The sequence below is a fragment of the Typha latifolia genome, chromosome 2 (genome assembly GCF_019914945.1).
Source record: "Typha latifolia isolate L0001 chromosome 2, TyphaL0001v2, whole genome shotgun sequence".
In the NCBI taxonomy this organism is placed as follows: Eukaryota; Viridiplantae; Streptophyta; class Magnoliopsida; order Poales; family Typhaceae; genus Typha; species Typha latifolia.
Genome location: NC_133087.1, coordinates 12,999,778 through 13,271,836, shown reverse-complemented (window position 1 = coordinate 13,271,836; position 272,059 = coordinate 12,999,778). Strand labels below are relative to the sequence as shown.

General features: G+C 35.7%; 18 protein-coding genes and 1 long non-coding RNA gene across 54 annotated transcripts; 11 read left to right on the top strand and 8 right to left on the bottom strand.

The window, feature by feature from the left end:
- The first annotated feature begins 8,238 nt into the window (after positions 1-8,238).
- Positions 8,239-23,701, top strand: LOC140781819 (probable histone acetyltransferase HAC-like 3). Of its 5 annotated transcripts, XR_012107747.1 has the most exons (19): positions 8,239-8,519; positions 9,456-9,624; positions 10,619-10,727; positions 11,137-11,260; positions 11,339-11,380; positions 11,459-11,827; positions 11,941-13,340; positions 14,961-15,266; positions 15,343-15,618; positions 16,375-16,503; positions 16,637-16,837; positions 17,007-17,149; positions 17,237-17,510; positions 20,296-20,435; positions 21,613-21,691; positions 21,769-21,820; positions 22,057-22,161; positions 22,960-23,171; positions 23,259-23,701. XR_012107747.1 is itself a non-coding variant. In XM_073128060.1 (18 exons), exons 2-18 carry the CDS (start codon positions 9,527-9,529, stop codon positions 23,308-23,310), a joined length of 4,347 nt encoding a protein of 1,448 aa, XP_072984161.1. In that variant the 5' UTR covers positions 8,241-8,519; positions 9,480-9,526; the 3' UTR covers positions 23,311-23,701. The 5 variants fall into 5 exon arrangements, 4 of the variants coding, with proteins under 4 accessions (XP_072984161.1, XP_072984160.1, XP_072984159.1 ...); XM_073128060.1 differs by having other exon boundaries at positions 8,241-8,519; positions 9,480-9,624; positions 21,769-22,161; XM_073128059.1 differs by having other exon boundaries at positions 8,241-8,519; positions 9,461-9,624; positions 21,769-22,161.
- Positions 23,702-24,187: 486 nt separating this feature from the next.
- On the bottom strand, positions 24,188-33,606 carry LOC140781820 (nuclear matrix constituent protein 1a). 2 transcript variants are annotated; one of them, XM_073128062.1, is made up of 8 exons: positions 32,816-33,606; positions 30,196-30,405; positions 29,503-29,756; positions 29,105-29,375; positions 28,935-29,018; positions 26,146-28,322; positions 25,369-25,633; positions 24,188-24,695 (listed from the first exon to the last, which is right to left on the bottom strand). In XM_073128062.1, exons 1-8 carry the CDS (start codon positions 33,101-33,103, stop codon positions 24,447-24,449), a joined length of 3,798 nt encoding a protein of 1,265 aa, XP_072984163.1. In that variant the 5' UTR covers positions 33,104-33,606; the 3' UTR covers positions 24,188-24,446. The 2 variants fall into 2 exon arrangements, with proteins under 2 accessions (XP_072984163.1, XP_072984164.1); XM_073128063.1 differs by having other exon boundaries at positions 24,188-24,692.
- Positions 33,607-37,831: 4,225 nt separating this feature from the next.
- On the top strand, positions 37,832-45,974 carry LOC140782219 (uncharacterized). The gene is made up of 2 exons (XR_012107837.1): positions 37,832-38,253; positions 45,801-45,974. It is a non-coding gene; the product is annotated as an uncharacterized lncRNA (long non-coding RNA).
- A 15,958-nt stretch (positions 45,975-61,932) lies between these two features.
- Positions 61,933-63,365, bottom strand: LOC140781951 (transcription factor RHD6-like). The gene is made up of 5 exons (XM_073128263.1): positions 62,742-63,365; positions 62,510-62,614; positions 62,343-62,408; positions 62,146-62,211; positions 61,933-62,043 (listed from the first exon to the last, which is right to left on the bottom strand). The coding sequence occupies exons 1-5, from the start codon at positions 63,363-63,365 to the stop codon at positions 61,933-61,935; spliced, it is 972 nt and encodes a 323-aa protein (XP_072984364.1).
- A 3,135-nt stretch (positions 63,366-66,500) lies between these two features.
- On the bottom strand, positions 66,501-74,920 carry LOC140782633 (uncharacterized). Its single transcript, XM_073129309.1, has 2 exons — positions 73,555-74,920; positions 66,501-66,841 (listed from the first exon to the last, which is right to left on the bottom strand). The coding sequence occupies exon 1, from the start codon at positions 74,702-74,704 to the stop codon at positions 73,607-73,609; it is 1,098 nt and encodes a 365-aa protein (XP_072985410.1). The 5' UTR covers positions 74,705-74,920; the 3' UTR covers positions 66,501-66,841; positions 73,555-73,606.
- An 8,143-nt stretch (positions 74,921-83,063) lies between these two features.
- LOC140781684 (mitogen-activated protein kinase 12-like) lies at positions 83,064-91,476 on the top strand. Of its 3 annotated transcripts, none has more exons than XM_073127777.1 (11): positions 83,064-83,532; positions 83,999-84,407; positions 84,507-84,634; positions 84,803-84,862; positions 85,735-85,884; positions 87,294-87,449; positions 87,559-87,696; positions 87,789-87,862; positions 90,300-90,401; positions 90,512-90,764; positions 91,088-91,476. In XM_073127777.1, exons 1-11 carry the CDS (start codon positions 83,284-83,286, stop codon positions 91,097-91,099), a joined length of 1,731 nt encoding a protein of 576 aa, XP_072983878.1. In that variant the 5' UTR covers positions 83,064-83,283; the 3' UTR covers positions 91,100-91,476. The 3 variants fall into 3 exon arrangements, with proteins under 3 accessions (XP_072983878.1, XP_072983880.1, XP_072983879.1); XM_073127779.1 differs by having other exon boundaries at positions 83,120-83,532; positions 90,512-90,758; positions 91,080-91,476; XM_073127778.1 differs by lacking the exon at positions 83,064-83,532 and adding an exon at positions 83,671-83,740.
- A 5,261-nt stretch (positions 91,477-96,737) lies between these two features.
- LOC140782321 (5-oxoprolinase 1) lies at positions 96,738-101,265 on the bottom strand. 2 transcript variants are annotated; one of them, XM_073128824.1, is made up of 2 exons: positions 101,151-101,265; positions 96,738-100,771 (listed from the first exon to the last, which is right to left on the bottom strand). In XM_073128824.1, the coding sequence occupies exon 2, from the start codon at positions 100,736-100,738 to the stop codon at positions 96,956-96,958; it is 3,783 nt and encodes a 1,260-aa protein (XP_072984925.1). In that variant the 5' UTR covers positions 100,739-100,771; positions 101,151-101,265; the 3' UTR covers positions 96,738-96,955. The 2 variants fall into 2 exon arrangements, with proteins under 2 accessions (XP_072984925.1, XP_072984926.1); XM_073128825.1 differs by having other exon boundaries at positions 101,052-101,197.
- A 1,644-nt stretch (positions 101,266-102,909) lies between these two features.
- On the top strand, positions 102,910-105,329 carry LOC140782223 (cysteine-rich receptor-like protein kinase 44). Its single transcript, XM_073128690.1, has 8 exons — positions 102,910-103,170; positions 103,268-103,379; positions 103,527-103,643; positions 103,737-103,882; positions 103,978-104,188; positions 104,294-104,531; positions 104,674-104,824; positions 104,907-105,329. Exons 2-8 carry the CDS (start codon positions 103,298-103,300, stop codon positions 105,222-105,224), a joined length of 1,263 nt encoding a protein of 420 aa, XP_072984791.1. The 5' UTR covers positions 102,910-103,170; positions 103,268-103,297; the 3' UTR covers positions 105,225-105,329.
- A 3,854-nt stretch (positions 105,330-109,183) lies between these two features.
- On the top strand, positions 109,184-111,481 carry LOC140782376 (uncharacterized GPI-anchored protein At4g28100-like). Its single transcript, XM_073128901.1, has 2 exons — positions 109,184-110,082; positions 110,890-111,481. Exons 1-2 carry the CDS (start codon positions 109,477-109,479, stop codon positions 111,238-111,240), a joined length of 957 nt encoding a protein of 318 aa, XP_072985002.1. The 5' UTR covers positions 109,184-109,476; the 3' UTR covers positions 111,241-111,481.
- A 4,884-nt stretch (positions 111,482-116,365) lies between these two features.
- LOC140782529 (ATP-dependent DNA helicase homolog RECG1, chloroplastic/mitochondrial) lies at positions 116,366-146,087 on the top strand. 3 transcript variants are annotated; one of them, XR_012107892.1, is made up of 18 exons: positions 116,366-116,641; positions 116,770-116,855; positions 116,955-117,090; positions 117,682-118,164; positions 118,243-118,355; positions 120,613-120,847; positions 126,116-126,279; positions 128,382-128,463; positions 129,936-130,025; positions 131,040-131,273; positions 138,203-138,274; positions 138,442-138,594; positions 138,677-138,820; positions 139,343-139,501; positions 141,466-141,549; positions 144,136-144,708; positions 144,933-145,145; positions 145,932-146,087. XR_012107892.1 is itself a non-coding variant. In XM_073129143.1 (17 exons), exons 1-17 carry the CDS (start codon positions 116,603-116,605, stop codon positions 145,023-145,025), a joined length of 2,940 nt encoding a protein of 979 aa, XP_072985244.1. In that variant the 5' UTR covers positions 116,366-116,602; the 3' UTR covers positions 145,026-145,382. The 3 variants fall into 3 exon arrangements, 2 of the variants coding, with proteins under 2 accessions (XP_072985244.1, XP_072985245.1); XM_073129143.1 differs by lacking the exon at positions 145,932-146,087 and having other exon boundaries at positions 144,933-145,382; XM_073129144.1 differs by lacking the exon at positions 145,932-146,087 and having other exon boundaries at positions 116,504-116,641; positions 116,739-116,855; positions 144,933-145,382.
- Positions 146,088-156,074: 9,987 nt separating this feature from the next.
- LOC140781075 (protein MOTHER of FT and TFL1 homolog 1-like) lies at positions 156,075-157,823 on the top strand. Its single transcript, XM_073126861.1, has 4 exons — positions 156,075-156,424; positions 156,521-156,582; positions 156,688-156,728; positions 157,331-157,823. Exons 1-4 carry the CDS (start codon positions 156,227-156,229, stop codon positions 157,555-157,557), a joined length of 528 nt encoding a protein of 175 aa, XP_072982962.1. The 5' UTR covers positions 156,075-156,226; the 3' UTR covers positions 157,558-157,823.
- A 5,099-nt stretch (positions 157,824-162,922) lies between these two features.
- Positions 162,923-167,655, bottom strand: LOC140782050 (wee1-like protein kinase). Its single transcript, XM_073128402.1, has 10 exons — positions 167,348-167,655; positions 167,203-167,263; positions 167,058-167,124; positions 166,067-166,333; positions 165,590-165,654; positions 165,368-165,477; positions 165,251-165,291; positions 165,020-165,165; positions 163,469-163,822; positions 162,923-163,197 (listed from the first exon to the last, which is right to left on the bottom strand). Exons 1-10 carry the CDS (start codon positions 167,608-167,610, stop codon positions 163,087-163,089), a joined length of 1,485 nt encoding a protein of 494 aa, XP_072984503.1. The 5' UTR covers positions 167,611-167,655; the 3' UTR covers positions 162,923-163,086.
- A 1,098-nt stretch (positions 167,656-168,753) lies between these two features.
- LOC140782458 (uncharacterized) lies at positions 168,754-179,085 on the top strand. Of its 5 annotated transcripts, none has more exons than XM_073129031.1 (12): positions 168,754-168,860; positions 168,941-168,971; positions 169,044-169,123; positions 173,101-173,232; positions 175,041-175,233; positions 176,077-176,369; positions 176,448-176,588; positions 176,671-176,801; positions 176,915-177,012; positions 177,190-177,278; positions 177,887-178,023; positions 178,867-179,085. In XM_073129031.1, exons 1-12 carry the CDS (start codon positions 168,837-168,839, stop codon positions 178,934-178,936), a joined length of 1,419 nt encoding a protein of 472 aa, XP_072985132.1. In that variant the 5' UTR covers positions 168,754-168,836; the 3' UTR covers positions 178,937-179,085. The 5 variants fall into 5 exon arrangements, with proteins under 5 accessions (XP_072985132.1, XP_072985134.1, XP_072985133.1 ...); XM_073129033.1 differs by lacking the exon at positions 178,867-179,085 and adding an exon at positions 178,405-178,540 and having other exon boundaries at positions 168,768-168,860; XM_073129034.1 differs by having other exon boundaries at positions 168,788-168,870.
- Positions 179,086-181,048: 1,963 nt separating this feature from the next.
- Positions 181,049-194,931, top strand: LOC140782184 (uncharacterized). 2 transcript variants are annotated; one of them, XM_073128632.1, is made up of 11 exons: positions 181,049-181,522; positions 181,620-181,703; positions 184,408-184,593; positions 186,448-186,533; positions 189,394-189,482; positions 189,579-189,682; positions 189,769-189,862; positions 189,947-190,022; positions 190,132-190,243; positions 192,200-192,731; positions 194,537-194,931. In XM_073128632.1, exons 1-11 carry the CDS (start codon positions 181,279-181,281, stop codon positions 194,625-194,627), a joined length of 1,698 nt encoding a protein of 565 aa, XP_072984733.1. In that variant the 5' UTR covers positions 181,049-181,278; the 3' UTR covers positions 194,628-194,931. The 2 variants fall into 2 exon arrangements, with proteins under 2 accessions (XP_072984733.1, XP_072984735.1); XM_073128634.1 differs by having other exon boundaries at positions 181,319-181,532.
- Positions 194,932-196,210: 1,279 nt separating this feature from the next.
- LOC140782188 (ATPase GET3D, chloroplastic) lies at positions 196,211-200,113 on the top strand. Its single transcript, XM_073128637.1, has 7 exons — positions 196,211-196,491; positions 196,921-197,070; positions 197,167-197,241; positions 197,354-197,541; positions 197,612-197,777; positions 197,875-198,273; positions 199,797-200,113. The coding sequence occupies exons 1-7, from the start codon at positions 196,291-196,293 to the stop codon at positions 199,926-199,928; spliced, it is 1,311 nt and encodes a 436-aa protein (XP_072984738.1). The 5' UTR covers positions 196,211-196,290; the 3' UTR covers positions 199,929-200,113.
- A 6,572-nt stretch (positions 200,114-206,685) lies between these two features.
- LOC140782227 (uncharacterized) lies at positions 206,686-208,067 on the bottom strand. The gene is made up of 2 exons (XM_073128696.1): positions 207,950-208,067; positions 206,686-207,490 (listed from the first exon to the last, which is right to left on the bottom strand). The coding sequence occupies exons 1-2, from the start codon at positions 208,002-208,004 to the stop codon at positions 206,973-206,975; spliced, it is 573 nt and encodes a 190-aa protein (XP_072984797.1). The 5' UTR covers positions 208,005-208,067; the 3' UTR covers positions 206,686-206,972.
- Positions 208,068-209,988: 1,921 nt separating this feature from the next.
- Positions 209,989-218,433, bottom strand: LOC140782108 (protein WVD2-like 7). 8 transcript variants are annotated; one of them, XR_012107794.1, is made up of 13 exons: positions 218,234-218,433; positions 217,747-217,819; positions 216,523-217,185; positions 215,250-215,474; positions 214,823-214,866; positions 214,615-214,698; positions 214,446-214,542; positions 214,291-214,362; positions 213,676-213,786; positions 212,277-212,800; positions 211,816-211,878; positions 210,994-211,064; positions 209,989-210,402 (listed from the first exon to the last, which is right to left on the bottom strand). XR_012107794.1 is itself a non-coding variant. In XM_073128495.1 (11 exons), exons 3-11 carry the CDS (start codon positions 216,903-216,905, stop codon positions 212,399-212,401), a joined length of 1,356 nt encoding a protein of 451 aa, XP_072984596.1. In that variant the 5' UTR covers positions 216,906-217,185; positions 217,747-217,819; positions 218,234-218,427; the 3' UTR covers positions 212,053-212,398. The 8 variants fall into 8 exon arrangements, 4 of the variants coding, with proteins under 4 accessions (XP_072984596.1, XP_072984597.1, XP_072984594.1 ...); XR_012107796.1 differs by lacking the exon at positions 211,816-211,878 and having other exon boundaries at positions 216,523-216,837; positions 216,900-217,185; positions 218,234-218,427; XR_012107795.1 differs by lacking the exon at positions 211,816-211,878.
- An 11,732-nt stretch (positions 218,434-230,165) lies between these two features.
- Positions 230,166-233,841, bottom strand: LOC140782273 (U-box domain-containing protein 45-like). The gene is made up of 2 exons (XM_073128755.1): positions 233,424-233,841; positions 230,166-231,292 (listed from the first exon to the last, which is right to left on the bottom strand). Exons 1-2 carry the CDS (start codon positions 233,666-233,668, stop codon positions 230,440-230,442), a joined length of 1,098 nt encoding a protein of 365 aa, XP_072984856.1. The 5' UTR covers positions 233,669-233,841; the 3' UTR covers positions 230,166-230,439.
- Positions 233,842-254,542: 20,701 nt separating this feature from the next.
- Positions 254,543-263,451, top strand: LOC140781924 (LEAF RUST 10 DISEASE-RESISTANCE LOCUS RECEPTOR-LIKE PROTEIN KINASE-like 2.4). 14 transcript variants are annotated; one of them, XM_073128230.1, is made up of 5 exons: positions 254,543-254,799; positions 257,469-257,534; positions 261,104-261,811; positions 262,000-262,154; positions 262,242-263,451. In XM_073128230.1, the coding sequence occupies exons 3-5, from the start codon at positions 261,120-261,122 to the stop codon at positions 263,369-263,371; spliced, it is 1,977 nt and encodes a 658-aa protein (XP_072984331.1). In that variant the 5' UTR covers positions 254,543-254,799; positions 257,469-257,534; positions 261,104-261,119; the 3' UTR covers positions 263,372-263,451. The 14 variants fall into 14 exon arrangements, 6 of the variants coding, with proteins under 6 accessions (XP_072984331.1, XP_072984333.1, XP_072984329.1 ...); XM_073128232.1 differs by having other exon boundaries at positions 254,543-254,812; XM_073128228.1 differs by having other exon boundaries at positions 254,543-254,824.
- The last annotated feature ends 8,608 nt before the right edge of the window (positions 263,452-272,059 follow it).

Here is a 272,059-nt window from a genome sequence, read left to right as displayed (position 1 = left end):
AGATTTTCTCAATCGGGTATTACATTCTCTTATACTTTTTTTTCTCTAATGATTCTCCTATGGTATGTCCAAGACGAGGAAAAAAAAGGTGAAGAGTCGCCTTTATTTACTAATATAAAACTTAGCAGTTGACTTAGGCTTTTCCTTTTCTTCTGCAAGTACTAAGTTTTAGATTAGTGACAAAGCAAAAGGGAAGGAGATCCTTATGCAGTCCGTGCAAGCTTCATTGATGAACAAATTAGTGTTGACTATTTTGCACTGGGTTATAGAAGTGGTATTCCTTGAATATGAATTGATTTTCATGAGGTTTGAATAGGGTACTATGTTTCTTCCTTAGCAGATTATTCTCTATTGTTTTGTGGCATTCCCTATTGAGATGGTTTTTTACATAAATTTTTATGTCGTGCTTTATTACTATTATTTTATATCTCTTTTATGTTTGATGAAATTGGATCATACATAAAGTGCGAGAACATTTCCGATGGTTGATGTTAGGCTATACATAATAATTGGTATCAGAGCATTAGGTTTGAGACCGGAGTCATGTGTGGACCATAAAGTTTAATATAAGAAGGATGATGAGTCTAATTGGAGACTATTGGCTGATCTCAAAGGAGTAAGTGGAGGACCTTCTTTACTGGAAAAATTTGTTTGCCCCTATTTTATAAAATGGCCAAACCAAAGGAGATGAAAGATGAGTGGAAGATAAAAGTTAGTAAAGTTGTCAGACAAATTTGACAATAGTTGGATGATAATATGTTCCATCTTGTGTCACGAGCAATTGTTTCCCAGGTAATCAATCAAAGAGTTCTCATGTTATTCAATGTGGGAGAACCTAATGACAAGACTAGGTTGAAGGCATAGTGCATGCGCTATAGGTGTGTGTTGACCATGCACTCTCGCATTGTGTAATGTTGTATGTATGATAGAGGTGGTGTGGTGATTGATCTCCATGCTAATGATTATCCCCTTTGTTCAATGAATGAATGAAGCATCGATCATGCCTCGACAAAGATGGTGGTCTTCCTTTTCTGTGGAGATCTCAACATTTATACTTTTATGAAATAAGCTAAAAAGGTTGTATGAAAGGAAGATAGTCGATAAAAAAGATTCTCAATATGACAGCTTGTAAATCTAAAATTTTAAAAGAGCAGTTAAAATTGTTGGCCACCCGAATGGGATGCAAAGTATTGTGAATAAAGGATGGTGCTATATAATTTGTAGGCATTGCTGCTATGAGATTGCTACCCAATAATTGGGAGATGCTGGTAGTGTCTCTAAGTAACTCTACTTTTGATGGCGTGGTGACCATGAGTTAGGTCACAAGTAGTTTGCTAAATGAGGAGACTAGATAAAAATTCTTGAGTTTGTCTAAGATACAAATAAGCATTGTTTATACAGAATATGAAGAGATACAATATTAGAAAGTAACACCGGAGAAAAATGTCAAGGGAAAGGTCAAAGAATAAAACTCAAATAGTTTGTTGACGTTGTCGTAAGCTAGGACACATTAGAAGATGGTGTTGGAAGTTACAAGATAAGAAGGAGAAAACCAAAGCTACAAATTCGGGTTCAAATAATAAAGCCACCATAGCAATAGATGATGACTTGCATGGCCTTTTAGCTTGTGGAGAGAGTTGCCTGAAGACAAATAGTCTAAAAAAAGATTGGGCGATTGATACAAGTGTTTCACATCATGATACACCGAGCAAAGATATGTTTATGTCATTCAAGCTAGAGAATTTTAGTTATCTAAGAATGAGCAATGAAGACGCATCAAAACTAGTGGGTATAGGCGACATGATTGTCAAAATAAACGAACAACTTGGGCTCTGTTGGAACATGAGCAGAGCTGAGCTTGAGCTTTTTTGGGCTATATTTGAATTTTGAGCCGAGCTTGAGCTAGAGTCAGCTGGCTTAGGCTCGATGCGAATATAATATTTATTAACATTATATATATATATATTGAAAAACCCCTAGACACAAGTATGTATCTAAATACTAGGCAATGATATCACTCGTTCGCTTAAGTAAAAGTCCGTAGAAATATTAAGAACGAAAGCAGAGATGAACGCCAAGATTTTAACGTAGAAAAACCCAAACGGGAAAAAACCACGGATCCAAACTCGGATCAAAACCAATCACTAGAATAGTAGCAGTTACAATACTGACTCTCAAAACAACTCGTCGATCCAAACGACTTTGTTCCTCTCAGTCTTGCTCGCTAGAACCCACGATTCACCGCTTCTCGTGATTGAAGTCCAATCTCAGTAACCCTCGAGATTGATCTTTCATCTAGATAGCCCTTAAGACGAAAGATTAAGATCTGTAGATGAGAAGAGCCTTGTTAGTTGAAGAACCGATGTAGCCTCCAGAAGCCTCCTTCAATAATGCTTCTTCAACTATCTAGAAATAGGGTTTCACAATCCTTATATATGATCTCCAAGATAGAGCCAAATCCAAATCTTATCTGTACTCACGAAAGTACAAAATAGAGCCAAATCCTAATCTTATCCGTACTCACGAAAGTACAAGATAGAGCCAAATTCAAATCTTATCCGTACTCACGATCTTCAAGATAGAACCAAATTCAAATCTTATCCGTACTCACGATCTTCAAGATAGAGCCAAATCTAAATCTTATCCGCACTCATGAAAGTACAAGATAGAGCCAAATCCTAATCTTATCCATACTCATGAAAGTACAATATTCTTAAACTTTGTTGGTGCGTTCGAACGGGCTCGAGTGCGTTCGAACGCGATAGCATGAATTCTTCAGGTTGCGTTCGAACGCGTTTATGAACGCAGCTCTCGGTCTGTGTGAACGCAGTACCTGCGTTCGAATGCGTTTGTGAACGCGGCTCTCTGTCTGTGTGAACGCAGTATCCGCGTTCGAACGCGTTTGTGAACGCGGTGTGAACTCGACGGCTTTTCTCTAATAATCTTGCAATTCTTCAAATCAGAGATATTCTAGACTTGTGTAAAGCTCATATACATGAAAAAATATACTTAGAATATTTTGTACACAATTGCCAACAAATAAAAACCTAACATATATAATAGTTCCTGGCTCATTTTAAGTCTTAGTAACTTGGGCTTACTATCTTGTTCGGCTTGAATAATCGGCTCGGTTCAACCTGGCTTGAAAATAGTCTAGGTTTAACCTTCCTCTCGGCTCGGGCTCAGTCCGACTCGGCTCGATTTCAGTTGGAAAATATGCTCGATTCAGGTTCGGGCTCTATCTGGCTTGGCTCGACTTGACTTAAGCCGAGCTTGAATCTAAGCTATGCTCAAAATTAATTTTGAGTCGAGCTTGAGCTGGAGCTGACTCGCTTAGGCTCGGCTCATTTACACTCTTAGTAGGCGATGTGTGTGATTAGATAATGCTGGGATGGAAGATGGTTCTAAAAAATGTGAGAAATGTACTAGACTTTCGACATAACCTAATATCATTTGGTAAGTTGGATAAAGAGGGATATGAAAATCCTTTTAGTAGAGGATGCTGAAAAATTATTAAAGGTGTTCTTGTGGTTGCAAGAGGAAAACAGTACTACACAAATATACATGACTGAGTTAAAGTTGTACAATAGGACAAAGACTTCACTAGACTTGCAACAAGACAAAAGAAGCTTGATCTGTAGGAGACGTAGGGTGAAGTTTGTATCTTTGTCAAACAATAGTTATGCACCAGGTGAGATAATAAAACTCCTACCAAAGGAACAAAGTTTAGTAGATGGCAGTGCTAAGTGAGTACGAAGTAACTGGGTGAGAGATTTCTAAGCAATGATGAGTCCTCCTCATGAGTTAGATGGTGATATTGATGGATTATGCCTCCTCATGATGAGTCCTAGACTAACTAGAATTGCTAGTTCATCTCATCTTTGGCTTTCCAGATGAAGTGGTAGACGATGCGAGCTCTTTTAGTTAAATTATGAGATTAAAAAAAATCTCTTAATATGATTGATTGCGAGTATATCCTAATTTAATTAAGAGAAGAACATGAGTTTTAGCACCTATAAAAAGAGGTCAATATAGGTTAAATGGAAGATGGTAAAAATTGAGAAGTGGATAGAGAGAAAAAGAAAGAAGAAAGAGAGAGAAGAGAAGAAGTAAACGATGGCTTTTACTTGGGTTTCTAGTTGATGTTTAGACATTTGCATCGGCTTTCATAGTCAGGACTCCATAACAAAGTGGATGCTTTCAATTTGATATCACCTTCTCTGAGTGGATGCTTTACTTGGGTTTCTAGTTGATGTTCAGACATCTGCAATCGACTTTCATAGTCGAGACTCCATAAAAAAGTGGATGGTTTTCAATCTGATATCACCTTCTTCGATATTTTTTTTCTAGAGATTCTCTACGATTTGTCATAGTAAAATTTTTTAGACTAGATTGTATGAGTGGTGTTCCTTGAATATGAAAACGTTTTCAACGGATTGTGTTAGTATCAGACATAACTTATTAGTCAAAAACTCCCTAGATAAAATGTGAATATGTGATCCATTAGATATTAGTAGTCAAATGTCAACAACGAGTAGTACTCCTTTTCTACGCGTGCGATAAGTTATAACTAAAAGTGACAAAGTACAAATTCTTGAAATAATTGTTGAAAAGGATAAGATATATATCTATATCTATCCATAAAGTCCTCCGGATGTACAATAAATCGACTAGTCGAGTCAAAAGTCCAACTTACTTTTAAGATCTATTTGAGATTATTATATATATATACAGAGAGAGAGAGAGCTTAAGAAGATATTTTTGGGCCAAATTTTTTCCCTCTATTTTTCAACCCTCTCACTATTATCATAGCTAAAAAGTCAAATTAGAAAATTTGATAACAAATCAAATTAGAAAATTTTAATGTTAGAATATTAAATTTAAAATTATATTTGTCTGTACTCAAAGTTTCTAAAGTAATTGGTAAGTTAACTTAGTATCAGAGTGAGATTCTGAGTTCATGAGTTTGAATTTTGCTAAACAAATACAATATTTAAAAAAATTCTAATTATTTAAATCAAAATTACATGCACATAACAAACTAACCTAAAACCTTAAGTTTCAAATAGATCAATATATATATATATATATCATACATTTGAGAATGAATTCGCGTTGCAGAAATAATCTCCACATAAATAAGTGTAAAGTTGCACACATTTTTTTTTCGAGGCATAATTTGGGAGAATGTTGCAGAAAAAAATAATATTAAGTATAAACTCTAAACCCTTTTATGAAAGAAAATATATCATAAGTAGCCATTAGAAGAGATAATTCCAAGTCCACCTTTGCTATAGATGAAAGAAAGAGAGAGAGATAAAAGTCAACAACAATCTTGTTAATTCTTCTACTGCCATGAATTAAGGGAGAAAAAGAAAAAAAAAAGAGAAATGATCTAGTCAAATGTCGGCAAAAAGATATGGATAAATTAATGAGATAGCCGACATTAGAATAGATTGGACTTCATGGATACTCACTAGATAGTGTGAAAATGGAGTTGAGGAGGATATTTCCTTTCTCACAGGAAGCTTTGAAGGAAAATGAGGACTTGGAGTTGGCATCAACTCCTATGCACAAAGGATGTTGCTTAACTCCACCTTTAAACTTAATCAAAAAGTTAACCCTTTTATCTTAGTCATAATGCTTGCTTGATTCAACTTAATTGCATTTGATGTACAATAAAGTTTTATTTGTATTTATTTAATTAGCAAATTGTGCCTTAAAAATAAAATTTTATTTATGCACAAGTTATGAGATGTTTAATTGGGAATATTGAAGTGGAAGATTGAATTTAAACTCACAAATTTTGGTCTTGTTGGGTGGAGATAGTAGAATCCTAATCTAAATGAAATAGAGTTTAATAAAAAACTTTAGAATCTAACTCAACCTAAAAGCTCAAGCTATTAGGTCAATAAAATATTTGGTTAAATATATTTTACCATCCTATATTTATGTTCAAAATCACTTAACCCCTTGTAAATAAAATATTTGGTTAAAAATTTGCATATGACACCCCGCCTTTTAACGAAATTATAATTTATATTTTATATTTTTATTATTTGTAAATCGAGCTCTACAATTTAGCGAATATGTAAAGAAAATACTATGTTATTAGATCTGTTAGTTAAATTTAACCAAATATCTGGGTTAAGTTAACTATACTAAAAAGATTACAAAAATACTCTCAACCAAGTTATACTTATCCAACCTACACTAACTCAACCCAATCTAATTAGACCCATCTAAACTAAACATAACCTATATATTAGGAGCATTTTAGTTATTTTAGAAATATTCTCTTAGTATTAGTTGAAATCTAACTCATGGTGTTTTCTGTACCTATGCTCTAAATTATTGGACTTGATTTGTAATTATTGAAAATATAGGGTGTAAATCATAATTTCACTAAAAGGTAAGTTGATATATGCAAATTTACTTAAAATATATATAACTCTAAAATATTTTATCAAGATTGGAGAATTACATGTCAACATGCTAATTTTTTTAAACAAAAGTAATCATCTTGGCATCTTGGATCTCCATGCACTAGGAGCTTCTAAGATTCCTCTCTTTTATCTACCTCACCAAATGGAATAAGTCACTATGGGATGTGAGCTCTATTTATAGATGAGGAAGGGGTTAGATCTTTTATCATTATAATTTTTTTTTTATCCTTATCGTATCCTATTCATTACGGATAATAGTTAATTTCTTAACTAACTATAAAAATCTCCAATAGATTAGGAAATTGCATTAGACTCAAATTGATTATATTATAGTGGGATGAGAATCATTCAACTAACCAAATATTATATGTGTGAATTTTTCAAACAAATCCCATTTGAACATCAACGCAAGTATCTATGTAAACTTTTTTTTTTACTTCTTATTTTTTCCAAGGTGAGATTGAACTCTTGTTATCGAAGGAACACACCACTTCGACCCCTAATCAAACCAGAACCATGCTTTAGACTCAAATTTTTTCTCAAATATGCATACTTCGTAGAGAACATTCTATTTTATTTGGAAGAGATATTTAAGGAGATTTTAACCTAATCTTTGGTAGTTATCTATCATCTCTTTTAATCATCTTTTGGAGTTAATTGGAGATCACATTCTGACTTTGGATGGGACGTGTAGAATTGCTCTCAACTCTATGTATCTAGATCATATATAAAAGAACTACGTTTTAATGGTCAGGTCAAAGAAACGAAACGATCAATTTCAAGAGTCACTGAAATCAAAGAACCAATCATAAGAAACAAGGTTGCTACAAATTGAATCGTAAAGATCTAAATGTGATCCATTTCCTAACACACTCATTGTAAGATTTTTCATATATCATAAGATAAAGTTAATTAAATGGATTTTATATTAGTAAGCTCCTAATATTTGTTTGTCATTACTATTAAAGACATGATATACATTGTCATTCTATTAAGCTTTTGGATTAACTAATTATCTAACATGATATCTGAACTATTTTTTTTTATAAGTCATGAGTTTAAATCTCAATAACACATTTTTATCTAATATATCACACATCTTGTTATCTATTCATGGTCCATTAAAGCCATAATATAAATTATCAATTTATTATCTAATAAATTAAAATTTTAGATTAATTAAATATCTAACAATAATATAAATTTATTTAAGACATTTCACTATCTCTATTATGCACTAATGGTGATTCTAGTTTGAAGTGTTGGATTGGACCACTTATAAGGAGATGACCTACTTCAATTTGAATTTGAAATTTTTTTTGTTTCAGTAGTCTACTTCAAGTAGATAATATATATTTTTTATATTGGGTATAGTGTTTTTTTTTAATCCAATTTACATGGAGATAAAATATATTAAATTTTGTGTACACAAAAATAAAAATATAATTTTTATATATTTTAGTTAGCATATAACTAGAAATTTTATTTGCTGATTTATTATTTAGTAAAGTATTTTATTAAGGCCATCTCAATTCAATAATAATTTATATAAATTCAAATAATTTTATCTAACCCTATCAACTCGACTAATCCTTTTAACTAATATAGCCCATTTAGTCCCCTTAATAAACGGGTCGTATTTTAATTATCTTAATTAGATCCGACCCGATCCACAAACCAAACACCTTGATCTGCTCCGCTTCAACCGGATCTAATACGCATCCGAACCATTTTCACCCGTAAGTGCGAGTAGACGACCCGAAACCCTAATCCTAATCATCCTCCGCTCCGCCAATCAATCGATTTCCTACTCTTCCTCTTCCCCAACTCCAGCAACACCAATCCGATCCGTTTTTCAAATTAGTAGCCGAAACCCTAACTCTAGTTAATACCCTCCGTTCCGGCGATCTCATTCCTATTTCATAACTCCAGAGAAAACCAATCCGATCCGTTCTCACCCCTACTTCTGAGTCCAGACCGCCCCCTCCCCCCAAAACCCTAACCCTAATTATCCTCCGCCACGCCCAAATCCTAATTCTTGTGGCGCTTCGTTCCCAATCTCCGCCATTGCCTGTAAGCGTTTATTGGCTCAGTAAACCCTGTTTCTTGATGTCTTTATATGGGTACAAATTCTTGCGTGCCCGTAATGTGCTTATGGAGGAGTTGTAGGAAATTTTAGTTCTTTTGTTTTGTATTGTCGTAGAAATTTACGTGAATTATGTGTCTTTTTTTGTTATTTCTGGTTAATGCTAGTAGCCCACACTATGTAGTGTGCCAAATTTATGAATACCAACAATAACTGTTTACTTCAATTAGACACATGAATTCCTTTGATAATTTGGGTCTGGAGAGATAGAGCATGGAATTAGGCCTAAGGACAGACTGGGTTAGTTTAAATAGTTATTTGAAAGCAAGGCTTTCATTAGAAAGTATTTTTTTTTTTCTTTTCTCAAACTGTAGAACTTTTTCAATATTTGAGGTCCATAAGAGTATAAAAAAAAAACAGGATGTAAATGTAGATTCTTGTTGCATTTCGTAGTTGATATTTTTATTCTGTTTGTTTACTAACTACGGTTATAGAAAGGAAACTTCAAATAGTCAAAAAGACAAAACCATAAACAATACTTAACTAAATTTTGCTAGCATTTCTCTACTGATGTTGAACTTCAAAGACAAAGGTTGATTGATAGGATCAGTCTAGCATATTAGTCACAAAGGATAAGTAATAACTTATTTGATTTACATTCATTTAATATTAAAAATGTATTCTGATTGATTTAATGTTTGATCAATCACTGATTTCTATTTGTATAATTGTATCCATTTGAAATCCAGCTATTACCAAACAAATATCTGTATCCCTTTGTTTACACAAGTAATATCTAGATATGTATGCTTTATACAATGCACAATTATATGCATTGGCCGCTTAATTATTTTGCTTTATGGCAGTTCCTATTGACCAAAGAATTTGACCCACATATTAATATATTGAATTGTGCATCTTAGGTAAGAATGAAATTGTGATGGCAGAGATTTTGCGTGGGCAGCCTGTCAAGCATTTGCAGAATCAAAGCAGTATGCTTCCGCCTCCAGTGCAAGATGGAGAAGATATTCTTCGGTTGTGGGATATGAATCCTGATTCTTCTGAAGTTCGTGCAATTATAAGGAACAATATGTAAGTAAATTTTCTTATTTCCTAAATCAATTTTCCCTAAGGATATCATATGTTGTCGTTCTACCTTTGCTTCTAATTATATGCAACAAATATTGGGTATTTTCTGGTACGATATTCCTTATCTTCCCTTTATTGTTATGTACTTGACCAGTTCTTGAATTTAGTACGTGATGGCTTGCCATCTGTCATTAAGTTACCTGTTCTTCACGAGATCACTAAATTCATGGTTGATAGTCTCCTATGAAGTTCGGACACCTCTCCTAGGGGGAGGTGTCTGTGTCGGGCACGCTTCGGACACGTGTCTGAAGTATCATTAATTAAAAAAACATAAAAAAATATTGGACACAGGGGCACACTGCAGGACACGGGAGGGACACGACGGGGACACGGGGGGGACACGGCAAGATTGATATCAGTGTTAATGGTTCAGGATTGGGTCCTTTTTATTAATCCAAATCCAAACCCAAAATTAATTTCTAAGCCCTACCCCTTGGAGGAAATCTCTTACTCTCTCAGCCCTAAATCCTCACCTCGACGAACGAGCGGTTGCGATAAACTTTTTCTTTAGATGTATCAATAATTATATATATTTTATTTATTTATTTATTTCGCCGTGTCCTATGCCCTGTTGGTGTCCTATTTTTTCAAAATTTGCTGTGTCGCCGTGTCCCATGTCTGTGTCCGTGCTTCATTGATAGTCTCCATATTCTTTAGTTTAAAGGGCAAAGGTCCATTTGCTCACAAACTGCATGGCATTGTTATCTACTGGAATTCACGCAATCCTTTTTTGCAGCTGCATTGTGGTAGTTGTCTAATAAGTAATAACAGGAGAAATATATTGATTCCACTTGCTAGAAAAAGAACATAGCTGTTTGTTTACCTTTCTATCTTGTTTATTACTTCCAAGCTTTGGAATAAGTTTATTTATAATAGTTCACATCTCTTTTGAATTAATTTTATGCTTCAATTTCCTGTAAGCCTTTTCCTTCTGCAGTTCAAGGTATTTAAGCAGGGAAGAAAAGTTCCGTCAGTTGGATCTGGATTTTAAAGAGTTTCTTGTTAGAGCTTTGGATGAAAAACTCTATGCTGTATCTCCGTCAAAGGTATATTATGTCTTTTTTCTGTTTTGTACTACCATCTGTTGTACATTGTTGAATCTGAACCAACATTTTATAAACCTATGCCTGCACTTTTGGATTTACTTTTATTGTATTCTTGTCCCGTTTGATTTCCGGAGTTTGTAGCTATATTTTACTTCTTGAGAGTTAGAAAGTGTAAGGATGCAAAGAAAAATTGGAGAAACTTGCATTCTGAAGATAAAGGGGGTTAATGTGATTGTAATAAGATAATAAATAGTTTAATTGGTTAGCGTTATACTTATCTTTTGACATTTTACCGCTTTCATATGGTGCTCCCGATACAGTTGTCTTAAGGAGTGCCAGATTTACTAATTTGTTTCTTTGCATAGTTTCATGTGTCATATTATCTTCACATATATTTTCCTAATGTCAGGTACATTACATGGATTTGAGTACCCTTGAAGCTAGGATAGGTACTTTGATCCATGATTTTGGATCTGTTTCTGAGAGTAAAGATGCATCCTGCCATGTTTCTCAGTCAATTTCTTCACCAACATGTAAGTCTTAGATACTAGCCCCTTTGCTTGTTAACACATCTTCAAGAATGAACTATACTAATGTGGTATCTGAATCAGCTAACAGCTCCTTTTTTGATGCTGAGTTGTCTGCTTCTCAAAGTAAGTTCTACTGATTCAAACTCTTGTTAGACTATGTTCTAGAATTTTTTTTAATTATCTATGTTGGCCTTTTTGCAGGATATGGGCCTAATCAACACCACCGGGTGGTTGCTAGCTTTCCTCTTGCTTCAGCTGGTAGAGTTATGCATGGACCGGAGAGCATACCAGGGACAAATATTACTCATCAGGTCCCTAGATCAGTTGAATTTATCACAGGACATAGGACTTCCAATGATATCAAGGTAATGTTGCCAGCTCAGTATATCGGATTCAGCAGGAGTCATGTTTCACATGGTATTGGTGGTAGCGGGAGCCCTGGCATGTATCAGTTGGCTTCTAGTGGAAATGCTGATGAACATAATGCCATTATTGATATTACCAGAAGAAATCCGGAAGCAAATTGTGTTGAAGTAGCACATAGCTGCTATGTAGAGTCCCTTCCAGATGGTAAGATCTCTTAGCTATCCATTGCTAGTTTCAGCCAATTTAGAACTTAAGCAACATCTCAACTGATTAGGTGGACTTGATTTCATGATCTGATTTTGGACTCTATTTGGCAGATGATACACATCTGATGTTTGGTCGCCAAGAATCTGCATCTGAGATGTTCAAAATAGCTTCATCAGCACTTGGTTCAAGTGGGAATTCTAAATATATGGGCACATTTAACTTGAACTCAAACATGAGACCCAGATCTCCTACAGTGGTTTCTTTTTCTGGTCTAGAAAAGTCTGTAGAACTGCTATCAGAATCTGTCGGCCTTGATAAAATTTCCAGAATAGGTGCCAACTCACATGGTTTGGAACACACACACTATCTGCAAGCTACGCGACCAACTGAAAATTTCCAACTATGCAATCAATCTAATGATAGTAAGACTATGCAAAAGAATCGATTTCTTCAGCAGCAAAATGTGATTGTTGAAAATAGGAGTTTATACCAGCTGCAGTCAGGAGACAATCTCATAGGATCTGCTGAGATGGATTACATTGTACCAAATGAGGAACAACTTGACCATCTGAAATTGCAAAATGTTACTGTCCGGCCACATCAGCTTTCTGCAGATGAATCCTCTTCCGTTCAGCTTTCTGTTGATGACAATGTGTTAGATGCTGTTCAATTTGGAACGAAAACAGATGCTACACAATATGCTGAGGAACACAAGATTCTATTTCTGCATGAGCATGCTATCAACTGCTCCCTTCTAGAATGCACAGTCACATGTTGCACTAGTATGAAAAAGATTCTTAGGCACATCATGACTTGTGACGACTCTGGCTGCAAGATAAAATGTTTGAAAACCAAGAAGCTATCTGATCACTACAGACATTGCCATGAGATTGCATGTGTTATTTGTAGTCCTGTTAGGGTAGAACTGCAGAAGTTTTCTTATGAGACATCTAACACCGCTGTGAGGGAGACTGTTTTGCCTACATCTGATAAACCAGAGTATAAAGAACATCAAGCAAAACGTAGGAAGGTGGAGCATCCCATTCTCGCTCATTTTAATCAAAACAAGTCTTCTCAGGTGTCAGCCCATGTCCTTAACAACACAAGTCCTTCCAGAGTGGTTCATCATGCATATGATAAGAAGGATTCTTTTGCTAATTCGAGCTCGCAGATTATAGAACCAGTTGTATTATCAACTTCCCTAGTCGAGAGTTGTGCGAATCGTTCTGTACTTGAAGTTGAGTCAGAAGTGGCTACTAATGTGCTGCCTGTTGTGAACTGTATTGGATTAACAGAGGTTGCTGCACAAAGTGAGCATAACATACAAAATAAGGCCGGTTGTGTCGTGATGGAAGAGGAATCCAAGGTTCATCCATCATCAGCTGTCATTTCATTGGTTAGAGGAACAGAGATGGGAAAGCCGAATTCAAAAAGTGCTTCCTTACTTGATACATTTACTCCTGAGATCCTTAGGGAACACATCAGAAGTCTCAAGCAGTGCACTGGTCAGGTTAGCCAGTAGTTTTTAAAGATGGATCAAAATTTCTTGTTCTTATTTAAATTTATATTTATGATAAGTTTTGCCCTTAAAAAGAGGTAGTCTAAACAAGTTTTTCTTTTTATCATTGTTTTAAAAAACTTTTATCTTAACGCCTAGTCTCCTGCCTTAGATAGAATATAACTAGGCTCCGATTGGTCCTGCCTAGGTGACTAGCATCTTATTTTAGTATGTAAATTGACTCTAAAAATCAAAATTATAGTACTTGTTGATGAATTAATGAATTCTAATAGCTTAGTATAGTTCTTACAAGAATGGATTAAGATAATGTTTAGATTATAGGTATTAATTCTAACTTTTTCTCTAACTATTCTTTAATTTATTTGTTTATCTTTTAACTGTCTTGAATTTTGGGCTCCTATCTAGCGCTTGGGCATTACATGATCCGTTATCGTCCGTCTCCCGCCTACACTCTTTCAAAACCTTGCTTTTGATAGAGAAAAATTTCCTAGTTGAGTTTCTTTGGAAAGAAATGTCTAGTTGCAGTGAGCTCTATTAGATTTCTAGGCTGGTTGAGAGAATGAAAAAGGACATTTAGATTTACATGGCAGTCCAGTAAATGAATAATAAGTTTCTCATAAAGCAGGAGGGGGTGAGGAGGTAGCCATGTCTACCTTTGTTATGTGTTACTCGTATTTATATTTATTTTAACCAAAAAGTGTCCAGATATGTTTACATAAAATTTGATATCTTTATAGTAGCTAAAGATTTAGGTGATAAGATTGGAAATATCTGATAGAGTATTTAAGTGTTATAATGCATTTTGCACGCATGAGAATCATTGTGTTTCATCATTTTCTGAAGAGAAGTAATCATTATTCATCATCCCATAACCTCTTTCATCTGAATTTTGATTTTCGACTTTCACTTGATAATGACGGTGGGAGAATGTAAGTGAATCAGGTTGAGTCAGGCCTGGATTGTATCCTCACTAAGCATGAACCCAATCCGATTCACTTAACTTGAATCTCATGTATCGTAAAACATTTCGGTTCTCTCGTCCACCAGTTCTCTCTCCATCCGGTCAGTGAAGATGATCCACCCTCTCTTGATGTTACTCTGTATCCCTTTCTCTTCTCAAGAGTGCCATGACATGGGAGGCTAAGGCTGGGCAGCTCAAGTCATCTCAACCTATGGATAGTAAATTTTTTTCTTCTTGATTGTTTACATTATTTTAAATAATCCAGCACTGCTAGTCACTTTTCAAATAAATCAATATGCACTGATGAATGCTTTACCAGGAACGAGGACATCAAGCTGAACTGTAATTTCTTCTCCTTTTCTCTTCCAATGATCCTGTGCATGTGAATACTTTTTTAATTGGATGTCTCCGAAGAGACGTGCATGTGAACGCTTTGTTTAGTCCAAAATTATTATTACCAATATTTTTCCTGTACCTGAGAAGAATTGTTGGATTAGGATTCATTGGCATGTTAAACCTGCTATTTTTTCTGATTTCAAAACCTTCAGAGATGTCAATGCTTTTGTTGGATTAGCTATATATATGATTGTCATTGATTGTTATAAATGAGATTTATGTTTTTTTTCTTCTTTTGTTATGTATTCTTTCAGAAAAAGGCAAAGGTTGAACAATCCGAAGGGTTGGACCACTTGAGAGATCAGAATACATGCAGTTTATGTGGAATGGAGAAGCTCCTTTTTGAAACTCCTCCAAGATTTTGTGCATCATGTTCTAAACAAATTAATCCTAAGGGTGTCTATTATGTCAAAGGCGCAGATGGAAGTGATTCAGTATCTTTCTGTGGCAACTGTTACAACAGTTCTGGAGAGACTATGAAGTTTGCTTTGGGTGGTGTCCGAAAGGTTAACTTGGAGAAGAGGTGGAACTACGGGGAAACTGATGCTGAATCGGAATGGGTCAGTTTTCTATATCATATGATGCTTATGATAATGTTTATCATTAAATATATTTATCTGTCACTGCATTTTCCAGTGGGTCCAATGTGATAAGTGCAAAGCTTGGCAACACCAAATTTGTGCTCTTTTCAACGGGATGAGAAAGGAGGCACAAGCAGATTATACTTGTCCAAATTGCTTCTTAAAAGAGATAGAGAGCAGAGAGCGTGTTCCCTTAGAATCCAGTAAGATTCTTGGGGCAAATGAGTTACCAAGAACTATGCTGAGCGACCATATTGAGCAGTGGCTTTTCAGCCATCTTATGCAGGACAGAGAAAAAAGAGCAAGTACCTTGGGGAAGAATATTGATGAGGTAAATCTTTGACTTTTCAAATGCTTCTCTACGACTTCTGCAGGCATATAAAATACATGGAATAAGCAATTCCCTTTGTCAATCAATTATAGAAACATGGTTCTTTTAGCAATTTTGCTAATAAAAAGAAGTTCAACTCCACAGGTAAGTGGGCATGATGCAAACTGATGGGTAGAATTACAGTTGTTTAGCTACTGGATACATTGTTTCCATTACTTAATATAGCTTGTGGTAACTGTTGTCAAGGAGTCAATTTATTGGTTGACCTGATTCTTGTTGAGAGATGAAAATTAAAGACGGGAATTATAAGGTGTCTCCTTCTTAAATAGTTGTACTATCTTTTGATTCCTTAAAAATTGTCTGCTGAAGATTATTTTGTAGCTTCTGCAGCAAAGCTAATTCATTTACATACGGATATCAGTTAATCTGTATGTGCACATACATATGCATACATTTATATGATGCAATTGGTGTTTTTATATGTTTATCTATGAATACAAGGAATATAAATATGTGTATAGAACTTTGGATCAGATGATCACTACTACAAATGAGAGACATTTCTTTTATTCGAATGTAACCATATATGTTGATTGGACTTATATGTAATAGTAAGCTAAGATTCTATTTATCTGATTATAGTTATTAATTTGTTTGAACTTATATACCAATCTGTAATTATTAGTAGTGGATACGACATGAAGATCTTACTGAACCCATTTACTTTATTGAATTTATTTTCTCCTCAAATTTCAGGTGGTAGCAGCTGAAGGTCTTACTGTCAGAGTTGTTTCATCAATTGAGAGAATATTCAAAGTGAAACCACTTCTTCATAATGTTCTAAAGGAGGAAAAATATCCTACAGAATTTCCTTACAAGTCAAAGGTAAAGGCTTTTTTTAGATATTATCTTGGATTTTGTTAGATCTCGCCCCTTATACTGACATTATGTGCTCAAAGAAAGTCATTGATTCTTGCTAGCTCATTCTTATTTCTGGGTTCACTCTTTTCTGTTACAGGCCATTCTGCTCTTTCAGAAGATTGAAGGTGCAGATGTTTGTCTTTTTGCAATGTATGTTCAAGAATATGGTTCAAAATCTGCATTACCCAATCAAAGGCATGTTTATCTCTCATACATAGATTCCGTAAGGTACTTCAGGCCTGAAATAAAAGCTGCTAGTGGAGAGGCTCTACGAACCTTTGTGTATCATGAAATTTTGGTATGACTCAGTATTACCTTATGGTAAATTATTTATCATCCAGATTGTAACTATATAAATACAAATATTTTATTTTGATTTAATTGTTAATTTCCTGCATCTATTTCATTATTTGCAAAGCTCTATTTTAAGAAGAATTAATTTTTCTTCCTTATCTTTGTTTGTCTAGATAGGGTACCTGGATTACTGCAAAAAACGAGGTTTCACTAGCTGCTCCTTATGGGTTTGCCCGTCTATTAAGCGTGATGATTATATTCTCTATTGCCATCCTACAACACAAAAGATGCCGAAGTCAGACAAACTTCGTGACTGGTAGGTCTTGCTAATAGACTTGCTGATCTATCAGTAACTTTTATTGCACCATCTTATTTGCATTATTCATGTTTAAACCAACTGTAGGTATCAAACAATGGTCAATAAGGCTATCAAGCAAAATGTTATTGCAGAGCGCACAAATCTATATGACTGGTTTTTCCTACCTACAAGCGAATGTAAGCTCAAGGTTACTGCAGCACGCTTGCCATATTGTGAAAATGATTACTGGCCTGGGGAAGCAGAGAAACTCCTTGAGGAAGAAGATGAAGGGCGGAAGCCAGTAAATGACAGAGTCCTAAGGGCTGCAAAACGTGATTCTGTTATAGGAAATATTAGGGATGTTTTACTTATGCATAAGGTAATTTTCTCTTACACGCTGTTTAGTCATTTTCCTTTTCTTTAGAATCTGTCTGGTGTAAGTATGTGGCCTTAGACGGGATATACTCAAATGTGACTTTGAAATTCAAAATCATTGTAGATGTTGATAAATTGGATCCTTATGGCCTAGTATGGTTCTTAATAAGAATAATTTTTAGATTGTATGTACTAATTGCAACTTTTAATTCAACTATTATTTTTTTATTTGCTTATTTTAAAATGTCTTAAATCATGGGAGTTTGCTAAAGCTCCCACCTAGTGCCTAGGCATTACATGACCCTTTGTCTACCCGTTTACTACTTACAGTGTTTTAGAACCTTGGCATTTATTGATGTTGGTCTTTCGTATTTGATATATTAATATAAACATGATTGAAAACTTTCTGGCTCAGTATTTTTCATGGTTCCAAGTTTTGATTGATCCCAATCTAGAGCTAAAACCAGTCCAATGACTGGTTTCGGCTTGGTATTAGCTAGATTGGCCGATACCCGATCCGTTTTGGTTTGGAATTGGCCGCATCGATCAAAACCGACTGAAATCAGGAGAGAGAAAGGGAGAAAGAGAGGGAGGAGAGTAAGAAAAATAAGAGCAAGAGAGGAGAGTGAGAGAGATAAAGAGCTCGTCAGAGGGAGTGAGAAAAGGAGAAAATACCTCGTCGGAGAAGCATCGGAAAGGGAGAGATCGAGGGAGAAGGGAGTTGGTGAGGGAGAGGGAGAATCAGTGGGAAAGAGAGAGGAGAGAAAATCGGAGAGAGAGATTGAGAGAAGGGAGTCGATGAGAGAGAAGGGAGTCGGTGAGAGAGAAAGAGAGAGTTAATGAGAGGGGAGTCGGTAAGGGAGAGGGAGTGGTAGTAGGAGAGAGAGGTAGTGGGAGAGAGGTGATAAGAGAGAGCTAGCAAGGGAGAGTAAATTTTTTTAAATTTATATGAGGGAGAGAGAGTGTGAGTGGTAGAAAGAGAGAAAAATTAAGAAAATAATATTTATTTTTTGATTTATAGATTTACATATGAATAATTTATATTTATATATTATTATTATTATTATTTAAACATTTTAGAATTTTTTGTATTTTAAATATTTTAAAATACAAACCGGTCGATACCACCGATATGTATTGTTTTTTTAGACGGTCGTTCCTGATCCCGATTCTTATACTTGAACCTTAGTATTTTTTATGTTCTTATTTATTTTGGATGTATTTTAATTGAAAATGATTTATTTCTAGAATTCTTATTTAGTCAAAACTCTTAAAATTTAGAAGAAGATTTGATTGTTAGTTTGTTTTAGGATTACTTTTGTTATGATATGGTTGATCTTGAATTTAATAGAATCCTAGCTTTATTATAGATTAAAATAGGGAAAGATTATGATTCATTTAGATTGTGGTTTGATGTAATCTCCTCATCTCTTTATATTGGGCTGAGAGGAATCTCAAAATGAAGAGAATTATCATGGAAAATTGAAAAAAAAAATTATTCTGGTAGAAAATTCCATTTGTATCTCCTCCTTTTCTCTCTTTTTCTTTATGGTGGATTCCATGTTATATCTCTTTTCTCCTCCCCTTTCATTCCACACTTTCTCTTGTACCTCACAATCTAGGTGGATTGGGTTCTTTTAACCCACAACCCACGTGGGCAGTATCTTTTTTTCTCACAGTTTGATAAGTCATTCCCCCCTGTTTTATTGATCTAGGCATGCTAGAAAAGGTACCTACAAGAAGAGATTCATTGAGGCCTTTCTTTTCTTGGGCATGGATCTACATACCTCTTTATCTTTGTTTATACCGACATGTTTCTTATCCTAGACCACATCATTAAGTTTGTAGTTATTCTATTGTTTATGTTTTCTCTGTATCTCCTTGTTTCTCTTCCCCATAGTTACCATTTAGAATCCCCTCAAACCATAATCTCCATTAACTTTATCTCTTATGTCAGTAATATCATTTTGGATAGCTTTTCTTAAATATAATATTTTGTTTATTCATTTTATTGTTGGCTTTCTTGTTATTTGTTAGACTAACTTTTCACCAATGTTTTAAAAAGCGGCCGCGGGTGGCAGGCGGTCACCCCACCGCCTAGGCAGAAGGCGAGCGACAAGGCGGTCTAGCATTTTTAATATAAATAAATAAATAAGTATAATAGATATATAAATTTTAATAGTGCACTAAACCAAAACACTAAATAACATAATCACATTGGCTAATTGCTTATTAGTGATAACTGAATAACTGAGATATCTATTTACTAACTCTAGTTTATTCACATAAATCACATTTCAAAATCCTCTAATTAGAAATTATATACTTAAATAGCAGGCAATTAGAAATTCCTCCAATTAATAATGCATGACAGTGAAAAAAAATCTCTTCTCTGTAATCTTAATTCAATAATTCATAAAGTAATTAGCAATTAACTCCTCTAAATTGGTTAGTTTTATTAAACCCGATCCGCTATAAAACCCGACCCGCTCACTAATAACCGCATCTCGATTTGGTGGACCGAAGCGCTAGCTCGCCAAGTCGGGCTAAGCGGCCCACCTAGTACTATTTAGCGCCTAGGCAGCTCGCCAAGGCGCTTGGCCGCCTTTCAACATGGCGGGGCGGCCGGTGCACCACCCCGTCATGATGGCCGCCTTTTCCGCTTTTCAAAACAGTGCTTTTCACTTTGAGAGTATTAGTTTTTAATTCAGCATGATGTACTTGATTTCATTTAAACTTATTACCATAAAGACTGCTAATTTTTCCCCCTTTTACGTGAAAATTTTCAGCTTGGAGACAAAATTCGGCCAATGAAGGAAGATTTGATTATGGTATATCTGCAGCATACCTGCAAACATTGCTGCCACCCTATTGAATCTGGGAAAAGATGGATCTGCACTAGCTGCAAAAATTTTCAGCTCTGTGACCAGTAAGTAACTGTTGTCTGTCAGTGTTCTGATCTTATATATTTAATTTTCATGATCATGATTCTTTTCTACATCTGTGATGTTTGGTTAACTCTATTAGTCTTTTCTGTGGCGGCAAGATGTTGACAGAAGATATGCTGCCTAGAACGCCTAGTGCTTGGTGGTGCATAGATTGTAGGGTAAAGGTTTGACGTAAAGAAGATTTCTCTATAAAGAGATCAAACATAGATAGGAGCATCTCTTAAATAATAAATTTAGCAAAAACAGTCTGAAAGTGAACCGGAAATTTCTTTCTGTTTGATTGAAAAGAACACCTAAGATCAGCCAGACTTACAAAAAGGATTAAATTGCGTTGGGAAGAAACCTAGGGCTCAGCTCATGAACTGGAATTCTATAATTCTAAGAGATCTGGATTGCAAGCAACCAGATCCAAGACTGATTTGATATTTTCTATGATTGTTATCTGAATCTTAAGATCATACAGGTTTGTAAGGTCCCACAATTCTAGGATCAGATCTCGGTTGTGATAAGCTATCACATTTACATAGGTATCATGCTTATCATTATGGTTGGAAATTTTTTGTTGTTGGTATGAGTAATTATAGGATCATGGATATCATTTTCTTTGTGGATAGGATTTTGATGATCATTTTCATATAGAAATCATACTACTCTGAATATTTATTCCTTAGATTAAACACACCCGCATATGCATCTGCGTACTGCATATGCATTAACCAGATGGAATTTTCCAGCGGCTTAACCACCAATTGCAAATGATTTTCAGATTTATGCATTTCATTGGCATAAGTTTTTAGTATGTAATGTATCTAAGATGATTTGGATTGGAAGATCAGTTAGCACGGGCAGAACATGTGGTTTAAATCTTTATATATTTATGATTTATTGCTATTCAAGAAAAGCTCTCAACACTGTGTAAGTATGATATAAATTTGTTTGCATTTTTCTCCTTTTTCTGTTGATTTTTTGGATTGTGTGGTGATGGATTTTGAAGAAACATAGCCTGAACATGTTAGTTATTAACTTCTAGGAGCATTTATTTCTTAAACTGATGTTTCAACCTCTGCATATCGTGGTCTTCACAAATTGCTGTGAGATTCTATAATTTTGGTCATCTCTTTTTCTGTGTCCATATTATTGGTTTTCTATTCAATTAAGGTGCCACATTAAGGAGGAGAACCTCAAGCAGAATGAGAAACACCCAGTTAATTTAAAGGAAAAACATCATTTCCAACAAGTAAGTATAAGTACCAAACCTCTGTTTTCCATGCTGTCATTTGGTTTCGATATTTTTCCTAATTTTGAATTTATCAGGTTGAGAAGGAAGATCTGCCGGAGACGGATGATGGAGATAAAACAATAGAGAGTGAGTTTTTTGACAGTAGAACTGATTTCCTTGGCCTCTGCCAAAGCAAGCAATACCAATTTGATACCCTTCGCCGGGCAAAACACTCAACAATGATGATTCTTTATCATTTGCATGCTCCATGTGGACCTGATTCAAAACCCTGCTGTTATTTCTGCCACATTGACATTAATCCATCTCAAGCATGGCAATGCACAACCTGCCCTGAATTTGCTTTATGTGATTCTTGCTATCAGCGGAAAGGAGAAGCCTGCCATAGTCATAAGTTGATGAGTACTGCTAGCATTGCTGATCGTTGTGTATATCCAAACAATGGGAACCAACAAAATTTAACTCTACAGGTTCTGCCTTATTCTCCATTTAAGATATTGCATATCTTTCTGGGGTTTTCTATTTCTTATATTGACAAACCTGTGATGAAGTTGGGAAATCTATGCAACAGGTTGCTGCATGGTTTCCCTAACATTTCTTTATTTGAGATGATATGGCAAGAAAATTGGTTTTCAATAAATGATGAAAATCCTGTCTAACCAAGTTATCATGATATTCATATATCCCTTTCTGTATCTTCAGTTGAGTGTGTGTATTTGTTTACCCTTCCTATATGCGCTTTGTGTATTCTTTCATGGGCACGATGCAAGCTTTAAACCTACCTTTCATATACATAGGACACTACTGTAGTTTAAGTCTTGATTTCTCCGTTTCATCTCTATGTTAAGGTGATCTTTTATTGGTGTGACTAGCAAAATGTAGTGATTATGTATATGTTGTGGCCTGTGGGCGAGGGTTAAGTATTGGGAGGAGTAAACTGGAAGATGGAACTCTTTGATATACACGAAGGAAGTAAAGATATCATGTGTTGGCAATTTTGCCTGATTATCTGGAAAATTTATTTTCCTGACTTGTTCTGCTACATATTTTTAGTTTTTTTTAACTCTAATTCTTATGTCTATATATTGAATCATTGTCTGAAATTTTCTTCACATTATATATAAGATATTCCTCTTCTGTAGCACAGAATATTTTAAAGTTTCCTAAAATTTCACCATTTAATTTGTTCTAGTTGTTATTCATATCTATGCTTGCTATAAGATGTAGCCTTCTCTACCTATCTAACAATGTACCTATTCTGGAAACAGGATGGCCTTGATGTCATGGTACATGCTTCAAAATGTAATAATTGTTCTTGCACCTATTCATTTTGTTACAAGTTCAAAGTACTCTTCAGACATGGTATACTATGCAAGACCCGCAAAACTGGAGGTTGCATAAGATGTCATAGGATGTGGTATATGCTGCAAGTCCACGCCAGTGGTTGCAAGGACTTTGAATGCCGTGTGCCACGGTGCAAGTAAGTATGCATTTTTGGATTCTGATTTTGCTCTCTTATTATAATTACCTTCTCGAAGAGGTGGTTGATGGTTTCCTATGCTTTTAGGGACTTGAAGGAATTTATGATAAAAAGCCGAAAGCATTTAGGCCCCCGGTAAAGCTGGAGATCAGGAGGATGAGGAACCAGAGTAGTGTTTTATCTCAGGCACTAGTGTTTAACTCATTGTGCAGTTATTCTTGAATAGTACTGAAACAAAAAGATTGGTTGGTGATTCATTATAATCATTTAATAACATCAGCAAAGGAGCATCGTATAGAATGAGATTGCAAGAAGATATTTTCGAGGGTAGAATAATCAGTTTGTCTCAATGTGTACATTAGAGTTCCAACAACATATATATATATATGTGTTGATAGTATTTTTTTGTAGATAGAGAGGGAGGGAGAGAGAGAGGTATCATGTATCATTTTTTTTTTGTTCGGTCAATAAATCTTGAGCTGCTGTAAGGATGGTTGCATCAATAAAATGCTTGACAATTTTCTCCAAAATCATACTGTAAACAATCATCATCAGATATGAGAAAAGTGCCCGAAGTGTGGCTTTTGACCGAGCATATATGTATATATATTAAGATCAGACCATATATCACGCTTTTCCTTACACATCCGTTTAAACCTCTTCTGTTCTGCTTTTTCTTTTTCTTTTTTCTCATGAGGATCATGAAATGTCTGCTTTCTAAGAAGCATCAATAGTTGATCTCGGATTGAGAAACCCATTCTCTTTACAAGTATCTTGTAATGTCGCTTCTCATAATGCAGCAGGATGTCATTTCACTATTTACATACATGTTATGCAGCATATACGCTGAAGTCCGCGACTCACCCTAATTGTTATGGCAAAAGATGAACAAAAAGTGGCAATGAACTCCTAAATTGAGAGCCTTGAGAGCCGCCGCGCTATGGCAACAAAAGTTATAATAACCATGACGTCTCTGAAAAGAGAACCAAAAAGAAAAAAGGAAAGAAAAAGAAAAAGGAAAGCAAGACCCTTAGAACATCAATTAGACAAATTATCATTGTACAAAGTGTCAGTTATTTCGCAGTATTAGCTAATTTAACTGCGGAAACAGACAAAACACTAGTGATACATGAAATTGAAATCGGAAAACAGACCCTAGCCTCAAACGGTGGAAGATAGTTTAAATGACAGCTTACAGAACAAATAAAATCTAACAGCAAACTGGTGGAAGTACAAGTTACAAGGTTAAGAGGAAAAACAATGGCCTCCGGAACATCATGTTGTGAAGAAAGTCCAAAGCTTCTTCCCTATGGAGACATTGTGCTTGTCCGAATCTTCTTCATCCTCGTCATCTTGTTCCATCCCACCTCCACTGTCAGAGGGGGTTGAAGGTTCAATTTCTGCTGAAGTAGCTCCCCTGCCCACAACTCCATCCTCCCTGAGCTGCTCTCTCGACTCATCTGACCTCTCAACCATGTCGGCATTGCTCTCTGCAGGAGCATCTGCTGCTACTGTTTCAAACTGCTGCAAAATTATCACCCGGTCAGGTGCGGACAAAACATGGTAAAAGCAATAATATAACAGCTTTCAATTGTTTAGGAGTAGATGTGACTATCTTGTACATTCTGCTAAGAAATTATAAGACAATCTATAAATTTTAGACGACAAAGTTACAATGGTAGAAATTAGCTCACTGGGCAGAAATTCACCTCAGCAGACCTAAACTAGGTCCCTACTAAATCGTCAAACAGGTAGACCTCTGAAAAATAACAAATATCTGTAATTGGTTTGCAATGATAATTTAGTAGCTACGTTCTCATAAACCCAAGAGCAAAGAAAAAAAAAATCAAGTTCTGAACTCTAAGCATGGAATAAAAATGCCTAAATCTATATGAAAATTACATAAAGAGAAGTTCAACAAAACATGGCTAGAAGAATAACCAAAGTCATAATTTTGTTCACGCTAATCGACTTCAATTGTTTAGACCTTCATATGCATGGCAAATTATGTATGTTTATCATCACCAGGTCTTTTGCATGGCTACTTCGGGATCAATCTGCTAAATAGTTATCTCCAATGGTTTGTATACAATGCAGCTGAACTGGAAGTACAAGTAGCAAGAGCAATCGCTTGAAAGACTACTGAAGTGATCAGCTACCTAGTTAATCAAACTAGCATACAAAGTGCTAATCCTACCTGGACAAACTTTTGGGAGAACTCATGGACTTCCACAACACTTTCAAACATGGATTTCTGCAGCATGTTTGATGTTTTACTACTCTCGGCAACAAAACAAGTTGAAGGTTCAAGAGGTGAATCTTCTGGCTTTGATGTTCCTTCACCATCACCACTACTCTTCATTGGCACGTTATCCAGTAATTGCTGATGGCTTCCAGCCTTATGTCCTCTGGCCTGATCAGACATCTGTTGAGTAGCTGCAACTATGCCCTCACTGTTCCGACTACACAAAAACATCCATACATAAGGCTCTACTTTACTTTTCAAAATCAACATTGTCACATGACATGAAAAGAAAATAAGAACACCAAAGAGCATCAATATAAAACAAAGAACACATTTCTTTCATGAAACAAAACAGGAACAGGCTAAGTTAGCAAATAAACAACTAGATTGCGCGTATTCAACTCATGACATGCAATTATAGACCAAAACCGCTGCTACAATCAGCTTACCAAAGATAGCAGCGCCTAAAGGTCATGTTAGGGTCAAAAGTAAAAGAGAATCGGAACCAAATAGCTAAGACCTAAAACAAGCAAAAGCTCTGCTCTGTTCAGGCCAACTTAATCAATGACCCTGTTTAAAACTAACCAGAAAGAATCGTGCAATAATGTTGTCTGCTCAAGTCCTACAACTACTATGCCAATTTTGAGAGGATTCATTCAGTAAATGAATATTGCTAGATAGCTACATGCACCTTGATAAAGTACAATGCAACTTTAAATCCCATCTTACATTGTAGAGCGTCTAAAATTGTAACGCTTTCTTCCTGGAGCTTCTGTTACAAGATCAGAGGTTTGCCGCCTTTTGGGACGCCCTCCCAATGAAATGCTATCAGAACGAGCTTCACTTTCCTCTGCATCTAACTCACTGTTTGTTGTCCCAGACAAGTGAGTACGACGCCTTTTCTGCCCTACACTTGTTGCTGCCATATCAGTGTGAACTGAATCTCCCTGGCTTTCCTCTTGGATATTCAGAGAATCCCTGGAGCCTTCATTCAGAAGCCCATCATTATTCCCTTCAGAAGCTTCCCCAAGGATAGCTTTAGCATCTTCTACAACTGCCCTAACAGAGCGTGTTCTCCTAACAGATTTTGGTCTACCTCTCCTGTTAGATTGGCGTTGTCCTTGTTTCAAAGGTTCGGGCTGAGAACCATTATCAAGGGGCATGGAAGATACCTCCCTCTCAGATTGATGAAGAGAGGAGATATTCTGTTCCCCTACCATCTCCCTAGTCCCATCATCTGACTGAATTCTCAGGTCATTGATAGAATTATCTGCTACTCCAAAAGATGGTTCTGGCTCATTACTAGCTTTCACCAATCTTTCTGATACTTCATTTTCCTTGGTTTCACAGGGAGATGCAGCCCTACGTGCATCAGAAGGATCATTGGCAACTCTATAGGATGGGGTAGGCTCATAATCTGCCTCACCCTCAGAAGCTTCTCTCTCAAGGCGCGCGACAAAAGAGAGAGACTTGTCTACCTGGCGTTCAGATGGCAGATCAGCTCTCTTGCCAGGGGACAAATTAAATAATCTTGAACACTTCTGCAACCATGATATACGACCACCTGAGTTAATTTGCGAGCTTGTACCCTGTGGAGATGTTTCAACAGTGTGCGATTTAAAATGCTCCTCAAAAGCTAGAGTTGGCATTTCAACATTTCCTGCATCTTGGAGACCCAGAAGATCTAATTCATCAATTATTGTAACACCACAGTTCTTGCAAACCTTGCATTGGTTAGCCAGAGAAAGGAAACGGTTTTTCTCCTCCATAAACTCTTCCCGCCGTTCCTTCAGGTTCCTGCTAAGCAAACTAAGACTATCAATATCTTTCTTAATCTCGGTTTGATCAGCTTCAAGTTTCTGCCTTTCTGCTAAGAGAATTTCTTTTTCCCTGTCAAACATCTCCTTTTCCGACTGTATCTTCCGAATTTTCGACTCATTTAAATCAATTGCATATTTAATCTTGTTTTCTTCAAAGTCTATTTTCCTTTTCAACTCATTCTCCATTTCCTGCATCTCCTTCTCTCTATTTGCCAGCTTGTTCTCCATCTCCATTTCCAGCTCATGCTTACGAAGCTGAAGATTCCGTTCATTATCAGCACGGCCCCTCTTGAGTAACTCCTCAGTCTCTAACCTATCATGCTGCATCACATTCTCGAAAGCTTCCTTCTGCAGCCTAAGGTCCTCCAACTCCCTCCTGCATTTAGCTTCTACTTCCAACTCCATATTCTTCAGCCTTTCCTCTTCACCCTGACGCCACTTTTCAAACTTCTTCTGTTCATCATTAATACTCTTCTTCTCTGATTCTAAAGCAGATCTTTTCTCATCCAACACTTCCCACTCTTTCTCAAATTTCTGCCTTTGCTCTCTCAGATCTTCAGTTTCCTTCAGAAGTGAGTTATTGTGCATCCTGTATTCCTCAGCCTCTTGCTTCAGTCGTGATGTCAGCAGGAAATGTTGCTCTCTCTCTTCCTCAGTAAGCTCAAGACTTTCCTTCTCTTTCATAACTTGCTGCTTTTCAGCCTCTATTGTAGCCTTCAAATCCCCAAGTTCAGACTTGGACTTCTCAAGGCTCTGTGTATCTTTGTCTAGCTGCTGCTTCTTCTCATCCAGGTTTTTCTCAGCAAATGTTAGTGATGCTTCCCACTCCTTCAAGGCTTCTGATTTTGCTTCAAGATCATTCTCCTTATCCTTCAGTTTTTGCATTCTGTTCTCTAGAGCTTCTTCTCTTTTAGAAAACTGAAGCTCCCGCTGATTGTTTTCATTTTCTTTCATCTCAACAGCTTCCAATTTGCCTTTCATTTCCTCTTCAAATGAACTTCTCTTTCTCTGAAGCTCCAAATCAAACTCTTGCTGCTTTAATTGTAAACTTGCATTATGGTCATCAAGAAGCTTCTGGAGCTCTACCTGCAAAAGTGGGGAGGAATAAAGGATCATTTATCCTTTTTTTCTCTTCACAGCATAAAGGACTGTTGCGAAGCTCAGAAATAGTCACAAGTATAAGAGTTTTAGAAAGAGAATTACAAACAGAAGTGAATCAAAGTTAAATATTATCACGACAACAAATACCATTTATGATATTAAACCTAAGAATAATCAAGATCAAGTGAACAGTTACGACCTACCAAACAAAAATAGGACATTTCTATTGTGATAGAACCCAAAAGGCTAATCTATGATTATTTTTGTCTTGAGGATCTTTGATAATTGCGAAAGTACATCATACTAAGAAAAGAGCAAATAGCATCCCCTCCTTGTTTCTTTCAGTCATTTGTGCATTAACTGCAACCCATCTAATCAAATTTTCAGTTAGAATTTAAGAATCTATAACCTTCTTCACAAGTCACTTGCAATTTATTCACATCTTTTACATAAATAACTCTTCTCCCTCCATGTCATTTAAAACCAGGCATTCACATGAACATTCTGCAAATTAAAATGGAGACCAGCAGGTTGCATATCCCATGAAAGTCTACCTGACACAATATGATAGTACTGCAATAAGCCAAAAACACATACCGTTTCTCTAGCATTAAGCTTTTCGTCTCTTGCATCTAATTCTTTCTCTTTTGTCTCTAAATTCATGACCCTAATTTCTACATCCTGCAATAAAAATAGTAAACAAAGACGAATAAGAAACGTGTTACAAGAGAAAATGAAGCCGCAATAACCTAAAAAAGAAAATAAACCTTCTCTTTAGCAGTTAATGCTTGTAGTCTTGCACTAATATCTTCTTCTTTCCTTTTTAATGAACTTTTTATGTCCTCGATCGAGTTCCTAGCCTCGTCAAGCTCTTCTTGCTTCTTCTTGAGAAGCTTATCTTTCTCATTTGCCCTATCCTCTCGATCATTAAGGGATCGCTGCCCCTCTGCAAGCCTATTCTGGCTTTCCTGAAGATTTATTTCCCAATCTCTCAAATGTTCAACTTGTACTGCAAGATGCTTATCACGTGACTTGCGCCTAAAAATTGAAAAGATCAATGCACCAAAAAAAAAAGTTATGATTCAATAAGAGTCACTTTCATGCATAATGTCAAAAAAATGACCACATAATGGTGATATGCAACGAACTGAGCAAAGGAGCATACTCAGTATCAAAAGAAAGCTTCTCTTTTTCAAATTTGCGTTCACGAGCTTCCACCTCCTCTAATTTTCTATCTGCCTGTGAGCTTTTACGGCTTGCTTCTGCTAGCTTGGCATCTGCAGAATGCAATTTTCCTTCAATCTCCAAATATTTCTCTTCCAAACTGGCCTCCAAAGACTGAGCATCAGCTAACTTTTTCTCAGATGTAAATTTGACTTCAGCAATCTCAGAACGCATTTCCCGCAAAGCCTTTTCAAGCTGCATGTACCAACATTTCAAAGGAAACAAAAGGAAAAAATTACACTGAAGCACAACTGAGAAATTAAAATAAGAACAAGATATCAAAAGAAATAGGCACTTATTGTGTTACAACAGAGTAATAGTCAACAGTGTTATAAATGATCAACAGCTTTGAAATCACCCAATTTTTTAATGAGGGTTATTCCTAAGGGTACAAATGTTTTGAGATATGAAATGCATAATCTGCATAATAACTATCCAATCTTTCTTTAACTACGTAAAGGTAATTTCACTAAGAATTTTGCCATTGCTGACAGTTCCCATCCTGTAAAATGCACATAGGGAACCCACTCATTTACCAATTTATAACATAATTATAAGAGGTCACTCTATATGTTCTACGCTGCAAACCAAAGATTAAGATGATAGAAAGTAAAAAAAGGGCTGCCAGTCATACGTCTGCAACACACTGTTTCTCGACGCCTAAGGCTTTCCGCATACTTTCCTCCCGCTTTTCAAATTCAGAGATAGCAATCAAGTGTGCTGCTTGTTCACGCTTCAAAATCTCCTCTGCCTCAGCGAGCCCTTGCCTAATTTCATCATATTTGCTAGCCCACTCTTTCTTCTCAATCAACAGAAGCCCCATATTATATTGATACTCATGTAACTGCACACAAGCATCAAGACAATATGATCATTCCATATCAAATGCAATTGTAATGGGCAACAGAACTTCCAAACAAGTAACTAACAACATAATAAGTAAACAGAATATTATGTCTATTACATGAACTAAAATACTGAAAAACAATGTACGGGGCTATAAAGTAGAAAACTAAGTTTGTAAGGAGCCTAATTTACAATAAATGAAGAACTTTTCTAAGAGAACAATGGCACCATCCAAAAACCACATACAGTAGAATGTGAACAGGAGGATTGTAGTCATAGAATAAACATCAAATATAAAATCCTCAATAGCAATCTGAAGCCTATATAACGATAGAAGTATAGAACAACCAAGTTTAAGTCATACTGACAAACTTGATTTCAGCCCTTACATCAAACACAAATAAAGTGCAGGTGATGGATAGGGATGACTTTCACCAATCCAATAGAGGAATGACTTCATGCAAGCTTAAGCAATTATGACGGTATATACCTTTGCAGTCCTTGCCTGGCCCATATATAACTTACTTGACATTGTTAGGGAATGTTAAAAAGCAATAATGCAAACAATTTGAACCCAAATAATACAAAACAAAAAGATGATCAAAATCCTACGAGCTCTCATCTTAATATCAGAAGATCAATGACCATATTATTTGGTAATGTTGGACAGTATTGATGTCAATCCCATACAACTACAGTTTTGTTAAAATCTCTTCCACATGCTGCATATGTCTGACCACATAAAAGCTAATCAATAATCTGAAGTAGACGCCTAGATGTCTACGTAGGTGTAGGCTTGTTCTTCTTTTCATTTATTTGAATTGAACATAATTTGTCTCTTCTATCAACACCTTTCACCTATCGGGTTTCTAGAGTATGTGATGGAACAAAGAAGCCATGTTTTGATTCCAGTCTCTTGAAAAAAAGTAGAAAACATGTTAACTTCAGTCCACATTTCCAATCAAATTTTCATCTTTTTTCCTGTCATGATCATTTTTTAATAAATAAATATTTAAAAAATCTATAAATTTTTTAAAATAGCAGAAAAGGTCAGAAAAGTATCATAAAGTTCTCCAAATTACAGAAATTAAGAGCACAAGGAATAGTAATACAGATAATTTAGTAGTCATCAGGTATTATGGCTAATGTACTAGGAAAAACCATCATAGTTATACTACACTTAATACCTAATACATGTTCCAAGATAGAGATGCACCCTTAAGCAATCATCAATGCAAGTCCTCAAGAAATGTCTGGCAAGCTAAAAAACAAGTCAAAAGTCCTCTTTTAGTATTCCTCAGTACTCCTTCAATTGAGCCAACAGATAAGCAAACGAAGACATGTTGATCGGAATAAATATGCCTTTCTTTTCTTTTTACCCCACAGAGAGAAGAAGAAGAAATAGAGAGCAATGCACCAGCAGGGTGGGGGTTGGCCCACTTGTGAATAGTTTGTCATTCGCAGGAGTCCGCACACATGATAGGAGTACCTCTAGACATGATATTACTAATTTAGGTGAATCTGGCAGCTTTACTAGTTCCATCTGCTTTTTTGGATCATCTCCCACTGAGACCAGTAAATCTCACCTGATACGTATCGGTTTTGGGCAGGTTTTTTAAACCATGGATGGAATGTTCTCTTATGCTAATTTTATTAGAGTAACTAGGAGGTCCACCTAAACATCTAAGAACTCCTCTCTGCCAATAAAGGAGCATGTGCGTTAACAATGTGGGTATAATGCATATAAAGCACTATATGCAATGCTCAACAAAAGTCAACACAAGACATTCACACAATCAATCAGAGTTCCTACTTTAGCTGTTTAGCAGGATAGGCATTTAGTATGTATTTCTGTTGTTCTAAATGTGATTCAAGCCGCTGCAAATGTGACTGCTATATACTTGCAGTCCCTATTAGCAGTGGGCTTCTAGATCTTTCTATTTCTTTTGACTTGAGATGCATGTATTCATCAGTTTAAACATTCCTAAACTGTGCTTGAATACCACATATTGGCTATCTAGTCCCTTGACTGCCATCAATTGTGAAGGCAGTTCCATAACTGGACCTTAAAGTGTGATCCTAATTGAGGTTGGTTATGTGAACATGGTTGCATGCAAACTCCAAGCTATTCAATTCAGGCTAGCCAACTACATTTCATAGTAACAAATCACCTTAAATCAGAGAAAGGTTCCATCACCAGCTCTTTCAAATATAAGAGAAAAATATGTCAGAAAGGGAAGATTCTAGTTAAATTATCATTCTAAGACACCAAATATAGCTGTCAGAATAAGTTCAATAAAAATTATTTTCTCCTACTATTAACACCTATATATAATCGAACAGTTACCAACTACTGCTCCGCATAACAACAAAATTAAGAAGGAGAAAGAAAACTAGTAGTTGCTAACCTCCTTCTCGAGTTCTGCAATCCTTCGGACTAGGGCCTCCCTGTCCTTCCTCTGCAACGCAGACTCATCCAGAAGGCCCGCGTCCCGGAACCTCCTCCAGACCTCGGCGTCCTCGTTCCCTCCACCCTCATGACCACCATTCTCCCCCAACGAAGCCTGGGGCGGCGGCGGAGGTGTAGCATCCACCACGCTCTTTCCTTTCCCAAACGCCGTCAACACGCCGCTTCTAGGGTTCACCGGCGAGGGCGTCCACCCAGAAAACCCCTTCTTTTGCGGCGTAAACATCATGCCCAAAAGCTCCTCCTACTCCCACCTCATCCAAAGAACTCTCCCCGAAACCCTAACCCTAGAAAGCAGCTCTAGATCCCAAATTCGAGAGCTAGAAACCCTAACCAGCTCGAAACGCTTCCAAGGTCACCAAAATCCGAAAACAAGAAGGCAGGGAACACAAACCGAACCGCGATTCCCCCGCCGGCGCACGGCAAGATCCGGGATTGCTAAAAAATGGGGCTTCGAAACCCTAAATTGGGGGCGAAACCCTAAATTGGGGGGCTTAGCCAAGAGATCGGAGATGTAGATCGGAAAAAATAAAGAGAGAGAGAGGAGAAACCCTAGAATTTGGGGGAAAGGGACGAGAGAAAGAAGAGATGAGATAAGAGAGAGAGGGGGAAGTAAACTAACTCGGCTGTGGCTTTTTTCGCGAGAACGCAGCCTTTTTTACGCCCACCGCTCTTTGGGCTTTTTCGCGATCGACTCGTATTTTAATGGCCTGACCACTCCTGTTTATTCCTGTGGACAGAACTGCCCCCGAGGCACCGTTTGAATTACCATTCCTTAGGTTCCGGTGTACTGCAAGAACAAAATGAGGTAAAACTGATCTTTCAGCTTCCCTTTTAAAAACGAGATGGGAACTTCACCTGTATGAGAAGGATTTTAATAACAAAATAATTATTCTTTTTCTATTTTCTCATAATCATTTCAGTCTAAATGAAAATGAATAACCAGCGTTATTGTTTTGTGGGACTAATAAGATAATAGAAAATATAATAGATGGAAACCCTCCATGATTTTATATGAATTATTCACATAAGAATGAAAAAAAAAGGAAATGACGATGAGATCGGTTATACTAAACGTGGTCGAGGTTACACCTGCACGCTTCACGGAAAGGGTGTTCTCGTCATTTTACGTAGAGTGACGAAGCTGCACCGCGGGCGCAAGTTCAACGTGCTGTGCTGCAAACGTGCTCAGGAAAGTGACCCAAATAGCCTCGTAAATCGCCCGTTATTACTACCTCGTTCGAGGGGAACGGAGAATCGGCCCATGTGACCGTTGCGTTGGGAGATTGGGTACAGCTCAACGGGGGGTGTTATGGTAATTTCAGAAAGTAGTATAGTGGATGACGATGGATTGGAATGTGGTCGGAAATAAATGCCAGAGTGGATGCTATGGAAAGTATGAGCTGGGGGGAATGATGGGAATATTGTGGGAGAAGGATAAGGAAGCTCCAAGGTAAGGCATCTCTTTCCCATGAGAAATATTAACCAAATAACTCCCTTATTAAATTAAAGGTATATTTTATCTCCTAGTGATTAGTGATTAGTGATCAGTGATCAGTGATCAGTTATCAGTTATCAGTGATTCTGATAAATTCACTTCACTCTTATAATTTTATTTATACAATTTTATCTCTTATGGTTATATTTAACTAAACATAAGTCAAATTTGAAGATATAAATTAAAAATAATATTATAAGGTATTAGATAAGCTTTCCACGTATTTTAAATAATACTGATTGAATTTTATATGACAAAGATATATCACATCTATTAAATAAATATATTCATATTTATTTTTGTGGGGTTCTATTATGAGTAGCGCTATAAAAAAAACTCATAGGCTCATGAGGCTTATGTGCTCTCCTTGAGCTCTAAAGGAGCCGAGTCGAACCAAGATTTTAGGCTCGAAAAAATTATCAAGCTAAGCCAGCATTGGCTCGCTTAAGCTCCACTTGATTAGGCTCGTATTAATATATATATATATATATAAGGTTTAGATTGGATCTTAGACCCAACGGTTGATATAATCTATATAAATAAAGAACAAACCCTAGCTTCTCCCTAAAGTCCCAAACCCATTACGGTGTTGCCTATCACCAATCCCCATCAGCGCTACTCTAGACCTTCCATAACACGACCCTCTCTAGTCTTCACTTAAACCCCATCTTCATCTCTCACCGCCTGTCACCAACTCACCGCTCACTAACATCTCCATCTTCACTATTGAGGCAATCTCTATCTTCATCGCCTCTCTACTCTCTAGTCTCCTCCCATCTTCACTAGCCACTAACTCACCGGCAACGACTATCTCCATCTTCACCACTGAAGCACCGATGACAACCCTTTGTAGACTCCACCAAAACCCCATCTTCACCACCGAGGTGATGCCGGTGGCAGCCATCTCCTTCTTCACCACCAAATCCATCTCATTCTCCACCTTGAGGAAGGTCCATGAGATTACAACCCAGCCCATTCAGTTTACAAGTTGGCGAGCCGAGCTAAAATTTTCAACTCAAAACGAGCTTGAGCCGAGCCCGAGCCAAGATAAAATACATATCAAGCCAAGTTGAGCTAGACCCAGCTTGCTCAAGTTTGTCTCATTTACACTCCTAATCATGAGTCATAAACTATGTGGTTTTTACAACTTTTAAAATAAATGATATTAGTGTCATAACTTATGGTAACAGAGATCAAGATTTCAAATTTCACTCTAATCATGAGTGGTTTATAGTGAAACCTTTCAACTTTAGCTTTATAAGTAATAAGGGTTAATATTTTAGCTGCAACCTAATTAATTAGTTAATCTAAAGACCTATTTGATGTTTTTTGTCGACATTATTGCTAAGCATTAACCCACATCTTACATACAAATTCAATTAAGCATTTGAATATGCTTAGTTTATCTTGTTCGTCCTCTTTTTCTCTTTTTTATTGTACCTTTTTTTAATCATTCAAAAGCCTGAACTAAGATTAGACAAAAAAATATCAAATCCCTTGACACAAAGATACTAAGGCCCCACTAAGTTTTTTAGCCAACATACAAAATTATCTAGTCTAAGTTTTAGTTGTTGTACCGCTGAGTTATTATTTCATTACTCCAAGCCATCACGCTGCTAAACTGCTCCGCCAAATCAACACACCGCTTGTCATTGAATTGAACAGAGCCGCCAAACCAAGCTAAGCACCAATAATTAAAAAATTTGCCCACAACAAATTTACTTGGAGTTGGACATAAACTTGTGACCTCTTAGATTACAAGTAGGTACCCTCATAACTCTATAAAGTTATGTCAATTTTGTTGTATTTTCACATAGGTGAAGTCTGAGTTTTAATTTGACCAAATTAGGACTCCTTGGAAACTTATTTTACATAAATAATTTGCTCCTCAAAGTCATACCAAGAAGATCTATTTTGGATATATTATATACCATCTTATAGTCTCCACAAAAGTGAAGAGAAAATTGATGCCTCAAATCTAAGCACCTTATTTCCTCAAAGTGTAGGAATTCAAGGTTTCCTGTACGATCAAAATTGCACAACCATAAATTAAAACAAGAATATAAAAGATAACTTCACAACAAAGCAACCAAGCAAACACTTAATGTATATAGATCATAACTTTCACCTCAAGGAACAACAATTAAGATGTGAACCAAAATGCTAAGTCTTGAAATAGAAAAACTAAACTTATGACAAGCTCATAAAAGAAGTAAGAGGTAGAATAGAAGGTCTCTCATCTTCTCAAAGATTAGATTATCTTCTCTTCTCTTGTTATCTAATATAACATTAATGAAGAAGATGACTTAGAGGCTCTCACACACTCGAGTTTCTTGCATACAATAGCTTGCTTATTTAGACGACTAAACAAGATCACTAATTAGCAAATATAAGCTATTCCTAGAGTGCTCCTAGTAAATATGAGAACTATCAAAATAATCTTAATAGTATTACACCAATTATATAAGAGAAATAGCATGATAAATTATAAAATATAAGCAAATAGAACAATAATTTTTAATACTCCCCCTTGGTACAAATTTGCGAATAACTAAATTGACATTTCTTTGAAGTTCTTGGGACTTAGCATTTGGAAAACTATAGTAAAAATATCCACCCAAGTTCTCTTGAGAGCATCCATAAGCTCAATTTCTTCACTAAGCACTTTCTCTCGAATAAAGTAGTGCTCCATTTCAATGTGTTTTATTTTTGCATAAAAAATAAAATAAAATTTTCACCAATTTGATTGCACTTTGATTACAATTTACTTATATCAGATAGCTAATCCCCTTTTGAGCAACACTAACCAAAATCTGGAACGATACATATTCTTTTTAGATATGGGCCGGATAAAAAGCTAACCTTTTTAGATATAAATGCACTTATGCCTCAGCAAGCTTTTTAGTCAATATAGTAAGCTGTTTAGTCTAGGTTTTAAGTCATGTGCATCGTCAAATAATTGCTCCGAAGCAAACGCCGCTGAGACCTGCTCCAAACTATCACATTGTCAATCTGTTCCTTCAAACTAACCGCATTGTCGAGTTATCAACCGAGCCGAGCCATTAAGCCAAGTCATCAAACCACTAAATAATTTCTCTATAATATTATTTGGAGTTGGAGTTAAACTCATGACCTTCTTAGTCATAGAGAAGATACCTACCAACTCTACGAGAGTTACTTAATAAAAGATACATGTTCTTATGCCACAAAATCTGACATTTTGTACTCACTGTGTGTTAGAGTGTGTTGCATATATAAAGATCATTATATATTATTATGTAGTCATTGTATATATAAAAATTGATATATATAACTATTGCATATGTAGACAATATCAATATATAACCATTGTATATTTAGAGTTAGTCAATGCATCCCATCATTCCACTTTGTCATATCAAAATGTATTCCATAAACTTAGATAAGATAAAAGCTAATTTTTCCTTGTTTTATGTTCACTTTATATCACATTAAAATAATTATTATACCATTTTTTTAGATTGATGCTAACCACATCTAAATTAGAGAGACAATTTTATGTTTTATAACTGCTTCAGATTTTCCTTTCAACCTCTGTGTGAACCAAGTTTAAGGTTTTGAGAGTTGCTCTACCTTGGGCTGTTGGGCAGACGAGTTTGTGAGGAGGCCTAGTTTGGTCAAATACTCGGAGAAGTACTACGGCGACGTCTCCTACGTGTCCGGAGAGAGAGGAAGAGGAAGCGAGGAGCAATGGTGGCGGAGGTTGCGAGGTCTGCAGCCCGCCGAGTTCTAGAACGGGAGTGCGATAAGCTTGTCACCCATGCGAGAGATCAGATGCCAAGGGATCCTCTTAAACATCAATAACATCGATACCGAGGAATCTGTTATCGGATTGCGAAATGGTACATCCTATCTCTAATTTGGGTGATCTTGTTCCTGTCTATTTGGAGGCTCTGTTGAGAAAGATGGATTTTTTAAGCGATTTTTGGAGGATTTGGTTGTTGAGTATTTTGTTTTGAATGGATTTGGGATGTGGGTTTGCTTGCTAGGCTGGATGGTAATAGTTAGTTTTACTTTTATCCCTTTCTGATAGACATGTCATGGCTTGGTAGTAATGTTGTAAACTAAGGTAGCACTGACTTAATTTCTTTCTAGTATATTGGTATCCTAATAAATTTTGAGTGGTCGGATAACTTGAACACACAACTTTTCTGTCTATTTCTGTATCAGAATTAGCATTGGTCGACACTTAAAACCATAGAGTTAAAAGTTGAGGAAGCTGGTGCTTTTGCTATTTGACAACAAGAGGGTTTTTTTTTAATCATTTGAGAGTTCACATGTTAGATATAGGTCGGACAAATGATGAAATACTCTGGATACATATTTAAGCTCCACCAAGTTTTAGCCAACATGCTAAGCTGTATAGATTAGACTCCAAGTCATTGCACTGTTGAGCTATTGTTATAAACTAAACACTATCGAGCCATTGCTTTAAAGTCAACCCATCGCCAAGCCATTGAATCGAGTCAACCCTAGCCAAGCTAAGCTATCGAGCCAAGCCACTAAGCCACTTGAAACCTAACAATTGAATAATGCATCGAACCCGGCTTCCAACTAGCATATTTTTTATTAGCAAAATTAATTGCTTAGAGTTGACTCCGTGACCTCTTTGGTCGCCAAGGAGTCACCCTCACATCTTTTGAAAGTTGGGTGGTATTTGACAATCATATTTATCTCCTTTTTTTTCCTTTTTAATTTTTTAAGCCCTATTATGTCTTTGCCTTGGAATAGCTTTGAAATGGTGTATTGGACCTGCTTTTCAATATCATAAGATTTTATTTGATTCATGTCTTCTTTATTATGGCTTTGCCTTTAGGGCAAATTTAACTTATTGCAAAACCTTGAGTGCGTGAGATGAATATGGAGTTATCTGAAATTTGTCATTTTAATCCATTCAGCCATACGAACTAGTAATAGTTAGACAATAATCAAACATATGACTAAGATTACCTTAAATTCTATACCACAATAATCGCAGTAGAAACTAAGGAATACCTAAGGATCAATGTATCAATGACAGTTTCTGGATAGCTGCCATCAACGTTACAATTTGAAGGAACATACTGCATATGCATGATACTCCTAAAATCCACAAGGAACTTTTTATTAATATTGTTTGCATTAAGGATTCCAATATCATGATCGATAACGGTCATTCAAAAAAAACAATACGTATCCATTGCTTATATTGGATCGAATTATTTTTTAATTACGTAAAATTTTAAATATTACTAAAAAATGTAGAAAAATTTCTAAAAATTTAGAAAATGATAAGAAAATAAAAATTACTCACATATGAAGTCTAAAAATTTTAAAAATGTTTTAACATACTCAAAAGTTAAAAGTTTGATGAATCCCGAACTGCTCATAAATTTTTGTGGTCTTTATCATCATAATTACCATAAGTTTATAAATAATAGTGCATATGCTCAAAAAAGTGATTCCATATACTATTCATATTGTACGGATCTTGTTATGTGACTTGTGTTTGAGGAAATTAATAATCACCATATGAATTTTATGTCTAAGGATACTCGGGATAGTAACTAGTATAAGAATCTTATGATGACTCCAAATAATAAATGTTAAATGGATCATAATCATAGGGAGCAACATTTTCACGACAACGTCGCTGATATGTATATACATTATCTGTTTATCTGTTTTCAATCCCTATGCCTTATTGATTTTTCTCAGCGAATGTAAATGAGATGATCTCACCACCATGTGTATCATTCATAGTTCCCAATTTCTGTCGATCTCGGCCAAAACCAGTCGATTAGCTCGTTTTGACTGGGGTATCGACCGTTTATGGCCGATCTCACCCAAAACTGCCGAGAACGGGTGGGATCTGACCGGGACCCCACTCGTCCCGCTGCCTCTCTTTCTATTTTTCTCTCTTTTCTTTCTTTCTCTCTTTTTCTCTTCTTTCTCACTTCTTCCACCGGCAACTAAGTAGATCTCCGACGACCTCGACCTTCAGCGACATTTTTCGATGAAGATTCAACGACCTCGACCTTCGACTTCTCTTTCTCATCCTGCATCGAGTAGATCCAACGACCTTTACTGTTGCTGTTGCTGTGGGAAGTAGTAACACCAGTTGCTGAGAGCCTGAGAGAGAGAGGGGGGAAGAAGTAAAGAAAAAATGGGAGCCTTATTTCTGTGAGTAATTTTTGAGTAAGTTTTAAATTTTGAGAAGGGAGGGGGAGAGAGAGAGCTTGATATTCATCAAAATTTTAAATTTTAAGTAAGTTAATACATTTTAAAAGTTTTTAGGCTTCATATGTGATTAATTTTTATTTTCTTATTTTCCTCTCATTTTTTCTAAATTTTTAGAATTTTTTTTGCATTTTTAAATAATATTTAGAATTTTATATAATTAAAAAATAGTTTAATCCGACAAGAGCAGCCGATACTGCCGATTCGTATCATTATTTTGAATTGCCGATACCGATCCTGATACTAGGAACTTTGGTATCATCAAGATTATTATTGGTACTAGTAAGTATATATATCTCTTGCTGTCGAACGACTTATACTAGCCTTTTCTTTGGTTGTGGTCTCCCCCAATATCACATCTAACTATGAGTTATCTCTATTATCTAATAATCTGTCATTTACTTCTCTGATCTATAGAGTCAAGGGTCTTCTTCATTAAAAATATGATTTAAATTAATCAAATGCTCATTTTTCGTTTTCTTAAATTTCTCTCAATCTTATATTATAATTTAAAAAAAATAACTTCTCCAATCTTTCTATTATCAGCCTGTGTTTTGGTGTGGATTAAGGAGAAAGTAATCTAATTTCTTTCATACTATGATGAAGACAGTTTGATTTAAAATTTTTTTATACTAATTATGTCAAATTTGGTGCCTACACCTATACATAAATAGACCATCATTCAGCTAGAGTATTATGAGATATAACTGTAGCAATTTTAGCAATACAGAATTACCCAACTCTGAATCTATATCTCTTCATCTGAAATAAGAAATATATTATCGCATACATTTAATAAGAAACTAATTATATTAAAGTTTAAAACTTAAAACAAATAATAATGAATTATTTAATTAAATCATAACTCACGTCTTTATTGCAAATGATTTGTTTATGATTGTCGGACTCAAACCTGCTGATTACCTTCCTAACTCTTAACAAGATTTTAGATCATTATTAACATTTGTAAATAATTAAAATCTTGTATTAAGAAAATACTCTATAGAAATTTAAATTTTATAAGCATTCAAAATTTTTAAATATTTATAAATAAAAATAAATTAGTAAATTAAAGCATGCCTATCAGCAGCGTGCATATCTTTATGTAGTTGTCTATGCTATTTGGAATTAATCATCTTCCACCACTTCATATAACTTTTACTTATATTTTTTATTGATTTTTTACTATGTTCATTGTCTCATATAAGAAACCTATCTTAAGCTTGTCATCACTGTATATAAGTCATAATACCTTGACAAGAGACCCAAATACTGCAGTGACAATTGTAATACCATCATAAAATGTATTCTCAAAAGTTATGTTCTTTAAAGTTTTACTTAAAGTTTTATCTTTAGGTTTCATATTTTTAATTTTTATAAACCACTCATGTGATGTAAATATCCGTATAATATCATTCTTGTAGTGCATGATGCTCTCTAATGCTAAACAATGAGTGATAAATCTAGTGAGGCGGGGTCTGATGTCTATCATCAGTCATCTGTCTAAGAAAATTAAGAATCTAATCATGATTGTATATAAAAATTGTCAATCTCCTTCATGTATGACCATGTCAATTTCAGACTCTTTTACAATATCTTTTAATATGAGATCAATACAATGTGCAATACATAGGGTCTAATATAAATGGGGTCTCTGTAACTAAACTTTCAGCAGTTTTATAATTGGCTCTATTATTAATAATTACTTTGACTATTCTTTTCACCTATTTTTTGTACATCTATCAACTGACAAATATAATATGCACCTTTGAAATGAGCAATAGCATCCATAAAGTTTAAAAATATTGTTCTTATGCTTGAATACACCAAGAAATTGATTATTTCTTCTACTTTGTAAACCTAACCCATTTCACATCAGTGTATAACCAAATTCATCACAGTACCTTTAAAATGTCTTAATATAAGTATAAAGTTTATCTACCTCTGAATCAAAATATTTAATGGCAATATTATTTGAACTGGGAGGCGAAACACCAAGCCTACTAATTCTATAGCATCAATCATATTGTAATAATAAAAACTATCAACTACATTGAAAAAAAATTAGTTGCAAAAAAAATTTAGAGATAGCCCTACTAATTTATTTTTTTATATTTTTAATTCTCTTGAAAACTGTTTTGATAGAAGTCTGTATACGACCCCTTTTCTCTAAAGATAAGTATCTATTAGTTTAATATCTTTAGATTCTGTTATAACATTAGGAGTTCTAAGAGTAGAACTGCTGCCCCTATATTCTCTTTCTTCTTGTATATGAACTGATCTAGATATTTAAAACTTGAAAGTTACCACCACTACTTTTTCTCATCTCTTTCTTCTCTATATATATTTTTACTCTCCTTCATTGCTCTCCTCATCATCCTTTCTACTCTACTCACTATTATCATTATCAATGTGTACATGGTTATACATCGATTTTTGATGAACCATTGACTGTTTTCGTTGTGTAGATTATTTATCCTTTTTTTATCTTTTAAATGAGCCAACATTTGTCTTCTAACTTTCATAATCACTTGAATACAAGTTGCCACATTTCCTTGCCATCCAGCCAAATATTCTTTCATATAACTGACATCACCATTCATTTTCTTTCCACACAAATTGCATTTAACACGTCGTTTATCTTATCCAATAGTGCTGCAATGTTGCTATCCGATGTCGATATCATGTGACTTCTCTTTTAAAGCCATTTCAATTTTTAGTTTTTCACTATAAGTAAACATAAATAAAAATTAAAATAAAATATAAATTAATTTTAAATTTAAGAAAATAAAACCTCTCTCATTTTTATTTTTATTTTTTTTAATTCTCTGTTCCTTCTCTTTCCTCGCTTTCCTCCCCCCTCTCAAACTCTTTGCTGCTGCTGCTGTAGCTGCTATGCAGAAACTACTACAGCTAATCGTGGGAGGAAAAAAAAGAGGGAATGAGAGAGAAGAATTAAAAACTGAAAAAGAAATAAAAAAAACTCACTTGAGGTTGTCAGATTTTAATCAGAGAACGTCGCAGAAGGTTGAGGTTGTCAGTGGTGAAACTTTGGAAGAGGTGAAAAGAAGAGAAAAGAGAGAAACAAAGAGAAAAGAGAGAGAGAGAGCAAGAGAGATGGCTGGGAGAGTAGGGACATCAAACCATCCCAACCCGTTTCGGCCGATACCCCAACCGAAACTGAAAAGTCTGGTTTGCATGCCCATGAATCCATGAATAGAAAAGAAATTTGACCTCTGATGCAGTAGCGAAAGGTGGAACTTTCTTCAATTCTAGCATTCTTTGCATAGTATGACCTATCTAGTACTTTTGAGATTTGTTTATTATTTGACTTTATCTAAATTGAGATGAATGGAGATTGGAGGAAAAGGATCCAATTTTCCGACCCCCAAAAAATTTGGGATTGAAGGCTTTACTTCATCATCATTTGTGTCGTGGTTGTTATTGTTGTTCTGATATTTTGCTGCACTGTGATTCCACAAATTTATACTTCTGCCGGAGTTGCAATATAAGTCCTCATCGCCAGTTCAAGCTACTTCCATATACAATAGGCCAGCTATTATTTAGGTAAAACTATACAATGCTGTGCATCTGGTGTAATATCCCCTGGTTGTGGCTCATTTTTGTGCCTTTTATGCAGTTTCACATCCTGTACCAACAAATTCAAGCTTGCCTTAGGTTAGATGTAGAACTGTAACGGATATTATTTCCATAGAAGTCAGTTGAAACTTTAGAATCATGGGGCTCCTTACCTGCACCTCCATCTTAAAATGGCTATGGACTTGCAGCCTCACCAATGTACTGGCAGGTATATGATGCACCATCAAGCAGATTACCTCATTTGCACCAACCACCTGTGTTTCGCCACCACCCTGGATTGTCCATTCCTGATTCTATGCAACAGCCTTTGCAATATCCTGTGCATCTCTACCTTCTGATTTTAGAATGTGTGAGAGATTCCTCCTCCTCCTTTACTGCAATCTTCTGTTACTAGATGATCACATCTAGTACATTGCACCAAAGTTCGTGCCTACTTCAGCAAGTATATTAGCTCCTAAGACATCAGAATATATTTTACAAAATAACTCTCCTATTAGTTCAGTTTCTGCACCATCTCCGTGAGTCCTCTCACGACCACATGAACTTCCGCAGACTGTTCCCTTGAAGAATCCTTCATCTCAGCCCTTGCGTACAACCCATACAGATACAGGAACAGAACCACAGTATAATCACAGTAAACTGCTATCACTTGAACCATCAATGCATGCTCCAGCTGTAACCAAGGAGTCTATATTGCTATTGCCTAAGCAGACCTCTCAGAATGTAGGCTGGACTATCCTTGTTATGTTGATTTATTTATCAATCATGATTGTGGAAGGCCAGAATCCTCTGATTCAATTGTGTCTAAAAGCCAAAACCTTCTGTATTATATGATCATTTGTATGGTTACATTTATATATAGATAAAATGCTTGTTACCAGAGGAATAAGCAAATGTTTGCAGAATGATATTGAGTGGGTAAAAGCTGATCTTTAATGAGAAATTGAGTAGGTAGAGTTTTCTGGATTTTCTTCCCCACAGCTTTTTTCTTGCTCTAGTAGACCTCTTTGTTCTGACAGCTCAAATACTTCCTTTTTCTTGTTGTTTATTTATTTATTTTTTTGGCTATATTTTTTGAAATCCAACAGTTTCTGGTGGAACTGCAAGATATTTTGGGACTTACATGTCTCTTACTTTGCTGTGTGTCCTCATACATGTTGCCTTCACTAAGCTGTTTTTGTTTAGATGCTAGTGTTGTTTGTGCAGTGTTTTGTATATCGGAAATGTCACCACACATGTCATGTATGTTGGATTTTGATCTTCTTGCACAGCTCATTTGTTCTAGATGCTTAGCCAGCACTATTCGTCTTTAAATTTAGTGGCAGACAACAGAAATTCCAATTGAATGTGGCATCTGCATTACCTTATTGCAAGTATGTTGTGCTTATATGTATTTATAAGACTATTGTTCTCTTCTTTCTTTAGTTTATATGAGCATTGATGAGTGGCTCCATTTTTCAGATGTTATTTCCTTTCTTATTAGTATACCTTCTGTGTGCTTCTCAAGTAAAGGTTCTCTTTGGTTTGATTTTATTTCTCTTTGCATCTGTTAACTGGATTTTCTATTTAGAAGTTGCAGGATGGGTCTCTTGGACTACTAACTAGAGGGCACAGTCTTTTTTTTTTACTGGGCAGTTGAAAATAGCAGAGGTACCTTCTTCAATGTATCGTTATTTATCGACACTTCTGTACAATTGTGCAACACTTTGGACATTAATTATATTGATCTTCGTCGATTTTCAAAGTCATAGATCTATTCAAGAGTTTTTATGGTAGTTTCATGTTTGAGGGTCATATTACATTAGTGTATACCTATGTTGGCAAGAAGGGTCATGGCCATTATTGCGAACCAGGCTTCCTAGGCGAACTGCTGCTTGTTTGCTAGCCTGAGATGAATTAGAGAGGAATACAGGAGCTTCTGGATCCATGCATGCTTCTAAATCTTGAAACAGAATGAATCATCTCACAAAGCATGGAGGAACTCATATTCAGCTTGTTGGATTTAACCTCTGTTTATTTCTAGGAGTTCTTCCTTCATTGTAGACATGAGCAAATGCTTTTAGGTGTACAATACCTCGACTTCTGAGATGTATCCAGATGCACCAAACACTGATTCTGAATTGATTGTTATTTACGATTACATCTAATTCTGATTAATAGTAATCTTATGGTCATAGATGTATTGTTTAATACTTCCAGGATTGAGTATAAATGGATACCTTATGAGGCTCACTTGTGTACTGGTATATGAACATATGTGTATGTGATTGAATATTTGTTACAGTTTTACCCATAAATACCATAAAACTACCTTGATGATTCTCTAAACTCAGTATTGGTTTTAGAATCTAATTTATATCTAGAAGAGACATGCAATAAGAAGCTCAAATTTATATCTAAGTTGTGGTCTTCATCATCTTCCATTTGAGCTGCCCAGATTAGAAGTTCATTAAAATGATGATTAGATATTAATTTGAACTCAAATCTGGTCAAAAATGTATATATTTAATTAAGAGCTCTTCCTCCAAAAGAGAACAGTAAAGACCTGATAGAGATGACCGGAAAATCCATTGATACGATCCTCTCATGCAGGTCAAGTCAATCGAGTCAAGTTTAGCTAGTTTAATTTGCATATTATCTTTAATTTTAAATAGGAGTAGTAATGGGTCGGATTCATTAGAACTTTACTATTATAAATAGGAGTAGTAATGGGTGGATTATTATTATCGTCTAATGAATATTGAGTTTAGCTAGCTTTTTCTTTGACTAAATATTTAGCTAACTTATTATTTTTGCCTTTATGTTTTATCATAGTCATTAGATTGTCTTTGTCTTTATTTTTGCAGGAGTAAATGGTAGCCCTAGATCTCTTTAAAGCACCCAAACTATAGCACACTATCTTTCTCCACAAGCCACCCTACTTTACGGCAGTCTACTACCACTTGTGGTCGTTTGCCACCCTTTAATAACCGCCGCAATGTTAGATTTTTACAAATTTATCTAGTTCTAACATTTTTCTAGTGTTTTATTTTTAACTTTTCACCTCGACTTCTTATTCACGTGAAACCAAAGCTATTAGAGCTTTAACTCAAAGTACCTCCAAAAATATCATAATTTACTTACGTCCAAATCGATCTAGTTCATAATAGTGGTATCAGAGCCACCATTCATTGGCCGATGATTAACACAAGATTGAAGAAGGAACAACCATGGAAGATAAGAACTCATTTATGTTCCTATGGGAATTTCTCTAGCGCCAACTCCACCACCAACAACTGCCAGCGACAAACCACTCGCGTGGGCAGAAGCCTTGATAGAATATGTGGACTTTATTAAGAAAATTAATGAAAGAGATGCAAACCTCCCTTAAGGGCTTAATCTAGGCTTTGGTAGAGGCCCTACTAGTCACCCACTACCACCCTGCGTTGTCAGCGCTATCAGCCACGGTTGAAACATCCCCCCATGGCGAGAATAATCCAAACTGTGAGGGAAGGGACGAGCTGGCCCAAACCGCGACCTCAACCTCTCCTCCGGTTGAGTAGAGGCCCTCCTACCAATGCAGACCCCGACCATCGCCACAGCAATGCCAGAGCAGCCATCAGCACAAGGGTCGATGTTGTCTTCCCTAATGCAGTGGAAACTAAGGCCTAAAACTTTAGTTTTCCACTGATGGTGATCCAGTCATGCCCACCAAATTGCCACGCCCACTATCTTCCTCAGACTAGAACCATGGCTACCGTTTGGTCTAGCACCGACTGAACGACCATCGTCGAAGACATTTATCGCTTCAACAAACTTGCAGCTGGTACCTGCGGTTCTGACGCTTCCACAATCACCAGCGATCACGGCTGGCTTCCTTGGGTCGATGACAAACCAATGGTGGCCACTGCAACAGTCGGCTATCACCTGGTGGTTGAGTCCAATGGTTACCACTAATGGGAGCTACCCGTTTGTCGGGGTGACTTCATTGAGGTTTTCTACCATTGTCGATCCATTATAGTTGGGGCCTTAAGCCCCATCCGTAGCTGTCGGGGGTCGGTGGACCCGTTGGTGACGCACCTTAGCTACTGCCGGCATCGATCGACCACCTCATGTGAACCGGTTTGGGGCTCATGAGCATGACCTCGAGCCTAAGTATGAGCCTGAGGATGATTGGTGGAATGACCTGGTGGACCTACGCCATTAGACTGACCCGAACTAGTATGTAGACCAGGCACGATGTGAGCCTGTCACATGGGCCTATGACCCATGTGACCAGCATCAATCATGAGTTCACTTGGCCCATGATGGCAGGCCACATTATGGATCCAAGTTTGGATTGTCAAGCTTGATTTTTCAAAATTTTTAGGAGGAGACTTGTTAAACTGGACCTACATAGTGGAGCAGTTTTTGATGTACCATGGCATACCCAACCACCAGAAGGTTTAGCTCGCATCATTTCACCTAGAGGGCGTGGCAATCAGGTGGTACCACTTAGCAGAGTAGATTCGACCATTCGAGTCTTGGTAGGACTTCGTTGATACAATTTGTGCTTGGTTTGATCCGACCCAGTACGAGACTTCCAAGCTATGTTGACTAAGTTGACTCAGTCAATAATAGTTCAAGCTTATCAGGAGGAATTTAAATAAATCTGCAATCGAGTCACTAACTGGTCGGAGTTGGCTCTAAAGAGTACTTACATTAGTGGGCTAAGGCTTGACATTCATGCTGCAGTCAAGGCTCTAAGTCCCACTACTTATGATGAGATTTTCTCCCTAGCTGTACTGATGGAGTCGAAGTTGGACCAGCCGTACCGACTTCGTAAATAGAAAGGAGGAAAGTGACTCACCTAGGACCCACTTGAGCCGACTCCTACTATTTCAGCTCAATACACATAAATGGCTCAACCCAATCGCCAACATATCTCAAGCCACTTTTTACCCAATGACTTGGAGGAGCATAGAAAGAAAAACTTGTGTTTTTACTTTGATAGTCATTTTACTCTCGGTCATAAAATATAAGCGCCAGCTAGTCCATGTCATGTTCTTAGGCGGACTCGAAGAGGATGAACCCGAGTCCATTGATTGGCACGATTGGCTGCACGAGTGCAATGATGTGAATGATTAGTCACCTTGAGGACAAGATTTTAGAAGCGTAGTGGATTGATAAGATCTGATCATATGGGTCGAGTCAACCAAGTCTAGTCTAGCTGGTTTAATTTACTTATTGTCTTTAATTTTGAATTAGAGTGGATAATCTGCTTATGGATCCCATCTGCTAGGACTTTACTCCCATAAATAGGAGTGGTCATCTTATGAACCTAATCTGGATTGATCTGAACATAACATTGGTATCAGAGTTGATGTTCCTCGATTGATGGTTAACATGAGATCGAAGAAGACAAACGAAGAATAATCACCCATGGATAGGGGTGAAAATGAATCGGATATAGATTGTATAATGTGTAACCCATATTGGGATCCATATTTTTGGTCTAGATACAGAATTCGATATAGATATTAGACGGATAGCACTACTTAAAACCATATCCTAACTAAATGGATACAGATAATTTTCGGATAGATGATCGAATTTTAAACGGATGTTGATTGAATTTTAAATAAATTATAATATTTTATTTAGAGATAATTAACACAAAATATTAAAATATAAATTTCTTGCATGTTAAATACATATAAAAATTAGCAAAGTTAATCTCTACAAATAATATACAACACATTATTAGTAACAATATCAATATTCACTATTTAAATAAGCAAACTAAAAATTATAAATCATTTCAAAAAATATGCAGATAAACAGATATTCGATATCCATATCCGAATTCGAAAATTATATTCGACCCGTATTTGAATCTGTATCTAGTTTTTTTTAAAAAAAACTTTCTATCTATATCCGAATCCGTATCTGTATCTAATAGAAATTTTTTTTATCCAAATTCGATCCGAATAGGGCACGATAGCGGGTTACGTCGAATCGTTTTCACCCTTACCCATGGAGGATCAAGATCTTGTTTCTATCCTCGTGGAGGTTTTCTCAGCGCCACCACCACCAACAGCAACTACAAGCGATAAGCCACCCGTGTGGGCGATGGCAATACGTGAATCTATAAAGGAGATACGCGGATACAAGAAGTAAGACATGGAAAGCATTGAGAGGATCGAAATGGTTCTCCAAGAAGCAACAACAGCTATCCTAGATAGACTACACCACTAGCCCTTGCTACTTGTCACAGCCGAAACGACCCCCTATTGCGAGAATAATACAAGACGTGAAGAAGGGGACGACCTGGCCCAACTCGCAGCCTCAACCCCTCCTTCAACCATGGTGGATACCCCTTTGCCCTTATAGACCCTCCCAGCTGCCTCAGTCATGCTAGAGTCACCCGTAGTAGTGGCTTTCAAGTCGTCTTCTCCACCATGGTGAAAGTTAGGGCTGAAGACCCTAGTTTTCAACTAGTGGCGATCCAAGCAATCTCGGCCCAAATCACCACGTCCAGTCCCTTCCACGAGACCCCCACAACTGAGCTAAGCTGGCGGCAACCATAGGAGATGGCCAACAAACCGCTTACGGTGACTCTCTCCACTACAACAGACTTGAGCTTTGTGGGCTTGGGTCCGACTTTCTAGCAACCAACGACGGCCACGATCGTTTTCCGTGGGTTGATGGCCATCCAATGGTGGCCACCATAATCTCTAGAGATTGTTGCATGGCCGAATCCGACGGCCACACTCGTGGTGATATCACTCAAGCCAAGCCATATCGGGTGGCTTCGTTGGGGGTCTCTACCGCCTCTACTCCACTATAGTAAAGCCATGGCCACAAACTATAGCAACCGAGGTTGGTGGACCCGCTAGCAATGTGCTATGGCTACCACTGTAGCAACCCGAGCTCGAGCTTGGTTTTCAACTTTCACTATTGCTCACCGTTGCGAGGACCCATTGGACGTCGATTACCACCAGCCAGCAACCTTGCGCAGTTGTCACTGACGCCCATGCAGCCCATAACGGCCCTCATAGGCTAAAAAATATTTTTAGCCCTAGGGTTAGGTTTTAGCTATTGAGTAGAGAGATCAAGGCATGCTTAATTATCATGATTTGGCTCAATTACCTTCCATGAACCAATTGGGAACTTAGGACCACGGCTTGGGGCCCTAGTACAAGCCCAATGATGATTGATGGAATGACTCGGTGGACCCTCATTAGTTGACTGAGCTAGACCTACATGTAGATTCATGGATCCATGAGCATGACGTGAGCCAAAAGATCTATCTCGCTTACTAGTCACTTTAAGGACAAGATGTTAAAAGCGTGGTGAATTATTATGATTTGACTACGTGGGTCGAGTCGAGTCAATTAGTCTAATTTATTTATTATTTTTAAATTTAAATAAAATGGATAATCTACTGTGGATCCAATCCGTTGAGACTTTATCTATATAAATAGGAGTGGTCATGAGATAACTATGTGGAATGAATCTTGAGTTTAACCAATTTATTCTTATTGCCTTTATATTTTATTATACCAGTTAAATCGTCTTTATCTTCGTAGGAGTAGATCGTAACCCTATATCCACCTTCAAGACTCAAATCCTAGCCACCATCCTCTATCGAGTATTTACTAATTTTTCTTGTGTTGACCTACTTCTACTGTTTTATTTTTAATTTTCTATCTTGACCTTTGATTGAATCAAAAGCCATTAGAACTCTAATTCACGAGGCTACCACCACAAAAAATTTCGTAATTTTTTTACTTCCATATTGGTTGAGATTTGGTTCATAACAGGTCATTGGTTGATTATTATTATTGAATGAATCTTGAGTTTAACTAATTTATTATTATTATTTATCTTTATTTGCAGTCATTAGATCATTCTTATCTTTATAGGAGTAAATGGTAACTTTAGATCCCTTCAAAGCACCCAAACTATGGCCACCATCTTCTTCCAAGAGTCACCCTATTTTAATGCCACCACCACCCTTAGCCGTCTGCTACCTCTAACAACCGTCGCAACGTCGGATATTTACAACTCTATCCAGTTTTGACGTTTTCCCACTATTTTAATTTTAACTTTTTACCTCGATTTTGAATTCATGTGAAACTAAAACCATTAGAATCCTAGGCTATTTCTTATTAAAGTACTATAATTTTCTTATGTTTATATTAATCTAGATCTAATTCGTAACACAGAATCATTATATATGAAATTAAAAGAAGAAATGTTTTTTACTTTCACTCTCTAAAGGTTTTTCTTTAGCCTTCTCAAGCTATGTTCAACTAAGCCAAGCTTAATCGAGCCGAGCTATGTTCAAGTTTGGCTTGAGATTGAACTTCAAGCCTAATTCATATAATCAAGCTCAAGCTCATCTCCTTTTGGTTCAATTTGAGCCTACTTTCGATCTTGATAATTAAATCAACCTTGAATTGAATCAATCTTGATTTAGAGTATATATACTGAGTCTTTCAGACCTTGATCTGATCTAATGATTCTACAATCTAAACAAATGAATCAAATTCGACTCACCTAAATATAGGAAATCAAGGGAGCATGCCAACCACAAGCTCTTCACTTGTGCATGCACTAAATCCTCTCTTTTTTTATTATATAAAATTCTAATTTATTTTAAGTCTGTAGACAAAAATATTGCATGCTTCCGAGGAAAGTAGAGCTCCGCACGTCTGCTTAGATTAATATTATCTCCACGTAGATTTAAATTTAATTTAATGCATGGTGTTTGGGTTTGAGGGAGTAAGTATACAAATTAACTCCTATTTTTCACATGCAATATCACATGGTTAGGTACCCATATGATATATGTAAGATATATATATATATATATATATATATATATAATTTCACTTCGGTCCTTTAACTATCACTATTTTTTACATTTTTTTTTAATTTTAAACTTTATTTATTACCCACATGCATTCTCTTCTCTGAACTAATATAAATATTCATGTATATGATAACAAAAATTCAGTATATGGTTCACGAATATGATAATAAAAAAGTACAGAGCATATGTAAAAGACCTTAATAATTTATCTCTTTCTAAAAGTACTATAAGTGTCATTTAACAGAATATTTATAAAATATTCTTAATTGATGATCATTATAATTAATAAAAACATACGAATTACTAAAGTACTTTTAATTCTTCAAGTTTAGAGTGCAAAATATAATTACTATTTTTTTTCCTATACTATATTTTGATTAACTAATATAGCTTTAAAACAATTTCAAGTCATATATTTAAGGACAAAATTTAACTAATATAATTGTATATTTAAAAGGGCTCAACAATTTCGATAGCAATTATAATTTTTGAAAGAATATAATGATAATTACGATATTTCAAAAAAAAAAAAGGTGACAATTATATAAAGCTCCTAAAGATTCTATTACATGTACCATGCATCTCATTATATATATAATTGCATTTTAAGTTCATTTTTAACTATGATTAGTTAAATTTAAGTGATGTAATTGCCATTTTGAAAGGGCTCACTGGCTTTGATGGAGATTATAATATTTTAGGAACGTAATGATACTTATGCAAAAAATTTAAAAATTATATATATATAGAGAGAGAGAAGTACAATAGAGAAGTACAATTAATGATGAAGGTGGTGTATGTACAAATGTACAACATTGGCTTTGTTACACAACTTCCAACTCTTGTGGAGGTTGCTAAAGTGGTGGATTATATTACTATCCTCATCCATACATACACTTCAAGAATTTCTGAAGAAATTTATAGGTATATAGAGAACTGACGATGAAACTACTTCTTTCTTGTTCTTTAAATTCACTTATTAGGATCCAATATTGATGATATGATAAAAGTAATCTCCAAGAAGAGATCAAGGAAGGAGTAAATCAAGTAATTGTACTTGCGGATGTATCTCATCCTCACGTATACGTACTACTAGAAACATTTGACTTTAGAGAAGTAGATATCATTCTTTATGTATGATATAAAGTCGACTAGTAGCAAGTATAAGAGAATGAGTTTATCGTTTTAAAGATAAAAATATTTGTAATTAATTAGAAAGTACGTACAAATTTAAGGATAAGCTTATCGACTTTCCTCATTTTTTTTAACAACTAACTAGAGATGAAAGGACTACATAATATTATAATAATAGCCAATCAGTACAATAATGGAGTCGATCTCAAATATTTCTTTCATTTAATATTGAAATTAATTTCAGTAAAGACCTAGTTCATTAATTTCAGTTAGCGATCTACTCAATCCTTATAAATATGTTGTACTTATTAGCATTAACATATAGCCAGTAATAGCTAGCAAAATATTCATGCAATAATATTACTTTCTTCTCTTACCGCACTTCACTGTTTAATTACTAACCCCTCATGCCATAAATGGTGCAAATTAAAGTGGGATTCTTCCTTGTTTCTTCACTATATATGGGGTTTAAAGGAAGAAATACTATAATTTAGGCTTCAAATTAAGTAGTTTGTACCAAAGATGCATGATAAATGTAGCTTTGAGGGCAAATAAACTACAAGTGATTAAAGTAAAAGAAGAGAACATGAAAGAACCTGAAAGAAGAAGAATAAAAACAAAATCAATATATAATACAAGTATCTAAAAAATTCATGATAATATTGCGTAAATAGACATAAAATATAACATAAATAGACATAAAATATTAGTTCCTTAGCACAACTCATTCTTTCTAAATAACTTTAAAATTCTGAAATTTTTATAGTTGAGTCGTTTCATCATGTGATATAGAATCGGAGGCCCTCAATTCAAAACCAAATAACAATTATATGTTTAATTTCAAGGACCTCCATTCATTTAATTTTAGATGCACATCTCATATATACCTTAATATATGATATTTATAAGGATCAGTATCAATATTCTGAAACATTATTACAGGCAATGTATTTATTTCTAAAGAATCTCAAAGTGTATATGGAAAAGATAAATGAGAAAAAAAAATCATTTGAGTTCACCAAAGTATATATGAAAAATAGTGATAGTTCATGAAGGTTTAAGTAAACTTATCTATTTTTAAAATATTATAATTATCATTTAACAAAATATTCCTAATTGATGATTGTTAAAGTTAACAAATACATACAAATTACTAAAATACTTCTATTTCTTGTAGTTTAGAATGAAAATTATATATTACTATTTTTTTGTGTAAAAACTTTTTTCCCAGTACTATAATTTGATTAACATTAGATAGCTTTAGAGCAATTTTAAGTTATATATCTAAGGACCAAATGGTAGTTAATTTTTTTAATCTAAGTTCACTTTCAACTGTGATTGTTAGATTTAAGTGACATAATTGCATTTCTAAAAGGGCTTAATAATTTATAGCGATTATAATATTTTAAAGAATATAGTGATAATTATGATATTTGAAAAAAATAGTGACAATTATATTAAAACCCCAAAGATTCTATACATGTACCATTTAACTATATATATATGTGAGAGAGAGAGCTAGAGGTGATTGCATTTTTAAGTCATATATGTAAGGACAAAATGGTCGTTTTTAAATCCAAGTTCATGCGGTGTAATTGCATTTTTGAAAGGGCCATTGGTTTCGACAGGGATTATAATATTTTAATAACGTTTTTTAAATTATATATATATATATATATGAGAGAGAGAGAGAGAGAGAGAGAGAGAGAGAGAGGGGTAAAGAGAGAAGTACAAGTAGAGAAGTACAATAATGAAAGGTGGTGAATGTGCAAATGTACAGTATGGCTTTGTTATTTTGTAGGCTTATGTGTCTCTAAAAACACAACATCCAACTTTTGTGGAGGTGCTAAAGTGGTGGATTATATTACTATCTTCATTCATATATACACAAGAATTCCTGAAGAAATATATAGGAATATGAAGGGAAAGAAGGATATAATAGAGAACTGACGATGTAACTACTTCTTTCTTGTTTTTTAAATTCACTTATTAATTAGGATCCGATATATATTGATCATGTGATAGAAGTAATCTCCGAGAACAAATCAAGGAAGAAGTAAATCAACTAATTGTACTTGCGGATGCATCTCATCTTCACGTATACGTACTACTAGAAACATTTGACTTCAGAGAACTGGATAGCATTCTTTATGTATGATATAAAGTCGACTAGTAGCAAGTAGCTAGCAACTTCAATGAGCAAGTACAAGAGGATAAGCTTATTGCTTTAAAGATAAAGGCCAAATAATATTTGTTATTAATCAGAAAGTAAGGATAAACTTATCGACTTTCCTCATTTCTTTAACAATTAATTAAAGATGAAAGGACCACATAATAATTGCCAATCAGTACAATAATGGAGTCGATCTCAGATATTCGTCTCATTTAGCATTGAAGTTAATTTCACTTAGCGATCTACTTGATCCTTAATTATAATATCTTGATCTTGTACTTATTAGCATTAACATATAGCCGGTAATAGTTAGCAAAATATTCATGCAATATTACTTTCTTCTCTTACCGCACTTCACTGTTAAATTACCAACCTCTCATGCCCAAAAAGGTTGCAAATTAAACTGGGATTCTTCCTTGTTGCTTTTAATCTTCTTGCATCACTAAGGGGTTTAAAAGAAGAAATGCCATAATTTAGGCTCTCAAATTAAGTAGTTTTACCGAAGATGCATGCTAAATGTAGCTTTAATAAGTACAAATCAACTACAAATGATAAAAAGTACAAGCAAGAGAACATGAAAGAACTGAAAGAAGAAGAATAAAAGCAAAATCAATAATACAAGTATCTAGAAAATTCATGCTAATATCTCATAATTAGACATAAAATATTAGTTCCTTAGCACAACTCATTCTTTCTAAACAACTTTAAAATTAATTCTGAAATTTTTATGGTTGATTCATATCATCAAATGTGATATAGAATCAGTGACCCTCAATTTAAATCCAATAACAGTTATATGTTTAGTTCCAAGTATCTCCATTCATTTAATTTCAGATGCACATCTCATATATACCTTAACATACAATATTTTTAAGGATCAATATCCAATATTCTGAAAACATAATTACAAGCAATGTATTTATTTCTAAAGGATCTCAAATATGATGAATTGAGCATAGTGAATCTTCTAGCCTCACAAAATTCTATTCATCATCTACTTCAGCAAACAAGCTTTAGTCATATGGAACAAATTAAGAACAGTTACAGCATACCGTTGCAAATATATATTAGGCTTATGTAACTTTGACCTGTATCATCTAACATGTATTACTAGGTCCCACAATTATTAGATATCAATTAATGATTCACCAAGAAAAGCACTAAAAATGTACCAAAAAGTACCTTAATGTACCATAATGGCATTAAAGTTTCAAGAAAAAGCTTCACGAGTTCAGTATTTAAATGGATGACTGGATTTTTACTGGCCAACTTACTCACAGTACAGAATATATTGAGTTAGACAAATTATGCGAAAAGATAAATTATTACAGGTTATATAATGGATTTGACTTTAATATTTTGCGAGCGCAAATTAATTTATCTCTCACCTAATTAACTTCTAATTCCACTTCTTGGCCAGTTTGTCATATATATCTACTTTTCCAGATGGAATAATGAAAAGTATAGCTGCACTAAACCATGAATGGAACCTAAATTATGTACGGGACAGATAAATTAGCGGAGGTGAGGATTTTACTAAACGAAGCATCTATTTGTCTAAATGAATGATAGGTTTAATATTTCTTTAAGTTAGGAATCCAATCCGAATGATGAGAGAAGAATTGCTAGCTAGCTTATAATGACAGTGAGGTGTTTTTCTGATTTGGCTATTATCATAAACAAAAACTGTTGTCCCACTTACTCTTTAAAAAAAATTGGAATTGTCGATGCTATTTTCAAGTTCTTAACTCAAGTGTAATCTATAAAACTTAAAGTTCTGCATGGAAACTGAAATATCATCTGCTTATCATAGCTTGTATTTCTATAAGCAAGGACTTCATTCAGGCTTCCTTTAATTTATTGAGTGGATGCGGATCGTAATTACGGCACCAAAGTATAGCATTGCCATCTGTAGTACTTCTTCAGCAGTATTCAAAGTATTATACAATCTGGAAATTAATGTAAGTACCGAACTGCTCGGGTAAGTAACAAAATCAACTTCGACGGGGACTATTAATTCACTACTAAATCCCCACTGTATAGGCATGTACTGAATTCTTGCGTACTTAATTATCGGATCTTCTTAAAAGTGAATCAATCAATGGACGTGGATATTAGTGAAGCTACTTCATCCTTTCAATACTTCGAAGAGTGTCTTTGAATCTTAGTTGTTTAGTTAGAACCTCTTAAATTGTGTACCTTGATTCTGCTATTCATTCTGTCTCTTCTAGAGGATTCATCACATTGGTCTCTAAATTTGTAACCATGTATTCAAATGTCTAAAATAAGAGTTGAAATTTGACTTCTAGATCCTGGATGCTATTAATCCCGCACTGCACATTGGTAAGCACACGTTGTCATCATGTTCTCATTGATAAGGAATCATTGATGCCCAGAAATATTAGACTAAGATTGCCTGCCTTGCTAGAGCATGCATCAAGTGCAATTAATGTAATGTGTTCATTTACTCCACCCCCAGATTCATAATTAATGCCCATGCTGTGTTGGGCTAAGATAATTGCAATTGGATTTGTCAACCCATGAAAGAGTCAAGAAAGACCCTGGTGAAGATTCTCCTCCTTAAGACTAATTGGTCCAACTCTAAAACAAACACCTTAATGTGGGAGGATTAGCATTTGATGACGAGAGTCAGGTTCTCAATCCATGTGGGGAGAATTAATGACAACAGATTGTATTAACTACCAAACTGACTTGCTCTTACATCATCTCTTTAGTTTAAGGGCTTGCAATTAATGTACTAGCATTAAACTAATCTCACCACAGTGCTCTCATTATATGGGTGCAAATAACTCCATAAACAAATGTAGAGTCTCAGACTTCCAATGTCTTTGCCTATTTTAAGACACAGAAGCATAACATGTCTTTCCTAGAGAGTAGAAAATTGGCACCATAGGATTCCACACTGCTGCCCATGGGGCAAATATCATAGATTATGATGAAAGACATAAAGACTATTAATGCTTTCTTAATGAACATAACCAAGAGCTAGCTCCCGTACATTGCGATCGAGATCAGACAGCCGCACGAACAAGATTCATCATTAAGTAGCACTCTACAAGAAATTTGCATGCTTCAATCGACTAATCGGATGGTCTGTAACAAGCGGTGACATTAGGTTTTGTGGCTATTTCCCTAGGAAGAACAGGTATTCTACTTAGCGAGGCATCCTTGATCATTAATGCCATGAGATCTTTATGATATATAGCGAAAATTATCATTTGTTTGTTGCTTGGCTTGGAGTTTCTATGGACTCGGATGTTAGATCCACGGGGAAGTGATCTCGGGAAATGAGGGAAGGTGCCATCTGAAGTCAAAAATTAAAACACACACATGACACGCATGGTAGCTGTGAGTGATCCAAAGTTTCTTTTGCATAGTGAAGCTTCCACCACCTCTCTTCCTCTATTTATAATTGGTGATCTTGATCATATATAGTTATAAAGTGATTCCTATTCCATGTTAATACTTTGCGTAAAAATATCAACTATGACCGTATATGGTGCACATATGTATACACACGTATAAATCAACATGTAATTAAGTTTCTTCTTAATGAAATTCAAATTGAAGAGCATATAGAAGAAGGGAATTGCAATGTTAATTACAACGGCCATCATTAGAGTTCTCTGGTACCTTAATATGTAATAAATGCACTTTTTGCTCCTTTGGCCATCAAACAATAAATTGCTATTTGTTAGAATATAAAATATAAAAATTATTGTTCTCTAATAGTTTAAGTTTTTAGACTAATTTGTGAGTTAATACTGTTAAATATGGGCCATTATCATCTAGTTGCATGATAGTGTCAATGTAGGTTTTGACTGATCTATTAGTTAGGTGCTTATGCATGCGATTGCCTCTGTAAAATGAAAGGCAAGTCATTCATGATATTTAAAAATACCATATTCAAATGAATTATTAAGTAAACGGAATTATTAGTAAATCCAAAAATTATCTTCAAAGAAAAAAAAATAGTAACCAGTTCCTTGAATCACCATTTACAGTTGCACCTGATCGGTGATGAATCTCTATCCAATTTGATTAGCAAAATCTATTGCATATTTCCTGTTCAAATTTGCATCTCTTGGAGGAGGTATGCCTAAGCCAATTGAAGTAGATAGTACTATGGTTCTTCCTTTATTGTATTGACAATTAAAAGAGAAAAGAATTAGCACTATACTACACAATAAGGTCATAAACAAAGTAATATTCGAAGCAGCAAAATCTGCAGATAGTTTCATCTTAATATTAGAACAAGTTTCCATTGATCTTAGTAAGTTCAATTGGATCAAATGACATCAAATATGCTTGTAAAAAGTAATTATAACACCGCCATATGACTAACATTCTAGATTTGTGTTTCAATTAGTCAAGGTGGTTTATGAAAAATATTCAAGAAAGGAGATACCTATCTTGAAAGCTCATGGAGAGATCTCTGTATAGTCCAAAAACTCTATTATATATCATAACTGGTCAATAGATAGTAATCGATCTTGCTGATAGGTTATCCATTTTCATATGCTAATTAAACTTTTCATGTATGTATTGGACCTCTATCCTATCAAACTTCTTATGAGTTTCCATAGTTCTAATTTGTCAAGTGGATTTATATCATGAAAGTGCCTCTTGAAACAACACAATATTTTTATACCTTTAACCTCATTCTTTCTTCCTCCACTTATCCAGTGTCTACGTGCCTTCCATAGTGCAAACATTTTATTAATTAATTCAATAGTTTTAGTAGACAAATTCTGTAGTTCCATGTGCATGAAATTCCACTTGAGTTAGAAGATGATGGTGTTTGAAACTATCCATTTAATCGGATTTATAATGTAACAAGTAATAACATTCTCTCTATAAATTCTCTGTAGGTAATGCTGAAATTAAGCTTATAATAAGCGCGTTGACATTACTGATGCATTGCATCTAACTGTAAATAATAAGTGTCATGCAGTAAACCTCCATCTAATAGTAAATTAATTATAAGAATTTTCAATATTACTTATCTCATGCTAATTATCCTACAAAGTCTCTTGCCAACTTAAATGGATATATATATATATATATATATATCCTATTGCATGTCAAGCCTATACACAAAGTACATGCTTTTATTTTCTTTTGAAGAAAATACATCTTCATTATATTTTACCTTGTAATTAAGTTATGATTGGAGTAGAAAAAAGAATGTTAAGAGTGATTTCTGAAGAGAATAGCCTCTCAAAATTTCTTGAGAATGTGAATATACCCGACCAACAAAGAGTAGAACAAAGGGACAGGCATTTTGTATTTCCAGACTATAGGGTTGTTAAAATTCAGCCGAGTTACCATTACATCTCATGAGTGTTACAAAGTACCAAATGGAGAGCAAAAGAAGAAATAGAAAGGCATTTCATTTTCCCTCAAAATAAGCTTCAAATTATATATGCCTTCTATTTTCTCTTTGCATGAGGAAGCTAATCTCCTTCATTTTTCTTTTAAAGTTCTTTCTGATTCACCCTTTTAAGTTGTTTGGGTCTTCTTCCATGGAAGAGCTCATTTCCTGTCTCTTTGGGAGGATAAGATGGCATCAATGGCCTCCTTCACTTGCGAAATCTCGGGTGCTTTCCCACCTTGTGCAGGCCAGAACTCATCAGTTGCCAAAACCTATATAGGGATCAGATACTATGATTAGTATCATTCATCAAAATAAGTAGCTAATTATCAAGAATCTACAAGATTTTTTTTTTTATTTGCATGGCTCAGCACCTTTACTTGCAACTGGAGAAACTTCACATAGCTAATGGCCTTCTCGAGCATCGTAACCAAATCAACCTATGAAAGTTCGCATGGAAATTAAAATTTCACTCAAAAGATCAATGGTATGAAATAAGAATGAGCAAGTAAAATGCAAAGGCAATTGAAAAGCCAATGAGCTGAATCTTGGATAAGGAGTTGAGATTCACCTTTGTCCCATTAGGCACAAGATCTTGCAGAACTTTGAGCTTCTCACTGATCCTCTCGCGTCGATTCTATACCATGCAATAACCACGATCAATTGAAGTCCAAATCCAATAGAAAACTTCATAGAATTGAAGATTGTTAGACACAGTAGAGATAATTTTGCACACACCTTGGCTGCAATACTTTGAGGATCTTTGGATGGACTAGTAGATTTCGCCTTTGTCTTCCTATTGATACCACCACACTGCTTCTTAGGAGTTCGCATCTCACCACCCTGCAACAAAAATATATAGTGTTCATATCTGATATATTTAGGTCGCTGATCAATATAAAGTGTTTTCTCAAAATAGGAAAAAATCTAAGAGATCTATATGTATATATATATATATATATAGACTTACCATATAAGGGCGCTTCTGTGAGGATTTGTCTTGCATCATATTCTCTTGATCAATTCCATCCATGGAGCTTGCGCTCGGGTATAACAACCCAAACTGCTCCTCCCCATATCGATCATCTTTTGTGTCACTTGTCGTCATCAAGCTATATCCACCGCCCACATCAAAGCAATTTTGATGATCTTGAACAAACTGCGAGTCGATGACGGCGGCGCAGGAGTGGTTCATCCGGTAATTTTGATCCACGTTATCGATCCACAAAGCGCAACCCTCCTCCTGATCACGTTGCTCGAAGCTAAGAACCGAGGAGCTCGAATAGGCCCAATTATCCGATGCAACTACCGCGTAGTTCATACCGGATTGAGCTTCTTGCAACGGAGAATTCACTGCTCGGAGCACGAAGCTACTAGTAGATGAAATATTGCTTGGATCGGAAAGGATGGGAGAGAATCCACTTGAGTAGTCTCTTTCCTGGAACTGTGAGGTATGGTTGCTCTTGAAGCCGAAGAGTTCGAGGGGAGGAGGGCCAAGAAGTGGAACAATAGTTTGCCCGTCCAAGTGAACGGGGTCGTAGATCGATCGGGCTTGCGAATCATTCATTAGTGTTCGATCTTTCGCAAGAGCCATGGAAGAGAATAGAGTAACAAAGAAGAAGAAGAAGAAGAGGAACAAGTCCTTAATGTGGTGTAGTAGTGTTTGTTCTCAATGCATGGGGATGGAACTCACCACTTTATACTTATATATAGAGAGAGAGCTGAGATCCACATGGGAGAGTTAGAGAACACTTGCATTTATGTTTGTGATGAGTTGTTAGCTTGGGTAATTAATGTAGCTAGGGATGAGAGAGAGAGAGCAAAAGGGCCGCCGGAACTATCGCACTCCCACGTCTAAGATTCCAAAGCTAAAACTATATACAAGATTGCTTCTCTCATCTCCTCCTCCTCAGTAACAACATCACGTGGCCTTGAGAGACATGTGGTATTATTGTAGTAAACTTCTCCTTATCACTTATGAGAGAGAGAGAGAGAGAGTTATAATTCTAGACAAGAGACGAGTTAAGCATTTAATGCATCTTTTCTTTATTTGCTCTCCATGTCGACATACAAGAAGACATCAGAATTGCGGCTACATTTGATCATCTCGGTTGTAGGGGGTGTAAGTCTCTCTCTTGGAAACCCTAAAGCGCTAGGGTTCTTTGGCATTTCTGACATGTATAATTGTATATAGCTCCTCTTAGCTTCTACGTGTATTTGGTCACGTTAAGTAGTTGTTCATATATAATGGACGTTCATGATATAACTAGCTAGAAGCACTTATTATTGATCACTTGGATATATGCATAGCTGAAACTTTTTCTGCAAACATCCTGCAAGAAATAACAGGTTGTTTTTTTTTTTCTTTTCCTTCTCTTAAAGGACAAAATGTTAATTTTTTTCTTAGAATTATACATGGAACAACATGCACATACATTAACTGATTTGGATGATTAGGAATAGGGATTATAATACACGTTTCTCTAATGGTCACTTGACGCTTAGGTAAAATTTTTTTTTTAATCATGAGGTTTAGATGATAGACATTTGTTGTACGATCTTGTTTAATTAATGGCATGATGTTCGATAAGAATGCCGAATATTTCAAGAATTCATTTTGGCGTGCAATTTTTAAGGTCTTAATAATTTTGAAACAATTATTATATCGACAGATTGTATATATAGAAAGAGTTTTTGTCCCAATATATATGTGTTTTTTTTAGTTTTATGTTATTAAACTACTACTACTACTACTACTACTACTACTAGTATTATTATTTGTTGTTGCTGTTGTTATTCCTATTAATGAGAATAGTTATAAATAATGAAGAAAAAACAATTACAGACAGTTCAAATCAAAGATCAACACTAGTCGATAGAAATGCTGACAAATTGCAAATAATTTACCTTAAGGTAAATTGCTTCTTATTGCCGATTTATTTGAGAACACACCTATTAGTAAATAGGCTAAATTTTAGGTATGACTTATACCTTAGAAGTATGACATATGTTTCAACATTGAGCTATAATTGATAAAGTGATTTCCTTTACAGTTCTTCTATTACATGCATGCCATTCATTTTCTTTCAGCCAAGTGTGGTTATGGATTCCACACATCAAGCAATTTGAATTTCATGCTGAATTCAAGATAGGAGTAAAAACTGCATGTTCCATTCTATTTGTATCATAATTAATATATAGGCTTACATTAGTTTCAAATTGGATCACTTGGAGACTCCATCAAGAGGACGGTCTTCTCCTTAACATAGATATTGCTCACTTGCTAATTGTCAAGGGTTTCTCTTGCTTCTAATAATATTATGAAGATTGAAGTTTTAACGTAGTGTGGTGTTATACACAAAGTTTCTGATTCCATCTCAAAATTTTGGTTCTAGATTGAGATGAGATCCAGAAGAATAATTTTAATGCAGAATCAGATCTCAGTCTCATTAATGAAGTGCTTAAACTGCGAGTCTTATGGAAAAAAATCAATTTCGATCAGACTGATCGCATAAAATTTCAGCTTCAAATTCGATCTAAGCAGGCATATTCCCTTGATATTCCTACCTAAATATACGAGCCAATCAGGCTCATATCCATTCTTTACTGATCTTAGTTTGCATTAATCAGACTAATTTCTTAAACTGGCAACCATATTTAATGATGGGAACACTAAGATTTCTTTAGCTGTTAGTTTAATTTAGGTTAACATGTATTAAATGATCATCACTTGATAAGTGGGCAGCATGTCAGGTGATATTTAAATCCTTGACTTTGGGTTTAGGCATCAAGAAATGGAAGTGATTGTCTATGACGCCATAAGAGCAAATGAATGCATGCAGCTGTGAGAGTAGATCAGAAGAAGAAGGCTTAATTAATGGATTGGTTTTAAGAATGTCAGCTTGTTAGGCTGGTAGCATCCAATAGCTAAGTGAAGGCCACGCGGGAATCCCTAGAACTCAACCTCTAATTAAATGGAATTATGAGTTCTTTTCCTTCAAGAAATTTGAGATGGTGGTGGACATGAGAAAAGATATTAATGAGGGCGTCCAAGTACAGGCCCTCGCCGCCATTTTGTTCTGGAAGATGGAACAAAATAAAGTTGCCATTTGGGTTCAGTTTGATTGGCGAATAATTATTAAATTAATGCGTAGTAGATGAATGAGATTCTTATCCTTGTACATGGCTGGATAAAGGAGGAGGAGGATTAACTTTTGCATCAAAAGAAATCGTCTTAGTAAATACCAATCTGCTAGTTATTGGTGTGTTTCGAATCAGATAAGAAGGCACAGATAAAACTACATTTTGACAAAGGGATCAGTGTTTCAGATAATTTTATGCACTGCTTGGTTGATGTATTCACGAATAAAAAATAAAAAAAGGTTTTGTCCATGAATCAAATTCCACTTTCCATGCCCCCCCAAAAAGGGGGCCTTTTATATTTAGCCTACTTCACAAGTAGAATAAGACCAACATTAGTATAATTATTATAATTTCTTATACTATCATAAATGGACGAAAAAGAGAGAGGAGGAAAAAAGGGAGACTGATTAAAATAATAGTTAATATCCTTTCAGTAGTAAAATAGTAACTAATAAATATTAAAATATTATATGAAAGAGTAATATATGCCTACGTGGTTATTTACTTATACTTACTATACTAGAACTTCTTCACCAGAATAACTATCTAATCCAAAAAGATTACTGTAGCTCCTAAAGAAAAAGCATTTGACAAGAATCCTGTAAACTAGCATGTACGTAATTCCTGTTCATAAAATCCACAATCAGGAAAGGTGCGTAGATGGACTAATGCTGCATATCCATCAAATTAAGGAGGTCCATAATGGGGGCAGTAATAGAAAGACTTGCAATAAGTTTATGATATGATTGACAAAATTTACAAGCAATAAGTTAACCGAAAACCAAGATGACAACTTAAATCAACAGTGTAGAGCTGCTTGTAGAACTTTTAAAAGTGGCCGTATCCATCTTCATCTCATTTGTGCAGAGAATCTCTTTGCCTCCTTGCACATTCTGAGTGATGATCCAAGCGAAATAAGCACATATACTGCAAGGCAAGAACATCATCACTACAACACCAGCATAGGGACTACTGATAGTATGTATAAATAAGACACCTAAGTATGCTAACTACATCAGAGCAAATAAATTTAAGGGGAGAACACATTATGACCCCTTGGGGTTAAGCCTGACTTTAGTTTAAAAGGCGACCCTTTAGTTATCTGAATTCACAACATCCAGTTGAACAGCAAGGATGGAAAGGTAGTGTCCCACTGTGTATGTATGTGTGGTGATACTGTCATGACATATGGTTAAACAACCTACCTTTCATGCCTTAGAAGAATCAATATATGGATACCATAATTTCATGGAGTTCTAGGGTAATTATTCCCCAACCACAAGCAGAGATAATGTCCCTAAAAAAGACAGACAGAGATAAATGAAAATAACTGATAAACAGGAAACATAAACATTTATTAGCATATAGAAACCATGCCATGCACGAATCGCATAATTTTGGCAATGAACCTATAGAATAATAGATCATCACATAAGAGCAAATCCTCCTATGGCAGATAGACATGATCAAATGGCCCAGCCCGCCCATGCCCGGCCCTGTTTGGACCGGGCTAAGCCCGGCCCGGACCCGGTTTAGGCCCGGCCCGGCCCGAGCCCGAACTACCCATGGGCGGCACGGGCCAGCCCTTTGCCCGCCCGACCCGGCCCGAAAGCCCGCCCGTCTGCTACAGTGCTTTTGCCCATTTGCTACAGTAATTTACCATTGCTACAGTAAAAAAATATTTTAGTATTATACCATTTTGCATTATTTTAAGCAGACTTTTAAAAAATTTTAATTTTTTTTAATTTTTTTAAATAGAGGAATATAAATATTTTAAAAAAAAACTAATAGTTAAAAAAATTCTAAAAATAGCTGAAATATGGGTTGGGCTGGCCCGGCCCGATCTCTCACGGGCCAACGGGCGGTAACGGGCTAGACTATTCTAGCCCGGCCCGGCCCGAGAGATTAATGGGTCGGGCCGTGAACAAAGACTTAAGCCCGCTTGGCCCGAAAAGCCTGGCCCGAACCCGGCCCGGCCCGCCCGGTTATCATGTCTAATGGCAGAGGAGAATGTAGATACAACAACTAACTCGACTATGGCAGTAAGCCCAACTTCTTGGGGTCAGTTAAAAGAGCATGCTCATAGAAGCACTTCAGGAGCATTTTTGTTTATTCATGAGAAAAGGCCTACTAGAGCTTCTCTTTCTTGGTGCTCTTTCGTGAAACAGTCGCTCAATATCTCATTTATATGGTCACTCTAATCTCAGGTGATGGCATCCAAAAGTATGGCCTGGTGTTTTTACATGTTTGGCAGGTGGATAAGCAGGAGCAGATGTCAGCCATGTTAAAACAGGAATTGGTCCAGGTGTAGGGGTGAAAACGGGTCGGATTAACTCCGACCCGACCCGCTATCCGACCCGACTCGGATCGGATTCGGATAAAAAATTTCTATCCGATTCGGATTCGGATACGGATACGGATAGAATTTTTGAAAAAAATTCGGATACGGATTCGGATACGGGTCGGATATAATTTTCGAATTCGGATACGGATATCGGATATCCGTTTATCCGCATATTTTTTTAAATGATTTACAGTTTTTTAATTTGCTTATTTAAATAGTAAGTATTAATATTATTATTAATAATATCGTTATATATTATTTATAGAGATTAATTTCTCTAATTTTATATATTTGACATACAAAAAAATAATTTCTTATAAAAACTCTTAATAATTTTGTGTTAATTATATTTAAATAAAATATTATAATTATTTTAAATTTAATCAATATTCGTTTAAGATTCGATCCTTTATCCGAAAATTATCCGTATCCGTTTAGTTAGGATATGGTTTTTAATTTTGTTATCCGTCTAATATCCGTATCCGAATCCGTATCCGAACTAAAAATACGGATCCGGATATGGGTTGAGCACTATCCGATCCGTATCCGATCCGTTTTCACCCCTATCCAGGTGTGATAAATATATATGTAAAAAAGAAAATTACAGGAAAATTGAGATAAACAGGGAGAACAACCAAAAGCCAAGTATATATAATTATATACTAGCACTTAATCAATCAACAACACTCATGTATCTTTGGAATTAGTAATGGAAGACAAGGAAAAAAAAGGAAGGAAAAGAAGATGAAACAACAAGAAAACACAGTAAGAAGCTGGTGAGACTGAACCACACCATACCGTCTAAGGCCAATAAGCTATAGCTCATATTGTTCCAACATTATCTTCTCTCAACAGTTTACTCAGAGTTCTAAATCTCTCCCTATTATCTCTATCCTTTTCTTATGTCTGTTCCCAACCTTCCCTTCCAATCTCTCCATTTACCCACTGCCATTCCTCTCATACAGTAGATACCTGTCACTGCCAACACACCCTCCTTGTTTTCTCTTCTGTTAGGAATTAGTAATGGAAAAGCAGAGATATACTATGCTGGAGTGTTGCATGGCAGATGGTTGAACTGAGAATGTCAGCGCAATCATTTCCATGTAAAATAAAGTTTCTTCCTCCTTTCTCTTTTTTATATTGGATACCAAGCAATTCTTCTATGATACCTATTACTATACATATATAATCAGAATTCACAACAATTAACTTCGCAAGATAGTTATTTACTATCTTAATACAAATTTTAGCTAGAATATGAAGCACAAATATGGATATGGGTTATGCATGCAATATCGGTACGTGAATATGGCAATTCTTGAAAAATAAGGATACGGTACGTTTGGGAGATGTACCTCATATATGTAATAATAATATGTATACATTGATGTTTGCACATACATATTAGTGTACTTGTACTTGTTTTTTTCTATTGAGAAATTATATATTATTGTACTGAGACCTCCAATCTGTCCATTAAAAAGAACTACCATTCATAACATGATTTTCTAATTAGGCCTTTTGCAAATGTATGAACCATGCCTCTGTTCACAAATAAAATGTCCTAGATATGATAAGAAATGAAAGTAATAGTCTCCTTCATTTGGACTCATATTAAGTTGAACTGCAAAAATATCAAAGAAAATATTTGATATATATCAGGAAGTTCCGATAAGTATCATATTCAATGAGTACTGTATCCGACGAGTATCGCATCCAATACAGTGTCCAATATGGATACATCGAAAGGATGTAAGTATTCGTGTTTCCTAGTAGCCAATTCTGGACTTACATTTTTTTTTCTTTACATAAGATAAACCATAGTGACTAAATATCAACAATCTATGTTCTGGAATTCTAAACACTGCTAGTGTATCACCACTTCTAAACCTGAAGCTAGTCAGCCCTTAGAGCATTCCATCCATTGAAATTTCCCAGCATGTGGGTAGTATATATTGTGATAATTAGAATTGATACCTAAAACCCAAGTTAATTCATACACCCAGGTATTTCCCAAGACAATGTAGAATACTACGAAAATTTTATGATTGATTGGTTTGTTATTAAATTGAGAATAGATAGATGGCAATTTGCCACCACAGTGGCAGCAGATCATGCCTTCTTTGGGCAGTCGATGCCCACTACTGATTGCTCCACTCCCCTTTTCTAGTTTTGCAACTGCCGTTAAGGTTATTGTTTTGATGTAAGCTAGTCTAAGAACAATCCAAAAGAGTGAAGAAGTCCCCACACATGCATGTCACACATTACCTGCACCTTCCTCACATACTCTAGTAGAAAAGTCCTAGTTGGACTTTACTTAGCCTGCAAGCACATCGACTCCCAAACACCAATTTTAATTGTTATCCCAGAATAAAGCAACCAAAAGAGTTGTTTCATGTCTTGATCGTGTTGTCTCATTAGGTCAATTACATGCTTGGTTCCCAAAATCAGCCAATCCCGAGTCAGATCGATTGATCTGGATTAAAATGATCCTGATCCTAATTAATGACTGATTTCGCTCTAGGACCAGCTAGTTTCGACCATATTGGCTAGATTGGTTGAAACTAAATTTGTTAAGATTTAGGGCAAATCTAAAATGTATTTATCATATGATGTATTAGTAATTGATGTCTTTAGCTGTCTTTTTTTAAGTTTTTAGTTTTACCCTCTATATCTCACACGCACTCTCTTTCCACCCCCTGACACTTTATCGAGCTCATCTGATAGTCAAACTAGTGAGCCCCTTCGACTACTCCGCTGGTCAACTTAGGTGAGTGCTTTTTTTTTATTCTAATTTCTCTTCTAGTCTTCTCTTATTGTCACCTGCTCTTTAACTCCCATTTTCTTACTGTTGTAGAATAACAGTGAAAAGAGAGATATCTTTCTTCACTATTTGTATGCAGTAGTAATTTACAAGCTTAAAAAAATTTTAAATTTAAATTAAAATTTATCATAGTTTTGAGTTAGTTTTTTCTTTAAATTTTAGACTTTATATATGATTAATTTTAAGTTTCTTATTTTTTTCTTATTTTTCTAAATTTTTAGAAAGTTTTTTATATTTTTAAATAATATTTAGAATTTTACGTAATTAAAAATAGTCTGATTAAATACAAACAACCGATCCCAATCCCGAAATTGAGATTCAGAACCTTAATTACATGAATTTACAATAATTGCAGGTCCTCTTGTTATACACAATGTTGCAAATTATTTGAACTTAGTTACAACTCCACATGCCACTAACTCATCCTAGTGGAACTAATGTGCAATCTAGGTGAAACCAAAAGGTGGACTTCATGATGAAATAGAACTTGGTTAAGTCAAGCCCAAGATTGACTTGTATATTGGCTAAGTAATTAGATAATTTGAACTAATAGAAATCCAAGTAAGATTGAGCCACTCTTGCAGGACTAGAATTTCATGCATGATTTAGTTATGTAATTTGCACTAGATATAGCCTCAAACCCTGAGTGACCTTGAAGCAAGTGTTTTGGATGACTCTGAATGACCAATTTTACTCCTACATTAATGCCTTTTATATCTTCAGGTCAGGTTGCATGTTATATTAAGCCTCCTACAACAGAGAGCTTGAAGTTCATACTCACCAATCCCACTTGCTCCTCGTTCACTCTTTCTTCTCTCTCAAGTTCAAGCTTGCTTCTGACTCTTTGAATCAATGTCCAATCTAGTTTGGTTCCACTGGATATATATTGGCTTCTTGAAAAATATACCCATGAGATATCCTCACAGACTAATTTATACCTGACATATTCCTCAAAAACCAATAATAAACTATCTATACATCCAAAGATTAATCATCCATAAAGTTCACATGACACTGTTAATCTGTTGTGCAATTTCTTTCCTGAAGAGGTTCTATTAAGTAGATATCAAAAGAAAAATAATAATTTGATATAAGACATGACACAATGTTAGAGGCCAAAGAAGCAATAACAGGAGTAGAGATATAATGGTCAATGAATAAGACAAAGAACAGCACAGCTAGGTTTCATCAGAGTCGATGCAAGAAAAGTAGTCAGAACAGACAATAGATTGGATGGAGTTAAATAGTTCTAAGGGTGTCCTACCAACGTTTCAATAGCTAATAATCAATGACACTTTATTCTCCAACTGCAAAAGGATAGTCTAATTGATAATAATTGGAAGGCCTGCTAACAGATAATACCTTTTGCATCAAAAGGAGGCTTTGATTGTTGAAGAAACCAATGCCATTGAATCACAAGAACAGAGAGAGAGAGAGAGAGAATATTGATGAACCAAAACAGGAAAACAACCGGGCACTTATGCAATTTCAAGATCTGTTAATCAAAGTAACATTCAAGATCTTTTTAATGATCTTATAGTGACAGTTTCTCTGTGTAACTGTGAGACAGGCTGAAGATACGGAACTCAAGAAGATGCAACTTTATGAAATTTGGTGTATGAAGGTAATTGGCACTACTAGAGTTACAAGAGAAAAAAAGTAACTTCTTTTAGGTTAAGAATTTAGAAACATGTTCTAGACTGTTTCATAATAAATAATAAGCATCTCTAGAAATGAGAAACTTAAGAAGATTTATGATGAACCAGGCAATAATTTATTGTTGTGGCATCTATGCAGCCTTTTTTTTCTCTTCATTTTTCTTCTCCTTTAATATGCTATTCCACAGATGAACAAAAGTGTTTCTTCTAAAAAATTGTGTCATTATTTCCCTCATTATTCTCATAATTGATCCTTCTTGGTAAGACCTAACTCTCCTCTTCATTAAAGTCAGATACCTATATTGGACAAACCTGGAAATTCATATCTCACTCCTCCAATGTTTACTAATCCTCATCCACACCCAATGACAAGCAAATAGGATGAACATGTGGAACAAAGCAATATTCATTTCAAATTCATTCTTATACCAGTATTGCTAGGCATCAGCCCATAAAGCATCACATTACTCAGGTATATGCTATGAAAACCATAAGTTACGAGAACCCAAAAATTAGGGAAACATTGGATGCTTCAAGAACAAGAGGATCACATGCTTTTTGAGCGCCAAAACAATAATTTAACCTTCAAACATGTTGAAGACCATTAGCTAAAATAGATTAGCGTTCCCTTTCTGTACATTTCCAAATCTAAAACATATCTACCAAACGAGAAGTAATCCAGAAAAAAAAAAAAAAAAGCCGCTATCACACATAAAGAGACCCCAGTCAAAGTACACGACTAGTGCCAACTGCATATCTCTACAACAAGTATGAATCAAAAGCAGTGAAAGTATACTAATTGAAAAGAACTCACCTCTTAGTAGAGCTCGAGAAGCGATCAAAATCCCCCCTTCCTATTCTATAGATCAAGAACAATCAGCATCCGGGTGCTGTGCCTGCCGCCGGAGCTCCTCGTCCGCCCTCCGCAAGAACTGATCCCACCCGCTCCCCTCCCCTGTATCCAAGTAATCGTAGGGCACCGCCGTCTTCAACCCCGGCCGCACCCCGCACTGGCTCTCCACCACCCTAAACTCCACTTCTCCATCCTCTTCTCTGTCCTCCTCGAGCTCCTCCCACGAGAAGAGCAGAGGAAGCGTGAACGCGCCCCAAGGGTTGAAGTCGACAAGTTTTACCTTTCCACGACCCCTGCGCTTAGACACGCAGTAGTAGACGTCGAAGGTGTAGTCCTCGGACCCGAATCGGGGACCCACCACGTCGGAGAAGAAGGATCGGATGGCGTCGCGGATCTCGAGGCGGCGATCGAGGAGGGCGGGGTAGAAGGCAGTGACATCGCGCTGGGAGACGGCAACAAGACGGTGGCGGCGGACGAAGCAGCGGAACTCCATCTCGGGCCGGAGCGAAGGGTCCCACTCCCGGAGAGCTAGGTAGTAAATTGGGGGAACATTGGGTTTACTTTCGTCACTTTGGCCGTCGTCGCCGTCGCCGTCGCTGTGGGAGAGGTCATGGGTGACAGAGTCCGAGGAGCGGAGGAGGAGCGCCACGTCGGCGAAGGAGGAGCAGCGGAGGGAGCCGTCGGGGGAGATCCAGGTGGCATCCTTGGGGGCACTCCAGTTCAGCTTGGGGAAGGCGGCGCCGCCGAGGTCGGAGATGGAGCGCTCGACCGCGGCCTCGAGGTCCGGAAAGCAAGGGGCGTTCTGGTCATCTTCGTCGTCGTCGTCGGAGAGGTTGGAGAGATCCGGGTCGAGGAGGGAGACGGGGTCAAGGTGGGAGGTGGTGCGAGGGAGGGGATCGCGGCCGGTGGTGGAGCGAGGGAGGAGGAAGAGGGGAGGGGGAGGGACATCATCGTCATTCTGGTGGTCTTGTTGGGTGGTAACCATGGGTTGGCCTCGGAGGTAGCGGAGGAATGGGTCGGGAAGTGGATGGAACAAGGTGGTGAAGGTGTGGGCTTTGAAGAGAGGATACCACTCCTGGATTTGGCATCGAAGCAACTCCTCCACCCGCATCTCTCTCTCTCTCTCTCTCTCTCTCTCTCGCTCTCTCTCTCTCTTCCCTCCAGTAGTTGAAGGATAGACAGTATCAATCTGGCATATTTAGAGATCCCTAGCGGTGATCAGGGTCGGGCTTTTCCGGCCGACGGAGTTTCAGCCCGACGCATCAATCACTCGGTGCTGCCAAAATTCGGGCCAGTATAGTTATTACAGCGCAATAACCCGTGAGATATTGGGCTTGGTCATAAATAATGGACCGGGTTATCAAAAAAATGTTATATTATAACAGGCTAAGCAAACATAAAAGTATTTTAGTTAGCGTCCAAGTAAATTAATAGTAATATAATGGTCTCCAATGAACAAACATGACGTGAGACTAAAAAATAATAGGGATTGGCGGGCATAACGAGTTGATATGATCCGGGTGAGCTGGGTCGGTCTAGAAGATGGGGGTCTTAGACTAAGTTGGTCCACTCAAAAGTTATTGGGTTGGGCTCAATACAGTTATCCACTCTATTTGCTTATTTACTTATTATATTTGCTTTCGTTTAATCTCACATTAGGTAATGGGCTAAGTCCACTTATATCACTCTCCTATAAATAGGAGGGCTGGTCTTCACTTGATGATCATGGATGAATTATTATGAAACTTATGGCTTGAGCCCACTTCTGCCCCTTCTATCAGTCGAAGACTTGACTCTTATGTCCCTCTCCCTCATATTCAACTAGTCGTTCCCTTTCGACCCTGAGAGTCGACTTCCTCCTCCCTCATCTTCTCTACCTTGTGCAGCACCCCGATCTAGCCCACACCATCTCATTCACCTCCTCCACGTCCTAAGGTCTTCCCTACGCTCATAGGTCTTCCACCATCCATCAACGACCGCCATCCCATCTACTCATTTGATCAACCTAATTTCAATTTCATTAGATCCCTGACTTCCAGGGAAATAATTTGTTAGTATATCAGATCTTTTGGATGGTTAGATCGATAAGAATCTATCTCAAAATACCTATCTCCATATTTATTTTGATCTAGCACAGTATTTGGTAAAACCTTGATATCTAGAAATCCACATATCGTCCTAGATCTCATAACCCCATTTCAGAAAGCTAACTCGGAGATCTATCTTCCATCCAAATCTGATAAATATCCAACAGTCAGATCATTAAAAAATTAGCCCGAAAGGTATGGCTATATTTAGATCCAAAGTAGATCTCAATCATCATCTATTTCGAATTCTTTCCTAGATTTTCTTAACTATCATTCCATATCTTTTCTATCCCCTTCCATTAGATTTTATCTACCATCCATAGCCATTCTATCTCCACCATTCATCCCTAATTCTCCATAATCATCCTCTATCTAACTACTCTTCCATTATATCTAAGATACGACGGTTGGATCTGATACGTTTTACAACACCCTGAATCGTGATCATAACATGAGTTAGGTTGTGAGCGTCTGGCTCATATTGCCCATTAACATTTCGAGCTAGAGCCAGGTTGGGCCTAAACTATCATTATGGATTCTCATTCTCTAAATTATGTTTGCAAACTTTACAAAGCAATTTATGATCACAAACATACCCTATGGGCTTGGTTCCAAAAGTTTGGTTCTTTTCTCTTATGACTTTCAATGTAGCTAGACTAAGCCTAACTCATCGCTCTTTATTTTTCATGCTAATAAAGATGTTATTTGATAATGACTCTATGTTGATGAATGTTACGATCCGATCACATGGGTTAAGTCGAGAGTCGAGTCGAGTCTAATTTAGTCATATGAGTCATTAAGGCAAGTCAAAATAAGTCATGAAAGCCCTTAAGGCAAGTCTAATTAAGACAAGTCCAAATAAGTTATAACAACCCTTAAGACAAGTCTAATTAAGTCAAGTAAGTCTTTAAGGTAAGTTCTAATTCGAGTCGTGTCAGTCTTTAGGACTAAGTTCAAGTATGACTCATTGTACCCCACCTCTATATATAGAGGGGTAGGGCTTCTTTGTTATTCATGCAAGAATTTAAGTATCTAAGCATTAAGAATTAATTGAGTTTAGTTATTTTCTTATTACTGTATTTACCATTTTATTATAGCTGTTATATCGTCTTTATCTTTCTAGGGGTAGATCATAGCCGTAGATCATTCAAAGCTTCCAAACCCTAGCCACCTCCTACCTCTAGCAGCCACCCACCCTACTATACGACCATCCATCCTATTATACGGCAATCCACCACCGCCCTTGACCGTCCGCCACCCTCTAACGACCGTCGTAATATTGGATAATTACCATTCCACCCTCTCTAACCTATCTCCACTGTTTTATTTCTAACTTTCATCTCGACCTCTGATTTAGGTGAAACTAGAGCCATTAGAACCCTAACTCACGAGGCTACCTCCACCTAAATTTTTCTAATTTTTTTATATATAGATTAGTCCAGATCTGGTTCGTAACAATGATATAGTATTCATAGAGAACAACTCTTCTTTTGTTCAAGCATTTGTAACGCATCTTGGTAATGAATTTTCGATGAAAAATCTCGGCAAATTTCATTACTTTCTCCGCATTGAATATCACACTTTTAGCTGTCTTTTTCTCAACCAAAGAAAGTACGCTCTTGATCTTTTGGCACATACAAATATGACGAAATACAAACCTATCTCTATTCCTATCAAGGCCAGCATTTGGTCAATAAGAGTTTTCTATATTTTGATCTAATTTATTAGAAATCTCTTTTTGGGGCTTTGTAGTATCTCACATTTCCTAGACCATATCAGTTTGATAGTGCCAATTCTGTTTGTCAATTTATGCATCCTCCTGCCATTGAGCATTTTGGAACAGTAAAGTATATTTTGTGATAGATTAAAGGACTCACTATTTTGGCTTTTATCTTTGATTTATCTCATAATTTGGTCACTTACACCGATGCTGACTGGGTTAGTTGTCCTGACACTATATAATCTACTTTTAGTTAAGATATCTTTTGTAGCCACTATCTCATATCTTAGAGTGCAAAGAAATAATTGAATGCTTCATGTTTTAGAGATGAGTCTAAGTTGATGCGATCTAGTGATTGATTGGGGTAGATCAAATATGGGCTAGGGCGAAACTGAATGGAGTTTGTGGCTCAAATTTGGGCTAGACACGCACAAACTAGTTGAGCCGCCTAGGGCTTGTGCATGTCTAGGACTAAGGAGAGATGATAGCAAATAACGCAATTCAAGCTAAGTCTAGATTATGGGGAAAGGGGGGTGGCTCGGTCTAGATTGGTCATGTGCACAAGCTAGGTGTGCTCAAGCTTGAGTTGAGTAGGTTTGGTGCATCTCGAGAGGAGTGCTCATCTAGAGGAAGCAAGTGGCTGACTAGGACGGAGATGACCTTGGGAAGGGTCAGACGAAGGATCAACTCAAATAAGATAGGAGATTGAGATCGGACAAAGCGAGTGACAAAAGAATCAGCTAGAGTAAGAGCGCATCCAAGGTTTAAGGGAATGCATCCGAGGTAAAGTGGGAGATGACTAGAGATGGGAGAACCCTAGCTAGGGTTAGGATAGGTGTTAGCTCAAGGATTAGGGCAAATAGGGTTTAGATAAAGCATGTTCTCTCGACTAGTGCTGGAGGCTCGGTTGGTGAAGTCGGCAAGGGTGATGGTGTAGTTTTAAGGGCTCGTGGTGGGTCTCAGCTAGGCTAGGGCAAAGCTAGGTTATGGGATAGTGGTGAGGATAGAAAAAAGTGAGGGGTGACCAAAGGCAGTGGGGGCTTTAGGTGGAGCTAGGGTGGGATGCGGTTAAGTAATGGTAGGCACTAGGAGGGGCTAACTTAGATGGTCTTGAACTGCTGGCTAGGAGAGGATAGTGGGACTATGATGAAAGGATGGATATAAGTGAGGATGATAAGGATAGTAACAATTAGAGCTAAGGAAGGCTCATAATGGATGGAGTAGTGCTTGGCTAGATGGAAGCTAAATAGCTCCGCTCAATTGGTTTTGGAAGTCAATCTTGGCCTAAACAAATATAGCTTTGGTTGAATGTGAAAAAGGAGAGGAAGACGAAAGAGATGTATAAACAAAGAGACTAAAATGTTTTCTAGAGGGGAGAAAGTACTTGTTTGCCACGAAGGAAGGCCGACGGCTAGGTTAAAGCTAGGTCGAGAGGGAGGATGGAGAGAGAATGGGGGAGAGACTAGACTAATTTTAAATTCACATCATACTAGACTAGGTTACACTCCATAATTTATATAGAGAGATTAAGCTGACTTTACTCAGAGCCGACTAGCCAATTCAACTATGACCTAATCAATGCAAATATAAAATATATTCAAACTAAATCTTATATGGGTTGGGTTGATGTTAGCTTTTCGAGGGCTTAATGTCATTATAGATGATGTCGACATGTACTCCATACCGAAGAGAAACGCCTCGTGAGGATAACTTGGTGGTTGCTTGTAATAGAATGAAAGTTCAGTAAGATAAGCATCGCTGTGAGTTTAAATTTCATGTGAGAGATTAGGTTTATCTTAAATTACAGTCGTATCGATAGATATCAATGGCCGAATAAGAAATTAGCCAATCATTTTTATAGGTCGTTTGCTATTGTTGAAAAGATTGGACGATTCGCATACGACCCGTGCCTTCTGAAAGGATACCACATTTATCATATGTTTCATGCGTCTCAGTTGAAAAAGCAGAGGAGAGAGGGAAGGAGGATGGGGTAACAGAACGTATTCAACCAATTCTATTACAAGATCTGGTTAAATAGGGTCAAATTAAGCTCTAGCACTTAGGTGATCAACACAATTATAATTGTTAAATATGATTGATGCACTAGTGTGTGTTTAATACTAATATGGTTAGAAGGGAGGAAATTGACACATTGAATTTGCCATCAATCCTTATAGTTATAAGCTATCAAGTAAACTAAAATTGTCTTTTCATATTACATTTTTGACAAATTGTTGTAGAAATTCAATCGAGGAAGCCACAAGCCTCCCTCTTGATATTCACATGTCGATGATCCTCACTATAGTTTCCATTTGGTTTACCATAGGGCTATGTGTGTTTGTGTGTGCGACGAAACTATTAGACTTTGGGCCTTTCATGCATAATTGTCATCTAAATTATTATGATATCTTTTCTATGCTCTATGAGCTTAATACAATATTTTTTTTAATGATTTTTAAATTTTAGAGATTATTTGAAAGAGTTACAGGTCTACCTCTCTTTATATATATAATTATAATTATTTAAATGGTATTAATGAAATTAATCATCAGCTATGTATCAAGCTTATAATTCTGTAAATGATATTTAGGAAGTTCACATTTTATAAACTTTCAATTGAAAAATTGGAAAGCCACATCTCCTATTATTGTTATTTTGTTCTATATTTTTGACTAAGTAGAAGATCATAAACTATAAACTAACCATTGCGCTTATGTGTTACCATTCCACCAAAATCTAAAACTCATATAGTTTATCATGTGCCCTATGTCATCGCCATTAAATTATGCATTTTTTCTATAGTTCATAAGTAACATTTTCAATAAATTCGTCACATTGAATTATTGAATAAAATTTTACATCCATCCGATTATTTGAGAAAATCTTAAAAATTTTACGAGTATAAGAAGGTTTTGAATAATTATGGTATCTATATAAAAAAAAACATCTATTATATATATAATTATATTATTTTTGTAAACATTTTAAAATTATTTTTAGAAATTTATATAATATTGAAATATTTTAAAAAAATTAGTGATTCGACTAATAAATTGCTAGTTGAACCAATACTCAGTGCACCTTAGCAAATTAAATTCTACTCCTCAAAATTTATATTAAAAGGGGTCAACTTTTGACATGTTAACTACCACCTCGTAATCTCAAATGAAAAATATTGAATTCATGAGCTTTTGCATGATTTAGAAACAACTGAAAAACTTTATTCTAAATCTATAACATTAAAGCATTTTATTCGTATTAATAATATACAGGAAGAAAGAAAAGATTATGTTTTGATTTGTATTATCTATCAATGATAAACTAAAAAAATATTAAATTTAGATTTGGATAAAATAAATATGAACCAAATCTTCTCTTTTCACTTTTTTTTTGACATATTCTCAAATTTACATGTACTTCTTATATTATATATAAAATACTATATATATGTGTCTAACATAAAAGACTTTTTAAATAATAAGTTTGAGAGTTAGGCTATTTACGTAAATAAATTTGAAGAGACCATCAACCAACTATTGTAAAGTTAGTAGATACCTCAATCGATAATTATTATAGAAAAAATTATCTAATGGTTTAGTAGTTTAGTGGCTTAACTTAGCACTTCGGGCTCAATAGCAATATTTCCAGCCTAAAGTAAGCTGTTTAATATATTAACCAAATAATATATTAATCAAAGTTTTATAGAATTTGAGTGTTTTTATATCTATAAATGGTTGTCTTCTGTTAACCGATGTATAGACTTGCGGCTCTTAAATTATATAAAAATAAAATTAATAAGGAGGGGAAAGGGAAAGGTTCTTCCGAACGCCACTTAACCATTTTGCGAGGGAAATTAAATACGACCTTCACCAGATCCAGACTACTCCGAACCCATGCTCAATGAGGGGGGGGGGCGTTACCGACACGTGTCCTTCTTTTTTGGTTCTCTTTTTGGTACCGGTTGTCACGCGGCGCCTCGGGTTCTTCGACTTTGATCATCGTGCCGCTCATTTCATGGACACCGATCCACAGCCCACGTGGTGCTATCGATCGTCCGACGCGTGGCAGTAAAGGACGATATTATTGGTCTAGCCGCACACACGTCTTTGCTTTTGGGACCACGTCATCCAATCCCCAAAAAGCTTTGTTTTTATTTATTTATTTATTTACTTTTTCTCTCATATATAAGAATTAGCACTTAGGGACGAAAGTTTTTTATTTAAAATTTAAAATTTAAAATTTAATGGTTGCAATTTGGTGAGATCAACAAAGGAAAGTTTAAGTTGTTAAGCTTGAAATACGAGATGATAAATTAAAATCGAATTAAACCATTTTGGTGTAATTTGGTGAGATCAACATTTTTTCTTGTTTTTATTAATAATATATATATATATATATATATCCACTGGTATTTTTAATATCAGCTCCTATTTTTCACATTATAAAATTTGCCCTTTGGATTTCTTCAGTAATGAACTATTCAAATAAAATTTTGGAAAAAAGAAGAAGATATTTTATAACCTTTTTTTTAACGTTAATCATCATTGTATATTAATTAGGACTAATTCTAATATTCTTTTAAGGTTAAACATAATATTCATATATTTTGTAAGGTTTAATCATAATATTCACATAAGGATATTTACTCATTAATTAGGACTCATTAAATATATTTTATAATTAAATATTTGTTTATGCATATTTTAATTAAATATTATGTAAAAGAAGTCACGTGACAAGTTATATACACAAAATATTATCGCCCGAGAGGAATGCAACAAAGTTATACATATTTTTTAAGCATAATTTCTATACTAGTTAACATATTTATTTACATTCAGTAAGTAAATATAAATTATTACATAAATTTATTAAAAATAATCGCTACATTTTATAATTAAATAATAAAATATAAGTAAAATTATTAATATATATAATTTATATTTAAGAAATATGCCCATAGGTATCCTTAAAAAATCTCACGAAACCAAACAATGCCTTAAGATTTAAGACAAAGCATTAATACTATTTGAGGGTATATTTAGTATATTTAACTTTTCTTTTAAGAAAAAAAAACAGGAATATCCCAATTACTTTTATTACAAGCACATAGTTTTAGAGCAATAAAGAGAAAATATAATTTTATAGAAATTATGTGTAAAATATAATTTTTCTTAGCATTTTATAGGAAATAAAAAGATCTACTCAAACTAATTTCACAAATAAAATAACATTAAAATGACAAGTTATATCGTTACCATTAGATAATACCCCAACAAAATTCCATGATAAGAACAGTTGACCATTATATACTATTTAATAAAACTAATTAAACTTTATATATATGTTGTTATCTCGGATATTAATGCATTCACATAGTTAAAAAAAGATAAAATATGAGAACGTGAAGAATTTCTCATTCAGAATTAAAGAAAAAGAGCTTTGGAGTCGTTTACCAATATCCACTGCCTTGTATTTTTTACTCTCGCGGTTATTAATGAAGTAGTTTGACTAAAATTTTATTTGTGACATTTAAACTTTGAATTTTAATTATTAAAGTATATAATTAGAAATTAAAAAAATTTAATTATCTTTTAGTAAAGGGGGAGAAATGATAGAAAAAGATAGTTTGATTTTTAAGCGTAACTCGTGTAAATAATTTTAAAATTAAAGCTTCGATAAATATATCTATTCAACTTCTTCTATATTTTTCGGTCGCACTTCCTATTCAGGAGTCTCCTCCTTGTTCCACTCAAACAGGCGAGGAGAGAGAGGGAGAGGGAGAGAGGAGAGAGAGGAGAGGGGGAGGAGAAGGCGGGCAATGCCGCGATTGCCCGGCCGGAGGACACGCCGCGCCGCCGCCGCATCTGCCACCGCCGTTATATGGGGGGAGGGACTCTCGTCGACGGCGTCCGCCGTTGGTTCCAGCGCCGCACCACAGATTCCCGCACCAGCGCCGCCTCTTCCACCACTTTGATCGGCGATCGCGACCCGGAGGAATTGGAGCCCGACGAGGAGGAGGAGGAGAGCAGGGAGGACCAACTCCTAATCGTCGAGGACTTGGATCTAGTCGGCCTCAGGTTGATCCGTGTCCCCAAGCGGAAGATGGCTCCAATCGACGCTCACAAAAAGGTCGAATGTCACCGATTTAACCGTTTTTATGCCATTGGTTTTGTTTCCCAAGATGATCTATGTTTTGATTTATCTTTTTCGGTGAAAAGTTTGACTTTTATTGGTCTCTTTTGATTCGGTGGGTTCAGGATTATTTTCTTATCTCCTGGTCTAGCCAAAGGATAGAAATCATTCATAACTGAGTGTATCTGTATTTCCTCCGGATCAGGTATAAAGTTTTGGGTTTTACTCTTTGGATTACCAACGGTGGTCTTTCCTCCTCCTCACCTTTCTAATTTACATGTTACAAGTAACTAAATTTTCTCCTTTCCTTTAACTCTTCTGTTAGATTAGGTTTCTTTTTTTTGCGGAGTAATTTGCTCATCAGCCAGTGACCTCTGTTTCGTTGGAATACTTTAGATTTTATTTATGTACACACTGCATAGCTTTTACCAGTTTTTTCACACTTCAAACTGTAATTTTTCAGAGCATGCTTGATAACGAGTTCTTCACCGAGTATGGAGAAGCGAGCCAGTACCAAATTCAAGAGGTGATTGGCAAAGGAAGCTATGGGGTTGTCGGAGCTGCCATCGACACCCACACCGGCGAGAGAGTGGCAATCAAGAAGATCAACGATGTATTCGAGCATGTCTCTGATGCAACTCGCATTTTAAGGGAGATCAAGCTACTTAGGTTGCTTCGGCATCCCGACATTGTGGAGATAAAGCATATTATGCTTCCTCCATCTCGACGGGAATTTAGGGATATATATGTTGTTTTTGAGCTGATGGAATCGGACCTTCATCAAGTGATCAAGGCAAATGACGACCTTACGCCTGAACATTTTCAGTTTTTCTTGTATCAGCTTCTTAGGGCTCTGAAGTATATCCATACAGGTTGATTTAAGATTTATGTGGAACAATTCCACCTACATACTGTTAGCTTTTTGATTCTATTATATTGATTTGTCGTGTTCTGTTTCTCTCCTTTTGCAGCTAATGTATTTCATCGTGATTTGAAGCCGAAAAATATACTAGCCAATGCAGACTGCAGATTGAAGATTTGTGACTTTGGGCTTGCTCGTGCATCATTTAATGATGCTCCATCAGCTATTTTTTGGACTGTATGTTGTTCTTCATGATGTAGTATTGTTCTTGTCCTTCAGTTGTTGCCAGTCCATCCTTTGGTCGTTCATTATTTGTTCTGTCTCACCTCATGCAGCCCGTCTGTTATTCATTTGCGCTTCTATTTGCTTCTGTCATTGATTTTACATTTTTTTTCTTCTTTCAAGGATTATGTAGCAACAAGGTGGTACCGCGCCCCTGAATTATGTGGCTCTTTTTTCTCCAAGGTATGATGATTTAGAACATCTGACTTTTGAGCTATATCACCTGCTGGTAGTTCATTAAAAATTGTTTATCATGATGGTACTGTTGTCATTTGATAAGATCTTTTCTTAATGTATCTCCACAATGGGTGGTTAATTCTGCAGAACTATTATATACAAATTGGATTATGACAAAAAGAGCAGCAACATTTTTTTTTCCTTCTTGTGGAGTGAGGGCCATTTATTCTTCCACTTTGTTCATAATACCTTTTTATTGTGCATATTATAATGCTGTATCAATTTGAAGCCTCTGTCATGGAATCGTTTGATGATGCAAGCATCCTGTCTTAGGAGAGAGTCTTTCTATTATGATATGAATTGCTTCCATCCTCTTCTTATAATCAATAATGACTTCCTTTTTGTCATTATACATCATTCAAGAATTTATTATCTTGGCAATTATTATAGTCAAAAATGGTAGCAAAGTTTTTTTTGTTATTATGTAGAGTGAGGGATTCATGCATTCATCCACCTTTGTCATATTACTTTTAATTGTGCATAATATAATGCTGTACCAATATAATTGTTTGACGGTATTAGCGTCCTATCCCACGGGAGATTCTCCTGTTATCAAATTAACTGCTCCTACCCTCTACTTGTAATCATTCACGATCTTTCTTTTGTTGTTGTATATCACTCAAGAATTCATAAATATCACTATCAGTATAGGCATTTCTACCTATGCGTTCTTGCAGCCATGATTGTCAGTTGAAGGACACAATATTGAGAATGCTTTACATTAAAGATAGTCTTCTTCTGCAGGAACTTTAGTGTACTTATTGAAGTTTCGAGCTATTTTTTCAGGGTTTTCTAATCATCCCATTTTTATTTTACAGTATACACCTGCGATCGATATGTGGAGCATTGGTTGCATATTTGCAGAAATGCTTACTGGGAGACCCTTATTTCCTGGCAAGAATGTGGTGCATCAGTTGGATCTGATGACTGATTTACTTGGAACTCCATCCGCCGAAACATTATCAAGGGTTTGTTCGCTGTCAATATATCCATATTTTTTATTGACAAAACAGCCATACATGTTTCATTGAAACATTTTCTTATGACTAATCAGCTTAATAGGTATCAGTCTACAACAGGGTATATAAAGTTTAATAACCATTATGACTTTCAGAGAAGCATCTCACTGGTCTAGTCAATTTTACAGAATATTTTCCTGATTCTTATCTCTTCTCTGTGGTATGCTTGCAATGTGGTGTGTCTATGTTTTCTTTTCCCGAACTTTAAGCCTCCCATATTTACCTCCCATATTTATTTATGTAATTGTGCGATTACACAGTTCCTACATCCTTATTTTACAGTTAAGTGCTTTGCGTACCATCTATTTATCCTGTTTTCTTTTTTGTTTTCCGCCTTCTTTTTTTCCTACTTGTATAAGAATTTTCTTTTCAAGAGGAAAGGGAAATGAAGGCAAGGGAGAAAGGGTTCAGTCATTTTGGATGAAGTGATGAACTGGAAGATTATGAAAGGGTTCAACTATTTTTGATGGATTAGAAGATGTTATGGAAATTCCATGCTCTAGATGTTATGATGAGATGCATGAGATAATTTGACTATGAATTATTTCCTCCCCACATGGTCTGGATATTCAGCACGAAGAAATTTTATCCGTGATTTTGATTATATTAACTCACTGCTGGCTGCCTGGCTGCTATGAACAAAGTCACAAACTCTTAGGTTCATACATTTGTCGATCAAAAAGGGCAATATATCTTTCCTCGCTGCTTCCGTCTAATATTTTAATTGGCCATCTCTAATCCATTGTGGCACCTTCTATTTGAATCTAGTTACTCTTGAGCACTAATATGGACCAAGGTTAGAAAAATCGGCCCTTTTTAATGTAGAGAAGGTTCATCTAGTCTGATGCCAGAGGCTGAACTTAATGCAAGCGTTTGATGCAGTCAGCATAATCAGATATTTGCTTGTTTCTTTTCTAATCATCTTGAGACTAATCATATGCCTGTCATATAGTCACACAGACAACCAGCATACTTGATTAGAACTAAGTCACAGGATAAGAGCACGATCAATGATCTTAATCCAGAAGTTTTTGAGCATGATAAGCTATAACCTACATGAAATATACAGACATTAAATGGATTGTAACAGTTTACGGTAAGGTGGACATGCACCATTTTTGGAACATAATCATAGCTAATAGCCAGCCTTGAAGTTAAGACAGTACTAGCTTGTAGTAGGCCATAAAAACTCATAAAAAGTTATTACTAAACCAGAAGTTGATATTGTGCTTGATTCTCTTTACTTCTCTGGAATGTTCAACTTATACGTGATTCACTATACTATTTTTTGTACCATTATTTGTATTACCTTTTGTATTTTGTCGTTCTCTCATTATTTTTCCTTTTAAAATCCGTAGATTCGAAATGAAAAGGCGAGAAGATATTTAAGTAGCATGCGGAAGAAAACACCTGTTCCTTTCTCACAGAAATTCCCCAATGCTGATCCACTTGCTCTCCGCTTACTTGAGCGGTTACTTGCTTTTGATCCTAAAGATCGACCTAGTGCTGAAGAGGTAACATTAATGGCTGAGACAACTGTAACTGAACTGAATAATCAGGATTGAAGCACAAATATGTTTTTGTACTTTTCCAGTGAAGTTGGGTTTCCTTGCTATTTTGTAGGCTTTAGCTGATCCATACTTCCGAAGTCTTGCTAATGTGGATCGTGAGCCATCATCACAACCCATTTCAAAACTCGAGTTTGATTTTGAGAGAAGGAAATTGACAAAAGATGATGTTAGGGAATTGATTTACCGAGAGGTATAGTGCTCTTAGCATTTTCATAAATGTCAACCTCCTTATATCTATTGCATGTCTTGCTTATCATGAGGTTTTTACGGAAAAACGAACAGATTTTAGAGTATCATCCGCAGATGCTGCAGGAGTATCTTCGTGGTGGCGAACAGACTAGCTTCATGTATCCTAGGTGCAATTTTAATTCCCTTCTTTGAACAAATATTATGTATCAAAGTGAATTTTTAATTTTAATCAGATGACCTGTAAGTTTCTTAACAGAGGCTATCTGACAGTTTTCTGTTCACACCAATTTCTAATTTCTTGTTATATTTGTTCTCTGGTACTATTAGATAAATTTCTTCCTCTCTGCATGCCAGGATAGTATTTTTTTTCTTTTTTTCTTTTATGTCTTGAAATATGCCTACTGGGAAAATTCAATCTTTGTAAGATCGTAGTGTTATAAATTGTAATTGGCTTGTTGAAAGTTATCAACTTTTGTTGGCCAAAATCAAGGTTCATGCAGTTAATTTGGTGCTTTCTCTTATTCATGCGGAGATCATTTGGGGGCAAAAGAATACCAGATTAAAAGGATGAAGAAGGAAAAAAAGGTTATATATCAGACTAAACAAGTAGATGAAATATTATTAGAAAAGGGGAGTTTCTATTGCAGAATTTAAATTATAATGCAACCAAGTCCTTACTCCTTACTGATAGAAAAATGGAGGTACTATAGTGGATGAAACAAATAATAGAACAAGAATGGATTGACTGGAAGAAGGGAAAGGAGGAAAAGAATTTATAATTCTAATACTGCAACATTTTTGGGTGAAAATAACACTCTTTTGGATTGTTCTTCTCATTGTTTATGTGGACATATGCCATGACTTCTATATTATCAACTCTTGAAGATGCAACTAGAACACAGTAAGCCCTGGTTATCGAGTTGGTGTTGGCACACTTTTCAGAACCTCACCAGTAAAATCTCCCTCAGCATTCTAGGTTATGCTATACACTTTCAGAGGTTCTCAAGTCACAAACAAAATATCACTGGTAGACTTTTTGGTGATTTCCTTTTTCTGTTTCCTGCCAAGCATATGAAGAACAACTGGAGCTGATCAACAAACAATTCGATGGTAGGAGGTTGCTTTTTGGGGCACAAATACCAGACTCTTTGTAGTTACCAAAACATTGGAAGTGGGAGCCAGCATGGGCACGGAGTTGCCATGGACACTCCTTCAATTAATATATTTAGGCAACTTTTGCAGCCCTAGGTTATATTATAGAGGAATAGGTTATATTACGGATGAAGAAGATGATTCCTATGGATCGATAAGTTTATCTCATATGATTCGCTTTCTTCTTAACGGATCTTGACTTACTCTCAGAGCAGATCTTGAGAAATAAGTTGCAATCTACTTTGAAGAATGCGGATTGTAGCTTATTTCTTATATCTGCATTAAGTATCGTAAGATGTCCCTTCCCTTCTCCATTTTAGAGTTTAGTTCAAAAGGAGGTAGGTGGAGGTTGAAGCTGAGGATTGTAACTTATTTCTTGGATATGCATTGTCGTAAGATGTCCCTTCCCTTCTCCATTTTAGAGTTCAGTTGAAATGGAGATTGGTGGAGGTTGAGGCTGAGGAAGGTTCTAGGTGACACCAATGTAAACGAGAAGGTTGGTTTTGGTTTGACAGAAAGGAGATAGAGGAGGTCATAGTCATGAAGTGAGGTGGAGACGACACTATGCTTGTGACACGGTCAGCACAACTTGCTTTGTGCTTATGGCACGGCAATGTTGGAATGATTAGTCAACTTCTTAAACCCCCGTTCACTTCAACAATAACTTTTTCTTATTCTGGAACACAACTTATTATTCCAGAATAACAGCTAAACATCATAATAACTCCATTCTAAAATATAGACACTATTCATCAAAATTATATTTTATACAACACTTCAACCAATTACTAATTTACCCTTAATATCTATTCCATAATCCTATTTTATATCAAATCAAAGGGGTATTCATAGTAATTTATAAAAAAACAAACACATTTTTTTGCATCTTACTTTTCATTTTATATCACATCAAAATTAATTATTGTACTATTATTCTAGAATATAAGTGAACATAGGAATAATTTCTGAAATAAAGACCTTATTTTGAAAATAACAAAGAATCAATTCTAGAATCGATCTTATTTCTAAAGTAAACAAGGCCTAAGAATCTTAGTAGATTTCCTTTGTATGAAAGAATAACGAAACAATTCTACATTTATTACTATCAAGAATACAAGTATTTCAGTACATAAAATTGCCCACTCATGACTTCTTTGTTCTGAACTAGTTTATTCGCACTGAAATATTCAAATTTGATCTGCTATGCAATTTTTAATTACACATAAATGGGTGATCCCGGCATGTGCAGTGTTTGTTGCTAACATAGGGAGGTGCAGATTTGCTTTTAAAAAACTCTCGGGAGTTTATCCAGACACTAAAACTTAGGTTGAACCTTTTAGGTCCTTGTTAAAAGGGAAAGTTAAATTAAAATCTTATTCTCTTCTAGTCTACCTCTATCATATGAAAGACACTTGACTTGACATTTTACCTTATGCTATTCTCTGATGATAGTGGAGTTGATCGGTTTAAGCGACAGTTTGCACATCTTGAGGAGCACTATGGCAAGGGAGAAAGAAGCAGTCCTCTCCAGCGTCATCATGCCTCTTTACCAAGGTATTAATAAATGAAATTAGCAGGTTTTAGTCCTGGTTGATCTATTTCTGGCCTGTTTCTCATCTTGAAATAATTTTATGGACATGTCTCTTATCATATTTTTGCCACAGGGAAAGGGTTTGTGCATCAAAATATGAAGTTTCTGATCAAAATAATGATTATGAGAAGAGGAGTGCAGCTTCCGTCGCTCGCACTACCCTTCAAAGCCCTCCAAGGTCACATGAAGGTGAGCAGGAATCCATATCAACTACTGAAAATGGTGTAAGCATGCCAAATTGTAGTTCCCGCAGCTATCTGAAGAGTGCCAGCATCAGTGCTTCCAAGTGTGTAACTATCAAGGGGGAAAATTATCCAGAACAAGAGGTACTTGTGCATAAACCAATTGCTGGTATTTCACGATTCTATTCTATGAAACAAATAAAATCTACACATCCTCAAATTGATGTTCTGGCATTGACAAATTAGTGGATCATCTTGAATTTGTACTTAGAATGTTGACTTTACTAGTTGGAATATCTGCCCACTTCCAAATGCATATTACGGTCTTCCAAACAGCATCTTGTAAATTGGTAGTCCTCATCTCTAATGTAAAACCCGAAAACAGAAACCTTTTCCATTCTTATTTGTCTCAAAGTTTAATATGAGATTTACCAGTATTGATTAGTTTTAATGGTGTATTACAACAGGACCATCCCTGATTGCGGGGACGAGGCTGTTGATGGGTTGTCAGATAAGGTTGCTGAGCTGATTGTGTAGGGCAGTGAACGAGGTAAAGCAACCTTGTGACTGCAAGTCTGTGACATCGTGAACAAATCTGGGCTTCATGCTCATTCTGCTCCTAATTTTATAGAGGTTTATGCTATCTGAGGTCTCGTGGTTATTTAGTGAAGATGAGAAATGTGTTAAATTTTATATATTCCCTGTTGTAATTTATTGTAACAGTAACAGTCATTATTGTATGTCTATTGCTTTTATGTCATTCACTCTGCCCACAGATTCTTCCTAAAGAATCCTTGAGCTCAAAAATCATTCCTGCTATGAAAATGGACATTAGTCCTTTTGGTGGATTTCTGAATACCAATTTGCCTTATAGTTTTATTTTCGTTTCTCCTTTCTATATGCAATTTTTTTTGGTTACATGGGCAATTTGCCGTGCATTACTGATGGGAATATCCTGCCGAAGTATTATTTGTGGAAAGTTTAAATGAAATAAGATAATTCCAGCTTGTGTTCTTGAAAATTGATAGTGATATAATTGCAATTCTGGATGACATTGTTCAGGATGATTTTATGAAAGATAGTTGAACGATAATTTGAGGATTATTCAAAATTGTCACCAATCTTTTATACTAAATCATGAAACGGTCTGACACCATATTAGTAATATTAGTGGACGAGCATGAGAAGAAGATGGTATTAAGAATTTGCTGTGATTTTAATTATTTTTCTAGGATATTTAATTTTGACGTTTTCCTTTAATGGATCAAAGACTAAGCATATCATGGATAAATGGAGGCTTAGAATAATTTCTTTCGCCTTTTATTGAAATTATTTATCCAAGAACAAAGGAATAAAAGCACATTCTTATCATTTCAAATTATCAACTTCAAAAGTACTATTCCCATCTCGAAGTACAATCATTTCGAACTTATTCAGATATTTCCTGTCAATTTGGTCAACTATTTTGAATGCCACTGCTTTTTAAGGCTTAATTTTATATACTAAATTAAATAATCAAATGCAATTAAGTTGCCAAAACCCGGTTTGTTAGACTAGACAAACTTCTAAGCTAACGGGAGTGCAAACAAGCGAAAGGTGGAGAAGTTTTCGGTGCATATAAATCAAAGATATAATGGTTGCAAACTATGATATGTTAATAATATAAATTAAATCGAGACTTCTCAAACCAATTGTAAGCTAGCTGGCTTACGCTTAAGTTCTCTAGCCTTTCTCTTTTAATGCCAGGATGACCACATCTTTCGGGGCATATAAATTAGTGGATAAAGGCAATCAATTAAAAGAAAGATGGAAGAGAATTGGGTTTCGGCCAACGTGCCAAAACCTTAGTAGATTAATATATTTATAATAAGCTTGTTATGAGATAGATACAGGAGAAACAGATTTTAATAGTAACAAATAAACAAACTAAAACAGAAAACATGCTTAAGCTAATCTAAAGAGCAGGAATGATCTGGATCAGTTTGATGTAACAAACTGATAGATTGCTTATCATCTGGAGTTGCAACAGAAATCTGATTAGGAGATAAGATTTGCATCATCTGGAGTTGCAACAGAAACCTGGTTAGGAGATAAAGTTTGGTTAACAGCCCTTGATAAACGAATGGTGGGTTCAGTCACCATGAGTTTAGCCTTCAAGTATTGAAACCGACCAGAGGAAAGTCCCTTAGTAAAAATATCTGCAACTTGATTATAGGAAGAAATGAACTGTAGACATACATCTCGATTAGTAACCTTCTCCCTAATAAAATAATAATCAACCTCTATGTGTTTAGTCCTGGCATGAAACACAGGATTAGATGCAAGTGACATTGCTCCTTGATTGCCACACCAAATGATTAGTGGTGATAATAGTGGTAAGCGAAGATCACATAAAAGCATTCGAATCCAATATAACTCGACCACCATCATAGCTAATGCGCGGTACTCTGCTTCGGTGCTAGAACGGGAAACAACTGCTTGTTTCTTGACACACCAAGAAATTAGGCAAGGGCCAAGAAACACACCATATCCAGTTGTAAAACGCCTATCATTAGGATCACCGGCCCAATCCGAGTCGCAATAGGCTTGTAAATTAAGAGAACCACGAGAGAAGTAAAGACCATAATCAATAGTGCCTTTTAAGTAGTGTAAAATACGCTTAGCCGATTGCAAGTGACGTGACGTTGGAGAATGAAGATGCTGACAAAGTTGATTCACTGAGTATGCAATCTCTGGGCGAGTAAGAGTGCAATATTGAAGAGCTCCAACAAGTTGTCTATACTTAGTTACATCATGTAATGGTGTACCAGATTGTGAGGAAAGCTTGCCCCCCACAACATATGGAGCTGGATAAGGCTTAGCACCAATCATGCGTGCACGATGAAGAATATCAATAATATACTTACTTTGTCTCAAATGAAGGTCATGTTCATCTCGAGTAGCTTCAATGCCAAGAAAGTAATTGAGCATGCCAAGATCCTTTAGTGCAAATTCCTGGCCTAGACGAGCAATGAGGGATGAAATGGCAATAGGGTCTGATCCAGTAATGAGTAAGTCATCCACATAAATAAGAATAAAAATGTGAAGACCATCTCTGTAAAAAGTAAAGAGTGAAGTGTCTCTTTGGACCCTTCAAAACCAAGATCAAGTAAGCTGGTTGAAAGACGAAGGAACCAAGCCCTAAGTGCTTGTTTTAAGCCATTTAAAGCTTTCTTAAGGCGACAAGCATAATCCGGATATAATGGATCAACGAAGCCTTGCGGTTGCTCGATATAAACCTCCTCGTGTAGCGTCCCATGGAGGAAAGCATTAGAGACATCAAGTTGTTTAATAGTCCAGCCAAAGAAAATTGCTATAGCAAGCACCACCTGAATAGTAGCCGGTTTGATCATTGGACTAAATGTCTCCAAAAAATCTAATCCACTCACTTGCTCATACCCTTTTGCTACAAGTCTTACTTTAAAGCGATCAATACTGTCATCTGATTTTTGTTTGATCTTAAATACCCAACGAGTCTTGATAACATTATGATCAATAGGTCGAGGAACCAAAATCTATGTCTTGTTGGCAATGAGGGCATTATATTCGGCATCCATAGCATCTTGCTAATCTCTTGAGACACAAGCCTGTGAGTAAGATTTTGGTTCTTTAATGTTTAAAACAGCAGTAAGGGCCTAGAGAGGATGCTTTGTAGTGTAAAACATTTGAAAATCTAGGAAAGCTTTGGGATGAAGTGTTCCGGTTTGAGACCTAGTTGTCCTACAAGGGAGAGGTTGAGATGGAGATGATTCTGATGTGGAAGGAATAGCTAGATCTGGAATTTCAACAATGGTAGTGGAAATGGAAGTTTCATTAGTATGATGCAAGGGTTGATCAGTTGTTTGTGGTATTTGAGCAAGAGTGTGACTCTAGGAGGGTGAGGTTTGTTCAGATTGTATTGTATGATCAATATGAGGCTCTAAAATCTCATGGGGTAGTGAAAATGTAGGAGGAGTTGTATCAAGAGACATACCTGATGAGGACACATCCTTACTGAGGGAGGGAGTTTGAGAGAGCCACATCCGAGCTGGGAACAAGTTTTCATCAAAAATGACATGTCGTGATAAGTAAGTTTTGCAGGAGACTGGATCAAAACATTTATATCCATGATGATTAGGAGAATAACCAAGAAAATGCACTGCTTGCTCCTAACGGCAAGTTTGTCATTTGCATAAGGCCTCAATAGTGGATAGCACGCACATTCAAATGTTCTTAAAAATTGGTAATCTAGATGTTTGTGAAACAACTTGTTGAAAGGAGACTCATCATCTAGGAGACGGGTTGTGGTTCGGTTAATCAAATATATGGCAGTCATAAAAGCATCTACCCAATAGGATTTAGGAAGAGAAGATTGTGCCAATAGTGATAAACCAACTTCCATAACATGATGATGTTTTCTCTCAACTAATCCATTTTGTTGAGACGTGTATGGGCATGTGAGCCTATGGTGAATACCATTGGAACGCAAGAAATTTTGAAATTGACTTGATGTAAATTCACCTCCATTATCATACTAAAATTTCTTGATTTTGCAAGACAACATATTCTCAACAACAAAGCAAATATAAACATTAGATTTATTGGCAATGAAGCCTTGCCAATAAATTACCGTTGACCTGCATGGGCCACCAAGAATATATGAAATAAGTTCCTCATCCGTGATTGGTTTCCCAATGGCAAATAGTTGATCAGCTAAATACTTAGCACTTTGAATAAATTTGATGCAACTCTTACTGCCTTGTTGTAAGTCTTGAAGTTGTCTCCGGAGTTGATTGATACGCAAAGGTGTCGGAGAAGCAAATCGATTGGCAAGAGCTTGCCAAACTTGCTGAGACGTATGAAGTCCATAAACAATTGACAAAAAAATTTCATGAAGGGTAGAATTAAGCCAACTCAGGACAAATTGGTCCTTTTTTTGCCAGAGGTGAAAAGCAGGATTCACCTCAGTGGTTGACTTTCCTTCTGAAGTGGACAAAAATTCATCTGGGCATGGTTCTGTGCCATCCACGAAACCAAGAAGATCATTGCTCCTCAAGATTGGCATAAACTGAGAAATCCAATTAAAATAGTTCGAGCCATCTAGTTTTACCGAAACTAATTGGACAATATTTGGTAAAATAAAGGAAGAGGCGGAAGCTAAAGAGGAAGATATTATAAGTTAAGATTAGGCTTGATCCAAAAAAGGCTATGATACCATGATTGAAGAGAATTGGGTTTTGGCCAACGTGCCAAAACCTTAGTACATTAATATATTTATAATAAGCTTGTTATGAGATAGATACAGGGGAAACAGATTTCAATAGTAACAAATAAACAAACTAAAACAGAAGACATGCTTAAGCTAATCTAAAGAGCCGGAATGATCTAGATCATTTTGATGTAACAAACTGATAGATTGCTTATTATCTGGATTTGCAACAGAAATCTGATTAGGAGATAAGGTTTGCTTATCATCTGGAGTTGCAACAAAAACCTGGTTATGAGATAATGTTTGGTTAAGATCATTGAGAGTAATTATAGATTACTTCCAGAGTCGTCATCGTTGAATTATCATTGAATCATTTTCTATACGACTTCAAGAGCAACATGTTGCTTAATTTAATATTTTTCTTTTGTTTCTATTTTTTTTAGCTATATCTGACACTAGCATCTAGACTACTTTGAGAGCAATATGCCATTTTTCGTTGCCATAATGTCCGTAAATTAGTCGTCCAAAAATAATCACGTACAATCAAAGAATCTATTTCCCGACTACCCCAAGACTTTTTATTGTTAAAAATTACGAGAGAAAATATTCATAGAAACTAAGCTCGAGATATCGAGGTAGCTCAGCTGGAACTCGCCAGATTCCAAAATTTATCTTTCAATACTACGTTCTCCGTTGTATTTGAGATTCAGATGCATAGTTTCGTCGTCTTAAAGCTAATTTACTTCTTGATAAACGCTTCTCTGATCAGTTTGGTTCTTTTCAACTAATAATATCATGAGTTAAAAGAACATTATAGTTTGATCCTATTGGAACATCAAGACAGTAAGCATTCTGCTCTTGAAATACTATCTTCATCATCTTCAGATTACTTCTTTGAAAAATGCTTATGCATTTACTATCATAACTCACTCAACCTGAAGCATAAAATGCTCTTACAAGCATAAACAGCTGATTTAGAGGATAGACCTCTGGAAAAGTTATCATGTTTCAGTTTTACTTTGCACTTATTGATGGACGAGTGCTGTTGTTCCAGAGAAAGGGAAAATAGGAAAAAAAAAAATCTAAGCTCACAAGATAGAATGGAACATCAATGAGGAGAACCAAATCCACCACCGCCGGGAGTAAAAATCTGAAGTACTTCACCTGCATCAACTTCGATAGTATTCTTTCCTCCAAGATAAACCCTTCGCTTGTCTTTCCGTATCAGATAATTAGCACCACGAGCCCCATCTTTACCGCCATTCAATCCTCTCGGGGCATGCACACGCCTCTCTGAAAGAATGCTTACCACAACTGGCCGTCGAAACTCTATTTCCCTCACAATCCCGTCACCCCCTCTATGATAACCAGCACCTCCACTATTTTCCCGAATACCGAACTTGTGAAGGAGGACAGGATACCGTTGCTCAAAAATCTCTGGATCAGTCATCCTAGTGTTGGTCATGTGGCATTGAACTCCACTGGTCCCATCCCAGCTCGGCCCTGCTCCACAGCCGCCGCCAATAGTTTCGTAGTAACCGAAGGTATCATCTCCAAAGGTCAAATTGTTCATGCAACCCTGAGAGCAGGCACATGCTTGAAATGCAGTTAGGATAACATCCGTTACCCTCTGCGATGTAAGCACATTGCCACCCACGACAGCAGCCTTGTCACTGGGAGAAAGGAAAGAACCTTCAGGAATATGGATACTGACTGGAGCAAGACAGCCTTGATTCAATGGGATATCAACATCCACCAGGCACCGGAGGCAGTATATAACCGCTGCTGCTGTTACTGCTTCAGGGGCATTCCAGTTACCATAAACCTCTGGACTGGTCCCCTCAAAGTTGAAAGTAGCTTCGCCACTATTAGAATCAATACTGAGTTTCAGATGGATTACAGAACCATCATCCATATAGTCTTCTTCCTCGATGACAGAAGACCCCTTCTCTCTTTCAACTCTAAAAGCGATGGCTTTGAGCATCTCCCTTACAGCTCCTTCAGCATTCTTCTGAACATAGTTCATGTAAGATTGAACGGTAGTTAAACCATACTGATTAATGAGTTCCTTGATGAGTGTTATTCCTCTCTGGTTTGCTGCCACCTGGGCACGAAGATCAGATAAATTATCTTGTATCCTGCGGGTTCCTGGGACCTTATGAGCTGAGTGATCATTGGAACATGGTGACTGAAGCAACTGGATAATAGCTTTTTCTTGAAAAATACCCCTTTCTACAAGTTTGAATGCCTTAATTGCGGCGCCTTCTTCCCAAATTGATTTTGAGAACGGGGGCATGCTTCCTGGAGTAATGCCACCTATCTCCGCATGGTGTCCTCTGCTAGCCACAAAAAATACCAGTTTTCCATCATCAAAGACCGGCGTGATAACTGTTATATCTGGTAGATGGCTTCCTCCAGCACAAGGATGATTGGAAACCAAAACATCACCTTCATTAAGGTTATCACCCCAGTAATTGAGTTGCCAACACACAGTACTTGACATGGCTCCCAGATGCACAGGGACATGAGGGGCATTTGCAACAAGTCCTCCATCTGGACCAAAAAGAGCACAAGAAAAATCTAGTCTTTCCTTTATGTTTGTTGAAATGGAGGTTCTCTGGAGGGTCCGACCCATTTGCTCAGCAATGCCCATAAACCGATGATTGAATATTGAAAGTTGTACCACATCTGCTACCTTCTCCAATACCTTTGCAGTGCTTGGGGTTGAGTTTATCACAATTTTTATATTTCCATACTTGGTGATAATAGCTTTACACTCAGGCTCTATAATCACTGTACTGTTACCATTCATGATAATAGCAGGTCCTTGCAAGCTGTGACCGTAACCCAGATTTTCAAGCTTAAATAGAGGAGTTGCTTGCCAACCATTGACAAAATAAATATTGTAAGAGCCTTCTGGTACAGGATTTAACAATGTTGGCTCCAGTTCTCGTGGCTTCAAGATGCTTGTGATGCCGATACCTCGTACCCTCACATCGCATACGAGTATCTTCCTGTTTTGCAATTTAAATCCATACTCTTGTTGAAACAACCTAACAAACTCATCAATATAATCATTCCAATTTCCTCCATTTGGCTTTTTGACCATGATGGCTGTGTCTGTTCCCTCATACCTCAAGTTTAAATAAGATTCTGTCATGATGTTTTCATCTGTAAAACCCTGTTCCTTTAGCTTTTGCTTTACCTGTTTTAATAGAAAAGCCTCCCTCCGAAAGGCCTCAATAGCAGAATCTGGATCATAAACAGAGGAATAAGGCTCCTGCACCTCTTCAACAACATCAGCCAAGCCCATTCCAAAGGCACTCAATATTCCACAATACCGATGAATGAGGACTTCAGACATACCTAAGGACCTGGCTATAGCACATGCATGCTGAGGACCTGCACCACCAAAGCAAGCAAGTGCATGGTTCCTGGTTTCATGCCCCTTCATTTCTGTTAGCTGGCGTATAGGTCGACACATAGTTTCATTTGCCACATTTACAAACCCAAGAGCGATCTCCTCTACTGTCATATCCTCCACCGAGGGGTCCTGGGCCTCCTGGCTCTTACGGTAAGAGTTGATCTCAACTGCTAGCTTCTTAAATTCTTTCCTGGTAGCTTCAATATCCAAAGGTTGATCTTCATTAGGACCAAATATGGACGGGAAATAGTCTGGAATGATGGTTCCTAAGATCAGATTAGCATCTGTGACTGATAATTCTCCGCCTTTCCTGTAACAAACTGGGCCAGGATGCGCCCCAACTGATTCAGGTCCTACTCTAAAAGATCCAAATTGAAACTTAAGCCTGGATCCACCACCAGCAGCCACAGTATTTATGTCAAGCTGAGGTGCTTGAATTATTGCCCCGGCAATTTGGGTCTCAAGAACCTGCTCATAGCTTCCATCGTAACGGCTCACATCAGTTGATGTGCCACCCATATCAAACCCAATAAGAGGTTTTGATGTCTCAAGACCAAATAGGGTTTGAGAGTAACCAACGACTCCTCCGGCCGGACCTGATAAGACAGCTTTATGCCCAGAAAATCTATGCTCTGGTGCCAGACCACCATCAGATTGCATAAACAATACGTTCACCTTTTCTTCACCCCCTTCAAATCTAGACATGAACCTTGATAAGTACTCCTTAATCACTGGAGTAAGATAAGCATCCACACTGGCTGTCAGTCCTCGAGGCACAACACGAACCATTGGAGTCAAAGACGAAGACAAAGAGATATGCTTGAAACCCATGCCCAGTGCCAACTTCTCCACCAAGATTTCATGGTTAGGATAAGTGTAGGAATGCATCAACACTACTGCCAAACAAGTTATCCCTTTATCAAGTAAATTTTGCAATAACGGCTTCAATTCTTCTTCATCAAGAGGCTTGGCCACCCTAATTAGCTCGCCAGATATCCCTTCAACTGAAGAGGAATCTTTTTCTTTATCAAGAACAAGCTCGACCCTCTCATCAACCTCTATAACCTCCTCATAGAGATTTGAGGGCTTCGAGACCGTGAGGTCGAAGATGTTCGGCCGGGCTTGGTTTCCAATCTGAAGCAAATCTCTAAAGCCTCTGGTCACGCAAAGGGCAATCCTCTCACCTTTCCTCTCCAGCAGAGCATTCGTGGCAACAGTGGTGCCCATCCGGATCCAATCAATCCTAACAGTGGGAATCTTAGAAGACCGGGGGATCTCTTCACCGGTGAACTCCTCGAGGATCCTCCTAATACCTTCAATGGGAGCATCATCATAGTTCGACGGATCCACTGACAAAAGCTTCATCACATAGCCTTCAGATTGGCCAGGGACTTCGGCATAGATATCCGTGAACGTGCCTCCTCTGTCAATGCAAAATCTAAACTCTTTCTCCTTCATGCTGCCCATTTATGTGTCTTCCTCTGAAATCAAACGAACACCCTGCATACAAAACCCGATTTTATGAAATTAAACAAGTACAATCTCCAAGAACCAAACTCCCAAACACAAATATCGGTCTCACTGTCACGATAAAAACAAGGAGCCCTATTCGCAATCAAACAAAGGTTTCACAATCTTTTCAGTTATGGTTCGTAAATCTCTTTCTTTCTTCAAGAACACACATCAAATTAAACAACTGTAAGCTGTGACTCCAACCTATTCCGGGCGAATCTTAAATCGTAGGTAGCATCTACAGAAGCAAGACAGCATCTCTTATTACCTTCTTAAAATTGTACCAAAAGAAAAAAGGTCGCGTCTTTGTTCCTATGATCCTACTCATGTTAGCACTAATTAATAGATGATGATAATTTGGGAGCACCTGCGTTTGCTGAAGATGAGATTGAGATTGTAGGAGATGATAGTTCGAGAGATCGAGAGAGAGAGAGAGAGAGTCGTCTAGAACTAGGACTACTAGCCCAGTAGAGTAGTAAGGCCAGGCCGTAAGGGGCGAAAACGGATCGAATACGGATAGTACTGTGGTTAACCCGGATCCATTATTTTGCTTCCGATAATACGGATATTGGAAAGACGGATGGAAAATTTAAATGATTTTTTTACGTGTACATCCTTCAAAAGTTTCTTATTTACGTATATTTGTATGCTATTTATATAGACACCCAGTTACTTTTTAAGTTAAATCTCAATATTTTAATAAAAAAAGACAAAATTACTCTTAACTAAAAAAATTTATAAAAGTTTATCTAATTTATTCAAATATTTATATCCACATAAAAAAAAATAAAGATTTTAAATATTATACATGCAAAAATCATGTCTCAAATATTAAATTTAGAGAGGCATATAACAAAATTTATATTTATAAAACATACAGGTTGTGCCAGATTTTAAACAGATATAGATATAGATATAGATCAATTTGCAAATCAAATCTTAAATAAATTTAGTCGTAATCTATTTATTAATCGAAATAAGAAAGACATGATATATATTATATTATATATATATATATATATATATATATATATATGACACAGAAATAAGTTTTATTTTTCTTTCTTCTTTTCTTCTTTATTTCCACGTGTAGCCAAACCAACAGAGGTAGGGCCCGTCTAGTACGATGGGTTTTTATTGAACACGTCTCCATAACCTTTTGGTCAGGCTAAAACTAGTAGAACCATTAAAAGGTATTTAAGGCCAACGAGTTGAAAACAAACTTTCACTTTCAACCATCAATATTTTTATTGTGACAAGAGGAGCAGGAATCCAGCCTATCTCCATGGTTTGGTCAAAAGATGAATCAACTCAAATGTGAGATCAAGTAGACAACTATTAATTTCAACACTAACCAAAAAGTCCTTCGAATACCATGTTAAATAATTAATTAATCCAAAAGCTAATTAAACAGTTGGATAACTAACCAATAACACTAGACTTCGTTTGGTTAGTGCATAAGTCTCCCTTACATAAACCGAAACTTTAAGTTATGCATGACCTATTTATACATCAATCAATCAAATGAGACGTTAGATTTATTAGGAGTTCAACTCAAGCCATATGCAACTTAATCTATAATTTCCAAACATAGATGAGGAATTTCCTGCTCCAGATTACATTATCTTTAAACAGTGCAAAAAGAATGCACCCTAGTTGATCTATCATGCCATCAAACTAATCCTTATGATGTTTAAGCCTGTGAAGTTTCTAACACTTGGAAAAGTCCTGTTGAATTTTTCTGTACCTTCCTCTCACTCTCTCTCCACATTTTACTCCTCTTTCTTGGTAAGAAATGGGTGCCGTTTCCAATTTCCATTGCCCAGTGTGAGTTGTGGTCCCTAACTAGCCATCTTATGATGCTTATATATTCCCTAGTTTATTATATATATATATATATATTTGTCACATTTACATCCTGGGGCAATAATAATACAATCAGCAAACAGCACTGCCAGACTATATATGCCAATGATCCGTATCAGAAGATGCCATATCAATCAGAAATTGCTAACTAGTACGGCAAAATTACAGTCGATAAAGCCAAGTTTAGATTAATTAAATTGAAAGCACAAGTGGGCCTTCCAATTTTTTTACTTGTTGCAAGGTGGCTGTCTGCATCTCTTAGCCCACCATGCATGATTCTTCTTCTATGTCAAAGAAGTCGTCCTACTCCTACCTTTACTTTCTTTCAGCCTTCTCTTGCCCTTTTGCTCATTTAGTTCACATGGTATACTCAACAAGACAAGTCATCCAAATCCATCAACTCCTTCCTTATAGTATCAAATTTCCCTTCCATTTCATAGTTGTGTTTATCAAGAGAAGAGAGTTAGAGAGATGAGCTACTAGCTCATAGCTTCACCAAACATCTATTTCAAGAATTTCAGGTTGATCTTAATACCTCCTCCTGTTATAGGATTTAACCCAGTTCATGGTAAGTGGAAACAAATCATCTTATGTGTTTGATGTCAATGTCTTTACTAGTAAGAAGCCAATTCAAAAGGAGTAGTGAAGATGGTGGTGATGCACAAAGATGTGATTTTTTATCGGCGGCGCTTGGGGGATGCTCCTCAATCAACACCTAGCAGTGACGAAGGTACTTGATCTATATATTAGATTTGTAAAGAAAAAAGAAGTTATAGATTACGTAGAGAGCTAATTAATGACAAAGTGGAATTGCTTCTCTCTTTCTTGGCTGAATATTTTCTGATTGAGAATTGGAACAATCTGAATGAACAATCAGGGGGGAAACACAAATCGAGTTCCTCTGCGATGCCTATCATGGTTTCGATCCTAGTTGTCGTTATTGTTTGCACTTGCCTCTACTGCCTATATTGCTGGAGATGGCGGAAACGCAACGGTAGATCTTGGCCACCAATTCAGATATTTTTAAGTATGAGACTAAGAATTGTTGTACTAAGACTGTCTCATAGTATTTTTTTTTTCTTTTCAGCTGTTCGAAAAGCTCAGCAAAACAGTCTCAGGCCTCTATCCAGTTCAGATTTGCCTCTGATGGATCTTACATCGATACAAGCAGCTACCAACAACTTTTCGAAGGCCAACAAGCTAGGGGAGGGTGGATTTGGCCCTGTTTATAGAGTACTGGCTTCTCTACTTCCTTGATCAATATATTGTTATCAATGTTGTCTATGTTCAATGCCATTCTGATAGCAAGTTGGGCAATACTTATTCAGGGTGCTTTGAGTGGAGGAGCTGAGATCGCCGTCAAGAGGCTTTCGACGAAATCTAGACAAGGCAACATGGAATTCCGCAATGAGGTGGAGCTGATTGCCAAACTGCAGCATAGGAATCTTGTGAGACTGTTAGGTTGTTGTGTTGAGAAAGATGAGAAGTTGCTCATCTATGAATACCTGCCTAATAGAAGCCTTGATTCCTTCCTATTTGGTCAGTTCATTAATGCTTCTGAAATAGTTCAGTATGAATACAGTTGAAGAAAATTGATTCAGTATTGTGGATTGTTTTACTGATACTGTCAAATTATTCTGAAAGCTTCAAGCAATCAGACTCAATTGGATTGGAAAAGACGACATCATATTATCCTAGGAATCGCACGAGGACTACTCTATCTCCATGAGGACTCTTTACTGAAGGTCATCCACAGGGACCTCAAAGCTAGTAATGTGTTGCTGGACAATAAGATGAATCCAAAGATATCAGACTTCGGCATGGCAAAGATCTTTGAGGGAGAAGATGACGAAGTCAATACCGGAAGAGTGGTCGGAACGTTGTAAGTCACAAACTCTTCTCCATCTCCTTTTTCCTTATTTCTCTACAAAATTGGCAAAAGCCCATGAGTAGATATTATGTTAAGATTGAATTCGCGAAACAATGTATCGAAAATGTTTTGCTAATTTTATGCTATGAAACAGTGGATATATGGCTCCTGAGTATGCGAGAGAAGGAATTTTCTCCGTGAAGTCAGATGTTTTCAGCTTTGGAGTTCTTCTGCTAGAGATTCTAAGTGGGCAAAGAAATGGAGGATGTTATCTTCAGAAACATGGCCAATCTCTTCTCCAACATGTAAGCTGATCAATTCAATTAACCTTCCATTGACTAAAAACAAAAAAATTATCTCCTCATACAAAGTTATGCAATGTTGTAGGCCTGGCAATTATGGATTGAAGACAGAGCAGTAGAGCTGATGGATCCATTGCTCGAAAACTCTTACGCAACAAATGAAGCTTGGCGATGCCTCCACATTGCATTGCTCTGTGTGCAGGAAAATCCAGATGACAGGCCTAGCATGTCAATTGTTGTTCTTATGCTGATAAGTGAGCAAATGCCACTCCCCCCGCCTACTGAGCCACCAAATTTTGCACGGTTTACAATCTCTTCTGATATGTCTTCGACTACAAAGACCAATTCGATAAAAACTCACACTGTAAATGAGATCACAATGACTCTTATCGAACCGCGGTAGTGATTTAATTCTCATTTCGATAGAGAAGTATATGTATAGTTGATGTTTTGCAAGGTAAGTATGTGTACTTGCTGATATATGGATACATATCGAGAGATTCATAGAGACTAGAGCAGCTGAATTAAAATGAGCACATAACATCTGCAAATCTTTTGCTGATCTATGAAAGTTCATAACAGCACGAGCAGAATTCAACCGAGCAAAGAGAACATAAATCTGCAATAATTCTTGAATTTAGATGGTTTATTGATCTATAAAGTTGACAGTTATTACATAAGATAAGGTTTCCCTGGAATGTATCATAAATTTACATGTGGGCTGTTAATCTTAGACAAGGGTTAAATCAGAATAAGCTTACTGAAATATAAACTATTGATCACAGATTTACAAAAGAAGTAGTGCTTATACAAAAGAGAATCTTATTTGTGTGTATCAATTTCTTTTTCTTATTCTACATTAGAAAAGAAACATCAAATTATCAACAATCTACATTAGAAATACTATTCAAATTATTACATACTTAAACGCAATTAAAATTTTCCCCTTAAATTTACTAAAATTCTTTTTCGTATCACCTGCCTATCTCATTCCACGAACCAAAAATTCAGCCCAAATTTTTTTAAATACATAATCAAATCAAAAGAGTTTGAGCGAATTTTTACTTCCCATTTATATTTATCTCAATATTGGACTACTATTCTAATTACAACTAAATGTTACAATATTGTAGATTAGAGGTTAATTATGAGTCATACCATATCATATCATCGATGTATATAGAGGTGAATTTAACGGTGAGTGACAAGTGACAAGGGCTCCATTGCTACGAAATTAATTGTTTCGGTTCCTAACTTCGTCTTAGTGAATTAAATGATTAATTTAATATTAGTGGGCCAACAAATATGATGATGTTTCCCTCTCACCACTTCAACTACCACATCCACTTACCGGAGAAACTCATGCAATGAGTCGCCTTAATTGATGGGATTCTTTGGGTCCCAACTACACCATCATTTGTCCTTCCTTTTCTTACAAGTCTTCTAATAAATTAGCCGCCCATAGATTTTTAGAGAATTTTTTTTATATTTATCTTCAGAGCAAAACAAGTTAGTGATGTCCAGAATTGTTTTTTAAAAATAATAAAAATATACTCCAATGATTTTATTGAATAAAATTAGCTTTGTTTGTGACTTAGATTTGAAATTTGAGTCGTGCCGCAGTAAAAACTAGTTTGATAAGGCTTTGCTCAAATTTATAGATTTGATTCAACTTATTTAGGTTTGAGTTTAATTTGTTGAATGAGCTAAGCCTAAGTTCTACTTCAAATTATTTTTGAGCTTAGCTTAAGATTGAGCCGGAGCCGACTCGCTGAGAATTAACTCATTTACCCTACACTCTAGGGTAGTTGTCACATTGCAGCTCTGTAAAGTAAAAGGGTGCTGACAGTTATATTTTAGAAAATATAAGGGTTAAATTGTAGAGTTTATTGTTTAGATCATAGTGCGGGGGTGAATTATAATTAACCCTATCATTTTGAGACAGGATCCGATTAATTCTTCCGATTAGCTGCCAAGCGTACCGTCGCATTACTTTCCTACAACATGCACTGCAAACGACCGGATCCCCCAAATTTCTTTCTCGTGTCTCGTCTCCGTGAGAGCTCCGACAGCCGGCAAAGCAACCAAAATTGGTCACGCGCAACGAGTGAGGGGGCAAAACGTAAAAGTCTCTGAGATTTTTTGACCAAACTACCCCTCTTTCAAAAAACAATTTACCTAAGACATACCACTCTAAACTTAATATCAGAAGTTCTCCTCTTGTATTTACTAACTAAAACATTAAATTTATCAGCATTTTATCTAAAAAGAAAAAAATATTAATATGTTTCATGTCGTCTTTATGTGTAACAGAGAAAAAAAAAACTAAGACAAACTTAGTTAAATTATAAGATTATTATTTTATTTTGTTAATTTATAGATTCCTATTCAAAAGTAAAATTTTATTCTTATCCTCATTTTACTGACAGCTACAGTGAAATGGACTTTTTTAATATTAAATTCAGAGATGGTCCATTATAGTAAAAAAAAATTGAGACAGTTTGGTAGAAAAAAAAACCCTCTAATTCCTTGTCTTCAGGCTTTAATTATGCCCCCAATTGCCCCACAGGCCACAGCTCTACCACTTTCTTGGTATCTGGGCCACTGTCTTAGAATAGAAAATCTAATACTTGGACTTGGATCATTTTAGCATAATTGGTCTTAATACAAATGGTAGAGGCTAAAGAATAAGTTAAGCCCACAAGCTTGTCATTGGGGTTCTTGGATTGCTTCTATGTGATGGTTGTGAGTTCTAAGATACCATGTCACAATGAGTAGCAGTTCAATTACCATGTCATTATTTGATGAACATACATACAACAACTGGTACGAAAAGTATTAATAAGAGGCGCTAAGCATTGCGACCATAAGTATATTCAATATATTTATCTAATTTTTATAGGAAATTTTACATATCACACCCTATATTTTATCTATTTTATAATTCGCATTCTTCTTTAAGTTTTTTATAACTCGGTCCCTATTTTTTCCTTATAGTTCTCATTTAATACCCTCTGTTAATTTAAACGATACTAGTAAAATAATATTTCATTATAATATATAAAATAATTTATAAATACTTAAATTATTCATGTCTTCTTTAAAGAAGGAGGAAAGATGAGGAAAAATAATGGTGATGGTATTTTAATAATTTGATGGATATTATTTAGTCAAAATAATATCAGAGTGTTAAACGAGAATTATAGAGAAACATGAGGGGTCGAGTTACGATGTGTGAATAAAAATATATAAATTTTTTATAAAAATGTCTCTAATAATTTAAATAAAATATAATAAAAAATTGTATTTTAGTCACAAGCATATGAATACTAAGATTGCATATGAATTGGAGAATGGAAACCACCCACATGCATATTATCAATCAGTTTTTTTAGACCACCCAAAACTCTCAATAGTCGACATGCAAATTAGGACAAGATTTCTCTCTGTGATCACGCACGTGATCACCACCACGTGTTCAAGTTACAACGGTCAGGATACTTCTAGAGTGTAATATAAAGACTCTTACCGTCTTACGACTAGCACCAGTATGGATTATTTGTTGTGTTATTTATACATACTATTCGATGAGCATAACATCTTATATGGTGTTGTTAGTAAAAGTGTGCATCTTATACGGTCTGCATAAAATTATATTGCATAAGAAACCCTAGTTATTTTTTAGGATCAAATTTAGTTTAAAAAAAAATAAAACTAAAAAATAAGACTGACTAATTGAGTTCAGAATTTAGTCTCAAACTAAACAAAGTCTGGGGTAAGTATAAATAAAGTAATAAGTGTTGTAGAAAAAAAAATTAATTAAGTTATTTTACTAATTTTAAATATTTATTAGTCATAAATAAGAAATATTTAAGCGATAGAAAATAAAGTAGGGAAGGATAAAATTATTTTATGCCAAAGTACATAGGATAAATTATATTTAACTCTATTTACTAATTTATATAATTAGTTATTAAGCATCTATAGTATTTACAACACTTAGATATCCGAAGCACTTTCTTTTTTTCGGTATTCAGGAGAGGTTTTGTGTTTAGTACCCTCCACTTTAAAGCATTAAGCATGGATAAAATAGGTGTTACACGCTTGGATAAGAAATGTAAAAATTGTTCTATTAAAAAAACTAATTTGATAGCATCTATATTATATAAATTATAGTAAATTAAATTAAATAATTTTTAAATAAAAATTCTAAAAATAACTATAAGAAGATAATATAATACTTAAATTTTTTTTTCAAAAAAAAAAAAAAATTCACCAAACCAAACGGATGTAGCGATGACAATTGACATGTGAGTTCTCTCTTTCCTCTATAATTACCGATTAAGACAAAGCCCTACAGCCAGCCCGTATCCCTATGATTCCATCTCTCTCCCTCACTTCCTTTTGCCTTTCTCTCTTTCCCTCTCCCCAATGATCTTGACCAACTATTATGAAAGATTAAAAAAAAGGAGTCCCAGAAAGTGAAAGCTACTTCTAAGGTACTACCCCACACCCATCATTCCCCCCTTCCTATTCCTCCCAACCCAAAGCAACCTTCTCATTATACCACTCAGCCACTCCCCAAAAAGCAAAGAAGACCAGTGACTGGAAGAAGAAGAAGAAGAAGAAGAAGAGGAGGAGAAGAAGAGAAAATTATGGGAATGAGACCAATGCCTCAATTCCTTCTCCCTTTCCTCCTGATCTTCTTCTCGTTTCAACTACTTCGTCTTCCCGCGCTGCCCGTCCTGCCTGACCTCACCACCATCCAGGCATTCCCGGAGCAATCTGACGCGGCGGCCGGCGCTTGCCCCCTCGACCCTTCAGATGCCCTCCTCCCTGCCGTCTCCGCCGCTTGCACCCCACCCCGCGGCCTCCCGGCCCGGTCCCGGTGCTGCCCGGCGCTCGCCGCGTGGCTCTACGCCGCCTACGCCCGCACCGCGCTCGCCGCTGCACGGCCACTGTCCACCGCCGCGGCGCTCGACCTGCCCGTGCTGCCCGACGACTCCGAGGACTGCGCCGGCGGGGTCGACCGCGCGCTCCGCTCGCGGGGGGTCGAGCTCCCGCGCGCCAACGGCACGTGCGACGCCGCCTTCTGCTACTGCGGCATCCGCCTCCGCCGCCTGACGTGCCTGGGTTCCTCCGCCTCCTTCGACAACAACGGCAGGTGGGCCCCGTCGCCTGTCGCGGCGCGCCGCTTGGAGAGGGAATGCGCGAAACCCGGGCTCGCCGGGTGCACCCGGTGTCTCCGAGCCGTTAGCCAGGTGAGCCGACTGACCCCCCTCTCTCTCTCTAAACTGTCTTTGAGAATCGTGCGGCTTGTGCGATGCAGCATGCAGCTGTCCTTTTTCTTTTTAGTAATTTATAAATAACACCCTACATTTTATATTTTATTGTGATTCATGTTTAAGACCCAAATACGGAATATTATCTATAAATCTCCCAACGGTGGGCCCGCATTGGATGCTCACCTCGTGATTCGTAAGGCCTTGGTGGTCCCGCATAAATGAAATAAAATACTGTCATCTAATACAAACTGTGGTTGATCATGACAAACCGATGGATGGCATCGAATCACGGAAGCGATGACTGTGGTCTATTTTGGCTTGCATGGAGATCCACAAGTCGCCATTGGATCCTAATCTCTTTGGTAGATTTAGGGATGAGGTATCAACATCACCCTATCATCTTGATATTGGCTTCTTCTTTTTTCACTTCACACCCAAATCTTACCTTTAATTTTAGCAGTAATATCTTTTTTCACTTCACGCCCAAATCTGACCTTTAATTTTAGCAGTAATATCTTTTTTCACTTCACACCCAAATCTTACCTTTAATTTTAGCAGTAATATCTTTTTACATTCTGACGTACATCTTTCGCATTCTCAGATTTAGTTTATTATATATAGATTGTTAATCTCGAACTCGATTATAATTTTCAAAAGATTTCTTGTTAGCAAATTATATTGTTAACATCTCTCCGTTAAGAGATTATAACTTATATTTAGGAGAAACATAGGGTGTAAATTGTAAAATTGAGCAGCTCGTCTTTTATTTGATCTTCTGATCAGCTGAAGAATGGAACAAGCGCCGGCGGGAACCTCACCGCGATAGAGAGGAAGCACGGCGACCACCACCAAGAGCGCGAGTGTCAGCTCATGGGGCTGACGTGGCTTCTGGCGAAGAACGGAACCCATTACCTCCCAGCCGCCACGGGCGTCCTCCGCACCCTCATGGCGGCGGGGGCGGAAGACCAGACCTCCTGCTCGGTCCCCGTCGACGACATGCCCCTTGCCGTCGACTCCGCCCAGATCGACGGCTCCGATGGATCCTCGGCCGTGCGTTCGTCGCCATCACCAGCCGTCAGTTTCTTCCTCCTCGCTCTTACCCTCTTCTCTTCTTCGCTGTCCTTCCGATTTTAACTTTTGATTTTTCGTTTAAACCCCTGTACTTTACTGTAATTACCTCTAGTGTTGATGTATTTTGCGGTTAGGTCTTTCTTTTAACCAAAATTCACTTTTGGTTGATGTAATGTTGCCAAAGTTTGGTGATGGAGACATAGTATGTTTAACAGTTTGCGCTGTCGCCTCCTCCGGTGGTTTTGCAATTTGGACCTAAATATTTTGTAGTAAGGAATAGTGCAGTCATATTTTCCCCTTTTAATTTCTTTTTTCTTTCTTTCCCTTAGCTTGAGAATAATTTCTGAGTTTATTTTTCGAGTTTGGCTCGTTTACTTTCAGTTTGCAAGGCGAATTTATGTTTAAATATTGTCATTAAATTTTTTTAAAATCTTTTTTTAATCACTGTGATTAATATATATATATATATATTAGGCCCTTACATAAATTATTAAAAATATATATCTTATTTTGTATAAGATAAAATTGATGATAAATATTTTATAGTCAAAATATAAAGAGAGGGTAATTTAGTCATTTACTTATGTTATACCCTCTTCTCGCTCCCTCAATTTGTTTATTAGAAAATTATAGATGCCTATGTTACACCTTTTATTAACACTATGGTTGATAGAGTATGACCGGTGAGAGCACTTTGGTTCCATTTATTTGTGGAAGAAAAAGGTCAATTATAGAAGAGCTATTCTAATTTTTCATATTAAAAAAAGAGAGCTAGTATAAGTAATAATAATTATATTTGATGTATAAATATTAAAGTAATAAAAAATAATAAAAAATTATTAGGAATCAATGATATTTTATATCGAATAACCAAAATACTCTTGATTAAATATACTAATATTTAATAAATCTATATTTACAGTTATTTTTTATTAATAAAAGTGCAGATTATATACATAATATATTCACACTATATACAAGATTTATTATTTTTGTCGCAACACCGCAACATCTCCAAAAGAACTCACATCATGGATAATATTTGGCCTAGTAATTAAATACTAACAAATTTCCTAGTGTGCCATCATTTTTTTCCCCTTCATCAATAACCTTTAATGGTCTAGTAAAATGATTACAATTTTCTATGAAACCTGTCTAAAATTTCTAACACATTTTTTGAGAAACAAATATTTTATCAACATGTTGCATAATTCTAAGATCACATAAGATGACAAATCTTTAAGCCATCAGTAATTTGAAAATCATCCGGTGAGTCTTTATCTATAGCAGTACTAAGAAGACTAGACAATACTTGAGCACATAAGATAAACTGATAATGGGAACACTTGTTGGTGGAGTGTGCTAGAGCTAAAGGCATATGGTAGGCTTTGGAACAACATTTGGGTCTGAGTTTCAAGTTAATCAATGACCGGATGAAAGACAGCTAGATGAAGGAAGGTAAAAGTATGACAAGATGTTGCAACATTTGTGAAATGTATGATTGCTTGTGGCATGTGGATTATTTGGAAGGCTCACAATGAAAAACTATTCCAGCAAAAAAGAGTATAGGTAGCCAGTTTATGTTCGGAACATTGGTCCTTGTCTTGGAGACTATGCAACAAAACAAAGTCACTCTCAAACCCGCTAATGCTATTAGCGAACCAAGGAGATCGATCCCACCACTGAGAGGAAGGCTTAAACTCAATTCGGATGAATCCTACCTCAAGCAAAATTGATATTCGGGATTGGATTACGTTTTCAGAGACTCAGATGAGTTAGCTATTCTATCTGGGGCCCTGGGTGGGAAAAGTGAAGACCCATTGGAGGCAGAAGCAGAAGTGTTAAAGGCTGCTCTTATTCAAACAAGGAAATATAATCTATTTGAGTTTCTCATAAAATCGGACTCTCAAAGGCTAATTAACATTCTTAAAATCCAAGAAGAACTATCAGTGGCAATGACGACACATCTTTTTGAATATTTTTCAACTTTTGTTTGATTTAAAACTCGAGATCTTCTCCCACTATTATCGAGAAGCCAACCTAGTAGCTGATAGGTTGGCTAACCAAGGGAGAATTCAATATTTTTCTACGATTTAATTTAATACCTAACTAAATGATATCACTAGTTTATTATATCATGATGATTTGTGTATTTATCTAGATATCTCAAAGCACTTTTCGCCCTTTTTGTGATAATAAATACCTTTTTTGTTTAAAAAAACTAATTTTTTTTTCAAACATGGTCTACTAGTTCTGCATATAAACTAAATCATCTACATACAAGTATACAATAAACATTTTCTCCATCTTCATGTTTTGTCTAAAGACTAAAGAGTATACTTATATAGACATTTTTGAAAGCCTTCCTGGAGAAAAAAAAGATAAACATTTATAGGACTATACCAATCTCTAAGTGCTTGTTTTAGTTTTTCTATGATTTTTTTAGTTTATAAACTTTATATTCTCTACCAATTTTCAATAGCGGGGAGATTAATTAATAAATATATCTAGTTGATTGATGTGCCATAAGCTTCAAGCAGCCAATGCAATTATCAATTTAATTGTATCATATCTTGCAACAATGTTGAAAACCTTTTCAAATCCACACTAAACTCTTGTTGCACTAAGAGAGTCTTTTAGTTATCAATCTTACTATTTTCCTTCAATTTTGTCTCTCCCTTTGGAAGATTAGCTAACTCCTAATTTTTTTTTAAAGAAAGTTCGTAGGCTGATCATATCATTCATTTTAATATACCGATTAGCTAGCTAACTCTCAAATTTGTTTGCTTTTTTAATTGATGCAATTTCATTGTTCGTCGGGTTCTACCTATTTTCTTCTTATAGCTCTTCAAAAGCTACATGATCACAATATGAAAATAGAACAAAATGAGTGAGTGGATCGAGTTGAGGATGAATGCTGGCTAGTGTATCTGATTGTTCTCCTAATGTATCATTTTATGCAACTATTGTTGAGCTTTGAGAATCGTTTAGAACATTTTGAGTGGCTGCTGATTGCTTTACATTTTCTATATGATATTGTCTTTTCTCATCACTATCAAAATCCAATAGAATATATTGTCCAACACCATTCTCATTCTTTGGCCAAGTTTGATATTCATAAAAAATAACATTGCAGGTAATAACAAATTTCTTGGCGCTAGGATTGCAAAATAATTGATTACTAACACAAAGAAAAATAAATTTTTCTCCTCTATCATGTGTTAGTAATATTAATATTTCTATGGTATTATTTTAAAATAAATAATTTTGTGAGTATTTAGATTAGACACATTTTTATGATTATAAGTATTTGTTAGTTATTTAACTACTATTTTGTTAACTGCATCTTTTGATCTATTAACTACTTTAACTATTTTTTAATTATATACCTAATTTTTATTATCTAACTACTAGTGTCTTTTAGTTGGTGTTCTTTTATTTTCTTTAAATAGAAGATGGTGCTATTGTTTTAGATTATTTCAAAGACTTTAGTGCTGCTGTTACAATTAACCTTTGTTCATATCAATGTTCAATTTTGTGAGTTGCATTTTGATCCGTGGCGATCTTGTACCCCGAGAATATATTATCTTTGAAATTTCTAATCGCAATACTTTAATGCTGCTTCTCTCCCTTCATCTCTTTATCTCCGGAATGGTTTTTTATCTTTACTGCTACCATAGTTGTAGGCCAATCATAACCTTTAACCATCTATCGCATCTGCATTCGCAAGCTACCACCACCACCACCATCATCTATTGCTAAGCCACCTTCATCAACTACTTGGCCTCCACTCTATTATCACCTCCATCTTATACTTAGGAATCCGTGCCTCCATCCACGGACCTCAAATCCCGTGCAGACCTGAATAATCTCAATCGCTATAAAACAGATCAAACCGATTCGTAACAGTTTGCTCATGCTTCCTCTGGTGTCGTACATTGAAAAAAATAATAAAAGTGAGACTTTTATCCAATATATGAATGCTCTAATCAACTACATTAGGTTAAAGGTTGTCTTTATATATTACGAATCTCATAGATTTATTTGAGTTGTATACTCTACCGTGGTCAATGTTAAAAAAAATTTAGTTGATTTTCAGCTTCTTTCTTAATAGTACTGACCTTAAAAACTTTTAAAAGTAGAAAAAACTTCAGATTTTTCTTACAAAAGAAAAAAAATTCACGTGTTCCAACTAAAATCATTAATGAAGGTAATTATATATTTTTAACCTTTACTATAAGATGGATTAATTGGTCCTCAAAGATTGGAGTGCACCAACTCTAATGTTTTATTTGCTCTCCATGATTTTCCTTTTGAAAAAGGATCATGATGTTGTTTAAACACAAGGAATGGTGAAGAATATTACATTAGACTTGAGGAAGTGCAATTGATGTTGCTCTCAAATTTGAAAGTAGAGATTATTTGAGTATTATCACATATTAAAAAAAGGAAAAAAATAAAAAAAACTTATATAAAAATTTGGGTCTTTTATCTAATAACTTAAGCTCGTGGGCTGAGTTAAATTATAAAGTTTGTGCCAAATAATATCTCACTTGGATTAAGACTTCTCTATTTTTTCAACAATATTATTGTTGCTCTTATAGTTGATGAGCTGCTGATCTCGAGCTAACTCGTTTCATAAATAAGGCGAGCTTGATCAAGCCATATATCTCAACTCGTTTATCTTAGAAATAATTACATCTAGACCCCCTCTCATACTTATTTATTTGTATGATACATTAACTCATACTCCAAAATGCCAATACCGCTAAGAAATAACATATGAGTATTATACTATCAAACTACGAATAATTTTACCCCTATTTTAGAAAAAAGAAAAAGAGAAAAATCAATGGTAAATTAATTGTTGATATTTTTGTTATCACGGCACAGTGTATTTGCACACAAAAGCCCTCACGGGGCATTCACTTTAAAATTTAATTATATATTTTTTAAGAGCATAATCTTACTATTTCTAAAACATAAATTTTTTTGTTAAACAAATTCCCCCTAGTATAGCCTAACTCAATTTTTCATTGGTAAAAGATTTTTAAATTTTTTTTTATTCTTATAGAAAAATATAGAGTGTGGGTTGGGTCTGAAGAATGGTGCCTTAGCAATTTTCTTTTTATTTTTGACGAACGTCCTTGGTGTCTTTTAGCAATCAACAAAGCCATTTGTGTATCAAATACCACGAACTCGCATTTTCCCAACCCTCTGTATTCCTCTTGACTCGTTTTGCTTCATCCAATCTCCCTCTCTCCCTCTCTCCCTCTTTACCTCTCTTCTCCCGCTTTCCTATATGCTACAGTCGAACTTCTCTCGAACGACCGTCTTGGTCGACCTATCGAGCTCGAGCCGAGCCGCTCCTGCGTCAGCTCGCTCGAGTTCGGTTCTTTTACAACCCTTCTACTAATCTGGTATCATGGGTTTGAGTCATGGAAACATTGTACCGGCACTGAGGGTAAGGCTTCTCAAATCTTTGTTGTTTTTATTTTTTAGCTGTTTTTTGGTGGTATTTTCCGTGAGTGATAAGTTCCTGTAATTAAATTACCATGTAGATTTTCATCCGGCAAAGCTGATATTTTTCAGGGATTCAATGAGAGTAATCTAGCCGGTGCTATTTCTTTTCAAGTCGTGAGTGGATACCGCAACAAATTTTGTAGTAGAACAATGAGGTGGGGTGCAGATAATGCGGCTTTTGCCATCAAAGTTCATGATTTGGCGTAAAGTTTTAATCTTTTTTTTTTTTGTCACATACCAATTCCACTCCCCAGGTTTAGCAAGTTTCTTCATTCTAAGCTTGCGAGATGGTATTCTCGATCCGGTCACACCTCTGCGCAAAAGCTGCTGGAAGAAGTCAGTGGTTATACCACAGCAAGCATGTCAGAGAGGTCAAGAATTCTAAATAAGGTAATTAACAGTCGAAATGTTTTTGGCAGAACTGATTTATTAGATGTGTTATTGTTATCATTTCTCAAGATGGACTGTCAATAGATAAAGTATCTGTAAATCAAATCAATGAGGAGTAAAGCTGGTCAAGCCATATTACTCTCTGGAAAACTAGCAATTCCATCAAATCATGACCTGGAACACAGATCTGGACATAAACAGTCGTTTGAAAAATGCTTTGTTGTTATTTTTTTTGTTAACAACTAAATTGTGCCCTGATTGTTTGAGAACTCATTCTCATACCTCTTATTTTAGTCAAGTATGTGGAATCTCATATCAAGTCGCTAAGCATGTATACTGTCAATATATTTAGTAATTGAGAAAATGACTTTTAAGGAATGAGAAAAATTGTGTTGTATTAAATTCAATCCAGTATTGAATAGATGCATGAGGTATATAATTTTGACCACCTTACCTATTGGAGATATTCCTCTTTATTATAGTTGAAGTAGAAGTTTCTCTTTCTAGATACTCTTGTGCCACAATTGTTTAATTTGTTTTGTTATTTTGGTAGCATCCACATCCTAAAATTTGTTTCATTGAATCCTACAGGTGTCAATCTTAATGGGTTATAGTAACATACGAGATTTAATTGAGCAAGAAAGAACTCAAAGAGGATCTGAAATTGATTCTATAGGCATGCTTGATGATGTAGATTTTTCAGTGACTCGTGCAAGATTTCCATGTATCAAACTGGGTGATTCATCAGTTGTTGAATTGTATGATGAGATTTCATGCACAAAGAGCAATGAAAATAATTTATCACCTGAAAGCTGCACAAATTACAACTCTGACAGACTTGTTGCAGCTTGGCAGTTTCTGGGCCATTCATTCACAAATCTAAAACCTCTTGTTTCCACGGAAGAAAGTTCCTCTACAACGGATTATTACTATGAAGAAGTAGCAAGCAGTAAAGAGACTAACTATAAGTCACCGGTTATGCCTGATGAACCTGTTTTGGACAAACCTGTCAGATGTATACCTGGCACAACCAGTAGGCAGTGCCGCCAGCTTGAAGATAGTGGTTTCCACACGGTGTTATCTACATATTTGAATTTGTTAATCACTTAATCTAGAAGTCTTCCACTGTGCTCATACTTAGATTTTCTACAGGTGCGAAAATTGCTGCATCATTTTCCTCGAACTTATGCTGATCTGCAAAATGCTCAGGGTTCTATAGATGATGGGCACTACTTGATGTTTGTTGGAACTATTTTATCCTCAAGGTAGGTGAATCCAAAATTTAAATAATCATGGCAACTTGATGTCTCGAACTATAGTATTGTTCTTGGATATCTCAAAGAAATATATTAACCCACTATTATGTTTGAGCCAGAGATTTTTCTTAGATTGATGGCTGATTGGTTGAATTTTTGACTTTTCTTAGGTTGCTACTGGTACTTGCATTCTTGCTAAGGATAAGTATAGGATGATTAACTTCAAAAGAAAAAAAGATCAAATGGTTTCTCATTTTTTAAATAATTAAAGGCTTAAGTTCCTTTTACTTGAGAGGAAGAAAATCCTTCCTCTGCTGATTACCTAGGTAGTACCTATGGACATATAAGTGGAAATAAGATCACAAGATCACAAGATCCTGGGTTTTAAGGTGAGACAGATACTTAAGAATGAATTTCTATAGGAATGTAAAGTTGGGATTCTTTTTTAGTTATGGTATATGGCCAAGTAGGAACCTACATTTTGGAGTAAACATCCTGCATGCATTTGCAGGCGTTGTGTGCTAGGACAATCTTGGATGCCACTTGAGATGATAGTTAAGGCTTGCCTTATCCATCCTGATGATGCTGATTTGGTTAATAGAATATGAAGGAGTTGCAATTTTTTAAAAAAATTCTTTTTCTTAATTTTAAAGTGATGGTCTCCGATTGCTTTGGCGGTGCTCTGATGCTCCGATTTGATGATGCAACTCTGACAGGAAGAATGAAAAAAAGAAAATGGGAGGAGGGAAGAGGGGAAAATGGCTGTAATCATGGTTTGCCGTATTGGCTGATCTGGATCGGGATCAGTCGAATCTGATCTCGATGTAAGCTCGATCCGAACTCTTTCTCTCTTTCACTCTTTCTTTTCACTCTCTTTTACTCTTTTTCTTTCTTTTTACTCTTTCTTTCTTTTATTCTCTCCTTACATATAATCATTGTTTCTCTTACGGAGAGATCTAGCTCCGACGAACTCCGATGAACTCCGACAAACTTCGGTATATAATTTTTTAATTAAAATTTTTAATTCTCTCTCAGTTTTTTCATTTCTTCCACTCTCTTTTTTTCTTCTCTTTTCTTCTTCTTCTTCTTCTTCACTATATCATGGTTTTTTTTTGTTTGATTTTCTTCCACTCACGCTCTTTCTAATCTCTTCTTCTTTTCAATTTTTATTCCACTATAGTTTTTATTTTTTTATTTTTGGTAAACTTGTTTTTAAATTTTTAGAAGTTTTTCTACATTTTTAAATAATATTTAGAATTTTATGTAATTAGAAAGTCTGATCCGATCCAGGCAACCGATATGGCTGATATGGCCAATCTGATCGATACGTATCATTTTTTTGGAAGGCCAATCCCAATCCCAATCCCAATTTTTTGAACCTTGGCTGTAATTAGAGGAAAAAGTGAAATTAGAGTTTATGATTTATAAAGTAGGTTTTTTTAATTTGGAGTTGGGAATCAAATGTTTTGGTTAGAACTCTCGCACCCACCTCTTCCTCGTTGTGTAATGGGAGAGGAGAGAAGGGCTGCACGTGAGCGCTAATTTTTTTTTTTTTTTCCAATTGTTGTACCAGTGCTCAATCAAAGGAGGTGTTTGAATGGAGCTCGCACTTCTCTTATATTTATATCAAGATTGTGTCCTTTGGAGTTAGGACCATATTCCTTTTGTTTCAAGCAGTTGAGATTTTATTGGTGAAAGGATAGCACAAAATAAACTTTTGGATCTTGTTGCTGAATAAGGGATGATATTCATGAATTAACCCTCCCTTGTTCATGAATTATAGCCAAACACATCTTATATGCATTTCTCTCTCTAAAATAGAGATGTGGCTTGATCAATGCACTTTATCAATGTTATCCTATTTGTGGTGGAAGGTAGCAAATGCCCATTCCTTACTGTAGCCCCTGTCGTTCCATACCATGCATAACTCCCTTAACCATGTTTTAACCTTATGTGACAACCAAATGACACATTTAAGTTACATATTTCGGGTAGGTTTATCTATATTTAAAGCTTTTGGTTACCAACTTGTTTCTGCATTGAATGTTCCGTCATTTGTCTTCTGAGAATGATGCTACTCATTTTATTTTCAGAAGTAGGGAAGAATTATCCTCATATAATCAGTCTAGTTCTTTTTTACATTCCGACTTGCACATTCTTTGATATTTTCCAAAATTTTGCTGCATAACAGTCAAAGTCACATCTTAATAGGTGAATATGATCAGCTTTTTTATTCAAATATGTCTAATGCCTCTACTTTCCTCAGGGGAATCAGGGCTAGCTCTTCTTTTTCATTCCTTGAGGTGGTTGTTAGCTGTGAGCTTCTACGTATTGAAGTACCTTCTGAATTGAAGAATGAGAACTTCAGCATTGAGGAAAAGAAGATCATTTATTTGCATTTGAAGAAGTTCTTTCGTGGCAGACGTTTTACATGCCAACCTTTTCTTAGAAGTATCCAGTCGAAGTACAATGAGGGAGATCATGTATATGTTAGTGGTAAGGTAGGTGATATTCATATTCTGCATTTTTTTTCTAATTAATATTTTTATTGCTTTATGATGATGAATCCATCTCATGGGAATGCATTCTTCCTTTTTAAATAATTAAACAACTATAAAGATTAAAGAATATCTAATTATTTCAACTTTGTTAATCTCAAAATTATGTATGGAAACAAGTAATGATATTTAAAAAGATGTCTTCTATTGTATATTTTTATATGAAGATAGGGTGATATTCAGTCTTCTATGGCTGTGCCTTCCCAAGTGAGGGCCCTAAGGAGCCAAAGAGAAGAGACAGTTCTCATCCCTTTTCTTTGCCTCTCACTTCGACAATGGGGTTTGCAGTGCGGCATGACAAGGAGGAAGGAGCAGATGACTAAAGAGAGAGGGAATAGAGGAAGAGGAAGAGGGTAGGTGATGTGGCAATTTGGAATGAGTTGGCACTAAGGAAACCTAGATTAATTAATAGGTTTGAAAAGTCTTTATTTTAGTAATATTTTACAGAAATAAGATTATCAATCCATTTCTATTGTATGTAATATGTACTTCAGCGGCAATATAATTCATAATATGATGATAACATTGTTATTCAAAGTGTTCCATAAGAAGGTTGTGTTGGCTGCCATGGTGGATTCGCCATCTAACCATTATGCTAAAGCTGTTGTGGCCCAGAAAGGCATTTTGGACTGCGGTGGCTGCTTCAGCTGATACCAGCCTGCTATAGTGGGCTAAATAGTGGTACCGCTTCAAGACCAACTAATTATAAGTTAACAACTAACTTGTTTTCTCCATCTTCTCAGTTTCTACTTTCTAAAACCTACGTAAAGAAATTTAGTTGTGTTTACTAGAAAAAAATGCTAAAGTTTACTACAATCAGCAGTTTTTTTAATTCTTCTTGACTGAGATACAAAAGAAGAAAACTAGTATAGTTTCACTTTAATTTATTTGCAAATGTTTCTAAAGTTTTACATAATATGCTGATCATATTTATCATGTGTTGAATGTTGATAATTTGTCAAATTTGTCTTTTTTATTTGATTATATATTAGATAGATAGCCTAGGTAATATATTTTTGTAATATTTTTATTTGAAACCCCCCTCGGGCCTATATCACCTGCCATGCTGCCCCGTACCATGTGATCTCTTGGCCACTATGTACTCGCCACATGCTTTTTAGAACATTGATTGTCTGTAAAGGGCATTAGTTCATGTGATAGTAGAGGTTGTCTTTTGCATCTAAGAATTCATAGGTACAAGTCACAAAACAACCTTTATAGAAATGAGGATAATGCTGTATATAGTCCCTCCAAAACCTTGCATTGATGGGAGTGCTGTGCACTAGGACTCCCTTTCACTTGTTATATGCTGCTATTATAATGCCCTTCAAGTATTGCACTGTAATATGATTTAGATATTAATGCAATGTTATTTGGAATTTCGGATATTATATAACAGTCAGGCTGTAGATTAATTTCAGTTAGAATATTTATACAGCATGTCACGACCCAAGATAGGAATCATGACCGGCCATGCACTTCAATATGCTTGAGATATACGAAGCCTTACTAATACTTCCTAAGTGTACAATGGCAAGAATAAATAAACGAAGAAAATCTGCTTTATTAAATTTAAACTAATTGTAATAATTATAAAACAATGTCATTGCTTTAGAGTCTCTAAACGAAATAAATTTAACATTTAATCTAAAGCATAAAATTTAAAAGAGCGGAAAGGTAAATAGGTGGGTCCTAAGTGGAGGCGGGGTCCGGGTACGTCTCGCTCAATCATCACGCTGACTATTACCTGAGATAATATAAAAAAAGAGAGAAAAGAAATCCATGAGCCTACTACTATAGCTCAGTCAGTGGAATCCACTTGAAAACCAAATAAATTCTAAAATTTATTAGTGTTGAATAAAACCTAAAATCAACGATATACATAACAATTTACAATAGACATGTTCTTTAAATAATGACAATAATAACAATAGAGAGACATAACTTGTAACCTTGCACAGTTTTAACATATTAACGTCTTTCCAATATTTATACTGTCATTTGTCTCAATGGGTCTATACCCTGTGGATCCACATCAACTAGAAGTCACCTCGAGATGACGCTCAGGACTTTTCTTCATAGCTGATCCGGTTAGGGTCATCAAATTGTATCATTATGTGATCAACACACTCTGTTTTTTCCACTAACCGTTGAGAGAGGTTAGAGTCACCTAGGAAAATTTTCATTCTTCCTAGGACTGTTTCCTAACCTCGCCAGAGTCACCTAAGAAAGTTATTGCAGTGATCTGATTAGCTCATTTGCATTCCGCATGAGTCCGTTAGTGCCTTGCTTCCTGCAAGCTCTTTAATGAAACCTGTCCGAGACCCGAGAAGGCAACCCGATTGGGAGTCAGAGGATCATTTTGTCTTGCTGGGGACTTAAATAAAAAAAGCTGAACTTCCATCCCCTTTGATGAACCGAAGGGCTTTCCCCTGGACTTCTAGATAGACGAGTCACCACGGAAAATCGCAAGCGATCTATACCGAGACTGTTCTCTAAGTCATACCAATACTAGTCTCATTTTTTTTTCACTAAAATTTAATATTTGCACAAGGTATGTCGATGCACTGAGTGTAATAATTAAATACACATAGAAAATGTAACAATTAAATTTGCACGTAAGGATGAAATAAATAATTTTGCACACAGTAAATTACATGGTTTGACAAAGGTACGAATATATAACAAAAATAAATATGTGAGTGAACTCACTCACTAGAGTCTAGGCAAGACAACTGAAATCTCAAATCTCTTGCTCACGTGCTAAAAATCACCATATTTAATAATAAATAACAATAACATTTTTAATTAAAAAAATATTAAAAATTTCTACAATTTAACTCAAAAATTAATAATTTGGGCCAAAATAAGCCCAAATCAGTTGGGCTGGGCTGCAGTTGGCCCGCAGTCCACCCAACCAACACTTAAATGGATTGGGCCCAAGCCCAATCCAATTAACTAATGGAACCGGGTCGGGTTCCTTGGATTCAGATCCAATTCGACCCGAATCCAACAACTTAAATGGATTGGGCCTAATGACCAATCCAATTAACTAATGGAACTGGGTCGGGTTCCTTGGATTCAGATCCAACCCGACCCGAATTCAACAACTTAATGGGAGAAGGCCAAACTCGGGTTGCCCGAGTCTGTCTTCTCTAAGCCGAAGAGAGAGAGAGAGGAAAGGAGAGAGAGGAAGACGCCGGCGGCCACTGCATCGACAGTTCGTCGGCCGCACCTTTAGCTCCCCAACACCCACACGGTGCCGCCGTCCTCGTGAGGTGGAGGAGAACTCACGAACGACGATCGATCCCATGGCCGACGACGACTGGAGCCACGAGGGCTCCAACGGTGAACGCCCACGGCAAGACGCTTCCAGATGGAGCGGTAGCGACCCAAAGTCGCCGGCCGACCTAATTTGCCGGCGAAGCCGAGGAACCCCCAAATTAGATATTTTTAATTTACTTTATTAAATTGAAATTAAACTTGAGGGGTGGGAGAGGGCTTACCAAGGAGTCACGTGGTGGTCTCTGTTGGCTCTGGCGGCGCTCTTGCAGGCCGATTCCACGGCGTGACTCCGACGGTGAGGAAGAAGAAAGCGAAAGTGGGAAGGAAGAAAAGAGAGGAGGCTGAGGTGGTTAAGCAGATAGAGAGAGAGGATTAGGGTTTTAATTTATAGATTAAAAGAAGATCAAATCTAATCTGATTCTGATTAGATGAGATCTTCTCTGCACCTCATCGCGTGCTGGAGAGAGAGAGGGGAGGGGCTGCACGTGCACCCTCCTCTCTCAACCCCTAAATTTTTTTTTCTGGTTCTTACATCTAAGTACACTTAAGTCATCATGGAAAGTCAGGAGTCATCTATACCAGGACTGTTCTCTAAGTCATACCAAATATTAGTTATATTTTTTCACTAATATTCTTGTTTATTAACAAATTGCTATTTGCACGAAGTATAACAATACATTGAGTCATATATTCTGCACAAAGAAATATAATAATAAATTTAGGCATACAAAAATAAATAGTTTGATAAAAAGTACGAAAGACAATACGAATAAAGATGAGTGAACCCACTCACTTGAGTCTTAGATAAAATAATTAAAATCTCTAATCTCTAGTCCACATACTAATAAACACCACCTTTAAATAATAAAGAAATAATATAAATTTAATTTAAGCTCTAATAAAATATTCTGAATTTTAAAACTAAATAAATGGGTAATATATGTTGATTTAAACCCATTAAATTGGATTGGAGTCGACAAAATTTAATTAATCGGGTTAGGCCAAGGCCCAACCAATAAATTGGCAATGGAGTGGGCTGCGAGTTAACTTGCAGTCTAACATTTGATAATTTAGTTCTGATAATTTAGTTTTGGTCGGGTCTTGAATTCGAAATCCAGCCTAAACTTGCAACTAAAAGAAAAAGAGTTGGCTCATGTTTAACCCGAGCCCAACCAACCTTTCTTTCTCAAGGAGGTCGACGTGTGCGCGCATGCCATCGGCCACACCCCAAGCTCTCCTCCACTCTCGTAGTCCGTAGACCACATGAGATGGAGGAGAAGCCACTGGCGACAACCAACGACCTTAAACCTTGGCCGGTGGCAATCTTAGCCATGAGAGCTCCAAAGGGAGTATCCATGGCACGAACCCGGCAACGCAAGATTCCGATGAAGACTCGACATTGACCCGAAGCCGTCCATTGGTCCAAAGCGAATGAAGCCACAATACCAAGGAAATTAGGTATTTATAATGTACCATATTAAATTTAAATTAAATTTGAGGGGTGGGAGAGGGCTTACCGATGAGTTGCATGGTGGTCTCCGATTGTTCCAGCGGTTCGATTCCATGACGATGACCCTAACGGTAAAGAAAGGAAGAAGAATGAGAGGGAAGAAATGGCTGGGGTAAAAGAGAAGGGGATCTAGGGTTTTATTTATAGACAAAATCCAACTCTAATTTTGATTTGGATTCGACTGAAACTCCCGCGACTGTGAGGACATAAAATTTCCTCTCTAATCCAACTAATTTCTTAATCAAGATCTAATTACACTATATCCTAGAATTTCAGGGCCTTTTGTACATGCTTGTGACAATTGACTACTATTTCCGTGGCTTAATTGTTCTGGTTCCACCATATTGTCATGTATATGATTTATTGACGTAGACCTTTCATTATCTTTGATTAAATGTTTATGGTGTTTTTTGCAGGTTAAGAAAATGCGTATTGAAGACCATTATGAGATGAGAGAGTACAACATTGACATGCTTGGAGAGGAGGAAGAGCGGTATGCACAACTTGAGAGGAGGCCATATCCTCTGTACCCATCAAAAGCGGGTTTGAAACCAAACTTTCTTGGGGACATCATATCTAGGTCAGTGGTCAGTTTCAACATGTTAGAGTCTTCCTAAATCTGTGTTTTTTCTTATCTTTTTTTATTTCCTCATGCTTTTGCACAATTGCAGTTCTGTATTAGTTGTTGGTTTCTCATAGCTGGTTTATCAAAATAAGTTTTAAGATGTTCTGGGAGGGTTTTACTTGAAGACAATGCATTTTTTAAGATATTTTCAGATTCTCCATCATTTATTCTGAACACATATGCTCTTATGAATATTTCATGCTCTTGGAGTGTTTGATGGCCATCAGATTCATTCTGTCTCAGCGTTCTGCTAACTACTTGAGAAGGTGTCAAACTGTCCACTGAATCATTTTCAGAAGAGGGCTTAACTCAATTGTATAAATACACACCAGCTTCTCTCATTTTCTGTGCCTTTAACCTTTTCTCAGAACAAAACCTTGTAAATTAATCAAAGAACATACTATCTCTAAAGATGGTCTTTTAGCATTAGAGTAACTACCAACTACCAACTATCAACTACCAACTACCTACTACCTTATGTAGCTGCTTCCAGTCTTACTATTCTAGTCTATGATAAATGTAGCCTTTTATTTTATGTGCCTCTTGATTTACCTTTCTCAAGACTAATACTGCAAAGTTTGAGCTGCAAGCTAGCTCACGTTAGGGTGCCGTAGCTCAACGAGGAAGGAGATGGGTGGTCAGGTCAAATAAATACTTAACTTATGTTGTGGATTGCTCGATGGTGAGCAACGAAGGGTGAAGGCGAATAGTCTTCCTATCACCTCTTTTTCTCCCTCTCTTTCGGCATGGCCGGCAAGTGCCATGTTGTGCTGGCCATTGTGTGGCACGACCATCCTTGATTGGAGGTTCATAAGCTATTGGATGGAGACTCTTGACTTTTCCCCCTTTGTTATGGTTACCATCAAGGATGGCCGTGCCGACCGACATGGGGCGTGCCGGCGGCGTACCGGCATGTGGCACGAGAGTGCCGCACGACACCCCTCCTAACGCATCGCTACTCATCATCGACCTCGTCGCCCGCCGCTCGCTTCATGCCCTAGCCCCCGAGAGAAGACAATCCAGATCTGTACCCGCAACTTAAATTTTAAACCCTCTCCCGATCTCTCTCTCTCTCTCTCTCTCTCAATCCCTCTGCCTCGATCGTCTTCTCTCTCGAGGGCTAGGGCACGAAGCGGGCGGCGATGGCGACTACAATGGCAAATGTGAGTATCCCTTACCTCTTTCTCTCATTCTCTTACGGCACGGCCGGCAAATGCCGCGGCACGTGCCGTGCCTGTGGCACGGCCATCATTGGTTACCATTGTCACCTACCAGCTTGATTTTTACTTCTTTTATTTTCCCATTATTTTGCAAGAATGTAATACCTTTTCTAAGATTCCCTTTTTGTACTCTTAAAGTATGATATGATACTTGATTGATGTTTTTGTTCGTTCTTCTTGTGGTAAATATTTGCCTTATTTATGAACATAACTTAATATATGGAAGGTTATCATATTTTGCTTAGCATGGAAGCTTTTCACATTAACTCCAAAGAGCAACTTCTTGCCATGAACTAGGAGTGCAGCAAGTGGGGCCTTCTTACTTGTGTAATACTGTTCTTGAAGAAGTGATTAAGGAATTGCTCGCCATATGTTTACTGAGCTTTTCAAGTAATAACAAGTAAACATACTAAACTAACAGCTATTGTTTTGATGATAATATGAATGCAACTAGAAGTATAAATATTTGAAACTCTTAAAGATAAACATGCAACACACTTCCTTTTCCCCTTTCCTAGAAGTGCTCTACTTTGCAGACTTGTCATCCAAACTTTTTGAGAAATACCATAATGAAATACTTTTATTAGTTATTTCACCAAATAGTGTAATCTAAAATACCCCTAGATATAGATAGGGCTGAGAGGGCAAACGGAGTTTTCCATGAGATGGGAAATGAAACCTTTTAGCTCCCATGCAATTATTGAATTTGTATTTCTCACTGCTTTCTTGGAATTTCAATTTGTACTTAAAAATGAAGTAGGAGTTTTTATTTGTGAATACTAAGGTCTTTTTCTATTGTCTTTGCAAGGTTGTGTTCTAACTTACATGTATATGCAGAGCTTTGAAGATTTTGACTTCTGATATGGATCCTATGCCCCCTGAGATTCTTACAGAGTTCAACTTATTAAATCTTGTTGATGTAAGTCTGTAATTCAATTCTATTTCTTAGCTTCAATCATTAAGTTGACCTGATGGAAGAATTTAGTTTCTTCTATGCAAAGTCTTTTGTTCTGTGTGATTTAGTCTGTTTTGCTGGCCTCTACAAAAATAAGGAAAACTTTGAAGGTCTAAAATATGTCTGTCTTCAGGACTGCATTTGCCTGTTTGGTCAGTGACATTTGTTGCAATTGTTTAATGGTTTGCTTTCTCAAGAACATCACATCTATTGAACTCCAGTTGGGTGATGATTACCCTCTTTCAAATATGACCTGTTACATCAGCATTGGGGTGTCAAATATGGTTGTTAGCTTGAAAACCGCTCAATCTAGTCCAGTTTTCGGCTATGTTTGTGCTTATTAAATGAGCCGAGTTTGAGCTCAAATTATGAGCTTGTTTGAGAAGCATGTACAAATTTCCTACTTCTGGAGCTCCGGAACATTTTGTGGCATGAGCAGATTACTTCCTGTGGTATGAGCAGACTAAATCTCATGTTCTGAGCAGACTTTTTCTTTATAGCTACACTAGAACTTGTGTTTCTTTTAGGAACTGGCCCAAGCTTGGACGAGTTTGGTATTAATGCGAGTCGATCTTGAGGCAACACTTACAGTTATTAAGCTGGAGTCGCTTGAGGTTGGCTTATGGTACACATGCATTTCAACTTGCTCGACTTGGCTCATTTGCATTAGAACATTGGAATTTGAACTATTTAACTGTATCAGGCTCGTCTACATTAGCACAACAGAGCTTTTCATTTTCTCAAACCTTGGAAAAAATTTATCCCATCAAGTGTTTATTGCAATCAAAGTACTTCTCCGTTACATATAAGTGAGCAAAAGAGCTGCTTAATGATGTCAATTGTGGGCAGTAAAGTTTGTGGTGACAACTAATGGACTAATGTTTTACACAATAAATATGGAGGAGAAAATGTTTGACTGAATGAGATTAATAGTGTTAATTTGCTAATCTGCTGAAGTAACCCAATGAGCTGGTGTTTATTGACGTTCATTTTCATGACTAGCAGGCTGATTCTGAAATGTGCTTGACACAGTTCTCGTCTAAGATGATCAACTGTGAAAGCACTGCTAAGAGTAACCATTATCAGTTTTAAATTGTAGTTGCCTGTTACAATATGTTGAGTTGCCATCACTTTGTAGATTTAAATTTGATGAAATTTGATTATTTTGTTGAGGACTCAGCCTTTTTAGTAATGTGCTCTAGGGGTGAGCTGAAGTTGATTTCTGATTATACTTGTTATTGTAGAATTACTAGTATTTTGTCCATCTGTTCCCTTATAATTTGGAAATGCTGTCTAATAATGATATGATTAGTCCCTCTTCTAAGGCCTGTCTGTTAGAGTTATTATTTGTATATTTGTTTTTTTGTTGTTGTTTATACAGTTATACTGGTCTGTTGATTTTATCAAATAGTTTCCACTTTTCTGACTAATTGCAGGCCTACATGGGAATTCATCAACCTAAACATTTAAATGAAGCTGATTTGGCTCGTAGAAGAATTATATTCGATGATTTCTTTTACCTTCAGGTAATGAATATCATGTATATCAAATTAGTTGCAGCAGCTTCATATGGGGGTTAACTCATGCATACTTAAACTACAAACTTGCGATTTTGATCTCTTAAATGGTTATATCTGGCTCTCATTGCATGATGGGAAAATGCAAATATTTGTGTCTGTGTATCTGATTTCTTGCTTGTGGCATCATACTTCTACTGATATTATAAAGTAGAAAAATCAAGTAATCCATGCAAGTTGAGGTATGGTTGTTTTTTTGGTTGGAACACCTCGGTGAACAGGTTACCCAGTGAAAAGGTACCAGGTGCCAACTGTTTCTAGAGCTGCGTTATGAAGTTTCTGAAATTGATTTGTCTAGTACAATGATTGTTTAATCGAACATGAAAAATGTGCACATTTCTACTGCCAACTTCCAATTTTTGTTTTTGTTTTTTTTGTGTGTGTGTGTGTGGTGGTGGTGGGGTTTGCCTAATATTTTCCCAAGGCCATTCATTTTTCTTTTCCTGTTTGTTGTGCTACAAAGGGAACATATATATGAAACTCTAGAAGGTTGTTCTTTATTTCTTTTCCTGTTTGTTGTGCTACAAAGGGAACACATATATAAAACTTTGGAATTCTTAGCTGGAGTTTCATTTTACATTGGAGTTTTTGTCTTTAATATCTTCGTTACTTAAATACTCCGGTAACTTTGGTGTAAGAAAAAATTTGGCATCCTGTAGTGGAGTTTCCGTTTCTCAGTATACTAGCAATTGTGTTACTGCCTTTCTGGGAAACTTATCATATGCTTTGTCAAAAGTGACGTCGTGAAGTTCCATATATATATATAGATATATATATAGGATGCTGCACATGGTACAAGGGTTGAAAAGGAAAATTTGTTATACTATGTTGAATCAGAGATTATTCTTGAATTATTCTGCACATGGTACAAGGGTTGAAAAGGAAAATTTGTTATACTATGTTGATTCAATTATTCTTGAATCAGAGATTCTTATACTATGTTGTGATTTGTTATTATTCCAGTTGGGGAGACTATTTCAAATGCTTCAAGCACTTGGTACAAGGGTTGAAAAGGAAAATTTGTTGTATAGATACAAAAACCAAGAGCTAAATGCTGCTTGTGTGAAGGAATGGTCTTCTCTTACTAGGGCATTGTTAGAAGCTCTTCCATATTCATTGACTCCTGGTCAGTTGAACGCGGCATCAGAGATTATTTGGGATCTCAAGAGACCAGTCCCAATGAATAGGCTTCTGCAGGTACTGGCATGAGGTTTTTGCCTTTTCAACTATTTTCAGATAGCTTTTTGTGGTGTTTCTACTCCAGCAGTTGTGTGTTGGTTCTTTCTATTGCACTAGCTCCTATAGATTTCCGGTAAATCATGCCTCCTATGTTGTAAGCATTCATTTTAGAAGAAAGTTTCTTTTGCTCTAACTATATTCCTTTCTTTGGTTATCATATTCTATTTCATCTATGTTGAAGAACCACCAATTTTCTTGGGAGAGAAAGAGACAGAGAGAAGAAAGAGATGTGATGGGAATGGGGCTTGGCCTAGGTAGGACGCAAGTCAGATTTGTGAGAGAGAGAAGAAAGAGATGCTGTAACAACCCAGAATTTCAAAAATAAATATATAAATAAGAAATTAGAGATAATTATTTAGATAATGAGAGATTTAGTTTAATCCTTGATACTTTAGGATTTGGATAAATCAAATTAATATTTATAATAAGGTATATAATTGAGAAAAGTGATTATAATCCCTATCCTATTAGGATTCTTATATCTTTGATCTATAAAATGGAGGCTTAGAAAAAGAAAAAAAAATCTTAAAAGAAAGTTTTTGGCAGCGGTACTGTAGCATTTCTACAATATCGAGATGAGGAGATGGTGTCACGATCCGAAATCGGAATCATGATCGGCCATATATCTTAATAGGCTTAAGATACATAAAACCTTAATAAATAATTTTCTAAGTCCATCATGACAAAAATTTAATATAAATAGCTAACTTTAATAAATGTAATCTAACAACAATGAAACTGAGCAATGTCATCACTAATGTGTCTTCAATCAAACTGAATTAACTAAATTTTAAAATGTAAAGACTAATAGAATTGAAAGCTAAAATTAGTGGATCCCAAGTGGAGGTGAGGTCCCGGTATATCTCGCTCAGTCGCCATGTTGACTAGAACCTAAAATCTCAGAAGACCCATGAGCCAATATAGTCAGTGTCACATCCATTTAAAAGCTAGAAAATCATTCTTTATCTAATATGAGTAATTAACTGAAGCTCAATAATGAAAACAATAGTCAGTGACTCATAATATGAATAATAAGCATAAGCCACAAGGATGCAATTAACATAATCTACTTCATTATGCAACCATTCTCAATTTCAATAATGCTAGTTGTCTCAACTTGGGCCTTTGTCCGGAGATCCATATCAACTAAAAGTCATCTTTAGATAAGCATGAGTCTTTTCTTATAGTCAATTCAGTTATGATCACCGGGAGGTGTTATTATGTGATAAACACACACACTGTGTCTTCTTTTAAGGGTCACTAGTAGATGTCACTATGTGATGAACGCAACCTGTCTTTTTCACTAACCATAGAGAGATATTAAAGTTACCTCAAAGAGATTTCTAATCCAGCTTGAGACTGTTCTCTAATTGCGTCAGAGTCACCAAAACAGATCATGTATTGATCAGGCATATGTCTGGTCCCTAGACGTCAAGGTAGACTTACTCATACTAGAGTCACTTAAACAGATTATATGCTGATTAGGTATAGTTCTACTCTCGGGACTTTAGGGTAGACTTGAATTACCACAAAGAGATTCACGAAGAATATCTAGCTTGAGTTTGTTCTCAAAGTCATACCAAATATCAGTTATATTTTCACTAATATTCATAATTATTAAAATTGCTATTTTGCATCAAGTATAACAATATAATGAGTCATATATTTTGCACATAGAATATAATAATTAATTTGAACATAGATATATGATATTTAATTTGCACACAAAAAAATATGTAGTCATGTAAAAAGTATAAAATACACAACGAATAAAAACGTGAGTGAACCTACACACCTGAGTTTATGTGAAATAACTGAAATATCTAATCTACGTGTTAAAAATCACCACCTTTAATAATAAATAAATAACATAACTTTAATTTAACCAACATTATGATTTATGAAATTTGAAACTAATTAGATTATTCAAATGGGCTAGATTAAGCCCAATTATTTAGTTGGGCTGCAGTTGGTCTGCAACCATTCAAACCCAAAGGTTGGGTTAGGCTGTCGCTGGCCCACAGGCTATCCATAAATCTAATTAAATGGATTGGGCTTAATGCCCAATCTCATTAAGTTAAATGAGTTGGGTCGGATTCCTTGGGTTCGAAATCCAAATCCGACCCAAATCACTTAACATAAGAGATGAAGATGAGACTCAGGTTGCTCTAGTCTGCCTTCTTTATTTTTGAGAGAGAGAGAGAGAGAGAGTTAGTGACAATGCTGCTAGGGCGCCAAGCCGAAGGCATCCATGCGACCCTCGTGATCTCGGTGACTCCTACAGGATGTCCGCGGTACGCAGTCAACACCAATAAGCATAGCTCCATGGTCATCAGCCATGGAGCTTGCCTCCAGAACTTCCCGAGCCACAAGGACTCAAGGGCGACGACGAGATTTTATAGGCTATAATAATTAGGGCATCGCGAGATTTCAGTGATCTCTAATCCCAATCAGAGAAGAAAAGAAGAGAAGGAAAGGAGGAGGAGACTAGTGAGGCAAGTGCCCCGCACGCGACAATTATTTTTTCTAGTTCTTACAGACCGTCATCGTTGGTAAAATATTGGCTATGGGTTAGTAAAACTTCAAGAACAAACACATGTTAGATATTTTTTGTGTATCTTTCCGTGGTAACTCAAGTATATCTTGAAGTTTATGAGAGAGACTTATTCCTAATCAGTACATGATCTATTTTAGTGACTATGATAAAGTTAGAGAACAATTTTAGGCTAGACTAGAATTTTTCCTGAGGTGACTTTAATTTCTCTTTATGGTTGGTGAAAAAGATAGGTTGCATTTATCTCATAGTGACACCTCTTGGTGATTTTAACCAGACCAGCTATGAGTAAAAGACACGAGCGCATCTTGAGGTGACTTCTAGTTGATATAGATCCACTAACACAGTCCCAAGTTGAGGTAGTTGGCACTATTGAAATTGAGGAGGTTTGCATAATAAAATAGTTCATGATATTAGCTTGCTAATTGCGTTTGTATGGCTTATACTTGTTATTCATGTTATGAGCTTGCTGGCTATTGTTATTAATTATTGAGCTTTGGTTAATATCTCATATTATATAAAGAATGATTTTCTAACTTTTGGGTGGATTCATTCACTAAGCTAAAGTTGTTAACTCATTAAACTCCTTTAATATTTTTGATGCCTCTCAGCATGACTAATGAACATGGATATTGGGACTATATCTACACTTAGGATATTGACTCACATTTTAAAATATAATAGTGGGTCTTAGTTTCAAATTGAAAAGCTAAATATTGCCTTAGTAATGTTTAGAAGACATTGATTATATAATTAGATATTTTATTATTTTTGAAGGTTTTTGAATAGGAGTTATTAAATAATTTTGAGTTTCATTATATTATATGGATAATTAGTTAAAGTTTCATGTATCTCAAGCCTATTAGGATACATGGCCGGTCATGATTTATATTTCGGGTCGTGACAGATGGGATGGGAGTTGGCTTGGCATTGGTTGGATGCAAGTCAGATCCAAGAGAGAGAGAGTAGAGAGAGGGAGAGGGGAGGAGAGATAGAGAGGTAGAAAAAGAACAAAAGACCCATTGTAAAAAGAGATGTTAGTAGAGAGAGAAAGAGGTGAGTGAACTAATTCCCAAGAGAGAGTAAAAGATAATTGTTTTTTGTTGCTCTTGATGTTCAAATACATGTGTGCCATTTGTTCTATTTTATTTACTATTATTCTGATTATTATAATAAAATTTAATTTTTATAATTAAACACGTCCGACATCGAAACTTCTAACTGATCCCACCAGTACAACAAATATTATCATTTTTTTTGGGTGGCTGGTTCTGATATCAATACTTAGAACCTTGGTTATTTTTTTAAAGATCGAAGATAGTGATATCTGAATATCTCAGCCTAGTTCAAAGAAAGTGTCTTGAACTCTTGATTCACTTTGATCAACTCCTTACCTCAAAGATTGATATATAACAAATTAGCTTTGTTAAAATGTGAAATTTAGAATTAGAAGAAAGCAAAAGAGGAAAGAATCAAACAAATAAGATAATGATGAAATTGAGGGAGCAAGTAAAGACACTTGACCTTTGCTCTTGCAAGATATTTAACCTGTTGATTGCCTTTGTTGAAACATGTTCAGAGAATGGATTGCCATGCCAATGGAGCGGGTTTCAAATGTATCGTGTCAGTTGATTAACGACAGAGATATGATGGGACTTGGGAGTATCTCAATACTCCTTCGTGCCAATGGATCGGGTTTCAAATGTATCGTGTCAGTTGATTAACAACAGAGATATGATGGGACTTGGGAGTATCTCAATACTCCTTCGTCCCTACCCATATTATTCCATGCTATAAGACATTGGATATATCAACTTCAAATTTCAAAGCAACTTGATTTGGGTTCACTTTTGATATTCCTTGACCTTTTGGTGCTTGATCTATAAAAATTACATTTCAAATGTCAGAAGTCAAATGTAAATTTTGGTTGTCCTTAAATTATGCGCCCTAACTTAGAAATATCCTCAAAGTAGAATTTGATTGGTGTATTGTTCAAGTAGATCTACTATCTCCTGTGAGGTATTGCGTGCAATACACCAATTTCTAGATCTAAAGGACTTCAATTTAGCCTTTGAAATCTATTTTCAGGCCCTAAAAGTGTTTTAAAATTTTTCTAGGCATCTTGAGGCGATCTAGCCAACAACACACTTTCTTAGGACAACGCATTTCATGATTCTTATTGTGCCAAGCCAAGACTGACGTGCATGGTGCCTTTGGCATGACAATCTTTAGTACAAAAATCTTATTTAGATGAGTGAGATACCTGTTAAGATCATTATCTATGTATGTGTATAGCAGTTAGAGGTGATCATCGGGCCGAGTAGCTGGCGTTTGTTTGTCGGCCCACCTATGAGTCACTCAAGTTGGCTGGAACATTCCAACCTATTACCGCCCACTAGACTGTCAAACATTGGGCTCAAGCCGGGCTTGGGTAGAATGTAAGTATACCTTTGGTCATACTGTGGTCCTGAGTAAATGTCCTTTGCATTGTTTAGATACTTGACGATTTCAACTGGTCCTTTTTTTTTTAACCTTCTCTCTTTTCCTATTGCATGATCAATATAAACCTAAAAAGAGTGAAGCAGAATAAAATTAGTAGTTACTCAAGCAGCGCAGTTGATTCCAGGGCATCTCACCCACAAATTCCTCAACAATGTCATCCTTTTGCTTCTGGTGGAATGTTGTACAAGTCCTCATCTGCAGCCTTGTGTTCTCTGGGGCCTTTCTTGCTTCATCTGCTACTCCTTGGAGTTGTACTCCCTCTCACTTCCTCTTTTCCTCACCTTTCATAGTGATGATTCTGGAATGGCTTCACTACGCAGGGACTTTGAAAGATCACCATATTAAGTATTTAATATAAAATGATAAAAATACTATTAAGTAAGAGAAATACTTGAAAACAAAAATAAGTATTTTTTTAATCTTTTTACATGTAAATTATTCAAAGTTTAATAGTAATTTATTCGAAGTGGTTTTCATGCACAAAATAAGGATTTTAAAAAATATACGTGCAATTTTTTTAAATTTTCAGATGCATACATGTAAATATAAACTTTAGATAGACATACAAGCAAATAAGGAATTTTTTAAGGGTATATCTATAAAAGAACTAATTTCAAAACACCAAATACGTTATAAACTAAACATCTTCAAAATTTTAGGACTAAAATACTATTAGGATATAGAATAGAATAATTAAATATTAAGGATAATTATGTAACTTTGTAAAAATAGTTGACCCGATCGGTTCACTAAAAAACAGGCAGGTTGCACGGGTCAATATTTCAACTGCCGGGTTAGTCGATTTTTATCGGGTCAATTGCTTATCCGGTCTAATAACAAAATCGAACCGGTTTGGTGGTCGGTTCACTGGTTCGACTATTCAGTCCGATCCAAATCTGATAACTATAGATAGAAGTATTATATGTTAAAATAGATGAGTTTTTTTTTACCAAACTAGCTATCTTTTAAATTTTATTTACACAAATAGACTATCCCTCAAACTTAATACTAAAATGGGTCGGTTTTACTATAGTCCTAAGTCAAACATTGATAAGTTCAACGTTTTACTTTTAGATGAAAATGTCAAAAGTTCGTTTTATAAAACATATACTGTTTAGCGTCTTACATTTTGGAAAATATTGAACAGTTCAACTCCTTGAGTGGTTAAGCATCACTGTTTTACATAGCCTATCACTGCAGATAGTAGGACACACTGTGTTACAGATCAGAATGTAAAGCTGTTAAAATTTGATAATCTAGTTTCATCAGACAGAAGTTGATGCTTTCCAAAATTGGATTAGCTGCTAAATAAATGGGTGCGACATTGCCATTTGTACATATGCAGAAAGATCAGTTGTCCTGAAAGTGTTACAGATTTAAGGTCAAGCTGACTGACTGTTGATCCTTCAGGGTGTGATTGTAATTATCTTTCAAACATCAGCTTCATACAGTTGTTGGTTTTCCCATGTCAGCAGATATGGCATGCTTTTTAGTTTTACATGCGTGGAAATTAGTTATTTCTAGTGCAAGTGGCACAAATAGAATTTATATGCCTGCTTCTGCATACTCCTGTAAGTCTTTGCACCAAAACTCCTTTAGAACACCAGTTTTCATTGATTTAGTTTGAAAATTCTGAGCTAGTCTCATGTTATATCTTATTAGTTATTGTACTTTATGAATTTAACTTCACTTAAATTCCTTACTTTCTGTGTTGTTTGAATCAACCTGCATTTTTGTTATTTTAGTTTCACCACTTCATGGGATGTTAAACATGGATATGCATCTTCTGATGGCTTGTGAATATTTACCACTTGGATAATTTCTTTTACAGGGTGATGTTGGCTGTGGAAAAACTGTGGTTGCTTTCCTTGCATGTATGGAGGTTATTGGCTCAGGATTTCAGGTTGTTAACCTTAAATTAATGCAATTGATTATTAACCTATCAAATTTAGCATTGGATCATTTTGCAGATTTCTCTTGGTTGTATCAAAAGTTTAGTTATGCAAACAGAGTATCGTACTTAAGCATGTTAAACTTCCACGTGATGCTAACTATCAAGTCTTGATCCAGGCTGCTTTCATGGTTCCAACAGAGCTACTTGCGAGTCAGCATTACCAACATTTAGATTCTTTGCTGGAGAATATTAAAGGGGACATATGTAAACCTAAAATTGCATTACTTACTGGCTCCACCTCAACTAGGGAGTCAAGGATAATTCTTCAGGCATATTCTGTTTTCAAAACTGTGCTTTTTTTTAGATTTTTTTTTTGGAGTATTTCTTTGGTCATCTCTTGCTGTTTGACAGGGTCTCCAGAACGGAGATATAGCAATGGTCATTGGAACACACAGTTTGATAGCTGAGAAAATTGATTTTTCAGCTTTACGCATTGCTGTCGTAGATGAGCAGCACCGCTTTGGTGTGATTCAAAGAGGAAGATTTAACAATAAGGTAGTTAGCTCTCCACTGTTCATGGTCATACCTTGAACTTTTCTTATGAACTTCCACCAGCAGTTATGTTTGCTTGGATTTTCTTGACAGATTTGATTAGATTTAACATTTTGAGAAGAAATAAAATTTCCAAACCAGGAATTTATCCACAGTAATCTGTCTGCTACACTGTAACAAAAAGTACATGCCATTCAGGTTTGGAATTTATCTGCAGTGATCTATCTGTTACACTGTAACAAAAAATGCATGCCATTCAGGTTATCTCTCAGTTTGTATGCAAATATATTTTTCCCTTAACCTACAGTTTTCTGACTGTTTTATTGACATTTCTTGGTGGTAAATATTGACTCATTTACTTGGAATAGTTGCTTTAGAAGAGTACATCTTATTAGCTATGCATATTTGCCTGATATTCAAGATGAGAGAATTGTTCATATAATGGTTGCTCAATGTCTTGGTGAATTTTAACAAGATTTTAGATGTGCTTATACCCATGGAATGATTGAAGCATTCTATTTACAGTTATACTCTTCTTCACCAAGCTCAAAAAATGCCTGTGGAAATCTTGATGAAACTTTTGAGGATAAAATTTATATGGCCCCTCACATTCTTGCTATGTCGGCTACGCCCATTCCGAGAACACTTGCTCTTGCTTTGTATGGTGATATGTCTCTAACTCAGGTATGGGAAGCCTCACTAAATATCTTCTTGGAGTTGTGTATAGTCATCTTCACTTCGTTATTCTATTTAATAATATTTTAACACCGTGTTATAAGGGACATGCAAGTTGAATGATTTTGGTGTTTCCGGTAACTTACCTTGTTAATCAGTTGTTCTTCTGGTATCTCGTTAGTTTATTATCCCGCCATAAAATGGGTTAGGAACAGTCTTCTATGTCAGCAACTTAAGGGTGGTTTTACATGTATACTGAATTACTCTTATCTTGTTCTTCCATTAGTTTCCTTACCAACTGTTACAGTCATCTTTCTTACCTATGTTATGTATTATTTGTTGGAGGCATCTTCTGGTCTGCCATGACTAAGATCTGGAGCTTCATTGAAGGGACTTCACAGAATAAAAGAGATCACATTAGAATTTATTTCACAGGAAATTCCTTTTTGTGAACTGCTATATGTAAGAAACAACTAAAGTTGTGAAGGAAATAGTGACTTAGGCTAGGTTGAATTAGGGGTGGCCTTGGGCCCGCTGGGCTGGTTCGGGCCAACTTTAGGCCTAGGTATGGACCACGCTCAACTTTAGGCCTAGGCTTAGGCTCAACCATCAGGTTGAGAGATTTTAGATCTATGGGCTGGGCCAATATCAAACTCAAAGTTGGTCTGATACTTGATGTGCTTCCAAGGGTTAAAGAAAAAAAATGGCTATCATGATTCATGAGAGCTGTCAATCTTGAAAAGGTCATTGAAAGACAACAATTTATTGAGGATGAAGGTAAAACAAGGTAAATTAAAATATAGGAAATGCCAATTTTTCTTGGAAATGAATCATGGCAAAAAAAGAAAAAACAGTAGAAGCTTTCGGCAGGCTACTAGTTCGGGTTACGGGCCCATCATCGAGCTTAAAATTTCTGGCTAGGAGAGGCTAAGCTCAATCCCAAGGGCTTAGGCCGGCTTGTGGTCCAAAAAATTTGGATAGGCCTTGGACGGGCTTCGGTCTATTAAGTTAGATGAGCTGCCCCAGGTTGGATATGAAAGGTGAGGATGGTTGCATATTAGTAAATAATAATGGCATAAGGAAAAAGATCAAGGTATTATTTCTCAAGCTAAAGCCACAGACACTTAATTGTAAGAGCTAGATAGAAAGTTTGCATCCATTTTCTCTGCCAGCCAAATGACTGAAACTCGTATTACACTCAGGTTTTCCTAGAACTTCGAAGTTCAAAGTGACTTCCCAGTTCTCTGCTTCCTAAATGTGCCCTAAAAAAATTTGCATATCCATTTATATCTCATAGTTGTGCTCTGTCCATCTTTTCACCTGGAAATTTCAGTTATTGAGGAACTTGGCATCGGATTCATAAATAGATGCTGCAACAGTGACAGTGATAATGCCATTCTTATTTCAAGTTTCCTTGTGCAGATCCTCTGGCTCTCGTAACATTAATTCCAAGAGTAATATGGGTGTGGGGGTTGATAAGAAAAGAGGATCAAGAATGGTGAAAAAAGTGAGGAAGTGGTAAAGAATCACTAACAAAAAGAAGAAAACTCATGCAAGATAAGATATTTATTGGAGTCTAGCTCCACGAGATTGCCCTTGAATTTTATCTTCTTATTGTTTTCAGCTTCAAGATGATGTCCTATACTTAGTCCTTTATCTCCTACTTAAAAATGCAACTAAAATTAAGATACCTTCTGTTTTCGATACCCGAGAAATGACAACAACGTTTTCCTGACTGAAACAAGCTGCATGCAAGAACATTAGAACTTACTCATTTCTGTTTCTGTAGTTAGATCTGCATTAATATACTTAATCATGCATGCATCCATTAACTTTTAGTGAGTTAAAAAGCTTCTGGCTATCTTGAGTTCTTATTTTTTGTAGCTCTTAGGTGTTTTGATCTGTTAACTTTGTATCGTACACATTTATATGCCCGGAAATACATTTAACTTCTTTATCTAATTCTTTAATAGATCATGGACTTGCCTCCTGGAAGAAAACTTATAGAAACTATTGTTCTTGAAGGAAATGAGATTGGTTTCGAGAGAGTCTTCCAGGTAACATGACATATCTAGTTTCTCTATGTTTTCTAATAGAGCAATATAATCATTCTAAAATCATGGTTTAGTATATTATTTTTGGGGTAAAGTCAATTACTCTATTTTGCCCCTCTCAATTCTTAATATTTCATTTTTTGGAATAAAGTCAAGTACAGAATGAGAAGCCATTATCCGTGGGAAGAGAAACTAGTATTGGAGCATAATTATATGAATTGTTCTTAGCTCATGAATTTGATTATGAAATCTGCTAGTTTAAATTGTTGGATTTTCTTCTTTAGAAGCAGAGAAGCAACATGTGCACTTAGAAACAGCTGAATTGTAAAGTATTATGGCTGGTGCTTTCCTCGACTTCCGCTTTACTAAATTTTATGTCATTCAGAACTTTTTCCTCAAGTAAAGTTCATATGTATAGAGACACCTGAGATCGCTTCGGAAAATCTAATATGTTATAAAGTACATACTATTCCTTTTGTTAAAGTCCATGTCCTCAGACACACTGATAATCCTCACTACCTCACAGTTTGCATATCCTAGTGGTTTTAGCCTTCTAGAGAAAGAGGGCTAGGATAAGATCTGTTGGAGATGGTAGGATGCTCCTGGTCCTATTGAACCTATAGTTTCATGATGAACCTCATCTAGAATATTGATATCTTGTATGGAGACACAATCTCCTCTGATCATAGGCTTTTCCTCCTGTGTTCCCTCTATTTCCTTGGATTTATAGAGACATCACATGGACAAGGTTCTTAAATGAATAATATGGTAGTCTAAAATGCAAATTAGCTTGGATCTTTTGAGCTATGTGAATTGCACAGTTGACATGAATATGGCAGTTTTTTTGAAGTATCTTGAACCAACTCTCAGAATAGGTGAGACCCTGATATATTTGTCTCATATGCTACATTAGCATTGGCAGTTGGCATGCTGACACCCTTTATAGCCTTACTGTTGTCAGTGGTTGTCTACTAGTGAAAATCTTTGATAACATTAGGACATCTTTTTCTATGATACTGCTGATGATATCAGTGGTTTTATGTAGCTGCAAAGAACCTTAGAATTAAAATAAGCCATTATTAACAATAATGCTAAATGCAATAAAGTCAAAAAGATGGACAAACTCTATTTATGTTGGAACCAAGGTTCCAAGTATCGGAATCGGGATCGGCCGTCTGAGAAAACGATACGTATTGGCCATTCTGTCTTGTTCTAACCTTCCTGCACTATTTCAATTATATCTTTTCATCTAGACATTCAATTGATGTGAAATGAGAGCCATTAGAACCCTATCTCGTTTGGTTATTACCCTCTAAATTTTCTTATATCCAGATTGGTCCAAATCTATTTCATAACATTTTTCTTTCTTCTCTCTTTCTCTCCTTTTTTTCTTACTCTCCATCTCTTTCTCCCTTTCTCTCTCCCAATTTTGGTCGGTGTCGGCCAATACGGTTGATCTCGACCCAAAATTGATCGGGTATCGGCCAGTACTAGTCATTGGATTGGTTTCGGCATTGGATCGGAACGTTTCATCTAATCCCACTCAGGATCAGCTAAAACTTGGAACCATGGTTGAAACAAATTAGTCTATAAACCTAGAGCTCTGTTTACTAGGGAAATGTAGGAAACTAGCGGGCCAATGTACATCTATTTTCTCTCCATAAAGAAATATATACCTGATAGTGCATGGATCGAAAGATTACTGCTCATGAAGTGCAACAGCACACATTTCCCAAAAATTGAAATATGGCAACAATGACAACCTTCCTTTTGCCCTTTCTTTTCGCTTAGCTAGTGCCTAGGCTTTCTATTGAAATTCAATCGTAAAAGTCCAATAAACACTGTGGTTCAAACAATCGTCAACCACTATTCTTCATTTACCTAGTTAGTGATGCAAATTATCTATACATGAATGTTCCTCTCCTGAGTAGAGAGGAATATGTAATGTCATATAATGTCACTTCCTTGAGCTGGTGCAATGAAAGAGCAGTATCACTCTTGATGCTTTGGCTGTTTTTGTTTTGTACTGGAAAGATGATTAGGAATGATCCTTGATTCAGTAACATGTAATTTAGTAGTAATTAAGGGATTAATTTTAAAACACATGGTTGTTGAAGTTTGTGTGTATCTATTTCCTTGAGTAATTTTAATACTTCTTTTTGAATTTTGTGTTAAAATTAGAGTTTTTGACGAAACTAGCTCTATTTTAAAGTTTATTTACCAAAATAGGCTAAGTGTTTCAAAAAAATGTTGATAAGATTACCATTTTACTTTAAAAAATGTTGATCTTATTTTAAGTAAAAAACTTAACAATTAAGTGTTTTACTTAAGACTATAGTAAAAGAGACTCATTTAACTATTTAAGTTTGGGTGTTATCTATTTTGGTAAATAAATTAAAATTTTGGTCTATTTCGGTCAACAACTTTAAATAATATGTTGCCTTCAACAGCCAATCTGTCCTGTTTTCATGACCCAGGAGACTGTATAGATTGTTACTAGTCATTACCTTTAATAGAAGTAATTGCTTACTTCCAACTCACAAGTTCATCTTGTTTTCATGCTTGCTAATAATTGGCCTTGGGATGCAGATGATGGGAAATGAGTTGATTGCTGGAGGAAAGATTTATCTTGTATATCCAATCATTGAGGAGTCGGAGCAATTACCCCAGCTTCATGCCGCTACTGCTGAGCTTGCTTCCATATCAGAAAAATTTGAAGGTTACCAGTGTGGGTTGTTACATGGGCGCATGAAGAGTGATGAAAAGGATGACGCATTGAAGAAATTTAGATGTGGAGAAACACATATTCTCCTTGCAACCCAAGTTATTGAAATTGGTGTTGATGTTCCTGATGCATCTATGATGGTTGTGATGAATGCTGAAAGATTTGGAATTGCTCAGCTGCACCAACTGAGAGGACGAGTAGGGCGAGGAACAAGAAAATCCAAATGTGTTTTCTTATCTTCCACTTCTGGGGCGCTGGACAGGCTGAAGGTGCTCGAAAAGTCATCCGATGGATTTTACCTTGCCAACGCAGACCTTCTTCTCCGTGGACCTGGCAACTTGCTTGGTAAGAAACAGTCAGGTCACCTTCCGGAGTTTCCAATAGCAAGATTGGAGATTGATGGAAATATTCTTCAGGAAGCTCATCTTGCTGCACTGGTAAATCATCAACTGTAATCTACTCCCATATAGTATGTTTAGAATTAGTTGTTATTGTCTTTCTTCATTATTTACCTTGCATGACAAGCAACATGCATATTCTTCAGGAATTAAGTTGATGCTAGTGTGAAGTGTTTTCGTATTATGTTTTTCCAACAGAATGTGCTCTTCTGATGTATCTTCTCACTGCCAGACACCATTAACTACTTTTCTTTGGAATGCAGAAAGTTTTGGGGACAAGCAATGACCTAGAATGTTATCCGAAAATAAAAGTGGAGCTTAGCATGCGGCAACCATTGTGCATATTGGGAGACTGACTTAAACCTTTTTAAGAATAGCATGGAGTGCTTGGATGCAAGAATCTGTAGTGCAAATCGACGAGAGATGTGTCTTTTTCACCCTCATCCCGTTATACACTACTGTGCTATTAGTTCAAGGTACATAGATTTGCTTTATTGTTGGGAAGTCTTAAATTGAGGGTGCTTCTAGGGGGGCTATTCTTAATGCTCCATAAATAATATAAAGAGAAAAAGGTATAGGAAATTAGAACAAGAGAAGTAAGCAAGTATTTACTAGTGGTGAAAGTATTGTAGATCTGTTCAGATTTTGCAATCAGAGAAGACACATTGCTATGCTATACTGCTGAGCAAAATCAGCATTAGTTTGGATATTAATCTGGTCATTATCAGGTCTTTGGCTGCTGATCTCGTTATCAACCCCATAAATCTTATATTCCTACGTTAATATTAAATTTCCTAGCTTACCATTTAATTAACCTAGCAAGCTCATAACCAGATACCATTGTACAATAGAGAATATCTCTCCTTCAAACATCACATCTGATCCTAGTCTTCATCCTCTGTGCTACCTTGTCAGAGGAGGAGAGAGACAACAAAAACATCTTCCAGTTTCCATCATATTGTACTAGCAAAGCCTCCATATTGTCTTAGCAAAGCCTCAAACTAAAATGACGTGCTCTTTAGCCTCTGGCTCAAGTTTACATCATGGACAAGTGCAATCTGAGGTTGCTCAAATGTTCCATACAAATTGCTTTACAGACATAACATGGGTAGCAAGCATTGTGTAAACTGGGATAGAGAGAAGAGTCCCTGCTTCATTATGCAGCATTGACTTCCAATTATTCAGCTTGATATACACCTTCTCAATCATCTCATAAAGAAACAATCCTCAGCCTCCTCTCACCCTCTATTTCTTGACTGTAGGTGCTCGATGGGGAGTGTTCATCCTAGTATTGCTAGTGCAAACAGACCACGCCACCCGCCACTGAGTGTTCTTTTCCTTTATGTATTTAATTTAAATTCGATCATGTATATAGCAAATTTTTACTGCTTTTAATACTCAGGGTTTTGCGGGAGAAATTTGTCAGTTGATGATTTTGTGTCGGACTTCACATCGGCTCAAGAAGCTTCGCCTCGTCACTCTCTTATTGTGGGTACCATGGTTGGGTACTCAGAGTGCGTGAGGGACTATGCCATGTTGCATTCCATCGTCGGTTTTCCAACTTGCATCTTCGCCTCCCTCTGATGACCATCAGCCATGGAGGATCAGTTCAGCCGTAGTTGGCCACCTCGGCCGACAATTCCCTCACTGCCATACACTCCTCTTGACCTCCCATTCGTTTTGGCATAGTTCACTAGTCGGTTTCACCTAGAATCAACCGATTGCATCTTCACCTCGCCGATGAGCTTGATTGCACCGCCTAAACCTCTTCTCCAATTTTTCCGGGAAAACACCCACTTTGAGGGCAATGCCTAACCTTTTCTCCGATGGCGGAGACTACCTGCAACCAATTTGACCATTAATTTCTCCTCCCTCTCAGTGGCCTCCTCTTTCCTTCAAAGAGGGAGGCAATTAGTTGGGTTTGTGCTGCGGTCTGGCCATATCTTGACTCTAGTAGTGTTGGGCCCAAAGTGACTATTATTTTTAAAATTTTGGGTTATTGTCACTATAGCATTTCAATTGTTAAATTTAAGGAAATTAAGAACACAATTTTTATAAATTATAAATCATGCTATTTAGAATTGGTATTAATAATATTGACAAATTGGTAACAAGATTATAGTCTTATTATTACTCTTGATAACTCGTTAAATTAATATTAATCTTGGACAATAAATAAAAAGTCTAAATTGAGCCTACTAGGGCTCAAAACGGTAACACGTGGCTTATGTAATTTATTAGATCTAAGTGGGACATTTTAGTTATATACCAATTATTTTCATAAATTGTTAGATTCGTTAACTTGTGAGTATGATCCATATCTGAAACCTGATATTTGAGGAGAGTTGGTCTAGTCCAGATACATTTTATATGAGTTTAAATCCTATATTAGTTTATAAATAACATAAAATGCTTGATGATGATTATTTAATATAGGAAAATTTGTATATAACACCTTGCCTTTTAGCTAAATTTGCATTTACACTCTATGTTTTCACTATTTGCAGATCGAGCCCTATGATTCAATTAATATTTGCATAAAACACAATGGGTTAGATTTTAACTAACACCGTGTGGACAGATGAGAATATTCTGTCAAATTTACAAATAATTTTCTTAAATGACGAAAATACCTTTATACTTCTTCTTCCTCCCTATTTCTACTTCTTCTCTCTTCCTCTCTTTTTGGGCAGAACCCTATAGCTTCTTCTGATCAAGAAAAGATAGGATTTTCTCTTCTAACAACTCTCTCTTCTCCTCATCTATATTGGGTTTGATATTTTCTTTAGATTTAGCTTTAGTTTTAGGAAATGGCATAGCTTCGATTTTTGGAAATGACACAGCTTGGGTTTTAGTTTTTACAATAATTTCACTGATCAAATCCTAAACCTACATCTTATTCGAAATGTTAAAGTATGGATTTCAGAAATGGTATAGCTATTAGCTAATTAATGAGCTCAAATTTACTTTTTATGTAGCTCCCAAGAGGATTAATGTCATCATCAATGAGCTCAAATTTGAGTTGCAATGATGTAGGCGAAAATTTCGAGTTGCCCTTGTGGTAGGGGTGTTTACAAAATTCAAGTTTCTAATACGAAGAAGAACAAAAATAGAAGATTTTACTCTTGCCCTAGACATAAGGTATGATTTGCAATTTAATTGATATTCTACTCGTGTTTGATTGAAGTATTAACAATCTCAATGTAGGATGATCGTTGCGATTATTTCGCATGGTGCGGCGATGTCAATTTTCGCCCGATAGATCTAAAATACTAGCTAACTAGAATTGAGTTGAAGATGGATATGCTAGAAAAGAAGATGAGATGACTCTTTATGTGCATTTGCCTTGGTGTAATAGTATTAAGTATATATGTGGCAATCTTAGTGTAAATAATTGATGAGTGATGTATCAATGACAATCTTAGTGAAATCAACTGATGATTGTGTTATGTATCAATTTTTGAAAACTTTTGTGTTCTGAATAAAATTTGTAAATTGATAGTAGTTATTGCTGTTGTAAAGCTAACTATTAATAGTAGTAGTTGTTGTTGTTGTAAAGCTAACTATTAATAATAGTTGTCTGCAAAAATCTGAACTAAACAACTACTATCAAAACTAAACTAAACATACAAAACTAAATTGGACTTTACAACAAAATTAAACTGAACTTTACAACAACTAAAACTTTAAATTTTACAACAATTGTACAAAGCTAAGTTTATAACAACTAAATATACAACTAAACATACAACAACCTGGATTTACAGATTATCCACATTTACAATAACTAAACATACAAAACTAAACTAAACTTTACAACAACTAAATTTGAACTTTACAACAACTATACAAAGCTAAGTTTATAACAACCTGGATTTACAGATTATCCACATTTACAATAACTAAATATATAAAACTAAACTAAACTTTACAACAACTAAATCTAAACTTTACAACAATTGTACAAAGCTAAGTTTATAACAATCTGCATTTACAGATTATCCATATTTATAACTAAACATATAAAATTTGTAACCAACCAAGCTTTTAATACTATAAAAATTACACAACTTGTTATGCTAAAAGCTATTATAATCTGGTACAAAGCCATTGAATTAACAAAGCTTCTGATACAATTACACCATAAGATCCAAAATATTAACACCAAGTTTTAGTACAATTACATAGTGGCTGAATTAAATAGTAACTCTAAGTTCAAATTACAAAAATGATTGAATAGTAACTCTAAATTTAAATTACAAAATAAGTAAATAGTATCTCCAAAAATCCAATAGCTGAGGACCACAATAATACTAATAACCTACATAAAAAAGAGACAAGATAAGTATAGTTCCTACTTTGTGAGACATGAGTAATTATTGAGGCATGTGCATTTTAAAATAAACAATATTTAATAGTACCTATTGGGTACTACGTGCAAAATTATGCATATATCTAGTGATTGAATTACTCCTTGTTCTCATAGCTATGGATAACCCCAACTTAGTAGCTAAAGTTTCTCTTGTACCTCTCCTTCTACTTTGTCTAATATTGATATTTGTAAAATTTTCAGCTACTTGCCCTTGCCCTTGTCCTATTGGCTCCTTACAACTTCGCTTGTTGTGGCCTTTCCCACCACAACGTCCACAACTTTTGACTGGCTTCATCACCCCATTTGGCATCCGCTCCTCATTAACACCTCTTATTCTCTTTTTTCTTGGTCTTCCCTAGGTCGACCTCTCTTAGGAGTATTGACAATTAAATCATCTGTGAGTCTTTTCCAATACTTTTTATCTAGCAATGCTGCTATTTTTCCACATAAGTTAGCTTATATCTTTCAACAATGAAATAGTCATTAACATAGTTAGCCACTCTTCGACGAAAAGATAGAATAATTGCAGTAGCATGAATACAAGGAAACCCACATAATTGTCATCTTCTACAAGAGCATGTTTGTTTATTCAATTTAACAGTGCATCTCTCATTTGCCCATTGCACTTCTGCTTTCTCATTTTCAGATCGAAAGATGCTACCAACACCACCAGCCTCTTTACTCACCCATTGAACATATTTAGCTAATACTGGTGTTAGTTTGCCATGCCACATCTCAGCATGCCTTCTGCGGTAGTCAATCTTAACCATTAGTTTTTGTCTGATATTGTCTATAAGATCAATATATGACTTCGCTCGATTCTCTAAAATAAACTTATTAAATGACTCCGCACCGCAGTTAGAATAGTAGTGGACTTTGGCACCCTCTTGATACTTGCTCCTTGTCCAAGTCTACAATAAAATGAAGATGTTAGATACATCATAATAGTGAGCGAAGTAAACTTCTAAAAATGTTAATACATCATAATAGTAATAAAACAATATCAATACATCACTAAACTTTGGCTTCACATGCAACATACCTTCTTATTTTGAGCTTTCACCCAATCTCTAGCTGGTTGGATAAATCTTCTAGTGATTTCATGCAATCCTCCCAAATTGAAGAGACATAGGCTTTAGTAGCCTCACACATAGGCTTCTTGTACACCTTAACAGTAAACTTTCGTCTAAAGTTCTTATAAAAAATGTTTAAAATACACTCTATGCTCCACTCCTAGAAACACCCCATTGACAGCAACATCTAATCATTTTTGACGCTCTGACATAAATATGAGATTCTCTATATTTCTAATACCTTCTTTCAAATATTCCAAAAATCACCTCCATGTATACCCACTTTTAATATTTACTACTGCAAATGCCACTGGAAATATCCCATAGTTTGCATCCCATGCTGTTGCAGCTAATAAATTACCAAAATACTTTTCTTTTAAGTGGCAACCATCAAGTCCAAGATATGGCCTGCAACCTGCCTTAAACCCATCTGAACATGCCTTGAAACACACAAAAAATTTGACAAATGATCCGTCTAAATTATCAACATCAAGTTTGATTATACTGCCCGAGTTTCTCTTATTTAACTCTTTTTGTAGTGCAGGAAAAAACAAGAATAATTTTTCTATATTTTCATATATTTTCTCCAAAGCCAGATCTCTTTCCCTCCATACTTTCCAATACCCGAGCTCAACTTGATATGCATCCTTTAAACGAGCCTTGATAACTTTAGTAGAAATGTCAATCCTAATCCAATCAATTATCTTATTGCATATTCAACTAGCTTTGGCCATCTTATTTCCACAAATATTGACAGTTTCACATGTATGCTCCTCTTTCACTGTTTTCACCTAGATTAGTATGCCACCATATACAGTTGAAGCATTCAATCTCCAAGAACACTCTTCTTTGGCACATTTAACAATTACCCTATGCTTCTCATTATGAAGATAGATCGTCTGAAAATGGTGTTTGATTGCATAGTCTCTAAGGGCATCCCTAAACATGTAAATATTGTCAAACATGCTTCCTACTGCAAGTGATAAATCCTCTGCCTCTCGCTCATATGTGTGGATTCTAAATTGTTCAACATCATCTCATAAGATAAATATTATCAACTTCTTTCTCATTTATAGCAGGATCTTCATCACTATCACTACTAGTAGAGCATTCTGAAGCACTTGTGGGAAATTCAACATCATCTCCCAAAATACCTGCAATATCTATTTTTCTAATATTATCTTCAACATTATCTCCAGCATCATCTCTAACATCATCTAGAGATATATTTGGATTGTTTGCCATTGACTTTGAAGGTCGTCCTCCTAAGGCTTTTGATAAATTTGTGTCACAGATCTCAGTACCAACTACAAACATATCAATATGATATTCAGATTTATATAAATCAATCATTCTAAGAACATCATGATCTAAAAATACAGCATTATATGTTTTCCTTAGACCCGGTCTCCTATAACATATACGTAAGGCAACTTGCCTATCCATCTTTATTTGATCAAAATATAATCCAACAGATTTATAAAATTTATGTAGTCTCGTTCTACAGCGAATATCATTTATCTCCCATTAACATATTTATATTGTAAATTACTTCGATTTGTCTCTCATGATCCACCATAGTGGAGCCGTATTATCGAAACATCATCTTCCATCTGAAATGAAACCTATGACCAAGAATAAACAAACTATTCAATAGTAAGAGAATAATTTATTGTGTTGTGTTGGGACCACACATGAAATACAATTAACAAACTACTTTACTTTATAGGGACCATAGAGAAATATTTAACATAAATAAATATTTAATTGCTCGATGGAGATCATACAAGAAATATAATTAACAAACTTTTATAGAGGGACCACATATGAAATACAATTAACAAACTTCTATAGAGGGACCACATATGAAATACAATTAACAAACTATTTACTATATATAGACTACAGAGATAACAGAAATAAATATTTAATTACTCTATGGGGATCACACAAGAAATACAATTAATAAAAGGATCATATAAGACCAAATGCTCTACAACTTGACAGCAGAAAATATGTCATCTTTAAATGTAGTATGTAGGGACCATATAAGAAACATTACAGTAGGAAAGATGCTTTACAATATTACTTTTTCCTATTTGCGCAGTATAAGACCAAATGCTTTACAACATTACTTTTTCCAAATCTAATGGAAGATCTAGCGAGAAAGACAATAAACCCTCTCATTACTAACCTTCACCTCTGTGAAAAGATACTAGCCGGAGACTTAGCCAGGAGAGCGAGCGTCACCAACTTCAGAGTGGGCAACTAGACAACCGATAAGAAGATAGCGCAACCTACTACAACTGAGAAGAGCAGCCGGAGATCCACTATTAACAATGATCGCATTGAGGGTTTTCTGAAATCTGAGATAGATTTGGGTATTCGTTGGGTTAAGCTTGATTAGGTTAAGTTAGGTTAGGTTAGGTTAGGTTAGGTTAGGTTAGGCTGGATTAGGTTGGGTTGGGTTTGGGTTAAATTGTGTATATGTTGGGTAACTTAGACGAGGGTATTTTGGTAATCATATTAGTGTAGTTAACTTAACCGTGGGGTTTGGTTAAGTTAAGCTAACAGAATAATTGAATCGTAGGGCTCGATCTGCAAATAGTGAAAACGTAGGGTGTAAATACAAATTTAGCTAAAAGGTAGGGTGTTATATACAAAATTTTATTTAATATAATATGCATATATATTTTTTCATGACAGACTTCATGTGTGATAGTTATTGAACCACTTGCACATAATGTTTAATAGTCGATTTGTGTCGGGGTCATGCCTTTTACTCATTTAGCCTAGGAGTTAAGAGTAGAGCATATTATATATTATTAGCAACCCATACTAGAGGTCAATCTATGTGGCATTTAGGAGATCATATTGTCTTATACGACGACTAGAGACAATGATACGATAACTAGAGACAGTGATAATAGAAAGTTGATTATGAGGTAGGTGTTAGATGTAATAGCATTAGCGATACTCAATGACATAGAATTAGAGCATTCATTTGAGCTATGGGCTTGTGATCTCACTATGCGTGATGATTCTTCTTTGAGCAATAATTATATTGTGTGCAATGATTTTGCTATAAGTGGTGATGATGACAACTGATAATATACAATATTGTTATGTATGTATATGTGATAGCACTGATAGATGTTTATTGCTCATTGATGTTGTGATATTACATGATCTATGACTCTGTGAGCATGTGATATATGATCTTGTCGCTCGATTTGTGTACGCATATTCCGTGGATTGAATTTCTTACTAAACTTCTAAACTTAAGATACGAGTTATGACTATATAAGAATTCATGAAAAATTATAGCAATAATGAATTATTTTAGGGATAATTTTATTTAGGTCTCGTATACTTCAGGAATAAGGTCAATTATAGAATAAATATTCCTCTATATTATTTTTAAAATAAAATTTTTGGAATAACTATTTTTGTGTTCACTTGTATTTTTGGAATGAGGGTGTAATAATTACTTTTGTTGTGATATAAAGTAAAGGAAAAGATAAAAGAAGACTTTTGATTTTTATAAAATTACTATGAATACTCTTTAATTTGATAAAAAGTAGGTTGATGGGATGTATATCAAAGATAAAATAGTAATCGAATTAGTGTGTGGTATGAGATGTAATTTTGATGAATAGTGCTTGTATTTTAGAATGAGGTTATTATAGTGTTCAGCTATTATTCTAGAATAAATAGTTATATTTTGGAATAAGATAAAAATTAGTTTTGCATACACTCCTTGAACTTCTTTGTTTTTTACTACATACACCTCCTGATCCAAAATATATTTTATAGTTCTTAATATATATATTCTTAGTTTATGAGGTGGATATAGGTAATAAAAAAGTTCAGAGAGTATATGTTTAGGGGGTCTAAGTGGAATTATCCTTTATTTTTATTATTGTGATACTTATGAGCATACATTATATAAAAAGTGAAATATTCACAAATTTGAGAGAGGACAACATTGATGTCTAGGAGTAGCTATTTTTATTTATTTTCTAGTTTTTGTTCTTAGACTAGTTTGGGTTGTAACCTACTCATTGGCTTTACTTTTAGTTACTATTTATTCACATGTATCTCCAATTTATTGTGATTTATGATATTTTATTTATTTATTTTAGATTAGATTACTTATTATATTTAGACTTTTTCTTTAGATATTTTGTGGAAGCATTGACTAACAGAGAACCAGGTGGGTTCCACTCACGTAAAGGGTATGTGTTTGATTGTGGGTGTTTCATCGTGTCCGCTGTCTTTCATAAAATAAGAAACTTCAAATGAAGTGACTCTTTTTCAATAATTGGAAGGAAAGTTGTTGGGCATATTTACATAATTTTTCAAAATATCAGAGCCACCAAGAAAATAACTACATTCTTTAAAAAAAACATTACTTTTTCTTAATCTAAATAATTAACTACAGTTAAAGTTTAACCAAGATAAAAAAAAGAGAAACTATTTTACTCTTTTAAAATTGGTTGAAAGGATCTGAATCAAAATCCAACTAATCTACTATTTTCGTCCTCTGTAAGACATATTAAATATTCAAAATTTTGGTTTGAAATAAGAACTTAATTAATCTTAAAATTTATTGGGCAATTATAATATTTTAAGAATTTTTAATATCAATTAAATATTAAAAACTAATAGAATTATGCTTAGATAGGTAAAAGAGCTCCTGTTGTACGAGTATTCTCAAATTTAAATAAGTATCAATATAATTAGAATATTATTAAGTTTCAATTTCTAAGAAGTTTTAACCAATCTACTCTGGTAAAATAATGTTACCTTTTGCTATAGTTTCAAACTATTTACCAAAGTACTGCCATTGTAACAAGTTTGAAAACTATAGTAGAACAGTAATAAATTTACGGAAATTTAGCATGAGTAAAAAAAACTTTTCCACTTCTCTAATATATATATATATATATATATATATATATATATATATGGGAATTTTACAAATTACACCGTATTGTTTATCTATTTTCTGATTAAAATTTTGTAACTCCACCTTTTCTTTTTTTTCTTATAATTCTTAAACACTTTGGATTAACTTAGACAGTACCAGTAAAAAAATATTCTATTAAAATATACGAAATAATTTATAAATATATCTAATAAATTATCGTCATTTTCTTCGTTCTCTCTTTCTGAAGAAGAAAGAGAAGGAAGATGGAGAAGGTGGTGATGACCGAGAAGGTGGTTGGGGAAGATGAAGGAAGTTGGCGGAGGGTAAAGTAGAGGAGAGGAGATGGTGAGGGTATTTTTATAATTTGGTTAATGTTAGTTAGTTAAAATAACGTCAGAGTGTTAAATAAATATTATAAAAAAAGGGCCTGATAACAAAATCATCAAAGATAGAGTGTGAATAACAAAATAGATAAAATATATAGTATATTTAATAAAATATTCATATATATATAGACTCGTGATTTAATTAGAGCATTAATTTTCCACTTCTCTTTCAAAAAAATATATCCTCTTGAAAAAGAATATAAGGAAATTTACAAATGACACTACTAATTAATAAAAGTGTGATTTACACCTTATATTTTTACTATTTACAAATCAAGCCTTGTAATTTGTTAGTTATAAATCTCTAGGTTAAGTAACTATAGTAAAAAAGATTACAAAAATATTATGCTTACCCAATCTATACTAATTAATCCTAACCCAAACCCAAATAAACCCAACCTATACTAAAGGCATTTTAGGTTTATATATATATATATATATATATATATATATAGCAGTCGGCAAAGTAGCTGCACTGCAGCATTTGTACTCCATAATAATCCTTCTCCAACCACCTCCCTCAGAAATCCCACCGTCCATGTGGAAGAATCCACATCGATTCTTCTGGCAGCCTCCACGTGTCTCCTCCTTTCCGCATGCCCAAAAACAGCCCCATCTTGAGCTCATTTTAATTTATAGTCATTATACCTTTTTGCACGAAAAGAAAACTTATATAGAATTAAAAACCCCTCTCTCTGGCCATTTCACCACTTCTACTTCTTTTTTAAGCACCACCTTCTCTCTCTCTCTCTCTCTCTCTCTCTCTCTCTCTCTCTCTCTCTTAGAGCGAGCCATGGCTTGTAGCTACGTGGATCCCCTAGTGGTCGGAAGAGTGATAGGCGACGTCGTCGACCTCTTCGTCCCCACCATAAGCATCTCTGTGAAGTACGGAGTCAAGCACGTCAACAACGGCTGCGATATCAAGCCCTCCATCGCCGCCGCCCCTCCGACGCTCCAGATCGCCGGCCGAACAACCGATCTTTATACTCTCGTCAGTATCATCGTTTAGTTCATTTCTTCTCCTTGTTATACTTGCATGCATGCTAATGATAATCTATGTATGTATATATGTGTCTTAATTATGTAGGTGATGACTGACCCAGATGCTCCCAGCCCTAGTGATCCCACTATGAGAGAGTGGCTTCACTGGTAAATGATATTTAAAATTCATGTGTTATTACTTCCTTTTGTTTTATTATTATTATTATTATTATTATTTGAATTTTGTTAATATTTTTTTTTTTACTTAACTAGGTTGGTGATCAACATGCCAGGTGGGACAGACCCTTCGCAAGGTAAGCAGTTTTTTTTACTATAAGTTTTACCCCATGCTAAGAATATAGTTTTTTTATACTATTTTTTTTATCTCCTATAGTTATATTTGAACTGAAACTATTATTATTTTTATTATATTAATTTTAAATTTAAAAATATTTATTAGAGATGAAGTTATAAATATATAAGTTTTTAACATATTTAAAATAATATCAATTAGACCAGATTTTAGATGTTTAATACATTAATTAAAATTGAATAGATATTATTTTTAATGTGTTGAACAAATTTTCTATAACTTTTTCTTTGATAAGTATTTTAAAATTCAAATATATGAATTAATTAAATATAATAAAAACATAATAGTTTTAGTTTGAAAATAAAATTATCGGTGGTTTAATTCTAACAGTTTGAATGTAACTAACTATATAAGGGCAGAAATGTCATTTACGTTTCTCATTATAGAATATCTAAGAATGCATGCATCTGCCCCACAATTCCACTAGAGCGCCAAATCACACGTGTCAGCTCGCCTGCATGGCTAGCAAGTGTCGCAGTCTATCTAAAAGGCACGTGTCACTTCTCTGACGCATTTCACGTGTCCCTTCTTTTTTATTGGCAGGGGAGGAGGTGGTCCCCTACATGGGACCCAAGCCGCCGGTGGGCATCCACAGGTACGTGCTGGTCTTATTCCAGCAGAGGTCTCGGCTCGCCGCCGCCGGCGCGCCGCCGCCGGAGTCGAGGGCGAATTTCAGCACACGGGGGTTCGCGGCAGAGCACGAGCTCGGGCTCCCGGTCGCCGCCGTCTACTTCAACTCACAGAAGGAGCCCGGAAATCGCCGCCGTTGAGCCTTGTTGTATTACGTACCTTTTTAATTACCACCATATTATATGCTACTCTCTATCTTAGTGTATTAATTTCATAATTTGTGTCATGTGACTCTCTCTCTCTCTCTCTCTCTCTTGGTGAGTTGGTTAGTTGGCTGCATAAATACTGTTGTTGTTATGATTAATTAGTTTCTGGTGATTGAAAGCTATGTATGGTTTTGTACGATGATTTCAATTATATATGGAAGGACCTGAGTGAAGGTTCCAATGTTAGTTTTGTTAGATAATCATAACGAGCTTACCATAGTTAGGTAACGGACTGTATCATGCTCTAGTTGATCTCATAAGTTAAAAGACTCAAAAGTTTTAAGCTGTTACCTAACAGAAGAATTTATGTTATGTTCTTAAACATATTTAACCAGTTTCTTTTCTTTTTCTTCTTTCAGATGTAAGCTAGTTTTATGATTAGCCACTTTAATTTGATCAGATGGTTAAAACTAGTTCGAAGGGTTTTGTTATACTAAGTATGCAATAATTTATTCTAATTGAGATCAAATTGTCATTATAGAAATTAATGAAGGACGGTCTGATCAATCAAATCAATAGAATCGAGGGAATTTTTTGAATAATATCCTACTGGTTAACTCCTCGTCTTTTTATTAGTAGTAGCAGTTGTTTGAGGAAAAATCTTTTGATGAAGAATTTTATTAATTACACTGAAACTGATACAAGCTTGAAACACAATAGAGAGGGGGAGATGGCATTGCACAACGACGAAAATACATTACAAGTTTAAAGAGTAAATATATTATAACAAGTTCAAAGAGTACAAAGAGGATATTACAAGACATACAACTCTAATGGCGTTGCAGGTCTAAAGGGCACAACGTCCAGTGGCCTCGTTGCAGACCATTGTGGGCTCAAATATGCACAACGCTGTAGAGCATTAAGAGATACCAATAGTAACCATGGACAAACAACTTGCAAAGAGATAATGGAGTAGACTAAGAGAGGAACAAGCACGAAGATTAGCTGGGAAAGGAAAACAACGATAAGTCCGGATTGGTATAAAAAGCCTACACCAATTAGATTTTGATGGGGAAGACATCAAAATGTTCCTAAATACCCAAAACTCTTATCCTCCACCTAGGCACCTTACAAAGGAGAGGGAGTTCCTACCCCAGTATACCTTATCACATTGAACATCGATGTTGAGGCGTGACTGAGGTCTAGGTGAAGAAGAGAGAATAAAGGGGAGGAGGAAGAATAATTATGTTAGGAAGGAGAAGAAGGTGCATGTTTATCTCTTTTGGTCCTCCTCCCTTGGCCACTTCTCGATGAATAAATATTTAATCACTAATGTTTATAGTCGATTGGTGTCAGGATCTTCAAGTAGGGTGCTAGGTTGAGCTTGAATCCTTTTCGTTGGATGATGCCACACTTTGGTGCATTAGTAGGGACTTTAATTCTACATGCCATGGCTCGAAATAGAACTTTGGCTCCTTTTGCTACTCTGAATGTGATCTCTTCAATTCTTCTCTCCACAAAGAGGAACTCTTTAACCTTCCCATTTGCCAAGGAACCAATCTGATCCTCTTTTTCACAATCACACCGGGTAACTCCTTTTTGCCTAAACTAACTATATCTAAAATATATACAAGAATATTTTCTTTAGATACTAGGTTTATTTTTTAAAATTTTTAAAATATTGGAGGAAAGAGGATGCCTTCTTTCTCCATTGCCTTGGTCAATCTTGCTTTTCAAATTGAAAGTTGCCATTTGGTTTTATGTGTTTCAAGATACATTATCTAATAGTGTTAAATGAGAAATTAATGTAAACAAAAGTCTCATATCTTCTTTATTTATTTTTCAATTGAAAGATTAAGAGAAAGTATTTTGACATCCACTTAATTATATTGGATGTCAAGATGATACATGAGAGCCAGGCCATCCTTGCCACTAAAAAGAACATTTCTATGAGTTTTATAAATTAAAAACTGATTTTTATATTACACTTTACAAGTATAGATGTAGTTTTTCTAGATACATATTGCCAAATGGCTCTTTGGGAATATCCTCTAGAGTTTGAAGTATCATTATAAATTTCAAAATTTTATTTCTCACAAATATTTTAGTAAATTTGGCTAGTGAGATTATATTAGAAACTGTCTCAAGTGTATTTTTGTAATTTAACAGTAGTGAGTCAAAGTAATATTAAGATGTAACATGAAAAAGAGAGAGTCTATTCTACATAGCTCAAAATGCCAGGCGTTAATCACAAAATCTACTAAGATATAGAGTGATTTAAAAATTCCCTAGAATCTAAAGAGAGTTGGCTATTATTAGGCATGCAGCTCCAAAACTTAGGCTGTAAGTGAAAAGGTCTCAGATTGAACAAACTCAGAATAGTTCACAGCCAACTAAGGCCTTCCAGGTAGCAAGATAATTGAACTGGAAAAAGGAACTCTAAAAAGATTCTTAATCTACTCGAATCTAGGGTGATGATGCATGGATCCCATAGTTTAATTGATAACTAAGATTGCTACTCTGGCACGCAAATTGTGAGGGAGAGGAGAGATAATTCTCTCCCTCTGTTATCCAATTAAGAAGGTGTGGCGGTGACTAGTGCAGTTAAAGCGAGGAGATGTGATGAGAGATTTGATTAGTGACACCGACCACCAGACAAAATTAATGCTTGATTAGCACTAGAAAGTCTGATGAGATTCTGAGATAGGATTATGGCTGTTAAAATAATCTCGCCCAGCTCCATAAGACTTGATTAACGTTCAAAAGTGAGCCGATTAAAGTTTGATTTACAATATCAATTTAAAATTAATTTTGATCCAAATTTAATTACTATTATATAATTAAAATTATGACTCGATCAAGCTCACCTCAGTTACACCCCGAGATAGTATAAAGACTCGAATCGGGCTCAGATCATAATCTTAACCTGAATTAAAATGAGCTTAAGCTTGATCTGTGTTCAAAACCATTACAAGGCAAGGTTGATTGTAGGAGAAAGGGGATGCTAATTTAAATTTAGCTATAATGGTCAGTAATCAATTAACTTTCTATTAACTAATAAAAGAGAATAAATCACAATGAGAAGGGTCCTCAGAAGACCCGCTTGGAAGAAAAGGAGACAGAAGGAAAGCCCCCTGGGCTTTCCCTCTCCCCTCTTTGTCTCCTCCCTCAGAAGAGGATAATAAGTGAGGGTAGCGGTTGTTTAACCCCCAGACCGCAGCCCACTAACTTAAGTATTTGGGTGGGCTGCACCCACCTTAGCCCGCCAAAGCCTTCCTTGCCTATTGGATAGGCTTGAGTCTAACCCAATACCCCCAGCCTAGCTCATTTGGGGCCATTTGGACTCTATAACCCCGTTTATCTATTTCCACTTGATTAATTAGCCTAACCCCTGTAATGACAATTTATTATGGTGTGAATTTTAGGATAACATAAAACTCACCCTAGGAGACTCTTGACTCATGTATATACCTAAACATAAATTCTCTAATAAGATAATTAATTCTATTAGTTCGGTAATCTTAGCTTTACTTGTGAATTAATAGGATTGACGTGAGGAAGATTTTGGGATTCCGGAGGAGCCGGCTAGTTGAAGAGATTTAGTGTACTACGGAGACCCCATAGGCGAGTAGAGTTGATACAAGCCTAGAATAATGTAATTAGAGTTATTATACCTGTCATAATACTGTTGGAAATATCAGTATTAATACATGCATCTAGTATACCATGATATATCTTGACATGTGCAGTTATTGATAATTTACTCATCATAATATTATGAGAATGTTAACATTAGCATAGACATTAGTATAAGAATGCTCTACATGTATCCTATATGATATACCTTTGCATAAATATATATTGTGAATATAAAATATAACAATCATAATGACTATGACATGCCCTATACACTTATAGACACTGCACCACTTCCACCTATCATTAGTAGTCAGGTTCGGATTAGGCTAGAGTGTATCTTATATAACTATACTATTAGTAGCCTACACTTGAGGTCGGGAGCATGTGTGGCATTCAGGTAATTATACTGCATAGTCAGGACTAGATTATGATGATAGAAGAACATGATTGTGAGGTGAGAATATATCTCTAGTGGTACCCGACAACGCAGGGTTAGAACGTCTGTTGATGAGCCGACAACCGGTCACATGTAGTGTCACCATACATGTGTAGGTGGTATTACCACTAGATGTGTATATATTCTCCCTCGATGTATACGATGATGGATGATTTTCTATGTGGTGAATAGCTCGGTGAGCTATGATAAATATGATTAATGCCTCGGTGAGCATGAGATGGCTAAACTACTCTTTTATTGCTGTGCATAATATGTAAACATTATGATTGAGATTTGTATGAATAAAAGATTATAGTAAGCTTTATATCTATGTGTACTTATCCTAATATGTTTAGGAATTAGTATGTTCCAGGATAGTGACGTGTAGTCCTTATTAATTGCATTGATTTAGTAACTCATGGTAAGTCATTTAAATAAGCGTATTGTTATTACTAGCAACTATAAGCATGCATTAGATATGCACCTGTGATTTTATTGTTATAGATTGTATGGATCCTAATCGCTGGGCTATAAGCTCACCACCTCTTTGTGGCATTATTTTAGAGTTAGGGGATGCAGTTGCGAGTAGCGAGGAGTAGTTGCCTTTTTATTTCAGTTATGTCTATTAATTGTATTGAGCCCCTGCGAGGGCATTATAATTGACGATGTATTTTATGACTTTAGTGTTGTATTTTAGATGTATATCTTGAAGGTTTATTGTGGCCTGTAAAACTTATATCCGGACTCTTATGGTTGAATTTATTTATGATATGAACTTATGCTGTTGTGTGCTTTGTGAAATCTTATCACTAACGTCATGTGATACACCACGTGGAAAGATTTACCCACGCAGTTTACACGTATATTTGGAGTATGAATGTTTGACAAGTACTGCAAAACCCCAATCCCGTCATTAATAAGTATTGCATTTTGGCAAACCAAACTTTAGGTAGAGTTCATATTAACCGTATATTATAAAAGAATATACCTTACTTCAACCCTTCAATGGTTCAATGCTAATATAACCATGTTAATTTTTTTATATTTTTATAGAAGAGTTTACATTCGCGTCTAAGCTATTATAATGTTTAATTATAAACTAAATATAATTGTGTAATTATTACATTTGAAGTGAAATAGTAATTGGCAAATATAAAAATTTTAGATGGAAATAGAAAAAAGAGAAGTAGATATTAATAAACTACTATCTAATTTATTATACTAATATAAAAAGACATACTAAAATATGTTTTTTTTCTTGTTCTAAAACTAAATAAGAAAAAGTTTTACTCTGAACTCAACTGAGGAATGACTTTTCATATAGTCCCAAAAGCCCAAAGGACAAGTATCTTTACAAAAATTGGGCATTATATCGTGTGATATGTTACAAAACGGTATGAAGAACATGCCACTCACAGGTCAGAATATTCCATAATCAGCCGGGCAGATTAACGCAATATTAGATTGCTGGATTGATGCAAAGCAAACTTTTCAAAAATTGGATGCTCCATGATTTCTCTTGCAGAAGGCCGCCTTAAAGGATCAGGGTCCATCATGGCCTTTAAGAGATGGGAGAAAAAACAACAAAAGGTGAAGTCATTTTATGTCAAACATTTGCAAAGGAATGGATGATCAGCTTTTCTTCTTGAAAAAAAGTTAAAACCAAAGGGGAAGAGCCAAAGGCATTTACTAAAACCACTAGGTATTACTAAGTTCCACTCACACAGTGGAATATCTCATTCAGATCACAAACAATCCTGCTTCCTAAAGCTAAGCTCATGAATAATATAATGGAGTAAATGAAAAGAGGTATTCAAATATTATTTCTACCTTTAGTAAAGACTGAAACTGGATAGGATACCCAGGTAGCAGTGGGATTTTGCCCTCTCTGAGGCTTAAGAACTGAGGGCCGGATTCAGGAAGGGGTGTTCCTTTCACAAGCTCAAAGGTAGTTGCTCCAAGAGAAAAGATGTCAACCTTGTCGAGATGCTCATACTTATCATTCAGCATTTCTTGAGGCATGTATCGTGCATCGCCTTCTTCAATACACAAACTCCGATCAACAAGTGTTGCACACCCAAAGTCTCCGAGTTTGTAGACACCATTTTTGACATATATATTCTCTGGTTTCACATCCAGGTGGGCTATGCCACGCTCATGCATAAACCGCAATGCTTTAGCTATCTGTAACAAATTAAACTTTATTAAAATTTAGTCTTGTCAATTAAAATGAAGCATCTATTCTGCAAAGCACCAAAAGTGAATTTATTATACTACCCTCAGATGAAAGCTTTAGATATTGCTGCAATTAAACTAAAGCATTTGCAAAGTTGAGAGTACATAACAAAATGGAAAAGGCAGCAAGGTATGAACATCCTAATCCAAAGTTCCAAACATTATCTTTAAAACAAAGCAAAGATAATGTCCTTATATTGCTCTATTGAATTGTGAGTTTGTGACATGCTTCTTTGTTGTCTATCTGATCAACTGGTTCCCTCAATGACAGAACAGCTAAAAACAAGGAAGTCCTGCAGAGCTCATTAACCCATAGATGACTCAGAGACAAAATTGTATAAACTTGAAATATCCTTCACAACCACCAATACTACAGCTTCCTAAAGATAGCTCCTCAGACCTCAAAGAGGAGATTTATTTTCCTATAAAACAATGTTGCATCATTTTCTGCAAAGAAAAGGTCAACGTATTTTAACATAGAGGTACATCTGCAATCAATTTAGCTGAATTAAGTAATTCTGATTTATCTAGTTTCAACTTCTTTTTCTGTTTTCCTTGATCCAAGTGTAGTTATGAAATATCTTTCTGAACTTTAATCTTGGAAAGCATAGAACTGCTTCTTTAAATGTGTTTTGACTCATAAGAACTTTTTTGAGCAATTGATGTCCTTAACTGTTTTGATGGCATTTGCAAAGACAGATTTATAACAAAACAAAACATATTAGGTTGTCCATATTTCCCACCAAAAAGATTTTAAGCTCAAGTTTCTGACATCTTAATATCTTGTGCAGTATATATTCAAGTTCCTGAAAATGAATGATAATATAATGGAATCCTGTACTCTGAAATCTTAACTATGCCTTGCAGGCACCACAGTAATTTCTAATGAAGTTCCTGGTCTGATGCTTCTGTAATCTTAACTACACTACTTCCATACTTTTACAATTACTAAATTAGCCTGTGGCGGTGAATAAGTTGACATTAATCTATATTAGATAGCATTTGTCATAAAAATTTAAAAATGCATATATGCATATCAAGAACTCATCCCTAGTAATTTCCATGGATGCAAAATCGAGCAAAATGGCAGTCACGAAGAACAAAAAGCAAAAGCATTAAAAAGATGTTGCAACAGAAATTCAGAACCTGATACAGAATTGCAAGGATGTCTCCACCCTTAGATTTATGGCTTCTGTTGACGGATAGACACCAGTCACAAAGTTCCATCTGAATGTAAAGTTGCTCATTTTCAAACCACGAAGTGTAGTATCCAATTATATTCTCATGAGAACCTAAAATGGAGAGCAAATTCAAATTACTTGTACTGATTAAGTTTTATAGTGCAATGAATAAAGGAAAAAGAATGACAAGAGACACCTAAGGCTGCTAAAGCTTGAACTTCCATCAATGCCTGCCTCCTGGAAGATAAGATTATGAGATGTCATGTTATCTAATAATTCCTAAGTTATTGAGAGGCTGCATAAATGAAGCTACCTTTCCACATCATGATGCAGCTGCTTTATGCTCTGTTTCACTGCGTACAAGCAGCCATCTATTCTCTTCAGAACCTTGAATACACGACTGAAATTACCACACCCAATTTGCTGAAAAAGGAGCAAGTTAATATGTAAATCAAATGTTGGAACAACAAATAACTAAACCACTATTATGACTAGACAGTGAGAAGGGCCTATAAAATAGGAATTTAAGACAGACCTCAATTTCATGGAAATCAGTGCGGTAACGTGAGAGGCCATCACTACCCACTGATGGAGAGAAACCTGCATATATCATAGTTATGTTATCCATAATGAAGTTTCAGAGACGGAGTGAGAATTTCTTTCTGTAAGTTCTATGTCTTTGACTGATAAATCATAAGGTTCAGGGGATCTAGATGAGCCTCTTGGGAAGAAGAAAAAGGCATAGGCTTTGACATATAAATGATTGCATCATTGCAGATTAAATCAATACTTAAATCTTTATTATAAACATTGAGATGCAATGTCATTGTTGCGCCAGAAATTACCATATAAATTCTGGGACACTGGGGCAGAATAAATATAATGCAATGACATGAGAGATCATGATATCCAAATCTCGGATGTCAAATTTGTGCTACTAAGGTAGATAAAATACTGTAATGGTCAAAACTATACAGGCACAATCACGTAGAAGAAATGAAGAGGATTTTACCTGTTGATTTCAACCTCCTGTCACAAAAGATTTCTAGATCAACTGATGTAGATGCATTCATATACGGATTTTTTATGCATGGTGGAGGCATAACCCGGCAACGCAAAGCTACTGCAGATTGAGATACATAATTTTGTTTCTTTTGTGAACCATTTAGCAACATCTTCTCTTCCTCAAGTTCATCTGACCCAAAATTATCCAAGTGGACATCTGCAATCTGTTGAATGCATGGAAGGTTGGTCGGGCAAGAATTGCCTGGGATACCATCTATGAGCAAGAACAATCAACAGCAGTAAGAACAAGAAAAATAGTACAGAATTATTGCTAAGAAAGAATCATATATGCTTACCCTAGTCCTAACATCTAAGTTGCTGGGACTTTCCAGTTACATCTAAAATACCTATGATGGTCGGGAATGAAGGATTAGAAAACATATATAAATACTCATAATGTGATACGAATGCTTTCCAGGGCTTTTCTCCCACTACTTGGAAGCCTAATGCTTGCCTGCTTCTTGTTATCAACCAAGTAACTAATATCTCCATTTGACTATCATATTCCCCAACTCTCAATAAATTATTATATTACCGATTGTTGCTCAACAATAAAACAAGTTTAAGATGAACTGTTTATATGAATAACAGCCAAATGAATAAAAGAAATTAAAAGAAAGACACACAAAAGTGCACAAATCATAAAGACCATCTTGATGAACAGTGAACATCCAAAGTTAAGGATTGATTCGTCCATACAGAAACTCATTTCCATTAAAAGATGTCAGTATCCCAAACTCTTCACCCATTGTATTTTGTCATTGTAAATAACTAAAAGAGATCAATCAATCAATTTGAAACGTAAAACTCAATCATCAAATCAAAATCTACATTTTCTGAGATGAATCTAGCAGCTTCTGCTGCAATACTATAAACAACAAAGATAAAATACGTAAAGTGAAAAATAAGACAAAAACCACAAGAAGCTGAATTTATACCTGGTCGATGCCGCTTGTTCCGTCCATTCACAGACTTCTCCGGCGATTTGGGGCAAGGAATATTCTCCTAACAGTACAACACCAGAAATTAACAACTGGATCTTCCAAACAACACCGAGTCAATGCCAAATATCACATATTGTACCTTATTGAACTCAAAATCGTTCCAAATCTGCTGCGCATCTGGAGTAATATAGTCCGGAGTGCTGCAAAACACAATCGGACGACCTAAAAATCCAAACTTTAGACAACCAAGAGAAAGAAAAAGAAACTACCGATAAACGACCTACCAGAAGAAATCTTGACTCAGGATGCAGTCCTTATCCTCCCCTGCTTCCTCCATCTCCGATGAGGGAGGCGGTTCGGGCCGCCCCTCATCGGCTTCTAGAAGCTTCTGGAAGCGGGACGGGGGATCGGAGGAGAAGGAGAACAAGGAGACGCTCCCGAGCTGGAGGGAGAGATCGCCGGCAGGAGAGCTCCGCCGCGCCGCCGCCGGAGAAGGCGAGGCTTTTGCTCTCCCCCTACCTTTGGGTTTTGCGGCCTTGGGCTTCATCGTCTCGAGCTGTGGGTCTTTTTCTTGCCGCTTATATATTCGGAGGGGCGTGTTTTGGACAAAAGGAAGTAATAAAGAATTTTAAATTAAATTTGATTCCACTACAGTCTGCAGCTTTGGCGGGAGAAAATTGTTTTAGAATATTAAATTACAAGATTAGACTGATTGGAAATGCCCTCTAAATATATTTTTTTAAATATTATAATTCATTAGAATTAGAGAAATTTATATATAAAACCCTTTCTTTAACGAAATTATAATTTATACCTATATTTTTTACTATTTATAAATTAAGCTCTATAATTTAACAAATATATATAGAAAATAATTTACTTTCAACTATAATTTCGTTAAACTTAACTAATCCTCTTAGTTAAGTTAACTATATTAAAAAATTATAAAAATACTTTCAACTAAGTTATACTAAGAATATTTTAATTATTTTATAAATAAAAATATTTTAGTTATTTAAGTAATAAAATATCTCTACGTATTATGTTTTTTTTTCGCATATTCCTAAACTCACCGGGATAAGATTTATAAATACTAAAAGTACATGATGCAAACCACAATTTCATTAAAAGATAGGGTAGTATATGCAAATTTCTCTTAAAAAATTTGGTCACTTGTATATTTGATAATTTTAACAGTCATATACTCATATGTAACAAATATTCTATAAGGCATTTTATAAAAGGTTTTTTACATAATTGCCACCGTGTGCTTTCAAAAATATCATTATTGTTATTACATTTTAAAAAAATATTAATTTTGAATATTTCCAACAAAAATATTTGTTAAAGTTAACAAATATATAAGTAGCTAATATTTTTTAAAATTTAGAATATAAAAATATTAAAGAAACGATTTATATCTTACATAAAAAAATTGTTTTTTCTCGTATTGCGATATTTGGGTAAATTATTTTGAACTATTTTAAATAATTTATACATAAGTAAAATTGTGTTCTTCAAATCTAAGTTTAATTTTAATTATAATTAGTTGAGTTTACTTATGGAATCATATTTGATTTCGATGGTAATTATAATATTTAAAAAAATAAAGTAGTAATTATGTTAGCAATTATGAAGTCTTTGTAAAAGTTTTTAGTGTAAAAGATGGGGTTCTAACGACAACTTTACTAAGGGAGGGAGTAATATGCAAATTTCACTGTCCACTTCCCGGAAGGCCGAAACCAGTGCCTTCGCTGCTTCCCGGTTGCCAAAATGTGGCGGCAAAATGCTTCTGCGGTGAGAACAAGTAACCTCGAAACCCCAATCCCACCTCCTCTCTCTCTCTCTACACTAACATTTGTGGCTTTCCTTCTCAGGGAGATCAAGACTCCGATCGTAGCATTTCAGGTATCTCTCTCTCTCTATCGCTATGAGGAATTTTCTCTATCTGTCGGCCTTAAATTAGGGTTCTTGCTATAGATGATGATGGGTTGGATCGGCCGGGCTATGATCGCGACTGCTCCGAAAACCTCCGATCTCTCTACTCGCATGGGAAGGAGGTAGTGGGATTCGTTTTTCGCTTCGAGAACCCTAGTATGCATAGTTGCATTTCCTAACTGCTATTAGGTAGAGGTTAGCGGAGAGAAAAGAGATATAAAGAAAAGAGAGCTAAGATAGATCAAAGAATCAAATTTTCCTGCTTGATGAATGAATGGTGAAAATTAAGTAATTTTTTTTTTAGAAACTAAATGCTATAGATTAATCACCACTGTTTCAAAAAGACTCCACTGATATCGGAGCGCATAAACCGCAGCAGCACGGAGGGAAACGACCCAACCCACGAACACCCGTATCCTAGAGTCCTTTCTGTGTTAGCAAGCTAATCAGCTGGTTTATTGACTTCTCTATACAGATGGGAAATTTTACAATTTTGAATTTTCTAAGAGTAAACTAATGTCATCCACCACTGAGTCCAGCTTACAAGGGGGCTTATGAACCTTGTTCAAAATGTTTGCCAGCAACAAAGAATCTGTCTCGACCCAAATATTCTCCAAGTGATAGGTTTGTAAGCCCAGCAGACATTCCCTAACAGCAGTCACCTCCACCGCAAGTGTAGAATGGTAATGAGCACACCTTGACCCTGCAAACAGAGGCTCCCCATTAGGCAGGCGAGCTACGAATACTAATCCTGCCGTGTTCACTGGTTCCCGTAAAGGAGCCATCCAAGTTGAGTTTGACCCAACTCGGAGAAGGAGGATCCTAGCGGATAAGCTGGCTAGTAGGATTAGGATTTGTAGCACCAACATAAAGTTGTCCTAGGTATTCTAAATTAAGGTTAAGAGCAACGTCCCATACCTTACGGGAGTCTTTCAGAGTGTTTTTAAAACATGTCTCATTCCTTATTTTCTAGAGTTGCCAATGGATCACAGCCAGCAGAGCCCTCAAAAAAGCTTTTTGCTTACTCAAAAAGCCACCATCCTCCCAGATCCATCCCCCTCCTTTCCCAACCATGCATAGTAAAGGGAATGTCAAGCCATTCCGTTGCAAAAGTCCACACAAAGGTGGCAAAATTGCAGTGGTAGAAAAGGTGCAATATGGATTCAGGGAGAAGGTTGCAGTTCAGACACAGGCTAGCATATTCGAGATAGGTTATTAGATGTGGGCAATTTACCTAGACCAGTTTCCACAAGGAAACCTTGATTTTAAGCGGAATGTGAATATCCCTTCCACCCATCCCAGATGGTGGGGGATTGATGGTTTTGGTCTGCAAGAAAGTGTAGACAGACTTGTCCAAGGCTAAGAGCCACAAGGATTGGGCAACCAAACCCACATATCCCTAGCCTTCCTGAACGAGATAGCAATAGAGAAAAATATTCTCACTAGCAACCGATCTGAGTAAATTAAGAATCAAGTCCTCATGCAAGGCCTGATCCACCATAAGGTTCGAGACCTTGTAAACTGAGCTTCTAAGCCCTATGTTGAGGTGCATTGGCCAATGACTCAAGGGAACAGAAGCCAACCAGGAATCACACCACAAATCAGTAGACTTACTATTTTTTATAAGCTTCCGCAACCCAAGCTGGAAGTGGCTGGCCGACTCCAGGATGAGTTGCCAGCTCCAAGCACATTTGCGAGGATTGTTAACCTTCCAAGGATGGATGGGCTTATACTTAGTCGAAACTAGATCGACCAACCCAAGGTATTGGGTCATTATTCAGAACAGCTAAGATCTTCTTAGCATTTTTCATCGTATCTTGTTGCAACTATAGATCAAGCAAGCACAATTTTCTTTTTTACAAAAAAGTACACTTTTAATTTGCAGGAGAGGGATATAATTATCTTTTTCTTTCTTCCCTTTTTTTCTTTTTTCTCATCAAGAGAAATAGGTTGTCTACAACTTTACATGGTAGTATAGTAGGTGGCGTGTTAAGATTTTATCTTGCTAGAGCTATACATCACTTCTTTCAAAGCTCCTTACATCAAAATTATCTATTGTTGAGACCTAATTAACTCTAACCTATTCTTTTCTAATCTTTGTGCATGTTTCATTAAAATCTTTAGTTCCTAAATTGACCAATCTAAAGCCAACCTCACTATGCCAGAAGTCGGATACTTCTCCATTTTGTGACTCACATCATCTGTAGGTTGTGGATACTACTCCTCTCATAGTATACTTCCTCCTTGAAGCAGGATTCAAGACAAATTTCTAAGCACAATTGACATATGTATAGATGTCCCAATACAGTCAATAATTTAACTCATTAAATCCTAATGAAGCCTTCGCTACCACTATATATATTTATGATGCTTTCTTAATACCAATGATGTTTGCTACTGAAAAGAAAGTAGAATTTTAAAACAATAATTTAGCCAAGAGATCCAGAATTACAAATTTTTTTGAAGAACTTTAGTATGCCAGTTCTTTCATTTAGATTTCTCCGATCGATTTTGGTTGTGGACTTCTTCAGAATCTTCTCTTTTCCAACTAAAACATTGTTCCGCATTTTGGAATCAGACACTTTCTTGCGATGTTAATGGAAATAATGTGATGGATAGTTCCTCATTTTCCAGAACTGAAACTGACTGACTTATGTTCTGGATCTCCGACTTCCTGTTTTCCAACTTCCTGTTCTTGAATGGATTGTTATCATGAACCTCTATGAGTTCTGCTTCCTTTTCCATTAGTTGAGGAGAACTTTGCAGCACAACCAATTTGCTAAGTGCAAAAGCTTCCTTCATGTACTTTTGGCAATCTATCTCTTCAATAACTGTCAATATGTTAGAACTTAGAACATTAATTCTCATAGTGGATGAGTATATTTCAATGTTTACAGATGCATAACTTTGTCAAAGAGAAATTTACTAAAATTTAAAGCACATAAGAGTTGACACATATTTGATCACATGGGAGAAAATAACATGTTGACACATGTGATTTAGAGGTAACTGAATGTATTGATATAGTTAGAAATAGGTTCTTGAATTTGCTGATCCTTCTGCGAGGTATGCTTAGATATTTTACCGATAATCTCTTCCTTTCTTGGTTGTGTTGAAGTCCACATGGCCTTTTCTTAATGGTCAATAAAGGCAATTGTATCAGCCTAAAAATATGACAAAAAACACTTTAGATATCTAGGGATATATTCGAAGTATCCTTATATAAAAGGTCAGAGATATCAGGTGGTGTGGAACGAAACCACACCGAAGTGGGCCTTTTTTTTAATGGTAATAAAGGCAATTGTATTAGCCTAAATTAAATGATGCAAAAACACTAAACATCATGATTATAGGGCAAAGAGATCGAACAAATAATATCGTCCAAACTGCCCAAAGCACAGCTTGACCTTATTAACAAGCCAAGCCTAATCAACCAGGCCACTTTCTTGCGAACACAGATGTGAGGAGGAACTTCAAAATACATATAGGAGTAATTCTCTGGAGAAATTAGCTACTCACTTGATTATCGGAGAATCATGGATGAATGTGAGATTTTTTCTTGAATATGATGAACATTTCACTCTCCAAAAATTGGCCTTTTGGATGTGAAGTATAAATTGTGAGGAAATTGTATGTAGGATGCCCATATCGAATAAATGTCGATGCAAGTGATAGAGAGGGAAAATGTATACATCTTCTAACAAGATGAAAAGGAAAACATATTAGTGTTGTTTTGTGATCTAATGGAGTTATCACAGACATCACTGCTCCTACTATCAATAATTGCTAGGAGGATTAGTAAAAAAATTATAATTACTGCATTACGTAAGAAAGTATGATGATTGCTTAAATTCACAACCAATCATTCTACTGCATCCTCAATGTCTGATGGAAAATTATGATTTCTTATTACTTCTGAGACCTTTTCAGGTGATTTAAGCAATCATATACATCTTCTTCATTGTTTGTTTCGAAGGAGATAAAGGACCTTCAAAGTTTCTTAACTCTTAAGACATTCAATTCTCCCTCTCTCTTCCATTTTGTTTTACCAATCATCTTTTGTTTTTGTGGTAATAAATGAGAAACTCAACATGCCCAGACTATGGATGATTTCTTGTCTGAGTGTGACATTGAAGTGCAAGGATTATGCAGTGGTCCAAGCAGATCTATTCAGCCTCGACCACAAGAAGATCATCGTAGTGTTTCTGTTGACGAATCAATTTCTGATGAGGTACTTAGATCTTGCTATTGTTTTTACATTATTCTGTTCATTTAGATTCTTCTGTTATAAAATCAGATTGAACTAGATCTTTCAAAATCTATTGACTTGACTTACTTCAATGAAGGATTTCCATTAATAACTTTCTTTTCTAGGTTGGTATAAAATTTCTTTTAGGCCATAAATAAGTATTTCTTGCAACATCAATTGTTCTTAAACCTTAACCTGTGTCCCTTGGTTGTTTTCCTTTTATGTTTTGGCCTTTGTGGTATGAAAGTAATGGTTATCCCTTGCGGCTTATGTTTTTTTTTTTTCAGATATTTGATTTGTGAAATTTTCTACTTTAATGGTGCAGATGGTAGTCAGAAACCATTTTCTAGCACATGGTGATGCTGTTAGTTATTCAATTTTATGTAATTAAAAAAATAATCTTGTACCAAAATGATCAATACATTGACCGATAAGTATTGTGTTTTGGGGCTGCCAAACCTGAAACTGATACTTGAAGTTAGAACCTTGATCTCAGTCTTCTTGTTGCTTGTTTACTACCTACTAACAATTTTGTGACTTAATCTTTGTGAAGTACTAGAGGAGCAATCTTGCACTTGGATCATGGAAGAGAAGATTTATACATTTTGTACATGTAGGAAACAATTGAATTAGATTGAAAGAACAACATTAGGCAGCTTTTGAAAGAGCTTCATTTCTGAACTTCTACTTTGATGAAATATGTCACTTGTACCAAGAATAATATTCAGGAGTGTGCTCTACGAAGCCTTATTATCTCAACAAGTAGAAACTTTCTAGATACACTTACTTTGAAGAGTGAAAAATGTGAGAGTCCAAGCATGGCCATCTTGAGCCTTACTGGTTAGCTCTTAGCATGACTATGTTGTATCAGTCACTGACATAATACCTGCCAACAGAAGCCTACATATTGGATTATCTTGATCAAAGGAGTATCACCTGGATATCCTTTTAATTCATTGTTTTTTTCTGATATGAATTGCAAAGTTCTGGATTCTAAATGAAGTTGTAATATCTGTATCAAGATCGTTTTGGATGGTAATAGAATAACAACTAGCAATAATAGCAACTAGTTGGGATTGGCTATCATTTGGATTGGTAGCAAGGTTCATAGTCTTTTTGGCCTTTTGTGTGATTCTGCATTTGTTTGATAATTAATGTTATAATGAGTAATCTCTCTAATTATTTAATGTGTATAGTGATGCAATTAATCTTTCAAGTTTGCACATACATATGCACCCTACATGTCAACATGTAGAGAAAAAAAAGTCAGTCATGTCCACTTGCAACTATGGATGCTCATCATCAAGTATCTAAGTATCGGTTTCGGGATAGGAATTGGATGTTTGAAAAAAATGATATATATATATCGGTCGTATCGGACTATCGGTTGTATCAGCCTTCCATTTCGGATGATTTGCATCGGGGATTGACCAGCTGATTTGTTTCAGCGATACTGATTGGGATTGGCCGATGCTTCAATCCATGCTCGTCATATGATTTGAGCTATGCAAACTCACCACTTTGGTGCATTTCATAGCCATGTATTCCCAGATAAAGTAGTTCCTTGGTGTATACGATACATTTCTGGACTCCAGAAAATCATCAGGGCTAATGTTCTGATTAATGATTAATATAAATGACTATTCTCATTTGTAAGAACAGTTTTTTTTCGCTGATTAAAGCTCTAATGGGCATTGGTTACTGCTTTTTTACTTCATAATCTACTACCTGCTCTTTCAGACAGTGATGTTTGATTGTTTTTCTTTCTTTTTTTGATTATATCTGGATAGGATACTCTTGCACCAACAGAGCTTTCATTTGCCTATGGAGCTTCCAGGCTTCAAGCAAACTATAATACTGTTCAAACGGATAAAAATGATGAAGCATCAACATGGAGTGAAGTTTTAGAGGAAGTCAATGAGTTAGCTTGTTTACCTAAATTGCCCCCCAAAGTGCCCTCCAACTCTGGTGTATCCAAAAGAAGTATTTTTCTATGGTTTCTGCTAGTTCTTTGTTGATATATCTGTTGAATTCTATTTTCGCTGTTCTTTCTTTCTTTTGAACCAGTTTGATTTATAGGCATCCACTTAGGAACCAGCCAAGCGACTAGGCATTATATGACAATTGTCGACCCGTGCGCTGCCTATATAATTTTAGAACGTTGCAACTGAAATCCTGATAACATGAGGAACTTCTTCTGTTTTTTTTTTTTTCCATTCCTCTGAGTTATGCAGTTCATTATGACACTTGTTTTCTGTCCATATATGAATTATGGACACTTGTGTTTTCAGTTGCATTTATGTTGTTGCATTCCATATTATAGATGATAATACTGTTTAGAGTAGGATTGGGATGAAAATACAATATGGAACATATAAATGAAATTCCTCAAAGTAACATGCTAAAATCTATTAACTAAAAAGCATAAATGAGTTACAAAGTCATCAAATTGGGTAGAGGAAAATGAACTGCATGAATGGAATCAATGTGGTAAATTTTGCTTATGGGAAAACATTAAATTATGTAATTGGACAATCTCAGACACATCCTTATCTAGCTCTCCTAAAACACATACAAACAGAAACATTTATAGTATGGCAGATATGTTACATTTGAATCAATGAATGTTTACATTTTACAAGGATTCTGATAATCCATGGCTCGTCAATAGGATTATACATGATAAGTGCCAACCGAGGAGATCTCTTTAATGTTTCACATCTCCTAAGAACTAGGTCTAATATATATTATCTTGCTACTCCTGGAAATATAGTTCCATTCTTACCATTCTTTGTCATGTTTTGTCAACATTTTTTTTTGTTCCAGGGCATCCAGGGCATAAAGGTAGGACTAGTCTCAAGTTTTCTTTCCGTTCACATTCACATGAAGAATCCTGGCCATGTGCATTGAAGGATAGGAATGAGAAATGTTATGATGGACATTCACATGAAGAATCCTGGCCATGTGCATTGAAGGATAGAAATGAGAACTGTTATGATGGAGAGAGAGAGCTGCCTATTGAGTTTGTACCCCATGAAAAGAAAGCACTGCCTTCAATGGCTGAACTGCTAGAAGATCTAAACGAGAAAAATGACACTTCTATTGGGACTTCAAACTTGGTGTGCATTCTTCACTTACTTTTACCTTGGTAAAATTGTTGAGTTACTTGAGTAATCTAAAATATGGATTCTGGTTAGGCAGCTTATACAAAATGTAAAAGCAAAGGAAAGAAAGCAAACTCTTCTAGTCAGAGATCATTGCCTCAGTTGGGGCAAAGGGTTCTTGATGATGAAGATCCCCTTGAGTATATGGCTTGTGGATCATCCAGTGAGGATGAGGTACTTCTTGGCATACTAACTTCATCCTAGCTTTTCACTGAACCAGTTACTATTTTCACATGAATTCTTTTTCCTCTTACAGGACATTGATCCAAATCATTTAAGTTTGGGAACTCAGAAATTGAAAGGACAAACCATGACAGATCTATTTCAAGAAGCTTTTAGTGCATCTAATTTGGAAGGCCTTGCAGTCCCCACAATTAAACTAGCAGAGTATCCATATTATTCTAGCTCTATCTTTTCCTTTTTTTTATATATATGAACTCTGTTCTGCAAATTGTGGAAAACATAGATGTAGATATATATATCGATTACCTGTTTGACAGAACTGGATATTGGGGGAGGCTGCAACAAGTTTTGCAGATTGAAAAGGACAAGCATCTGGAGTTCTCAAGGCAATTTCATGGAGGGAAAAACTCTTTCAGTTTGTGGTCCTTTATCCTCTTGATAGTGGTCATTGTTGATACATCTGTCTACACAAACTAGCTGTGCTGTCATGGACTTCAATACAATAATTCATATTGATGTTCTTAAACACACACAATAATATGCCAGCACGTTGGAATCCACCGAACTTTTGACTATTTTTCTCTATTTCAAGATGATTCAAGGGGCATCATTGTGCAAATCTTATCAAGAGGTTTGGAAGGAAAACTGACGGTTTGCCGTTGCTTGGTTGAAGACACTGAGGTTGGTAATTCCTTCTTTAAAGCTTTAATGCCATCATAATATCAAGAATAACCATCACACTAGTGCAAAAGTTAGCAAACATCATTTGTTCTAGCTTCCTCATTCTTACTCAAGTCCTAGTTAGGAAAAGTTTTTTGAATGCCATCTCAACAGCATCTCTTCATTAATATTTCACATCAACTCGTTGCTGTAAATTATGGAGAGAACACATTTAGGCATGGTTTGAATTATCAACCAATGCCAATACATATTGGTATTAGCCATTACCTATTTGAAACTGGGGCTGAAACCAGTTTTCTCTTAGTCCTGGCTCAATATTGACTGTATCGATCCAGTATCCACTGTATCGGTAACTGAACTGCGTTTAAGCCCTTTTTGCAGTGGCCTGATCAAACTGGTAGGTTAAATCATCACAATAGCAAGTGTTATACACACAGACACCTTTGGCCCCTACATGATCAGTTGATTGTGGCATTTTAGGAATATTATACTGATGCTTGCTTTCCACTAAAGAGTAGTAACTGAAAAGAAGCTCAACTTATTATGTTTTGGATTCAGTAATTTGCACATATCTTATATAGCTTTTGTAATCTTTAACTTTTCTTCAGTTTTCCCTAAGTGCAAAAGGTCCAAGAGAATGTGCTGTTGCTGATGGGACCTGGGAGAGGACTATTATATTCAGTTCGAAGATATGTGACAATGTGGATCTTGGAGTAGGGAACCTAGTTCGCCTTTACTCTCCATGGTATACACTTATACCCTCACTTCTTTCTGTTATGTAACATCTGCTTCTTTTTTTCTCAGTGCTCATCCAGTTTGTATGATAGCCATCAAGATATAAATCATATGATACTTTGAATCTGATGATCTTGATAGAATAATAGTGAAAATCAATGCTTAGAGCCTTAGACTTTGTCAAGAATGTAAAGATTTTTAAATTCATCCAGGGAATCAGAAAAATGGTTGAAATGAAAGGGCATCTTGGGGGAAGGAACCATGAAAAGAAGTAGAGCTTTGGTAATAAAATTAGGAAAAGGAAGGGAATTACAGTAAGCCATCATGATAAGGAGGAAAATGAGTTTATAAGGCCTTTATGGCTAATGTAATCATATGGTGGGTGTTTCAGGGTATAGAAATAAATTTGGAACAAATGGGGTTTGGGAAGAAAGCCCATAAACTAAGGTAACTGGGTAAAGAAAGGCAAAAAAGGAAGGGTGGGCCTGATTTGAACATAAATGGAGGCATAGTCAGGGTGTTTGGGAGATTTTTTATGCTTTGGGTGGATATCAATCTACATCTGACACCAAATATGCAAGATATGCTGATTACTCACACAGGTAAAATTTACTCAAGTTATTGTAGGACTCTGTTGTTGTAAATATCGCTTTTGTTCTTCTTTAATTATAGGAGTCTGTTGTCGTAATGATTGCTTTTGTTCTTCGCTTTAACATCATGAGGTATCATTCAGACATTGATTTGCTTGAATTTTCATTTAGAGTCGTGCTGCTTCTCTAATATGTAATAGATTTACAGTATCTAGCTAACTGCACAATGATGGTGTCTAAACACAGCCTTTCTTGATGATTAGGAAAGAAGTTTTGGTGAAAAATGACGAGAAGATCATTCTGTGTACTTATTTCTCACAAATTATGACATGATTCTCCTACAGCTGTGTAGCGGTAAGGATAGGGTTTAATGCATTCAATTTTGTTCTGTACAAGAGTTGATACTCTCTTTCTTGTGGCAATACGAAACTCTTCGCTCTATGTATCTTGTATTGCTCTTTTAATGAATTTGTTCTTCTCAATATTGTTTCTCTTATATGATCTCCACTTATGTATAAGAAAAACTTGTTTTAGTAAGCAAGTTTTTTGTGAAGAGGTGCAATGCTTTTACGTAAGTGGTGCACGGATCAACCATTTGGTTTTTATAGTTTATGAGGCATTATAAGCTATTGTGTTAGCTACTACACAACCTTTGGTTTGTCGTAAACTGTAGGCATCTTACTTCCCTTAAAAGAATGACTCAATTAGTTGTCTCACAGATCTTTTAGAAGGGACTGGAGGAGCATTACAGGAAAATATCTGACCATATTCATCTTGTCTTGAGAAGTTTTTGAGCAAATTGGTAACTTCATGATGGCCTAATTAAACCGGTGCCAGAAATAATTGTACAATATGAACTCTTTTAATATCTGAGCATTATCCCATTGGCATGTGAGATATTCATCTATAAGTATTTCTTTTGTAACGTTCGAAAATAGAACTGTATTGATGCTCAAATGTTCATGAAATGAGGAATCTGTGCAAGACATTGAAGTAAGTGTCTTTAGAATTAGAGATGTTACTTATATATATGCAACATTTTTATTTTGAAAAAAATAATAATTAAAGGGGATCTTGAATAACTTTGGAATTAAAGATGCTAAGAAGATATATCAAAAACACTACGTTTTGCTTTAGTTATCACTAAACACTATCATGCAAATATGTATCATTTCATACTTGTATTTTATTTTAAATGTCTCAAAAATATTTTAACTTTAGTTTTTTAACAGCCTAAACTTAATTACAGCTGCAAGATGACCTCACTACCGTTAAGTTGTTGAAATATATGAGTTAAGTTAACTTGACTAAGTTTTTTAAAGTTAAAATAAAAACAAAAGTGTAACCAGACTCAAGTCTTTTAAAGTTAAATTGAAAATAAAAGGGTAACCAGACTCAAATTTTTAACGTTAAATGAAAATAAAAGGGTAACCAGATTCAAGTTTTTTAACGTTAAGTTGAAAGTAAAAAGGTAACCAAAGTTTAAAGTAAAATGAGAGGTATTTTAATAGTTTATTAGAAAGTAATAGATTATTATTTTTTTATTTCATTAGCTGCTGTTAGGTTGGACCTAACTTAAGGTTCTTCTGACGTATTAATGAAAATACGAGTTGAATGATAAATATCTATATAATAAATTATAAATAATACTAAAATTAAAATATAGTGTTAGTCTAACTAACTTCGTTATGCGCATAGCACACCCACATCATGCATCGTATGTATCCTCATCTTTCCGGGCTTTTGACCTAACTTGATTCTAATCTTTTTTTTAACTGAAAATAAATTATTTTTAAACTTATTATTAAATGGAGTCTAATTCACTATAGTTCTAATAAAAATGCTGAATTAATTAATATCTTATGTATATAAATTTCTTTTGACTTAGTCTTTCAACACTTAAGACAAAAAAAAATTGTTTGACAATAAAACTACTTATTAGTTCAGCGTTCTTAGGGCTACAGTGAATTAGATCCTATTTGGTAATAAATTTATCTGATAGTCTATTTCGATAAAAAATAATATAAAATATGTTTAGTTTAGTAAAAAAAAAACTCCCTCTTTCCTACTAAACGAGTTTACTCATTTTTTTATCATTTAAAAGTCCGTAAGCTAGAGGTAGGTTGGATAAAGCTAAGTCCTCTCTTAATATAAATATTTTTTAAAAAAAAATAGAATAAATTATCTAATCACCATGGTTATAAATGTCCGTAAACAAAAATTATACTAAGGTAATGAGAAAAGCACCGATTTATAGAACATCTAAAAACTCATAATTTGAATAGTATTTACGAGCCAATCAACAGTTTTATTAGCCTCGCGGCAAGTATGGAAGAAGTATGGTTGCCGCTGAGAGCTCAATATAATAAAGATATATGAGGTAATCAATCGTGCTACAGTACATATAATCGAGCTATGTTGCTCGATTCGAAGCCATTAGCCGTTAGCCGCGGTGTTGCGAAAACCCAAGGGAAGCCCTAACCTACAAACTGATAGAATTTTTACATCTTCTTATACTCTCTTCCCACGTACTAACTTGTGGACCGTTGGATCAGGCTTCTTGGACCCAACTGGAAAGAAACCAAACAAAACCCTCTCTCCTCGTCGCCATTAAACCCTAGAGATCAATTCAATTCACAGGGATGGAGCCCTAATCCCCGCGAGTTGATTGAGAGATGACCTCTCCTTTGCCCTTCTCCCCGCCATGGTTTCAGTCGAGGAATCTTCGCTGCGATTTCTCCTTCGCTACCCTCCAGTTGACCTCCTTCTCGGCGTCAAGGACCTCGAGGAGGCGATTCCGTTATAGGGTTTCTTTTGCAGAGGAGAAGGTTGAACCTTGTTGGCTTCCTGGGGACGCGGGATCCCAGGATGGTTTTGGTGGTTGGTTCATCCGGAAACAGGAAACTGCGGATAGAGATGGTTAATGCTTGTCGGAATTGATCTTTTATTTGATACCTTATGCCAATTGTATTGGGAAAATTGGATTTAATTTTTTAACAATTATTTCTTGGTATAGGTTTGAGAAAGCTTTCTGTTGGCGTTGGGGCTTCAGTGGCGATCTTGTTAGCTGCTCTCACTTACTGCTCGTTCTCGAGAAAAGGTTCTGCTTCTTTCTATCCACTACCGAATGGTTATTTACTTTTTGGGGGTGGGCTGTTGTTCTTTCTTGCTTTCTCATTTGTTTCAAGTCTAATGTGAACTGGTGGAAATTAGTGAATTCTGTAACCAGTAATACAATATAGTTTCAGTTAAGAGAAGCGACAGCTTTTTTATACTGTATTTGGGAGAAACAACAGTGTCTTACTATTATTTCCTCATTGCTTTAGTGAATCTCTTAAAAGGGACCACTTCCATAATACTGAGGCCGTTTGACTGGTTCGTGTGTTTTGGACACTCCAATTCCATGGAGTTACCATCCTTAATGTTGTAGTTTAAGTGTTGGCAAGAAAAATGTCAAGCGAGAAGTTCTGAAAACCATTTTACTGATGATCATCATTTTAGTATTAAGATTTAGTAATCAAAGACTTAGCATAATCTGTCACTGGAAATTGAGCTCAATAAAAGTTTCGCCAACTCTATTGGGGCCAGTAACTCCATAAGTACTGGGGCTTCTAATATCTCTTGCTCTTTCTATTGAGTATGTGTGGGTCAGAGTACATTTGATCTGCATTGAAATTTTTTCCCCTAATTATCTCTAATTTAACTCAATTGCTGTATCTGGTTATTTTAAATACTTCTCCTCAATCTTGGTCCCATAAGGCTACACATTGAGCTGCAATATCAGCTTTATTGTCCGAACTGTTTTCATATTTTTTTGAAGATGCCTTTCCTAATGGCTAATGCCGCAAATTCTAAGATTTGGATTTTCCTTCACTGAAGTCTGATCTTTTCATATAATGTGCATTCCCCCTTTTGTTTGATGTCATAGTGTTTGTGACACCCAGTTCCTCACTGAGAAGTGAGAGTTCGACACCATAAGTTCCCACTAGCTCTCAAAAAATAAAAATAAATTATACAAAATAAAGGAATTTGCATTTCTTACAGTATGTCAGAGTCTTTTCTCCGCTTTAATTATTTCAATCAGGAAATATATGCTTGTTTACCTCTACATGTTGAGCATATCACCCCAAGTTACCATATGGTGGGCCAAGTGGCCAGTAGTCCAAATACTGATAAAGAACCACAGTGCACCAGCTGACTGATGTCGATGCAAGCTGACGAATGTGTCCGGGAAATGTGAACTGTGAAGCATGAACAACAAACGCAGAGAAGGCTGATGCCTTACTATACTTGTGCCATTATTAGGGATTGCAAGGACAAAACTAAGAGAACTCTTATTATTGTTAGGTTAGTGGAAAATAGGAACTATAAAAAGAAATGTGAAGATCAGAAGGCAATGATTCCATACCTCTTTTCTCACTTCAACAAAGCTATTGAATATAATCTTATTATGGTCGGCAATCTCAAGAAAATCGTTGTCCTTATTACCGCTTCTCCTTTTCTTTCTACTTTTATTTGTAACACAACTATGCAATTAACACAATTGAATGAATATTTGGTGAACCACACTTTCAAGGAATTCATAAATGTATATGAGAGTTGTTTAGCATTTCCTCAACATTGTCAATGTCTCCTTTTATCTTAATTGAATTCTAATATGATACTATTGTTCTAGTGCTTGTGTTCATGCTTTGGTTCCATCATAAAATGGGCACCTGAATGAACATATATTTGGAATTTATTTGCAACCTACTAGGGCTTGTCTCAAAGTTCATTTACTAGTTGCTGAATCCATGAAATTTTACAAGTCCCAACTATGTAGGATAAGTTACAGTAATTCTTCTTATTATTTAGTTCTTTTTAATTGAAGGTCCTGTGTTAAATTGTGACCTATAGTTTATTTGTTTGCTACTTCCAGCCATGCTGATTTAAGTCCTCCAGTTTTTGTGGAGGCTTTTTCTACTTATATAAAATTGCTCATTTCTATTGATAAGGTGTGCCTACTACTCACCTTTCTATATTATATTTTCTTTTAATTGCCCTATCCATCTGAACATCCTTATTAAGGCTATGCTAAACTCCTGCATCTGTTGTCTCTTCGTTGCCTGACATTTTGATCCATAGAGCATGGCTGATCTTATGGCTATCCTATTTTTATCATTTTTTTAATATTTGATTTTAAGGTGTAAATGACGAATTGACAGTCACACATATGACTAAAAGCACTTATTCTTTCTAACCATTCTATTCCACTTCTATGTTCAACATCCTTAATTATATATCCAAGGTAATGGAAGTGCTTTCAAGTTTCAGCTAGGTGGTTCTTGTTCACCAAAATAAATTCTTTAACCATCTCTTTGCCTCATTTTTCTGAAATTACAGCTCATCTACTCAGTCTTATTTCCACTGCTTTCAAGTTTCAGCTAGGTGGTTCTTGTTCACCAAAATAAATTCTTTAACCATCTCTTTGCCTCACTTTTTCTGAAATTACATCTCATCTACTCAGTCTTATTTGCACTTCATCTAAAACCTTTAGATTCTATGTTTCTTCTCTATACTTCTCACTTAGTGTTTATTCTAAATTTTATTAATATTTGGTACAATATTTCCATCAGATGATTTTGAATTGGAAGAACCAATTCTAGTACTTCTAGGTGGGGGAATATTTCCATTTGATGGTTTCTGAAATATCTACTTTCTGCAAATTGTAGTATTTGTCATTAAGTGTACCTGAACATCTTAATATATTATTATATTATAAAGAAGTTGACAGCTAATAGATAGGAATCAATTATAACTTGCAGGTTTCAAGTTTTCCTTTAATGCACCATTTCATATTTTTCATGAGAAGCTGACATCAGTGGATTCCATAAGGGATCTAGATCAAGATATGAGGCCTGGAGACCTAGAAGTTGATCAAGTTTCCAAGTCAAATCGAGACGATGAGGTTGCTGCAGAAGATAATGAGCTGAAAGAGAATATTTTATCAGGTTTTAGTTCTTCAGCTAAAAGAATCTTTTGAAACAGAACTGGGTGGCTGAATTGGTTTTTTATTTATTTAATTTTTCTATCAGATATTTTGATCAGGATTACAGATTAAGTTTGATTGTTGTCAATATATATAGGTAGTGTGAGATGTTATTTTTCTTGTGTTTTTATTGCTCGGATTAAAAATGGACAAAAGCCCATCACAGATAATCACCACCTGCAGGAAAATAAGAGATGGAAACAGCAAATGACATATTCTGGTATTTTGCTTATGTTTACAGATGATCAAAATATGGATTAGAACTTGACTTTCTCATCATTTGAGTTTCACCTTTATTTTTATTTCACTTCGGTGTTTGTTAAAGAAAAAAGACATAACATATAATGCACTCAATACATGTTCTCAAGCTTATGCTTTTGATAAGCTAATATAGTTGATCTGTCTAATGCAACCATTAATTTTTTTTATTTATAGTTAGATAGATATAAAGAGGTCAGTTTTAGTGATGTTGTCACTCTAACTCTAGTTTTTGAAGTTTTGAGAGAAACATGACGGATATGATTCTAAGTTGTAATGTAGTTTTCTTTTATTCTTTATTTGTTGAAAGTTCAAAATTGGTGACCCAATTGTTTTGTTGTAATGAACTTTATTAGTGTATTAAAAGACGGTTGCGGATTGCGGGTGGTCACCCCACCACCTAGCGCCTAGGCGAAAGGCGGGTGCCAAGGTGGTCTAACAATTTAATATATAAAAAATAAAAAACAATTCTATATGATAATATATATATATATATATATATATTAATATAATATTTATAAAATTTTAATAGTGCAATTCACAAAAATAAAAATAATAGATTATAAATTTATAATTCACAAATATGTATGCATATTTTATTAACATCTTAATAATAAATTATCATGATATGAAATTAAAGGCATTAATTGGTGGTTTAAAATGCATTAATAGTTAGTGTCTTTGGTGATTTCCGATGTTAACATGAGGCAGACTCTCTTTCCCACATGGCCTCTCTCTTTCCCACCACTCTCTCTTTCTCACGTGGCCTCTTTATCTTTCCCAATACTCTCTCTTTCCCACTAAAGCACAGAGAAAGAAAGACAAAAAAGTGGGTGGTTTCGATGCCAGAGAGAGAAAAGAAAAATAAAAAGAAGAAGAGGTGAAGGAGGAGGAGGAGGAGATGAGGCAATCGGCAATCCTCGGCCCGCTATGCAACCTGGCAGCCTGCCAAATTTACCTAGGCAGTCTAGCTGCCATTCCTGTTAATAGGGTGGCCGCCATGGCCGCTTTTCAATACAATGGACTATATAGCAAGTATTTTTATCATAAAGTACATGGGATGCTACTATGTGAGAGCTCAATGTTCCAAGAAGTGCTTGACATGTATATTGAGGGCATGAATGTTTGCCAGTTGGGCCTCAACAATGGTGAGTGTCATAGTGTGCAACTTGATCGCAAGATGTTCTTGCAACACAGCTGTTTACAGCAGTACAATATATTGGAAAGCTGCATTATTTATTGTTGGACAAGTGAAGAATGGTAGTAATAGATTAATAGTAGGGTTTTAGCTGAATAGTCATTTATTATATATTCCTTCTATATGATTGATTTTTCTAACAAATGTTTTGCTTGCTTAGCCTAGCCATCACGTCCTGCATTCTGTATCTTTGCAATTAAATATTTGGCATCTCTTATGCATATAATGTATATATAACTATACAAAATATTTACAATGTAATTAAATTGGTCTTTCTTAGCTCTTCCATTCTTTTATAGCAATTGGTATTCTGTCTAGTATAATTTTTCTGATTTCCTGTATTCTTTGTTTATATATCAGAATCAGGAGGAAGCAAGCGTATTGTTGTTTCTGTTCCTGCTGATTCTACTCAACAAGAAGCTCTGTCTGTTTTAAAGAAGTTGCAGGTTTGCTATAGTAATCTTATTCACATTGCACTTGTCAGTTTCTATATCATGCTGAATATGATTGAAGTTGCATTATCTGTTGGATCATGAGCTGGACATTGTAGTGTATTTTAAGCTTATTGTAGATTATCTTATCTTCAGGATTTTTCTTTGGAACTTTGATGGCTGTTTGACTTGCAATTTTAATCTTCTTGAAGCATAGACGTCTATGTTTACTAGATCTTACCACCGACGAACTTGTAAGTCAACAAGAATTCTGTCTAATTGATGCCATGTGCGAAAGCATAGAAGGGAGTCAACAAAAAAAGGGTTAACCCACTAAGGGACTCGAGTCCAACCAAGGGTCCTCAAGAACCTTGGCCGAGTGGCTAGAGCCCATGAGTCGTTTATAACCCAGCTAAAAGTTGCAGACTGTCTAGCTGAGAGCCCTCTAGGCCCATAAGGTGTTGGGCTTGGCCTTAGTAGCCCATGGATTCATGAACGATACGATGGATCCCAGGTTTAATCGATCTCAACTCAAAATCAGTTTGGTATCAGCTAGTTTCGGCCATATTGGCCTATTTGTCTCTGTCGTATCAACTAAAATTATTTTTTTAAAGATTCATGTCAAATCTAAAATGGATCCGACTTGGGGGATATCAGAATTTGATGTCTCTAACTGCTTTCTTTTAAGTCTTCAGATTCTACTCTCCTTCGCACATTCTCTCCTCCCGCCTCTGACACATAACCTAGCTCATTTAGCGGCCAATTTGGTAAGCTCCTCTAGCTATTCCTCACTCTGGTGAACTTAGGTGAGTTTTTTGCTCTTTCTTTTATTATTTTTTCTTATTTCTCTTTTCTCTCTCCTACTCTCTAACTCTTATTTTTTTACTACCTTAAAACAACATTGAAAAGAAAGAGATATCTATCATCATCTCACTTCTGTACTAGTAATTTATGAGCATAAAAATTTATTAGATCCAATACAAAATTCATCATTGTTTTGAGTGAATATTTTTTTTAGTTTTTAAGATGGTGTGAATAATTTTTATTTTCTTATTTTTCTATCATTTTTTAAAATTTTTAAATTTTTTTTCTGTATCTTTTATATAATTAAAAAGTAGTCTGATTCAATGTAGACGGTTAATACAATTTATATAGTTGATACACACTATTTTTTAGGTGGTTGATCCCGATTTTGATCTTGATCCTGAGTTTCAAAATCTTGCCCATTACTTGTTATACATGATAATCCAAGCAGAATCAGAGGAGTTTAAGAATTTGAAAACATTTTTATCCATGAGGGTAGACTTAGCCCAATGTAAGTTGCTTACGCCAAGGCCCCCCTCAAATTTAAGATCAAGAGCAGTATCCCTATTTATTAGGTGAAGGCCGGTCTTGGTGACACCCCTCTCCCATAAGAAGGCTCTAGAGATATTGGCAATCTGGTCTAGAATAGAGTTAGGCGTCATGATAAGGTGTTGATCAATGAGACATCAGTAGGTATGCAAAATGGCAGAAACCTTATGAGAAGATCTACTAGAGGCTTTCACATAGACAAGGATATCATCTTCATATAAGAAATGGGTAAGGTTCGATCGATATATCACCTACCCTAGCTGCTTGATTTAATAGAGAAGAGAGCACCTGAGAGGACAAGATGAACAATTAAGGAGACAATGGATCTCCTTGACGTAGGTCGCATTTGGGATTAATCCAAGAAGAGGGTTTGCCGCTTATAAAAAAGGCAACTTTGGAGAGGAGATACACGGAGAAACCCAAACCCAGATTGGAGAGGAACCTCATACACATCAAATTTGAATAACTATCTCCTAGCTTAATCGGTCATAGGCCTTCTAATCATCATTGGAGAACACAACCTAGTTATCCCGATAGAGTGTTTGAGCCCTTGGGCGGCCAGAGTATTGTCTCCAATATTCCTATCTACCACAAAAGTTGCCGGCTCAGGTCCTATCAACCCCAAGCAAAGACACAAACTGATTAACCAAAATTTTAGAAATGGCTTATAGCAGGCATTACAAAGAGCTATTAGGACAATAGTCAGAATCTTTCTTTGATTTGTCCTTCTTATGAATCAGAGAAACAAAGGTCTGAGCTCACTGTAATGACAGTCGGCTGCTGTCAAAAAATCAAATGATAGCCTGCGAAAGGTGAGGCACTAAAATAGCCTGTGGGCCTTGAAAACCTCAGCCTGGAATCTGTGCCCAGGGCTTTGCCAGAGGGCATGCTCCTCACAACAGACTTGATATCAGCAATAAATACATGCAGCACAAGGGTATTTGCCTCAGTCCTCCCCAAGGAAAGGAGAGGAGGCCAATCCAAAAGCTATCATCAAGAACAAGGGACAAACCTCACAAGTTATATAGAAGCTAACGCAGCAGTAATTAAATCAACATTGTAAACATAGTCACCAGAAACAGATTAAATGATTCTAGCCTTGCATCTTTTTCTAATCAAACTAGAGCTTATGAGTTGTGCAAATACTAAATTGTATTTGAAGTTGGTTCAAACATGTTAAATTACTATGTGCCAGTGTGACCTAAAGAGCAAGCTAAGAAACAAGCTCAATTATCAGTTAGTCCTATTTTTATCTTCTATACATGCTTTTTTCTACTTCTTTCTTATTATGTATCCTTTCAATATCCTTATTGGGAAATTGTCTCCTTATCTCTGACTCAGTACAATTTAAGTAGCATATTTTTCAGTTAAATAATAAAATATTTGAATAACTAACTTCTAACTAGGACTCAAAGTTTCTATTAAGTTAATATTTGATCTCCAGTTTTAAAGACATTGCATTTGAGTTATCTCTGTTTGCACTTCTGAAAATGGATTTTTGATTTAATTTCATGGTACTCAGATCATTGAAAATGATGTCAGTGCCGATGAATTATGTACCAGGAGGGAATTTGCAAGATGGTTTGTCAAAATAAACTCAAAATTGGAGAGGTAACCTAGATTTCAGTAATTTCTATTTTGTCCTTGGATGTTTTAAATGATAATGGTAGTAGGAAGCCAGTATTATGACATTAGGTGCACATGCAGAAAAAGGAAACACAAGATTGTTCCAAGTAGTATGCTTGCCGGATCAATTGTTACAGCATTTGATGATGTGAATCTTGATGATCCAGATTTCTGGTGCATTCAGTGTAAGATCTTTTACAGATGTATTAAAGGTATTACATTATCAATCTTGAGAGATGTGAACTCTGACATCCTATGCTACGTTGAAAAGCACTAGGAGAAGCTGGTATTGTCCTCAGCAAGCTCTCATCTTCAGATATTTCTAGTTCTAATTGCAATGGAAGTTCTTATTTTTTCCCTGAAAGGTTTTAATCTTCCTTTGATATATTTGTTACTTTTTCTCTCTTTTCCTGGTTAAATTGTTAACTAGTTACATATTTATGTTGCAGTTATCTATCTCGATTTGATCTGGTGAACTGGAAAACCCTGCTAGAATATGCATTACCTTCTGAAATAGATGAAAAGGTATTGATAGCCTAAGGATTGGTTATCTCTAATATCAACAACACCTTTTCTGCTTTCTTGATGGTCTTTTGTTCATGGTTTTATAAAGTCTGACTTGTTTACAGTCCAGGTGATAAGGAAAAGGGTGGGCTTGTTAGATCTGAGTGCTTGTCCGGATTTATCAGTATCATTGTTGATGGATCTGATGGCTGGTGACAGGAGCATAACTAGGAAAACTTTTGGTATGACTGGTGCTCTGTCCTCTGAGTCCACTTTTACTTAGAGTAGTGGCTCAAACCCACCTCATTAAAAGGCTTATTCCTCTCATGTTGGCAAATCTATTGGCTTATGTTTGTTCTCAACAAAATCCTCTGGTTTATTTAATTAATGTTGAATTAATATTTATATATTTGTTCCTTACCTCCTCTTTTCTGCTTTTATAACATATGTGCTGGTTCTGTGCTATTCAAATCATTAAATAAACTGACGTTTCTTTTCTTTTTTATAGCCCTTTGGTTTAATTAATTCTTCCCTTTTGGCATCCAAAACTAGTAAAGTTATAAGCAGTTTTAGTTCTGCATATGCATTTTGGTCCATAAACTTGGAAATTCATGCTTCTCTTAACTCCAACTTCATGTGGAGTCACTCTTGGAGGGTACCAACTTCTAGACATTGCCCAGTTCTTAATATTCTGCAAGAAAAACTCCTATAAGCTGAACATGTTGGAAGTGATCTTATAGTGTATATGCCACTTAGAACTTCTGCCGTTGCATAATTCTCTTGAGCTTGGAAATTCTGTTGAAACACCATAAAGAAGGACAAAATAGATTACCCTGGAATCCATGCTCAGCAATATTTTGTGTAAGACTATCTACAATTAGCGAAGGGTAGAACAAATTTTCCCACAGGATTTTCTTTGGACTTGCATTATGTTCATGAACCTGAAAATCTGTTGAATCACCCAGAAGGAAAAGAAGAAAAGATAGAACAAAATGCACAATCCTAGAGTCCTTTCCATTTATCATGAACTGATATAAGCAATCAATTTCCTATTGTCATCAGTGAACCATGAATAAACCATATTGTTACTTTATTAGGTTTTCAAACAGGGTTTTTTGTATAATCTTCTTAGTTGCGTCTAATATGAAGTTAGTTACCCTATTTATCCATGAGAATTTCTTCTTGAAATAAGCATCAATGTTGTGAAAACTAAAAAGGCACTATAATGTCCACCGCATAGCACATATGCTATAGGGTACTACATGAGGGTGTAAGGTGGTCTACTTATAAGTCATTAAAGTATAATTTAAATAAATATCCAAACTATAAGTAAAGAGAGAAGACTTGTCAAATATGAATAGCTTTTATTTAAATTCCAAATGATGAACTAATCAGAATGTCAGATATATTTCATTTTTAACTTGTTTATATATGCATTAAATGTATGAAAATATATTGTCTCTTATGTATGCTTTATCCAGCTTGGCGATGCTTAGGCCTTATCCAGTTTATGCAAAGCAGAAAAAACTGGTTTTGCATATGCGATCATCTATGTGGATGCCTGCACTTCTTTTAGAAACTTGACAAACATATCATGTTCTTTAGCATGACAAGATACTTGGGCATCATCTAGCAAGTGTCTACTGTTGCATTACAAATCCTAAGGCCATATTTTATTGGAGGTAGTCCATCTTTCAAGCTTGTAGTCTCCCAGTGACTTAGATTTCCTGCTAATGGCATTCAACATATAATAATTCATCGATGAGGGTTGTACACTCTTAATGATGAATTGATTGTTGACAGCTCTGGATTTTGTCAGTTTGGAGATTAATTAGTTTAACTAGATAGAAAGAATTGGTTTCAGGTAAACGCCTGATTCCTATGCCTGTAATATCTTATAATGATAGTTAGATGGCCTACCTTTCTCTTGTCACAAGATTATTAGAAGACCTGGAATTCTGTTCTGTTATTGGAACTTGGAAGTAGGAACAGATTGTGAGATATGACATGGATATTGCTACTTGAGCTGCATGTTATCAAGTATTATTTATGCTGGATTTTGGATCATTTGTTGGTTAGTGATTACTGCATTCCTTTATTTATTAAATATTCTATATAAATTCGTATGATTCTTTATTTTGCCTCTCTTATGTATTCATTTTTTTTTCTTCTTCTTTTTCTATGTCTATCTGTAACAGGAAATACCAGACGTCTTCAGCCATATAAACCAGTAACAAAAGCTCAAGCTGCAGTTGCATTGATTGCTGGCAGAATGGAAGAAGCAATCCATGCTGAAATATCAAGAATTGAGTCTGAAAATTTGTCAAGGTTTGTTGAGATGGATGAAATCAGGGCAGAATTTATTTGCAGAGGAGAAATACAGAAATACTGGGAGGAGAAGTTAAAGAAAGAAAAGGACCATGAGATTGAGGTCAGGAAAGGCCTTCAGATTGCGTTGCTTGATTTGGAGAAAGAGAGAACAAATCGAGAAGAGAGCCTCGCCGAGTATATGAAGGAAAAATCAGTTCTTGATTGCCAGCAGCAGTTGCTGTTGAGTTTAAAGGAAGAAGTCGATGACTTGTATGATAAACTTGACATTGAAAGAGCTAGTCTTATGGCTGAGCAACAGGCTTTGGAGAAAATGTCTTCTGACATGTGCATCAAGCATGATGTTGTGATTGAAGCAAAGTCGATATTGGAAGCTGAGAAAGAAGCTCTCCATATACTTAGGTGAGCCTATTCTGGCCATTATTTCTAGATTACTTCTAATGATAAGATTATGTAGCATATTTTGGGAGAAAGTTTCATTATTGTGTTTTGTTTAAATAACCAATTTCAGTTCTCATTTTGCTGGTCATGCGCTTTTGCTCTTATTGCATGATGCATTTTATGTCTAGTGATCCTTATACTGTTACAACAGCCATCATGCCATTATAAATTTATAACAGCTCTTATATGTCTGATATATCTATTTACACAATTACCATGGGCTAAACATGATAATCATGAGGTCACACAAATGCATGTCTAATGAATAATGATCCATATTTCGTTCATGTAGACAAGGCGCTAGTTATGAATAAACATGTTACATACACAAGAGAATTTACGCATATGTTGAAAGTCAAGTATGGTATTGTAGGAACAACAGCTAGTTTATAGATAGATTTTTATGCTTTGATGTTTCACATATTTTTGTTGTACCGTCACAGCATGGTGATTTGAGACCACTTAATGCATCCATAGGTAGGGTTATGTAGTTCTTTTATCTGTTATACATCACATCTAAAAACTTATGTCTGAACCTGATACCTGCATCAATTAAACTTGAGATAGGTTTCTTTAGTTACATACTATGTAAATTATGAGGACACAACATATTTGCAAATCGGTACATGCTATGGGAAGCTGTATTAGTAGTGGAGTTTTCAATAAAAGGTGATGATGGTCATCTTCAAAGTTCAAACCCTTGTTCTTTTGCTGTTAAAGAATTCTGTGTCTAATAATAGAGGGGAAAGAGGACTCTGAGTCTGATCTGGTAGGATCAACTTTTTGAAATATTAGAGTCAAAGTCATCAAGTGGAGTTTTTTTTTGTCCAATCAACCTGAATATCGGACCTTTAAAGAACTCAACCTATTACAAAGAATAAGGCTTTGCTACAATGAAACTGTCTGGTGCTTTATATTCAAATAGGATTCATTTTGACTAGAAGCCAAAGAGTTTGATCCAGAATGAAGACTGCATGATAATAGATAATTGCATGTCTTGCAAATTATTGTTATGCCCCGGAGTTTCAGCTTTTAGCAATTTGGCTCTTGTCAAGAGAATCAATCTTGTTTTCATATCCATCCTTTTTTGGAGTTTATGTATATTTGCTCATGTTTGTAGGCGCATGCTTTTGTGCAATTTATCACTTGGCGTACTTATTTCTTCTTTACACCTAGAAGTCACCCTACTTCATCCCCATTTCATCATTTCATGTTTATGTTTCGACCCTTTGACATGGTAGTTTTTAAGAGATTCACGACATCTAGGGAGTAAACTTATATTCTGTAAATGAAAGAAGAGGGAGTTCAGCTAATGGTCATTGTTTGAGGATATTCTCATGCAGTAAAATGAAGCTTATGACAGATTATGAATCTTCCCAATGTATTTGAATTAGCTGATTTATTTGCACATATAATATAAAACAGTGAGAATTTCGTCTGTCGCCATCCAATATCATTTTTCTTGTTTTATAGTTGGATTGTTGGAAGATATGACTTCAAACTTGGAGCTTATATGAGAATATCTTTTCTAAAATGAGCAGCATTGAATGAGAGATTGTTTAATTTAATCACCTTCGCTTGACAATTATTTACTTGTGACACAATTTTATATTTCACAACCTTTTAGTAATTCCATGTGGTGATATCACTTCCTGGCTTTGTGCCAGTAGCATCATTGTTTCTTCTAATTTTTCTTTTGTGCACTTCTACAAATAAACCAGTTGCTCTTTATATGATGCTCATTATTTGAGGTTGATACTCCACAGATCCTGGGTAGAGGAGGAAGCAATGCGAGCCCGTGCTCGGGCTAAGGTCCTAGAACAGGCTGTGAGGAGATGGCAGTGCCACAACGAATAAATATATGGAAACCCAATCTGACAGCAATGATATGCAAGAATCAATGGAAGGCAGTACAGCATTTTTATCATCCGCAATTCTTTTGTCATCTTAATGTTATATCATCTCCCTGGAGAGTTGGCAACATAACCTTCAGTTTAGTTATCTGATAGTGGTTAGATCATTTTTCTAGGCAAATTAAGTTGGCAGTCTGCCAGTATGTCAATGCTGCGACCGATATGACTTTTGTGTTCATGTTTACCTTTAAATTTTCTGATCGGTGATTCATGACTGAGGATTATCAGTAAAAGAGAAAAGTTCTACATTTTAATGCTTTTTAGCTAATTTTATTTCCTTCCAATTCTTGTCCAGCATAAGTCACTGTCTTAATTATAGCCCCATTTCCATTGCGCACTTACCTTTCACAGTTATTTTTATCCCATTATATTTCTGGTTGAACTTTGATACACTTTTAGGGGCATTAATTAGTTTCTCATGGAGCAGAACAATTACTTTTGCAGTTCTGATATTATTTTGTTAGATTTGTATATAGCATCTTGCATTTAGCTCATATCCGAGATGATTATATCTTAAGGGTTAATTATACTACAGATCCTGAATTATTGCCTATTTTCATATAAGACTTATTTAATTTGTGTGACACTTTGATCTTCTCAACTATCTAATTTCTTTTAATTTTTTAATAATATTAATAGAAAAAAAGTGGGCAAGTAATAGGTCAAGAGATTTAGAAATAATTATCTCTTTATTTATAACTATAATAGAAGTATATAACTCACCAATTCGACTAACTAAACCAAATAGGATAATTTTCATTATTCTTATTCTTTTGATATACTTGTACAGACAGAATACAATTTATAGACTAATCCTACTTTATTTCTTTTCTTTATCATAACAACAAATATAATTTTGGTGTCTACTGAATAAAGACAATTTCAGATATTTCAATTTATGAAGTTATTTGGAAGTTTAAATTAAAAAGTGAAGCATAAAATATAAATAAAATAATTATTATTATTATTAAATGTCATAACTGTCATCCTTGGAAAAAGGAAAGAAAGGGTAAAGCATCCAAAGACACCCAAAATTTCATAATTTCTAATGGAATGTTTCTAAAAGCCAGACCAGAAAACCTTTTTATTATTATTTATTATTGTTTTATTTTTATTTTTACCAAGGACTTGAAAGTTCTCCTCTAAAGGCAGCATCACCTCAGCCTAGTCAGCATGCCTAACATGGAGGGAGAAAAATCTAAAATAGTTTTAATTAAAAAATATTAAATAAAAAAAGTCTTATTTATTTATTTTTATAAATCATACTCTAATCTGTTTTTGAAGATTTTGTATCGAGAACTTTTATTTTTTTATTTTCTCTTATAATTTTTATTTAACATATTAATACTATTTTGACTAATTAATGTTGACCAAGTTACTAAAACACAATCATCATTCCCTCTTACTTTTTATATCCTTCTATTTTTTTCACCTATCTTAATAAAATAAATAAAATATAGGGTGTGATTTGTAAATTTTTTTTTTTTTTCACGAGCTCTCATTCTCGGTAACGCCACCTCAGGTGACTATACCTCAATCCACCACCCAACCCGAGCACCGTCCACCTCTCACCTCCCACCTCCCACCTCCCACCTCCATCCTCCTCCATGGCTATCTGCGTTCTCTATCCTTCCCTCTTCTCTGAAAACCTAACCCGCTTATTCCGAAACCTTAGAGTACCTCGCGGGCGAAATGGAGCAAGGTTTATGGCCAATTCACGCGAGTCTTCCCAAAGTCCCACGAAGCTGGTCACTTTCTTGGGCAAAGGCGGTTCCGGGAAGACCACCGCAGCGGTTCTCGCCGCCAAGGTGGGATCATTTTGGGTTCATTCGCGTTCTCCTGCCCATTCCTTTCTATATTTCGTCGATTTTCGATTAATTTCGTGGATTTATACCTATATCAATATCTTATCTTTGTTGGGCTGTGCAATTCGGAAATTCCTGCTAATGCTGCAATCCGCAACCTGGACTTTGTTTCTGTGTAATTTAGATGTGGTAGCATTATTCGTCTCAACGCATTACTTTCACTTTTCTTTGCTTAAGTACAAAAATATCTCATCTTGCTAATATCCCAATGTTGCTGTATTCCCTAATGCAATATACTCGATGCATGCTGCTGTGAAGTGGATTTCTTCTTAGGTGTTCAATTTACGAAGTATAAGTATAGAATGTAATAAAGATTAGAATTGTTAGTGTAGCAGATTTGAATTTTAAACACTTCCTTATGTCATTTATCAGTATTATGCAAGTGAAGGACTGCGCACATGCCTGGTAATACATTCTCAAGATCCGACTGCAGAACAGCTGATGGGTTGTAAGATTGGAAGCGGTCCAAGTCCAACTGAGTGCAGTGATAACCTTTCTGCTGTCAAACTGGAAACTAGCAAAGTAATTTTGTATACCCTCTTCATCTTTTGAAAATTGAAATAGATAAATAGATAGACGAAGGTCTTGATTTTGTATTTGTTTTGGTAAAACTGACAGATGCTACTTGAGCCTCTTAACCGAATGAAGAAAGTTGATGCACGTCTAAATCTGACTCAGGGAGTCCTTCAAGGGGTGGGTATGTGATTGTTAAAAGTGTTATAGGTGGAGAAATATGTCTTTTGTCCTCGTCCATTTGAAGATCTAACAAAGATGCTCAACTGGGTTATTGTTATCAATAGAATAGATTGTTGGAGAAGAGCTTGGAGTTTTACCTGGAATGGATTCAATTTTTTCAGCATTAGCCCTTCAGAAGCTGGTAAATTTTCGTTCTGATGAAAGGAATGCTGCACCAAAAGAGTTTGATATGGTAATTTATGATGGCATCAGCACTGAGGAGACACTACGCCTGATCGGTGTCACTGAGAGAGCAAGGTAAAGGTCCTCTTAGTTTGGCCTTAGATCATATTCTGTAAGTATGATAATCTTATTTTGTGAAAGCCAGGTGGTACTTAAAGTACATGAGGAGCATGTCTGAGAAGACAGACATTGGAAGATTAACTTCTCCTTCACTCTTAAAATTAGCATATGATTCTATAAATCTAAACAGTGGAATCAGTGAAGGGAAAACCAGTACAGATATTTGGAATGAGGTTGAACAAATTTTGGAGGTACTTTCTGACTAGAACTCTATCTTGTTTTCATTTCCTGTTGATAGTAACTCTCCTATCTTAAATGATGTCATGGATCTCCTGCTGTCTTCTGCAGAGAGCATCTGCATCATTCACTGACTCGTCGAAGTTCAGATGCTACCTTGTGATGGATCCAATGAGATCAGTATCTATAAGTTGTGCATTGCGTTATTGGGGTTGTGCAATTCAAGCTGGAACTCATATATGTGGAGCACTTGGTTTTAATCCTCAATCTTATGCAGTGACACAAGAAGTTGCTGAGAAGTTTTCCCCACTATCCTTTGCACTTCTGCCATATATTGGGACAGATCCCTTTGTTGAGTGGGAAACAAAACTAGATTGTTTAGACCAAAGTACAAAAGATCTCCTTGGGGCAGACATATATTTCCGCCCTTCAGTTACCTTTGATTCTCTGCAGAAAACAGTGACCCTTTTCATGCCTGGCTTTGATAAATCTGAAGTCAAGTTATACCAAGTATGTCACTAATCCATGTTGCTTTATATGTCTTATATTATTCACAATTGTCTTGACCCACTCAATAAGAGATCAAGATTGCTTCATCATCCCTAATATTTCATTTCTATTATCAGAATTCTTTTACATGAATAGAGGCTCAAATAAAGAACTTATGTAAGTCTACCAAACATACTGAACATAATTATAGACACCATACATCTTCTTCATGCCATCAAATACTGCCAGAGATGCCCTACATATGCATTACTTGGCATACTTGCTCGGTAGAAAATTATGGGCTGTGATTCTAATTACCATAGGTCGTATTCAAATTTTCAAATCTATGTTTGGTGGTTCATCTAGCTAAATTCACCTGCAAATTTGCACATAGGCATCACATTTCTGAGAACTTATACATCAAATTTGTTGTCATTTTCTCAATAGAGCTGAATTGGATGCATTACAGTGGATGGGAGTTTTGTGCCTTCTTCCCTCTGCTTTCTGCACTATCTTTTCTTAATTCCTCTAGAAATCATCCTTGCTGACTTTTGCTATGAATCAGATATCTTCCTTTTGGCTTAAACTTATTTTGTTCTATACCTCACTACTCAACCATCTCAATTTTTCTTCCTTTATTCTACTTCTTGCATATCTTGGTTAAATTTTAAAAATTGTGAGCCTTCATGAAATCATAGATGATATAATCACACTGTATTTAGTTGGTTTCTGCTTTTGAGTTTGAATTAGTTAATTTAGTGGAGTATGAAGAAGTACCATTTTCCTGTGATGCCTTCCTAATCTTATGTTGTTCCCAGAAAGAAGAGTTGATGAAGCTAGTGAGTGTGAAATTGTATCCTCTAGGTAATTTTGTTAGTTGACATTTCATATTTATCATGGAGAAAATCTAGATGCTTCCTCTGTAGATTTGGTTACTCTGTCAGCGAAGTACCTGACAACTTTTTGCAGAATTCTTTTATCCTTCTATTTGTTTTCTCAAGCACAATAAATTTTTTTTCTCATAATGCAATAATGCTTGTTCTTCCAGCAAGCATGCTTGCATAGTGATAAATTAGTTAAGCAAGAAAGTGGGAAAACTATTTTTTACCATTGATTGCTTGTTTAGGAAAGAATGGAAATATGAACAGGAAATAGAGAAGGAAATGATGGTCCATAGATAACAGATAATTTTACCTTAATAAAGTTAAATGGCTCACGAGTTGCTGTAGTAGTTATAGGCAGTTAGTGTTATTTCTTTCCACCATATCCTTTTCATCAGTAAGTCACAAAGTATATATACTACATGCAATAATAGGTGCCTGGTCTTGTTGTGAGTTCTGTGTCACAATTCTTTGCTAATGTAGAATATACAGAGTGAGGTAGTACCAAACTCAAATTGTTGTCTTGATCAGAACTCTATTATTTCCATGTTTAACAAGTGTCATGATTGTTTTTTTTTCTTCTCTTTTTTCTATCTTGGCAAAATCTAGTTACTTGTACATCTTTATTACACTAATCAACTCTTGATGATCTAATACATGCAGTATCGAGGTGGATCAGAGTTGCTTGTAGAAGCGGGGGACCAAAGACGCATCATAAAGTTGCCTCCCAATATGCATGGGAAGGTTATAGGCGCTAAATTTACTGACAGGAACCTCGTGGTTAAACTCCGGTAAGATTTGCATGTCAGCATGGAGAAAAGAGATCTGGCTGCAATTATTGTATGTATTCCTTTTCATGGAAATGCAGAATAGAGAATAAGCATTATGATGTTGGTAAGAATTCAATTTGTGTTCTTTTTCCTTCATCACTCCACATATCAGTATAGATTTACACATGGAATGAAGTATGGGTCAATCCTGATCTGTATCGCTGAAACAGATCGGCCAATCCTCAATTCAAATCGTCCGATATGAAGGATGGGTACAGCCGATACGACCTATATATGTTGTTTTTTTAAGCATCTGATCCCGAAACAGATACTTAGAACCTTGGATTTACACTGACTCGACCTCAGTGTTGGCATGAAAAGTTTCTGAATGCAATAAGGTAGGACATATAGACATTCAGCTTTTATAACAAAATTCTCTCTCTAGGTGTCATGGCAATAAGGTGTTGTTGGATCCATTTGGTGGAAAGAAGCACACTCTCCTTTCTCATATTCTCATCTATGAAAAATCTTCACTAGGGGCACAGGAATCTTAATATATTTCGAGTATTTCAACTTCTTGATGATACTAGCAGCTCTGCATTTTTATAAAGAAAAAAGGCAGTGATAAAAAGCAATTAGACTTCTCTATGAGGTTTGAATTGTTTTGGAAATATCTCTATTAATTTGTACAATAATACACAAAATTGTAGAAAAAGAAAACAAAACTGTGCAGTCAATCCTAATTTAATTGTAAGACAATTTCCATATTATTGTAAATAAGACTAATATAGTCTAGTTATATCTTATTTATTTTTCTCGGTATAAATACATTTAATCAAGGGTGGATTTACTAACTAAAACACCAAAAAGAAATTCGAGAGGAATTTTAAGAAGAAAGGGTGTGTGACTGATAGCTTCTTGTAACACGTAAAGAGTTGGTGAAAGGTTTTGTCGTCAGTTACCGCCCTTGCTATTTATCACCGGCGGTGACGAGAGAGAAAGAATGCAACGGGCTCCGCAGCGGCGACCGCGGTGGGGGCACCTCCCGGAGCCTCTTTCCGTCGGCATCGTAATAAATGACCCCGGAGAAATCCAACGGTTGGCACTTCTCCCCCATCAGTATCGTCCTCCGCCACACCCCATCCCCGCCGTCCGACTCCACGCCGCGCTCCTCCGCGACCCTCTGCTCCTTCCCCCCCTCGGCAATCTTCTTGCTCGACCCGCCGAGGAAATGGACGACGGACCGGCGGGAGAGGGAGGGGCCGCACCGGAGCCTCCGGACCGCACGTGAGACCCGCTTCGAGCACGCGCTCACCAGGGAGCCCACGCTCCGAAGTAGCCCAAATGCCATATATATAGATATATATACACAACTTCGTTGGTATTCTTGGAGTTTTCAAGATTGTGGAGTGGTGTTCGGAACCTCGTTCAGCTCTCTATTTATAGAGTCGTAGAGAGAGAGAGAGAGAGAGAGAGAGAGAGAGAGAGAGAGATTGGAAGGTAAAAAAAAAAGAGAGAAAATAAATAGTGGGGGAGGTCAAAGGAGGTCACCTTTTGGGGGGGTTTTTTGTGTATATTTGATAGTTCTTCTTGTCAAGATTGTGAGCTAAGTTTCAAGGGTAGTTTAAAGCTTGGCGTCTAATTCACATTGTAGTGCAGTACACCCACATATCAAACTACCCTTTCTTTTCTTGGGTTGAAAAATGAAATTTCTGCCAACCATTATTATTATTAGCTTTAGTGGTAGTTGGTAGGAGGCCTCAAACTTTGTATAAATTCTTCAGACTATTAGCATGCATATCCAGGGCTTCTGTTCTTTATCTTTTTTAAATATATATATATATATATATATATTTACCTCGTATGGTTAGCATAAATTTATTTTATCCTCCTATAGTTTTTTTTGTATAATATTACTGTCTTATAGTCTAGACTAAAATGTAACGGTTACTTTTCTCATCATCTTTTACGAAAGGTTGAATTTGAAGATACAAAGTTGTAGAGACTTGGATAAATTATCTAACTCATATAAAATAATTATAACTAAATTTTAAATAATAAAGATAGGATATATATATATATATATATATATTTGACATATTTTTGTCATCTAAAATCTGATTAGATATTATTTTGAATTGATAAGCTTATACAAGCATCTATAACTTTGTTTGTGAAAAGTATTTTTAAATTCAACATATGTTTGATAAAATATAATAGAAAAAATAACTATTTTAGTTTGGATATAACCATAAAAGAGGTAAATTTTGCACGAATGTAAATATAGAAAAGTAAAGTGAATAACCACAGAGTAAAAATTTAATTTCTCTTTTTTTTTATCTATATATCAAATCAGAAATCCCGCTAAACTTAATACTCTTTAACATTGTTTTTCGCAACAATTAGCATTCAAGATGAAAAAATAAATCTCTTGAGTTACTTGTTAGGTTTATGTTAAATAATGGTTCATTAAATAATCCTCTTCATATTATTAGCACATTTTTGCCTCTTGCTACTGTACATGTGTTACAATTGGGAATTCTCTGAGGTGTTGCCAGTTGTTTAGTTAGTATTTCCTCCTCTTAATTGCTTCATGCTTTCTCACTAATTGCTAATTAGTGATAATAACACTCAACTTCCCCTCACACAATTTGCTGGCATATTTTTGTTGAAATCTCCTCATTGATGAGCATAATATTTAATAAAGACTCATAGCTTGGTCATTTAAAGTAATATATGTAGAGGATCAATCAATGTTTCATCTCTATCTAATATGGAATCTTTAAAACCAAAGTCAAAAGTTCTTGAAATCTAAGTTGGTTGAAAGGACAAAGATGTGCTTACCAATTTCTCATTATATCTTATTAGATATTAGCAACATACTAATTAAGCTAACTAAACCTTCTCCAAACTTGTCAAATGCTTGGTGGAATTGTATGTGAACTGCCTTCTAATTATAAATAAAGCATTGTTAGCAAGAAAAACTATTGCTCAATGTTTAGGTAAAAAAATATATATATATAGTGCAATTAATTGATTCACAAAAGAATCAAATCTTATATATCATTTTTGTTTTGTCATCGTGCAAAAACCACTGAAATAAAATCATGACACATTTTAATATATCCAGTTTGACCACTTGAGTTTGAGGCATTAGGTTTGTATTTTAGGGTAAAATACAATTTACTCATCCATGCTTTTGTCGCAATTCAGAGTATCTTTTCTAAACTTTGGTTTAAGTTATTTAACCGTCTTGTAGTTCTGATCTATATTTGGTCGTTAGTTTTCTAGACCAAAGATAATGGCGAAGATAATTTTCCATCAAAATTGTTGGAGTTTTGAAAGTTTTACCTTAAAATTTACCATGTCCAAAATACGAAAGTGGGGGGATTTGAGATGAGAGAAGGTATAAAGCTTAAGAAATTTGGAAAAAAAAAACTATTTTCCCAACTAATTGTTGTAAATCAAAAGCGGAATTTTTGGTCGGTTTATATAGAAATTAATCTTATGTTAGGCAATTATATATCAGAATAACAAGGGGGTTAAATGATATATATAAAAAAAAATTGAGTGAGCTGCTCTGAATTTTAGCCTAACTATATATATATTCTTATTATATGTATATATTCCATGTGGTATGTTAAATGTTATGCCCCTTGATTAGAGCAAATGGATTAGAATCAAAATGGTAGATTTTCTCTTAAATTGTCACATCACTTTACATTCAAAATTTTCTTAGTCAACTAGAAATGAGAAGAAATCCAAGTAGGCTCTAGTGCTCAGTCCTCATAGGTCGTTCCAAATTTCATGGATCAAAGATTATGAAATAAGATTCAGAATCAAATATTAATACAAAGGTTTCTATAATACCTCCGCAAATTTTTCAACCTCTAAAATGAGTTAACTAAGCCAACAAGAGTTTAGATTAGTGCTTGATTTAATAGCACATAGTTTTAATCTCCAACAAACAAAGATATCTTGAGCACCACTTTGTTACCCACAAAAAAAAAAATGAAAAAAAATGTTAGTTTGAAACCTCCATTAGAAGTTGGTCCAATTGCACTTGCTTGCAAACTATTAAGGATAAAATAGTATGAGTCTTTAACTGCCCACCAGAAGATAGCCATCATTAATTTTGAATATGATAACCTAGTTGACCCATGATAATGAAGGTGATTAGAAGTCCAGAAAGATTAGGTTGGCAAAATGCCACTTGCAAACCATCCACTATAAATCAAAGAATGGAGGCCTACCACCACTAAAAAGCTATATATGTTGGTAGTTAAGTAACAAGTTATTCAATTTACAGGAAGAGTTTGATTAATATTCTGGATGCTGTTTGCCAAACTAATCACATTGTTTAACACAGCATTAAGCTATCTTGCTGGAAGTTTAAATGTCTAAGTCCATAAGAGATACAGAAAACCAGTGTAATGTTCTTATCATCATTCATCATTCATCATCTAAGCCATTATTAATTAGAGGAAGGTCCTGTCCAACTAACACACATAGAGAGAGAGGCTTATTTGATCAATGGAATTGCATGAGTTCATACATATATATATTGTTCAGAGTGTTCAGTTCAAATTAATGCATAAATTCTGTCATAAAAAAAAACCTTGAAACTAACTAACTAACTAATTGGATGGATAAAAAATTCACTCACTCTTTTCCTCTCTTTTGTAGGGCAAGATTAAAAGTGAATTTTAAATAAATTAGAAAAGATTGATTTAGAGTTTGATATTTGAAGAAGAACTTATAAAAATCCATCCTTGAAAGTGAGTTGATCATTTAGCACTATATTATATGAACTCTTAGTTGACTTCCAGTAATTGGTTCCTCTCCACTAAGTCTAGGAAAGTTAGGTACTTATTAGACACAGATATGTTGTGCCAAAACCCTTCAATTAAGGAACGGATGGAAAGATTTTTAAAACTCTTAGATAAGTTTGGTGGATGGAATTTTGGGTTTGTTAATGGTTATGGTTGATGTAAGCTCCTTAGTTATCACACATGTTCAGTGAACTAGAACATTTTTTTAATTTGGATAGAAGATGATGATGTCTTAGTAATCATGCAATAATTTGGAACAAACTGACAACAATTAGCTCATTTTAATGGCTTTTAGATGTATGGAATGAGTTCATTACTTCAAAACCCTCAATAGATGGGCTTGTTTTAGCTTGCCTTGGACTTGGTTATCTGTTAAACTCTATTATGCTAAGTAACTGTGCCATTAAACTAATTTTTCTGATTCAAAAATCCTAGATATTCATAATTGCCTGATTGTGGCAGAAGTATTTGTTGGAAATTTTATGATTTGAACATGAATTTCATTCAAACTTCGAGCCCAAATTGAAGTGAAATTTATATATTATTAATGATAGATTAATGATGAAATATAAAGATCTCAATTTAACATCACATATTCACTTATTTAAATCAATGAGAGAAGATGAAAGAAAACTAACTTTAAAGTGATTATCATGGAAATAAAAATAAAGGGAAGTAAGTTTAATACCCATTGACAATTTGTGAAATGTTATTAGAGTATATAGCAAGTTCCACTTGGGCTTTGAGCCTCAAAGGATATTCATTTTTATGGGTAAAGGAATCTATGGAAATCAATTCATATATTTGTCGCTCGGCTCGGTTCATGTACGAGTTAAGTCCTGAATTATTTTTTCTTTGATTTGATTTTGATTTAGTTAATTTGACGCTTCTATTCACATAAACAGATGCATCTGCTGGGATTCAGACTTAATAGTGAGCATATGCTTTCTCTCGTTAGTAGCAACTAAAATTTTGCATCCCTTTGTCACGATTGTTCAATCCATTCATACATTCTCGAGTCTTCTGCTATTGCATTGAGAGAGAGTACTACACTGTTCTTTAAATAAAACACTCGAATAACAACTTCTTTTTGTGTGTAAGACAATTGTTACATCTTGAGAGGTTGACCTCCATTGTTCTAAAAGCAACTAATAGATGACAAATTTGTTTTAAGGAAATTATGTTAAATAATGTATTCGACTTATACTAAATAATACATTCTATAATCTATATATTTATTTAATTAATTTTATCATGATTATTAGATTAAATTTTATTATTGTTTGAATCAAATTGTTACCGTCAATAATATTACCCTCTGATAGGATGCATTTATTTGAATCCCACGAAGCATAGAAGAGTTTTTCCTATAAATTAGAAAGAGTTAACTCTTTTATCTAGCCTATAAATTTACATACATAATTATAATCTATCAAAGAAGAAAAAATACTACACTTCTACAACTATAAATCTATAATTTAGGAACCATCATAGCCAGCACGCACTAAAATTGTTCTTATGTTGACCCAATTTCTTTGTTTCTTTTTCTACTAATAAAAAGTTGTTTCTTTCCTAAAAATATTTAGGTTTGTGTATTTCCAAATTTATAATAAATATTTCTAATTACTCTAACATTTTTTTTAGTTATTAGAGAATACTAAATTATCAATTAATGTAAAAACTTAAGCTGTTAGGCAACAAAGCAGATTGGCGAGATTTGAACCCATGGTATTCAGAAAAATTGACTCTAATATCACATTAGTTAACGACTAAAAAACTTGCTTTAACCGAGAAAATGACAATTTATAATTCTCTCATTTGACTAAATGGAATTGCTACAAGTTAAGTTGGAATAAAATCTACTAAAAAGGTTAGTGATTAATTAATCACTCCAAAAAATTTGAACAGATATTGTAACATGAAAGCACAAAAAGAAGAGCAAAAACAGTATAAACACTAGATAGAGCATCTCAAATTCTTTCTCTGTTCTCATATGACACCTAATTTACACTGGGTAAACGTCCACCACTTTAGAGTACTCCTAGAAACAAAATTCCAGACCAAACTCATTACACGAACAAAGCTCTCACTTTCCGTGATCATGGGTATCAGATTCTCTTTCCACTAAACCAACACAAAAGAAAGGTGAAAAGGATATCAAAAGAAAAGGAAAAAAAAATAATACACATTATTATATTCCTACCCAAATCCACCATCGTTTTCTCTCTTCACCAAACTCAGACGATTGTGCAAGCATTCGGATTCTCCTCACTAAAGATAGCTGTGAGCCGGTTTGCATCAGTGGCGATATTGTAAATGCCCTCGCGAACAGGGGTAGGATAGTAATTGTACTCCCCACTAAAGTACTCCCGTCTACGTGGCGGCTCCTCCCACCTCGGTAGTGGTGATGGCACGTAACGGTAATTATACCCAGGGTGGACCGAACCACCAACTGGCTCGGTCCGATTCGGCTTGTGTGGACAAGGTCCAGGGACGAACTGGACACGAGCCGGCTCCTTGGCTTCTAGGGTTTCGGTTTGGGACGGCCCGGGCACTACGGGTTCGGGTTGGGCTTGGATCGGCTGGCGTTCCGGTGTAGTTGAGTCTTGGGTTGTCTCCATGGGCGGAATTATATATACAGGGTTATTATTGCTAAAAGTAACAGACCTTGCCATTGCATTTGTGTGGAAATATGTTGGTGGTGGTGAATAGGCCCTCATATGGCCTGTTCTTCTTCTTCTCCTATTCTCTCTCCCTGAAAAAGAAAATATTGATTCTATTGTTAGATGTTTTCAAAGGTAATTATTAATTGGCACCATTGGGATATTGTTGATGAAATTTCCCTACTTCATACTCTTTTTCTTCTCTTTCTTTTGGAATACATGATTCTAGAGTATATTACTAGGATTTCTAAATTACATATAACAAACTCAAAATTAGGGTTAGAAAAAAAATGAACAAATAACATTTTCTTTTCTGAAATGGTCACTGGAAGCCTAACAGAACTTGACATTAGAATTAAGCCAATTATGTATATGCTGCTTATTATTTTTCCTATGCAACTTTTTGTAAAGAATTACAAGATATTTGAATTGAATATATCAGGTAAGGCATATGCTATTCTTTTGATATAAAAAAAGTTCTTCCTAGTTCTTAATCCTTAGTAAGTGTCATGGTGAACAAAAATATATACTGCAAAAGAGAAGAGCCTTACCGTTGCACCTCCCAAGTGCCTTGGATATTATCTTGCCAAGAGGGTAGCAACCCATCTCTCTCTCTCTCTCTCTCTCTCTCTCTCTCTCTCTCTCTCTCAATAGATCTCCTTCACTTGCATCCTCATTTTTCCATGAGAGGCATGGAGAAGGCCTTTTAAAGAAGAAGAGGAATAGGCTAGTTTGTAAGTTAAAAAGGAATAAGGAAAAGGAACACCAACCTATATGAGAATAACAAAGAAAAGAGAGCTCAATGATCAGGGAAAGAGTGGTCCTAACGTTTCACGGATAGAGATTAAAACTTCGAATATATTCTTGTGGAGGTTTGTCTAAAGCTCCCTTTGGTAGCCCTTTCTTTTCTCCTCACACATTGCACTCCTCCCTCCCTCCAAAATTAATTATATTCGATCCATTCTCTTGCATATATAGGATATGAATGTGAATGAAAAGCAAGTCAGAGTAGATTCGTATCAGTTCGTGATTAATTTTAAATGAACTAATGATCACCAATGCGGTTAGTTCATTGGTTTACAACTCAATCCTTATCCAAAAGATGAAGACTAGATTAATTCTGTGTGATCCTGGTGACTTGGGTAAGAACTTTTTTTGACTCCAAGTAGGACGAGAAAAAAACAAATAACTACAGGAAGTAGGAATTAACTGCTGAATGCGTTTTTATTTAAGAAGATTCTTTAGTATAAATCGAGTGTAATCCTAGGTTGGGACTCTAACTTATTAGGAAACAATTTTATTCTAAGAATATGGGTCTAATTTTTATAGTTTTTTCTTTAAACACCGGCGATCATTTATTCTAATAACATCTTATGCGCTCCTAGAGCATCACACAATGATTCGTGTAGATCAGTCTAAACATAATGTTAGATGAACGTCAATACACTGATTGCGTGTATATCTATAGTTCTAATTATGCTAAGAAATATAATGGAATATGATTTGAATGAACGGATTAGACCATCAAATACGTGTAATTGATACATTAATATGCACCCAATAACCCAACAAAAGTTCTTTCACCTACTCTCGCCTAAGAGGGAACAGGGGAATGCCATATATATATATATATAATTTTGTTAACAAATATAATTAATTATCTTAAAAAAGGCACAAAATTCCTTTAGTATCAGGACAAATGCTAGAGGCGTCCTTACAATAGATTTAGTAAAGGAGAAGGCACAAAGTTGACCCAAACCAAAACTTTTTTTTGGATTTTACTAGGTTCGCTAACCACAATGCACACCTGTAATGGCGAGTTTGAGGACATAAATATATAAATATATATATATATATATATATATATATATATATATATATATATATATATATAATCAAGTCACAATGCTTAAGAAAAAAAGTGTCTAAAGAACATAAAACGGAATCAATTCCAGTCAAAAAAAGAAGTTAATTTTAGCCTTTGCTACAATAAAATCAACATTCGTTATAGTATCAAATACGAAGCAATTTTAAATGGTTCGAATCGTGGCACAGTTTTGACGGCGAAACACTTGAGGAAAATAAGATAAATGTGAACCAAGCTCAAATCGGTTCGGACCAATCGTACAGAACAACAAAGAAAAGTTCAAAAATAAATCTACTCTTGGAATTTTTTTTTAGACCCAGTATGAATTAGAGAGGTTTCTCACAGAAATTCTATAAGAGGTATTTGAAGGTAGAATGAATGTATTCATCCCTTCTAAGAATCTCTTAAAGCTTTCAACTTTCTTTCAATTATAAGAAAGTCATCACTGGCTACAATTTGTGACACGTCGGCGAAGCTAATTTAGAGGCAAAATTAGAGACTTCACCCAACTGAAGAAACTCATCGAAGTTAAGTTGTCATCTATGAGTTTAGTCTTTCAGAAAGCATACTTTCTATCAAAGTATGACAGTCACCTACATATGCACACGTGCTAGGCTATATTAGAGACTAATCATCGAGCACCCGAGAAGCTGAACCGGGTTGCACGAAGTTTTTGAGAGTTTAATCAACATCGAGTTAAGGACAATTAATAAAGACAATATATGTTCAAAGTAGTTCATCAAGGAGTTCGAGCAAGAGAATTTCAATCAATAGCTATTCAGAGTACAGTATGTATGATTATAAGTGAATCTTATATATATGATTGCTAGTGAAATAAACCGATCTAAGAGATTGATCAGATTTGTAATTTTTTTTTTCTCTTTAGCGAATGTAAATGAGAGACTAGGAATCCGATCAATTAGGATAGTAGGGAGACTATACTGATCAAGAGTAGGGCAAAGCGAAGGGCCTCGGCGTAGAGAGGGTCATTCGCCACCGAGTGAGTTTGAAAGCCATGTTCATAATTCTCTCAAAGGCTTATGCGCACGTCAAAGTCTTCCGCTGAAAAACACCATCAGTCCTACACTTCCATAATATTCCACTTGACAAGGAGGTAATCGACTGTTTCCTCTTCACCTGAGCAAATAGGGCACAAGCCATTAGGAGTTAGTAAGTAGCTGCTGACTTTCCACATGAGCATTTCAATTTGAGAAGCAGTCCACACTCTCCAAAGTATTCGCCAAACATCCATTTAGACTCATCACTGGTCCCAGCCCCAGCTGCAAACCTATAAACTAGAGGCACTGGGCCAACCAACAGGATAAGGACTCGAGAGAGGGCATCCTCCCCAAAACAAATTTCAACCCAACTAGCATCCCAGACCTGATTTGTAAATAAATCAAGCTACAGAGCCAGAGGCAGAGAAATGTTAAACGAAAATAGGTGACAGGGCAACAGGAGTTTCAAGAATCCAAGAATCCTCCATCACACTAGTAGACCTGCCATGCCTCTCACCTGGGAAGAGTTTGTGGAAACATGATAAATAAATAAAAAAAGAAGAAAAAAAAGAAAAGAAAAAGAGATTTCTTTTTCCCTCTCTAAACTCGTCGGTGATTTATTTAGCAGAGTATTAGAAAATAAAGCATATATCTTTCAATAAAGTATACTTTTGGGTGGTATAATTTAATTGCTTTGCATCCTTTTACGCACATTTCGACCATTTCTTACATGGGCACATGGGAGGACTGCATCCGTTCAGGTCATTCCTCTGTAGATATAGAATCGCAATGGTACGAGTCCTGAGTAAAAAGAAGCTTTATTCATATTCCATGGGCTTGCTAAATCTCACATTTGTTTCAGAGAATCGCCAACCAAGATAACTTTGTTCATATCGGAAAATATACATTCTGATAAACGTCGTTCTTACAATCATACAACACCATAATATGTAATATTTCACTAATGCTTCACCGCAGAAACTTAGAAAGAAAGGCAAGATCATAACTTTCATTTTCATTTACTTGATAAGATAGCAGCCAAATTATAGCATTTCTAATACTTAGGGGAGACAATTACTCTCATACTCAACTTCCAAGGAGAAACATAGCTTTTGTTGCAAATGAAAAGAACATGCTCACTTTGCCAGTCTTTTTTAATAAACACCGAAAAGCGACTTACTGCAAGATAAATGAGCCAAACAGCCGGAAGGCTCCTTAAAACTTCCACAAAAGTGAAAGCAACAATAAACACCTTTATAATAAAAGCTAATCTTATTGCCATCTCTACAAACTGGGGTTTAAGAATAGGAAGAGGTACATGGCACAGAACTAGGGTCCCAATGCCAAAGCATATGATACTTGTTGCAATCTCTCCATCGTGTTACTGATCACCATCAAGCTTACTTTCAGTTATGTTGAATATCATCACCTACGTTTTAGGAATCACAAAGAACCTACTCTTTCTGACATATTTGCAATTTGACTCCTCTCTTGCATGAATGTGTATATACATTTATTTATTTATATTCAAATAACAAAAAAGAACGCATACTCTTGTTCGTGAAGTATATTCTTCATTTCTTCATTTCTTTTAAATGACCCTCCCTTTTCCCACCTATGCAGAAAAAAAAACCATCTAAAGAGCATTAAGTAAAAGAAAGTATATAGATAGAACATATGTAATAAGTGATGAGAAGATGCTTTTTTTTTCCACACAAAAAAAAAGTCAACTTTACAAGTATGTCGAAAGAAGGTTATCCAAGATACAACTATAATGTGGGTGATGATATGCAAAAGAGACATTTCATTTTGGAACACACTAGAACATGTTCTTACATTGAAAATAAACTGTGCAAATTACTGCATCAGAATGGTAAAGTCATGCATACGATGTGGAGAATATGTTACAGATAGAATTAACAATGATACTCACGATTTTAAATGACTAAAAACTACCATTCTGGCAAAGATAACATGACTAGAATCTCCAACAGACGTGAAAGAAAGATTTACCTGAAATGACACAACTACAGCAGAAAACCTTGATGACCATACCAGAAGAATATCCAACTTTTCTGCAGCTTTCATTTTATTGTATGTAGTTGATGAATGAAACAATGGCATAAACCTGCATCTCACGAAGCAACATGGACTGCTACATTACCACCAACAATGCCCTTCATAGCCTTCCCCACTATATTTCTCCTCACCCTAGTAACCTCCCCTTTCTTCCCACTTCCAACTCCTTGCTGTTGCCGTATGTTGATCTTCCCCCTCTCCTCAATCTTCCCAGGTTCATTCTTCTTCGTAGATTCTGATGCATGGCTTTCATCAGTTCCATTTTCTGGTACTGAAAGGCCCCTACCATTTTTGGGTGCAATAGAATGGTCCAGATGAATGGGGCTCTTGGATTCAACATTGGGTGGTCCACCTTCATTTGCTAGACTGGCCGATGCAGGTGATATCTCTCGTGGTGAGATCTTAAATCCAGAACTTGTACACCCAGCTTGCAGCCTTGAAGATTTCTTGGGCATTATCTGTAGGTCATCATTAATAGTTGTTAATAGTTACTATGGTATGGAGTCTTGCGGGCATAAAGTTATTTGGGTAAATTCTTTTTCCTTCTTGATAACCAGTGAAACAAAATTATACAGCAGTCAATAGATACAGAAATTAAGAACAAAAAAATATTAAATAAATCTTTGATCAGCTGTTAGCACAAAATAGAAACTGCCTAGATTTAGTTGGCTCAAAACATCTGACACTTCTGCGGCTGCACAATAGATTGTGATTTTGGTGACTCTACCTATTGGCAGAAGGTACATATCCACCTATCCAAGCTTATCTCTACCTATCATAAGATACTGCAGAACTTAACAATTAAAAGTTTGACTATTTAATTTTATTACATGCTTTTCATGTCAAGTTCAGAAAAGCAGTAATTTTTCATTTTCCAGTTGCTGCTCAAGTATCCTAGATCAACTACGGATATCTACTTAGAGAGTTCACAACAAGCCTAATAATGTAAACCTAGTGCTGAACATTGAAAGAGGATGTAAATATAAGCCAGAGAACCAGCAAGATTTTCTGTGGTAGTACATAAATCATGTTTTACAGACTGACATCTGCCTCCAATGCAACGAGAACCATGACAGAAAAGAAAACAATCAATAGTAACAAGTAATAAGTAGTAGTAACATGCATCATCTAAGATTTTGTTTAAATATTTAAACCTCTAAAAAGAAAATGCAAAAGAGGTTTGTTTCAGTGTGTGAATGTAGGCAATTAATTCTTAAGGATGTTGCACAATAGGACACGTAAAACTAAAAAGTAAGCAAAGTTCCATGTGCTACTGATTTGCCTGATTATATTAGCAATTAGCATATTACGTATTTGTGATAATAGTTAATACCTTTCTTCCATCAGATAATCTTGGTAAGGATTCATGATAGAATGAAGGCATAGGAGTTGCTTTGAAGTTTAGGCTCCTCCGAAGCTGTTTTATCTCCGCATCTATTTCTTCCTGCAAAACAGAATGATGAGCTTCATTGGTCAAAACATGTCATGTAGAATGCTCAAAACCCTTGGAAATCATCAGTTATAGGTAGTTGAATATAAAAAATGATAAGAATGAATAGGATATTGATCTCTTTAAATATTTAAACAACAAACATTTTCCATGCTTCAATCATGATTAACGTCAGATATTTGCACATCTGTCTAAAGTAACTGGTACAGCAAGAAGTTAATAACCTAACAACAGTGCTCCTAAAGGACAATGGTGCAAATCAAACCAAAGAACAGTAAACTCAAAAGTCAAAAAACATGAGTTTGGAGAGATAACCACCAAAAAACAACAAGAGGGCACCGGAAACTCCCAAAATCAACACTAGCTTGGTGAGAAAGCAAGAAGCAGGGATGGAAAAAAGAGACAAGGATAAAGCCAAAACCACAAATAAGAAATCTCAATGATGAGAAACCAGAAAACAAAAGTTTCTAATTCATCCACATTGATTGTAAAGCAGACCTGCGTTCTGGCTTGTATCTCATTCATCTCAGCCTCTTTAGCATGAAGTTTCTCTTCCAATTTTGTGTAGAACTAGATAAGATGAACAAACCATGAGTCAAATATAATATAAAACAAAACAACTTTGCACTACTCTTGAAACTGTTATATTTTACCTCTTTTCTTTTCTCAGCCCTTTCATCACTTTTGAAATTGAAGACTACAGTACTTTCCTTCACTTCTGACATAGCTGAACTAGAATACTTTGTGGACCTATGTTGATAAACATTTGTTCAGGAAATTAGAAGGAACAAAGAAAATAACTTCTCTGAGATGTTCAATAACCTGCTTGCAGGGTTCTCAACATCACATTTCCCAGACATTGGATTACGGATAGTAACATCTTTCTTTTCTTTAACGACCTTCTCCCTGTAAATATATATCAACTTACCAAGTCACTATCATTTTATATTCCTGGATAAGAAAAAACCTAGAGGTCCAAAAGAATGGTAAAAAAAAATTGTGTTAGTATGTAATGGTAACAGAGCATTACCTTCTAGTCCCATGTCTCGCTGTAATTTTTGTGCTTGCAGAATCCTGTGAGTGATCAACTACTTAGAAAGAATTCGTGAAGCACCAAGAACAATGAAACAAAATGAAGCTCACTTAGCAAATGATAAGTTGTGTACAAATACGTGAAAATTGCCTGTTAGAAACAAAATGAAGGATTGAATATGTTCACTGGATATTTAAAGACCAAATAATTTAATATTGTATCCCCATGATTTGAATGCATTATTATGTCCAGTGATATCCAGACTCTTTATCATTATGCAACTTCTATCAAGGTTTGAATAATTTAAGCATATAACTTATTCAAAGCTCCAAAATATGGTTCTTGTAAAAGACACTGGTGAGCCAGTAAAATAAACTGCCACAATAACGAAATAATATCAAATATTGGCAGCACAAGTCAATACCACTGGCTTCTGATTTTTGGAGCCAGAAGATTGCACTATCCTTGAAGACGACTGTGTTCCTGTTTCAATTTTCACTTTCTTCTCCCTTTCCACCTTATCCAATGCTTTGGTAATCTTGGCAGAAGAGAAAGAACACCCATCCATCAAATGTCTTCTTGAACTATTTCTAACAGGAAGCAGGCTCCGTAAATTTGCCTTAGAAGATTTGTCAACTGCTTCCCTCACCTAAATTAACAGTTCCATACACAACAATAAGTTCTTACAGAAAAGACAGTAGAAATAATAAAAATATAAATGTCATCCCATATTGAAAATGCATCAAAATACATATCACATGATGTAAAATTTATATCAGTTGGCCTCCCTGCTGGCACTAGCTCCCAACAACAAAATACTCTCAGCATTTATGGCATGCAACAAGGCCTGAGAGCAGCCCTTTTACTCATTTAGGTTATTCGTCATAGGTGTCTAAGACAAACTAACATTGCTGGTGATGCCAGAGAGAAAACAATGTATACCTAAGGTGGGTATCAAGATGGGTGATAATACGAGGCTGCTGCAAAGGTGACTGAGTATCAATGATTGCGGTAAAAGAGGTTAACAAGTAGAGCAGTGAAACTTTAAATGTTTACACAAGTATGGCTAATATCAGAGGTAGAAACAATGTTTGAAAGGCAATGTAATATCACATCGGCGGACAATCATCACAGGCAAGGACAGTTGACAATGTAACAGGAAAGGAACAAGTGAGGAAAACATTCAGTGATATTGTCACTGCAGAAATATCAGGAAAATCATAATGAGCACACTGATTCCAATAACAAACCTACTGAAGGGTCAGACTTGCCCTGCATCATCAAAACTGACCGTGGATCCTTGAATCATGGTCCACAATATTTTACACCAAATTTTTACCCCATGGCTTTGGCTGAATGTTAAACTAAAAAAAATAGCCAGGAGATTGCAATCCTCCAGAACTCCAGTTCCTATCTTCAATCTTTCTCACAATAACTATGATAAGACTGGGCTTTACAGAAATTTGAAACTATTCCTGTAGCCAATGCTTCAGATTGAATCCACACAGGCATCACTCCAAGAGGCTTCCGAGTTAAAAGCTTTGCATTTCAACTAAGAATGCAACTTTTGTCAACTATGGCTAAAGTATGATGATAAAATTTTGAAAGTAATTTCCACGAAGCAAACGGAAAAAGAAACAGTGTGCACATGGCCTGCTAATCCAAATAGTAGTAAGGAATAGCATTTGCGATCTTACCCTAGATGATCTCTCAATTTTCTTATATCTAGGGGCCTCCTTTTTTGTAATTGTAATATTCTTAGCTGAAATGCTTCTCTTTTCTGTTGATTCTTCTGCAGCCCCACCCTCATTTTCAGGCTTCTGATCTGTAATTACATGTATGTCATCCTTATCTGATGGAAGCATATGACATTCAGACTGACCTTCAATTGTACCAGCATTATTTAGAACTTCGGTACCAGGGTCTGTGACACCCTCATCATTACATTGCTTTTGTTTTGACAGTAATTCAGATTGTGAGATCACCTCTTCTTGTTCATATTCCACAGTTTCCTGCTCATATGAGATAGTTGGCATTTCATCAGAGTAAACGAAATGACACTGCTCTCTGTTACCTTCATTTACAAAGTCTTCAATGTGGTGTGTATGTTCTTGACTATCATTTTCAGCTGTTTGACATTCAGTGTCACTTTGACTCCCTAATGAAGCCTGATTCAGCAAAGCCTTCTTCTTGAAGTGAGCTTCAAAATATGCTTTCTTTTGTGTAACGGAACCAGGTGTAGAGCACTTCTCGACCTCCTCAAGATATTTGTTGTGAGAAAATGATGATCTCCTTTCCCAAGATAATGATTCAGCTTCAAAGCGTCCAAATGATATAGATCCAGTGGGCAAATTATCAGCCTGTGAATTTCAGAATATTATAAACTAAAAGAGAGAAATTTAGGAGCAACTCAAGCAAGAGCTAGTTAGAGTATGTTCAAAATACTAATCAGATAATCAGGTCTTTTAGACCCAAAGAATTATAAGTCAGTGGAAATAAGATAAAAGCTTTGATTCACAGAAACTGTATCTATAGTAAGTTGGAAGAAACTAGCCTAATGCCTTACCTCCTAACTGTAGTAACAATTTTGGGTACTAGGAGTTTTAGATGAATAGGTTGCATCATAGACAATACTACAGTAATGACAAGGTGGCCTCAACATAAATTGAATAAATCACACATGCCACTAGTTCTTGGGTCCACGCAACATTTGAATTATCCTACTCAGACATTCTAAGATCTTTGTCGTCTAGATCTTTGTGGGTGTAAATTTAGCCTCTTCATGCCATCATAAACCGGCAAGTAACTATAATGCAGTGCAGGTCTTACAAGTAAACCAAAGTAATAGATTTGCACAAATCTCTCGATCTACTTTATCTCACACCTAAATAAGAAAGAAATTGTAAAATGGAGGTAAAAACCTGACAGGTGAGGCAATCTTCGACTTCCCCTGCCATCAATTAGCCAATAAGAGTTTCACATGTACCAAAGCACCTGCAAAAGTTACGCGACAACCAACTTTGTTATCAATTCCACCAACTTCCTGTGGATTCCAAAAAAAAAAAAAAAAAATCCTCATTCCTCCTGCATCGGATTACAGATACTCTGAACCAAATCTTATCCAAAAAGTGAAGCAAAAGTCACATAATATAGTATATCAACGTTTCCCGTTACAAAAAAAAACTGCACAAATAACTGCATCTCTCCGACCAAAACCAGTTCAAAACATAAGATTTCAGCATCATCAAATAACCATTGGATAAATGAGATGGAAGAAACTAAAACGTAGAACAAATCTAACAAATCTAGTCACGAGTCCACCGAACAATAGAAGCCCAAGAATCACTTGAAAATCCAAAGAGAACGATGATTTCGAAGCAGAAGCGTCTGGGGGAGTCCAAATCTCACCTCTAAGCCAAGTCCGCCGCCACGGAGGTCGATCGAAAGCTCTCCGCCCGATCTTTTACTGCGAAACCACTTTCCCAACACTGCGAAACCACTTTCGAATCTACCGCTCTAGATCCCAAACTTGATCGATGCACGACAACAAAGAACGGGATCGCGATCGTCCGAGAGAGATAGAGGGAGTGTTCGCTGCTTCTGTCCTCTGCAGTCCTTTTTGTCTTCTCTTTAATAACGCCGTTTCGAGGCCTCCGTTGGCGTTACACCGCACGGTCCGTTGCCTCTTTTTATCCGACGGTCACCAAGATTCGTTACGTATGATTCACAAATCCCGATCGTCCATTAAATAAAGACACCTTTTGGACGTGAGTGATGTAACGGTCGCTCACGGATTAATCGGTGGGAGAAGCACGTGAAAGTCACTCCCGGGCCTTGCCCATGATTTGCTACAAACAGGAACAGTTGTTTCCACTAATATCAAACTGCCACGTAATACTTTTTGGGGCTTGTGGTGATCCGATGAAGGGGGATGTATTAAAAAAGTCGGAGAACCGGCATCTTGACTTTGTTGGGTAGGAAGGAATGGTGTATTGTCTTTATCGGTAGCCGTGTGATGATGATTGAATGGCCAGATTTCAGTGGACCCTTGGTCCTTTGTTGGTGAAGTGGCACAAAGTTTGGGACCCAAGGTCCGGCATCTGGATAAGTCTTTCGTCATCAGGGTCCACAGCTGACGTCAACTGTTTTAACTTTTAGTTAAATTATAATTACACTCCCTATTAAGACTTAAGAGTGCTTTGGCTTCATGGACTACTGCTAAGGGTCGTAGAGAAGATCGAAGAGATAGAAAAGGAAAAAAGAGGACATTTTAGTAAATAACAAGTTATTGTATCGAAAAAATGACGAGTTTTTTTTATTATTATTTATTATAGATTATTAGTCGGACAAAAGGTCAACCTCCTTAGATATAGAGACACTTAGACTCTATCAAACTTTAGTTAATATAGTAAGCTGTCTAGTTTAGGCTTCAAGTCATGTGTGTCGTCGAGAATCAATCCCATAACCTCCATGGTCATGAAAAAATATACCTACCAACTCTGCTAGAATTAGTTGGTGTTTTCTTAAATTTTATGTAAACAGTTAGACAACACTTGTAGGAAGGTGATGTCTAGAGTTCGGAAGCTTATAAGGGTTTTACGAGTAAAATCTACTCCTACAAAGATAAAACAATCTAACAGCTACAATAAAATAATAAATGTGATAATAATAAATTAGCTAAACTCAATAATTTCTTGGATGATTAAACAAAGAAGCTCAACCCCTTACATATATAGAGGTCGGGTATAATGAGTCATATTAGGACTAGCTCTAAAGGCTTATATGACTCGAATTAGAATTTGTCTTAAAGATTTATATGATTTAATTTAACTAACCTTAAGAGCTTACATAATATAACTAGACTTATTTTAAGGATTTATATAAAAGATAAATATTAATCAATTAAAAGATAAATAAACTCGATTCATCGAGCCCAATATAGAGCTCAGTAAGTCAATCAGACCTAACGCAGTTTGCATTACAGTGACTATAATAAGACCAACAACTATGTGAGAATATTTCAACATTACTTCTCATGAACTTCAAAAGGTAAATAAATAGTTAGCTATCTCCAACTAAGAGCCATATTTTACTCATCTCTAATAGCTCGACTACTTTTGTAGAGCATGCATATAACATGTATTTATTTAACATATGCGATCAATGCACTACGTTTACAAGAAACTATATATATATATATATATATATATGTAACACCATTTGTAATTAAATCATAAAAACTGGATTAATAGACAGCATACAAAGAAAATGAATTAAAAAAAATATGTGATTTAATCAAAGTCATAAGAGATAACAAGAGGATAAAGAACCTCGACAATATTAAGTTAGTTAAAGTTAGTTAGAGAAGAACTTGAATCATTAATTAGATCTTGATCTTTGATATTGTTCAATTATAAATGTGCATTAATTGTTATGTCAAGTATATATATTCATATCCAATTTGTATTATCAATATCATTAGTTTCAATGCTATCAATTTAGGTTATCATGATCTAAATTACGAAAATATGTCTCAATATCATTGTCATTATTATTTTTCTTGGGCACATCCAAAAACTCCCTAGATTTTGTCTGAATGATAATATGCCAATTTGCTTCGTCATGATCTTCAAAATAAAAGACTTATTCAGCTTGCGATGACATTATAAAGGTTCTTCTTATAAATTTGCACTACTACTTAATAAATGATTAAAGTTGACAAAAGTCTAATCGAATTCTATCTTTCTTAATTCTTTTATCTTTGGAATGCACATTTAAACAATATTTCATTAGCTTTGTTGTTGCATTTTAATTCAATCATTTCCTTAAGAACTCTAAAATATGTTAAGTCTCCCTGGATACGGTTTTGATCTTTAGCACTAGCAAAATTTGATGCGTTGGGCCGCCGGCTAGGCAGATACTTCAAGGCTTTATGATCCAAAAAGAGAGCAATACTCTTCGGATATGAGATAATGATGTTATGTTTGAAAGCTCAAATAAGAGCATAAATTTCTTTGTCATAGGCAAAGTAGTATTTGTGAGAATTGTGCAACTTTTTACTAAAGAATGCAATAGATTTACTTTGTTAGTTAAAAATTGCACTTTTGCCAATATTTGGAGTACTACTCTACCTCAAAGATTTCCACGAAATAGCAATAAAAGTAGAAGAAGTGGAGCTTTTTATCATCCTTCATTTGAGAATTTTAAAGCTCTTCTATGCTTCACCTGTCTATTTGAAGGATATGCCCTTTAAGCAATCCATAACAGGTGCAATCATAGGCTAAACCAAACACTATAAAAACTCTTGATGTCATGAACTATAGTACTATAGTATATACATGCTATGTAGATAAAAGCTTGAATCTTTGAAGGGGCCTATCTTGATGCTTTTGTGCAAAGATAACGTAACCAAAGAAGATAAAAGCTACTTGCAAGAATTCACATTTTTAGCATATGACTTTTTCTCCTTTAGCACCTTTAAAACTTTATATAGATACTTCATATGTTCTTTATTATTAATTTTATATGTTAAAGTGTCGTCAAAGAAGATCACAAGAAATTAGCCAATAAAAGATTTAATAATAAGAATATTCATAAGCATCATAAAAGTGCTATAAGTATTAGAGAATTTGATAAGTCATCACCATCCATTCAAAGAGGTTATCCTTTCTTTTAAATGTCATCTTCCATTCTTCGTGGATCTCACTTGGATTTAATAATAACTATTTAACTAAGGGGACACCTAGTCGGACGGCTAATTTTTCAGGATCATTTTAAATATTCAAATAATATATTTATAGTTCTAAAAAGAATTTTAAAAACTAAAAGAAAATCTATAAAAGCAATACAATTGCATTTCTTTTGTTATTTAGCCAATTTTAACAAATATTTAAGTTTAAATACATCAAATCACATGATCGTTACAAAATTATATCTTGATTATACTTTTAAGTTTATAAATATAATTATTTTAATTTTAGGACTAGATTATACCCTTAGGATAAATAATAGAACAGCGAATATGCAAGATATGTAACTAGATAATTTTTAATCCGAGCCGGGGTTAAATACTTGAGTTGAAAGTACCAAAAGGTTTCATATAATTGGGCTAAACTACAAGAGGTGAAGTGTAATTATCACAAGAAATTAATAGGATAAACATTTTGATATAGGAAACATTAAACAGAAGAAGCTTATCACATTTATATATGTCCGAACTAACACATATATTCATTAAGATCAACTCATAATCTTAGTGAACAATAACACCAATTATTATTTTACTTGTCTTATTGAACAATAATACCTATCAGAATCTTAGTATCTCTCTAAGAACAGTGTATTTGCTAGTCAAATGATATCGCAAATAGAACCTCTTATTGATCTAAAACCTTGCAATTATGCAAGATTGAGATCTAAAACCTAGCGTATTTGCTAGTCGGATGCTCTTCTATCTATAGTAGTAGAAGCAAAAAAGCAGAAAAGTTAAGAAATGGAAAACAAAGATAAATAGAGAAAAGAATTTGTAGCAAAAATGCATCATAAATAGATTAAAATTATTCACCGATCTTACATCGATCGTCCCGCTAGAGATGATGAACATCAAGAAGAAGGAAATAATAATCTCCAAGACGAGAGATTGTATGTCAGATCCAACAAGGACTACTGTTCAATAGAAGTGCTCAGATTTAGGGTTCAGTAACAAGTAGATTGCCCCACTTCCCAAGGTTGCTCCTAGTAATTATACTTTTATGTGAAGTGGTGCCTGCCATGCAAAAGAAACCCTTAAGTATTGAAACAAACTATAATATTAATATCTTTTGGTCATAATACATATACATGTTTCAAGAGTTTATGGGGAGAGAGAGAGCTAGAGAGGTCACCTCCTTTAGAGGGAAGCCTCTAAAGATGGTGAAAGTAATGATAATTGCAGGAATGAAATGAGCCCCTAAGATGTGACCTACTGAATAAATCATGGCCATCACAATGAGGCCTCAAGTGATGTAGATCCCCGGAAAAGTCACTATGGAAAACATCTTATCCCTGATAATGGCCGCTCAGCCCACAAATATGATAAAAAAACATACACTACAGAAAATGCAAGCTATACCGGCAGTTACAAAATGCCATTATAGATCAGCACCGGCATTTCTACAACTACTGCTTAAAGTCGTGTCGGTGTTGCACATCACCGACATTCTATAATATTTAGCGACATATAATGTATGCCGCTAAAAGTTTCAAACAGTGGCATCTACGATATTTTTAGGAGCATTTAAGAATGCTAGTGAAAATATGTTGTAACATTTAGTGATATTTTACCGATTGCCGCTAAATATATAGTGACATTTCCTAAATGTCGGTTAGATATAATTCATGACATTTTTATTAAACGCTAGTAAAAGCGCCAAATAATTAACAACATTTTTCAAAATGCCGGTAAATAATTAGCGGCAATTACGTATATGCCGGCGAAGATATTTGGCTATACAAGTTTTAGTGGCAATTGCAAAAATGCCAGTAAAACTAATTAATTTATTTTTATTATTTATTGAATTTTTTTAGCACTATAATTATGCTAAATTCAAATATCATGTGATAGTGTAATCAAACATAGTATTATTTTCTACTATATATCAACAAAATTATATATATAATAAAAACAACCATATAAACAAAAGTTTACAAATAATATCCATATTGACTTTTCAAAGGAAAATACAAAAGTATCTATTAGTATACACATCAACAATTATCCAAAAAGATTATATTATGCTATACTTAGAATCATTCATTTAGATATACAATCATCAAAATGTGATCATATCAAAATAAAGTAGTTGAAAGATAAAATATCAAACACATCCAAAATTTAAGGTATCGCTATTGTATTTCACCTTCATCGTGGTTTGACTTGAAAAAGTGAAATAAAATTCATAGATTAAAGAAAGAGAATTATACAATAAACCTACACTTAATGTATAAAATTTTATTAAGTAAGAAAGCCAAGCTATTGTCTTTGTAGTGGTATCTCCAATTGACCTCAATATTGCTATGGCATCTTATTAAGGGCTCATTTAGTGCAACAACTACTTCTATGTAAACTTCCCAAAATTCTTGTTCAAGTCTTTCCCCTCCAACTAATGTTGAGGGATCTTTACTATAAACCACTCAATATGCCACCGATCGATGAGGTCTTCTAATTGATATCAAAACAACTTTTTTACCACCCTATATATGATTTATATGTTAGAGTAACAAATATTTGTAGCTTAATAGAATAAATTTTATAACAGGATTAACAAGAAATGCTTCATAAGTAGGTGTAAAGGTGTCATAGTACAAGCAGTGAAATAACTATTAGAAGGATTGTAAGAACAATACAAGTATTTATTGAATTAATATAGCATTAAGTAGGAAAATCAGTAATCAAGCCAACAACATTAGAGTCAGCCCAAAGATAGCAGTTTATAGATTCATTTGCCCTAGTATGAAATTATGTCTCCTACTAATTTACACTTATGCATAATTGTTCTGCCTATTGATTTAGTTGATGCTGAAAAAAGTCATGTCTCCAATTTGTCAATTGATATACATAAACATATGAGTGTAATGTTCTTTAATAATGATATCTGAGTCATCTTAATTAAAATTTATTATTGAAAAAGAAGTGATCATGATTAAGGGCTACGAAGCACAGATAATTCAAATTGCATGTCGTGTCTATGTCCGACTGACACTTGTTAGACAAATATATGAGTATTTATAGATTTACTTTATTTGATGCTTCATGATCTTTTTTTGCCTTCTTAGCTGAAAAGCTGAAAGTATTTGTCAAAATTAAAAATTTACATATTTTAATTGAATAGCAATTTGTCATATGAAGAAAATAAAAATACAAAAGTATCAACACAGATATATTATAAAACATATGTCAATTTAGACAAACAATAAGCAATAAGTTATTGAAAGATATCTAAATATATAAAATGTATAATTGAAATAGAAAATAGTATAACTCATTAATCTTATCTTATCACTTGATAAGATGAATTAGTATAGCTAGATTCTAATGAGTTATGTTTTTCTACTCCTGATGCATTATGCACAACATTAGAGACCCTATCATTATGAAAACATGCAATAAGTGAGATTCTAAAAAGAAACATAAATTATAAAGAGGTAGTTGTATAATATATGTATGTTCACCATCAGGCATATCCCTTGGCTCTTCGTTGGTTTGATAATTCTGAATCAATTTATTCTAAAATGCAATCATCATTGCCTTCAACTCTGCAAGCTCAGCTTTCATATCAGCTTGCTCCTGAGTCATAGCATTTAATTTTTCTCTCAATACACGATTTTTTTCATCTGTTTTCTTTTCTTTTTAGCCTCTGAGGCAATTCTCATCTATGTCACTAATGAATGTTTGGGTCCTCATATGTTAGAAGGGGAGGGATCTAAATCTAAATCACGAACTTGGCCATGTTTTTCTTTTCCAAAAACTTGAGAGTATATGTCACCTTGTGTGATGTCATCTTCTTTATTTCCCTACTCGTGCCTCAAGCTAGTCAATTTGATTCTACATAAAATATAAATAGGGTAACTAAATATCAATAGATTTACCAAATTTAAGAAAAATAAGACAACAACTTAAAACTCATAATCTTGTGAATAGATTCTTCATCAATATGCTTCTTATCTTTATGAATATGAGTTATTTTGAAGACCTTAGCACGACTAGGAAGAACCTCAATTTTACATCTCTATAGCTCAATTAGATTCATGTTACTATTAAAATATGATAAAAATACTAGAGTAATTCTACTCAGAATTTAAAAATGTAATAATATCTAACCAAATACCTCCTCCTCACAAACTCGAGCAAAGTTTTTTGTGCCTGATGTATACTTCATGATTTGAAGGGCTCGACTAGCTTTATGTCTTTTCACTACGAACTTGTGAATTAAGAGATAAGTGAGAAAAAAGAAAAAGTTATAACTATGAACTTGATCTCCACTTTTGGTTCACCTGTCCTTCTGGGCGCTCGGTAAAGCAAAAATATTGTGATATTTTATCTCAAATTAGTGGCATATGGGAAAATGACGCTTAAATGCTATCTATACTGGCGGTCAATAATAAATGCCGATAAAAATAACTATTAGTGGCATTTGTTTGATTATCGGAATAGTAAATGCCACTATAGGTCAAGTTTCTTATAGTGGCACCGAGAGTCTCCGCCATGATAACACAATATCATCCACCATGAGAGAGAGATATATGACTAGAAAAAGATTTATAAAGTTGCATGCAAAAGTGTGTGTGTGTATATATATTTAATTTCTTCATAAGCTCTACTATTGCAGCACTAGAAGTGAAGCTTGAGGTCTTTGGGTGGGGTTGTAGAGTAGGTGAACCTTCTTCTAACTTGCTCGCTTTTTCCTCGATGTGGTCGGTCTGAAAGCCATTGTTTGTTGCTGAAGTGAAGAGAGGTATCCGATAATGGAGTAGTGAGAGATTTATTAGTAGTTATGAGTTAGTGTGGATAAGTATCGAATAAGTGATGGGATTAGTTAAAGGTAAATAAGATGAGAGGAGTAACAACTTTTGCAGGTTATTTGGAGAATGGAATGAGTAAAATGGGAAGGAGGGTATAGTATGTATGATCGATCAATCAATCTACTTGGACTTTATTTATTCTTTTTTATTTTTTATTTTTTTAATTCGGATTTGATTTCATTTTGAATATTCATGGGGTCGATTTGAACAACAAAAGCAGCCCTAAAAAATTGGTAAAGAAGATTGATGCCAATTTATTTATTTATTTATTTTATTTTGAAAGAAGACTTGCCAAAATGGACGGAGGAAGGATACTCTACTTAATGAAAATTTGAAGGATATTAAGTGGAAAATTTTAGGAGTTTTTGGTGGAAGTTTGGGATCCAAACCATGATCCATTTCATTTATATCCACCCGACAAGAATAATTTGCCAATATTCATTAAATACAAACAATTAATACATGTTGTATTTATAGGTATTTCTAAATACCGATTAAACTAAGACACTATGGCATATTATAAATTCTAACATTTCTAAATGCTAATAAAAATTAAGATACTAAAGAATTTCATTTGATATTAATGACATTTACAAATTTATTATCGTAACATAACTTATTCAACAATTGATAAAAAAAATGTGGATGAAACTTAGTATTATCAACATTTTGTTGATTTTTGAAATGCTAAGTACCACTAATGCTTAAATATCTTGTAGTAAGGTTTTTTTTCCATTAAGCTTCACTTTGATGTTTTATCTACTGTCTTTCTCGCAATGGTTCTTAACCATGGATAAAAGAATAATAATAATAGTAGAAGTGATAAAGAATCCCAAGAAAAAGAAGTGACGAAGATTACATTAACTTAGAAGAAACAACAATTAAATTACAAAATATATATGATAATTATTTTTTTATATATATTGAAATTATTAATGAACGACCAATTATATAGAAATTGATAACATGCTTTATATGAAATGTTCTCAGCTTGTACCTATGTAGGTTGTATTGTAAACTAAAGCTTATAAATGATTATCAGGCAGGCTGAACCACGAACACATATAATAGGCTAGGATAGGTTGAACCTTTGCCTAGTTCATTCCGACGAGTAATATTTCGGGCTTGAGAAGGGCTGAAACTAAACCAGCTTCTAGCTTAGCGAGTTGGGTCCAATGATCACATTTACTATATACTCATAATAGATACACTTAAAAGTTTTAATATAAAATTTGTTTAAAAATCAGATTTCCAATTCAACATAATATCAAATAATTTTAGAGTGGACAATATGAAAATTACCAAGATAGAAGTACCCAATTTTGTAGGATTTATCAAAAATTTATTACTAAAGATTTTTTAAAAAAAAAAACGTCATATAAAAGTTTAACACCAAACTCAAAATACCTAAATATCAAGTTCATATTTTCAAATTAATCCTTGTCAGCTCAATTTTCTAAAGCAATATTTAAATCAATCAATAAAATTCTAATAGCTGAATGTGCCACTTTCTTAAAAAGAAGACAAAAAGAAAAAAAAAATTCCATTGTCAAATACTATAGATATGTGGAGAGGATATAATTCCATTTTTTTTCATATTTACATATTTTAACAAGGAATAACTTCTTCTTTTGTCTGACAACTCCAGAAGTAGGGAATAATAGAAAAGTATACAAAGAGAAATATTTATTTCTCTATACGCTATTATTATTGACTTTCTTTTTTCTTTTAGTCGAGAATAGTATCTTATATTTTCTAATGTAGGATCTATAAAGTAAGCTACCCATTACTATCCACAAAGACATACTTTATGTTCTTAAGTAAATTAATTCAAAAAAAAATTGATATGCTAAATATTTGAGCAGTATTATATTTAGATTTGGGTGTAAGAATTCTTTTTCTTTATATTTTATAGTTGTCAATTGATTTGAGTAATATGAGTGCATTAAACAAATATGACTTGCAGAGGCAAAGAGAGATGACTCCAATAGTTATGAAGAACTCTTAAGTTATTGTTTCTTTTTTCTTTGAGAGAGAGAAGAATAAACTAGATTGTTCATATTAATGTTATTAGGTAGAAAACTTATATAGAATATAAAAAAAAGAAGAGAATAGAGAAACTTCTAACACAATACTTTCTAATATCAAACGAGCTAAATAAACTTAAAACTAGAATTTATATTCAAAACAATAGGTTATGATATTGAATCTAGAGAAGTACATGCTTGGCATTGAACTCCTCCTGTCATCATAAGATCTAGAGGGAAAGGTTTGAAGAAGTTCATAACTCTGGGATGAGAGTGGAAACCAACATGCAATTTATAAGAAGGTATGCAAGTTAGAGATTGGACAAACACTAATGTTGTGTGTGGCTAATTTGTTTTAGTTGTGGGCCCAGATTTGTTGGGTTAAGGATCTATTAATCTCATCAAGCCATATTATACCCCAATGTTGGGGTTTATATTCAGAACTCGCAATTAGAATCTAGCTATCTAGAGAGATATTTTCGAGAGAATTAGCTATTAGTTGGTTCGGTAAGTCTTTCACGGTCGATATATATATATATATATATTTATATATGAAGCTTTGTTTGAAAATTAATTTTGAGCCTGAGATGATGAATCAAGCTTATTCCATTTAATTCCAGGCCGAATTTATAGTTTTATATCTTTTCACATAAAATAAATTAAAGAAGATATCTATGGAAAGCTTCTATCTTGTGTGTTCCTGAGATGTGTTTTATGGTTCTATTTATATTTTATAACAAATGAAATAAAAACCTCAAGAGATAGCAGTTGCTGGGCAAGGACTGTGAACAGCTTGGTTATCTATCACTTATCAATTCCTTGGATCCTCTTACCTTCAACAAAATACTCTGTCTAGAAACTGGAAAGGTTTTAATTATATTTGTTTCAGTTAGGTTTTAACTACTGTGAGATGTTGAAAGGGAGAGGAACTCTAATTAGTATGTTGGCCCATAAACCAGTGAAAATTTATATTTTGTCTAGAGTAGATGTGTTATATTTTTAGAGATAAGTATACCAAAATTGCATGAATTATTGTTTGCTTTTATATAAATCTCTTAATTTATTTTTCGTGACACATTGACTGTCTCATCTATATTAAATTTTCTAAATGCCTCTGTCACTTTGATATTTTTATTATAAAGGAAGAGAGAGAGAGAGAGAGAGAGAGAGAGCGCAATGAGAGTAAAATAACATTTGTTTCTTTTCGTCTAAACATAGTCAATTGGGTAAGAGATATATATAGGGTTGAGGGATCAAAGTGCCACAAAAAAATATTGTGTAGTAATAGTTCATGAGATTTAGGTATAATTATCTCATATTTTTAAATTACTATGATAGGTTTTGAGAGATTCTCTTGGGAGAGCTTGTATACCCTAAACAATTTTTGGCACTTGTCTTTCACTTTTGCTTTTGTTACTTGTGGTTGATATGCTATCCTCAATTATCTTTGGGCAGAATAAGAGTATGCTGGGTACTCCAGCAATAGATATGTTCTACCTATTATATATCACTCTGTTTAATCTCTTGGTAAAATATTTAGCAAACTTGTACCTATGCAATGTCCAAGTATTGATATATTAAAAACTGAAGATAATGAGGCAATATCATAATTTGGAAGAACACTGTCTAATATGAGGAATATTGGTTGATGGTTTGCTTTCAAACAACAATGGAAGAAGTACTTCAGTTCATCTAATATTTCTACCTGTACTAAGAAAGGAATAAGTGGCATGCCCCCAAGTACAAACTCAAACTAAAACAGAAGCAAAGATCACTAGGAATTAATTAAAGTATCAAGCTATCAGCACAAACAGCTGAATGTTTATTTTTCTATTAGCACTTACCCTGATAAAACATCCACAAAGTAAAGACAACACAAAGGCCTAACTATAACTATTAACACTTTTTACCAGTCACTGCGAACCATCACAGGCCTGGACTGGCATCATCTTGCTATCGTATTATTTTCTCCATCATAAATTTGATCATCCATATGACTGGAACATTATGTAGGAAGACAAACTGGATCTACTTTGAGGATACCTGAGAAGGGCAGTTACCAACGGGCATCTTGGTAGGGGTGCAAACAAAAGCCCTTTGCTGCAAATGCCTCCAGCTCTGCTCCATGCTGACTTGAACCATTTCAGCCAACATCTTCTTTGCCTTTCCTGCACAGTCCTCGCCATCTATATGAGACACGATGCTGGTCACAATGTTTTCAAGGGTGTCTGCATGAAACTGTGATCTTGGATATGGGGAATTCCTCAGCAGCTCAAGAAGTGCATGCGCCTTCAATCTGGATTTGGGTGTCCCATGAACTGTGAGCTCTAGAAGACCGGGAATCACTCCTTCATTGAGAATAACCTCTCTATATCTGCATCTGTCAACCTCACACATGCTCAGTAGTGTACCGACAGCATGTTCTCTACCCTGTTGAGAGCCTTCTTCGAGAACTTCCACGACAGTGAGAACTCCACCGTCCTCAGAAGTCAGAGCTGTCCTAGCTTCTTCAAAACCCATCAACGATTCCAGAAGTGCACAGCATTTTTCAGCTGTTTTGGATGATTTGTTGCAGTCCTTCAGTATGTCAACTAGAAGGGGAATAGGTTGGAGTGAGAGGATAATCTTTAGGTTATCTGTGATGGTGGATAGATTGTAGAGAGCCATAACTGCATCAATTTTAGCTTGTGGATTTCCATCTGCAAGGATCTTCATGAGGAGAGGGATTGCACCAGAGGTACCAATAGTTGCTTTGTTGCTCGATGAAGCAGAGAGAGTTAGAAGAGTGGCAGTTGCGTACTCCTGTATGTTCAGATTTATGGACTGTAAGAAACCAAAAAGTGGTTCAAGTGCACCAGCATCCACAATCTTTATCTTGTTCCTGTAGATAAAAATTATGACAGGTTTAGGAAAAATAACAGTAGCGATGCCATAGTAGACAACAGTTAAAACATTAAATGGTTACAAAGAAAAACTAAGAGGGCTAAGACAATATTGAAAGTTCAATCATCAAACACTTGATAGTCAACAGTACATACCAAATAAAGAAGCATAAAAGGCACCATGTAATTGGGCAATTGACTAAGTACCCTTTTCCTTAGAAGTAGCTATATGTTCAATGCTAAAAGTGATCTTTCATGAGCATCTTTCACCCAGACATCTATCTACACATGGCTCATATACAATGCAACAGAAACAATAGACATTTTAAACAGCAAGGAACTCTGGATGGAAAACCATCCCTTGGATTTCTGTCTGTAACAGTGCTTTGCTGGATCACATCATACTGAAATAGTTACATCAAGAAACAGTATGCCAAAGCTCAAACTTTATGCCTTGATATTAATATGTCATTGATCCTCTAATAATTGCCCTCCAAGTCCTATGTTGAGACAACGATAACAACTGTGAACATAGAAAACTGACAACATGTGTGAAGACCTAGCTATAAGTATTGGGCCTATTCTACTTGGTTGTGTTCCTAATACATACAAGTTGGGTTCCCACTGTCCAAGTATGGATATTGAACTGCAAGACAAGAAACTTGCTCTTTGTTATCCCAAAAAATTAAGCCAAGTGACTGTTGCCATATAAACAGGTTAAATCCTCTTCAGAAAATCTTTGGAACAGCCAATATACCAACCTAAATGTAATCAAGATTAAAGAGCTCTGCATCTTCTCATCTCAAGAGAAAAAATTCTTCCTCTTCTCATTTTATGGAGTTGAAAAGAATTGCCAAAAAATGTAAAAATTTGAGAAAGAAATCTAACCAAGATAGAATGATGCATAATCTCTGAGTTCATCAACGAAATATTTACTGCCAGTCAAATGTTAAACAGAAATCTAGATTCCGGCAGAGAATAAAAACATACGAGAGAAACAAGGTACTGCACCACTATTGTCATCTAGATTATGTTGAAACTAACAAGTTCTGAAAGCTAAAAGGAAGGGTCGCTGAAAGCTGCAATTCACTCCTGGATTTGCAGATTTGGAGTAACTCCATATATAGCTCAGGACAAGATGTAGTGCTAATGTGGACTCATAGAAGACTAAGAGTTCTGCTATCTCTGCAGGAGCTCTTGGTTACAAAATATGAGACTTTTATACTTCTTAAATCCTTAAATTGTCCAGATAAACAAATGGAGAGTGAAAAGGGAGTAAAAGGGCAATTTTATAAGAGAATAAAGAATTTCATTCTCATAGGTTAGGAAGGGAGAAGATTTAGCTACAAAGTGAACTAACCTAACTTACCACCCGTCTCTCCCACATAAATATAGGAACATACTAGCATACGGATGTCCCTTTTTTAGGACCAACTCTCCTTAAAGGGTAAGAACAACACAATAGATCTATGTTATGGAACTTTCCATTTAGACTTTTCAATTCTTCTCTTTCTCTTGCAATGGGCATGCTGGTTTGAATACACTGGCTATTCATCCAAAAAATGGAGCGACAGAGGTGTCACCAGTCTGCAGTTAGATCCTGAAAACAATCAATGATCATCCCTGCAGTGAGACTGTTTAATCTTCAACCAATGTTCCACACACCTCCAAAGCCTAGGTAGTCCCTATTCCTATCTACTTAGATTTAATTAAGAAACTTCCATAATTAATTACTGTTATTTATCACAGAGTAGGAGCAATTTTGATTCTAGGGTGCAGGTGCTATCCTTCAAGATCATCAGATCTTCAAAGTAAAAGAGCACGAGTCAAATCAATAAGATCTCACACGTAGGAAATTAATCCCATAGATCCTCCAACGCAACGATTTATCACCATCATAGAAGGCGAAATACAACACCATCATCTAAAAATCCTTCAAAATTCTCAACCTTGAGATGACATAATTAGCAACCATTTCACACCAACACACGCACAAACAATCAGAAAAGGGGAAAAACTAAAACATTAATCATGCTGAAGAACACAACCCATACTCTAAAAATAAATGGAAATTAAATCAAATTATACCCCAAAAAACAAATTTTATAGAAAGAACTAGAAAGGCCGAACCTTTCATCCTTAACAGCAAGATTAAGGAGGGCAAGGATCGCCGCCTCGCTGGCATCCACGCTTCCGGAGTGAAGCATCTGCACGAGTGGCTCCACCGCTTCCGACAGCTTCCTCCGATTCCTCGACGACGTCTTCGTCAACCTCCGGATCTCCCTCGCCGCTTCGATCCTGATCTCCTCCTCCCCCGACCTGATCCGCTCCACTATCCCCCTTTCGCCGGAATCCTTCGTCTCCGGCGACTCCATCGCCTCTACCTATCTATCTCTGTCTCAGTCTGTCTGTCCTGTCTCTCTCTCTCTCTCTCTCTCGATCTCGAGCGGTGAGGGGAACCAGGGGAGGGAAGAGCTCTTAGGTGGCCTCTTTTATACAAGATAACGGTAGAACTTCACGGCGCCGACGATTTCCTGACGTCGCCGTCAGTTATCAGTATTCGGCTCGCCGCTTGTCTTGTAGCCCAACGGCTCGTGTCGGCTAGCTCTCGACTGGGATATCTCCCCCCACAAATCAAATACCCACCGTTGGTTTAGATTCTGATTGTCATCGGACGGCTGCTACGTCCGCGCACTGGTCCGGAGGGCTAATATTTCTTTGTTTTGAGACAGTTGACATGTGACCCCACACTATAACTCTCTAGATAGACACGTGTCATTTGGCGAGATCATCCATCTCGGTGGTCCACGGTGGCTAAGGGGTCGTTGAGTGGACCACGTGACCGCCCAACAAGAATCTAAAACGTGAACGGCTGTGGATTTAAATAATTTTATTTTCCCCCACTTTGATTACTGTTTGATGACATAGGAGTTTGATATTTTTGTGCGAAAGGGACGTTATTTATGATGAGTTTTATTTCCATCTCTCCTAGGTGGTCTAGAGGAGGGCTGATAGTTTTTAGATTTTTAATTTTATAATCAAAGTAGACATCCTACCAAATTTATACATCACTCCTCCTTATATCTCACCAAATCCCGCCACAGATACTTGGCTCTAGTGCACTCTATCAGTAGATGCTATCGAGATTAGGGCTCAGAGAAATTTCATAAAGCCTAAACACTTTCAAAAGAGTAGGAATAATTGAGATCTTTCACAGGATACATCACTCTTTTCTAATAGTAATAGGTGAGGACCTATATAAAGTTAGAAAACAATTAATGGAAGAAGAGTACATCACTTTGATCTTTTTTATCTCCTAGATAGAGATTCCAAGACCCGATCTCTTGTACGTATGGCTATCGACGGCGATGCAAAGCATGACAAAAATATAATAAATATCTGAGGCTATGCCGCACAGTCACGTTTTGTTTGGGGCCCATCAAATTCTGCCACCTTAGCTTGGAAGGAGGACCAGATATTATTATTATTATTATTTAATATAGACACGGATAGTAGATTTATTTATAATATCCCCGAATTCCAGAACTGAATAACGGATATATATTTATTATTTCAAGTTTTTTTAACATGTAAGAATGTATATATAAAATATAACCTGACATCTTATTGGCCGTTTGCCGGATGGTGTGAATTTGGGCGTGAGACTCTTCTGTCACAAAGTGCCACGTTTTACATAACGGTAATCTTTTCCCTGCCGTTAACGGCACAAGTAACGACAGTCAGGCTGCAGACGGCTCCTCAGGCGGTCAGATAAAAAAAAAAGTTAGGAAATATTAATATTAATAGCTCGCGTGGTGGTTAAGTAAACGGCGTCGAAAGGAGTCCGTAACTTTATCCCCTTCATAGTTATCCGGTCACATGCCCATCATATCCCATAATAATTATTAATTTTAATGTTAAAAATCGAAAGGTACAAGAAAAGGAGGAGGCAGAGAAAAGAAAAAGAAAAAGAAAAAGAAAAGAAAAAAAAAGGCGATAAAAAGGAGGGTGTTACGTCTCCCGGCCGTAACACTTAAAATTACGTTGCTTACGCTAGACATCACATAAGACATAAGCTGTGGGAGAGACACGTGTGGCACAATTCTTGGATCTGGAGTAGTGGGGCCCATTTGCAAGCGGCCAATGCCCTGATAGCTGAGGTGGTACTTAGATTCCAAGGTACAATTTGCAGCTGGAATGGGACAGATACAGGTCTGCATAAATAAATTAATAAATTTATGTATAGCTAGTATTTATCAACTTAATTATATTTTATTTTTTAATTAATAATAAAAGACTCTTACGTACTTATTATTATTATTATTATTATTATTATTATTATTATTATTGTATATAGTTTTGAATGCCTTAGAATAGGCTCACACTTCTTGGAAAGAATTTTTGTTATTTATATTCAATCTTAATCTATTAGAACTATCTTTAAATGTCTTATATATGAAAAGTCTTTGTCATATATCTTCTAACCATTTTTTTTTGTTGATTATAACTCTAGCTTGAAAACTTCTTATTTTATTCTTTGAGTTTATTTATATCTATCTTTCACTCCATCAAGTATTGCATAGCTTATGTTAGAGCTCATAAATAGAATCTAGATACATTAAATAAATAAAATTATATTTGAAGCATACAATTTTTTAATTATAATGAATATAAATAAAACCTTTGCAAAAGTAAAAAAAAAAGAAGGAAAAGCCAACTAGCTATAGTAAAAATACTATAACTTTTAAAAGTTTAGGAGGGTCATTAGTACACTCTTGGTTATATGAGACTATGCCACTAATATGGAATGCATAATGTACTATATCATGCAGTGACATAGATAATAGAGCTGATAGCCCTTTTATTTGAAATGGTTGGTTCCAAATTGCCTAACAAATTGACTCAACTTTTATAGTTGCAAAAGGAGTATCACTGATTACTTTATTAAATAACATTCTTGGTATATTACCTTAGTATCATTTTTTTCTTAAGAAAAGGAAAATGTAAGTGGTCATATACAAGGAGAAAAACATTTCCTTGTCTCTTTATTTTTTCACCACAAAGCACAACTAATAAATACTAGATCAAATAACAACAAGCATAATCCTTTATGGAGCTCTTTCTCATTCTGATTTTTAAGTTAGCTCACAAAATTAAAATAAAAAAATTGCATCTCTTGTTTAAATGCAGAGTTTTTGACCAAACTATATCTATGTTAAAATTTATTTACCAAAAATAGATTAGTCTCAAACTTAAATACTAAAATCGGTCTGATATATTATAGCCCTAATAGTAAAATACTTAACTGTTAAGTATTTTTCTAAATAAACACCTTTTTAAGCTAAGGGATATTAAGCATTATGTAAGGCATTTTAATAGAAATGCTGACAAGATTAGTATTTTATATAAGAAAACACTAATCATATTATCATTTTAAGGCAAAATGACTAACGGTTAACCGTTTTACTTGCGGCTACAATAAAATAGATTAATTTTAATATTTAAATTAAAAAGAGTGATCCATTTTAATAAATAAGTTAAAAGAATAGATTTATTTTGGTCTAACAACTCTATAAATGCATGCTTACATGGTTGGTGTACTTCTCTTCTTGAGCAAAACCCATGGTTGGTGTACTTTCCTAATCCAAACAAAGGAGAGTCCTCTCACAAGCTCCACATGTTCCAACTGCATGCATATATGACTACATACTTCTTGATAATTTCTCACAACCTTTTACTTTTGTCCATTCCTTTATTTTGTGGCATACAAAGAGGCAAAGACAAGCAAATGGTGTCATTATACATGGATGATCTACTCCAACTTGTTATGCTTAATATTAGGTAGGAGTTATATGAGATGTGTAGAGGTATAGATAGCATTGCATTTGACAATGGACTGTTCAACAAATGAATTATTAGAACTTAAATGGAATGGCCCCAAATCTATTTATTGGTGGCCTACCATCAAGTTATAGTACAAATGAATCTGATTGCATGATAGTTACAGTGCATGGACAACAATCTTTTAAATTCAAATTTATATATAACATTACTGTTCGTATTTATATTCGGGTTAATTACACGTAGACCATCTACTATTGCCCCTTTTTCGCATATTGGTGTATCTTTTGGTATACGAAATTGACTTATCTAAAATCTTGGAAATATTTATTTAAAAGATATTATTTGGCTGGCAAACGATCAAATTTAGACATTGAGAAGATTATTAATTTTTTTGTTGTTAATTAATTTATTATTTTGGGAAGATATTTGATAGTTCAGAACTTCAAAGTGCAAAAAAATTAGGTTTTTTTCTACATAAATTTAAAATTTAAAATGTCATAATTGCCACTGAATTTTTTAAATATCATAAGTTTTTGAAATATCATATTTTAATTATTTGATAGTTGCAATTAGGTTTAAATGTTTAATAGAATATTCATATAATATTGCTAGCAATTGTTGTTAAAACTAATAGACATATATAAAGAACTAAACTATCCTTCCTTTCTTAAAGTTTAGTGTAGAAAACATCTATTTTCTTGGCACTATGATATTGGATGATAATATATAAATTTTGAACTATTTAAAACAATTAATTTATATAACAACAATATGGCATTTTCTAAATCCAAATTCAGTTTTAATCATGATTAATTATATTCAACTTATGCAAATGATATTTTTGAAAGAGAACAATTATTTCGACGATAATTATCATAAGGTTAGACGAATATAATTGGCGTTATAATATATACTTTGAATGTTTTTCTGCGGCTACTAAAATTGTTTATGATGATGGTGGTGATACGAAGAAGCTACTCAAAATTTTTCATACATATATGGCAATGCATGATCAACTAATCATGCTCATCATCTATGTTAGGTGGAGTACAATCTAACAAATGATATGCAACCACCAATTAATAGCACACAGTAAAACCTACATGCACCTACACAATGCAATGAGGGTAGATGATCCATCAAGATCATGCTACATGATGCATTCCATGAGCTACAAATTATAAGAAGGTCAGCGATATGGACAGCATCTTGAAATGGTTTCAATAAGGTTGCAAATATTAAATGACACGTTTGCTATAATTAATTATTGACCCATCTAAAAGACTATTGTTGCTCTTCCATTCTTATTCTTATTCATTTCATGGATCATGTGGATTGATGCAAGACTTTGATGGAGAAATAATTTTGACGTCTATCAAAATATTTTTTTTCTTCACACAAATACCCTTTATGCTATTTTTCAATAAAAATAAGGTTAATTCTTAATATCTTAATGCTAAAGAATGTATTTATCTTTTATATATAAGATGTTCAAATTTTAGTGGTTAGTTAACTGTACAAAATATTGGCATAAAAATAATAGGATATGCATGGAAAGTTAGTGTGTTTTGAGAGGTTTACAAGTAAATATTTACGTTACAAGTGTGTACATATAAATAAGTGATTTTTGAAGGATATATATATATATATTCACTTATGTATACATAAAAATAATTTTGGTTAATCAACTGTAATTTTTAGGATCTTCTTAGCATTTCATATTTTGATACATCTATTGGGCTCTTTCTCTAATAAACAAGCATGCTAGGAAGTCTAATGTTCCAGTTTTTTGTTTTAATTCCTTTTTTACTTTCCTAATAAAACACTAAAATATATTATGGTACTGGAGAAAGAGATTTGAGTAGCAAATTATTATGTGGATATTAAATTAGTACTTACATTAATTATAGCAATATATATATATATATATATATGTCCATGTATGTAGTCAGGATTGAGATGATTCCAGTTTACTATTAGTTTCTAGTTTCTATGGAGTTTCTAAGCAACAAGGGAAAGCAAGTATCCATCTCTAACATTCATGGGCCTGCAATTGGAGGAGATTTTCTTGGGCCTGAATAAGCTTTGGAATTTGAGGCCATTCTTGATAAATTTGTGTCTAATGAAGGTTATTATTGCGTTGTTACTCGTTGATGGATTACATTATACTTATAATTTATGGAGTAAGAAGTATCCTTGCCCTAATGATTTACTAAAGAAAGACTAATTTTGAGAGTAATAGGTTTTATATGGAAAATTCGGTAGCAGTTTAGCTAAAACTTGAGCTGTTAAGTAATAGACTAACAATGTTAACTTAACCAAATGGCCGTGCTAGAATTTTTATTTAACGGGATCAAAATATTTATTATATTTGTTTTTAATTTATATCATATTAATAATATTTGACTTCTAATAAATAAAAAATTATTAAAATTGTATACTACTACTACTACTCCTACTCCTACTACTACTACTACTACTACTACTACTACTACTAATAATAATGATAATAATAATTTGAAATACAAAAGATGTTATAAAATCTTAACATCAATCATAGCCCTCACATAAATCCTGTGGCGGAGCTAAGATTTATTTAGAGGGTCAAAAATTTATTTTCTTTATTTTTAATTTTTCTCATATTAAATAATTTTTAACTTCTGATGAAGTATAATAATAATAATAATAATAATAATAATAGGAAGAAATATATTAAATCTGCCAAAATATATTTATCAAATATTAATTGCAAAAATTTGAAATATAAAATGATGCTATCTAATTTTAAATATTAAAATCATAGCAACGACTAATAAGCTATCTAGTTGAATAAAATGGAGGACGTCGAATTCAAATAATGGATATAATATTCTTATAAGCATACAAAATTAATTAAATCTCACAACTCAGCACAATGATGTACCATAGAGAAGTTTTCTTCTAAACTGATGACTTGGAATTACCCAAACAAAAGAAGAAGAGAACTTTTTTTTTTTTTTTTTTGAGTGCAAAGAGCTGAGGTCAGCTATTTATTGAATTTTGCCACCACGTGTCAGTGTCGGCAGTTAAAAGCTTACATAGTTCCGGTGGAGTGTTGCTCAGACGCTCCACTTGGCAGTAACCCGATGCCACACTAGCCCTCGCTGTTGCCCAGTCAGCGACCGAGTTGGCTTCTCTCCCCACATGGGATAACCGGACCTCACCAACGCCATTGGCGAGCTCCGCACATTCGCGCGCTAGGTTACGGACGCGCCATGGACCGAGCTCCGGCTGCTACAAGCATCTGATGGCCTCGGTGCAGTCCGACTCTATCTCGAGTCGAGAGCCTCTTCTCACCATCTTCAACGCCAGTCTAATGGCCTAGAGTTCCGTTTGGAGCGCCGAGGTACCCGGGCACGGCTCCCATCCCGCCTGAACAAACTCTCCGTCGGCATTTCGAAATATGGCCGCTGCTCCGCCTTGGGGCGCGCCTGCTTTCAACGCTCCGTCAGTGTTGGCTTTGCTCCAGCCCGGCTCCGGCGGTTCCCAGGGCTTCCTTATCTTCCTTGGCTTCGGGTTCTTCTTTTTGTTTATGCATAGGTACTCCTCCGCCATTTCAACCGCGGCCCGGACCACGGCTAGTTCCGGCGACCGCTTTCCTCTAAACACAACTCCGTTTCTGCTCTTCCACAGTGACCACAGCGTGCATGCTATTAAACCTTTTGCCCGTCCATCCTCCTCCGCGCTTACGTTCCACGCTTTGGTGATCCATTCTTGATCGATCTCCGCAGTCTCCAGCCTCTCTCTGGTGCCCAGGGTTTTCTATACCTCCCTGCTGTATCTGCACGAGAACAGGAGGTGCTCACTTGTCTCACTGAACAGACCGCACATGGCACAAGGATCCTCGGGGCCAACGTGCAAGTAGTGGAGGTACGCTCGCGTTGGGAGCCTACCCCACAGGAGCTTCCAGCAGAATACTCTGATCCTCGGAGCCACCTGCAATCGCCAGAGGTTACTCCACCCTGCCCAGAGTTGGTCGCTCTGAGGAAGCAGGGATTGGTATATCGCCTTAACCGAAGGCGTTCCCCTTGGGTGCGGCCACCATATCCATCTGTCCTCACTGGTGGTGGCACCCATGGGGAAGGTTGCGATCTCGAAGGCCAGCTCCATTCCTGCCTCTCTGACCAAACTCCCCAGATTCCTTTGGTGTTCGCAGTTGAGGTCTGCCACACTCAGGTTTTCTTCCATTAGCCTAGGTGCCAGGACCCTTGGCAGTCTGGACCATGGGACCTCATGCAGCCATGGATCGAAAGCGGCGCGAGTGCCTTTGCCGTTCCCTATCATCACTCGGCATCCCATTCTTAGCTGAGAAGCTGTTTTGGTGAGAGCTCGCCACATCCAGGATGGTTGGTAGGTCTTCGTCATCTCCCACGGGTGCAGGCTCCCGTATTTGGCCTGCATTATGTTAATCCATGGCGCCTGCTCCCTGTTTAGCATTTTGAACACCAGCTTACCCAGGTGGGCAGTTCTGGCTTCTCTAAGTCGCCGGACTTCGAGACCACCCTGGCGCTTGGCCTGCGTCACCTGTGCCCAGTTCATCAGGTGGAGGCCGTGGCCATCCTGGTTTCTCCACAGGAAGTGACGGGCTTTTTTTTCTATCTCCTCCAGTACCCCATCCGGCACCCACGTGCTGCCAAGCCAGTAAGACGGGATCGCTAGCAATGCCGCCTTGATCAGGGTAAGCTTGCCAGCCTGGGAGAGGAGCGTCCCTTTCCAGCCCGCTAGCCTCTTGCCAATCCTCTCCACCAGCTTCAGATGCTCTTTCACCTTCACTCGCCTCCCCGAGATGAGCACCCCGAGGTATTTGAACGGCATGCCAGCCACCTTCAGCCCTAGCTGAACACTAAGCTGGCTGCCATCTTCAGCTCCGATCCGATTGGACAGATACAACTCCGACTTGTTGTAGTTCACCCTCTGGTTTGTGATGATCTCATATTGGCTCAGGCTCTCGAGGATGCAGTTGGCGTTCTCCGGCGAGGCTTCCAACATGAGTAGCAGATCATCTGCATAGAGCAGGTGAGACACCGCACATCTCGGACCCGATAACCTCGCAAGGCCTCGCACCGCCCGCTCGTTGATGAGACCCGATAGCACTTGCGTGACGATGATGAAGAGGTAGGGGGATATCGGATCGCCTTGTCGCAGGCCACTCCTAGGGGTGATCCAGGTGGTCGGGCACCCGTTTATCAGCAAGGCGAACCTGGGGGACGCTATGCACGCCTGCACCCAGTTGCACCACCGAGTTGGGAAACCCATCCGCCGTAGCGCACCCACCACAGCCGGCCAACTGACCGTATCATAAGCCTTCTCCATGTCCATTTTGATCATCATAATGGGTTGTCCGCTTTTGTCCGTGGCCATGGAGTGTGCCACCTCCTGGGCAGCCAGCGTGTTGTCTTCTAGGCTTCGGCCGGCCACAAAAGCCGCCTGCTCCGGGCCGATAATTTTGGCCAGCACCACCTTAAGTCTATTTACCATGACCTTCGCGATAACCTTGTAAATGACATTACAGAGTGCGATCGGTCTATAGTCCGCCACCTTGAGGGGGTGCTCCTTCTTCGGGATCAATGTTATGAAGGTATCACCCCATGCTTTTGGCATGGCCTCGATGGTGAAGAAGTGGCCGACGGCTCGGCAGAGGTCTTCACCCATGGTGTTCCAGTACTTGATGTATACTTCGGCTTGCATTCCGTCCGGGCCGGGGGCCTTCCCTCTCGGCAGGCTCCACGCCGCTTCCTTAATTTCCTCAGCCGTCACCGGCCTCACTAGGTCTGACGCTTCCTTTGTCGAAATGGTAGGGAGTGTTGGCCATTCCATCCTTCGGGGGTCTGCCTCTTCCGCTTCTCCCCAGAGCCGTTGGTAGAAGGATTTGAAATAGTGGATCACTTCGGCTTGCTCCTGAACCCAGCACCCATCGTCACTCTGGATGCCTGCAATCATGTTGCGACGGCGTCGCAAGGTAGTCGAGATATGGAAGAATTTCGTGTTTCTGTCACCTTCCTCCGTCCACCTTAACAGGGATCTTTGCAGCCATTTGATGTTGAGCTACCTCTTTAGGGCTATCTTGCAGTTGTAGAAGCTCCTCAGGCTCTGCTGGCCCGCCTCCGACAGCATGCCGTTGGCGTCTAGCTCCTCGAGGTCAGCCAGCTTCTGGTTTGTGACCTTTAGCCGTCTCTCCACGCTCCCCACTGTCGTGCGATTCCAGTTGCTCAGGCTTCTTCTCAACTCACTTAGTCTGTGAGTGAAAGCTTGCATTGGGTTGCCGCCGGCTCGCCGCTTCCAGGAGTCTTGGATGATGTTCTGGCACTCCTCATACTCCATCCAGAGGAGCTCGAACCGGAATGGTTGTTGGCTCCTCGTCGTTCCTGCCGGCACCGTGAGGAGCAGCGGCGCATGATCCGAAGCTCCCCGGTCTAGATGCTGGACTTTGCACTCCGGATGGTCACTGACCCATTCAGTGTTGGCCAGGGCTCTGTCGAGCCGGATCCAGATGCGGCGCGAGCCTTGTTGGTTGTTACACCAGGTGTATGGAATACCCTCGTAGCCAAGGTCGCACAGCCCCGTCTCGTCCACAAACCGCGCAAAGGCATGTTGATGGACGCTATGTTCTTAAGCTCCTCCCAGAGTTCCTGCTGCCCTTCCAGAGCGGTGCTAGCATACACGGTGGTCCAGATCCAGGTTTGTCCGGTCGTAAGGGTGATCGTGAGGTGGGCAGCATACCTTGATACCGCTGCCACATCAACCCACCCTAGATCCTTGTTCCATATGACCAGTATGCCTCCTGCTCGGCCTTGCGCCGGGATGGCAAACCACGCCCGGCCTCGCCAATCTTTTTTAGCCACCTGCTCAGCTTCGGTCCAGCTTGTGTGTGTTTCGAGCAACACTAGCATATCCAGATTATGATCACGGATCATAACTCTGCATCGGTCGAGTGCCTCTTTCTTGCGGGCACCTCTGCAATTCCACACTAAGGTTTTTAACATTGGTAAACCTTGAAGTATGGTTTGCCGTCCGACGGTCAATGAGTCCGGCCCCTCTTGGAGGTGGGCCTGACCGCTCCACCACCGTCTGTGTTCTCGTTTGCCAGCGTCAGCTCTATCTCCATCTCTCCTTGGGCTTCATTTCCTTGGTTAGCCACCAGCGCCACCTGTAAGTGCCGTTCCTCTATTTCCATGTCCTTCTCCTCTCGGTCCGCTAGCAGCAGGCATCGCTTGACTCTGGCCATTGTTTCCTCGTGTTTTCCCGGCGGGCTTGTTTGTTGCACGGAGGGAGGGGCGAAGCCGGCAGAGGCAAGACCATCTTGGACGAGCTGAGGTGGGTAGTCGTTGGAGTTCCAGCTCGGTCCACCAGGCCGTTTGGAGGTTTTGACGTAGGCCGACCGTTGCGTCTGTCGGTCTCCTGAGCCGAGCCGGACCGTAATCCCTTGGACGACAGCCGTTCTTCCAATCTCTTCTCCGGCACGTGTCTGGGTTCCCTCTTTGCCGTCCAGTTCCATCCCATCTGGTATTGATTGTTCCTCCACAGTGTCGACTGCGGGGTTCATCCTCCCGTACTGAGTTCAGATTCGCTCCAATAGGGTGCTTCCTTCGGCTGGGCCCCACATCTCGCTCTTTAAATGCATCTCCTTCAGACGCGATTGGCCTAGTGTACGGCGGGTTCTGATTCGCTCTTTCCCTTCCTTGCTTGGGCTCCATCGTCTTCTTGTTCTTCTCTACGTACTCTGTATTCGCATGCAGCTCCTGGGGTCGACATTTCCATCGCTCGGTGCCTGCACCGTCCTCCGCCTTCCGACTGGTACTGGCCTGATGATGGTCTGCACCACACTTGCCTGCACTTCTTCCCTTTTCGTGGCTCAAGTAGCTCTGAGCGGACAGGTTCTTTCCTCTAGGCTTGCTCTCCCCGTCCTTTTTCCCCATGGGAGCCTGCTCTCTCCCATCCTTCTCCGGTGTACCGTTTGCGTAACTAGGTCTCCTTCCTTTCTGATTTGCCTGCCATCTTGGCTTCCTGTGCACGGTGCACCATGGCCCATAATAAATGCTGTCTTCTTCCTTTGCGTCCTTTCCCTTGTTAGGGTTTGTGCCTTGCTGTTCACCGCCTCCCTCTCCGGCATTCATCGCCGGTGCCTGCACACCTTGATCTTTGTCTGTGTAACCACAGTCTTCCTCCTTGTGCCCTATCCTCCCACATTTAAAGCATATTTTTGGAATGCTTTCGTACTGCACACTTTGGTCCACTCTTTCTTCCTTTTGCCCGAGCCAGACCGCTGTTTTCAGCGATTTGCTGAGGTCTACCTCAATGCACACCCGGGCAAATCTGCTTCTGGAGTGATCTAGGGTGGTTTCGTCAACCCGTAGAGGACGGCCGAAGAAGGCAGCCACTGGAATGAGTGCCTCCGCCTCCCAAGTATTCTGCGCGGGTTGTGGAGCCGGGATCCAAACCGGCGCCGTAGTGAAAGCCTCCGGGATGGCCGGAAGTTATTGTGCCATGGGATCAGGTTGAGGACTTGGCCTTGGACTGTCCATGGACCGTTGGTCAGGACGTGGTCGAGATCCACCTCCTTTTCGAATCTGAATACGTAGTAACCCTCAGCCATATCTGAGACTGAGAATCCTTCTATCCCCTCCCATAGCTTGGCTAACCTGGATTTCAGCCACGCCATCTGTATCCCCTTGCCCAGGAATCTGCCAAATAGGGTTAGCTTCCACCTATTCCGGCATTGCTCCAAAGACCTCTCGGGTCAATCACCACGCTGTCTTCCAGCTGGTTGCGTATTTTAGCCAATATCTCCGCCGGAATAGTGCCCGGTTTCACTGTTGTCTTCCTGCTTCCCGCCGCTACGGAGGCCCAGGATGGCTTGCCCTCCCTAGGGGTTCTTTTGCCAGCAGCTGGCTGAGATGTTTCCTCCGGCTCCGACACCTTTGACGAAGTTGCTGTTCTTTGGTGCACATCTTCTCCTCCTGTAGTTGCCATTTTTTTTCTCCTAGAAGAAGAGAACTTATGAGTTATAATCGTATCAGTTTTACGAGCAATTACATTAAACTATTATATCGATGCCTAATTTCTTTCCTTCTCCACTCGGAGAGACTGAATTTGAAAAGATAAAAATTTTAGCTATATTGACACTTGGTAAGGCTGGTGCAGGTAATAATCTCTCTAATCACGTAAGTTTTACAAGTAAATATATTAACCCATTAATTATCGCTATCTTTTTCCTTCTCGATTCTCAGAGGCAACTGAATTTGAAAAGAGAAAAATGTGATATGTGTTGAGATTTTAGCTTTGTAGACACTTGATGAGGCTGGTGCTGGCAATGACCTCTCCGTTATTTTTACATAAATCCATTAATTATCACTTTCTCCTACATTTCCTTCTCTATTCTAAAAAAAACTGAACTTGAAAGGAGAAAATAAGATGTGTGGCAAAATTTTAGCTTATTATCAATACCCAGTATAATAACCCAAGCTAGCTAAACAAAAAGTAAAAAAGAACAAAAAAAAATGAGAATAGCTGAGTATGACGTGACTGGCCACGCAACCAGTCTCGTGCCTAGCATCCACTACATGCAAAGGCTCAATGGAGGTGCCACGCACCCCCACTGAGCCTTCCACCGATTGGCATCATTGTGAAGCGTGGAGGTGAGACTGAGCCCACCGACCACTCTGCCGCCACCATGTGACCATCCCGCTCCCCCCTCTCTAATTTGTCTTTCTTTCTTTTCTCTCATTCTCTGGGCTTTCCCCTCTCTCTAGCTCTCTCTCTCTCTCTCTCTCTCTCTCTAATTCTCTAACCTTCTCTTTCTCTCTTAGAGTTGTCAAAGGGCTGAGTCGCCATCGAGAGGCTGGCTGCTGAGTGGCCACCAGTAATGGTCCCCTTCCCCAGCGGCCCAACTCCTCCTCCCATTTTCCTCTCCTTCTTCTTCTTCTTCTTCTTCTTCTTCTTCTTCTTCTTCTTCTTCTACTCGGTGCTAATGCTCCTGGGCTGCAATAGTGCTGGGCTCAACCTAACTCTCTGTAGTAATGATGGTGCTGGGGGCTGAGCACTATAATTATGATAGTGCTGAGCTGAGCCTAGCATTATACTAGAGATAGTGCTGGGCCGAGCTCAGCACTGCTTAATAGATTAATTAGTTATTTAATTATTATAGCTAATCTAAATTATAGTTATTCCATAAATTAATTTAGTGATGCCATGATTAGCAAATACATATCATATAATTTTTATATTCTGTTTAGTTAGATATAATTACTATAGAGATTAATCAAGTTGATTATAAGAACAATATAGTAGATATTATATCTATATATATATTATAAATTGAGATGGTATGCTTTAATCCAAATAGGTCTGTATGTACATATATATATATATAGGTGGTTGTATCAGTCTAATAAATATTAATATGAATCAAGTAATAGACAGATTCTAAACTTCATTATATACATACAATTGATAAACAATAAAACAAACATAGTAATTACTAATAAGATGATATTGAAATATCGATTATAAATTAAATAGGATATTTAGGATGAATTAATAATAAGTAATTATAATGAGAAATGATCTTTTAGTCAAATTAATTATAATTAGTGTAAAGACTAACATTATATGTCATTAATAATTTTAGATCCCAATCGCCCTTGCAAAACCTCGTGGGCCTTGCTAACGAGGAGGTAGCAAACATGAAAGGTGGTTGTCTAGTAATTACAATTATGGTGAGTAGCCTTACCTCTCAAAGTGCTTTCCCATATTAGGATATATTGTACTTATATGTATATACCATATGTCAGGGCATGTGTGTGACGAGTTACTTTTATGTGATTTTTATTAAATGGTGGGGTACCCGATTTGGATGGATATATATTAATATACCCGTAGCGTATGATTGAGTATAATCATAACTAAAATACCTTTAGCATATGATAGGGTATGCTTTGAGCCTATGGATAAGATGATGAGATCGGGTACCAACTGTTGACTGTGCATAGTGATCTAGTATAATAATGTTATACCTAGATGATGGTGATGATTGTAATATTGAGAATTTCATATGATTCTATTATCATTTTATATATATAATTATCGAGTAGTTATCATGCTTTAGATATGGTTGCATTTGACATTATAACATGGTCAAGGTCGGCATGTATCATATGTTATATTTGAGTGTTATGATAATAGTATTACATAGAAATTTATTTATATATTGTTGAAAGTTATATTTTGGATCAGTCATGAAATGATATTTACTATACATATAATATTATTGAGGACATGCTTATATGCTCATTCATAGCATGATACTTCTTTCTGATTTGTATTATCCAGTATATAATTTACTCTCTGTTTGACATCATTGATTCAAGGTAAGATTTATTCATTGAGCCTTTAGCTCATGACCTCTTTGTTTCTCCTTTCCAAAAATCGAGGTGAACAAGTAGAACATGATAATCCAATAGAGACCTTGCTAGTTATTGAAGAGCGTGGTTAGTATTGTATGCTAGTTGATTATATTGTATAATGTATCAGTTGACTTTCAGAGTGATATTTTTATACTTATCGTTACTATAAACATGTGACTTTATACTTGATGTATTATGTATATACCACTGTTGGGTATATGTAATAGTGAGATGCTCTTGATGATGTGTTATGACTTGTGTGGGCCCTATTAGAATTATCAATATGTTGTTGATACCGAGATATGAGTTATTTTTAGTTTAGATGTTGAATATAAACTATGGTATTGATACATGTTTATTTGATTGTCAGTAATTAATCAAGTTGCCAAGTGCCTTGCATGTATCGTGTGGGCTCGTGTCATGCATGTGTTTAGAGTTTAGGTATTATACCCAGTAAAACTAGTGTCAGCAATGACTTATCCGATCATGTAAGTTTCACAAGCAGTTACGTTAAACCATTAATTATTATTATCTACTTTCGTTCACTCTTAGTCCCCGTTCACTTTATGAATAACTTTCTTTTAGTATGAAATACGACTCCTTATTTCAAAATAATAACTAAACACATAATCCTATTTTAGAATACAAAAACTATTTATCAAAATTATATTTTATACAACACACTAATCTAATTACTAATTTACCCTTAAAATATATCCCATCAATATACTTTATATTAAATCAAATGACATTCATGGTAATTTTATAAAAATAAAGTACACATTAAATATAATTAATACACTATTATTCTAGAATATAAGTAAATATAAGAATATGTATTCTTGAAATAAAGACTTTATTTTGAGAAAGAGTTATACCTATTCTAAAATTGGCCTTACTGCTAAAGTAAATGAGGCTTTAGATTGTATTCATTGTATTCTTAGAGACAACTGAATTTGGAAAGGGACAATGTAACATATTGTAAAATTTTAGTTTTATGACACCCAAGTGAGATTGGTGCTGATGATAACATTCTCAATCATGTAAGTTTGAAAGCCATTACAGTAAATCATTAATTATCATTGTTTTATGTCAATATTAAGAGGAAATTGAATGGAAAATTTTTAGTTTTATTAACACTTAGTGAGACTGATGTAGGTAATAAACTCTCTAATCTTGTGAGTTTCACAAGCAGTTACATTAAGTTATTTATTATCATTAATGGCCGACCTCTGGCCAGTGACCCAGCTCTCATTTTTTTCCTTCTCCACTTAGAAAAAATTATATTTAAAAAGAAAAAATGTGACATGTGGCAAGTTTTTCGCTGGTGTTGGCAGTAACCTATCCAATCATGTGAGGTGCACAAATGTACATTAGCCCGTTTATTATCATTTTCTCCTTCCTTTCTTTCTCCATTTTGAAAGGAAGCTATTTTTTTTTAAATTAAAGGACTTTATTAAGAAAGTTAGAGGCTCAAAATACACCCTAATAGCACCTAGCATACCCATCCTAAGTGCGTCAATATTCAAAATGATATAGAACTTAGGCATCCCTGAGCTATCCCAACAAAAAATAAATTTATATATTAACTTTAGCATGCTAACCAATGAGTTGCATAATTTGTAGCTTGATAGGCTGTTACTGACCATATTTTGGAGTGATTTGGACGTAAGAAAATTGTGAAAATTCATATGGAAGTAGCCTCGAAAGTTAAGGCTCTAATGGATCTAGTTTTATAAGAATTTGACATCTAGATGAAAAGATATTAATAAAATAATAGAGCAACGCCAGATAGGGTAGAACAGTAATTAACCTATGTTATGGCGGTCGTCGGAGGATGGCGGATGGCTAAGGGTGGTGGTGGACGGCCGTAAGGTAAGGTGGCTGCTCGTGGAGGCAGATGGCTAAGGTTTGGAAGGTCAAAATATTTCTACAACTATGATCTACTTCTAGAAAGATAAAGACGATCTAATGACTGCGGTAAAATATAAGGATGAAAATATTAACTTGGCTAAACTTATATTCATTTAATGATAATTATTAACATATGTCCACTCCTATTTATAGGAGTAAAAATGCCTAGCGGATTGGATCCAAATATGAATTATCTGATTTATTTAAAATTTAAAAAAATAAGATAAATTTAACTAACTAACTTGACTCGATTTAACTCATGTGGTCGGAACATAACCTAGACATGCTGGATTTTAAATTTTGTGAAAGTAGAGGTCGGTTAGCAACAATCCTCCATAACATTTTTAAGCATAACATGTCTTCTATTTAAACAGATTAACCAGCATCTAAGAGTCAGTTTCAAACACAACATCTTGAAAGCCGATCTCCTTAGCTCTTATCATGGCTTCCCTCAGCATCCAAGTTTAACAATATATTGCTTTAATGCTAGTGCAAGTTACTCCTTCTGCAGCCAAAACATAGGCATTAGAATCTCTAATAATCAAACCCCCACCATTCTTCTTGGTTCTAGTATCAAAAGCACCATTAGTATTAATCTTAACTAATATAGGGCTTGGGAGGTGCCATCTACTTTCATTGCAACTATTAGCAGAGATGGACTTTGCTTTATCCAAATTTTGAAAATAATCAACCGTCATCAATGACATATTCCTCCAATACTAGTAAGCAGAAGGATTTAATTCCTTAAACATATAAGTATTATGGATTTTCCATCATTGCCATAGGGAATTTGCAATAATAGCAAGAATAAAATTCTTTCTCATGTTATCCTGACTATCTTTTTCCTTAATCCAATCTCTCATAAGCCAATCCCCATTAAAGGATAATCGAAACCCCAAGGCAGTCATAGAGAGATCCCAAAAATGCTGAGCAATCTCACAATCTATTGGAATGCCAATTTTAAAGAGTTTATCTTTAGTCGGCAGTCTTCCTCTCATAAGTTTCAATAAAAAAATATTTAATCCTCAGGGCAATATTTATTTTCCAAACGAAATCCCACCTTTGCTCAGTATTGAGAAAATTCTGCAAATTTTTTTCAAGAAGAAAATTATAAGCATATTTTACAATAGGAAGGCCCTTAGCATCATACAACCAGATCCAAGAGTCCAATGAAGGAATTCAATTCTTGGCAACTCTATACCTAAGATCAAGCTCACAAGCACCGGCCCAAACCAAAGATAGGCTCTATTTGCATTCCAACTGCCAAGACGCATTAAACTAGCCACCTTCTTGGTTCCAAACTTAATATCCATATTTAAATAAGTTAGCTTCTAGGCAATTGGCAAACTAAAAATCCATGGGTCTTGATAGATACTAGTTGATCTATCATCCCTAATAAAATGAGTGAATATATTCCTTAGCTAAACAACAGAGTTATATAAATGTTTATAAAATACTAAACAATGTTCTTTTTTTGTTTGCCCCGCAATTAAAAATTCTATACTTAGTAGACATTAATCTGACCCACAAAGTATTATCATGACTAGGTATCTGAAAAATCTTTGGAGCCATAAATGCCCACCGAGCAATTTTAAGATCCCTAATATTCAAGTCAGATGAAGCAATATTTGGAAAGAGAAAAATATAACGTATAACAAAATGTTAGCTTTATCAACACCTAATGAGACTCGGACAAGTAATGACCTCTCCAATCATGTGAGTTTTACAAACATTTATATTAAACCATTAATTATCCGTCTGCTTCTTTTCTGACTTCACTCTCAAAGGAAACGTAATTTGAAAAGAGAAAACGTGACTCATGACAAAAGTTTTAGCTTATCGACACTCGAGTGAGATTGGTGCAGGCAATAACCTCTCCAATCATGTGTTTGACAAGCCGTTACAGTAAACTATTAATTATTACCTTCAATGATCTATTATATATATGGTCACTTACATAGCAATAGCACCAAGATATCTTGAGTTCCAATTAGAGGAATCAATGGTAAAATAGAGAGAAATCAAGAGAGGAGGGAGGGGAAAGGAAGAAGAGCCATTGGAAGTGATGAGGATGGGTACATGAGGAAAGTAGCCAGCCATCAATCTTCTCTAAGATTAGGCTGCCACTTTCTTTTTAATCTCTTGTTGGTCATTTTCCTATGCCACCCATCCTAATGATTTCCACTGTCTCCTTCCTTTCCTTCTCCACTCTAGGAAGTGAAAAACTCATATTATGTTTTAAAAAATATTTAACATTTTTATGGCCACTGATATATGCCCTTAGAATCTGATCAGAGACCTTTGCACCAGGTGAGAATCTATTTTTTAGAACCACAATTAAAATTTTTACCATTATTTTCTCTTTTATTTGCAGGGAATTCACATGTAAATTATCTAGTGATGCTTCTTACATTTAGGAGGATTTTATGGTTTAAAATAGTAGGTTGACATATCCTCATGGCCACCCATTGTTTTAATCCCCCTTTATCATCAACTATTTTTTTAGTTAGCAAATTTAGGTATTTTAGGATCACACAGGCAATTAACTACGGTCAATATCAGTGTTATTGTTTACTAATTTTATTTTTTTCTTTAGCTTTCCATTAACAATATTTCATGCTAAAATTTAACTTCTGTACATTATTTATTACATATAGGTACATACTGAGAAATTTGTAAATATGAATACAAATTGCATGCATTTATTATAGAAGACTAATTTGATGTTGTAGCCAAACATGGATACAAATTTCAGTAACCATTATCTCTATTTATAAATAGAGATTTTGAGCTTAAGATTCTTATTCAAGCCATATCGAATGGAGGTTTGTGTTTTTCTCAATGTACTCTTATTCAATTTTTTTTCTATATTTGAAAATAATACTCGTCTTGATGTCTATATGATTTCAAATCATTATCGCAAAGTAAGCCTTTAATGAGCTGCTTGATTTCTCTAATCGAGTTACATACAAATCAAGATAAATATCTTTGAATTCTTAAGGAGTTGAATCAAGCTTCATTTCTTCAACACTATGTTAGTGATAAACTTACATATCTAAATGTACTTTCTAATTCAAGATTTGAAGCGCAAAATACAACCAATTATAAAGTAAAATTTGCATGATATTTATTAGAGAATTTTTAAAATCATATCGTATGTTTTACCTATTTTATGGTTCACACTTCGAGGATTTTATAATCCAACCCCTTTGTTTTCTTTATAATTCTCATTTAATATTAGACGGTACGAGCAAAAAATTATTCTATTATAATGTATGGAATAATTTATAAATACCTAAATTACCTCTGTCTTCTTCAAAAGAAGGGTAGAGAGAAGGGAAGAGTAGTGGGAGTATTTTGATAATTGGTCAATCAATTAGTCAAAATAACGTTAGAATATTAAATAAGAATTATAAAAAAATGACGAGTCAGTTTATAAAATTTTTAAATATGAGATGTGAATCACAAAATAGATAAAAGATAGGGTGTGATTTATAAAATTATCTGTTTATTAAGTTTTTATGACTTACTATAATACAATGAATTTCTACTTTCACTTCAGCAATAATTTATAGTTGGTATGTTTGGTTGATAGTAAATAGGAAAAGAAAAATGATACATTTTCCACTTTATAATGTTTAAATAGAAAAATGGATTCGAAAGTGAATTTCTCGCCTTCTTAAAAATCTCTTGTTAACTTTCTTATTTTTGTCTCGTTCCTTGTGATTTCACAATGATAAATTAAATTTAACTGCATTAGTTCTCCAAACTAGAGAATATGCTAGTTGTTAGTATATAAAATACAAATTTTTTCAAACAACTTAAATTTTTAGAGTAGTCGACGAATTAACATGATATTAGAGTCAGAGGTCATGAGTTTAAATTACTATATCTATTCATCTTTGCTTAAAAATATAAAATTTTATCTATATAAATTAAATCTATTAACTGAACTTGTTTGGGCCCATTTAACTTGTTTCAGCTTCAGGGGTGAGGAGTATTAGAGCAGTTGAACGATAGAATTTAAACTCATGACTTTGGACCCTCGTACCGTATTAACTCATCTCTATTATAATTTAAATTCTAGCATTTGTTTGAGAGAATTCCACTATGAAATGTTCATGGTTTTTACATCTTGCTTTTCTCGGCGGCTTTCTCCATCATCAGTGGAAGAGGGGAAGAGGAGACCAACAACAATAGAAACGCGAGAGAGCCCAGAAACATGGAGATCTTGGAGCCATCTTAATGAGACTGGCTTGGGAAACTGCTTCCTCTCTCCCTTAAAGCTTCTTCGCTTATTGGGTTTGGTGGGTCTTCTCGGTATCTCCAATGGTGATCGATGGCTCTGAGTTGTTCCTATCTGTCCCTCTCTGCTTTTATAAGAGAAGGATATCTTCTTTCTTTTATATAGTTGATGGTTAGCTGGGTAGTGATGTCGAAGCGGAAAGAGGAAGCAAATGACTCCAAGAGAATTAATAGGCCCGTTGAGGAAGTTTCTTTTCCTTGTCTCCTCTACCAAGAGTTGCTTGGGAAGAAATTGGCATCTGGGTATTTCCCATTGCCACCCATTAATTGCGCTTTTAGGCACGCCTTCCTCTTTCTTCACCAAAATTATAGCTCTTAGAGCAGAAAGATTGTAGTATCATGTTGATAGGATGGGAGAAATGTGGGCTTAAATGATAATTAGTTGGAGAATTATATGTTAAAATGTTTTGTGTTCTCTTAGTTTTCTTTCTTGCTATTCCAAGTGATTGGGAACATAAGGGTTTGCAAATACTTTCAACCCTACATTTTATATCAGAGGATGTAGATTTTAGTGGCACCTTAGTTCTTAGTTTTAGGAGAGCTCGTTGCTTAATTAAGTGTAGTAAGATTGTAGTGTTAATGTTGATTGATATGCTTGCTTGAAGACATGTGGGCTTATATGATAATTAGCTGGAGCAAATTAGAAGTTGAAAGGTTTTGCGTTTTCTTAGTTTTCTTAGTTTTCTTTCTTGCAATCCTAAGTGATAGGGAACATTAGGGCTTGCAATTAGTTTCAACTTTACATCTTATATCAGAGGAGGTAACATTTGGTGAGAATCTAGTGGAAGCTTAGTTCGTATTGTTAGGAGAGCTTGTTGCTTAATTCCATGCAGTATATTTTGTTTTTGCATTATAATCAGCTTGAAGTTTGAATTAGTTTGAAGCTTTTAATATGGTGGATAGTTTGAAGTTTCAGTTTTGGTTTTGACTTGGTTAAAAACGAAATGGAAATTTCGGTCAGTTTCGGTTCTAATTTTATTGTATCGGTTTTGAATTTCTTTAAATAAATAGTCTTCTTTATCTTATTTTTCAAGGCATCACACAAAATCTAATAGCATTTAAGTAATGAAGTTGATATTGGGTTAGATACAAATTAGATTCAAGTCAAATCTAGCATTGAATTTAAAACATATATTAAACTAATTGTTATTATTGTTATTATGGTTGTTTCGGTTGGATGCTACTTTTAGGGGGCCAGTTTCAGATTAGATAGGGCCGAAATGCAAAATGTTTCAATGAAACATCGAACTAAATAATTCATCCATGATAAAACATGCTAGTAGTTAATTTTTAATGATGAATCATTTAGTCTGTTTATAATGTTAATGGCTACGAAGCATGAATATAGATACGGGATATGAATACGATATGATATGATACGGATATGCCGACATGGCAAATTTGAAAAATAAGGATACAACACCTTTATGATACATGGCTCATATGTATACACATATGATATCCGAGAACTATCCAATATTAATTTTAATTCTGAAAAATTGGATAGTTTAAGTATTCGACGAGTATCGTATCTGTCACGGTAACACCGACATAGATATGGCGAGAGTATGAAATTATCCCTGTTTCCTAAGTTAGTAGTATCTTGACGGAATAATACAGCAATAATACCTTATTCCTTGCAATTTATGTATTGGTTTGCATTTTTCCTTTGTAAATGTTAGGCCAACATTAGTCTCCAACTTTGGTAGCTCGACTAGTAGAGATGTTGGATTTCTTGTAGGAGTTGTAGGCTTGATTCCTCCTAGAGGCATGTTTAGATAATTGAGGACAAATATGTTTATGTGATGGAATGGATTAGTGTGGCCCAATTGTATGGGTATGGTGTGCTCCTCCTTTCTCCAATCCACTGTTCTAGGATCTTAAGATTCATTAGATACAAAAGAAAAAAGAAAAAAAAAAGAATATGGTTTGTTGTTTTATCACGAGGCTAAATCCATATATCAGAATGTGGAAGTTGTTTGCTGAATATGATTAGAAAGTAGGTTTGTGCTTTTAGACTTAGTTGTAAGGTTGAACATTCAGATTGTGATTGAGCTACAACTGTAGGATCAACACTTTGGTATTTGGAACTAATTTGGGAAATTAGAAGTAGTATAAACGCAGTACTCATGGAAGGTATATCGGTATATGTGGGGTAATTTTCATCCTATGTATCTCAATTGAATCCTTTTATGGGTTACTTTATTATGATTGTACTATACTGATCTTTTCTACAAAGATAACTTATTTTTGTTAATCTTTTACATGCCGTTAAAGGGAGTTGAATATGCAATTCTATATTAGAGATTTAATGTCTCTATTAGTCGGACTACCAAATTTTCTTTTATGTTTAGATTATATCAATCTACCTAAAATTGGAGTAGGAGCATCTATTGATATAAATGGTAAACATAACTTTGATCAATCAATGGAATGTGCTAATATATACCAGCTTTTGATTCAATTTCTTTTTTGTACTCTTGTTCATGTCATAAAAAGAGAGAAGAAACCATGTTATAATGTTAATGCTAATTCATGAAATTATTAACTGTTTTTATACTTTCATAAAACATGAGTTCTATGTCCTGATTTTGTTAGATGTGTTCACTACAAGATGCTAGGTGATGTTTATTTTATGTGAATTTGACTTGGCATCACTAGAATTTTTCAGGACTTAATTTGGAATGTCAAATGGGATACTTACCCAGCTGAGGAGGATTAGTTTCTAATGCTCCATGTAAGTCTTCCCATCTAGCTTTTCTTTTGTCTGATAAAGATAGTAAATGTAGTATATATCTCATTCAGCTTCTCAAATTCTACTTGGTTTCTCTCATAAACTTGTCGATCAACATTTCTTTCTCATATCTTATAGCAACAGATTGTTTGGCATAGTGTTGCAATTTCAGTGGGTAGATTAAATGTTGCAAGTGTTTTTAGTCTTTAAGAATTCTCTGTTTATTATCATTCTTATATTTTTTAATTGATGATAAATTTAGATGTTGTAGTGAAAGCTTATTTTTTGTCTAATTTTAGGGAGAGCTTTTCATTTGCTTGTGTGAAATAGATCCAAATTATGATTTGTAGTTCAATTTGAAGTCCCTTTAAAGTTCATTGGAAGGATTTTCTATGGTCCATGCATTAGAGTTACTTCTCAATATAAATATGAGAATCAATATGATATTTTGAAGAATGTAGTGATAATTTTATTATTTTAAAAGTTTTCAATGGCATGTATATAAAAATATCTTCCTTTTTTTGTCCAATATAATATATGGTTCATGAATTAGAGTTAGTTCCTGTAAGTGCAATTACTTTATAATGTTACATTTGTAAATAAAATCACCTCAGAGCCGATGCTTTGACTGCATTGACCACTTATAGGACAATGACCAAGGTGCCGAGTCCCCAATCTGATAAGGTTCCTTGCAACTCTTCTTCGAACGCTGGCCCTATTACAATACATGCGCATCTGCCTTTCTATAGAATCCTCAATAAGATTGATAAGATCAGGAAAAGACAGTTCAGGTGAGTTGTACAATCTAGAATCATGTGTATAGTCAAGTCACTTATATTATGGAATCAAGCCAAGTCTAATATCCTTCCTGGATCTATCTCATGATGGATAACTCTACTGAGATTCTTGAAGTAGAAAGAAAGCTATGCCAGGTAGAATTATGGTGCATTCAGATGAAGTCAGACAAATTGTCCTCTTATGAGCAAAGTTGTTGAAATGTTGAAAGACGATATTGATAGCTTGGAAATGCCACTGAGGCCATTATTTCTCCTCGCAGCCAAACTCCGTGAGGCAGACTTCCATGAACTCCATTTCTAAGTAGTTATCAATTATTTCTGAGCAAGAGAGATCTTTCAGATTAACAAAGAAGGATGATATGTTAATATGTAGTTTGTTAGTGAAGTGGATCAAAACTAGGTGAATATTTTTCTCCTAGTTTCAATCTTCAACTTTTCCTGGTGATTAATATTTTATTTTTCTCCTAGTTTCCATCTTCAAGTTTTCCTGGTTATTAACGTTTTATTTATAAGCATGGTGATTAACATATTGGTAATATAATAAATCATATAAAAATAGCTATGGGATAAGATTGCTTCTTGCTGGTTTGGTGGAGTCTATTCTATTGGTGGTCATTATATCATCATGTAGAGCTAGTCCTTACGGTGAAAAGTGCTCTGCTTTGGAATGTGCCCACGGAAGAATTCTATTTTACTCTGTAATGGCAGTTGGTTGCCGGTTTTGCGAAATCTAGTTTAGTTATTCTTATTACTCTTAAAATTATATTTGTAATTTAAAATAAGAAAATAGAGTATTTGGTTATCAACTAACATTATAGTATAATAATTATAGCTAAAAATATAAATAAAAAGCGAGAAATTGACTCAAACTGTTGAAGATTGACTCAAATTAAGATATCCGTTCGAATAGGATTCGATCCGTTAGAAAGGACTTGCCGCAAACCAGTGTTCTAGGCTCCATATGCCAGGGCCGTTCGAACAGGCCGTCGAGGCATTCGAACGCTCATGCTGAAGTCGTTCAAACAAGTCTTGATGGTGTTCAAATGCTTAGGCCCGAGAGGATTTTGTACACTAGATGCATTCGAACAGGTTTTAGGGGTGTTTGAACGTCCTTTTTCTTTTTGGACTGGCAGTCCAGAGCGTTCGAACGAGCTTACAAGCATTCAAATGCCCCAAGAATTTTGTTCTCCATCAAGTTACCTTATAAATAATTAAATTGGGGTTTTAGGATTATTATGCAAAGGGAAAACTTGAAAGATATAAACACCATTATATTGAGGGAGATTAGAGTGTGGAAACCCTCTATACTTGGATTTGAATTAGTGGATTAAAGCTTTACACCGCCCGTAAAAGTAGGCACATCAACAAAACCCCGTAAACTCCGTCTCTCTCTCTCTCTTTCTTCTTTGTGGATTACTTGAAGTAAAGTTCTTATTCATGATTAGATTGATTGCTTGCTATTACACTGCCATTAGCATCACATTTGTGATTTTCCTATTTGGATTGCTTTTGTTTGTTACTATTTCCATTGGATCATTGTGTGGGGATTTGAGGATCGCTTTCGCTATAGAAGTGTGAAAGGAAACTGTGTAAATAAACAATTAATAACTTCTCTGTAGAAGTGTGAAAGGAAACTGCAATAAAAGACAGCCTAAATACAAAGTTTTTAAATAACATCTTTTGTTGGTTTTTTTTTGTTTCAAGTACGAAATTCCGTATCTATAAAGTGGTCGAAAGCTACAAAATATTATTCTTATAATTTTCTGCATGTTGTGATAGTATTTGATTCTTTTAGTTGTTTCCATAAATCTATCACAAATTCACAGTTAACTAATTATAGTTAACTGTTAGTTGATATATACTTTTGTTAGTTGTTGATTTTAGTTGATTATGGTAGTTGTTTCCATAAGTCTATCAAACTTGATATATATACTTTTACTAGTCTTCTCTAGGTCAAACTTGATATATACTTTTACTAGTCTTCTCTAAGTCAAACTTGATATATACTTTTACTAGTCTTCTCTAAGTCAAACTTGATATATACTTTTACTAGTCTTCTCTAAGTATCTGTCATTAGTGGAGAAGACTTTTGTCAGATGACACGAAGACCTACAATTTATTCATTATAAATAAATAATTGATTCATAATAAATTATGAACAATTAAGCCACCCAAACTACTAATAACTAAATAATTTATTCATAATAAATTTACTTAGAATTGATCTTATAATCTTAGAAAACTCGTCTTTGGCGACCAGCAAACGGAGGGCGCACGCCCTGTAGTTTTGAAGCAGGGGCAAAACAAAGGGGTACTAATTAACAGCAAGAGTCCTCTCTAAACCACAGGAGATAGTTGCTCATCATACGGCTCACTAACTTCACTTGTCTCTAGTGGGGGCTCGCTTCGGGCAGGTTCCGATAACTTACAATACATGGCCAATCTCAGGGGTTAGAAGCGTTTCTTAAGGCTTCAAACTAAAGACTAGTCATTAAGAAAGTTTTGGTGGTTCACAATGTGTAGACTTGCTAGTATATACCGTTGTTCCTTTTTCTCCAATGATGCGACTGGTCAGTATACCGTTCTTCCTGTGAGTCATTACTTTTGTTGTTGCTGACAGTCTCCCCAAGTCAAGCAGCCAGACTTGACTTAAAACTTTCTTCAAGAAATTAAAATCAAGTGAGATCAATTAATTCTTTCGTTCTTTTCTTTATATCCAACGGTTAGGACTTGTGCTGTGTTTGTTTAACAATGTGTGTGCTTCCTACTTCCAAGGAATTAAGGATCAGATATGGTGCAAAGGTTTTTGGCGGTGCACTCTTCTACGAATCGCAAAACCATCCAAGCACTAGACTTGCCAATCTGTTTATTGCTGCTATGCCCTCTCCTTTCCAGTGTTGCTGGTTGTTCTCCTTCCTTTTGCGGGCATCTTCAAGGCATCCCCTATCCTTTCCGTTTACAAACTGATCCACCAGAATGTGGATCTCCGCTTTACCAGCTCATTTGCGACGACGACAAACCGTATCTGGAGCTTCATTCAGGCAAGTTCTTCGTCAAGAGCATCTCCCACAAAAAATTGACGATCAACGTTGTGGATCTTGCCTTCGTGAGCGGAAACTGCAGTGTTCCTCAAGTTTCTCTACCATTGGATGTATTCGGGTACAGTAGCGCATATTACTTAAGCTATCATGGTGTTAGATTGGCCGGTTTCATTAGCTGTGCGAAGCCAATCAAAGACCAACAGTACTCGCGTATTCCTTGCCTAAGCCGGAACAACAACTATGTCTATGCTGTAGTTGATCCACTTAATGTGGGAATTGTCGAGCCTTCGTGCAGATTTCTTGCTATGACTCCCATAGATTCTGCCGCTGATATGAGTTCAACGATGGATATTTTTGAGCACCTACAAAAGGGGTTCATTCTTTCCTATGCCATGCAATCTCGGTCCGGACGAGTCCAAATGTGCATCAGAGGGTCGTCAAGGTAAGAAACTACCATGTAGGTCTATATATATGAGGAGAAAGAATTTGAACAGTAGAAATTCGCCATTCATATCCAGAAGACCAGAAAACAAGATGAATACTTCTAAATAAACTAACATCTGATTTCCAAAGTCCTCTGTTGCATGCTTCACATGAATGATCTGACTTATTAATTTGCATGCCATGCAGTGAAACTAGTGGCAAGGGTATCCTCTCCTCCGTATCCACATTCATGTTAAATGTGCTGAATTTCATAGTCTGCCAGGTTTTCTACTTTAATAGCCCATTCGATTTCTTCTACTACATCGATCTGATGGTATTAATTCCGTTGACGCCGATCGTAGGTACGGTAAAGCAATAATGTGTATCATACTACAAACTGTTAAATTCTTTACTTGCAATGACCAAGTAAGATGATTTTGTTTTTTCAGCATTAGCGAGGTTTGTTTTTGCACCGTTATCAATTTACATTTTCCTGGCCTACAAATTTTGGAGTACGCGTGTTTCCATCGACAATGTAGAGAAGTTTTTGCGAAACCAGCAACCACTCACACCATTGAGATACTCCTATACCGACCTCATTGCAATTACAGGCCACTTCAGAGAGAAGTTAGGACAGGGAGGCTTTGGTTCTGTCTTCAAAGCCACTCTGTTAAGTGGCCACCATGTTGCCATTAAGATGCTAGGAAATTCTAAGCTCAACGGGGAAGAATTTATCAATGAAGTCTCCACTGTTGGAAGGATTCACCACATAAATGTAGTACAACTTCTTGGGTTTTGCTCCGAAGGATCAAAGAGAGCTCTAGTGTATGAGTACATGCCTAAAGGGTCACTTGACAAATATATTTTCTCTGCTAAAGGAACGAGTGCTCATCGGCCTTTCACTTGGGAGAAGCTTAATAATATTGCCCTTGGTGTGGCTCGTGGCATTGATTACCTTCACCGAGGATGTGATATGCAAATTTTGCACTTTGACATCAAGCCACACAATATCCTCCTAGATCATAATTTTAATCCAAAGGTTTCCGACTTTGGACTTGCAAAGTTGTATCCAAAGGACTGCAGTCTAGTTTCTCTTAGTGCAGCGAGAGGAACCATTGGATACATTGCTCCTGAATTGGTGTCTAGAAGCTTCGGTGTAATATCCTACAAGTCTGATGTTTATAGTTTTGGAATGTTGTTACTAGAAATGGCCGGAGGGAGAAGGAATGTGGATCCAAAAATGGAAAATTCAAGCCAAGTCTACTACCCTTCTTGGATCTATGATCGACTTAATCAAGGAGATGGGCTCATGATAGATAACTCTATTGAGATACACGAAGTAGAAAGAAAGCTATGCCTGATAGGATTATGGTGCATTCAGATGAAGTCCGCAAATCGCCCTTCCATGAGCAAAGTTGTTCAGATGCTGGAAGGTGATACCAATAGCATAGAAATGCCATCTAGGCCCTTCTTTTCCTCCTCGCTGCTTGACTCTGTGAGGCTGTCATCCATGAAGTCCATCTCTGAGCAGTTATCAATCATTTCTGAGCAAGAAGATCTTTCCAACATCGAAGAATGATATATCTATGTGTAATTTGTTAGTGTTGTAGATCAAAACTTAATGAATATTTAGCTACTACTTTCTTTGTTGTGCGTTAATTTTTCGATGATTAACATTCTGATAATGCACTAAATCATATATAAAATGTTTGTTATGATTCGACCAAAAGAGTCAAAGTCAGTTAAGTCATTCTAATCAAATCGAGCCAAATTAAATTAATTAATTAATTTTATTTTATTATTTTTAAATTTAAATAAATTAAATAATCTATGTTTGGATATGTGAGGATTAGAGCCATCATCTTCCTCCAGCTATGTATCACAAAGTTCAAGAATCATCTTCATTTTTAAAAGTCAACTTAATATTATAGAATTTTCATCCAAAAATATTTCTTATTGATGCACTTTTAGGACTTTGAAATACTTATGAAATAATATTACACATTCTACGTAGTTCACAGTGAAGAGATACATGTGTACCTATAATTAAAGTACATATTATGCTCTCGACGGTTCATGCACACCAGGTCATCCAATAGAGTTAAAGTAGTGTTTTCATACTTTAGTCTAGTAATGTACTTATTTAAGAAAAGAACAACAAAAGAAAACCAATCCAAGTAGAGAACTCTATGCTGTAGCCAAATGGTGGCTTACTTCATCATCACACAAGTAGTGTAGTTTGACTTCTTTTTTTACATATATAATATTGGCTTTTATACACACAATATGTAGCCACTTTCTTACATCTAAAAAATAAATACTTACAATAGATTTTAATTCTTCTATATGAACAATGCCGAATTAGACATAAATAAGATGGCTTTCACAATAAATACATGATAACTTTTTTCACTGATCTTTTCTTTTGTATATAATCACAGTGTGAATAACACTAAATCTATAGGTCAAATAGAGTGAATACAGCTGACTGCATAGTTATCAAGATGTCAAGTCTTGAAAAAGTGTGCACACTAAAATAATTTCACAATAACCAAAATGATCCAAGAAAAAATGGGCATGAAAATCCTGGAATGTAAACAAATCACCTAAAAACAATATATAAGCTGCAAGCATAAGTCACTAACTCAAAAAATGACTCCTATATCATAGTAACTTATTAATTCAAGGGTTATTATAAATTGCCCCTTATAGTTTTGCCTAAAATTCAACTATCCTCCTAAATTTTTATTTGTATTCTTTTGCCCTTGTATGGTTTATACTAATACTAAACTGTTCATTTTTTTAAATCTAAATTTAACATAAAAAGTAGAAATTAAAATTTAAAAATTATTTGAGGGAATTTTTCCACCATAATAAATATTAAAAGGATATGATTGTCATTTTCCTCTCATTTAAATTTACTCACAGCTTCTTATTCTTTAAATTTAAAACAAGTTATGCACACCTATCTAAGATTACAACCTCAAATCTTAATTTTTATCTCTCATAATATGCATATATTCCTTTAAATATATAGTCATGATATAAAAATTTATCATAATGGGTATAAGTTTCATATTTACTTAAACCATAAGATTATTTATATCATAGAAAAATTATAATTATTTATATTTCCTCTGTTAAGTTTAGATGAAAAAATTAATAATTTTAAAACCATATAATGAAAAGTGATACATATGAAAGTTTAGTGGGTAGTTTGATTTTAAGCATAATCAGGGGATAATTTAAAATTTATCATAATCTCAATCTAGTCACTCTAATCTATAAAAATGCATCAAGGTTTTTTATTATTTTTATTTTTATTTTCTAAAAATGGGCAATTATTACGATCTATTTTTATTTTCTAAAAATGGGCAATTATTACGATCCGACCACATTGGTTAAGTCGAGTCAAGTTAGTTACTTAGCTTTATCTAATTATTTTAAATTTCAAATAAATAGAATAATCCTCATGTGGATTCGATCCGTTAGAGATCTTACTCTTAAAATATGGGTTGACATGTGTTGATAATGATCATTGATCATTGAGAGAAATCTAAGAAACATCCTAATCTTCCAAGCCCTAGCCACCTTTTACCTCCAGCAGCCATAGCCACCCTATAGTACGGCCATCCATCACCACCTTTGGCCGTCCGCTATCCTTTGACGACCTCCACAACGTCGGATATTTACCGTTCCACCCTCTCTGACCTATCTTCATTATTTTATTTTTAACTTTTCATCCCCACCTCCTATTTAAATGAAATTAGAACCATTAGAACCCTAACTCAAGAGGCTACCTCCACGTAAATTTTTATAATTTTCTTATGTCCAAATCAGTTCAAATCTAGTTCGTAACAGTAACACTAAAATACTTGATAAAACAAAGTCCAAAGAAACCTAAAACAGGAAAAGCAAAAAAACTTGAAACAATATATTATTTTAAAAAGAAAAGGAAAAAGAAGATACAAGGCTAAGTTTCAAGAAAAGATATATATATATATATATATATATATATATATATATATGAAAATCCGGACCTATCCAAAGTTCATATCTATGAAGATTCACTCAATCGCATCACCTCAAAGGGGCATTATGACTTGTGAGGTTACTTTTTCTTACCCAAATCGTTCTCAACTTTATTTTCTTATATCACTCAGCAAGGGATTTGGCTTTCTTGATAGAGCTAAAATTTGAAGATTGATGCTTGGATTTTCTCCTAAACTTTGATTTTCTATTCTTCATATTGTCAACCCTATTATTACCAAAATAACGAAACACATAAAGTATGCCATAGTAATCAAACACACTATTTCTAATATTAAATCTACTAGAAGCGTAAATAAAATTGTAACTAGGTGTTTTGTGTCAAATGTGGTTTAAGGGCCTACTATTAATAGCGAAACACATTGATTTCACATAATTTTTTTATCCCACAACAGTGACAAGTAGAAATATAAATTTTACTCTTAGATTCATTTCTAAATGTTCTATCATCCATATTACACATTTTTACAGTTTTCTTAATATTTATCTTATAATCAATATGCGAAATACTTGTCACAAGACGATTTAACAAACGAAGGATAAAAATATTACATCATATTTTCCGAGAAGAAGTATGTGAGCCTTTATTGCCATTTCCTAGCCTTCTTCTTTTCCCTTCTTTTGAGATCCAAGGAGTTGATTCAAATTTTTCGACCCTATATCGAATTTGCCTGAGTGCAATCTTGTTAAAAATTGGCTAAAATTTAGTTTTAGCAAAAAATTCAGTATGTATCAGTTTTTCTATGCCGCATGTTCGAACGGGCCCTGGGGGCGTTCGAACGCGGGCTCCAAGAGAATTGTAACTTTTAGGGAGTCTTCTATTTTGAATCAGAAAAATTTGCAAAATGGCATAAACAAAGACTTTTCGCAACAGGTGGAGAATAAAATCCTTGGTGCTCCGCCAAAGTTTACCAATTTGGATGTAGAAGACTCAAGTTTGCATAAGGTGGAGACCTCAACTCAAAAAACTTTCCAGAAAGAAAAATCAATTGCAGTTAGTAGACCGAGAAGAAAGACCCAGAAGTTTGCAAGGTGTACTAACAGAATGGCATATGCACTTTTGGTTGCTTATGACGACAGTGCAGTTGTGGCTAGGGTCAAGGTCCAACATTTCTTGGACTTGACCAAGTATTTGCATGTTTGACTACTTGGTATTGGCATGGTGCATTCACTCGCTTTACATTGGTGGAGACAATTGTTTGGCATCTTTGAAGTCTCATCATATTTGTTTACATTTGGGTTTTGGAGTGGTGCACTCACTTTGCAATGGTGCAGACCATATGGAGTTTATTTTGGAATTGTTTGCAGATATTGTTTGGAATTGGCGTCTTTTGACCCAAATTTGCAAGCGGTGCAATTTTGTGATTTGCAGTCACTTTGCAGTGATGGAGAGTGTTTTGGTGAAGTTGTGAATTTGTTACCAAAGTGGAGAATTGTTAAAAATTGGCTCAAATTCAGTTTCAGCAAAAAATTCAGCATGTATCAGCTTTTCTGTGCCGCGCGTTCGAACGGGCTCAAGGAGCGTTCGAACGCGGGCTCCAAACAGAGAGCAGTCTGTGATGCAGGCGTTCGAACGGGCCCCAACCGCATTCAAACGCGAGCCAACCCGAGAGTAGCTATTTCTGTAGGCGTTTGAACGGGGCTTTGGCGTTCGAACGCCAGTTTGCATTTGCACTGGTCGCGTTCGAAGGCATCCAGTGGGCGTTCGAACGCCCCTTTGATTCTGCTACTTTGATATTGGGCACGTTCGAACATGCCCCCGAGGGCGTTTGAACGCGACGCGAAAAAACTCAATCTGAACTGGCCCTATAAATAGAAATATTGGGTTTTAGGGTTTTGTGTGGGCATTTTGCAAAAGAGAAAAGCTTGTAGGGGAGAGCCATTATTGTTTAGAGAGAGATTAGAGTTGTAATCTCTTTGTATTTGAAGATTTGCATAGTGGATTGAAGATTGCTTGACTCGTGGACGTAGGCACATCACCGAACCACGTAAATTGTGTCTCTCCCTCTTTTCTATTTATGGTTTGCATTGATTTGGTATTCATATTTATGATTACCTTGGGTATTTAAAGTTCTCTACAATTAGCATCTTGCATTTGGAGTTCTCACATTGATATTGATATTAGCTTTGCTAATATTTGGTTTGCCCAAAATTATTGCTATTCCATTTGGATTTGTTTGAGGGTGAAGGGTTTTGCTTCCGCTTCCCTCACCCATTTGGGTATTTGGCACAACAAATTTTAGCTTTACTTACTCATAACCAAGATACGTGACTTTTTCAAGTATACTTTCTATAAGGATAGTTTGCTTATACATATTAACATCTAAAAATTAAATTTTATCAAGTAAAGATACATTTTCATAAATTAAGGGATTTGAGTTAAAGTGAGTATTATATAAATCTTTTGAAAGCTTTAAATATTTTTTTTGAGTCATCCCATAACTTTCAACATGTCCTTATGTTGCTCCGTCATCTTAGCTTTTTGTTCCATTGTCAAGATGAGTTTTTATACAAGTTTCGTACTCTCTGCTTTTATAAGAGAAGGATCTCTTCTTTCTTTTAAATAATTGATGGTTAGCTAGGTTGTGATGTTGAATGGAAAGAGGAAACAAATGACTCCAAGGGAATTAATAGGCCCGTTGAGGAAGTTTCTTTTCCTTGTTTTCTCTACCAAGAGTTGCTTCGTAAGAAATTGATCACCGGGTATTTTTATTGACACCCATTAATTGTGCTTTTAGGCACTTCTTCCTCTTTCTTCATTAAAATTATAGCTCTTAGAGTAGAAAGATTGTAGTGTTATGTTGACAGGTATGAAAGAAATGTGGGCTTATATGATAACTAGTTGGAGAAAATTATATTTATGTATTGGTTTGCATTTTTCCGTTGCAAATGTTAGGCCAACACTAGTCTCTATTTTTGGTAGCTTGGCTAGTAGAGATGTTGGATTTCTTGTAGGAGTTTATGTTTAGATAATTGAGGACGAATATATTTATGCGATGGAATGGATTCGTGTGGCCCAATTGTACGGGGATGGTTTGCTCCTTTCTCTAGTCCACTGTTCTAGGATCTTAAGATTGATTAAATGCAAAAGAAAAAAAAAGAATAAATAAGAAATGGTTCGTTGTTTTATCACAAGGCCAAAATCCATATATCAGAATGCAGAATTTGTTTGCTTAGTATGATTATAAAATAGATTTGTGCTTTTAGACTTAGTTCCAAGGTTGAACATTCAGATTGTGATTGAGCTACAAGCCTACAACTGTAGGATCAACACTTGGTATCTGGAACTAATTTGGGTACTTAGAAGTAGTATAAAAGCAGTACTTATGGAAGGCATATCCGTATATGTGGGGTAAGTTTTATCCTATGTATCTCATGGAATCCTTTTACGGGTTTTAACTACTAGACGAGTTAGATAAAGGAGTCAGTTATTTTATTACGATTGTACCATACTAATCTTTTCTACCAAGATAACTTGTTTTTGTTAATCTTTTACATGCCGCTAAAGGGAGTTGAATATGCAATTTTCTAGAGATTCAATGTCTCTATAAGTCGGACTACTAAATTTTCTTTTATATTTAGATTATTTCAATCTATCTAAAATTGGAGTAGGAGCATCTATTAATAGAAATGGTAAACCTTACTTTGATCAATCAATGGAATGAGCTTTACTTTTATGAAATTTTTTTTTGAATGCTAGGGGACTCAAGTTTGTCATTAGTACTCTTTTTGATTTAATTTCTTATTTGTACTTTAGTTCATGTCATAAAAAGAGAGAGAAGAAAGTGTTTTTACTTGGTTTCTCTCATATATCTCATTCAGCTTCTCAAATTCTACTTGGTTTCTCTCATAAGCTTGTCAATCAACATTTCTTTCTCATATCTTATAGCAACAGATTGTTTGGCATAGTGTTGCACTTTCAGTGGATAGATTAAATGTTGCAAGTGTTTTTAGTCTTTAAGAATTCCTAGGATCCTATATAATGGTAAGAATTAAAGATGTTACATAATCTTAAGCCATACATGTTATATCAAAAGGATAAATTCAAAGAGCTATCCTCTGTTTATTATCATTCTTATATTTTTTAATTGATGATAAATTTAGATGTTGTAGTGAAAGCTTATTTTTTGTCTAATTTTAGGGAGAACTTTTCATTTGCTTGTTGAAATAGATCCAAATTATGATTTGTAGTTCAATTTGATGTCCCTTTAAAGCTCATTGGAAGGTTTTTCTCTGGTCCATGCATTAGAGTTACTTCTCAATATAAATATGAGAATCAATATGATATTTTGAAGAATGTAGTGATAATTTTATTATTTTAAAAGTTTTCAATGGCAAGTATATAAAAATATCTTTCTTTTTTTTGTCCAATATCATATATGGTTCATGAATTAGAGTTAGTTCTTGTAAGTGCAATTGCTTTATAATGTTAGATTTGTAAATAAAATCACTTGCATTAGAGTTGTATAATCTAGAATCATGTGTATAGTCAAGTCACTTATATTATGGAATCAAGCCAAGTATGATATCCTTCCTGGATCTATCTCATGATGGATAACTCTACTGAGATTCTTGAAGTAGAAAGAAAGCTATGCCAGGTAGAATTATGGTGCATTCAGATGAAGTCAGACAAATTGCCCTCTTATGAGCAAAGTTGTTGAAATGTTGAAAGACGATATTGATAGCTTGGAAATGTCACTGAGGTCATTATTTCTCCTTGCAGCCAAACTCCGTGAGGCAGACTTCCATGAACTCCATTTCTAAGTAGTTATCAATTATTTCTAAGCAAGAGAGATCTTTCAGATTAACAAAGAAGGATGATATGTTAATATGTAGTTTGTTAGTGAAGTGGATCAAAATTAGGTGAATATTTTTCTCCTAGTTTCCATCTTCAACTTTTCCTGGTGATTAATATTTTATTTTTCTCCTAGTTTCCATCTTCAAGTTTTCCTGGTTATTAACGTTTTATTTATAAGCATGGTGATTAACATATTGGTAATATAATAAATCATATAAAAATAGCTATGTGATAAGATTGATTCTTGCTGGTTTGGTGGAGTCTATTCTATTGGTGGTCATTATATCATCATGTAGAGCTAGTCCTTACGGTGAAAAGTGCTCTGTTTTGGAATGTGCCCACAGAAGAATTCTATTTTACTCTGTAATGGCAGTTGGTTGCCGGTTTTGCGAAATCTAGTTTAGTTATTCTTATTACTCTTAAAATTATATTTGTAATTTAAAATAAGAAAATAGAGTATCTGGTTATCAACTAACATAATAGTATAATAATTATAGCTAAAAATATAAATAAAAAGTGAGAAATTGACTCAAATAACTATTGAAGATTGACTCAAATTAAGATATCTGTTCGAACAGTATTCGATCCATTAGAAAGGACTTGCTGCAGACCAGTGTTCTAGGCTCCATATGCTAGGGCCGTTCGAACAGGCCGTCGAGACATTCGAACGCCCAAGTCTTGATGGTGTTCAAATGCTCAGGCCTGAGAGCATTTTGTACACTAGATGCATTCGAACAAGTTTTAGGGGTGTTTGAACGTCCGTTTTCTTTTTGGACTGGCAATCCAGAGCGTTCGAACGAGCTTACAAGCATTCAAATGCCCCAAGAATTTTGTTCTCTATTAAGTTACCTTATAAATAGTTAAATTGGGGTTTTAGGGTCATTATGCAAAGGAAAAACTTGAAAGATATAAACACCATTATATTGAGGAAGATTAGAGTGTGGAAACCCTCTATACTTGGATTTGAATTAGTAGATTAAAGCTTTGCACCGCTCATGAAAATAGGCACATCAACAAAACCAAGTAAACTATGTCTCTCTCTCTTTCTTTTTTGGGACTTCTAGATAGGCTTGAGTTACGACGGAAAATCGCAAATGATTTATACCGGGACTGTTCTCTAAGTCAACACAGTTAACTAATTATAGTTAACCGTTAGTTGATATATACTTTTGTTAGTTGTTGATTTTAGTTGATTATGGTAGTTGTTTCCATAAGTCTATCAAACTTGATATATGTACTTTTACTAGTCTTCTCTTGTCAAACTTGATATATACTTTTACTAGTCTTCTCTAAGTCAAACTTGATATATACTTTTACTAGTCTTCTCTAAGTATCTGTCATTAGTCGAGAAGACTTCTGTCAGATGACACGAAGACCTACAATTTATTCATTATAAATAAATAATTGATTCATAATAAA

Bases quoted from the DNA above. Each gene is read 5' to 3' on its own strand.
- LOC140781684 (XM_073127779.1), top strand. From the start codon at position 83,284: ATGGGGGGAGGGACTCTCGTCGACGGCGTCCGCCGTTGGTTCCAGCGC. The intron at 87,863-90,299 runs GTGCAATTTTAA...CTCTGATGATAG, and splicing joins ACTAGCTTCATGTATCCTAG to TGGAGTTGATCGGTTTAAGC. The intron at 90,402-90,511 runs GTATTAATAAAT...TTTTTGCCACAG, and splicing joins CATCATGCCTCTTTACCAAG to GGAAAGGGTTTGTGCATCAA.
- LOC140781075 (XM_073126861.1), top strand. From the start codon at position 156,227: ATGGCTTGTAGCTACGTGGATCCCCTAGTGGTCGGAAGAGTGATAGGC. The intron at 156,425-156,520 runs GTCAGTATCATC...TTAATTATGTAG, and splicing joins CAACCGATCTTTATACTCTC to GTGATGACTGACCCAGATGC. The intron at 156,583-156,687 runs GTAAATGATATT...TTACTTAACTAG, and splicing joins ATGAGAGAGTGGCTTCACTG to GTTGGTGATCAACATGCCAG.
- LOC140782458 (XM_073129031.1), top strand. From the start codon at position 168,837: ATGTGGCGGCAAAATGCTTCTGCG. The intron at 173,233-175,040 runs GTACTTAGATCT...ATATCTGGATAG, and splicing joins ACGAATCAATTTCTGATGAG to GATACTCTTGCACCAACAGA. The intron at 176,802-176,914 runs GTATCCATATTA...CCTGTTTGACAG, and splicing joins CCCACAATTAAACTAGCAGA to AACTGGATATTGGGGGAGGC.
- LOC140782227 (XM_073128696.1), bottom strand. From the start codon at position 208,004: ATGGGTTGCTACCCTCTTGGCAAGATAATATCCAAGGCACTTGGGAGG. The intron at 207,491-207,949 runs GTAAGGCTCTTC...TTTCTTTTTCAG, and splicing joins GGCACTTGGGAGGTGCAACG to GGAGAGAGAATAGGAGAAGA.
- LOC140782184 (XM_073128632.1), top strand. From the start codon at position 181,279: ATGACCTCTCCTTTGCCCTTCTCCCCGCCATGGTTTCAGTCGAGGAAT. The intron at 181,704-184,407 runs GTTCTGCTTCTT...TATAACTTGCAG, and splicing joins CTGCTCGTTCTCGAGAAAAG to GTTTCAAGTTTTCCTTTAAT. The intron at 189,863-189,946 runs GTTTTAATCTTC...TTTATGTTGCAG, and splicing joins TCTTATTTTTTCCCTGAAAG to TTATCTATCTCGATTTGATC.
- LOC140782188 (XM_073128637.1), top strand. From the start codon at position 196,291: ATGGCTATCTGCGTTCTCTATCCTTCCCTCTTCTCTGAAAACCTAACC. The intron at 197,542-197,611 runs GTAAAGGTCCTC...TGTGAAAGCCAG, and splicing joins GGTGTCACTGAGAGAGCAAG to GTGGTACTTAAAGTACATGA. The intron at 197,778-197,874 runs GTACTTTCTGAC...TGTCTTCTGCAG, and splicing joins AGGTTGAACAAATTTTGGAG to AGAGCATCTGCATCATTCAC.
- LOC140782223 (XM_073128690.1), top strand. From the start codon at position 103,298: ATGGTGGTGATGCACAAAGATGTGATTTTTTATCGGCGGCGCTTGGGG. The intron at 103,644-103,736 runs GTAGATCTTGGC...TTTTCTTTTCAG, and splicing joins GAGATGGCGGAAACGCAACG to CTGTTCGAAAAGCTCAGCAA. The intron at 103,883-103,977 runs GTACTGGCTTCT...ATACTTATTCAG, and splicing joins GATTTGGCCCTGTTTATAGA to GGTGCTTTGAGTGGAGGAGC.
- LOC140782633 (XM_073129309.1), bottom strand. From the start codon at position 74,704: ATGCGGGTGGAGGAGTTGCTTCGATGCCAAATCCAGGAGTGGTATCCT.
- LOC140782376 (XM_073128901.1), top strand. From the start codon at position 109,477: ATGGGAATGAGACCAATGCCTCAATTCCTTCTCCCTTTCCTCCTGATC. The intron at 110,083-110,889 runs GTGAGCCGACTG...TCTTCTGATCAG, and splicing joins GTCTCCGAGCCGTTAGCCAG to CTGAAGAATGGAACAAGCGC.
- LOC140781951 (XM_073128263.1), bottom strand. From the start codon at position 63,365: ATGGCTCTTGCGAAAGATCGAACACTAATGAATGATTCGCAAGCCCGA. The intron at 62,409-62,509 runs GTGTGTGCAAAA...TGCATGGTATAG, and splicing joins CTCAAAGTATTGCAGCCAAG to AATCGACGCGAGAGGATCAG. The intron at 62,212-62,342 runs GTGAATCTCAAC...GAACTTTCATAG, and splicing joins TTGTGCCTAATGGGACAAAG to GTTGATTTGGTTACGATGCT.
- LOC140781819 (XM_073128059.1), top strand. From the start codon at position 9,473: ATGGCAGAGATTTTGCGTGGGCAGCCTGTCAAGCATTTGCAGAATCAA. The intron at 11,261-11,338 runs GTAAGTCTTAGA...TATCTGAATCAG, and splicing joins GTCAATTTCTTCACCAACAT to CTAACAGCTCCTTTTTTGAT. The intron at 20,436-21,612 runs GTAAGTAACTGT...TATTCAATTAAG, and splicing joins AATTTTCAGCTCTGTGACCA to GTGCCACATTAAGGAGGAGA.
- LOC140782273 (XM_073128755.1), bottom strand. From the start codon at position 233,668: ATGGAGTCGCCGGAGACGAAGGATTCCGGCGAAAGGGGGATAGTGGAG. The intron at 231,293-233,423 runs GTTCGGCCTTTC...TTTTATCTACAG, and splicing joins CTTGCTGTTAAGGATGAAAG to GAACAAGATAAAGATTGTGG.
- LOC140781924 (XM_073128230.1), top strand. From the start codon at position 261,120: ATGGTGCAAAGGTTTTTGGCGGTGCACTCTTCTACGAATCGCAAAACC. The intron at 261,812-261,999 runs GTAAGAAACTAC...CATGCCATGCAG, and splicing joins TGCATCAGAGGGTCGTCAAG to TGAAACTAGTGGCAAGGGTA. The intron at 262,155-262,241 runs GTACGGTAAAGC...TTGTTTTTTCAG, and splicing joins TCCGTTGACGCCGATCGTAG to CATTAGCGAGGTTTGTTTTT.
- LOC140782321 (XM_073128824.1), bottom strand. From the start codon at position 100,738: ATGGGCAGCATGAAGGAGAAAGAGTTTAGATTTTGCATTGACAGAGGA.
- LOC140781820 (XM_073128062.1), bottom strand. From the start codon at position 33,103: ATGATGTTTACGCCGCAAAAGAAGGGGTTTTCTGGGTGGACGCCCTCG. The intron at 30,406-32,815 runs GTTAGCAACTAC...GCTTGTGTGCAG, and splicing joins TTGCAGAACTCGAGAAGGAG to TTACATGAGTATCAATATAA. The intron at 25,634-26,145 runs GTAAGATGGGAT...GTTTTTGTGTAG, and splicing joins AATTTTAGACGCTCTACAAT to TCGGAACAGTGAGGGCATAG.
- LOC140782529 (XM_073129143.1), top strand. From the start codon at position 116,603: ATGGGTTTGAGTCATGGAAACATTGTACCGGCACTGAGG. The intron at 120,848-126,115 runs GTAGGTGATATT...TGTTTTTTGCAG, and splicing joins ATGTATATGTTAGTGGTAAG to GTTAAGAAAATGCGTATTGA. The intron at 128,464-129,935 runs GTAAGTCTGTAA...GACTAATTGCAG, and splicing joins ACTTATTAAATCTTGTTGAT to GCCTACATGGGAATTCATCA.
- LOC140782050 (XM_073128402.1), bottom strand. From the start codon at position 167,610: ATGAAGCCCAAGGCCGCAAAACCCAAAGGTAGGGGGAGAGCAAAAGCC. The intron at 167,125-167,202 runs GTACAATATGTG...TTGTACTGTTAG, and splicing joins ACGATTTTGAGTTCAATAAG to GAGAATATTCCTTGCCCCAA. The intron at 165,478-165,589 runs GTCTGTCTTAAA...CTCCTTTTTCAG, and splicing joins CTGATTTCCATGAAATTGAG to CAAATTGGGTGTGGTAATTT.
- LOC140782108 (XM_073128493.1), bottom strand. From the start codon at position 217,782: ATGGCAGGGGAAGTCGAAGATTGCCTCACCTGTCAG. The intron at 214,363-214,445 runs GTAAAATATAAC...CATCTTATCTAG, and splicing joins GGGCTGAGAAAAGAAAAGAG to TTCTACACAAAATTGGAAGA. The intron at 213,787-214,290 runs GTCTGCTTTACA...TCTGTTTTGCAG, and splicing joins AGATACAAGCCAGAACGCAG to GAAGAAATAGATGCGGAGAT.